At 37.9% G+C, this 288,358-nt stretch overlaps 1 protein-coding gene across 4 annotated transcripts; it reads left to right on the forward strand.

The window, feature by feature from the left end:
* Positions 1-18,452: 18,452 nt before the first annotated feature.
* LOC131044855 (uncharacterized) lies at positions 18,453-186,842 on the forward strand. 4 transcript variants are annotated; one of them, XM_057978325.2, is made up of 8 exons: positions 18,453-18,946; positions 33,116-33,191; positions 50,802-50,932; positions 51,081-51,151; positions 123,155-123,236; positions 150,951-151,020; positions 151,261-151,316; positions 186,559-186,651. In XM_057978325.2, exons 1-7 carry the CDS (start codon positions 18,641-18,643, stop codon positions 151,266-151,268), a joined length of 744 nt encoding a protein of 247 aa, XP_057834308.1. In that variant the 5' UTR covers positions 18,453-18,640; the 3' UTR covers positions 151,269-151,316; positions 186,559-186,651. The 4 variants fall into 4 exon arrangements, 3 of the variants coding, with proteins under 3 accessions (XP_057834308.1, XP_057834319.1, XP_057834316.1); XM_057978336.2 differs by lacking the exon at positions 150,951-151,020 and having other exon boundaries at positions 18,456-18,946; positions 186,559-186,698; XR_009105721.2 differs by lacking the exons at positions 150,951-151,020; positions 151,261-151,316 and having other exon boundaries at positions 18,457-18,946; positions 51,081-51,184; positions 186,559-186,588.
* The last annotated feature ends 101,516 nt before the right edge of the window (positions 186,843-288,358 follow it).

The following is a 288,358-nucleotide window of genomic DNA, read 5'->3' on the forward strand; positions in this document are numbered from 1 at the left end:
CTAATTAAGAATTTGTTGAGCCACCAAATCTAACTATCAATTAACACCATCAAAATTTTGGTTCATCAAAAAATTAACTAAAATATGAGAGTCAGAATCACAAATAACATTATAACAACCAAGAGAACATCCATTTTCAAAAGAATAAAGGGGAGGAAGGACTTCACTAAGATTTTTGGTTTGCTTGGCCTTGTAGATGGAAAATATGAAAAGTACAAAACTTGATCTATCTCTTCCAACTCCTCCAATCCTAGCATGTCCAAGATTCAGACCCACCACATTAATATTGAGCACCCACCCTTTCAGGAGATAGAGACTACTTTCCTCCTCTTTGGGTTTTCTTTATGGGACTACCCCTCTTTTGAATCAAAAAAGGCCTAAACCACTAAATATAAGACTAATCCCTACATCATTCAACTTCTCCAAGTTCTAAGGGGATAGACACCTAACTTTGAGCTAGTAAATTTCCTTGAATTATACCTAAAATCCTACACCATAGCTATTGAACTCCCTAGTTCCTTCCCTAAGAGACTCTGCAATTTTGTTCAAGCCAAATTTGCCAAATGATACATGAGGGTCCAATAGATCAACCACACACATAAATAAATCCTTAGTTGGAGAATTCCCCAAACTTTTGCAAAAATCAATACGAGAAGAAGCATGTATACAAGCCTACTTCCATACATGCCACCAAATGTTCCAAACATATCTAGTATAAGAGCACTGAAAAAAATTAGAAGACCTTTTTTCACTGTCACCAAAAAGGAAACATCATCACAATCCTTGGAACCCACACTTATGTGAAATGCCACAAGTGATACATCTATTGTGAGTAGCTGACCAAAGAAAGAAATTACATTCAGGCCAAGAAAATTTGTTTCACATATTTTTTTTAACCACGATACCTTCTCCCCCCATACTTCAGTCAATCCTATTCTTGATAGCTAGAGCACACCAAACAATCACCCTTTGGATTGGGCCTCCAAGCCAAGGCTTCCCTATCACACAGATAGCTACAAAATATCCTAGCCAATATCTAAGAAAAGTCTTCATGATCATCATTTGACTCTCGTTGCAGCCACTCAAAGGACTCCTTCCACCTAAACACCTTTGATTGCCTCATTCTCTAGACAAAATTAAAATCCTCCACTCTAGACCACCCCTCGTAAAAGAATATGTGACATAGATCTTGGATGTATGGGTACATGGATAAGATAGGGGGAAACCATCCAAGAAGTCAGATAAAAAAAGAGCCTCAAACCCTAATTGAAAACCCAAAACAATCCCTACTTAATCAAGTCGACACCCTTTTTAAGAGTGTCCCAAATCACAGATCTTTTACCCACCAAAATCACCCTAGGAATATCAACATGCTTTACTTCTTTCAGGTATTTAGAATAGACGATCTTGTCCTAAGCTTGATCCTAATTAGTACACCATTTGTAGTAAAGATTATTTGCCAAGGCTTGACCCATGATAGAAGCCTATCCCAAACTAAGACCATCTTCCTAATTTGGTTTACAAATAGAATCCTACTTAACCAAACTTCACTTTGATGACCCCAAAGATCCAACCCACAATAATTACCTAGACAAAGAATCCATATCCCTAATAAAGATTAAGGGAGCAATTTGCACCATGCACTTGTAAATGGGAAGAGCTTGAACCATAACTTTCAAAAGAAATACTCCACTTGCAAAAAAGAGCTACCTGAAAGTCTAGTGGTTGAATTTCCCCTTAAACTTATCTATGAGAGTCTGCTTATTCCCCCAAGGTAAGGGGCCAACAAAGAGAGAAATTCTGAAATACACAAAAGAAAGAGAACCAACATGGAAACATGTGATTTAAGCAGTCCTATCCTGAATTAGAAGAGTTTTGAAAAAAAAATATAAAAGAATTTTCCTCATTAATTTTTTGACATGATACAACAAGATAGATATCCAAAGCCTATTTGAAATTCGTTGCTTCCCTTATTCTAGCACTTACCATCAAGGCAATATCAATCACAAACTACAAGTGAGAATGTGGAAGCAAGTTGGTATCATAGCTCCATCCATGAATGAGCCCTAGCGTGACATGGGATTTTAAGAGTTTACTCAAACCCTCTACCATAAAATAAAATAATAAGGGGAGAGAGGTGTTGGTGATTTTTCCTTCTACCCTTAACCCTAAGGACTTTGCCAATGCTTCGTGTCAGGGAGAGGACATTCAACACCAGTTCAGACTATCAACATGCTTAGGACATGAAAATCCAACATTAACAAAGCCCTCTTGTGCCTTCTTCACTTCGAGCTCTACCCAACTCGGGAGGGTATTCCCATTTGAGATGTCACTATACATCTAGAAGCTCAAGGCAGCAAAATGCAACACAATGGTAGAGATTTCCCAGTTCGTTGTAAGGGGTTTCCTACATGTATAACACACACACACACACACACACACACACACACACACACACACACACACACACACACACACACACACACACACACACACACACACACACACACACACACACACACACATAACTGAATTATGCGGCTCAAGGATGCAATGGATACATCAAACACACATTATTATCACAATCCCACTTCCTTTTTCCAACTGTAAACTCCAGAAAACTTGTACACATGCAATTCACCTTGTCGCCATTTTGAAATTTGCATGCATACTACCAAAAAGATCTCTTACTTATCTTCCTTAGTTTATTCCTGAACTAGAAATTTGGTCACGATCTTGTTGTACTCTCCCACTGAATTTGCATCTTAGACATTTATCCTTCATGCTTACTTGCCTATATGACAGCTGCTTGAGAATCGAGAAACCATGTCTTTTTACTCGAGATCACAGAAACTTCACAACCTACCATACAGGGCACCAAATTTACAATTTCAAACCTCGACCGTCGATGCTTGATCTGATTTATGAAAACCAGATTACAATACCTAGTGTGATACTTGCGGTATTGTAGATTTCAACAAAAAGAAATTGACAACAAGAGGATTGCAAACCAAAAACTGTCTCCATTCTATTCAAAATTGGAGTTTATATAAGTCGAATGTATCCCAAGGGTCACACAAATCCCTTGGAATTGAAACGAAGAGTCACCATAATGTTTATTACAATTAAACTACTAAAACTATCAAAATTATCAAAAAACTAAATATAAAATTTCAGTCCACTTTGAGAAGGCATAACTTTCTCATCCTAGCTCCGAATTACAAACCGTTTGATGCGTTGGAAAGGTATTCAAATAATCTAGAACCAAATTTCGGAAACATCAAAGATGCCTCGGGCGCAACATTTGTCCAAAAATGCACCGAAGACCCTCAAAATTGCAATTTACTAAAACATAGAAAATTTTGAAAAAAATTAGATTTCAATATTTTCCCAATTTAATCCTGATCAATGCTACTGAAGCAACTTTGATTAGATGGATAAAATAAAATTTGAAATCCATGCAGACACCTGCTATGTGTACAGGACGCCACGTCTGACTTTGAAAAGTCACTAGGATCTCCTCGCATATCCACATCCTTCTCTAATCTTCATGAAACAAACATGCAGAAATGTAGGGTACACATTCGTTGCCTTTGTCAATACCTGTGGGCCTACCAATTACCTTCAATGCCAACATAATGCACATGCAAGGTCGTGGGATTGAAGATGACTCGACACACCTTAGTGCATTTTATATATCCCGTGAGCCTGCGGTCCTTAGCTTGACCACCACTAACACCTTGCGGGAAGGCGAGACCCATCCAGATCCATCAATGTGCAATCCGCGTGCCTGCGAGGTACAACTCATTCATGGAAATAAACCTGCGGGGGCGCAAGTTCCTTCTAAAAAACACCCACAAGCCTGCTAAAGACTTTCAATCAAGGATTACTAAATCGCGGGGGTGAGGGAACACATACGGCTTACCCAAAATACAACCCATGAGCCCGTAGTCTTTAAAATGAGGAACACAAACGACTTGCGGGGAAACAGGATAAAGAGACCTAAGACTTTAAAATGAGCATGTGCAACTTAAAACAAGGGGTCGAAGGGTCATGAGATTTTGCGCTTAGGAGGAAAACTACAAAAAGGAACTTTATTAAAAACATTATAAGAGAAAAACTCTTATAATCAAAAGGAGGAGTAAAATGTCAACTCATGAGCCTTAAAATTGACATCCTACTAGCAAAAAACCAAAACTACAAAATGCAAAAATTTACTGTCCTAACAAGAGGATCCCCTTTTCACAAGTCTCTTGAGGAATTAAACTAGTCAAGAGGAAAATCATCACCCAATTAACCCAATCCAAGCCAAATTCAAAGGTCAATATAAATTTGTGAATAAAAGGCCATTTAACTTGATCACACTCTTTGGCCATTTCTAGTTTTATGAATATAGATTTTTCCTCAGAAGTCACCATGCAATGAATGGCCTTATCAATAGCGACCAACCTATCCAAAATTTGCCTACTTGCCATAAATCCTCCCTATTCTTTGGAAATAACCACTCTGAGTTATGGATCAAGTCTCTCCACAATCAACTTTGAAATGATCTTATAGAAAATATTCTTTGCTTTCGAGTAATATAGCATTCATTTGTGCATTTGCCAATTGTGGAAGGTGTTTTTATTTTTTGTTTGATCTCGTAATTTATTGTGTTGCAATTTTGGTATTGCAAAATTCAACATGGTATCAAAGCTTTGAAACTTTAACAACTATCAACGTGAATAGGTCTAGCGAGTTAGCCCCTTCATGTTTGGGAATGAGCACAAGAAATGTAGAGTTTGTTTCTTTCAACATCTTCTATCTATTCTATGATTCTTAAACTACCTCCAACAATTCAAATTCAATAATCTTCCAAAATTCTTAAAAAAATTCAAATGAGAAACCACTAGGATTAGGAGCTTTCCCTTTCTTCATTTGAAACACAATATTTTCTAATTCATTTAAAGAGATAGGGCTGATAATCATCTTGTTCAATTCATTACAAATAATATGAGGAATACACTCCATAATTCAATTCTTATCATCTACAACAAGAGGAGAGTCCTCCTTAAATAGGGAATAAAAGTAACAAATAGCCTCCTTAGAGATATCTTGAAAAGAAGATAAATGATCTCCATCAGAAGACAAAAGAGAAGAGATCATGTTCCCATGCCTTTGGGCCTTAACAAAACTAAAGAAGAAAGTTTTACTTTTATCCCCTCCCGAAGTCAATCAACGTTAGGCTTTTGTTTTAGAAAAATCTCTTCGCACAACTCCCATTTATCAAGCCCTTTCAAAGCCATAGACTCGTTCCCTTCTCCTGCTCCTGGACTCCTTGGTAGGATCAAAATATTTGTTCTACCTAGTGATAATATCCAATTGGATTTGACCCGTTGACTTATCCATAAAGATATACCAAAACATTGCCTATTCCATGTCTTAAATTGATATATCATAAGTTGAAGTATTTTTACAAAAGCACATATTATAGTGCCATACACAGGTGTCCCCTTGCTCCACCAATCAAATATATGATCCTATAATGAAGACTCCAAAAAACACATAAGTTGAAACTCAAATGAAGGATTCTTATAAGCACTAAACTAGAAGACAATTTTATCAAGTAATAATCACATCCCCTCCATTCTAGAATCTCAAAGATGGTATTCCAGTTGCTACCAATTTAATAGATAGATACTAAGAAGCTATCTAATCTCTCCGAGATATAATATTTCCAACATCTCCTATTGCTCTAGGTGTACATACCATTACAAGGCTTAATGTTGATAAAATCCAAGAGGAGAATATTATCCTTAAAAGAATCTGAAGAGGGTTCAAGTCTATTCACCCATCTTCTTTTCCTCTAAACTAATAATGACATTAAACTCACCAACAAGGATCCAAGAGCAATAGGGGGCCTGGGACTGAACATACCAAGCACATTCTTTATTATTCAATAAAATCATCATGTCACCTTGTATTTAAGTGCTAAAATACCAAGAATTTGACAATCACATTGGAAATAATACTTCCACAACAAGGTGACACTTCAACTCAGGTTCATGTTCATTAAATATTAGAAAACATACAAGGCATAAATCCAAGAGAGGTTGATTGGAAATACTTGTGAGCCATGTAAATCAATCTTTGACAACATCCAAACAAATGTGCATTTATTTACTACAAATGGTTTGGTTGAATTGCATAATAAAAAATTATTAAAATTACCATTCATTAAGGTATATGGGGAATGCATAGTGTAACAAGAGATGCATTTTCATTAGGTTCCCACCATAATGCTTTTGTATTGAAGTTGGAACTTTTTAAAATTGTAGTAATAATATTAAAATCTCGACATCATTAAATGATAATTTAGAATTGTTTAAATAATAATTGTAGTAATAAATTGCTTTAGAAAATTGCCAATTTTATCATGGTGATTTTTCCATTGGTAGTTTTTTTATGTTTTTTTGGCTTACTAATGGGTATTGTGTTGAGTTATTGTCTACCATCAGGTCAGGTATCATCTGTGACAAGTATGACCAAACATTGCAAGGGATTGAAAGACTTCAAGACCATGTCACTGCTGACATTCTTGCGGTGACTTTGGATTGCATGCTTTGTTTGCTCATCTAGATAAAGATGACGATGAACATGTGAACATCGAGCCTATTTAGAAAGTGTCTCCTACGGAGGAGGATGATGTCTCTTATCAGTAGAGTGATGCTAACAATTCTTCACTGGCTAGAATTGTGCCTCTAGAGGTTGGTCCAAGTAATTGGATTGATTATTATGTGTAGAATCTTTGTATTTGGGTTATATATGAAAATGTAATCGGGATAGGTTCTTCTATTGTAAATACGAGTATACATGGGATAGTTTGGGTTCTCCACATGGCCCGTTTTGATGGTTTCTTTGGTTAGGGTTGTTTATGTGGTTTCGGTTAGGGTTTTTGGACAGTAAACTTTTTGGACAGTAAACTTATTCCCTCCTAGAAAATTTGTAAGGTTATTTTGCTCTTGTAAGACTTTATTATTAATTAATAAAATTTTAGTGACTTTGGTCACTTTTATTAAAAAAATTATAAAAATAATATAAAAATATTAACATCATTAAATAATAGTTTGAAATTATTGAAATAATATAGTAAATCTTTTGACAAATAGTGTTGAGGAAAGTTTAACCTTGAAGGCATCTATATTTAAATGTTAAAATAGAAAATGGTTTCCTTCAGTAAGGAAACAAAACTAGATATGTAGAGTAGAGGTTTTGTAAGAAATGGTATGTCAAGTTAGAATTAAAGCTCCATGTACAATAATTCTTAATCATTAAATTAAAATTAATTCATATATATTATAATAATTATTATATAATTATAATAGCTATACAATTATTATTGTTGATTAATTAAATATAATAATAATTATGACTAGTATAGATATCTTAAATACATCTATCTAAAGAAATGTCGATAGATATCAATTGTAACTATTTTATTTATCTCAAAATTATTTTATTTCATTTTAAATTATATTTACTATATACAAAAGTATTCAAATTATATTGTATTTACATTATTTATTTTTTCTGTGATGCAACTTTTTTATTTAATAATTGACATCTAGTTTTTTATATTTAAATTTTAAACTTATTATTATTGTTACAAAATCATTAAAAATAAAATTTTATAATTTAAAAAAAAAAAGAATATTGTAATTATGAAATGATGGATTATTTTTAAATATTTTTATTTTATATTATGTATCTATTTAAAACTTATAATTTTGATGGGGGTATATTTTGCTTTATATGGTGTTTATTTTTAAAATATTAAATTTATAATTAATATTAATATTTTGACATGTGAATGGTTGTCAAATTTAAGCTAAAAACAAAAGATAACATTAACACACTCATGCCATTTCACTCCACCCCTTCCGACCATTGTAGAATGCCTATCAACATTAATAACTAACATCATGTATAATAATAATAATAATAATAATAATAAATATGAAAAAACAAAATTCTCGCCTTCCCTTTGCAACTCTCCCGCCTGCTTCGCGTTTGAATCTGCTTCCTGGATGACCGCCCCCTCTGGGGAGGTCCCCCCTCCCCTGCTGGACCCAACACCCGATTCCACGGTCGGAGTGCATGCTGTTGTACCGGCTGTGGGGTCCCCATGGTCTGCGGGCCATATGGAAGAAAATGCCAGTCTTCACACCCCTTCCACTTCACCAATTCTAACCGATACTGGCCTGAAAGGGGAAGAAAGGAATATACCACATCCCAGACCGGAAACTTCTGTTGGACAGGCGGATGTGGATCTTGTGAAGGAGAAAAGAACGCCCTCCTTGGGTCAACAAAGTCGACCCCTGAAGATGATGTGGCCACCTTCTCCCAAACGGAAGACAAAACAGAGATCAAACTCCCAGACAACCTGATGGACAAAATCGCCTCTTCCCTTTACTTGGCAATAGTTGGTCGGTTCTTCTCCTTCCAACCATCTATTGACATGGTCAGGTGATGGGTAAAATCTCGTTGGAAGCTTAAAGGAAGCCTGGAGGTATCAACAATGTCGGGGGGACTCTTTCTATTCAAGTTCAACACTGAGGAGGATCTGATCTATGTTATGTCGGGTTCTTGGGCATATGGAAAACATTTCCTAACCATGGCTAAATGGAAGCTTGGTTTTGACCCCTCCGCAGAACTAAACCGCATGGCTCCAGTTTGGGTTAGGCTCCCTGGACTCCCTCTGGAGTTCTGGGATGAACAAATCTTCCGCTGGATAGGAAACTCGTTTGGCAGCTTTGTTGCAGTGGACTCGGTCACTCTCAACAAATCTAGGTTGGTGTATGCTCGTTTTTGTGTGAATGTTACTATTAACAAGGCTCTCCCTAAAATCAAAATGGGGAAAATGGTCTCAGGCTATTGTGTACGAAAATGCCACCTTGTTTTGCCAAAAATGCAATAATCAGGGTCATTCCTATACTGATTGTAAAGCCCCCGTGGTTGTGGAACCCAAGCTCAAAAATAAAGCCATCTGGGCTGAGCCCATCAACCCTGGTGACCCATCATCCTCGGCTCCCCTTGAGCTGACTACTGTGAATGAAATATCGGAGGATTACCCTCACACGAACAAGATCCTAGAGATCTTAAAATCCCCAGTGGACCCAATCAAAAATTCAAGCATTTCCCTGGAAGAGGGGGAGATCCCACAAGTGATAGCCCTCAACCTGCCCCCCAACCCCCGTCCATCTGCTTCTCCCACCCCCTCTTTCCTTCATGCCCCTAGCCCGGCTATGGCTAAGCCTCTTATGATTGAAAGTATCCTACCCACCTCTTCAACCCCTCTCTCCCCTGCAATGGGGGTTAGAGATGCGCACTCTGGAAACTCCCCGACAACTCCACTGAAAGTGTCCCCCCGGGATCTCCTTAGATGGATAATGAAGAATGGATAACCCAGAAGAAGAAAGTCAAGGCCAAGACAGTAGATGTGGGGGGAAATGAAAATAAAGTTGGCAGACCCTCAGAAAGAGTCCTGAGACACAAGGTAATGGCAAGGGACATTGCAAAGGGCAAACAACTGACCCTGGACAAACTTAACGAAAGTAAGAAATGAAGTTCCTCTCTTGGAACATAAGGGGTCTGAATAGCCCCTAGAAGCAGTTCACCATAAAACAACTCATTCTGGAGATGAAAATTGACATTTGCCTCCTTCAGGAAGTAAAGATGCCCTTTCAAACCTTTGCTTCGATTGCTAGTAAACTTTTGCCTGGAGCAGACTATCTGTATGTTGATGCTTTGGGTGCTTCTGGGGGTATTGCTACCCTCTGGGATCCCATTAAAATGAAAGGTAAGCTTTTTGCTAGCTCCCAAAATTTCCTAGTGGTTTCTCTTCATTATGGAGAACAATGCTGGAAGATGTTCAATATCTATGCTCCCAACTCAAGGTCGGGGAGATGGCTCCTGTGGGAGGAAATTTCTAATATCATTGTGACTAATCAGAAGGCTCAGTTTATGCTTGCGAGAGATTTCAATTCCCCCCTCTACCCCTCCGAGAAGTGTGGTGGCCTTAAGGATTTCTCTGACAGCATGGGCAACCTAGCCAGTTTCATCAATGCTTCTAGTCTTATGGATATTGACCTACAGGGTGCCCCCTTCACCTGGTCGAATAATAGGAAAGGTAAACATCTTATTCAAGTCAGATTGGATAGATTCCTAATTTCCACCAATTGGGACATCGGACATAGCTCTTACCTGAAAACCCTCCCAAGGACTACGTCTGACCACAACCCCCTTCTTCTCCACTAGAAAGACAGACCCTACCAGGGTCCCCCCCTTTCGCTATGAGATTATGTGGGCCTCTCATCCAGACTTCAGGGAGCTGGTTAGACGTTGGTGGACCACCTCGATCCAAGGGACTCCCATGTTCAGAATCATGGAGAAACTAAAGCTAATTAGCAGGAAAGTCAAAGGCTGGAATAGGACCACCTTTGGAGACATCTTCAAAAGAAAGAAGTACCTAGGGTCCAGACTAGAACAACTTCAAAATATTATGGCTATCGGTAACCCCCCGGACCCCATTTTGAAGGAGGAGGAAGACTGTCGCAAGAGCTGGAAAGGTACCCTCTCCAAGGAAGAAGTGTACTGGAAGCAAAGATCCAGGATCCAGTGGTTGAAAGAAGGGGATAGAAATTCTCCTTTCTTCCATAGATCGGCTTGTATCCACAGGAGAAGGAACTATATCAAAAGTATTAAGGATGAAATTGGCCAAGAGATCTCTGAAGACTCTCTGCTTGGATAGAGTGCGGTGGACTTTTTCACTAGATTGTATGCGGATAATTGTGGAAGTGATGCTCCGCTCCAGGACTGCCTTGTTAGTAAGTTGTCGATGGCCATCAATGAGGATGACAACAGGCAACTTATGGCCCCTATCTCTGTTGATGAAGTCCACCGGGCGGTCTTTGCTATGGGGGCCTACAAGACACCGAGCCTGAATGGTTTCCCCCCGACATTCTTCTAGGATTTTTGGGACATTGTTAGCTACGATGTCACCAAAGTTGTTCAAGTTTTCTTCAAGACGGGGAGATTGCTGAAAAAGATCAACAACACTTTCATTGTCCTCATCCCCAAGACCACTACACCCATCTGCTTGAAGGAGTATCATCCCATAAGACTCTGCAATACCATTTATAAGATACTCTCCAAGGTCATTGTGAATAGGATTAAACCCTTCTCGGAAAAATTTATCAATCTGTCCCAGAAAGGCTTCGTCCTGGGACGCCAAATTTTGGATGCTGCCTTTGCCACTCATGAGATAATCCACTCCATGGATAGGAGCAAATTACTGGGTTAAACTTGATATATCTAAATCTTATGATATGGTTAATTGGGAGTTTCTTTTCAAAGTTCTTCTAAGACTAGGATTTAACCAAAAAATGGTGAGTATGATTCGAGAATGTGTTACCACGGTTCAATTCTTGGTGTTGATTAATGGGACTCCTAGGGGATGTTTCAAAGCTGAAAAAGGTATCCGGTAGGGTGACCCTCTGTCCCCTTATCTGTTTATCATGATAGCTGAAGTCTTAAACAGAAATGTGACCCATCTGGTCACCAATGGTAGGCTCCAAGGGTTCAAAGTGGCCTCCACGCTCCCCCCTCTAATATTCAACAGTTCGTGGATGACACCTTCCTATTTGGTAAGTCTTCTATCATGGAGGCTAAAGGGTGGAAGATCCTACTTGTCGACTACGCCAAGGCATCGAGACAATGTATCAACTATGAGAAGAGTAATCTCTACTTCTTCAACACTCCAAATGACCTCCAACTCAAAATTCTCTCCATCCTTAGATGCAAAGTGACAACTCTTCTGAGGACCTACCTGGGTCTCCCCATCACGGTCAAGGAAGTCACCCCCACCTTCTAGAACTCTATTTTGGAAAGAATGCAGAAAAAACATGCGGGATGGAAAGGGAAATTCCTCAGTAGTGCGGGGAAGCTCTAGCTTCTCGTAGCCTCCCTACAAGGAATTCTGATGTACTTCCTTTCCATGTTTAAAATGTTAGGAACCATGGGGGAAAAACTTGAGAAAATCCAAAAAACCTTCTTATGGACTGGCTTGGAAGAGAAAAAATGCCTGGCTCTGGTCAATTGGGATACCATGTGTTCACCCAAATCTCTGGAGGTTTGGGCATAAGAAAGATTAATGCCCTCAATAAGGCATTAATTGCCAAGATTGGTTGGACTCTAACTAAAGGTGAGGCGGACTGGTGCAACATTATCAAAGCTAAGTACCTGGATCGTGAGCATTTCTATTATAATTTGAATACAACCGACCTTCCCCAAGGTTCCAAGTTGTGGAACAACATCCTGAAGAGCATAGTGATGGTTAGAGAAGGTCTGAAGTGGCAGCTGGGAGACGATAGAAAGGCGAGATTCTGGGAAGACTTTTGGACGGAGGACAAGCCTTTGGTCAACACTCGCTTCCATCAAATCATGAACCACCTTAAACGTATCTTGGGGGATTATACTACAGATTATTTGGTTCCAGGAAGTGCTTGTTGGAAGGACATTGTTCTCATTTGTAGTAATAGACCTAACCTGGTCCCGCTTGCTCAGGATCTGCAACACATATTGTCGAAAACCAGAATCCCCTTGGCCCCGAATGAAGACAACTTCATCTGGAAAGAGACCCAATTGAGCTCTTTCTCGGTCAAATCTACTTACAATCAGCTCCTTAAGCACCCTGTGGACATTGAATGCTGGAAGAAAGTTTGGAACCCTCAGCTAATCCCTAAAATCAATTTCCTCTGATGGACCCTCATGCATGGTAAAACCCTCATGCTTGATAACTTGAAGAAGAGGGGATTCCATCTCCCCAACATATGCAGTCTGTGTAAAGTTGACGAGGAATCTATTGACCACCTTTTTGTCCTCTGTCCATTTGCTGCTCATAATTGGTCTATTACTCTTCAGAAATGCGGTCTCCGTTGGGTCTTCCAGAAGGATATAATTTTTTTTGCTTTTGATTGGACCCCCCCCCTCCCATCATCCCCTCATCATTCAACTTTGGAAATAAATACCGCCACACATTTGTTGGGCCTTGTGGAAAGAAAGAAACAATAGAATTTTCAGAGACACCGAGACCCCCCCGGACATCGTGGCTCACATTTACTTTAAGACGATCTCTGAAAATTTAGAAGTTACAAAATGGAAAATCCCCCCTTATCCTCCCAATGAGGTTGAGAAAAGGATTGCTGGTTGTTGGAAGCTCCCCCTGGCTCTGATCATTTCAACAACAGTACCAAGAACAAGAGACAGATGACCAGATGGTCAACCCCCAGGCTACACTAGTTTAAATTGAATTTTGATGGTTCATCTCAAAGAAATTGTCAGGCAGGAGGTGGAGTCATCCGAGACCATCTGGGGAACACGGTTGTAACCTACGCTGGCAACCTAAGGAATAATACGGTCACTCAAGCTGAAGGAATGGCCCTCCTTTGGGGTTTGAAAATGGCTAACTCCATAGGAATAAAACATCTGGAAATTGAAGGAGACTCTCAAATCATTGTTGACACTGTCAAAGGGAACACATCAGTGGGGTGGAGAGTGGAACCCATTCTGAGGGATATTAGGTGCCTCCTGGTCAAGATGGAGGAATTCACTAGCTGCCACATCTTCAAAGAAGGAAACAGAGCTGTCGATTCCATGGCGGCTGACGGAAGGCTGCAGAATGGCTTACAATGCTGGAGGGACCCCAGTCTGTTGCCGGTCACCACTAAGGAAATCTTGGAAAAGGAAAAGGCCTTTACCCAGGAAGGGACCGTCCTATCTGCTCAATGATGAAGGAAACCTTTTTTCAAATTTCAAATTGGCACGGGGATCCAGCCAATTTCTATCCTGGATGGCCACGTATCAAAGGCAGGTTGAGTCACCACTACCATATGGGATGGATTTATGATGAAAGTATAGACATCGGGAATGATTACTCCCTAATTATTACTCGGATGGAGCCAACTGGCGACGATAAATGCGGCGTTGGGGACCAGTCAACTCACATTGGCCCGAATGAAGGCTCCCACGTTCTTAGTAGATCTCTGACTATTGATATTTACTGGATCTTAAGGGATAATAATCACTTTGATTATTACGACCATTTATTCCAAGTCCGACACAATTATTTTTACAATTCTGCCTTAAGTTTGCTTCGGCTCTGCGTTTTGGTTGTAAGTCATTCTCAATCTATTAAACTGGAGGATTCAAGAATGGGGGGGACAGGCTCAGACTGGAACCCAATAAAGTGGATGATTTCAAAGCTAAACTGGCGGCCTGGTTTGTGTGCACTGAAGGCGGTATTGACAAATTCATGGAAAGTATGAAGGGTAATGACGAAAGACTTTCCAGACAATTCGTGACTTCTTGGGATGACAAAAGGGTGACCATGGGGGGAATCTCCTTTGGAATCAACGAAGAGGTTATAGCTCAGGCGATGGGCCTTTCAATGGAGGGCAGAAAATGGAAAAAGTAGAGTCACATTGCGGATTCTACCATCCTTAACCAGTTCTTCCGCCAAGGCGAAAACCCTATCAAGAGGGCCTGAGGATTCAACAGGGAAGAGCTCCCTCACCCGTGGGATGAGGTCTGCTATATCGTGATGAAGTATTTTACGCTAGAGGGAAGGTATGGCATTTTCTACTACTACCATCTCCCGTTCCTGAACCATTTGAGGAATAAAGACCTCATTTCCATTATGTTCTTTTTACTGCATTTTATGGATGCTAATATTAAAGATATAGCCGAAGCTAAGAAAAAAGGGAAAGACGTTCCCATCCTGCATTAGGGCCTTATTCTCTGCCTGTATAACTTTCACCTCGCCCTCTGCCCGCCCCGCTCCATTTCTGTGCAGAATGTCGGCCCCTCGACTCACCCTCCTGCCATTAATGATTCAAGCCCTCGGCGCTCGGAATTTGGCTCCTCCAGCAAGAAAACCAAGAATCACTCCACGGAGGAGGTTAGAACCCCCAAAAGAGTCAAAATCCAAGAGATTGACTCTGATTTGGATATTACTGAAGAAGCCAACACCCCCCATCGCTCTAGCAGAGTGGCATCTAAACCCTCAGATAAATCCCTTAGAGACCCCTCCTCCTCGCACGACACGGGCAATTCCATTCTGACTGTTAAAATGCCCCTGGCCCAACACAATTCGACCCCTCAAACTGTGAGCTCCACCCGGATTTCTGAAAGCCTCGTATCCTCCAAGAGTCCGGAGCCAACCAACTTCCCCTCCCTGACCTTCAGGATTGAAAAAAATCTTGGTCGTTGAAGAGGCCAACAACGTGAAGGAAGAGGATTCCAACCTGACAGAGCTTGAGAAAATGATAGAGGCCCTCTCTGACAATGTGCAAGTGATCACCAGCAGACTGGAGGCGATGGAGTCCAAGATGCATGATGTGTCCAAGTTTGCGCTGAATGTTATGAGATGCTTGGTTACTACGCTATGCCTGTTGCAGGAAAGCACGACCAAAGGGAAAGGCAAGGAGGATGATGACTACAAAGGCCTGTTCAAGTTCCTCACTAAGGAATGGGCTAGAAAGCTGCTCCCTAAGAAGAGCCAAGGGAAAAAGAAATAACTGTCTGCATGTGGAGGAGTTTTTTGTCTATGCTGTGTAGTCATTGGATGGATAAGTCTAGTTTATGCTTTTGTTTATATTTTGTTGTTTATGGCCCTGCGTGGCATATGAATTATACTCTGACTAGTAGTATTTTATCGTTGATAAACTCTCATAGTATGGTTTTTATTTTTGATAGAGATAAAAGGCTGCTACTTTGCTGATTATATGCGGACAATGGTCCTGCCACTGCTCTCATAATTGTACCTATGGGTCAACCCCCTCGTTTTTGGTTGCTTTTATTATCAAAAACAATAATAAATTATTATAATATGAATTATTAATAACATCTTTGATTATTATTATTATTATTATTATTATTATTATTATTATTATTTGGTGAAAGTGGCAAGCCACTAATAATATATATTTATAAATAAAAACTGATTCAAGAGCTCCAGGAGGAAAGAATCAGTAAAGAAAGCCCCCCTTCTCAACTCAAAATACAATAATAAGTAATTGACCTAATCTACTACCTATGGAAGCAATTTACAACCATTTTCCTTATAAAACATGTTCCATTTGAAATCAGGTAGGACATCTGAAGTGCTGCCTATAATGCTAGTAATGACATTGTATGGCTTTCATCACTCCTATACATTTACTCAACATTTACAACTAAGTTTACATATTGCAATGTGTAGTAACAAAAGAAATTTCTAATTTCTTGATTTGCTTTATCTCGGGACGAGAACTGTCCATAATCATCAAAACACCAAACGAGCACCAAACGAGCATCGAGCTATATAGTATTGAAGAAAGGTTGTCAAGATGGCAAAGCATAAACATGAAGAGATCAGTTGGGGAGGAGGTCGACTAGGCATGCCCAAAATGGGAGTAGACAATTTTGCCCGAAAAAAGCTCGAAGCCTTCGAAACAAAAAAACCCCTCAAATTTCATTTGTTGAAAACGGTGATGCGATGCTAGACGATTCATCAAAATTTGAGACATGGGACCATAGGAAAAGAACAACTATTCTTCCATAGCTTATGGTATTATTATTCGTAGTAAGTATTCTATTATTTATTATTAATGACTATTAATAATAAGTATTAATTATTCAATTATATTTAATTTATATATAATTAATATATTATAATTATTTCATTAATATATAAAAATTATATTACGTTATTATATTATTATCTAATAATTTTATTTGATGTAATATTATATAAGAAATTATTATCTTATCATTATATAAATGAATTAATTAAAACTATACATGTAACCATTTGGTATGTTTGATATTTATATTTTTATGTATTATTAGATTATTATTATAAAAAAAAGTGGTTTTATCACCCATTGCATTATCAAAAGAAACAAGACAAAACTAATCACTATTATGTAATAGTGAAATGACTGATTGTATGAAAATGCAAAGAGAAATACAAACATTAGGAAATTTAGTCAACCTATTTTAATTCTTGCTTTTCATTGGTTGATACTTTGACATTTAAAATGCTGACATCATCCTAATATGACTATAGAGTACTATTAGACTACTATTATCCAATAGAATAATAGATAAAACAATTTGGGTATTTTGAAATAAATTTAAAAAGAATATAAACATTAAAAATTTGGTAACCTATTTTAATTCTTGATTTTGATTGGTTGATGCTTTGACATTTAATAAATTTGGGTGAATCCATTAGTATTTCCATGGAGGAACTAAGAAGGTTGAAAGTAATATTTATTATTCTAGCCCAACTAAAGTTATAAATTCTCTTATGTATAAGCCAATGAGATATACCAAGAACAAACTTATGAGTTGAAGTCGGCTTTGTTAATGGACCTAGTAGAGAATATTGTCTACAAATTTTAGATATATGTGGTGGTGAACCTTGAGAACAATAATTTAATGTGGGTAAAAGGTAATCTAGATTTATTCCTATAGGCAATTGTAAACAACAACTTCTTTGAATAACTTGTATGCTTACTATATATACATTTAGATTTCGTCCATAATTGACATCAATTAAACCAAAAGATAAGGGTATGTGTTGCATTTATAGCTAAAGTAATATAGTTGCAATGGCTTCATATAAATCCACATTCTCATAAAATACTATTTAAGACTATTAGTATGAGTAGAAATGAATAACTATTTGAGCTTCTAGTAATAGAATTGAATACTTTAGTTAAAGACCTTTGGCTTATTGACAAGGTCAAATGATTCACAAAGAATCCAAAATAATGTCTTGTTGAGGGCAAAAACTTAATTTTCAAAATGGATGACACTAGATCATGTCTAATATAAATTTGCAAGAGTTAGAGACATAATATTAATACATTTTTGATAATGCTTGGGGGTTAGATTGATAGTATCTAATCATCCAAATAACCGATAGATAAGGATTTGTATAAGAGTTCCCAATTATCCATTTAACTAACAAGTGAAGTTATATAAAATTCTATCGAATCACCCAATTAATAAGTAAACAAAAGACTATCTGGAGGCTCCCTTGATCCAACCCTACTTGGGCACATGAGGAAAAAAAATATTTGAGATCCAAGGACAGTAGAAACAAAATGACATTTCATTATGGACTGTACAACGTATGAAGACATTTGCAGCCAGTTTGGTAATGAATTAAAAGTGGACAGTCTGAACGAACTTTTTGAAGAGTCATGACTTCACAAAGCAACAAACCTCTTGATCGAGATTCACAAGAAAAGATCCAGCATGAAAATAAATCTGAAACTAAGATAATTTGAACTTGTGAATCCCTTAGACCTAACGATCTCGTGAACGTCATTAAAACTCATTCATTCATTCATCAATACATCAATAGGAGGATTCCAATTCATCTCGTAGAGACAACTCCCTCGCCCCCACAAAAGCGCAAAACGAAAAATTCTGTGGGTGGCGGGAAGTAATAATACATGCCTAGCTAATTCGATGGACCATTGAATGAGTAAACGTTTATACAAAGAGGATAGGACAGTTGAAGCTGCTGCTGAACTCTAAATTATACTACATGGCTATGCTTGCTCTCAAATTTTGCTTGAATCGGGCAGGCTTTGATACTGCCATATCTCCATATCCAGCGCTAGCGCTCAGTATAAATAGGGGTAGGACTAGGAAAATGAACATGAATGCTAGTATAACGAGGAGCGTGAGGGCATTGTGTATCAGAGCGGACCCCCTGAGTCTAACAGAGCAGCAGCTGATGGAGCAGTGTGAAATGGAGACATTCAAATCCAGCGGGCCAGGAGGTCAGCATCGCAATAAACGGGAAAGTAGTGTTCGCCTCAGACACCTTCCCACCGGTATCATCGCTCAGGTTCTAATTTTCCCTTTATTCTATAGCTCTTTCTTTTTCTAGTACCACTCTTTGCCACGTTTATTCTGGAGAATATTTACAACTCACACTGTACTGGATTAAACTGCTGCCAGTCTAGAGATAATTCCAAGGAAACATACGCTTTTCTCAACTATAGAATTCTTAGAGAAAAATTGAATTACGAGGTTACAGTTGGTTGTGAAGTCCAACCATCGTAGAAGACAAATAACTTTTCATCTTCCTCCTCTTTGTCTCTTCATCTGTTGAAGACTTCCGCTATATGTTCGAGGATGGAACATTGTATCAGATGAAGAACTTATGTATTTTGCTACTGTAAATAATAAAACACGAATACTCTGTTTTTCTGTTGATGTAGCCTTTAATGGTGAACCAAGTAATTCACTGGGCTGTATCTTTCTCTTCCTGTGCAATAGTTATTTGTTAAACTGAATTTGTGTGTTCTAGGGCCAAAACTTTGTGATTTGGAAGCTACAATTATGAGCTCTCCTAATTCAAAGTGATCTCTCAATTGCATTAGAGAGAAAGTTGAAGAAGCCTCTAATAACGTCCTATGAGGATTGGGATGTTTTGCTGTGGCAACTATCATCCTCTCTTTATCCAACAATGTTTTGTTTAATGTTGCAATAGAGAAAATAGCAAAAGATTTATGGGATCGATTGTCCGATACATATGAGAGGGCTTCTGCATCTAATAGAGTTTTCTTAATGAAGAATTTGTTTAATTTGAAGATGAAGGAAGGCAGCAATTTTTCCAACCACCTGAATCAATATAATACCTTGATTAGCCAATTAATTTCTGTTGAGATTAATTGTGAAGAAGAAATCAGAGCCCTCTTGCTTTTGTGTCTTGATAGTTGGAAAGTGTCATGATAATTAGTACTCAACATCCAAGAACAAAGGATCTGATAAAAAAAGAAAGCATGTTGAAGTTTGATGATGTTGCTACAATTCTTCTCATCGAAAATATGAGAAGAAAATATCAAGGTACCTCATTCGGAGAGGCTTTGGCATTTGGCAATAGGAGGAGGTCCCAAGAAAGAGAAAGGAATAACCATAAAAGAAGATTTAAATCCAACAAGATATCCAAATCTAGAGGCAGAAATATAGGTTGCTTGTTTTGTGGTAAGGAAGGTCACATAAAGAAAAACTGCTAGTCATTCAAAGAGGTTGAAAATCAGCCAAAAGAAAATGAAGCAAATGCAACATATGAAGAGATGTAGGTGCTCTTATTCTAGCTATAGGAGAATCTACAACAGATGTTTGGGTGCTTGATTCCGGAGCATCATTTCATGCCACTTCGTGTAGGGAGTATTAAAAAAACTATCAAAGTGGTAACTTCAGTAAGCTTTATCTTGATGACAATGAACCTTGTGACATTGTCGGCAAAGGAGATGTTTTATTGAAAATAAAAAATGGAAATAGTTGATTGCTGCAAGATGTTAGACACGTCCCTAAACTCAAAAGGAACTTGATTTCTATAGGACAGCTGGATGCTCAAGCTTGTATCATCACTTTTGAGTTAAGCATGTGGAAGGTAACAAAAGGAGCCTTGGTAATTGCAAGGGGCTGCAAATCACGCCTTTGTATGTGCTAGAGTGTCATGTTGAAGTGGGAGCTGCAATGGTAGTTGCAGATAGTAGCACGAAACTTTGGCACAAGAGGAGCGGTCATATGAGCCAAAAAGGCCTTGAGATTTTGCACTAAAAGGATCAACTTCTGGGGTTAAAATTGGTAGATTTGGAGATGTGTGAGCACTTTATACGTGACAAATGAAATGGGACCAGATTCTCTACTAGGGAACATGACAAGAAGACAAGACCATTGGAGCTAGTGCATTCGTATGACTTTGGCACCATAGAGATTACATCAATTGGTGTGTCTAATTTCTTCGTTAATTTCCTCAATGATTGCACAAGGTTTGGGTTTACATGCTAAAAGGTAAATCTTAAGTGTTTAGCATATTCAAAATTTTGAAAGCCCTTGTAGAAAATTTAAATATGCAATAAAATTAAGCGCTTAAAAATGGATAACAGTGGTGAATTCTGTTCCATAGAATTTGATCAATTTTGTGCAGATAATGGTATTTAAAGAATCAACATTGTTCCTTTCACCCCTAAAGAAAATGGTGCAGTGGAGAGGTTGAATAGAACAATTTTGGAGAGGGCTTCTAGTATGCCCTTCAGTGCCGGTTTGGGAAAATAGTTCTGGGTGGAGGTTGTTAATATCAAAGTTTTAAAACTCGGACTCGCCACGGACTCGGCAAACCAAAAAATTGACTCGGACTCAAACTCGTGAAAGACTCGCGAAAGACTCAGCAAGGACTCGACAGAAAAAAAAAAACCGTAGTTTTACAAAAAAACATAAAGAAATTAATGCATTTAGAGAACATAAGAGCCATAATTGAAACATTACACATGTCATATGATCTCCAGACACTCAATATTTGAAATTTCATCATTCATACTCATAGTTTCAAACTTTAAAATGTCTAATAGAAGCATAAGTTTATAAATGTTTACAAAATTACATATAATGATAGGTCTAGATCTTGGGTGAGAGAGGAGAGACTGAGATAGAGAGTGGTAGAGAGAGGGGATAGAGGAAGAGTGATAGGGAGATAGATAGGTCTAAAATTCGAGGCAAATAAAGTGAGTGAGATAGAGAGGGCGAGAGAATGCTAATAGGAGTCTACTGATTACTGAAATTTGACTGTCTGAAAATTTAAAAGATCTTCTAAAACCTAGAATTTGCATTATAATTCCTAGAGATCCGAAACCACTCTCAAACATCCTGCCAATATATACATGAAATTATGAAAAAAAAAGATTTAGATAATTTTTTGACGTGTTTTCTGGGTTGCACGAGTCTAGTCAAAAGACTCGCGCAAGTCAATTAGAAAGACTCGCAAGTCTTTCAAAAAGACTCGCCAGGACTCGCCTCGTGAGTCCATGGCTAGTCGACTCGTGGCGCCACTGGACTCTCGAGTCCGTGGCGAGTCCACGAGTTTTTAAACTATGCTTGGCATTATTATTTCATTGAAAAAGACATCTTTGTTGCGAGTGAGTTGTTTAGAAACAAGATGCCACAACCTATAACCATATGTCTCATCTCCATATCTGACAAAAATACACCATGTCTGCTTCACTTCTAGCTTTGTTCCTTTTCCCTGTGGAATGTGAGTGAAGACTTCACACCCAAACACCTGTAGATGACTATATGAAATTCTGCTTCCCAAACACTTCTCCTCTAGAATGCCAAATTCCATCGAGAGGATGAGCCTTGGTTAATCAAATAAACAATAACTGTTTATTTGATTAACCAAGGCTCATCCTCTCAATGGATTTTGGCAATCTAGAGAAGGGTTTGGGAAGGAGAATTTCATATAGTTATCGACGGGTGTTTGAGTGTGAAGTCTTCACTCACATTCCACAGGGAAAAGGAACAAAGCTGGAAGTGAAGTAGACATGGTGTATTTTTGTCAGATATGGAGACGAGACATATGGCTATAGGTTGTGGCATCCCGTTTCTAAACAGCTCACTTGCAACAAAGATGTCTTTTTCAATGAAATAATAATGCCAAGTTTATTAGAACAAGGAAAATCGATGAAAGAATGTGTGCCGTTAGAAGATATCACCTCTGTAAGTGATGGATTTAAACCATAGAGGACTCCTCATTCTATGCAGGTGTAGGGGAGTCCAAGTTTAGTGCAAGATATGAAAAACATCACACAAAATCTAAAGCAACCTTCATTACATGGTGTGTTGAAGGTGAAACCCAAGAGAATCGTTTCAATTCTAGTCGATTTCTTCAATTGAGAGACACCCAAATCCACAAAGGTGCTCGCCATGGACAAAATAACAATAGCTGTAAAAATTTAGGCAGCCTTTTGAGGGTTTTGTGTGAGGGAGCCAAGGCCTTTGAACAAGTTGAGGGTTATAATGAAAACTAAGGCAGAGATAGAAACTTCTGGAGCAGCAGTTGAGGAAAATGATTCTACAAGGTGTTTGTAGGAGAATCCCAGCAAGGAATTCAAGAGCAAGGAGTTATTGAGGGGTGCAATTCAGGTCTCTGTGACTAATGAAAAAGCAAAGGAGTCTTTGCTTTCTCTAATGCAAGATTTGCAAATTGAGGGTTCACTTGAATTATACACTAATAGTTGTGATGGAGTAGAAAATTTTGAACAAGGCTCTTTTGAGACTAGCCAAATTGTGTTTGGAACTAGGGAATGCATGATTGTTGATGTTGATAAAGATGCAATGAATTTGAAAAGAACCAAAGTTGAAAGTCACAATTATTTACCATTAGAGTTGAAGGGGAAGATGTTAGAGCTTCGGCTGATGCAAGGCAACCTCTTGAAGAAGGTGTTGGAGGCCATTAAGGACCTCGTCTCCAATTCCAACTTCGATTGCTCAACAACAGACTTCTCCCTATAGGCCATGGGTTCCAACCATGTGGCATTCGTCACCTTGCTCCTGCAATCTGAAGGCTTCAAGCACTTTTGTTGTGATTGCAATGATGTCAGGTAATATCATTGCCCTCAAGACTGATGATTGCGGCGACATTGTTACCTTCATGTTTGAGAACCCAAATCAAGATAAGATTTCAGTTTTTGAAATGAAGTTGATAGACATAGACAATGTACATCTGGGCATGCCAAAATTAAAGTACCATGCAATTTTGAGCTTGCCATCTCAGGAGTTTGCTTGCATTCGTAAAGATCCTAGCTATATTGGTGACACTGTGGTATCTTCTGCATCACCTACAATCCCTTGCACAGAGAAAGAGCATGAAATTGAGGTAGAGGATGAGATAGATCCAAGTATTTATCAAAAGCTGGTAGGGACATCGATGAGTTTGATGATCAACAGAAGGTTGCAAAAGGGAAGAGGTTTGAGGAAATGAGTCTTACTATTTGTGATGTCCCCTTCTAGTTGACATCTGTCAGCTGAGTAGATTAGCCTATCACTGACCCTTGTAGGCTGATGAGGTTGGTTAGAGGGTCTCATAGAGATTGATTCTTCATCTTCAAAGTGAGCATTACAGGACTGGCTTTCATTTGAGGTCTCCAGGACTCCGTTTGAGACACTTTCTATTTTTAGCAGTCCTGCTATTTTTAGCCAGTGGGTTGGGCAGTGGCAGAGTATGGCTTGGCAGTCACTAGTTCTGACGGCAGGCAATTCTGATGGATACTTAGAGAGATATTAATATTTAATTACTTCAATTAAATATTAAATGGCGAACTTTAATGTTTTAATATTTTCAAGTCACTTTAAGTTATAACTTAAGTGAGGGTCTATTTCTCATCAGATGGGGCCACTTTTAATTTAAATTGAAAAGAGATTTATTTTTGAAGCTTCAATAGTCAAAAATAAATATTAAAAGTTAAAACATCATTTAATGCCAAATCGTACTTTTCTTGGGAATCGTGCCAAACCCTAAAGGGAAGAGATAAAAGAAGTTTTTAGGTTTTCTTTTCATTATGTGAAGATTTGATATTGAGTGAAACAAAGGGCGGGGGTCTTCGATGGGCCTTGTAAGCATAAAGCATTTTTTTTGGCATTTAGCCTTGCATTTGCCGAAGTTTTACCTCTATTTGGAAATAAATGTGAAACGAAATAAAAAGGAAAAGGGGGATTCAATGAAATCAGGCATCAAAGCGTTAGCGCTTTTTTTGGCACTTTTGCTCCAAATTGCCTAAATTTTCCCTATCAGGGAAACGTTAAGTGAAATCATGAAAGGGAACTTTTTGGCACTTTTGTTCTAAATCACCTAACTTTTCCCTTTAAAGGGGCGCAATCTTAAGTCAAAAGTGAAATGAAGTAAAGGAGGTTTGAATTGTTTTAAAAAGTAAACATTTTTCGTTTTCCCCTCTTATTCGTTGAAACGAAGCCCAATGTTACCTTGACAACATTTAATATTTGTTAAAATTACTTAAATTTTTTGAGGTGATTGATTTAGACTTAACTTGCTTTTGTAGATCAGCATTGCTGGAAAGAGCCGAAGGGAAACTTGAAGCTCAAGTTGAAGAAAGCTAGGGCCGGAGGATGAGGATCCAAAACACAAGATCAAAATGGTGATCACAGAGCATTGAAGAGCATGCCATAAAATTGGCACCAAAGTGATGATATTCCAAATTTCTGAAATGCATCAATAAAACCACTCAAAGTGCTACACAAAGTATGCAAACCCAGATATACACAGTTGGAAATATCAGAAAACTTGTTTGTAAAACTGAATTGGTTTAATGTAAATAGCTACCTATGGGCCCCATTTAATGCATTTAAAACAAGGGGGTACACAGATCAGTTATTCCCAGCTACTTGATCTACCAAATTGATGTCAAATAGTTGCTGGTAGCTAGGAATGGTGTTGGAAATGGCAATTGTGAACTTATGAGAATTAATAAACATGGGCTAAAGCTGCTAGGCTTCTAGAAGGAAGATCCCAACCATTGGACGCAATCAATCCTGGCCCTTGATCCAAAATGTAAAATCTATAAAAGGCAAGGCCTCTCTCATTGTAAAGGGTTAGAAAGTTACTCGTAGAGGTTAGAGTTTTTGGACAACTAGAAGGTTAGATTGTTAGAAGTAGCTGCAAATAGTAGATTATGTGATATCCCTTTGTCAATTCTGACTTTGAAAGTGCTGATTAAAGGCTCAAGGAATATTGTCAAACACTTTGCATACAACCTCTATGCTAGCTGGTTTGTGTATCAGTTTGTTAATGCTTGCTTGAAATGTTGTCCAATGCGATTTAAATGCTTTCCAAATGATTACTAAGATGTCTAGGCAAAGAACTAAAATGCAAGGGCAGTTCTTTTGTCTTTTCGAATGCATGTAGATGACCCACACAATGTAAATATGCACCTACAGGAACTAGACATTAATTCAAATAGTTGGCATGCAGATTGCTATGCTATCTATGAAGCTTATAACCATAGGCATAACATCAAACATTTATCATGCAACCTCTCCTTCTTTTCATTTGTGTTCTATCTCATTCAATTTATTCAATAACTAACAAACCAAATGCAACCCAAAGGGATGAGTAAGTATTTTTTATCAAAACCTGATTAAAGGCAGCCACTGCTGAGACTAATTACGAGTTTAATCTACTGCATATAAGCCACTACTGGGACTGATTACAAGTTCGAACTGCTTGGTTGGAAGAATGGTATGACTGGAAATTAGAGAGCTGTACGACCTGCAAATAATGTGCCCAACAATTAATGATCGCTGCCCAAAGTACTCTACTCGTTATCATCAACAATCTACTAGATGCCCTTTGATTGATCCTTCTCCTATTCCCACAAATGTGACCTCTGAGTGAAGCCACTCCGATTGCTAACCTCAATGAATATTTCACCACCTCAGAATAGCTGCAACATTGAAGAGTTGAGGTTTTGTAATGGCTGGAAGTGCTGGAAACCCTTGGTTTCTTCCCACCGCTCAAGAAAGAGGAATGACAAATGCTCAATTAGAATGAATTCGATCTTCTCTTGGCACTTTATATATTTCTCATGAAAGGGCTGAATTCCCTCTAAAAGGCACTTTTTTAATTATTTAATAACATCACCAAATTTGCACTTTATTAATAATTAATATTCTCCTTGGTCTTGGCGCCTAAATAATTAAATAACATGGCCCCCCCTTTTAATGATGAATTGACCCCTCAACTTAAAGTGCAAATAAATTTTTTATAATATGCCTTTAATGATTAATTATTAATAAAGAATTACTTCATCAATAATTAAAATAGCATAACTCCTTAAATACTCATTATTTCTCGATTTCGTCTGAAACAGGGAGTCAACCATTGCATCCACTGTGCATCCAACTGCCTTACTAAAAATAGTAAGGGTCCCTCTCAAACAACCATTGACTTACTATAAATAGTAAGTGTGTGAAATTGAGTCAAACGAAGGCCAATTCTGGACCAAACTGAGTTCCAGAGAAGAGAACGTTCTACCAACTACCCACCAGGACCCTCTAACCATCTGCTTTAGCTTACGAGGGCCAAAATAATAGGCTAAACCATAAAAAACAGGGACGAGCTAAGAGGGGACATTACAAATTAGGAGTAGATTAGGATTGCTAGAAGAAATTGTTGTAATGGCAGTTGGAATCAATATATGAACATTGAAGTATGGTGTTTGTTATTTTTGTTTTCTCTTGTTTGCATGATTTCCTTTCAGTTGGTTAAGTAGAGTTTAGTGATTTTAATGGTGAAATGTGGGGGGTATTTGATTTGATTTCAGGTTCATACCATCGGGGGTTTGTTGATTGTAGGTCACTGTGTTAGGTCCCGGAGACAACTGAGAGCGGGGGGGGGGGTGAATCAATTGTCAAATAAATTCAAACCAAAAACAACTTAACCAACTTAATGCTTAATACCGGTAAACCAGTTCAACATGCCGGTAGACAGTTTTAACAGTTAATTACTATACCGGTAAGGATTAGTGCATGAAACATAAAGACAAAGTTATCCACAACACATAACACCAATATTTGTATGTGGAAACCTTGTAAGGGGAAAAACCACGGTGGGAAACCTTACCCACAATCAGATGATACTACTGCAGATAGTAAGTGTACATAAATGGGGTCTGCACATGCAGAAAGGCCAAGCGCATAGAGCTCACTGCTCAAACACAAAATGGGAGTCACACTGACTACAGTTGGATGGTTAAATCCAATAAGAATGTACTGCACAAAATAGCATCTTCATATGTTGGATTCAGTACCAGTGTAGTTTTGGTTGTCTTCACAAAAACCCTCCTTCAATCTTCAAATGATGTCTGCGTGTATATCTCTGCTTATTCTCGCATATACCTTTTCACAATCCTTTTTCGCATTCCACACTTGATCTTACAAATAAGATCTTACATTTATACCATAACCTAGGACCAATTTTAGTAGGTCGGCTCTACAAGATATTGCAATAAAAAATATTTTACAAACAATACAATATCCGATGCAATAACCGATTCAACATGTTGGCTTAATGCATTTACAATAATAATTAATCATCTCCATAGCGTGCCGTGCTGATCTGGAAAAGATAAACCTGCCGGTGTAACCCTGGACCTATTTGCCGGTAATAGCAAATATGCAAATATGAATATATCAATAAACCAGTGTTCCACGGGCGTTGGGGACGCGTTTCCGGGACAGGGGGACGGGAGGGACGCGTTTCCGGGACGGGGGGACCAAGAGCCTAAATTTGGGGACGGCGGGGGGACGGCGGCGGGGGGGGGTGGCGGGGTGGTGGTGCTCATATACTTATAAATATACATATAGTACTTGAAAAACTAGTTTTGAAAAGATGTATAACAGTATAAGAATTAGATTTTAAATGAAACTATAGGAAATACCAAGATTACTTAGATTAGTAATACTAATTGCTAAATGCTAAATAAAATTTGACAAATGAAATTGTCAAATTGGAGATTTCTCATTTCTATCATATGAATATAGAAAAAGGAAAACAAAAATACGAATATCTGATGCCATTGCAAAGTCTATAATAATAAAGATGATTACATGATTCATCATTACAATGAGTAGCCAACTACAAATACGTGTAGCAATAGCATTACAAAAGAGACTAGAGTCAAAGACAAAATGACAAAACTCAAAAAGTAGCTAATGGAGGCCTCTAATCATCTGCGAACTCCTCCTCACTGGAACTGCTGGACTCCTGAAGATCAAGGTCCCTCAAGCTCACACCAACTAGCCTTGCATCTGAAGTGGTAGGATCATCCTCATCAATCTGTGAAGGCTCCTCTGGCTCTACATCCCATCGTGCCGCTGGACTCTCCTTGTACACGAGTGTCTTGCGGTCTATGAGACGCAAAGCACTGTGTACAGCCACAAGCTTCTCTGCTCTCTTAGAGGTAAGTCTGTTCCTCTTAAGAGAGTGGATGAAGCTAGATGTAGACCAGTTCCTCTCAGCAGCTGAAGAACTGGAAACCTGGGATAGCAGACGGATGGCTAGAGTGGTGGTCAAAGATTTCGGGCCATGACAATTCCACCACAAAAGTGGGTCCTCCTGTGCCATAGTGTCTATATCCATCTTTGCCGCATCTGAATAACCTCTAAGAGTGGCAAATCTTCCCCACTCAGTGCGCATTGTGCCGGCATCTCTGGAATCAAACATCTTCTCTATGCACCTAAAGAAACCCGCCTTCACCTCATCATCCTGAATCGGTGTCATTCTACCCGGTCTAGCCTTGTACCACTTAGGATTCAAGGCAAAGGCAACCATATGCAAAGGAGTGTTCAACTTGTCCCATCTACTTTGAATGATAGGCTGGATTTGCTCATTGTAGAATGCTAGAGAGGGGTCCTTCACTCGCACAACAACCCTCATCTGATCAAGCATAGAGTCAATGCACTCATACACCTCTCCAAGGTTAGGTGCATCCCCATCCCCATATCTGATCACCTGGAATACTGGAGAAATGATGGAGACAATGTATTTCACATTACTCCAAAACACATCACTCTTCACTATCTCCTTTACCCTTCTCCCCTGCTCTGTCTTGGCCTCAGCCCACCTATTCCACTCATTAGTCATAACCATGAGTTGCAATGCCTCTTGCAACTCAATCATTCTCTCCAAGAGAATGAAATAGGATGCATATCTAGTCTCAATTGGTTTCAAGAACTCCTCCTTTGCGAAGGTCCTGAAGAGTGCATGTGAAGTGTGGTGGTTGCAGATAAACATCTGCACATCTCTCGCATCGGTGACCACTCCTCTAATCCAGTCAATCTTCCCCATGTCCTTGAGTGCATTGTTCATGGCATGCACACAACATGGGGTCCACCAAATGTGTCTATAGGCTGCCTCAACGAGTCTCCCTGTTGCTCTACACACATAGGCTGCATCTGTCACTACTTGGACCACATTTTGTGGCCCAACCTCCTCAATAGCCTCCCTGAGGACCTGAAACTGGAAATCGGCATCTTTACGATGCCCTGTACAATCAATTGCTCTAAGGAAGTATGGGCCCTCTGCACATGTGACCATGACGTTGATGAGTGGACGATGGCTAATGTTCGTCCACCCATCCATAACTATGCTGCACCCCGATGCCACCCAACATGCCTTCATCTTCTCCATCAAAATATTGATCTTGGAATAGCATTTATCCAAGATCGAGGTCCTCATTTTCGTCTCCCCTGGTGGCACACAAGATGGTCCTCCCTTGGCCACCATAGCCATCATCTCCCTATAATAAGGAAACCGTGTAACATGAAATGGAATGCCATTGGCAAAGAAGAACTTGCCAATGGATTCATCTATCTCATCTCTCAGCTGCACATTAAACATATCAGCAATGGGGTTGCTTTGTGGTGTCTGCAACCTACGTTTCCCAGCCCTGGCGGCAGTAGAAGTGGAAGTGGATGGAGATCCAAACATCATTCCTCCTGCCTGCGAAGCATGAGAAGTATGTGGCACATTTTGGTTGTCGTGAAGTGATGCCTAGCAGACAAAGTAGTAGGCATTGAAATATTTGTGTCATCTGGAACCCCCCAAAGCCTGTTAAACTCAATTCTGTATTGTATATTTTTGAGTTCCTCCAAAAACTTACAATGTTTCACGCCTTTTCCTCTCCAAAACAGAAAGTGTGCATTCACCTTACTAATGCTACCAAACCATTCTCTGTCACAAATATTGCACTTCCGCTTCCTTGTTCCCCCACTTGAATGTGATGTGTCTTGTATTGATATTCGTGAAGCAAACTGTTTTAGAGGAGACTTAGGATCAAAATGACCCCTAGCATATGGTGCCAACAACTCTGAAGGGCAACCTGTACTAACTGGTGCACTCGCCATAGAACTAGATTGGGCTCCAGGATCAGCCCCATGGTCACCCCCCTCATTTTCAGGTTCATATTCTGAATCATTCTCACTATGAGAATGGATTTCCATGTCATCTTCACTCATGTCTTGGGAGCTCATTGTGAAATTGACACCGCTTTTCACAAAATAAAAATAAAAATAAAATCAGCCTAGTTTAACAATATATTTTAAAATTTTTTGCCTATTCATCTCAAAATGAGATTTGATGTTGAATCTTGAGGGCAAAATGAAATTTTTTTGCCTATTCATCTCAAAATGAGATGAATAGGGAAAAAAAAACCAAAAATGACATAGAACAATGAAAATCAGAAAAAAAAAGAAAAAAAAAAAAAGAAAAAGTTGAAAAACCCTACCTTGTGCTTGAAAAATCTCTCCAAAATGTAGAAGAATCTTCTTCTTCCTCTTCTTTTTGCTTCTTCTAGCTCCTATCACGCTTGCAATCACTTTTCTCACCCCTTCAATCAATCTTCTTTAAGTATTTCCTCCTCTTCAGGTTGCTGGAAAAAAAATCAGTTTTCCAAAATGAGAGTGAAATCTAAAAGAAACATGCTTTTGTGTTGTTTTGGGGGGTAGGGTGGAGCCCACGTCCAATTAGGGTTACCCCTTAACCCCCCCAAAAGGCACATGTTTTAAAAAAAATGCCTTTTTCGCTCCTCATTCACGTGGGAACGCGGGAGACGTCTCCACGTCTCCACGTCTCCCTGGGAGACGCAGAGATGCGGGGGACGTTTCCACGTCCCGGCGGTGGCGGGACGGCGGAGGACGTCGCGTCCCCGTCCCCCCGTCCCCGAGACGTCTTTGACGGGGGGACGTGCCCAAAAAGGGGGGGGGACGCATCCCCGTGGAACACTGCAATAAACAAAACTCCAAGACAAAGTGTCCACACGATGTCTTCGACATAACCATGTGTTTTCCATATCATTCCAAGTGCCGGTGATCATTATATCTTGTTGGTGTACCAAATACCGTTGACTGTGCATGAGTCACTTGCTTGCCGGTGAATGTTGCTGATTCTCCAAAGTGCCAGAGTTGATAAGTGTTTAGTAGGTGTTGACATCAATGACAAAACCATACCAAAATACCAACACACTGTGTATGGTTAGTCTGAACCTTACTATTGTGTTTAGTTCAACTGTAAATGTTTGTCTAAGGCTGTGCCAGAATTGGGTGCCTGAATGAATTCATGCAGTTTGAAAATCCTTCATTCCCTTGGAGCTTGCACTATCCCTGTGAGGTTGTGAGTATATCGCTGGCGAAGCAGGGGTTAGTTTATGGAAATTTGTCTACCTGCAGCACCAACCATCCCTACCATTATACTTAGGATCCCTAAACTGTTCCCTTTGTTATTTATTTTCCGCTGTATGAGAATTTCAGCATCGTCAGATGCAAGACAGCTTGTTGTAAACATAATCCCCTTTGTGTTTATCAACAAAACACATCAAACCGTTGAGTTATCTTGTAGTCAAGACCTGACATTTAGAACCTTGAGGTTGTCGCCTTTGATCATTTAAAACAGCATTAGGGATTTTCTTATTCAAGAGAGAATAGAATAGCATTCTATTCTGTGTTGATTGGAAAGAGTAGAAGTACGACTTCCGCCACATCAACAGTTCCATTCTTCTTGCAGCTCTTTTCTTTTGTTCCCATCTTTCGACTTTTCCTTCTTTCTAATGATTCACTTTTTCTATATTACGGGAAAAATATTTGTGGCCTTTACAAGGCAAAGTCTTAAATATTTTACTTGAAATTGAACTTAGCTTTGGAAGACCTGCTTCTCGTTGAAAATGATTTGATGTTGGTAGATAATTTTTTGATGGGTCTATTTGGGCCTCCAGTTTTGGTGCGGGGAATGTTTTCAAAATAAGAGAAATTGAGAATATATGTGCCCCATTTAGCATTTGAAGGGTGGAAATATAACATATTCTTTCATGTTAGGATTAAATAAGGAATGATCATGGTGAAGTGAAATGAAATACTTTAATCTTTCTGAATTTTTATATCATGAAGACCTATAAATGAGGCACCCTTTGCTAAACGTGAGATACTCAAATCGATCTGATAGCTGAACTTCCAGACATAAATATACTTCCCATTTTTATTTTTTATTTTTCTTGCATGATAGGCAGAACAGAGCTTACAAGGCTAGTTCATCTTTCTTTTGCTGCAATGAGAAAACACTTTTCAATGTACTTTTAATGCTGCTGTTTCTGTGGTTTTTGGCATCCCTCATATTTATCTGACAGCATCTTTCTCTTAAATGAATTTTAAATATTTGTTATAGGCAGTAGAAGACCGTTCCCAGCATAAGAACCGTGCAGTAGCATTGGAGCGGCTGCGTCAGTTGATAGCTCTCAAAGGTTTGTCTGCACACTTATGTTGTACAACCTTACATATTCAATTAATCCTGCATTTCTTAATATACAATAGCTGTTGGGTTTGTAAATGTGGTTGAATTGCTTCCTTGTTTAGCAGTTCTATCATCCTATTTTTCTTCAAATGGAAGCTTATCATTGTGTGCATTTTGCAAGTGCTTTTTTGCATGATCTGGTAGGGAATGCATGGGATCGGAATCCAACCAGGCAAGATTATCCAAGAGATAATCTATAGCTGATTTTGATGTGATGATAATTATAGATATGCATGCCCTTTGACAAGAACTAACTGTCAAGTTAGTTAAGAAGTAAGACTTTTTAAAGTGTGGTTACAAGTTTTCTTCCATCACAAATGCTTACCTTTTAAATTACCTTAGTTACGGGACATCATTTTAGCGTGGATTATTGTTTCAAAGAGGCAAGGAGCAATTGATTCAATAGAAAGTGTTCTGTCTTTTGTGAAGATTGTTTAAGACTTTGTGAATGACTTTCCTTCATTGGCAGCTTCTTGTTATGTTATTTGGATCATTAGCTGTTATATTAATTTTAAATTTCTAGTTCTTTCTTAAGCATGGTACATTGTGTACTACATGAACTATTTTTGGTGTGGGAATTTTGAACCTATGTAGAACTTGTTTGAGGCTCTGAGTCCTCACTTAATTTTAGATGGTTTATAGAATTTCTAATCTATCTCCTTGTTTCGATACTATGATGGATATGATGGTTTATAGAATTGCAAATGGGGCTGCAGAAAGGGTTGAGAAGTTTGATACTATGATGGATATGATGTCCCAGTTGTTGGCTACATTAACTAAGAACGCTGGTGGGATTCCTAATCAAAACACTAATGGAAACAATTCCAACACCTCGTATTAACTCTGGAGGAAATGCGAATGGAAGTAACCAGAGTAGCAACAATGGTGGAACCCCCATTGGGTCTGTCTCAAGACCTTTGCAACCCGTCTTCCTTCTTAGGGAAGCAACGTTACCTGAAGTTGAGGTCCCAATAGCTGATGAGATAAGAGCTAGCTACATGGAGTATGCTTCTCTTCCAGCGGAGATTCGAATCATTCTTACCCTTGATCAATACGTGAACCAGAAGAAGAGAAGGGATGGGAGATATGATAACCGTTATTCCGCTCCGAGAGACTATCAACAAGCTCTTGGAAAGGTGACTAGCTCATTTTGATGGGAGCAATAAGTGTATGGCTAGAGCTTGGGTTTAGAAGTTGGACAACTATTTGTCCTTGAGGGCAATGCCTGAAGAAAATGCCATCAAGTTCGCTACTTTGCACCTGGATGGGGCTGCTCACGAGTGGTGGTACCATGGGTTGGTCACCCTTGGCCATAGCTCGATCAATACGTATGCTGAATTCACCAACAAGTTGATTGAAAGATTTGATACCAAGGATCCGGAGGTGAAGTTTAGAGAGCTTGCACAACTCAAACAACAGGGTTCTTTAGACGCTTACATAACTGAGTTTCAAAACCTCTCAGTTATGGTTAGTAGTATTTTTGAAAAGAGGTTGGTGGTCCTATTCACTGAAGGGCTGGAGGAACCATTGAAAGGTTGTGTTAAAGCCTTTGATCCACCCACTTTGGTTGAAGCTGTCAAAAAATCTAGGAGCATGGAGCTGGCTGCCCCTAAAAGTCCAAATTTCAGTCAAAGCCTTCTTCATTTCGTAAGGACAAGAAGAAATTTTCTAATCAGTATAAGAAGTTTCCTTCTGAGATGGATGATGAGCTCCGTCAAGAGCTCCGGAGGAAGAATTTGTGTTATTCTTGCACAGAACCTTGGGCCTTGGGTCATAGATGCCATGGGAAGAGTAATGTTCGTCAAATGGAGGCATATTCAGCTGATGGATCAGATTCTGAAACTTCAGAACAACAAACTGATTTGGAGGAGAGTGAGTACGAAGAGGCTCTAGAAGGGCCTGAAAATGATCAAGATGATAGGGGAGTAGTTGTTCAACTCTCTAGCATTCATAAAAATGAGTCATTCAGAGTTCGTGGAGTGCTTGGAGAGCACCGCGTTATTGCCCTCATAGATATTGGAGCTACTCACAATTTCATTGATGAAAGGATTGTGGAAAAAAGAGGCTTGATAACTGAAGAGGTTGATGGATTCAAAGTTATGGTAGATGATGGTTCAACTATATCTTGCAACCGAATGGTTTCCAACATGTCTCTGAAGCTGGGAAACTATGAAGTTAAGGATGACTTCTTTGTGGTGAGCATTGGAGGTACTGAGCATTTAGTGGCTGCGATCTCTTGGTGAGATCACTTTAAATCTGCAAACAATGGAGCTGAAGTTTATTCTGAAGGGAAGAGAGTGGTGCTAAGAGGGATGTCTAATGGAGGCCCTCAAATAGTTTCATTAAAAAGGATGGAACAGCTGATCCGTCACAACCAAGTGGAATGGGCAGCATAGTGCATGATCATGCCATCTAGTCCACTTGAAGAGAAAAGAAACTACCCTGCTGATATTCAAGCATTGATCACTAAAAGGAGTAGGGTCTTTGAGAACCCACCTCCTGGAAGACCTCCTGAAAGAGGGACTGAGCATATCATTGAGTTAGAAGAAGGTGTGAAGCCGGTCATTACTACTCCTTATCGGTATCTAAAGAACCAGAAGGATAAAATAGAGAAGACAATAAAAGAGCTTTTGGATATGGGGTACATTAGGTCGAGTTAGAGTTCCTTTGCTTCAACACTGGTGTTAGTAAAGAAGAAGAATGGGACCATGCACATGTGCGTGGATTACTGGGCTCTCAATCAGAAGACCATCAAGAATCGGTATCCTATTCCTAGGATTGATGAGCTCATTGATGAGCTACATGGAGCTGTCTACTTTTCAAAGATTCATCTTAGATCCGGTTATCATCAAATTAGAATGAGGGAATCTGACATTGAGAAGACAACCTTTAGATGCCATTTTGGGCATTTTGAGTTTTTAGTCATGCCCTTTGGCTTGACTAATGCGCCTGCTACCTTCCAGTCTTGCATGAACAAGATATTTCAGAAGCAGTTGAGGAATTTCGTACTTATCTTCTTTGATGACATCCTCATTTTCAGTAAGTCATGGAAGGAGCACTTGGAACACTTTGATGAAATTCTCAACATTCTGGAGTCTGAGTCATTGTTTGCAAAAGAATCTAAGTGTGACTTTGGAATGAAGGAGTTGCTTTACTTGGGCCATATCATCAATGCAGAAGGAGTAAAGATCGATCTAGAGAAGATCAAGGCAATAGTTGATTGGCCTCCACCTAAGAATTTGTCTCCTTTGAATGGATTCTTGGGTTTATGTGGCTTCTATCGAAGGTTTGTGAAGGGTTATTCTCAGATGGCTTCCCCCCTCACAGATCTCACTAAGAATGGAGCTTTTGTGTGGACAGAAAAGGCGCAAGGATTCTTTGACAAGTTTAAAGAGCTCATGCTCTCCCCGACTTCTCCAAGCCTTTTGAGCTTCAGTGTGATGCATCGGGTGAAGGCGTTGGTGCTCTGTTGATGCAAGACAAGCACCCAATTGTGTTTGAGAGCAGAAAATTAAGTGGAGCCGAGAGGACATACTCCATCTATGATAAGGAGATGCTTGCAATCATGCATGCATTGGCCAAGTTCAGGTCATACTTGGTGGGCAGCAAATTTGTTGTCAAAACTAATCATAATAGCCTCAAACACTTTATGCATCAGAAAGATTTGAATGAAAGACAACAAAAATGGGTGAGTAAGTTACAAGCTTACGATTTTGACATTGAGTATGTCAAAGGCAAAAACAACATTGTGGCTGATGCACTTTCAAGAAGGCCCCATTTGAGCTCTTTGTGTGAGCTTATTGCTGATTGGAAAGACTTATTGCTTGCTGATTATGCCAAAAATCAGTTTGCAACCAGCATTATTGAGAGTACTTTTCAGGATGAAAGGTACAAGGTGGTTGATGGTTTTGTTGGTTGAAAACTTTGTACACTTGGGGAAATATACAAAATTGTGGTTTGAACCACAACGTGTGAGTAAAACTCTCCTAATTAAGGGAAGGCTCCCCCTATCTAACTACAACTTTGAAAATAAAATAGGATGGGACAACAATCTTTCTTCTTCTTTCAAGAAAGACAATATCCTTTTCTCTTCACAGAAAAGTGATAGCGATTTGATATAAAATAGAAGTAACAACTTTCGAAATGAAATGAGAGAAAGGAAATGAAGTTTCCTGAAAGCTCAAAGACCTCCGTCACTTCCTTCGGGATGGGAAAGCAATATCAAGCTCAAAGACTTGATTATATGAAGTCCTATCTACCCTTTTCTACACTAATTCTATCAAGAATAAATTATAACAGCTCAAAGATTGGAATATCTTGTTCTTTTCTACTTAAAACAATGAGTAGTATAAGCTCAAAGACTCACAGCTATTTCTCACCAAATCTGCTTCTAAACTCTCTCAAGAATAAGTGTAAGCACAAAGATTTACGGCTTCTCTCAACAAAATATTTATTTTAATCTATATTAACCTCAAATACTTGTAGCACAAAGACTACAATTCAAATGCGATTAAGCTCTTTAAGAAACACTTGCAAGAAAGATAATATAGAACACAAACTCAAGTATGTAGCACAAAGACTGAAAGCTTGAGCAATTTCCTTCTATTCCTTTCAATTCTTGAATTCACACATGAAAGCTCAAAGACTTCTTTGCTGTAAATTTGGTAGAGTTTTTGCTTGCTTTCCAAAAGATAAAAATTACAATAGACCCCTCAAGTATTTATGGGAGAGGAGTCATGAGAAAAAGGTGGGAGGATCCCAACTAACTTGAGAAATTCTCTCAACCACCAAGACTTGTTCAATAACTAACTAAGACTTATCTAATAACTAACTATGACTTATTCCAACTACAACCCAAATTGAACACAGCTTTTAGTTGCCTTACATGTAATTACAAAAGTGCAAGTAATGACTTAACTTGCATTTTACAAAAAGATTTTTACATGTAACTTGTCAAAAGAAAAACTACAACTAAAGATTACAAATGTAGAAAAATACAACTAAGTGTTGAAAAACACTTAAGCTGTAGCACGTGAAGACATGAATCCTTCAAACTTCTGGATGATCATTTGTAGTTCATCAGGATCCGGTTCATGGGTGTTCTTGGCAACAACTATGGTTTTCACAATGGTATCATGGCATCGGAGGAGCGCAAAGCTGTTTTTCTCCAAGATGGATTGAATTTCATGCAAAAAGATTTGGTGTTTCATCAATATTTGAATTGAAGCAGCTGAGAATTGATCGCTCCTCCATTCATTATGAATCCTTATCTACAAATCTGCAAGTACTTCTTCTGGTATTAGCTCTCCATCCTGACTTATTATGTTGCAAGAGGCCTTTTCACAATGAGAGACAATATCTTGGAAAACTTCACCCCGTAATCTCATTGCATCACCAATCTCCTCAATGAGGGATTTAAGAACAAGGGCCTTATTTTTCAGAAGCTCTTCAAATTCCAAGTACATGACCCTGGAAGAGATGATGGCATGCTCCTGTAGAACAGTCAACTGTTGTTGGGGCATGGTACGCCAGATTTTCAAACTATCTTCAACACTTTCCAGATTCATTTTGAAAGTATCGGAAGTCTGATCCAGTTTCTCTTCAACGGTTTCCAACTTAGACATCATCTGAAAAATGTCTTTCATCACTTGTGCACATAGATCATGAAGTTGATCAACCCAGGAATCCAATGCTTGTACCTTCTGAGCAGCCCTTTCAACTCCACGAATTGATTCTTGGGAACTGGAAGAACTTGTGGGATTACTCCCTTCAGCAGTAGGTTTCGTAATTTTATGAACAACTGCCATAAGTTGTCGGTTTTCGTCTTCTAGCTTGTCTTTCTTTGCTAGAAGTTGATCACACCGCTGTACCAGTGAAGCTACAAAAAACTGGGCATCATGTTTAATCACCTCATGCGTTTGCTTACCCAATTCTATCCTTGTAACTTTGTGTTGTGCGAATCGCACACCCATCCCCGTCTTGGACAGGGACCCCCCGGTTTGTGCCTTTCTGTCTTTGCGGAAGAGGAAGGGGATATGAAGGGTCAAGTTAGTGAGTGATGGAGTCTGGAATGTCATCTTGATCTCCATATACCCTGAAATTTGGCTAAGTTTGGAATGTCCTGATCCTAAAATTTGACTAAGTCTGGAAAACTGAGGAATCCTCCAAAAACTAGAGTTTGCAATATAACTCCTGGAGGTCTGAAAATGTTATATTCCATAAAATGATCCTTCGGCGAGATCTTGACAAACTCGCCCAAGTGCCCAAGCTCACACTTCTTGAGCAAAAAGCTTAAGTTGCCCAATTTCGGACCCTGGGGCAAAAACTGGAAAATGTGAAATGTTGCAAAAAGACCCTTTAGGTCCGAAAATCACTTAAGTTGCCCAATTTCGGACCTTGGGGCAAAAACTGGAAAATGTGAAATGTTGCAAAAAGACCCTTTATGTCCAAAAATCACTTAAGTCCTCCAATTTCGGACCCTGGGGCTAAAATGTGAAAAGGTTCAAAAGTTGCAAAAAGCCCCCAGAGGTCCGAATTTCACTTAAAGTCTCCAATTTTGGACCCTGGGGCCAAATTCAAAATTTCCCAAAAGGTGCTTTAGGTCTGAAAATGCTTGGAAAGTTGCAAAAAGCCCCCAGAGGTCCGAATTTCACTTAAAGCGTCCAATTTCAGACCCTGGGGCCGAAATTCAAAGTTGTATAAATTTGCAAAAGGTGGTCCAGGTCCGAAAATGCCTCCAGTTCGCCAAAAGTTCAAAAACTCCAAAATTTACCTTGAGTTTGTGGAAAGGTGGGTAAGGTCCGAAGTTTTTAAATGAATTTGCAACGCATGTTTAATGGTCCGAAGTTTTTTTGAAGAGTTGCGAAACATGTCCAAAGGTCCGAAATTTTTTAAGTTCGCAAAATATGTTGAGAGGTCTGAAAACGCCTGGGTAAAACAAAAAATGCTAAATCTCCAAAATCGCAGAAAGCGTTAAAACTCCGAATTTGCAAAATTGGGCCTAAGGTCCGAAAATATCTCCAATCGCAAAAGGCGTTCATGGTCCGAAGTTCGCCCTTAGGATTAGAAAACGCAGTTTAAAGTCTGCAAACCCCCCTCCCCCATTCTCCGAAATTCACCAGAAAAGGCATGAGTGTTAGGATTTTAAAATTTGCAGAGGCTCTTCAAACCTCCAAAATCGCGCTATAAAAGGTTTTCAAACGCCATAAACCCATTCAAAACGCCCAAGACTCCAAAGGTAAAATCACGTAGAAGTAAATCACCCAAACACTATCAAGACCAAGGATCAGATTTCACATTCGAAGAGAAAGGAGAAGCATTTTCAAGATACATCTCACAAAGAGCTTCTCAAGCCAGACGTCGTAATTAAATTTAATGTTTGTTAAATTAAATTATTTAATTTTTCAAATTGATTTATTGAAACGAAATTGATCGTTCGCAGGTCGCAGGACGTTATTAAAGAACCAGGAGAAAGACCTGAAACGCAAATCGAAGAAGGATCGCAATCAAGGCCAGGCGTTGAAGACTGAAAAAGAAAAAAGATGTGGGAACATGCTGCAGGAGCGCGAGAGCAACCAAACATTGGGAACCGTGCCGCTGAACAAAGATGAAGTCCACCACCGGGACCAAAGACCAAAGAACACTCTCAATGCTGCAAAGTTTATGCCTTCTTGAGAAAAAGCACATAGCTGGATTTAATACCAGGAATTCAATTTCTAAAAAAACTGAAACTGCTTTATTGTAAACTGCCTGTGGGTCCTGTGCAAGATATTTTTGTGGATAACTATTCCCAACCACTAAGAAGATTGGATAGACCTGAATTAAAGCCAAATAGTGGCAGGTAGTTGAGATAGTTGCTGGTTGGATAATTGAGAATTAATTCGGCATGGGTTAAAGCTGCCAACTTCTGGAAGGCAGATCAGGACCCTTGGATGCAGTCCATTCTAGCCTTCAATTCAAAATTGTAATATCTATAAAAGGAAGAAGCCTTTCTTTTGTAAAGGGTTAGATGGTTAGGTAGTTAGAGATTGTTAAATAGTTAGACTCTGGTGTGAGAGTTAGATTTTAGAGTTAGAATAGGTTAGATTTTAAGCAGTAGCATGGAGATGTTGCAGAAATTGTTGTAATAGGCAGCTGAAATCAATATATAGACATTGAATTGGTGTTTATTGTCTTGTTTTCATCCTGTTTGCATGGTTTCTCTCAACATTTTAGATAGATCTTTCTATTTTGGGTGTGCAGGTATTTGATAGATTCAGGCTCATAGCACTGAGGACATACTGATTGTGTATCCTTTTGTATGGTTAACTTGAGCCTTTAATTGTGCTTAGTTCAATTGCAGGTGTCCGTCTGAGCTGCGCCAGAATTGGGTGCTTAGTCGTGCGTCTCCAGTCTGAAAATCTTCCAAGTCCGTTTGAAGATTGCACCATTCCTACAAGGTTGTGAGCTATTCTTGCCAAGCAGGAATTGGTTATGTTGAATCCATCTACCCGAATACCCGTGTTGTTAGTTTTAGATCTCCTAACCCTTTCCTTTTGCTCTTTATTGTGTAATTCGAGAATCACAAGAGACCAGTTTGTTGCAAATCGTAAGTCCCCTTGTGTTTCCAGCAAAAACACATCAAACCACTGAGTAGTCCCGCAGTCAAGACCTGACAATCAAAACCTTGAGGTCGTCCCCTTTGATCAAATATAAAAAATAGCATTAGGGACTTCCTTATCTCAAGAGAGGATAGGATACTCAGCTGGTTATTCTATTTTGTGTTGGCCGTATGGAGTTTGCAGCAATGCGATTTCAGACACGTCAACACTTTGTAATCAGCAGTTGACATCTCTTCAAGTGGCTTATCTGCAATGGGTTCAACAATTTCAGCTACCTTCATCTTGTTGCTGTCAACAGTTACTCTGGAGATAGTCTTGGCCTTTTTAGCAACCTTGGGTCTAGACTGTTTAAGTTGCTGATAATCAAAGGCATTAGGTGAGATTTCTTGCTTCTTCCTTTTTGGAGTAAAAGAATTAAGCCATGGAGGTAAAGCCATCAACTCTCCTTCAGTAGCAGCTGTAGGCAAAGGAGAAGCAGTTTCTGTTTGAATAACTGTGGTCATCCTGGGAGGAGTATCTGTATGGATGGCGACCACGGTTTGCTCAATAACCAATGGGCATGAAAATTGCTTCATAAATTCTTCAAAACCAGAAGTGGAGGTATGAATCTTTGATAGCTGGATACAAGCAGGAGTATCTTCAAGAACTTCCAGCACACTCTTTTGTTGATGATCAGGAGGCGGCTCGTATGCTGAAATAGGAATAACATTCTGAGGAGACTCCTCCACCATTAAGTCAGGAGGAGAAAGGGGCGTCTTAATGGAAACTGAGGAAGGGATCCCATGAGGCGAGTCTGAAGCTGGAGACTTAGGAGCATCATCAGATTGTTGCCCTTCTTCTGGATTATCAAGATCAATCACCTGAACATGGAACCGTGACTTTTCCTTCCCACGAACTGTCGCCTCCTGAGGAGGAAGCACTACTGCCCAACTAACTCGCAATTTGATCCGGGTGCCAGAAGATGATGAGCCTTCCTTGTTGTCAACTTGAATCTCAGACTTATGTCCAAGAGGCCTCGTAGAATCATCTTCTTTTCCAATCTTGATTTTAATGAGTCTAACAGCATTACTTTTCAGCCAAGCGTTGGTGTTATCCAAGATAGGCTGAAATCTCTCAAGAATGGATATGCACTCCTTGTGTGACCATTGGATTAAAGGAAGTGGAGCTTCCTCAACCCTTCGTGAAATATATTCAGGATCAAGTACGTGCCCATCCTCAATCATCCCTTATAGAATATCCACCAAGTTCAAATCAACAACTTGCTGAACAGTGAGCCTGCAGTAATCCATCTTCAGAATTTCCACTTCTGTTCGAAGATCTACCCATATATCCTCTATACGATGCACGTGCATGAAGGACTTCTTGATCTTTTCCTTCATACCCCGGTAGTCAAAATGTGCCATGGCTTTAAACCTTTTGAGTTTAATCTCCTCCATTTCGGTCTCCATGGCCTTGGCTTTAACGGATGTGACAAGTGAATATCGGCCAATTTTTAATGGGTTTGTTGTAGAGATCCCCATTCCAACCTTTTGTCTGACAGACTGATGAGCGTGGACAACCATGATCTGTCTTCCCAACTCCATTAGAATGATCTTATTAGTTGGGTATCTAGGGAGCATGTATGGCTGCCCACTATAGCATCCGATTCTCATATAGGTAAAGGTCGGGAATTGAAGAAACAAGCATCCATACTCACTCACCCTTTCCCATGCCTCATCTGATACCCTTTTGTTCTTCAGAGTTCTGTCAAACTGACACATGAAGTAACCGAAGAATGCATCTTGGACTCTTCTGAAATGCAATTTGCTGGGTCTCAAAGGCAACTGATCATAATATTCCCATACCGGTATAAGCGAGCGATCACCCTTGGTAGAAAGACCCGGAAAATGTCTAAGTGATGCTGGCAAGTACACCAAATATGAGTTCATGTAGAAAGTCATAGTGGAAGAAACTGCTGAAAGTTGTTCACACAAGGCATCGCTGATGACTTCTCCCCATGATATATGATGGGACTGCCTTATGAACATGATGAGCTGGTACATCCAGGGCTCAAAAACATTAGAATGTTCAAGGCCCATTATCTTGCTGAGGAGGGTTATGATGTCTCCAATTTCCCATTTGAAGTCACTGCGGTACAACTTAGCCCACCTTGAGAAGGCGGCTCGTGGTTCATGGATCCACTTGTTGATATGACGTTTGCAGTCTTTCTCCCCTTTCACATAATACTTAGCTGCACTATCTTTAGAGATCTCCATATAAACAGGTGCAGGAGGTATTCTAAAGGCTTTCTCAATTGTGTTTGCGTCAAGGCAGATTATTGCTTCACCATCATCATTTTTGATGATTCTTGTCTCCTTGTCAAAGTGATGGGCGCAAGCGAGAACAAATTCAGGTTCTAGGGCAGCCACTGGAAAAGAAGATGCGTGATGGATATGGCTGTCCAACAACTGCTGCATATTGCTATCTTGCGGATCCTCTACCCTCTTGACAAATTCCGACATGTCCACATGCCCTATCTCCGTATCTCTTATGTGATCCAAAGGAGAGGAAACTTGGGAAGGTGCAACTTCGTTTTGGTATTTGTCATATTTATATTTCATCTTCTTTGGAATTGGTGATGACGGCAAATCTGACATTGATGGACAACCTGGAATACTGTGATGAAGACTTAAAAGTGTTAAGGCAACATCATATTCAGCTGCAACTAACATTTTTCCTTCTTCAAATGAGAAAAACTCCAACTCTTGCACTTCACGACTTTGTGAGAGAAAAGTGGGTAATAAATGGAAATGGGGGAATCTTGACTTTGACCAATTTCGGGTCTTGGTTTAATTTTTGCAAGTATACAAGTTGGAAAGAGTATACATGCAATCGGATTTTTAAAACCCGAATGCAGGTACACTTGTAAATTTGCAAATGGAGAAATGGGTGGAAAATGAGAATTAGACTTGCGGGAAATGACGAAAATGGAAAGCACGGATATGGGTGACATGAATGGATAAAAATGGGAAGAACCGGGAATGTCATTTTCATGAAATTGGGAAGAACTTTCAACATGTAATCCGGTTTTTAAAACCTGATTTTGAAAGGATGGGCATTTCACATCTTTGCAACTTGGAATTTTAACCAAGAATGGTTAAATTCTTTAATCGCAATGGAATAACAATGATTTTCATCCAACTTGTAATCGGGATTTAAAATCCCGAATACAAGTAAAGAGGAAAAATGGGGAAGATCAAAGCAATTCAAAGATTGCTTATGAAGGGGGAAAATCTCTCTCACAAAACCGATTTTTGGGGCAAGAACAACATATTTACAAATTTACAACTAGAAAGGAAAATAAGAAAACAAGAAAACAAGAAAATGAAACAAGAAAAGAAAAGAAATCATACCTTGTTTCAATCTGAAAATGCCTGTCCAAAAGATGATCAATCTTTGGAAGAAAGAAGAATAGCTCTTTAATAGAGACAATCCGCAATGCCAAACCCTAGCCACGGTTTTACAAAAACGCCATAAACTGAAAAACGTGGTAGCAAATCCAAATTTGGAGGGCCAAAATGCCAAAGAGGAATCACGCCTAAGAGTCCCAAAGCAAAACGTCTAAGGAAGAGATGAAAACATGGCATCAAAACCTTCCAAAACACAGCCTAGGAAGGATCATGTGGTAAAAACGTGGCATCAAATGCATCTTAAATGGCCCAAAGAATGACTGAAACTTCTCCCAACTTCAACACCTAGGTAAGAGAGGTAAAACGATTTAGGAGATTGCTGATTTGCAAAGTAAATATCCTCCAAAATGTGGATTCAAGGGACCACGTGGTAAACCGTTTTTTGCAAAGAATGAGGGTAAATCATCACGAAAAAGCAGCAACGTGTTCTTCAACCCACATAAATCGCCTTGCTACAAAATCGCCTCCTTACTCCTTGAATTTCTCCACAAAAAATTGGGAAGAATTTGTGGAAGAATTGACTTAGGAGAAGAAAATTGGGTTTTTGGGAAGAAAATACAAGTTTTAATTCATGTATTCACATGCCATAGAGGAAATCGGGTTTTATTTCCCATATAACAAGTTTTAATTGTCACTTTTTCCCTCAACAAGGCAAAATTGGGTTTTTAAAATGCAATAACATGTTTAAAATCCTCAAAAATGCACTTTATAGAGAAAATCGGGTTTTTTGGGCAAAATAGCAAGTTTTAAATGTCACTTTATTTTATTTCTAGGCAAAATCGGGTTTTGGAGAGAGATGTGCAAGTTTAAAATTACTTGTAAAGGGAAAATAAAATCCCTACAACAAGTTTTATTAACTTGCACATATGTAATAGGGGTTTAAAATCCCTATTACAAGCAAAAGCCATTAAAGTAGGGGTTTTATAAAAGAATTACAAGTTTACTTGTAACTTAACCAAAAAATCCTTATTTTAACTTAAAAAGCCAAAAAGCATCAAGGGGGAAATAAAAAGCAAATTACAAGTTCTTATTTTCAATAAAGTGCACTTGTAATTAACCAAAAATTTCCCTACAAAGACCAAAACAATGGAAATCATTAAAACTTGCAATTGAAGAGAAATTTTCCACTTGCAGTCAAGGAGAAAAAACCCGAAATTGAAGGAAAGACATAGCAAATGAATCCAGAATGCGACGAAATTCGAAACGTAGTTCGAGGATGGACTGAGGATTAAGCCAGTCCAAGGATTAGTCGAAATTATGTCTCGGGAAGCATGCCATAGAGTAATTTTTAATTTTTTTTTACAAATTTTTTTATGTAATGGTCCTTCATTTTTGAAAACAAAAATGAGGACAACAGGTTTGATACTTTACAAGGGTAGAATCTTTCTGTTACCTGAATCTCAGCTCAAAAAGAAGATTCTACAGAGTTTTCATGACATTCCACTTGCTGGTCATCAAGGTTATTCCAAGACCTACAAGCAGATTCGTGAGAGGTTCACTTGGAAGGGGCTAAAAAATGAAGTGTTGAACTACATCAAGGAGTGTCACACTTGTCAGATGAACAAAAATGAGCACACTCTACCTACTGGTTTGTTGCAACGTCTGCCTATTCGCAACCAAAAGTGGGAAAGTATTTCGATGGATTTCCGATGGATTTCATCACGAGGTTGCAAAAGGCTCATGGCAAGGACTGCATTTACGTGGTGGTGGATAGATTAACCAAGTTTGCTCATTTCTTTGCCATCACTAGCTCATTTACAACAGCTCAAGTGGCTGATGTGTTCTTCCGTGAAGTGTTTAGGTTGCATGGGTTGCCCAAGGATATTGTAAGTGATAGGGATAACAAGTTCGTAAGCACCTTTTGGCAGGAGATTTTCAGATTGTGTGGCACAGTGCTTACTCCAAGCACAAGCTACCACCCACAGACTGATGGACAAACAGAGATTGTAAACAAGTGGTTGGAAGGCTATCTCAGAAATTATGTTTCAGAACAGCAGAAGGCATGGGTGAGATGGCTACATCTAGGGGAATATTGCTACAATTCCTCATATCACATGTCCATTTGGATGTTTCCTTTCATGGCACTGTATGGTTATGAGTCCCCTAGCTTTGCTGATTTGATGTTTGGTGATAACAGAGCCCCTCAAGCTAGGATATGGTGCAGGAATGTCAGGATATTATGAAGGCCTTGAAGAACAACCTCCAAATTGTACAAAATTAGCAGAAGCTATATGTTGATCAGCAGCGCATAAAGTGATCATTTGAGGTTGGAGACATGGTCTACCTTAGACTTCAGCCTTTTAGACAGTCTTCTCTCAAGAAGAGTGGAGCAAAGAAGCTCAAGTTACGTTTCTATGGACCATTCAGAGTCACTAGGAAGGTTGGTGTAGTGGCTTATGAGTTGGAGCTACCAGAGAGTAGCAGAGTTCATAATGTCTTCCACGTGTCTCTCCTCAAGAAGGCACTTGGACACAACGTAGTGGTCTTTTTAGATTTACCTCCTTTGGATGAGGAAGGACAGTTGGTGCTGATTCCAAAAGAGATTATTGATTTCAGAGAGCGCTCCTTGAGAAGAAGGACAATTGAGTAGTACTTGGTGAAGTGGAAGAACTTACCTGCAGAGGATGCTACTTGGGAGAGTGAAGAGATTCTCCAGCATCCAGGTTTGTGATTGCTTGAGGACAAGCAATCTTGGGGAGGGTGGACTGTAATGTCCTCTTCTCGGTGAGGAGTAGCTTAGTGAGCCATTAGCCTATTCCAGAGACTCGTATGCTAACTGGAAGCAAAAATTGGGGTTTCCTATTTTCTAGGAGGACTTCTCGCACTTTTTAGGGATGATCTGGTTGGAGTTTGGCAGAATGAATCGAGGTTTCCTTCTGGGTTTTCTGTAAGCTTCGCAGTGGTATGACATGCAATCAGTTCAGGGGAGTTTACAAAACTTACTATTTTTAGTAAGTTGATGTCAGTTGTCATGATTACTGGGTTTTTCTGGTGTTTCTCAAGCTGAGCCACGGGTTTCGAAGAACAGTATTTTTGGTGAAGTTTCCTGGACTTACTATTTTTAGTAAGTACTATTTATGACAGTTCTATTTTTGCCAGGTTTAGTTGTTCAAGTTAGTTGACTTAGTCTCACCTCTTTTTGGTAGTAATCGGTATTTGGAAGGGAAAAAAGTATTTTTTAATAAATACTTTGATTATATTTGGCCTAGGTGTAATTGGTATTCTGACTTATGGGGTTTGACATGATATTTTAATCAAAAAATATAACTTAAGTGAATGGGGTGATTTTGTGCTTAAGTAATATTATTCCTCTAAAGTCATTTTTATTGAGCGCCCACTTTATACTTTATATCATAAACTATTATTTATCCAAAGTGGCAATTTTGTGGTGGAATTGGCATTGGGCGAACTTTGGCTAAGAGGTGAAATGAAATGAATTACATTTGGGCGCCATGTTAAGGGATTTGAATTTGAATTTGGCTTGGCAAAAGTTATAAATTGGAGCCTTGGGCTCTCATTTTGGCTATCCATGAAATTTGTATAACGAAGTGGTATCGGAATTGTACCAAACTTGTGCTTTGAAGTTGCGAGCTTCCTAGCCTATGTTAGTTTCGTGCTTGAGATATTGCACCTAGCTGTGGAGAGACTATTTCTCACTCAGAGGAATAGATAGAGCATATTGAGAATGGATTGCATCAGTTGGTTTTCTGTTTTGGTGTGAGTTTGTGTGTTTCCTAGTTGCTGGATGGCATCATGGTTGAAGCATATTTTCATTCCTAAGTCTTTGTGCGGGCTCCTGCTGATTTTGGGTATTGGTTCTAAATATTTCTAATCATCAGGCGATGAGATTTGTAAGTTTTCAGCCCCTAGTTCTGAGTCTTCAATTTTTAAATGCAAATCGTATTTTTCAGCCTAGACATACTTGTTAGGAAGGTGCATTGGGATGCGTGTTGTTTGTTTGGGGTCATTTTTCTGCTGTATTCCAGTTCGTACTTGGTCGGTTAGTGCTTATTGTCATTTTGGGTCTGTTGTGGGGTGATTTGAGTGAGTTTTGAGTGAGTTAGGAGCATTTTGGTGTGAATTGGTGTTGCTAGTTATGCATTTCTAGCTTGCTGTCTTATTTATCAAATTTTCAAAAGTTGGATTTTGGGTGAGTTTTGAGAGAGTGAATTGATTGGGTTGTTAGAGGATGTTTGGAGGTCTTGTTGCAGCTGTCAGCTCTCAATCAACACTTGGTTGTCAAATTCTATATTCATTGTAATGCTGGTTAGTAGTACCAATGACAACATTTTGGCTTTCTGCTGTCCCACTGCATAAGTGGAAGAGGCTGGCTTAGCCACCTACCTTAGATTAGCAATATTTCTTAAATTCTGAAATCGCTGTAATGAATTGTAAAGCTGGTTAGTAGTACTAACACTATCCTCTCAGATTTCTTATTTGTCCCCACTGCATAAGTGGAAGAGGCTGGCTTAGCCGCCTATCTTGAAATTGTAATACTGTCCTCTTGTTGCATAAGCGATTGAGTTGATTGTAATGTTGTCCTCCCGCTAAATAAGGGGTGGAGTTGATATTAATTTCTATTTCTAGTCCTCCCGCTGCACAAGCAGTTGAGTGATTGCATTCTTCAATTCTTTGGCTTGTCCTTGACTGGTTTACCGCCAAGTGATTGCATTGTTTTTCAATATCCCGTTGTATAAGCGGAAGGGGTTGGTTTGCCACCCGAGTATTCTAATCACTTTCAGTTATTGGCATCTAACGATCCCCTGAACATTGTATGCTCTCACACTCCCAGATTGGGCTCTCGGTGATCAGAAAGTGGAAGGGTTACTTTCAACAGCATTTGGTTTTCATTTCCTTACCTTAACGAGTGTTGTGTTGATTGTAATTTGGAAAAATAAAAAAAAATATCAAGGGGGATCTTTACATTAATCCAAATAAAACTCAATCATGTGTTAAATATTGAAAACTTTCATAGCCATTCTAATTGAAATAACCAATATAATTAGTAAATCTGTGCAAGTTGGGAGAAATTTAACAGCGGCTATAATGAACCTTGGTTACCCGTGATGCATATCATAGCCTGATGTTCCTGAGACCACCACGGGCTCTACTTTGTGCCACATCTTTCTTCCAAGAAATGATTAGTCTTTGATCAATGTATCAGGATTTGTGCTTTTGTTTCATATGAATATTTTTGATGAATCTATTTACTTTACTCCATTGGGATGTCATGGCCATGATTTAAATTGCTGGACAACCTATGAATTGATAACATAAAGCTTTCATAAAGCAGTTCAACATGAAATACAAAAGTATTTACTTCATAGACTGCACAACATATATTCGTTGGCATTTATGAAATTTAGATTATGAGAGAAGCTGGTTTTTATTGCTATAGGATTGATTACTACCATGATAAGCCTTAAGATACATTATAGTGTGAATTATTATGTTCCTATTCTGAAAACTAATTTCTTTTCGACAATTGTTTGAATTGCTTCTTGTAATTAGTCAGGAACCCAATAGATCTTGAGACATACAAACCTCCGCCTGAGCTCATCCAAATACTTCCAGCCAAGGCAACAGTAAGGGGGCCTGATTCTAATCAGCGAATTGGGCCAAACAATGCAAAATTTTTTCTGGTGTGTTTGTTCTAAACAATCTATAACTATAAGTAGAATGCTGAATTTCTGTTTGGAATTTTGATGACTGGTTTTGACAGTTTGGCATCCAAATATTTCCAATGCAAAAATAACTAGAGGACACTATGAAATTTGTTGTCATCGACAGGGTGTACGAGCTCTGCTAGATTTGCTTATGGCAGTTGATGGGTCAGTATCTGATGCAGCCAGCCTGCTAGGGTATGGGTCAACATTACGTCTGTAAAAATGCTTGTGAGCATATTCCTGTGTATGTTAAATTTCTGTTTGTATTTTCATGCATGTTCTGATTTTGCATGCATTTTAACTTCTTGGATTGTTATTCTAGACTTCTAGTGACATTCAGTTTGTATATATTTTAATATTTTGTTATGTATTTACAATTTGAGTAAAAACATTTCAATCCATGAAGCATTTGTAACAGTTTAACATACAAGTTACTGGTGGCTTTGGTAGCACAGTATTATTGAGATGTCTTATTATTGTGGCGGTTTTTCACTGCATTGGAATATTTCCATGCTCAATATATTACCACAAGAACTATTTTCCACTTGTAGTCATTACTATTAATGACCTTTATCTCATGTATCTTGCTAATAATTACAAGACAAGGGGACTCACAAAGCAGACAAGCACCTTTAAGCATTAGTTGGTATATAGGGATGGAATGATGCTCATAATTGAAGCATGCCTGACAGAAATAATTATATTGCATATTAAAGTGGATCCTCAAAAATCGGTAGAAACAGTGAAATTAATGCTAGGCAGATGCCGAATAACAGGTTCACTCTTGTTGATGGGGCAATACATAACAAGGCTTTGAGAAAGCTAGAAATATGGTCCTCCGTCTTTATGGCTGTCAAAATTGAACTTTGATGGAGCATTGCAAAGGAATCATGGTGTGTTCTATGTGATCACAATGGAATATTTCAAGGGAGACCTTTGATCTTTATCCTAAAAGGTACAAATAATGACCTTCAAACTTCATGGATATTCCATTGAATGCGTCATGAATGCTAATATTTTTACAAAGCCTTATTGCTTACAAGTTTTGTTCTTATTTGAATAACTTTAAAAGGCTTCAAACTAAGTTGTAAGTGCAGGAACTATGGCTGATTCTAATAGCTTACAATCTTTAAGCAAATGTTAACATGCTTTCTTACATGCCTACATCAATTGCATCATTTAACTCATACTCTAAAATATGACACTACAAGTGAATGCTTAAACAATCTGCAAAACCATAGTGCACACAACAATATGGTTTATGTAATGTCCCTACTAGTTAGGTTTCACTTTCTTGCAAATCAGACTGTTAGAATGCAACAAAATATGTATTACTAATCTAATTTGCAATTACTTAATTAAAACTAATCTCAATTCTTAGGTAATAAAAAGGATACGAATGAAGTATTGGGATATGTCCTTAGGCGGTTGTAATGCTCGCCTTCTTGGAATCCATTATGGTTCCAAGCCTTACCAAGAAAATCGATAGATAATTCGATTCCTGTCTTGGATGTAGCATTTTACATCCAAGCCTACCAAGGAAGATCGTCATATATGATCACTTCCTGCCTTGGATGATACATCTTATTATCCAAGTCTACCAGAGAGGATCGGCAAGATCCGTCTCTTCTTGGGTGAGCTTCCGACACCCAAGCCTTTAACATATATGCATATGAGTACTCAGTATATATTGCCTACCAGGGATTATCATAATCCCTGAATTAGGCTAAGGGAATTTCCTCCCAATAGCCTCCATCACATAGCCAAATTATTGTTATTCATATAACATTTTATATTTCATTATCATTTTTTAATCTATAACTTATGCCTGCATCTACATATTCCTTAATTACTATTATTGATCCTATATCCATACAAATATCCTGCATACATACATATATCTATTGCTACATATACATGAGACAATATTATTATAAAACTATCACTCTGTCAAAGAGACAGATCCATTATAAACATATATGTGTGTGTGTGGCACACACGTCCACACACATATATTTTTTTGTGGCATAAAAACTAACCGCTCTGATACCAATTGTAATGTCCCCTACTAAGTTTAGGCCTGTTTAACCATAATTAATCTATTTCTATACATTTTGACTTAAAACTAATTTGAGTAGGAGACAAATCTATCTTAACATAAATAAAAATCAATGATAACATAATATTTTTCATGATATTGAATTGATATATATATATATATATATATATTAATTATAATTATTGTACTAATATCTATTATTATATCAACAAATAAATGAATTAAATAATATTACCTATGGTTTATGTATTTGCTGATAACCTATTATATCAATTATTAATACTACCACTGGTAAAACATTATTAGTTATTAATATATCTAATGGCTGGTAATGGTAACAGAACTGACACATGTCAGATCTGGTCTGCCACTCATGAAATTATGTATTACCGTAGTGCCTATTTCAGTCTATGTTAATATTATTATTCAAATTCTGCATAAAGATATTATCAGACCTCATTAATTAAACATACTTATTAAACACATCCCATGCATACCACCAATAACAAGGAAGTTGCTGTTTGTAAACTTTATGACAGTTCTGAATTAATCTTCTCGTTTTTCTTCCCTTGACCCAATAAGGTTGTAAAAGAATCAGAAAGTAAAATGATGATGAATAAAGAGATTGTGAATACCCTCTTATACCATGCACTTAGGATGAGAAGTTACTTGGATAAGGCATGTCTCATCTCTCTTTGTGATTACCTTCCTTCCTAACACATACTAATCGTAACCTTGATAATTAATGCGATCTGCTGCATCCATCTTATGTTAACCACTCATGTATAATTAATCTTCCGGTGATTAATATAACTGGTCCACTTATCAATGAATATAATTTATGTTTCGACAATATCATGTATCCCTCAAAGATGGATGGTCTTCTCTTTCCAATCGATATAGCAGTGGATATATTTATTTCTGATGTTTGGCTGGGTATTATCGTGTTTCTTATACCCAGCATCGTCTATTATTCTTGCCTTGGTCGATGATATTCTTGTGTGATCATTGTATATGTATACGTTACATCTTACCTTTATTATCCCGTAGACTTTTACTTCCCAATACTTTTCGATACTCCACCGATCTGCATTTGTTTCTTTGTACGGAATTTTACTATGAGCGAAGGGATTATAATCTTCCCTCTGGCCTAATTTACTTTTGGATATTGCTTACGTGGCTGGCCATATGTCTTCGTTTAGGTTCCATATGTGTTTTGCCTTTATTAGTCTTTCATTGCTATCCAATTCTTTATGCAGATAGCCACTGATATTTGATAATTTATATTTGATAAATATGAAATTTATATTAATATTTAATAAATATAAATTATATATTAAATCTTGTTTATTATTATTATTAAGATTTATTTAGTTCATTCTATTCATTTATTTAGTTATATATATATTTTTATGTTTTAATTGTATTATTAAATTTTATTTTAGAGCGGGCATTATCATGTTTTTGATTGTTTAGATGGGGGCATCACAGTTTATGTGGGCTTGTTTGCAACTTATAGCTGCAAAAGAGGAATAAGAACTATGCTTGTAAATGGCTGATCATGCTTAAATACAACTGCTTCTTATCTACTTGTGTTAATGATTGTTAGTGACCTTGCAAGTGAATAGCATAAACAAATTAAAAAACAATATCAAATGGAAATATATCAATAAAAGTGATTTGCCTTGGAGAAAGGCAATGTAGGCAGAAAAATCCGGCTAGAATCCACTATCAAAATCAGTTGTATAAGTGTGTTCCCTTTACAAGGATCCCTAGAATGCCTCCTAAACACCCTGTCACTTGCACCTAGCAAACTCCATGACTAAACATCGTAAAATAACTAGCTATTTCAAGAATCCATTGCAACAAACTGCAACCACAATATCTAAGATGGATTACAATAAGAAAATCATCTAATTTGAGCTATTATGGCTCTCTCAATCCTCACAAATCTCTTCTTCTTCAACTACATCCCCAAAGCATATCCCAATGTGTATATTTATAGGAGAGGAAGGTAATGAATCAACCAAGAGGCAGACTAATGTTTCCCATTCAAAGAACTCTTTAACTTCTCAGATGACTATTCAGATCTGTTATTTGTCATGTAAGGGATTAAATTTGATAACAATAAAACCCATCACCTGTGCCTTGTTCCATTAAGGGTGAGTTCAATAGTGGTTGAACCTCTTAAGACAAATTTTATTGTGACCCAACTTGTCACTGATATTGTTGATGTGTTTTTTACCACCTCAGAAACAAAACAGAATATAGAGTATCCTACCCTGTCTTGAACAAGGAAATATTGAATGCTAAAGGTTATGATCAATAAAGAAGACCCCAAGGTTTACAATGCGAATGATCAACTTTGGATTCTGGATAGACTTGAGATATGAATGTGATAATGCTGGTTCGCACAAAGGGACTTACACAGTTGTTCAAGGATTTCAATCAATTCTTTCCCTTGGAATGACTTAATATTTGCAATTTAGGCTCTCAACTGCTTCTATGAATTCTCTTTGAAACAAAATGAAAAAGGAATTAAGGTTTAGGAATCTCTATTCTAAGCTTTCAATGCAAGAAATTATCAATGACTTAGTGAAACCAAATCGAACTTTGCTTCGCCATTAGGAACAACTATGCAAAGTTGATGCAATCTTTTAAGGAGATATGAAAGATTTTCAAATTGCTCATGCACATTAACACCAAAGGAAATGCAAATCAATGATTGTAAAGCAATTGAACTTAAGCATAAATGGAGTTCAGTCTAACCATGCACTGTGACTTGCAATCAACAAACCACAATTGGTATGAACATGTAGGTTTCACCGTAAATCATCAACAATATTTTCCATTCAACTAAATAACTTGATGCAAAAATAACTCTTAATCTAAATTTGAGAGGTATGAAACAATGCTAACATCCAAAATCACACATAAGCTCACCAAGCTTCAATGAGTTTGTATTAACTTTGGCAGTATTTCGACAACAATTTCACATAAGTCTTATTAGAAAATGAAGTGAGCAAGTCTTATATAGAGCTCTCATTACAAATGAAGGGCCCATATTTATTTGAAATCAATGACCAAGATTAAGACAACTAAACCCTAATTAGGGTTAGTTACAACCAACTAACTGACCAAACCTTATTAAAAACTAGCCAATGGAAAATGAACGCCTTCCTTGGCACAAAATGCGAGGAATGAGAACAAATAGAAAAATTCCATGCCATTAAGGATCATAACAACTCATCTTCTAGAATTATGTGCTTCTTATCTCTTTCCTTGCTTGTAAATTCAATGAACCTAGACATAATTATTTCAAGCACATCCATTGGTGCACTTGGCATGTTTTCCACCTTATACTAATTGACTGCCAAATTAGTAGTAAATGTGGCAAGAGTCTTTTCCCATTCTAATCCCAATTCTTGGATGCCATTCATGAAAATTAGAAGTGAAGCAGCATTCTCCATATGATCCTTTGAAATGGAATTTGTAGCCTTGAAATAGATATTATGCATTTTCTCCTTTAGATCATTTACATCCAAACATTGCCTCTATAGAATTTTGTCCTGAATATCCTTAATCATCTTCCCTACTCGAATGCAATCATTTTCTGCCCTTCCAAGAACATCCTTCCTCGTGATCAAAGCACAATACCAACTATGGAAATCACATGCTTGGTTCACCTCCATCACGTTTCCATCTACTAAAGTCTATTTAGGAATGTTCATTAATACATTTAGATGTGGAATAGTCTTCTCCTTGACAACATGGAATTCCTGACACAAGGCAATTAAGGGTTGAATTCTATCCAAGAGAGAGACAACTCTCCCATATACTTGAAACAATTCCTCCATGAATCCATTTACTCTTTCCGAAACAATTCCAACTTATCCTTTCACTGCCTGAGTTGTTGACCTCCTTCCTTCCAAGTCATCAACTGATTCTTTTGGAAGTGCTGGAGGAGGTGGAAATATTTCCCCAGTTTTACTATCAGGTTTCATCAAATGTTGAATGTAGTTCTCCAATTGCATGTTTTCTTTCTTCAACTGACTCTTCTTTTCTTCCTCCTTTTTGAATCTCTTCATAATGGTCATTACGGAACTGTGCAATTCTTCAATTTCTTGCTCCTTTGTTGTCAGTCCCAAATCAAATGTTGCAACATCATACTCATTTGCAGCGATATCTTCTTTTGCCTTATCAACTCTTGGCATTGCAATCTGAATCTTGTGAGACCCGAAACTTTCCTTTATGATCTTAGAATATTTCTTTGCTTCTTCTTTTCCACTGTCTTGTTTATTTGGGTTAGGAATTCCTCCAACTCATCCGCTCAATCCCTTTCTACTATAGAATTCTTCTTCATTCGATCGTTCAACCATTCAGGAATTGACTGTTCTTCATCCTCATATAGCCCCTCTTGTTGTTGATCCTCTTGCAATGCTGATATTGTCCTTTTATTGAGCTTTTCATCCGGAAAACTTAATTTTTCTTTTAAGACTTCCTCAAGTGGGATTGGTTCCATTGATTGATCATTGTCCATTCCCATAGCTTGGAAGAGATTTTCTTCTTGATCATTGGGTTGATAGTCAGGAAGAACTTCTACGTCTTGAGAAGCACCCCCTTCGTGAATCCTTTGTTGAGTGGATTCCAAAGGCTCATTTATACTCTGTCTATCTTGTACACTTGGAGTTAATCCAACCTCCCTTTGGGGATCACTCTTTGCAGTAGATGTTAAAATCTTGCATGTGAAAAGATCAACCTCCTGAACTGAAGCACTAGTTGATGAATGAGTTGTTCTTGACTTATAACGCTTCTGTCTTGGTTCTTCACTTTGAATCTCTTGCCTTTTTGTCTTTCTAGACTGTGCACTCTCAATTACCTTCTTCACTTTGTCACGATTTCGATCTTGCTGCCCCTCTCTATCTTCTCCATTTCTAATTTCTTGTGATTCCTCGGTCATTTCATCATCGGAGGATTCCTAGTCCTTCGTCAAGTCATATGTCAAGTAAACATCCTTCCTTTTCAACTTATCAATTTGTATATTCATCCATCTCCTTGTGTTTGACATAATTGGTCCCATCAAGACCTCAAGATTTGTTAGTTCTTGAGCAGCCCCATTGAGTGTTGGAAGAGGCCTATTCCTTTCTTCTTCATAGTAACGTTGAACATGATTCCCATCATCTTCAACTTGGTCCGGCATGGAAAGTACTTGGCAAGCTCTAACCATCTCGACTAATAACTTGGAGAACATTCTTCTCCTGATTTCAAAATCATCATCTGCATTTGCCCAATGGTCTTCAAGATGTATCTTATGCTTATATTTCCTTCCATTAACCATCCTAATCTTTTGAAAGGGATCAAAGTTCCCTCTTGATGTGTGAGTCACAAGATTATAGAATTGCGATTCCGCCTTTGATCTCTGCTGCTTGCATTGATAGACAAACTTCAATTGAAACTCCCATTATGATTGGGAAAGTTACTCCGGCCTTACACTTCTTCTTTTCAATCATATCATATGTAGACAATTGCCTTGTCACCTCTAACAATACCATCTTATCAGTGGATGCCTCGAAAGCCGATAAGAATAAGCTGAGAACCCTTACAATCGAATATAGGCAAATTTAAGAAATTGAATGTACCACATGCCATACTTCTTCACCAAATCCATATCTTCTTGTGACAATCTCCTATGATTGTTGGCAAGAGACACTGTTTCGGTGAAGATTAGTGCATAATAGTTGCTTAGGGGTTGTCATTGATGGCAACTCAATTCGCAGATCACATCCGGTGTACATAGAGTTGGTTTACTAGAAGTCACTTTGTTTATAAGGCATAAGTCTTGATTACCGGTAGAGCATGAAATCATGGTGCATGTCTTGATTTCGGTGATGTATTTTTGGTTGCGGTGATCAAGATAGTTGGTTCGAGGTTCGAGATAGATTACTTCATGATCCTCATATCCAGTGTTGAATTGTGTACAAGTTTAGAGCTCCGGTATCCGGTAACTTAGTTAGCGCAGAGCTATTTTGGTTTAACGTGTGTTGCGGATTTGTTAGGATGATTCCAATGATCAGTTTCGTGTTTGAGGTGATCGGGCCGACTTATGTGAAGCATTTTATCATCTTGTTTTGGTCCGCATTTGGATTTGTGATCGGATTGAGCCGACTTGGTGAAACACGTCTCATGTTGTGTGTTATGCGATTTTTGGAAGCCAACTCAGTAAATGATTCTTTTTGATGGTGCAGATATATAAGATTGGTTTGGTTGATCATTTTGTCATGGGTGATGAGCGAAGGAAGCGCGTGTGAGCGAATTTGTATATTTGGTGAAGATTTTGGTGATCCGGTGTGTGACAAAGCAATATTACAAAGCAGAATGTCAGATCAGTTGCAGGAGACAATCAGAGCCTAACCGGAACTATACTTTGGCATGGTTAGATGCTACATTTCAGTTCATTTATCATTGTAATCATTTTGTAATAGCCTGTAAGGCAATGAGCCTTCCTTCGGGTTTTAGCCCTTTTGTAATTGAGCAGTGAGCCTGAATGCAAGTGCATTTCTCTTTTGTAATATTGTTCTACTACTGGCCATAGTATAATAATATTGTGGGTACTAAATCCCACCATGGTTTTTCCCTTTTCAGGTTTCCATGTAAAAATCTTGGTGTTATGGTTGTTTACTTTATGTTTTTGCACTTTGATTACTTTCTCATGCATCCAGTGGTTTAAGAATCTTGCAAATTATAGAACACTGATTCACCCCCCCCCCCCCTTCTCAGTGTTCATTGATTCCAACAATTGGTATCAGAGCTTTGTGCCTCGGAAGAAGCCTAACAGCTTGAGGAAGATCCGGAAGATTGAATCAATGGACTCCGGTTTACAAAGACAACTTAGTGTGGCACTTGAAGATCTTAATGCAGCAAGAAAAGAAGTAAGTTCCTTGAAAAGAAACCTGAATGCAGTTGACGATTTCATTGAGACATTGAAAGATCAAGTGAGCACTTCTAGAAAGAAGAGAAAGGAGTTGATGGATAAGCTGAAAGAGAAAGAAGAACAAAGCATAGACAATCAAGCCCTACAAGACAAGACAGATGAATGTGAGAAGCTAGCTAGGGAGAATGTAGTTCTGGAAAATGAGATGCAGTCTATTGTAATGAAGCTGACAAAGGAGATTGAAGAGTGGAAGAAGAATGAAGAAACCCTGACTCAATCACTAAAGGGTAGATCGGATGAATGTTGCAGATTGACATATGAGAATGACCAGTTGAAGCTTGAATTGGTGCAAGCAAAGAATGATGGACAAGAACTTGAAAGGAAGATCATAATTTTGAGAGATGAGTTGACTACTGTGAATGAGTACAAAGAAAAATCCAAAGCTAGTTTAGCCCGGTTGGATGAGATGCTGGAAAGTCAGAGACATGGGAAAGACATTCAAGGATTTGGATTTGAGAAAGGAGAATCCTTTGGTTTAGGTCAAAGCAATCATCAGCGAAAGAATAAGAAATCTCCGGTAAGACAGCCTAATGCCTATAAATTCAATGGTAAATGTTTTGTTTGTGGCAAATTTGGTCATATGGCAAGTCAATGCAGAAGTAGGATCAATAATGGAATGATGAATAATGTGATGAACAATGGTTCTACCCATAGTTTTAAAACTCGTGGACTTGCCACGGACGCGTGAGTCTATGGGAGCCACGAGTCGACTCGCGAGGCGAGTCCTGGTGAGTCCATCTGAAAGACTCGCGAGTCTATTGCACGGACTTGCGAGTCTTTCAGATGGACTCGTGCGACCTTGAAAAAACGTCATGCAAGCTTTAAAAGTGAGTTTATTTTTATTTTTTTGCCTTCATTTGGCATAACTGAGGGAGTGAAATATCTCTTGAAGGGTTGACCCCGCAAGGGGCGATACCCCTTGACCCCAACTTGGGGGCGCTGCCCCCAAACCCCCATCAAAAAATATAGGGGGAAACTGCGCTGATGGAAGTAGGGAAAATTTAACCTCCGAGTCTGATTAGGCTCCATATAACAACATAATTAGCATTGAAGAAATCTTGGTATTTATAAACTTATGCTGCTATTATACATTTTAGAGTTGAAACTAAGAGTATGAATGATGAAATTTCAAATATTGCGCGTTTGTAGATCATATGGCATGTGTAATGTTTCAATTATGGCTCTTATGTTCTCTAAATGCTTTAATTTCTTTATGGTTTTTTGTAAAACTACGGTTTTTTTTTTTGCCGAGTCTTTCACGAGTCCGAGTCCGAGTCCAAATTTTTGGTTTGCCGAGTCCGTGGCGAGTTTGAGTTTTAAAACTTTGGTTCTACCTTTACCGGTTAAATGTTTCATATGCAACAATTTTGGTCACAAGTCAAATATGTGCAGAACAGTGATAAATAAATTTCAGAATAGGAGATGCTATGCTTGTGGTATGTTTGGGCACATTTCTAACCAATGCAGGATGAGATCAAATCAAATGAACTTCAGGCCTGTGCAAAGAAGTTTTGTTTGTCATGCATGCAACAAGCCTAGTCATATTGCAAGATATTGCAGAAGCAGGAGTGCTCTGGTAGACCAGAATAAATCAGATGAAAAGGGCAAAGCTAAAATGGAAGAGATCAAAGATCAGCATAAGAAGATGTGGGTAAACAAAGAAGATTCTACTGTTCAAATTGGCTCCACACCTAATTCCGGTGTAGGAACCTCATCCGGTAACTAAGGCACTTTGGTCTTAAGGGGAAGATTATCATGCAGATCTTTAAAATCCCATTTCAGAGATCTGTAACCTGTCAAGGGTGGTTGCAGATGATGGAGATTAGCTGTCCAAATGTTATCCGGAAGATTTCATCACGGTGTGATAATCCAGTGAATGTTTTCCTGAAAAACAGTATCCAGAAGTCATTAGGGTTTTGCATTAATTACAACTTAAAATTGGGTTTTCGGTGGATAAAAACGCATTTCAATAGCTCATTCTTCACAATGCGAACGAGAGAGAAGAGCAGAGCAATAGAGTAAAAGAGTCTTAGCAGCTAAATTCGAGCTTGAAGCAATCAATCAACGATTTCTTACACCCGGTTGAGAATCAAAAGGTATTTTTTGTTTGCGAGCTATCTTTTCATATCTGTATTTCGAAATGGCGTCCGCATCTGCATCTGGTGTTGTGACTCCATTGGTGGTCCAAATTACTGAGAGGGAAAGGCCCATGTTCAAAAGGTACCCATCAAATCCACTGAAGATGATTCGGAAGGTGCATTTTCTTTTGTCCCGTATGGTGTACTTCACAACGAAGATATTAGGGCATACATCCATTGCAACATTGAGGAGCTTGGGAATGTAGATAATAGATATGCTCTCACTTTACACCAAGCATATGATGGATAGTTTGGGAAATTTGAAGCTGAAATTCAAGTCACTGCACGACAAGGGTTTCATCCAATTCGTTCATTTCTCGGTGTGCGATGAATCCGAATGGGTCCAATAGATTCTGAGCCGAAGCATGATGAATTTATGTGGCTGGATTGACCTCATAAGATCACCAAGCAATCCGTTGAAGCAATTACATGTTTAAATGCAACTAGTGAGGTCCCTGGATTGAGGAAAGTACATAATACAACAGTAACAAAGGTTACTGGATCTCAATATGATAGCCGGTCGATGATTATCAATGATATTATAGAGCACAATGTTAGATATGCCTCAATGGTGACTGGATATAAGGTATATCAATCCAACAGGCAAAATTCTGTGTTCGACACTGCTATATTTGCAGCATATGAGATGCTAAAGGAAGGCAAGAGGTATGATCTTTGTTCAGTACTTCTCAGTGAGCTATTAAGCAACCTGAAGAAGATTAAGCAAGACAAGAAGCATGTATTCAAGTTCGGTTCCTTGATAGTTTGCTTGGCACTGTACTTCCTAAATGAAATTCTCGGTATTGGAAAGATTTAGTGGGGATATGATAAACCGGTGGCCGTTCAGATCAAGGAAGGATTGTAGGGTTTAGGTGATACTGTTGCTCAGAAATCCGCTTTGTGGGGATACTTCAAATCCTTTCAAGCCACAATGCATACTAGGGAAAGGATCCCTAAAGAAATTGTTGAGAAGTATGAGAAAACTACCTGCTTTATGGTTGATAAAGACCAATGCCACATGGAGGCAGTTGAGCCAAGAACTGTCTGGATCATGCCCATGGGGAATGAGGTGGATGCTACCACACTTGATGCATATGCTCAACATTTGTTAAGTCAACCGGTAGATGATAAGGAAGAAATGCTCAACACTTGTAAAGAAAAAGATCTTGACTTACACAAGAAGTTTATCGGACCTGCCAGGAAGAGGAAAGTAAGGAAAGAGGTAGAGGAGTTAGCAGAACAAATGGGCATATCCAAGGAGGCTGTGCAAAGGGCTAGAGAACAGAATATACTGAAGGAGGAAGACATGTGTAATGTCCCATTCTCAGTGATGATGCATTCAGTGGTCCATTGGCCTATTCCAGAGACCCGTAGGCTATTTGGAAAGGAGAATTAGGGTTTCCAACTTTTGTGGAGTTCTGCACGAGCTTTTTAGGGTTGTCAGATTGGAATTATTCTGTTCGACTTTGGGTTTCCTTCTGGGTTTTCCATGAACTCCAGGGTGGCATAACATGCAATTGATTCTGCGATGAAGTGTGAACTTACTATTTTTAGTAAGTTAGCGTTTGACTGTCTGGATGGTGTAGTTTTACTGAGCTTTCCAAGCTCTTTCTCTGGGTGCGAAGATCTTGTTTTTCGGAGCAATATTTCATGACTTACTATTTTTAGTAAGTGACAGTTTGAGCATTTCTATTTTTGGCAATCTCGAATAGGGTCTTGATCTAGCACAGTTCAGTGGTCTTCATTGCTCAGCTTCATCCTTGATGTTGTTGATAATCATTATTGGAGTTATAAGTTATTTAATTAAATATTATTTTCTTATCCTAAGGTTTAATATTCAATTATTTTATTACTGATTAATGATATAGGGAATTGTGGATAATATGATTTTTCCTAAGTCTGTCTAGGCGAATTATTTTGTGTTGAAGAGGGACACCTAAGTGAATGAGAAGACTTTATTTTATTTGTCAAAGTATATTTTCATGCCAAAAATCGTGGTCTTCTTGCCTAGGTGTGTTTTTGACTTGAGTGGGGCGCCATCTTGGGTCCACCATGGGGTAAATGAAATGCAAATTGGAGAGGTGAATTTGGAGGGAGTTGAATTTGAACTTTAGGCTTGGAAATCTATATATACAGGTGCTTGGCTCCTCATTTGATGATCTAGAGAAATTATAATGTTATGCTGTCGGAATGACTCCAGACTTTTTCGAGGGTGAAAACCTCCTAGATTTTCCTTTGTAGTTTCGAGTGTGAGACATCACTCCTAGCTGTGGTTCGATTTTGTGGACTGTTCAGTGTTCCCGTGTATTGCATTTGGTGTGGATTTGAAGAGTTGGTTGCTGCTATAATTTTCAGTGTTGCTGGTTCTAGTGTGGCTGAAGCAAAGATTCGATCCTACCTCCTTGCCTGTGCGACTTATCATTCTGGGTACTGGCTCGAACTATTTCTATGCACTAGGCGATATGTTTTGTAATTTGCAGCCCCTAATTTTGATTCTTTGATTTTATAATGCAAATCGTACTTTTCCAGCTTAGGCGTGGGTTTTGGGTGTGCATTGGGATGCATGTTAGGCGTTTTGGGGTGTTTTGAAGCTCATTTCCAGTTGGTTCTTAGTTGTTTCATTCGTAGTGTTAGTTTGAGTGTGTTGTGGGGAGTGTTAAGTGAGTTTGATGAGAGTTGGAAGCATTTTAATGTGTTTTTGTGCTACTGGTTATGCATTTCCATCGTGCTGTCATTTATATCAAATTTTAGGAAGTTGGTGTTTGAGTTGGTTTGGTGATAGTTATCTTTAGTGATCAACATTATTCTCCTATTCTATCTTTCCTATATTTTGTAAGGTTGAATAGTTGTAGTATCAATCACTTCTGGATTGTATTCATACCCGTTGAACAAGTGGAAGAGGCTGGCTTGCCGCCTATATTCGATATTTGTAACGTTTGTCCTCCCATTGAATAAGTGGTTGAGTGATATTGTCCTCCCGCTGAAATATGCGGTAGAGTGATAAGTTTTATGTAATGTCCTCCCGCTAAAATACGCGGTAGAGTGATTGGGTTAAGTTTCTTGTTGTTTTTCTTGGCTGGTTTACCGCCAAGAAGTTTAGTTTCTACCCTGCTAGATAAGAAGAAGGGGCTGGCTTGCCGCCCGTGCATTGTTATTTCAGTTTGGTTTTTGTTGCTAACGATCTTCGGAACACCGTGTGCTCTCACCCTCCCAAATTGGGCTCTTGGTGAACAAAATGTGGAAGGGTTTCCTTCAATTGCTTTGGATTATTTCTCTAACCTTAACGAGTTATTGTGTTTGCTTTGTAAATCTCATTGAAAAAATAAATAAAAATTAAGGGGAATATTACACTGGTATCAAAGTTGGTTTTCCTACCAGCTTGTGTGACAGAAGGGTTTCGTGAGTGACAGAGACGTCAGCTATTACAACCGGGAACAGAGAAGGCAGTATCAGATCCTGTCAGTGCCAGAAGAAGAGACCTTTTAAGAGGTCTTGAGAAACAGAGAGAAAGAGATTGATTCAACAGATTCAATGGGAGAAAGGTTGTTTGGTCAGAATGAGGCAGCAGTGGCTGTGGGGAAAATGGAAAAAAAGTTTGACACTATGATGGACATGATGTCCCAGATGATAGCCACCTTTAGACAGAGTGTCGGAGGAGGAAAAACCCAAGATCAGAATCAGAACATGAGTGGTAATAATGCCAACACTTCCAACAACTCCAGTGGTAATGGAAATGGCGGCAACAATGGGAGCCATAGCAGTGGAATGCCTGTTGGATTGGTGACGAGGCCATTGCAACGCGTTTTCCTTCCAAGGGAAACGCCACCTCCTGAAGTTGAAGCCCCTGTAGGTGAGGAGATCCGGGCTAGTTTCGTGGAGTATGCAACTTTTCCCCAAGAGATTCGAAATGTATTCTCTTGACCAATACATGAATCAGAAGAAGAGGAGGGAAGGAAGGTATGACAATCGATACTCCACTCCAAGAGACTATCATCAAGCTCTTGGGAAGGTTACTCTAGCACACTTTGATGGAAACATTAAGAGCACAACTAGAGCGTTGGTGCAGAAGTTGGACAATTACTTGTCCTTGAGGTCTATGCCCGAAGAAGAGGCCATCAAGTTCGCCACTTTGCACTTAGATGGAGCTGCTCATGAATGGTGGTACCATGGGTTGGTCACCCTTGGCCATAACTTGATCAATACCTATGTTGAATTCACCAACAAATTGATTGAAAGGTTTGATACCAAGGATCCGGGGGTGAAGTTTAGAGAGCTTGCACAACTCAAACAATAGGGCTCTTTGGATACTTTCATAACTGAGTTTCAAAGTCTTTCAGTTATGGTTAGTAGTATCTCTGAGAAGAGGTTAGTGGTCCTATTTATTGAGGGACTTGAAGAACCATTGAAAGGTTGGGTGAAAGCTTTTGACTCGCCCACAGTGGCTGATGCAATCAAGAAGGCTAGGTTGACTGCCCCTAGGTCCAAATTTCAGTCAAAGCCTTTCTCATTCCGTAAAGACAAGAAATTTTTTTCTAATCACCCGAAGAAGTTCCCCTTTCGGATGGATGATGAGCTCCGTCAAGAGCTCCGGAGAAAAAACTTGTGTTATTCTTGCAAACAACCTTGGGTTCCGGGTCATAGATGCCATGGGAAGGGTAATGCTCGTCAAATGGAAGCATATTCAGCTGATGGATCAGATTCTGAAAATTCAGAATAGCAGCTTGATTCGGAGGGAAATGAGTATGAGGAGGCTCCAGAAGGGCCTGAGAGTGATCATGAAGATAGGGGTATAGTTGCCCAACTCTCTAGCTTCCACAAGAATGAATCATTCAGAATTCAAGGAGCATTGGGAGAGCATCGACTTGTTGCTCTAATTGATACCGGAGCAACTCACAACTTCATCGATGCTAGAATTGTTACCAAGAGAGGGCTTATCACTGATGATGTTGAAGACTTCAAAGTCATGGTGGCTGATGGATCAACCATTTGTTGCAAACGGATGGTGTCGAACATGTCAATGAAGCTTGGTAACTATGAGGTCAAGGATGACTTCTATGTTGTCAATGTTGGAGGGAATGATGATGTGGTCCTTGGCATTTAGTGGCTGCGATCTCTTGGTGAGATCACTCTTAACTTGCAAACCATGGAGTTAAAGTTCATGTCTGAAGGAAAGAAGGTGGTTTTGAGAGGGATGTCTAATGGAGGCCCGAGGATTGTATCCCTGAAGAGGATGGAGAGGGTGATCCGTCATAACCAAGTGGAGTGGCCAGCAGAGTGTGATAATGCCATCAAATCCACTAGCAGACAAGGGCAACTACTTTGTCATGTCCCCTTGTACGTGATCAACGAATATATGAAAATATTAATTACTTTATATGAATTTCCCATTCATCAATATAAATGATTAATATTTACAAAGGCATATTCTTTTAATTACATATTTGTTACTTAAGCGTAACTAGCCGTAACTATTACGGGACTTATAACCAGTTCGGTGGAAATAAAAGAATGGGCATCTGCGATGAAGGGGGAGGAGGAAAATAAAACACATTGCGGAGTTAAGTATTTGATCATTTGCGTGAGATCAAACAGAGCTAATGTTTCCTTTCGCTAGCCTGCATCTGGCCTATTGGAACCAAGAGGTATTGTGACCCAGATAGAAACCTTGCGGAAGGTAGTGTTCGTCAGAACGGTGAGCCGTCAGAACATCATGAGGAGAACCACGTTTCTGTGCAAGGATGCGTAACATCAATCATTAAGTGGTAGTTGGTGCAGAAGCGCGAAAACTCTATCTACTCCTTCGTATTCTGAAACCGCGCAAAATGCCATTAATTTCTTGAATACCCGATATCAGTTGAAGCACACTCTATCAGTCTTTTACCGTTCGTATGGATTAATAAACCCGCTATCGGGAGTGATCCGGACGTGTTCATGCACCAATAATGTACTGGAATCTGCGTGCAATTGTGGGGTTACTGTGTTACACAAGAGAAGCATAGCGGAAATTGTGAAGGGAACGAGATATGATACAAGTTGTCAATACACACCGGAAGCCGAACTTTTAAGCATTATTACAAATTCTATCTGTCGTTACTTTCACAGGAAATGTCAGTGATTATATTCAGAGGTTGCTCAGAGGCGTCCCTGATAGCCAGCAGTCACGGAAGTAGGTACAGTCATCTTCAGGTCAACAATCACGGAGGGTAGGCCCAGTCAGCGTCAGTAAATTAACAGGTGCACCACATAATACTCCATTATATGTTACTTAAAGGTTATAAGTGAATGTTACAAAAAAACTGGAATTACATACATCTGCAATCAGTTACATTAAAAGCTACATTTGTATATAAACTAGGCAAACGCATTCCTATGTAGTCAGACCTCAGTAAGGAATTTTACATACATGTGCAACCAGTTTTATTAAAATATTACATTTGTATATAATCAGGGCAAATACATTCATTCGTAGTCAGTCCTTAGTACGGAATTTTACAGTGGTATCAGAGCTTTTTATATCCTGCCAGCCTGTAGGGTATTGAAACTTCATGAAAACTTAATGCACAGTTGAGTATGCACCCGGGAAATTATAATTTCCGAAGTACTAGGGCCCGTCAAAACAGTTTTCCAAACTCTCCTTTAGCACAAAATAGTTCATCCATTCCATTTGAAATTGAGGATAGCCGCACAGAAACAGACGAGGAAATTATTTTTGAAATCAACATGGGAGACCCGGATAACAATAGGGATTTATTGGCCGCCTTGATTAGAAGTCAGCAAGATATGCAGGATAATATTAACAGAATGACCAACTTGATGACCCAGTTTATGGCTAATAATATTAATCAGCACCAAAATGGAAGACAGAATAATCAACATCAAAATAATGGGGGAAACAATGGGGGTAGAGATGAACAGTCAGTTAATAATCAGCCAGAAAGAACAGGAACAACAAGACCATTTAGGCCTACATTTACTGCTAGAAACCAGCCACCTGAAAATGAACCTACAATAAGAGAAATTTAGGAAGAAATACATCAAGACTGGTTAGGTTCCGGTGAAGAATTCAGATCATCAATGACATTTAGAGAATATTTAGATGTCAGAATGAAACATAGGCCAAGAGGACAGCGAGGAAATAACAGTGAATTACAAAGAAAAATTGGAAAGATGTCCATTCCTTATTTTGATGGTTCAGGTAAGACAACTGCCCGGGCTTGGGTGCAAAAACTAGACACATACTTCCAATTAAACCCTATGATGGAAGGAGAAGCAATTAAATATGCTGCATTACATCTTGATGGTGTAGCACATGAATGGTGGCATCATGGACAAATAACCTTGGGTCATAATTTGATAGGCACTTATGTTGAGTTTACTGAGAAACTTATTGATAGGTTTGATTCTAAAGACCCTGAATTACACCTTAAGGATCTGACTCAACTTAAGCAAACTGGAACTGTTGAACAATATATCTCTGAATTTGAAAAATTGGCAGTCTTAGTTACTGAAATTTCTGAAAGACACAAGATTGTGATATTTATAGATGGATTGTCTGATTCCCTCAAAGGGTGGGTTAAATCCTTAAACCCCCTTACTTTACAAACCGCTGTCAAAAGAGCAAGAGAATTAGAACCATCTTCAAAAGGGAAATTGGTTAACAAAGGACCACCTCCTAAACCGGGAAAGGACAAACAACTTTTCAACAAAGATGATTTCCCTAAAAACAGGCTAGATAAAGAGGAAAGAGAAGAGCTCAGAAGGAAAAAACTATGTTTCAGTTGTAGGGAAGCATGGCAGCCTGGACACAGATGTTTAGGGAAGGGGAGAATTCATTATATTGAGGTTATGTCTGACAGTGAGGATGACGAGAATGTTGATCCTAACATAGAACGAGCACCCCAGAACATTGAGTCAGAAACTGGTACCAAACAAAGAGAAGGAGTAATAGCATCTATGACAAGAACCCCACATTATAATATTTTCAGAGTTAAGAGGAGTTTTGAATGGACAGCGGGTAATTGTTATGCTTGATAGTGGTTCTACACATAATTTTATAGATGCAACACTTGTGGAAAAACGTGGTTTGCAGACTGAAAGACATGAAGGTTTTGATGTTAGAGTAGCAGGTGGAACTAATTTGTCTAGCACTCATAAAGTTCCTAAATTGAATATTACTCTTGGCAATTACACTGTTACCGATGATTTCTATGTGATTGATTTGGCTGACACTAATGTTGTCTTGGACATACAGTGGATGGAAACATTAGATGAATATACACAAAGTTTTAAAAGAATGGAATTCTCTTTTAAAAATGATGATAAGAAGGTAGTCCTTTGTGGTATGTCCAACAGTGGCCCCAGGATCGTCAGTGCTAAAAGAATGGAGGCTAGTTTTAGACATGGAGATGTGGCATGGTCAGCACAATGTTTAATCTCCAACAAGGTATCAGGCTTTGAATCTAAATCTTATCAAGATGATTTGTTAATAGTATTAGATTCACATCATTTGGTTTTTAGTGATATACCTCCAGGAGTCCCACCTAATAGAGGTTTTGAACATACTATTGAATTAGAAGAAGGTGCTAAACCAGTGATTACTACTCCTTATAGACACCCTAAAACATTCAGGGATGAAATAGAAAAAGCAATTAAGGAATTATTGGATATGGGGCACATCAGACCTAGTTCTAGTCCTTTTGCATCCTCTGTAGTGCTGGTTAAAAAGAAGGATGGAACTCTTCGAATGTGTATTGATTACAGAGCTCTTAACAAGAAAACAATCAAAAACAGGTATCCAATTCCTCGAATTGATGAATTGCTAGATGAATTGCATGGTGCTATCTATTTTTCTAAAATTGATTTGAGATCCGGGTATCATCAGATTAAGTTAAGGGAACAAGACATTCATAAAACTGCTTTCCGTTGTCATTATGGTCATTATGAATTCTTGGTTATGCCGTTTGGTCTAACCAATGCTCTGGCAACATTTCAGTCCCGTATGAATCATATTTTTAACAAACAATTAAGGAAATTTTTGCTAGTATTCTTTGATGATATATTGATTTATAGTAAAACTTGGGAAGAGCATTTGAAACATATTGACATAATTCTTGGTATTATGGAAGCACAATCATTGTATGCAAAGGTGTCTAAATGTGAATTTGGAATGACTGAAATTTTGTATTTAGGGCATATGATCAGTGCAACAGGGGTACAGGTTCATCAAGAGAAGATAAGAGCCATTTTGGAGTGGCCACCGCCACGGAACCTTACAAAATTAAGGGGATTCTTTGGTTTATGCAGTTATTACAGGAGGTTTGTCAAAGGTTTTTTACAGCTTGGGGCACCCTTGACAGATCTTACTAAAAAGGGGGCATTCAGATGGTCCGAGGAAGCTCAACAGGTATTTGAGAAAATTAAAGAGGTAATGAGTTCTTGTCCAGTACTCGCTCTTCTAGATTTTAATCAGCCTTTTGTGTTGGAATGTGATGCTTCTGGTGATGGAATAGGGGCAGTCTTAATACAGAACAAACATCCTATAGTGTATGAAAGCAGGAAACTTAATAAACTTGAGAAATTATATTCCATCTATGATAAAGAAATGTTGGCAATCATGCATGCATTGACAAAATTTAGGTAGTATTTGGTTGATAGCAGATTTGTGGTAAAAACTGACCATAATAGTCTGAGATATTTCTTGGGTCAAAAAGATTTAAATGACATGCAACAGAAATGGATCAGTAAGATTCAAGCTTATGACTTTGAGATTGAATATGTAAAGGGTAAAAATAATGTTGTTGCAGACGCCTTATCTAGAAGGCCTGAAATCAATGCGTTATCTGTCGTAATAGCTAATTGGAAATCTTTATTGCTAACCGAGTATTCAAAGGATTCTTTTGCATGTGATTTGCTAGATGGTAATATATAGGATGATAAATACAAAATTGTTCATGATGTTATTTATTACAAGGACAGGATCTATTTAACTTCAAGATCGAAGTTGAAATAAAAAATTCTCCAATCTATGCATGATATTCCTCTAGCAGGGCATCCTGGATACTTCAGAACGTATCGTCAAGTCAGAGAAAGGTTCTCGTGGAAAGGATTAAAAGACTATGTACTACGTTATGTCAAGGAATGCACCACTTGCCAGCAAAATAAATCTGAGCAAACCTATCCGGCAGGTTTATTACAGCCACTACCTATACCAGATCAAAAATGGGAAAGTATATCAATGGATTTCATCACAGGTTTACCGAAATCCAATGGTAAAAATTGTATTTTTGTCGTGGTTGATAGATTAACTAAATTTGCGCATTTCTTCCCTATCACTACAGAGTTTACAACAGTTCAGATTGCAGAGTTATTCTTCAGAGAGGTTTTCCGTTTACATGGTCTACCAAAGACTATAATTAGTGACAGAGATAGCAGATTTTTGAGCATATTTTGGGGAGAGCTTTTCAGATTAACAGGTACCGAGTTGAATCATAGCACCAGCTATCATCCGCAAACCGATGGACAGACGGAGATAGTGAACAAATGGATTGAAGGTTATCTTCGTAACTATGTAGCCGGTCATCAGAAGGCTTGGGTTCGTTGGTTATATTTGGGAGAATATTGTTACAATACTACTTTTTATATGTCAATTGGTGTGTCTCCTTTGAAAGCATTATATGGCTATGATGTACTCTCCTTTCTTGACCTTGCTTTTGAACAGAGCAATGTACCTAAAACTCGTGATTGGCTTCAATAAAGCCAAGACATTTTGTCAGCTCTTAAGGAGAATTTGCAATGTGCTCAGAATCAACAGAAAATCTATGCAGATAAAAAGAGAGTTGAATGCCATTTCGAAGTAGGAGATTTGGTATTTCTCAGGTTGCAACCTTATCGACAATCTTCTCTCAAACGCAATGGGTCTGAAAAATTAAAACCGCGGTTTTATGGTCCCTATCAGGTAGCCCGGAAGGTTGGTACAGTTGCCTATGAACTTGACTTACCAGTGGATAGCAAGATACACAATGTATTTCATGTATCTTGTCTCAAGAAAGCTTTGGGGCAGCAGGTGACAGTGTCCGAAGATTTACCCCCTTTGAATGATGAAGGGAAGCTTGAAATGATACCAGAGGCAATTTAGGAAACATGGGACAGGCAACTGCGGAACAAAACTGTCAGGGAATATCTCATCAAATGGAAAAATTTGCCTCAGGATGATGCTACCTGGGAGAATGCTATAGTTTTGGAGTTGCTTGAGGGCAAGCAACACGAGGCAGGGGAGACTGTCATGTCCCCTTGTACGTGATCAACAAATATATGAAAATATTAATTACTTTATATGAATTTCCCATTCATCAGTATAAATGATTAATATTTACAAAGGCATATTCTTTTAATTACATATTCTTTAATTACATATTTGTTACTTAAGCGTAACTAGTCGTAACTATTACGGGACTTATAACCAGTTCGGTGGAAATAAAAGAATGGGCATCTGCGATGAAGGGGGAGGAGGAAAATAAAACACATTGCGGAGTTAAGTATTTGATCATCTGCGTTAGATCAAACAGAGCTAATGTTTCCTTTCGCCAGCCTGCATCTGGCCTATTGGAACCAAGAGGTATTGTGACCCAGATAGAAACCTTGCAGAAGGTAGTGTTCGTCAGAACGGTGAGCCGTCAGAACATCATGAGGAGAACCACGTTTCTATCCAAGGATGCGTAACATCAATCATTAAGTGGTAGTTGGTGCAGAAGCACGAAAACTCTATCTACTCCTTCGTATTCTAAAACCGCGCAAAATGCCATTAATTTCTTGAATACCCGATATCAGTTGAAGCACACTATTAGTCTTTTACCGTTTGTATGGATTAATAAACCCGATATCGGGAGTGATCTAGACGTGTTCATGCACCAATAATGTACTGGAATCTGCGTGCAATCGTGGGGTTACTGTGTTACACAGGAGAAGCATAGCGGAAATCGTGAAGGGAATGAGATATGATACAAGTTGTCAATACACACCGGAAGCCGAACTTTTAAGCATTATTACAAATTCTATCTGCTGTTACTTTCACAGGAAATGTCAGCGATTATATTCATAGAGGTTGCTCAGAGGCGTCCCCTATAGCCATCAGTCACAGAAGTAGGTACAGTCATCTTCAGGTCAACAATCACGGAGGGTAGGCCCAGTCAGCATCAGTAAATTAACAGGTGCACCACATAATACTCCATTATATGTTACTTAAAGGTTATAAGTGAATGTTACAAAAAAACTTGAATTACATACATCTGCAATCAGTTACATTAAAAGCTACATTTGTATATAAACTGGGCAAACGCATTCCTATGTAGTCAGACCTCAGTAAGGAATTTTACATACATGTGCAACCAGTTACTTTAAAATATTACATTTGTATATAACCAGGGAAAATACATTCATTCGTAGTCAGTCCTTAGTACGAAATTTTACATACTCTATTGATATTCAAGCTCTAATCACAAACAAGAGCAAGGTCCTTGGAAATCCACCTCTTAGAAGATCTCCTAATATGTATGGTCATGCCATCTAACTCACTTGAAGAGAAGAGAAGCTACTCTGGTGACATTCAAGCTTTGATTTCAAAGAGGAGTAAGGTGTTTGAGAATCCACCCCCTGGTAGGCTGCCTGAGCGTGGTACTGTGCACATCATTGAGCTGGAAGAAGGCACTAAGCCTATCATGATTACTCCTAACTGTTACCCAAAGAAGCAGAAGGACGAGATTGAGAAAGCCATTAAGGAGCTGCTAGACATGGGTTACATTAGGCCAAGCAAGAGCCCTTTTGCTTCGGCTGTTGTATTGGTGAAAAAGAAGGATGGGACCATGCGCATGTTCGTGGATTACCGAGCCCTAAATTAGAAACCATCAAGAATCGGTACCCCATTCCGAGGATTGATGAGCTCATTGATGAGCTACATGGTGCCATGTACTTCTCCAAGATAGATCTCAGATCGGGCTACCATCAAATCAGAATGAGGGCATCTGATATTGAGAAGACTGCTTTCAGTTGCCACTTTGGGCATTTCGAATTTGTAGTCATGCCTTTTGGCTTGACAAATGCTCCTACCACATTTCAGTCTTGCATGAACAGGATCTTTCAGAAAGAGTTGAGGAAGTTTGTGCTCATATTCTTTGATGACATCCTCATCTTGAACAAGTCTTGGAAGGTGCACTTGCAACACTTAGATGAAATTCTTAGCAGTCTGGAGTCTGAATCATTGTTTTCCAAAGAATCTAAGTGTGAGTTTGGAATGAAGGAGTTGCTCTACTTGTGGCATATCATCAATGCAAAAGGTGTGAAAGTGGATCTTGAAAAGATTAGAGCTATCCTTGATTGGCCACCACCTGAGAACATAACTCACTTGAAGGGATTCTTTGGCCTATGTGGCTTTTACAGGAGGTTTGTGAAGGGATATTCTTAGTTGGCTGCCCCCCTCACAGATCTTACTAAGAAAGGAGCCTTTGAGTGGTCAGAAAAGGCACAAACAGTGTTTGATCAGTTCAAGGAGATCATGAGCTAATGCCCTATTTTGGCTTACCAGATTTCACCAAGCCTTTCGAATTGTAGTGTGATGCATTAGGAGGCGGCGTTGGTGCAGTTCTTATGCAAGACAAACATCCTATTATCTTTGAAAGTAGGAAGTTGAGAGGACCTGAAAGGCTATATTCAATATATGACAAGGAGATGCTTGGCATAATGCATGCCCTTGCGAAGTTCAAGTAGTATCTTGTGGGGAGCAAGTTCGTTGTTAAGACTGATCGTAATAGTCTTAAGCACTTCATGCACCAGAAAGACTTGAATGAAAGGCAGCAGAAGTGGGTTAGTAAGCTTCAGGCTTACGACTTTGACATTGAGTATGTCAAAGGAAAGAACAACATAGTGGCAGATGCACTTTCACGGAGACCCCATCTAAGCTCTATATGTGAGCTCACTGCTGATTGGAGGGACTTGTTGCATGTTGATTATGCCAAAACTCAGTTTCCAACCAGCATTGTTGAATGTACTTTTCATGATGTAAAGTGTAGTTTGGTCGATGGGTTGATCTTGTACAAGGGGAGGATCCTTCTTCTACTAGAATCTAAGTTGAAGGAGAAGGTATTACAAACTTTTTATGACATTCCTCTTGTTGGTCACCAAGGGTTTTTCAAGACTTACAAGCAAATCAGAGAGAGATTCTCCTGGAAAGGGTTGAAGAAAGATGTCTTGAAGTACATCAGGGAATGCCATACTTGTCAGAAGAACAAGGACGAGCACAGTGCACCCGCCGGTTGATTGCAACCATTGCCGATTCCCCATAGAAAATGGGAAAGTATCTCTATGGATTTCATCACTGGGTTGCCGAAAGCTAGTGGTAAGGATTGTATCTATGTGGTGGTAGATAGATTAACAAAAATTGCTCATTTTTTCGCTATCCCCAGCTCATTTACAACAACTCAGGTTGCTGATTTGTTCTTCTGTGAGGTGTTTAGGCTACATGGGCTGCCTAAAAACATTGTGAGTGATAGGGACATCAAGTTCCTAAGCTCTTTCTGGCATGAGATTTTCAGATTGTGTGGTACTGTGCTCACCCCAAGCACGAGTTACCATGCTCAGACATATGGACAAACGGAGATAGTAAATAAGTGGTTTTAAGGTTACTTGAGAAACTATGATTCAGAACAGTTGAAGGCGTGGGTAAGATGGCTACACCTTGGTGAATACTGCTATAATTCCACTTATCACATGTCCATCCGGATGTCTCCTTTCATGGCACTCTACGGATACGAGGCCCCTAGCTTCGCTGACTTCATGTTTGGACATAGTAGAGCACCTCAAGCTAGGGATATGGTTCAACAGTGTTAGGATATTTTAAAGGCATTGAAGGACAACCTCTAGGTTGCACAGAATCAACAGAAGTTGTACGCTGATCAGCAACGTATTGAGTGTTCATTTGAGGTTGGTGATATGGTCTACTTGAGACTCTAGCCCTTCAGACAGTCTACTCTTAAGAAGAGTGGAGCGGAAAAACTTAAGCCACGTTTTTATGGACCATTCAGGGTCATCAGGAGAGTGGGAGATGTGGCTTATGAGTTAGACCTACCAGTGAGTAGCCAAGTACATAATGTCTTCCACGTGTCACGCCTCAAAAAGTCGCTTTGGCACAATGTGATAGTCTCTTCTGACTTGCCTCCTTTGGATGAAGAGGGAGAATTGGTGCTAGTTCTTGAGGACATCCTTGATGTCAGAGAACGATTGTTGAGGAGGACGATCATAAAGTATTTGGTTAAGTGGAAAGAGTTACTGGTGGAGGATGCTACATGGGAGAATGAGGAGATTTTACAGCATCCTGGCTTGCGGTTGCTCGAGGACAAGCAATTTTGGGAAGGGCGGACTGTAATGTCCCCTTCTCAGTGATGATGCATTTAGTGGTCCATTGGCCTATTCCGGGGACCCGTAGGCTATTTGGAAAGGAGAATTAGGGTTTCCAACTTTTGTGGAGTTCTGCACGAGCTTTTTAGGGTTGTCAAGAGGGAATTCTTCTGTTCTGTTTTGGGTTTCCTTCTGGGTTTCCATGAACTCCAGGGTGGCATAACATGCAATTGATTCTGCGATGAAGTGTGAACTTACTATTTTTAGTAAGTTAGGGTTTGGCTGTCTGGATGGTGTAGTTTTACTGAGCTTTCCAAGCTCTTTCTCTGGGTGCGAAGATCTTGTTTTTTGGAGCAGTATTTCATGACTTACTATTTTTAGTAAGTGGTAGTTTGAGCATTTCTATTTTTGACAATCTCAAATAGGGTCCTAATCCAACACAGTTCAGTGGTCTTCATTGCTCAACTTCATCCTTGTTGTTGTTGATAATTAGTATTGGAGTTATAAGTTATTTAATTAAATATTATTTCCTTATCCTAAGGTTTAATATTCAATTATTTTATTATTGATTAATGATATTGGGAATTGTGGATAATATGTTTTTTCCTAAGTTTGTCTAGGCGAATTATTTCGTGTTGAAGAGGGACACCTAAGTGAATGAGGAGACTTTATTTTATTTGTCAAAGTATATTTTCATGCCAAAAATCGTGGTCTTCTTGCCTAGGCATGTTTTTGACTTGAGTGGGGTGCCATCTTGGGTCCACCATGGGGGAAATGAAATGCAAATTGGAGAGGTGAATTTGGAGGGACTTGAATTTGAATTTTAGACTTGGAAATCTATATATACAGGTGCTTGGCTCCTCATTTGATGATCTAGAGAAATTATATTGTTATGCTGTCGGAATGACTCCAGACTTTTTCGAGGGTGAAAACCTCCTAGATTTTCCTTTGCAGTTTCGAGTGTGAGACATCACTCTTAGCTGTGGTTCGATTTTGTGGATTGCTTAGTGTTCTTGTGGATTGCATTTGGTGTGGATTTGAAGAGTTGGTTGCTGCTATAATTTTCAGTGTTGCTGGTTCTAGTGTGGCTGAAGCAAAGATTCGATCCTACATCCCTGCCTGTGTGACTTATCATTCTCGGTACTGGCACGAACTATTTCTATGCACTAGGCGATATGTTTTGTAATTTGCAGCCCCTAATTTTGAGTCTTTGATTTTATAATGCGAATCGTACTTTTCCAGCTTAGGCATGGGTTTTGGGTGTGCATTGGGATGCATGTTAGGCGTTTTGAGGTGTTTTGAAGCTCATTTCCAGTTGGTTCTTAGTTGTTTCATTCGTAGTGTCAGTTTGAGTGTGTTGTGGGGAGTGTTGAGTGAGTTTGATGAGAGTTGGAAGCATTTTAATGTGTTTTTGTGCTACTGGTTATGCATTTCCAGCCTGCTGTCATTTATATCAGATTTTAGGAAGTTGGTGTTTGAGTTGGTTTGGTGATAGTTATCTTCTGTGATCAACATTATTCTCCTATTCTATCTTTCCTATATCTGGTAAGGTTGAATAGTAGTACTATCAACCACTTCTGATTGTATTCATACCTGCTGAACAAGTGGAAGAGGCTGGCTTGCCGCCTATATTTGATATTTGTAATGTTTGTCCTCCCACTGAATAAGTGGCTGAGTGATATTGTCCTCCCGCTGAAATATGCGGTAGAGTGATAAATTTTATGTAATGTCCTCCCGCTGAAATATGTGGTAGAGTGATTTGGTTAAGTTTCTTGTTGTTTTTCTTGGCTGGTTTTCCGCCAAGAAGTTTAGTTTCTACCCTGCTGGATAAGAAGAAGGGGCTGGCTTGCCGCCCATGCATTGTAATTTCAGTTTGGTTTTTGTTGCTAACGATCCCCAGAACACCGTGTGCTCTCACCCTTCGAAATTGGGCTCTCGGTGAACAGAAGGTGGAAGGGTTTCCTTCAATTGCTTTGGATTATTTCTCTAACCTTAATGGGTTATTGTGTTTGCTCTGTAATTCTCATTGAAAAAAATAAAAAATTAAGGGGAATATTACAACATGGCGAAGCCCAAGAAGACTAAACCTGTTTCCACCCCTCTGAAGCAGTCCAAGCCAAGACAGTCTCAGTCTGCACCTACTTCTGGTGTGCGGAAGCCCATTCCTCCACCCAAATCACAATCAACATCATCAACCGGTGGGGCGGAGAAGAGGAAGAAGGAGAAACGTTAAAAAGTGTATGTTGCTGCTACTAATGAAGATGTAGAGACAAAATCGGATGAAGCAGTGAGAGAGGTGAAAAAGATAGCCACCTATGCAAGAGTGGTATAGAAGCCATAGTCCAGTGGAGTTCAGCAAACAAAGAAACCAAGAGCAGAACCTGAGTCATTCGGAAAGGCCAGAGCAAGCAAGAAGCAGAAATCTGAGATAGATGTTGCTCTGAAATCCGGTAAGATTGAAGGCACATTTGAAATAGTGCCCCATTGACTTTGAAGGAGTTAATTGATGAAATTCTTAAGGATGGGAATCTGAAAAATGTGTCTACATATTATGAAAATTTTGATGATAAAGATCAAAGGGTAGTTGAAGAAGCAGTTGTAGAATATATGGATGTTTATAGTAAGACATTAATAGAAATTGCATCTATGATCCCTAAAAGCCTTATGACATTTTGGATGCGAGAAGGCGTACAACTAGCTTAGAAGACGAGAGAATAAAGGAATATGTACTAGTAAATCTATCTTTAGTTATTACTAAAGACGAAGTTATTAGATTATTGAAACTTGCCAAGGATAGATTCTGAAGCAAGAAGAGGGTGAATAAGATTATGCTAGGGAGGATAGATGAGGTGACAAAGGAGACTGAAACAATTTTGAGACAGTTTTTGATAGATCAGAGGGTTGATATGAATCCGAAAGAACCATCTCAAGTCACATCTGTTCTGGAAGTACATGCATTTGTCCCTGACAAACAAAAAATCAATCACCTGAGAAAGTCACTCCGGAAGGACAGTCTAATGATCAAACTCCAATTGATAATGTTGATGGTGCAAATGATATCTCTGGTGAAGCTGTACAGGAACCTTCGGTTATAGAAGTTGTGTCAGAGAAAGGAGCTGAGGAGACAGTAAATATGGATAAGGATAAGGGTGAAGGTGAGAAATGTGATGTGATTGCAGAGGATGCAAATAAGGAGAAAGGAGAGGAGAAGGCAGATCAGGCTCCGACAACAATGGCAAGAGACACTGGTGCTGATAAAAGGAAACAAGTTGCTGTTGATTCAGATGATTTTGGTCAAGGGCCTATAGACCTGAGCTCATTATCTCCTATTCAAGCACTTAAATTGGCAACCTTAGCTCAAGCTAAAGCCAGTGAGGACTTGCTTAAGTCCCATTTTGTTGATAAAGAGTTAATATCATTGCCAGGTGATATGTTGGCAAACATCATGCCATCTTTCAAACTAGATACATCTGATCCCTCCGGTAAGCTCAAGGGTTTGCTAAATGTTGTTGGTTCTCATTTTGAATCTTTGGAGAAGGCAACAGATATTAAAGTTTTGAATCAATTTAACGCTATAAAATTGAAACAATTTTTGAAGACGATTGAAGATGATAGAGTCAGTCTAGTTATTGCACTAAAAAGTATTCAGGATGCAATTGATGAAGGAGGTAATATATACAAGTCATGTCTGATTTTTTCCTAGTTCACTATAGACATTGACAAAAAAATAAGGGAATGTGAAGGTCAGCTAGCAAGCATATCATAGTCATACGCACCACAATCAGCTCCGGCTAGCAATTTTGAACCCCAAATTTTGAGTGTATTGAATAAAATCAAGAGTTTAAATCAAGAAAAGGATAGAGTTCTGGTTAGAGTGTCAATAGTAAGGATTCTTATTACTACACGGATAGATTCTTTGATGAGTAGCATGCAGGATGCTAACGATGCACTAAATAAGCTTGTTCCGGCAGATAGATAGGGAGCAGAAATGCATGCCTACCTTTTCAGCGAGATGATAAGCATCTTGGAAAGCTTGAAGAAGGCATGGGACAATCATTTGCTGTCCCTTAAAACAGTTTTTGCAGACATCTTCTAATTTTTGTGAGTAGCTGTACATACCCTTGTATATCAATTTTGGCGGATCATTTATCTTTGGCATTGCTGTCAAAGAGGCAGAGAGCAAAGTGAAAAATGGTGTAAATTCTTAGGGGGAGCTTGTATATTCTTGATGAGTTCGAAATTTTGAAGTTTTACAGTCTTGAGTGTACAGTTCATTCAGTTCATTTTTCACAGTGTTGCCATTAATGCCAAAGGGGGAGATTGTTGGCAAGAGACACTGTTTCGGTGAAGATTAGTGCATAATAGTTGCTTAGGGGTTGTCATTGATGGCAACTCAATTCGCAGATCACATCTGGTGTACATAGAATTAGTTATAAGGCATAAGTCTCGAAGATGGAACACAGTTACTGGTAGAGCATGAGATCATGGTGAACATCTTGATTTCGGTGATGTATTTTTAGTTGCAGTGATCAAGACAGTTGGTTCGAGGTTCGAGATAGATTACTTCGTGATCCTGATATCCGGTGTTGAATTGTGTACAAGTTTAGAGCTCCGATATCCGGTAACCCAGTTAGGTCAGAGCTATTTTGGTTTAACGTGTGTTGCAAATTTGTTAGGATGATACTGGTGATCAGTTTTGTGTTTGAGGTGATCGGGCCGACTTATGGGAAGCATTTTATCATCTTGTTTGGTCCGCGTTTGGATTTGTGATCGGATTGAGCCGACTTCGTGAAACATATCTCATGTTGCGTGTTATGTGGTTTTTGGAAGCCGACTTAGTAAATGATTCTTTTTGATGGTGCGGATATATAAGATTGATTTGGTTGATCATTTTGTCATGGGTGATGAGCGAAGGAAGCCTGTGTGAGCAAATTTGTAAGTTTGGTGAACATTTTGGTGCTCCAGTGTGTGACAGAGCAGTATTACAGAGCAGAATGACAGATTAGTTGCAGGAGACAATCAAAGCTTGATCGAAACTGTATTTTGGCATGGTTAGATGCTACACTTCAGTTCATTTATTATTGTAATCATTTTGTAATAGCTTGTAAGGCAGTGAGCCTTCCTCCGAGTTGTAGCCCTTTTGTAATTGAGCAGTGAGCTCTAGGCAGTGATCCTGAATGCAAGTGCATTCCTCTTTTGTAATATTGTTCTACTACTGGCCATAGCATAATAATAATGTGGGTACTGAATCCCACTGTGGTTTTTCCCTTTCCGGGTTTCCACGTAAAAATCTTGGTGTTATGGTTGTGTGGTTGTTTACTTTATGTTTCTGCACTTTGATTACTTTCTCATGCATCCGGTGATTTAAGAATCTTGCAAATTATAGAACACTGATTCGCCCCCCGCTCTCAGTGTTCATTCGCTCTCAGTGTTCATTGATTCCAACAATGATGACCTACTTGTGATATACTTACAATATGCATTTAGAAAGAATCATTGACCCTCTTGAAATGAGAAATATTGTGCAAGTGCAATTGAGGCGTAATAGTCGTATACTTTGACTTATCCTTTATTATTTCCCAGTAGTCCTATGCATGTCAATCCTTTGTATCTATAAGTCCTTTCCAACATATAGACAATATATGAACTCATGTAGAATGATCGTGTAATGGCCCTTTTTTGGATTTGCCGTAATTTAGTCTTGAGACAATAATTCCAACTTAATATGAGAATTGTAATATAAAATTTATCTAAACTGATGACATTTAATTATGATATTTAACTTAATAATTTGAATAGTTCAAGGATAGGACTTATCTTGTGCAAAGGTTCTCCCTTTCAACTTGCTATCATTTGACCATAAATCATCTTCATTTTTTTATTCTATCCTTGTTAAGATTATAAATCTGCTATTTGGTCTTCTCCAAGTCTTTTTCATATATCTGCTAATTGATCCTTAATTCTATTCTTAATGTCACCACAAAAACTATTCTTTTATATGACATTATATCGAGGAATATCCATTTGTAATGTCCCCTATTGGCTATGAAGGAATGTTGGGACTGTTACTATGTCAGGTGAATGTGATTTAGGCAAGTAATGGGAGTGGAATGAAAATATATGTGATCCCTGATATGTATTCAATGGTTAAACACATATATCCTGTCAGTTATCGGATAATTATAATGTCTGATATGTGGTCATGATGCCTACAATATGGCTTTATACAACAATTGTGATGTCTGAGGTGTAATGGACCTATATAATAGGAACGGTGAATTCTATCACTTGCAGTGATAGACTGATAATGTTGTTCTCTATTCTACAATGCAATTGATAACTATTACTTATAGTAATACTATAAGGTATCGGATAGGTTAAAGTTACTATGCAGTGGAAAGTACTTGCTCGAAATACTTGATGTTATAACTGGTTATCATTGAATACTTGCACTTTGTGGAATGGTTGAATCTGGTATATAATATGAATTGTGTGATCCTTAGACACTGTTTCTGATATATGTTGTTCGTACTTGCACCAGTAAAGCCGATATGATGTTGGCCCAAAGTGGAGTGTTTTCCTAAGATGAGAGGAGAGGAGATGATGATTCCCTGAGGGATTGTGAACTCCCCTCTTATATTTGGATGATAAGTCACTTTGCCAATGTTCATGCCTTATGGCCTTTCGTTATCAATCCTCCCTCTCGTTAATATAGTAATTATTGATTAACCTGCATATTTTATTATGCTTAATCGCACCATACAAAATCGGTCATGGCACTATTTATTGGTCATCCTTCAGTCATCTCCATTGGACGAGTTTGTCGGAAATGATCTTTGAGTCATGCTCGGCAGCCACGAAGTCTCCTTAGTATCGATTTGTTTTACTACCATCGACACTAATTATAGAATCGGCTAAAGAATACGTATGTTTTGCCAATCGATTTAGTTATATCATCTAAGATTTCAGTGCAATAATTGGAGGTTATCAATATTGGCAGTGGAAATATTGAATTCGTCTTCCGCCCAGGAGTCTCTGAACTTCTATTGGTGTGCGTGTACCCAGGACGAACTTCACAACGGCAGAAGATTAAGGGCTTCAAGTCTAGCACTTGAATACGATAATGTGATTATATATATATAATCTGGTTTATCGCTATTATTCTCTATGTACATAGATTGGAACTCTTTATTTTAGGGATTTTAGTTGTCTCAAAAACTATTATTAATTATTAATTGATATTACTTATGAAATTAATATATTAAATTTTGTTTATTATTTATTGAGATTTTATTTATTTCATTCTATTTATTTATTTATATTACTTATATTATTTAATATTAAGCAATATAAATTTTATATTAAATTTTATTTGTTATTAATAAATAATGATCATAACAAATAATAAACATTAATAATTATATATTAGAGGAAAATCGTGAAGTCTCATAAATGAGACGATTTTCCAATATTATTAAATGTTAATTAATAAATGTTTTAAATGTCGTATTTATTTAATCCAATGTCCAAAAGGGGTTATGACAGATCGGGATTGCTCCAAATTCCTCAACTGCTCATCCAAATTGTCACTTATCAACCTAGCCCAATTGATCATCTTAACTCAAGTTGATATCTCGTCCATGAAATAAAACATCCATGTCTCGAAGGTGGACGCTTGAGGACACCCCATAATCTTATTTAGTAGTGTGACAAGGTTTCCATTGCTTGTTTATACCTTCCATTCACCTTGATTTGCACCTCTTAATAAAGCCGGCTTGACATTTGTTTGGAATTTGAAACTATTGGAAATTAAGCAAGGGTCAGTCCACATTTATCCTTTGAAAATTGAATGTCGTTTCTTGAAGGTGACTGACTTGTCTTTTACCCAAAGAGAGCGCATTTCCTAGCATGGAAGGAAATAATGGAGCACATTTGCACTATGAATAAGGATTAGCACCCATATGTGAGCGGGTTTGAAGTATTCTCAAGGAACTTTGAACACATTTATCAAGTGATGGAGGAATTTGATTAGGCGTGATTGTAGTTAAGTTAGGAAATTTGCAAAGTGTGAGTTCATCTTGCCATTGGGAAATTATCATCACATTCCTCTCCATGATTGTTTATGCAAATTGTTGGAGGCTTGAGTTGAAATTACACTCTTTTTGCAATTTGTTAGCACACTTTGGGCGCTAATTCATGTAACAAAGGGAAAATCTATCCCTGAGCACACTTCGCAAGAGGGAAGGAATTTCACCTCCCTAGGGCAGGATTGCACTTACCTAGTGCAATAGCGCTCTTCCTCCCGAGAATTATATAGTGCAAAAACTGGAGCACAGCTGTAATATCCCACTAATTTTTTTTTTGATTTTCAGGCCAATAACAATTCATCCACAACAAATAACCCGTTAAGGTTAGAGGAATAAGCAAAACAATTGAAAGGGAACCCTTCCACCTTTTGTTCACCGAGAGCCCAGACTGGGAGGGTGAGAGCATACGGTGTTCCGGGGATCGTCGACATCAATAAACAAACTGAAAATTACAATGCATGGGTGGCAAGCCAGCCCCTTCTGCTTATCCAGCAGGATAGAAACTGAACATCTTGGCGGTAAACCGACCAAGGGAAAATTACAAGAAATTGAAGTTCAATCACTCTACCGTGTATTTTAGCGGGAGGACATTACATTAACAATCACTCTACCGCATATTTCAGCGAGAGGACCAAAACATTGAACTTTATCACTCGACCACTTATTCAGCGGGAGGACATTACATTAAAACATCACTCTACCGCATATTTCAGTGGGAGGACTATTTATCAAAGAAAACTGAATTACAAAACTGAGAAGGCGGCAAGCCAGCCTCTTCCACTTATGCAATGGGAATTACAAATAAAAGCAGATAGAATGGGATGCTCAGTACTACTGAGACAATCCTTACAATATGGAGATGAGATGAGAAGATTAACTGCAGATTTCTACACAATACTGTAATTTTCTGTTACACTGCTCTGCAGGCTGAAAGTACAGTTCCAGCAGCCCATGAAAACATGAAAATACTCATAACTCACTCAATTTTTACTCGAATTGATTCAAATCAAGCCCAATCCCACCATACATCCAATACAATGACAACCAATCACAGCCACACCCCAAACAACCCTCTTTTTATTTTGCACGCATCCCAATGCAACCCAAAAAACCCACGCCTAGACTAGGAATTTCGATTTTGCATAATTAAATCAATACTCAAACAAATGTGCTAAAAACTTACAAACTTGTTTGCCAATGCTGGGAAGGAAGATAGGAATAATACCCATAACTATCAGACGCTCCAGTAGAGAGATGTGAGCAAAAATGTGTTTCAGCCACAGGCAAAACCAGCAAGTCCAGAATCGTTGCAACACCAAGATGTCTATGGCAAAGCTCTGAAAATGATAGAAGAATACAAGGCACAGCTAGGTACTGTATTTCAAGTACGAAACCGGGTAGCACTAGGGAGACGCACTCCGAAGCCTCAAGTTCTGTCGCCAATCCGGCAGCATAACATCACTGATTTTCAAGATACCAAAATGAGAGCCCAAGTCACTTATTTATAACTTTTTGCCAACCAAATTCAAATTCAAATGCACTCCAAATACGCCCAAACCAAATGCAATTCCATTTCATCCACATTTAGCATTGCATTTCATTTCATTTCCTTGCACAAGTTCGCCCTTTTTAATAAATATAAGTGTCATAAAATAAAGTGTAAAGTGGGTGCCCAACTATGACTTCCAAATAGAAAATATTACTAAGGCAATATACTTAGAAAATCGCCCATTTGCCTTGAGTTATAATTTACTTATTAACACCATGACGACCCCCTTGAAGTCATATGCAATTTTCGCCCAAATAGACTTAGGATAAAATTAATATTTTCTCCCTTCCTAAGTCGTCCATCCATAAAATAATCAATTATTAATACCTCATGCCTAAGGTATAATATATATTAAAATGCCTTCTCCTCAAATATTGATTATTGCCAAATTGAGCCGGAGACTGAAGTGCTGGAAATCACCAAAACTGAACTGAGTTGGGGCTCTGAACTGAACTGCCAAAAATAGTCATCTGAGCTGAGCTGTAGAATCCCTGCCAAGAATAGCACCAAAAAATGCTGGAAGACCAACTGCTCAAACTGACCTGCCAAAAATAGCCATCTGAACAGGCCAGCTGACATCCTGCTAAAAATAGAACTGCTAAAAATAGTACTTACTAAAAACAGCATCCTGCTAAAAATAGTAAGTGTTTCCAAAGTGATTTTAACCACATTCTGAGCAGCCGTCGCACTTACTAAAAATAGTAAGTCAGGAAAAGGTCACTCGATGCAGATGCATGTCGAACCATCTTGAAGCTCTCTGAAAACCCAGAAGGAATCCAGAATCCAAACTGTCAAACTCCCACATATATGCCCTGAAAACACAAAAGAATCCTCCTATAAAATAGGAAACCCTAATTCTCCTTTCCAAATAGCCTACGAGTCTCCGGAATAGGCCAATGGACCACTGAATGCACATCACTGAGAAGGGGACATTACAGTGGACGCTTGAGGACACCCCATAATCTTATTTAGTAGTGTGACAAGGTTTCCATTGCTTGTTTATACCTTCCATTCACCTTGATTTGCACCTCTTAATAAAGCCGGCTTGACATTTGTTTGGAATTTGAAACTATTGGAAATTAAGCAAGGGTCAGTCCACATTTATCCTTTGAAAATTGAATGTCGTTTCTTGAAGGTGACTGACTTGTCTTTTACCCAAAGAGAGCGCATTTCCTAGCATGGAAGGAAATAATGGAGCACATTTGCACTATGAATAAGGATCAGCACCCATATGTGAGCGGGTTTGAAGTATTCTCAAGGAACTTTGAACACATTTATCAAGTGATGGAGGAATTTGATTAGGCGTGATTGCAGTTAAGTTAGGAAATTTGCAAAGTGTGAGTTCATCTTGCCATTGGGAAATTATCATCACATTCCTCTTCCATGATTGTTTATGCAAATTGTTGGAGGCTTGAGTTGAAATTACACTCTTTTTGCAATTTGTTAGCACACTTTGGGCGCTAATTCATGTAACAAAGGGAAAAGCTATCCCTGAGCGCACTTCGCAAGAGGGAAGGAATTTCACCTCCCTAGGGCAGGATTGCACTTACCTAGTGCAATAGCGCTCTTCCTCCCGAGAATTATATAGTGCAAAAACTGGAAGACAGCTGAAAGGAAGATAAGGATTACTAGGGAGCAATTTGAGTACAAGCAAGGATTAGCGCTCACTTAAAAATTTTCCCTTACCTTGGATGTATTTCCCAACAAAGAATTTCACAATTTGGGGCGCACTTTAAATGGTGATAGGAAATTTCTTGCTTGGAGGGCATGACTACAACATGTAAGTTCAAATGTGCTGTTGCAAACCTTTAATATTTCTCAATTGGATTTCATTGTTGACAAGAAAATTGCAAAGTTTCAAAATGAGAATGCAAGTACTAGAAACAATTTCTTTCACCCTTGGGCGGAATTGCAAGACCCTTACGTAGTAGCGCTCATCTTCTACTTAATCAAATCGTTACCTTGCAGGAGCGCGTTTTCATATTGCTTAGGAAATGTTTTGTTTGGAAGGCGCAATCCCATCGTGGCCATGCAATCTATCTTTAGAGTGCAAAGGAAATTTGTTTGAGAACCTTGGAGACTTGAATCCACACTTTTACACTCTAACTTTCTCCCTTTTGACAACATTCTTGACGACATTGTACCTATGACAACCTCTTATTGCATTTTGACATTTTTTGATAACTTTGACAATTTTAAAAACTTTTTGACAATATTGACAACTTTTGCAAAATTGTCAATATTGTGCATTTCGCCCTAAACTCATAACTCTTGATGCTTAATCATGAATCCTATCTTGGATGATTGACTTGATCACTCCTTTGAGAGTAAATCTCGACCCTGGGACTCAAAATTGTTGTCAAAACCCTAAAACCCTAAAGCAAAGCCACTCAAGAAAGTGAAAAACAAAGGGGGTCCCCATTTGCAATGGAGTGATGTGTGAAAAGGTCACAACGGATACGCTGTCCTACAACTTGCAGAGGTCATAACTTTTGCATAGGACTCAAAATAAGGTGCGTTTTTTTTCAAAAATGTATAGCTATTTGAGCGGAATCCAAATATTTAAAATAACACACTTTGATAAACCCTTATGCTGTTTATGATCTTGCAACAAAACTAAATTTTAATGCTCTCAGCAATCCAATTGTATCTAGATGTTTGTCCAATAATTTTTGGATCAAATGATGAGGCAGAGGCAATTGGCCTAGTTGAGGGATAAAAAGTCGCTCTTTCTCACGAACACTAGCATTCACAAGTGGAGAGATATTTGAAGATGATAATTAACAATAGAAAAGGGCCCAAATTGTGATGTCCCCTTCTAGTTAGACATCAGATATTAAGTGAGATTAGCCTATCATTCTGGCCCTCATAGGCTAATGGGTATGGATAGAGGGTCTCCTGAGGCTTGTATCATCTCCAGAGTTCAGTGGTTTCTAGTTTTGGCTTTCGTTTGGTGTTCCCGGGGCTCTGTTTTCTATACTTACTATTTATAGTAAGTCAAAGGTTGGTTGAGAGGCACCCTTGTTGTCCTCAATTTTTTAAATAAAAAATTGGACTATAATATAGAAATTTTTGTTAAGAAATGAAATTTTTTACTCTATGGCATGCTTCCCGAGGCAGAAATTCGCCCCATCCTTGAACTGGATCGATCATTGATCCATCCCCAAGCTACGTTTCGAATTTCGTCGCATTTCGAGTCCGTTTGCTATGTTTTTGCTTCAATGTAGGGGAATTTTTCGATAATTACCAGTAATTGGTAATTTGTTTTTCAAAACCCCCTTGAAGCTTTTAGGCTTGTAGGGGAATTTTTCTCCAATTGCAAGTTTTTATAAAAACTTGTAATGGAGGTTTTAAAACCTCCATTACTAGTAGTTTGACTTTAAGTTAAAATAAAACTTGTAAATGGGATTTTAAAACCCCTTTACATGTCTTTGTAACTTAAAGTTATTTTTATAATGTTAAAATAAAACTTGTAAATGGGATTTTAAAACCCCTTTACATGTTTTAAGTGAAATCACTTGTAAAGGGAATTCTATTTCCCTATTACAAGTAATTTAACTTGTAATTTCTTTTCTAAAACCCGAAATTTGCCTTAGAGGCAAAAATATGAACATTTTATAAAACTTGTTGTTTTGTTTCCAAAACCCGAAATTCTTCCATGCCATTGCAAGCTGATTTGGGTTCGAATTTTTTGGAGGAAATGTAGGGATTCCTTCCAAATGTGGATTTGCTGCAACTTTGAAGGATTCAAACCCATTTTCCACGCATTCATTAAACCATTTTTCGCCATTTGTCTTCTTCAAACGTTTTTTCTGAATCTTGCATTTATGCGATTGCCATGGTTTGGGGGTTTGAATCCATCTACTCCTAAGGCGTTTTTCTCTCAACCTTGAATGCATTGGATTCTAAGCATTTATTAAATCGTTTTATGCGCATTTATGGTTTCGGATTTGCAAAAAAGGCCCTAAAAACAGTCACGTTTTTTGCTAAAAATGCAACATTCTTCGCCTATGAGGTATGCTTTCAATCCTAAATCGTTTTTGCTTTGTCTTGTATTTAATGATGAATGAGATCAGTTTTGAACCATTTCATTAGCATTTTTACATGGCATTTTTATAGCAAATCGGTTTTGCTTTTGTCACAATGCGTGGTTAAATTTTTTTTTTTTTTTTCATTGTTTAAATTCTATTTAAAAGGCTTCATCTTCCATGTTGGGTTGATTCTCCAAGTTTGGATTTCTTCTCCACTTTGCAAGGTATTTTTTATTTTTGTATTTCTTTCTTATTTCTTTCCTTGCATTCTCTTGTTTAGTTTTAGTTTTGTTCATGTTCATAATGGGTTTATGAGAGGAAATTCCCCATTTTACAAAGAAATTTGTAAAGTAAAGTTGTTCTTCCCCTTTGTAATTCTCCTTCTTTACTTGCATTTGGGTTTTAGAAACCTGATTGCAAGTAAGAGGAAAATTTGTGTTCTTCCCCTTTTTGAACAAAGACTTAACCTTCTTTGGTCCAAAAAATCAAGTTTCAAAATAAGAAAGATGTGCTCTTCCCAATTTGCAAAGAAATTTGCAAGTGTGAAAAGTTCTACCTCAAGATGTGTTCTTCCCTTTTTGGACAAAGATTTAACCTTCTTTAGTCCAAAAATCAAGTTTCAATGACGAAAAAATCAAGTTCTTCCCAATTTCGGGTTTTGATATCCGGATTGCAAGTTGAAAGTTCTTCCCATTTTGGCATGACAAAGTTCCAAGTGATCTTCTTGAAATTCATTTTTACCTATCCGTTTCCAATTTCCTCATCCGTACTTATCATCCTCGCCATTTCCTACTTGCCTAAATACCATTTTTTCATCCATTCCTTCGATTTTCAGTTTGTAAATAACTTTGCATTTGGATTGAGAAAACCAATTGCAAATGTGTTCTTCCCAACTTCCAAACTGAAAATTCATTCTCCTTCCATTTATTCATGCTTCGTGTTTTGCAAGTATAATTGCATTCGGAATTTGGAAACCCGATTACACGTTTGTACTTCCCTCGTGTACTTGCAAAACATGTTTCAAAACCTGAAATAAGTCAAAAGCTTATCTTTCCACCTCTTATATTTCCTCTCACAAAGCCAAAGTACAAAAGTTGAACTTTCCCATTTGGAGGAGTAAAAATGTCTAAAGATACTGACTTTGATATTGCCTTGATACTCTTGGATCTACATTGCAGCATTCCCAGTTGTTTTCAGATGACAGATGTACCATCATCTCCCACTCCAAAAAAGATGAAATACAGGTATGACAAATACCAAAATGAAGTTCCGCAGTCACAGGTTTCCTCCTCCCTTGATCATATCAAGGATACTGAGATAGGGCATGTTGACATGTCCGAATTCATACAAAGGATTGAAGATCCGAAGGAGGGGGATATGCAACGGTTGTTGGACAGCCATATCCATCATGCCGCATCCTTTCTAGTTGCTGCACTAGAACCGGAATTTATTCTAGCATGTGCTCGTCATTTTGATAAAGAGACACGAGTTATTAAAAGTGATGATGGAGAAGTGATCATTCGCCTGGATGCAGAAGCTATAGAGAGGGTTTTCAAAATACCTTCTGAAACCATTTATATAGAGATCTCCAAGCAAAGTGCAGCTGAATACTTTGCCAAAAGGGAGAAAGACTGTAAGCGTCATATCAACAAATGGATTCATGAACCTCGCACTGCGCTTACCAGATGGGCAAAGTTATATCGATTTGATTTCAAGAATGAGATCGGTGATACTATTACTCTTCTGAGTCGTATGATGGGATTGGAACATTCCAATGTTTTTGAACCTTGGATGTACCAATTTGTTATGTTAATAAGGCAGTCTCAACACATCTGTTGGGGTGAGATCATCAGTGATGCTTTGTGTGAACAACTTGCAGTCGTCTCTACTACTTTCACCTTCTACATGAATTCATATCTCGTGTATATTGCTGCGTCACTTAGACATTTCCTAGGTCTTTCCACCAAGGGTGACCGCATGCTTGTACCGGTTTGGGAATACTATGATTAGTTGCCTCTAAGATCAAATAGGTCTCATTTCATAAGCGTTCAGGACACTTTCTTTGGTCATTACTTGTGTCAATTTGACAAGAACCTGAAGAACAAAAGAGCCTCAGATGAAGCATGGGAAAGGGTGAAAGAATATGGTTGTTTGTTTCTCCAGTTTCCAACTTTTACCTACATGAGAGTTGGATGCTATGGCGGGCAGCCTTACATGCTCCCACGATACCCAACTGATAAGATTATTCTCATGGAATTGGGAAAGCAGATCATGGCTGTGCATACACATCAGTCAGTTAAGCACAAGGTTGGCATGGGTATTTCTTCCAACAACCCATTGAAGATTGGTCAATATTCTCTAATGACTTCAATCAAGGCCAGGGCTATGGAGACTGAGTTGCAGGAAATTAGACTCAAAAGATTCAAACCTAGAGCTGATTTTGATTACCGAGGCATGAAGGAGAAGATCAAGAAGACCTTCATCCATGTACATTGGATAGAAGATATCTAGGTTGATCTCCGTACCGAAAAGGAGATTCGCAAGATGGATTACTACCGACTCACTACAGAACAGATTGTGGATCTAAACCTCGTGAATGTGCCACAAGGGATGATTGATGATGGCAACATTCTTGATCTTGAGTTTGTCAATCAGAATGTTGATGAGGCTCCACTTCCTTCTATCCACTGGTCCCATAAGGAAGGCACTTCTATCTTGGATAGATTTCAGTCAGTTCTTGCCAATACCAATAGCTGGCTTAAGAACAATGGTGTCAAGCTCATTAAGATTAAGGTTGGGAAAGAAGATGATTCTACAGGTTCTCTTGGGTGGAAGTCTGAAATTCAACTAGACAATAAAGAAGGTGCATCCTCTTCTAGTACGAGGATCAAATTGCGAGTCCGTGCAATGGTGCTTCATCCTCAGGAAATAACAGTTCAAGGCAAGGAGAAGCCACAGTTGGAAATTCATGTGATTGATCCTGAAACTTCAGAGGAAGAAACTCAATCTGATAATGCTCCTTAGTCGCTTTCTACAGAGTGCCCACATAATTCTCTTTCTTCACTTCCTATTGAGGTACCCATTTTACCTCCTGTGATAGATGTGAGCTCTCAATCTGCCCCTCCAGTTTCAGAATCTCCGCAGAACGTTCTTCCACTTTCAGCAGCAGAACCATCTCAAGGTCGTTCACAGGAAAATTTGTTGAATATCTTTTCAGATGATCCTTCATATGTACCTTTGTCTGATATTGATACTTCTATGACCTGTTTTGATGAGTTCATGACATCTTCATCACATCCTGTTGTCACTCAACAGACTATGGTGGCTATTCAGATGGACACTTCTCCCAAGATCACCACAGTTGTTCAAACAAAAACTGCTTCTCCCTCTATCCCAGAATCAGAGTTAATGGCTGTACCTCCATGGCTCAGTTCCTTCACTACAAAGAGGAAGAAGCAGGTGATCTCACCTGATGCCTTTGACTACCAACAGTTGAAACAATCAAAACCTAAAGCTATTAAGAGGGCAAAGACAGTTTCGAGGGCGATCGTTGATGAAAATCGGATGAGAGTGGCAGAAATCGCTGAACCAATATCAGATAAACCAGTTGAAGAAATGCAAGCAGCTGATTATCGGATCACCAAAGTGCAACTGGGTAAACAGACTCATGAGGTTGTCAAACATGATGCTCAACAAATAGTGGCTACATTGGTACAACGGTATGATGAGGTTTTGACCAAGAAAGATCAATTGGAAGTAGAGAATCAAAGACTCATGGCAGCCATCCAAAGTATTACTCTACCTTCAAATGGAGAAGGCCAAGTGCCTGTTTCTTCCAAGGCCGGTGAACCAATCCAAGGTATCGAGAGAGCCGCCCAAAAGGTTCAAGCCTTAGACACCTGGGTTGATCAATTGCATGACTTATGTTCACAAGTCATAAGACAGGTATTTGAAACAATGGTTAAATTGGAAATCATTGAAGATAAGTTGAATCAAATCTTGGGTGCTTTCAAACTAAATTTGGAGAAGTTTGAGAGAAATTTAGTTTCTTGGTGAAAGATGCCTCAACATCAGTTGGGCGTTCTTCAGGTGCATGACGTAATTCCTTCCAGAGTCATGTACATTGAATATGAGGAACTTTTGGAGAACAAATCTCTTGTTCTCAAGTCACTCATTGAAGAAATTGATGAGACCTTAAAGTTGCGTGAAGCAGTCTTTCAACATGTTACCTCCCGTTGTAAAAAGGCATCCTGCGACATTTTAAATCAGAATGATGAGTTGCTGCCCGAGGAAGAAGTTCTTGCAGATCTGCAACTCAAGATTCATGATGAATGGAGAAGTGAGCAATTCTCAGTCACTTCCATTCAAATATTGATTAAGTGTCAAACTGAGTTGTAGGAAATCTGGTCCGCATTGGAAAAGGGCAACTCCATGCTATGCCAATGCCATGATGTTATCGTAAAGACTAGGGTGGTGGCTATGAACACTCATGAACCAAATCCTGATGAATTGCAGAAAGTTATTCAGAAGTTCGAATTGTTCATATCTTCAAGAGGTGCAACTTAAGTGTTTTTAACACTTAATTGTAAAATTCAAAATTGTAATTTCAGAATTGTAGTTTCCCTTTCGACAAGTTTACTTGTAAAAACGTTTTTGTAATTGCAAGTTGTCATCACTTACATTTTTGTAATTGCAAGTTAACTCCTTACTTGCACTTTTGTAATTACTTGTAAGGCAACTACAATTTGTGTCCGATTAGGACTGTAGTTGGAATAAGTCTTAGTTAGTTAATGAAGTCATAATTAGTTGTTGAATAGGTCTTGGTGGTTGAGGGAATTTCTCAAGTTAGTTAGGATCCTCCCACCTTTTTCTCAAGGCTCCTCTCCTATAAATAGAAGAGAGGGTCCTTTGTAATCTTTATCTTTTGGGAAAGCAAGCAAAAACTTTGCCAAATTTATAACAAGAAGTCTTTGAGCTTATGTATGTGAATTGAAGGTTTTGAAGTCATTAACTAACTAAGACTTATTCCAACTACAGTCCTAATCGGACACAAGTTGTAGTTGCCTTACAAGTAATTACAAAAGTGCAAGTAAGAAGTTAACTTGCAATTACAAAAATGCAAGTGATGACAACTTGCAATTACAAAAACGTTTTTACAAGTAAACTTGTCGAAAGGGAAACTGCAATTCTGAAATTACAATTTTGAATTTTACAATTAAGTGTCTATGCAAAGTGTTTCTAAAGGAGCTTAGTACAATCTGATTTGAAGTCTTTGAGCTGCAAGTAGAGAAGATTAATTAAAATAGGAAATCTCTAGAAGGAGCAGCAAGTCTTTGAGCTTGCGTCTATTCTTCATTGAAAAATTATTGTTTGATGAGAAATGGCAGCAAGTCTTTGAGCTTGCATTAGTTCTTGTCTTTGTGTTGAAAGAATAAATTATTCCAGTCTTTGAGCTGTTGTCTTTTATTCGTTGTAAAATTTAGTATAGCAAAGGGTAGATAGGACTTCTAATAGTCAAGTCTTTGAGCTTGATATTGCTGTCCCGTCCCGAAGGAAGTGACGGAAGTCTTTGCGCTTTCAGGAAACTTCATTTCCTTTCTTTCATTTCACTTGAAAGTGGTTACTGCTATTCATATTCAATCGCTATCCTTTTCTGTGAAGAGAAAAGGATATTGTCTTTCTTGAAGGAAGAAGGAAGACTGCTGTCCCATCCTATTTTTATTTCAGTTTTAGTTAGATAGGGGGAGCCTTCTCTTAATTAGGAGAGTTTTTAATCGTGTGCTGTGGTTGAAACCACAATTTTGTATATTTCCCCAAGTGTACAAAATTTTCAACCAAGAACCCTTACTATTTTTAGTAAGGCATTTGGTCATATCAGGATCCACGGAATTGACTCCAGTTTTAGATGGTATGATGAAATATTAAGTACTTAAAGAAATATTAATGTTTTATTGGCTCAAATGATCTTTAATTAATATAAGGTGCTATTATAAAGTTATAACTTAAATTCATAATGAAGGGTCAGTTCATCATTTAAAGGGGGCCAATTGAGTAATTAATATTGGGCGCCTATTCCAAGGTATTAAAAGGGCGAAGTATTAATGGATGCAAAAGTAATAACATTTAATTGTTATGAAATGTGCTTTTTGGGAGAAATCAACCCCTCTTGGAAATATATATTCACTTTGCCTTGTAAATCGAACCATTCTTTTGTGTGTCTATTTCATGAGTTTTCTCTACAAGAAGGAGCCAAGGGTTTCTATCTTCAGCCAACCATTGGAAAACGATAAAATCTCCAGTGTTGCAGCCATATTGAGGTGGTGAAATATCCATTGAAAGTGGCATCCGGGGAACTTCACACAGGGGTTCTATTTGAGTTAAATTTGCAAGAATTCATCTAAGTTTCAGGCAGATTGAAGGAAGTTTATAATCAAATGTGGAGAGCTGAATGAGGGCTTCATTTTGCACAATATTGGCACCCTTTTCCAGCCATACAATTGCTGCCATTACCAACCATATCTTCTTTTGGGCCGTACATATTAGGGCTTGGGCGATTTTGTGTGTGGAAGCATTCAAAATACTGAAATTATTCCACTAGGTCCGTGGGGTATCAAGAAGGATAGGTGCTACATTTCAGAGGCCTTTGATAAGCTCAACAACGAGAAAGGAATAAGATTGTGCTTGTTGCTACTGTAATCAAGTTCTTTTTGGCATTGTAATTGCTCTCCTTAAATCGATTTTCTAGTAAGAGTGAAATGTCCCCCTTATTTTTTTTCAATTTTAAACACCACACTGTTGTTTGAAAATTTTGTACACTTGGGGAGATATACAAAATTGTGGTTTCAACCACAGCGTGTGAGTAAAACTCTCCTAATTAAGGGAAGGCTCCCCCTATCTAACTACAACTTTGAAAATAAAATAGGATGGGGCAACAATCTTTCTTCTTCTTTCAAGAAAGACAATATCCTTTTCTCTTCACAGAAAAGTGATAGCGATTTGATATAAAACAACAGTAACAACTTTCAAAATGAAATGAGAGAAAGGAAATGAAGTTTCCTGAAAGCTCAAAGACTTTCGTCACTTCCTTCGGGACGAGACAGCAATATGAAGCTCAAAGACTTGATTATATGAAGTCCTATCTACCCTTTTCTATACTAATTCTATCAAGATCAAATTATAACAGCTCAAAGACTGCAATATCTTATTCTTTTCTACATAAAACAATGGGAAGTAGTATAAGCTCAAAGACTCACATCTATTTCTCACAAAATCTGCTCCTAAATTCTCTTAAGAACAAGTGAAAGCACAAAGACTTACAGCTTCTCTCAACAAAATATTTATTTTAATCTATATTAACCTTAAATACTTGCAGCACAAAGACTGCAAATAAAATGCGATTAAGCTCTTTAAGAAACACTTGCAAGAAAGATAATATAGAACACAAACTCAAGAATGTAGCACAAAGACTCAAAGCTTGAACAATTTCCTTCTATTCCTTTCAATTCTTGAATTTACATATGAAAGCTCAAAGACTTCTTTGCTGTAAATTTGGCAGAGTTTTTGCTTGCTTTCCAAAAGATAAAGATTACAATAGACCCCTCAAGTATTTATAGAAGAGGAGCCTTGAGAAAAAGGTGGGAGGATCGTAACTAACTTGAGAGATTCTCTCAACCACCAAGACTTATTCAATAACTAACTAAGACTTATTCCAACTACAGTCCTAATTGAACACAACTTGTAGTTGTCATACATGTAATTACAAAAGTGCAAGTAATGACTTAACTTGCATTTTACAAAAAGATTTTTACATGTAACTTGTCAAAAGAAAAACTACAACTAAAGGTTACAAATGTGGAAAAAATACAACTAAGTGTTGAAAAACACTTAAGCTGTAGCACGTGAAGACATGAATCTTTCAAACTTCTGGATGATCATTTGTAGTTCATCGGGATCCGGTTCATGGGTGTTCTTGGCAACAACCATGGTCTTCACAATAGTATCATGGCATCGGAGGAGCGCAAAGCTGTTTTTCTCCAGGATGGACTGGATTTCATGCAAAAAGATTTGGTGTTTCATCAACATTTGAATCGAAGCGGCTGAGAATTTTTCACTCCTCCATTCATTATGAATCCTCATCTGTAAATCAGCAAAAACTTCTTCTGGAATCGGCTCTCCATCCTGACTTATTATGTTGCAAGAGGCCTTTTCACAATGAGAGACAATATCTTGGAAAACTTCACCCCGTAATCTCATTGTATCACCAATCTCCTCAACAAGGGATTTAAGAACAAGGGTCTTATTTTCCAGAAGCTCTTCAAATTCCAAGTACATGACCCTGGAAGAGATGATGGCATGCTCATGTAGAACACTCAACTATTGTTGGGGCATGGTATGCTAGATTGTCAAATTATCTTCAACACTTTCCAGATTCTTTTTAAAAGTATCGGAAGTCTGATCCAGTTTCTCTTCAATGGTTTCCAACTTAGACATTATCTGAAAAATGCCTTTCATCACTAGTGCACATAGATCATGAAGTTGATCAACCCAGGAATCCAATGCTTGTACCTTTTGAGCAACCCTTTCCACTCCACGAATTGATTCTTGGGAACCGGAAGAACTTGTGGGGTTACTCCCTTCAGCAGCAGGTTTTGTAATTTTATGAACAACTGCCATAAGTTGTCGGTTTTCCTCTTCTAGCTTGTCTTTCTTTGCTAGAAGTTCATCACACCGCTGTACCAATGAAGCTACAAAAAATTGAGGATCATGTTTAATCACCTCATGTGTTTTCTTACCCAATTCTATCCTTGTAACTTTGTAATCAACAATCGACATTTCTTCAAGTCGCTTATCTGCAATGGGTTCAACAATTTCAGCTACTTTCATCTTGTTGCTATCAACAGTTACTCTGGAGATAGTTTTGGCCTTTTTAGCAACCTTGGATCTAGACTATTTAAGTTGCTGATAATCAAAGGCATCAGGTGAGATTTCTTGCTTCTTCCTTTTTGGAGTAAAAGAACTAAGCCATGGAGGTAAAGTCATCAACTCTCCTTCAGTAGCAGCTGTAGGCAAAGGAGAAACAGTTTCTGTTTGAATAACCGTGGTCATTTTGGGAGGAATATTCATTTGGATGGCGACCACGGTTTGGTCAGTAACCAATTGGCATGAAGATTGCCTCATAAATTCTTCAAAACCAGAAGTGGAGGTATCAATTTCTGACAGTTGGATACAAGCAGGAGTATCTTCAGGAACTTCCAACACACTCTCTTGTTGATGGTCTGGAGGTGGCTCGTATGCCGAAATAGGAATGGCATTCTGAGGAGATTCATCCACAAGCAGGTCAGGAGGAGAAAGGGGGGTCTCAATGGAAACAGGGGGAATGATCTCATGAGGCGAGTCCGATGCTGGAGACTTAGGAGCATCATTAGATTGCTGTCCTTCTTCTGGATTGTCTAGATCGATTACCTGAACATGAAACCGTGACTTTTCCTTCCCACGAACTGTCGCCTCCTCAGGAGGAAGCACTACTACCTGACTAACTCGCAATTTGATCCTTGTGCCCGAAGATGATGTGCCTTCCTTGTTGTCAACCTGAATCTCAGACTTACGTCCAAGAGGCCCCGTAGAATCATCTTCTTTTTCAATCTTGATTTTTATGAGTCTAACAACATTACTTTTCAGCCAAGCGTTGGTGTTAGCCAAGATAGGCTGAAATCTCTCAAGAATGGATATGCACTCCTTGTGTAACCATTGGATTATAGGAAGTGGAGCTTCCTCAACCCTTCGTGAAATATATTCAGGATCAAGTACGTGCCTATCGTCAATCATCCCTTGTGGAATATCCACCAAGTTCAAATCAACAACTTGCTCAACAGTGAGCTTGCAGTAATCCATCTTCAAAACCTCGACCTCTGTACGGAGATCTACCCAGATATCCTCAATGCGATGCACGTGCACGAAGGATTTTTTGATCTTCTCCTTCATACCCCAGTAATCAAAATCAGCTCGACTTAAATCTTTTGAGCTTAATTTCGTGCATTTCAGTCTCCATGGCCTTGGCTTTAACGGATGTGCCAAGAGAGTACCGGCCAATTTTTAATGGGTTTGTTATAGAGATCCCCATTCCAACCTTATGTCTGACGGACTGATGAGCGTGGACAGCCATGATCTGTCTTCCCAACTCCATAAGAATGATCTTATCAGTTGGGTATCTAGGGAGCATATATGGTTGCCCACTATAGCATCCGATTGTCATATAGGTGAAGGTCGGGAACTGTAGAAACAAGCATCCATACTCACTCACCCTTTCCCATGCCTCATCTGATACCCTTTTGTTCTTCAGAGTTCTATCAAACTGACACATGAAGTAACCGAAGAATGCATCTTGGACTCTTCTGAAATGCAATCTACTGGGTCTCAAGGTAACTGATCATAATATTCCGAAACTGGTATAAGCGAGCGATCACCCTTAGTAGAAAGACCTGGAAATTGCCTAAGCGATGCTACCAAGTATACCAAATATGAGTTCATGTAGAAAGTCATGGTGGAAGAGACTGTTGAAAGTTGTTCACACAAGGCATCACTGATGACTTCTCCCCATGATATATGATGGGACTGCCTTATGAACATGATGAACTGGTACATCCAGGGCTCAAAAACATTAGAATGTTCAAGGCCCATTATCCTGCTGAGGAGGGTTACGATGTCTCCTATTTCCCATTTGAAGTCACAATGGTACAACTTAGCCCACCTTGAGAAGGCGGCTTGTGGCTCATGGATCCACCTGTTGATATGTCGTTTACAGTCTTTTTCCCTTTTCACATAATACTCAGCTGCACTCTCTTTGGAGATTTCCATGTAAACAGGTGCGGGAGGTATTCTGAAGACTTTCTCAATTGTGTCTGCATCAAGGCGGATTATTGCTTCGCCATCATCATTTTTAATGATTCTTGTCTCCTTGCCAAAGTGATGGGCGCAAGCGAGAACAAATTCAGGTTCTAGGGAAGCCACTGGGAAAGAAGATGCGTGATGGATATGGCTGTCCAACAGTCGCTGCATATTGCTATCTTGTGGATCCTCAACCCTCTTGACAAACTCTGACATATCCACATGCCCTATTTCTGTATCTCTTATGTGATCCAAAGGAGAGGAAACTTGGGAAGGCACAACTTCGTTTTTGTACTTGTCATATTTGTACTTCATCTTTTTTGGAATTGGTGATGACGACAAATCTGACATTGATGGGCAACCTGGAATACTGTGATGAAGACTTAAAAGTGTTAAGGCAACATCATATTCCGCTGCAACTAACATTTTTCCCTCTTCAAATGGGAAAAACTTCGACTCTTGCACTTCACGATTTTTGTGAGAGAAAGAGGGGAAATAAATGGGAATGGGGAAATTTTGACTTTGACCAATTTCGGATCTTGGGGAAATTTTTGCAAGTATACAAGTTGGAAAAAGCATACATGCAATCGGATTTTTAAAACCCGAATGCAGGTACACTTGTAAATTTGCAAATGGAGAAATGGATGGAAAATGAAAATTAGACTTGCAGAAAATGACGAAAATGGAAAGTACGGACATTGGTGACATGAATGGATAAAAATGGGAAGATCCGGGAATGTCATTTTCATGAGAATGGGAAGAACTTCGAAGATGGGTATTTCACATCTTTTCAACTTGGAATTTTAACCAAAAATGGTTAAATTCTTTAACCGTAAGGGAAGAACAAAGATTTCCAGCCAACTTGTAATGGGGATTTAAAATTCCGAATACAAGTAAAGAGGGAAAAAGGGGAAGAACAATGCAATCCAAAAATTGCTTATGGAGGGGGAAAATCTCTCTCACAAAACCGATTTTAGGGGCAAGAACAACATATTTACAAATTAACAACTAGAAAGGAAAATAAGAAAACAAGAAAATAAGAAAATGAACCAAGAAAATAAAAGAAATCATACCTTCCTTAAATCTGAAATGCCTCTTCAAAAAGATGAAACAATCTTTGAATGAAGAAGACAATCCATTAAATAAAGACAATCCGCAATGCCAAACCCTTGCCACTTTTTTACAAAAACGTCATAAACTGAAAAGCGTGGCAGCAAATCCAAATAAAATGGCCCAAGGAGGGGTCGAATCTTCATCCACCTTCAACGCCTAGGCAAGAGAGGCAGAAACGACTTTGAAGAGGAAGGATTCATGGCGTTTTGTGAGAGAAAAACATGATTTTTGGTAAAAACGTGTTTGCATTTTTGACACTAAGAAACCAGCAATAAATCGAACCCCCAAAACCCTAGAATGGCGGGAAAGATGTTTGCAAATGTACAAGAATAGGAAGGAATCTTAAACGTCTTCTACCTCCAAAAATTTCTCCACAAAAATTTGCTTAAAATTCTCAAAAAACGTTTTTCCTTGCTGATCGGGTTTTTTTGGAAAGAATAACAAGTTCGAATTTGCATGAATTGGAGAAAATCGGGTTTTTGGTATGCAATAACAAGTTTAAAATTGCTCTTATCTCATTCCTAGGCAAAATCGGGTTTGTTGGGCAACATGACAAGTTTAAAATGTCACTTTTCCCTCAACAAGGCAAAATCGGGTTTTTAAAATGCAATTACATGTTTAAAATCCTTAAAAAATGCACTTTATAGAGAAAATTGGGTTTTTTGGGCAAAATAGCAAGTTTTAAATGTCACTTTTCCTCATTCCTAGGCAAAATCGGGTTTTGGAGAGAGATGTGCAAGTTTAAAATTACTTGTAAAGGGAAAATAAAATCCCTATAACAAGTTTTTATTCACTTGCACACATGTAATAGGGTTTAAAATCCCTATTACATGTAAAAACCATTAAAGTAGGGGTTTTAGAAAAGAATTACAAGTTTACTTGTAACTTAACCAAAAAATCCCTATTTTAACTGAAAAAGCCAAAAAACATCAAGGGGGAAATAAAAAAGAAAATTACAAGTTCTTATTTTTAATAAAGTGCACTTGTAATTAGCCTAAAATTTCCCTACAAAGACCAAAACAATGGAAATCATTAAAACTTGCAGTTCAAGGAAAATTATCCACTTGCAGTCAGGGAGAAAAAACCCGAAATTGAAGGAAAGACATAGCAAACGAACCCAGAATGCGACGAAATTCGAAATGTGGTTCGAGGATGGACTGAGGATTAAGCCAGTCCAAGGATTAGTCAAAATTCTGCCTCGGGGAACGTGCCATAGGGTAAAATTTTCATTTTTTCACAAAAAAATTATGTAATGGTCCTTCATTTTTGAAAACAAAAATGAGGACAATGCACACAACACCCCGTTAAGGTTAGGAAAGATAATCACAATACTGCTGAAAGATAACCCAAGAGCCCAATGTGGGAAGGTGAGAGCATACGATGAATAGGGGATCGTCAGCTCCAATAATCAACTGAAAACACAATGCTGGGTGACAAGCCAGCCCCTTCCGCTTGTCCAGCGGGCAAGAGCAACTTAAAGTAGAATCACTCAATTGCTTTTCAGTAGGAGCACAATCATTTCAATTCTGATAAATAGACCACTCTACCACTTTTTAGCAGGAGGACACTTATTACAAACATGGAAATAGATCACTCAACCACTTATTCAACAGGAGGACTATGAAAACTTTTGAAAGTAACAAATAGGCGGCTAGGCCATCCTCTTCCCCTTTTCAGTGGGAATACAAAATGTAAAATGCAACTAAATAAAGGCTGATCAGTACTACTGAATTCAGCGTTACAATGAGAGCATTAGTTTGCAGATTACAATAGATAAATGATATTTGGACACACCAAATCGTTAGGAATCAATCCTCTAACAAATAAGAACTATCTAGCATATGAAAAGTACTTAAACAAGTAAATAAACCAGGTCTGATATGAAAAACAACAATCTAAAAATACAGACCAGCAAGACTAGAATTCACCTAAATGCTCATAACTTTATCCACTCAGCTCTGAATGACGTGAAATCAAATGCAAAGGGGCCCAGGAGACAAGGTGCCCACTCCCAAACCAACAGACCGTTGCAACTCAGATCAAATCATCACTGCACGCTTTCCAATACACTCACCAACATGGTACGGCCTGGGAAGTAGGGTGATTTTCTCTAGAATATCCAAACCAACTCCAAAACCCACGCAACTTAGCAAAATGAATCGCCTAACGCAGAGGAAGACAAAGAAAAAATACCCAAAAGCAACGACTAGACTCCCAAAGACTTATGGACGAATTTCACTTTCATCTCTATGCAACCAGCAAACTCCAAAACTGAAAAACACACTCCAAAATTCAGAAAACCACAAATATCTTCATCTTCGTTGAGCTCAATTTGCTCCTCTGGATGAGAAATAGTCACAAGGTTCACCTAGGCGCTATTTCTCAAGCACGAAATTGAAGGCACTAGGAGGTATGCATCCCTGGAAGCAAGAGTTTGGAATAATTTTGACAACACTTCATTATATTAGCAATGGATACCAAAAACAAGACCCAAGCACTCTTATTTATAACTTTTTGGAGCTCCAAATTCAAATTCAACTCCCTCCAAATTGCCATGAAATGAAATGAAATTCCATTCAACTTGGACGCCCAAGTAAAAATATGTTTTATTTGGAAACAATTACATTTCTCCCTTAAGTGGCCGCCCACATAAGCAAATATTAAAATAGTGCAAAGTTTATAATCTTTTAATGAGAAATATCTCCAAGGTGGCGTCCAACCTAAAATTATAAAATTGATATTTTGAGCACCAAATTGACCCCCTTCAGTCATCACACAAGTCACATCTAGGCCACGGGGATTATTAAAGTATTAAAAAATACTTTTACTTCCATATACAAAATATTGCCAAAATGAGTTGAAGGTTAAGGACTCGAAAACTGCATTGCTTGAAATAGCCTCTAAACTAGACCACTGCAACCTTCCAAAAATAGCACTGCCAACAATAGTACTTACTATAAATAGCATACTGCTAAAAATAGTGTCTCCAAGAGTCCAAAGTGATTTTAACCACATTTTGAGCAGTTGTCGTACTTACCAAAAATAGTAAGTCTAGAAAAGTCACCCGATACAGATGCATGTTGAACCATCCTGAAGCTCTCTGAAAACCCAAAAGGAATCCAGAATCCAAACTGTCAAACTCCCACAAATACACCCCTGAAAACACCAAGGAGTCCTCCTAAAAAATAGGAAACCCTAATTTCTGCTCTCGACTAGCCTATGAGCCTTCGGAATAGGCTAACAGCCAACTGAATTATTCACTGCTGAGAAGGTGACATTAGAAAGAGACAATAAATTGGTTTAGCAATCTTTAGTTTGCAATTTTAGTTATTAAATGCATTTAAGTTGAGTTTAAATAATTCCAACATTGTGTGTTCTCCTATGCATTTAACATTCAATCCAAAAAACAAAAAAGCATATATTCTCCAAAACCAAAAAAATGGTAAAACAAACAAAAAAAATTCAGTCTTCAGCAGTTGGAGGAACTTAGGTTCTTCACACAAACTGTATGGAAACTTGAGAGAGCATTCTCAAGGAGGCTAATGACCACCTTTAGTTAGAAGCATTAAGATTTAAGCATTGTTTTAGAAAGATAAATGTATTGGTTGATTTATTAACTAATGCGAGAGAATCCCATGTATCGTTGGTAATTAGTATGTGCTTGAGGGTACATTGCATTGATTAATATTAATAATGTGAGACAGAATGTTCATAGCTCAAGGGCAGTGATGGGTCTTGTCAGGTTGCCATCTTTTGATTAACATCCCTCATCGGACTCTTGGCATTTATCTTCTGTGACTTCAGCTTTTATTTGATTTTTTTTTATAGAGATTCAATTAGGCCATCTGGTGATGCTAAAGAAGATGGATTCTTCATATGTAGGTGCAGTGTTTGGTAAAAGACTTAAAAATGCCCTTTGGGGAGACTTAAGAATGCCTTTTGGGTTGAAAATGCTGGTGACTAGGAAACAATAAAATAATTTTAGGGCTGAAAAGGAATACTAATATGGTTTGCATTGCATAAAGGCTTTAATTGAACAATTACTTACAGGAACTGACTCGCACAGTGATAGATAAGGAGCTGTAATATTAGATCTTTGATGGTGTTTCTAGTGAAGGAAATGTTGAAGACAATCCCGCTCAATCTTCACAGGAGATCTGCTATAAAGCTATAGAATCTAAAACCAGTCAACAAAGAAGTAACAAATAACACAATTCATCGTGAAAAACCCTCACAAGAAAAAACCGACAAGCAATAGCACCATTCAGATTGTATTCATTGCAAGAAGACTAGAATATAATAAGAATGAAGCCTATGCTATAAGGAGATCCTCAACATGCTGAAGCTTCAGGCAGCACTGCAACCAACAACTTCATGGAGCAATCCCAATAGCAGTTACTCCAAAATCATCATACTAACTCTAAACCTTGCATTGGATTTATAGCCAAAAATCTATTAATTATTTATGCAACTTGAGCACTCCAATTATTGCAATAAAGCAAGATAAAGATAATGCTATTTCACAAGAGTAAGATGCTTTTAAAGAGAACTTGCCATGCAAGCCATCTCAAATGCCAGAAAACAAGAAATTTAGTTTTTGGATAATTTCAATAATTATCTAGAGAAGTGCGCCCAACTTTAGCTATCTTAAATGTTAGTTACAATGTTTACAAGGCTTGCAAGATGTACAACATCCAACCTACATTAACATTATCCCACTTGTATACATTGCATAATTTAGATCATTAGCTTGTATTAGATGTCATACGTTAGATCATTAACATGAAGTCAAAAATTATAAAAGCTCTTATCCTCTTTAGAAGAGCTGTTTAACCTTGTGCTCATACTTGAGAACAAAAAGACATGCTATCTCTATAGAATTCTAGAGTTCTAGTTTAGTTTTTAGTCACAAGGCAGCTTCCCATAAAAATTTTGAGGTTTATCCATACACTCTGTTCTGTTTTTTGTTATCCTGAAAGGGAAAATTAAATTGCTAATAGAATATTTGGTCAATACTTCTATTGTTTTACTCAACATCAATCCTTTCTCCATCTAGTAGATTTGAGAATATAACTATTATGTGCATAAACCTTATTAGTAGAAAACTGGTTTAGTTGCCCCCTCACTTATTCTATGCTGCATGGTGTAAATAACAGTTACGCCCCTACTGCAGTAAATTAAGGAAGCAACAAGTAATGCAATTGACATGTTTTGATTACTTTCTTTATTTAATTGAATGTTGCTTATTTATGATTAATCATTATACCCTTTTGAAATATGTTATATGTTTTTTTGTGTAGACTTGAGGCAAGGTAGTCTTTGGTGGGGATCTTGGTACTTGATGGCATCCCATGAAATTTGCTGGGCCTTCCCACATGTCCTTGATATCCATCCCTGTTCTCCATGTTCTTGCATATTGAAAACTTGTGGAAACATAGGTTCATAGTCATACTATGTTGGGTCTCTATGCTAATTTCATTAATATGCACTTTCTTTTCATTCCTTTGACATTTGTATAATTTTTCTTACATTAGATTTACATTTCCAAGACATGTTTGAAATGTCCTACCCTGGTTTGCCAATAAAATTTTCCCTTCAACTTTGAGATATTTTATCAAATAGTTGGCAGACCTCTGAAATTGGTAAAGTTGGATTTGATATTGTTGTCTTGCAGAAATGTTTATGGTTTTGGTGAGCAGATTTCACATTCAAAATCCTTCAGCAGTTCCTTTCACGTATGTTCACATATATTCTAAGTTAACAGTTCGGGTTCAGGTATGCAAACCTGGTTCAGGAGTTGGGGCAATTTTTTTTTGTCCTTTGGGTTCATGGGTTGGGTTCGTCCATATGTGTGTGTGTGTATGCGCAAAAAATTAAAGAAATATACAAAATTATAAAACTAAATACATTTAATAGCATGCCGCTTCATCATTGATCAATGCCAAATGCCAATTGATAGTTCAGAATTTCGATATTATCATATTATATATTCCACATAATATATATCAATGTATCATATATGTCTAGGTTCACGATTCAAATGAAAATCATTACGAATTACAAAATTGGCAATCAAAAATAGTAATAGTCTTCTATTTTCATCAATCATCAAAAGGATCTAGATCAAGATCATCATCATTTTCTTCAAGTTCAAATTCAAAATCATTTGAACTCAAAGCACTACCACTCCCACCAAGTGCATCATGTGGAGGTATCTCATCATCACCCATAGTGACTCTAGCAAGATCATTAATAGTTGCCTCCAAGTTGGTACACTCAGGGGTTACATCCCAATGCTTTATTCACCCTCCTTTGTAAGATTGTTCCTTATGTGTTAGAAGATGCAAATTGGAATGAATATAAACCAAGTCTTGTTCTCTTTTTGCAGCCAACCGGTTGTGCTTCACTGAGTGGATGAAGTAGTATGTAATTCAATTCCGTTTAGTAGCAGAAGAACTTGCAACCTGTTGAAATTGGAGATTAAAAAAAGGAATCTTAAAAATGAAAAATGAACAATAAATTAAAGAATGTTAAGTGCTAAAGTTTACATTACAAATGTTAAAAATAAAAAGTTAAAAAAACTTGTGATAGAATCTTGATTGCTCGAGGTTGCAAGAACATATAATCTTGACCATGGAGGTATTGTAGTAGCATCCATTTTTGGATCGGTCATTAATAAATAGCTTAAGGACTATGATTTCTTCTTGAGATAAACAAGCCAAACTCTCTCCTAACACTTTCCACCACTTCAAGACCTGTGAAGAGTCTAGCAAATGCCTGCTTGTACCCACTAGCAACTTTACTATCTCTATATGGTGGAGTTCTCATTGGCAAAGAACGTACATCAATGCTATAGTACCTGGGAGATAATGCATGTGCAAAGAGGTGCAATGGTGTGGTCATCTTGTTCCAACGATAAAGAATTTTTTTTCCACCCTTTTGAAAAATACTTCTTCAAGATCATTCTCTTTTTGTGCTATTATGACTTTGATTTTTTCTATCATGGTGTCCATGCCATCATGGACTTCCCTCAAACATATTGTATTTGTATCAATAAACTTGATCATATTCATTATAAGCTCGCTGAAATGCAAGACATTCCACATGATCATGTAATGTCCCCTTTCTAGCCCACGTTGTATGATGTTGTTGTTAGCCTATTTCTCCATGGTCCCGTAGGCTAACCAGGACATTTAAGGGATCTTGAGGATTTTTGGCCTAGGCAGTTTCAATCACAAATGATTCTGACGTGTTTTTATGTGTTTTTGGGATACCTACTATTTATAGTAAGTCAACTAGGCCAGGTTTTGATCATCAATGGACTCATGAATAATATCTTGTTGATGATAGTTTTGTTTTTGTCTGGAGATTTTAATAATCATTTGCGATTATTAATTTATTTAACAATAAAGTTATAAACTTAAATTAAATATTTAACTTTATTAATGTGGGAACTTAAGTGAAGGGAAAAGTTATTTAAAAATTAGAAGTTCTCTTTCACTAAAAGTACTTGGAGACTTGAATATTAAAAAGAAAAGTATATCTATTTATCTCACATTGGCTGGAGAAGCGTGTGAGCTCTTGCAGAAAAGTTATAAAAGATACTTATGCGTTCATTTTGAGTATGCCTAGGTGGAGAATTTGAGTATATTGCTAGGGTAATTTCTCAAGAGTTTGTGAGGACGAAATCCCTCATGAATGACATTCTCTTCACTGTTGCAAGATACAGTTAGGAGGATTATCGAGTGTTTCATTCAAGAAACACAGTTGGGCTTCAATGTTGAGCACTTAGGGCAGATTTTGGAGAAGATTGTTAGAGCAGATTTTGAGGATATTGGTGGCAGCCAAAAATAAAAAAAATAAAAAGAATTTGCTACAGTACAAATGCTACAGTACTTTGCTACAGTGTCGTTGCTACAATGATTTTGCTACAGTATGTTGCTCTAATAACGTTGCTACAGTGATTTGCAGATTTTCAGTCTTTTACAGTGTTGTTCGAGTGAATTTTGTGAGCAGCCCAACCCAAAGTAATGCTGCATTTTCTAGGTATGTTGGATTTAGATAATAGGGGTTATTTTATGAACCGAGTTGTCAGTATTTTATTGAAAAATTGAATATTTAAGCTTGTAGAAAAATTTGGAATTTTCAGTAGTGTAATTCCTATGCAATGTTTAACTTTTACTGAGTTTAAATTAATGCAACATCTTCTATTATGTTGTAGTTGTAATGTCCCCTTCTTAGTGATGATGCATTCAGTGGTCCATTGGCCTATTTCGGAGACTCGTAGGCTATGTGGAAAGGAGAATTAGGGTTTCCATCTTCTATGGAGTTCTGCTCGAGCTTGTCAGGGTTAGTCAGGAGGGAATTCTTCAATCCTGCTTGTGGTTTCCTTCTAGGTTTTCCATGGACTCCAGTGTGGCATAACATGCAGTTGACTCTTTGGTGAAATGTGAACTTAGTATTTTTAGTAAGTTAGGGTTTGGCTGTCGGGATGGTGCAGTTTTATTGAGCTTTCCAAGCTCTTTCTCTGGGTGCAAAGATCATGATTTTCGGAGCAGTATTTCATGACTTACTATTTTTAGTAAGTGGCAGCTTGGACATTTCTATTTTTGGCAATCTTGGATATGGTCTTGATCCAGCGCAGTTCAGTGGTCTTTATTGCTCAGCTTCATCGTGGATTTTGTTGATAATCAGTATTGGAGTTATAAATTACTCAATTAAATATTATTTCCTTCCTAAGGTTTAATATTTAATTATTTTTATTATTGATTAATGATATTGGGAATTGTGTATAATATGAGTTATCCTAAGTCTGCTAGGCGAATTATTTGTGCCATGAAGGGGGACGCCAAAATGATTAAAGAGACTTTATTTTATGCGACAAAGTATATTTTATGACAAAAATCGTGGTCTCCTTTGCTAGGCGTGGGTTCAAAATAGAGGGGGATGCCATACTTGGGTCCACCATTGGAAATGAAATGCAAATTGGAGAGGTGGATTTGGTGGGAGTTGAATTTGAATTTCAGACTTGAAAATCTATATATACAGGTGTTTGGCTCCTCATTTGGTTATCCAGAGAAAATATAATGTTATGCTGTTGGATTGATTCCAGTTCGAGGGTAAAAACCTCCTAGACTTTTCAATTGCAGTTTCGAGTGTGAGACATCACTCCTAGCTGAGCCTCTTATGTGTGGATTTCGTGGTGTTCTTGTGGATTGTGTGTGTGGATTTGAGAGAATTGGTTTGCTGTTGTAATTTTCAGTGTTGCAGGTTTCCAAAGTTCCCAGACTCGGACTCGGCTCTGACTCGGCTCGTGACTCGGCTCGTGACTCGGCTCGGACTTGGCAAAATAAGAAAACCCTTGACATTTAGAGATTTTTAACGATTTAAAACTTGTTTCATAAACCCATTATTGAATTAAGCTTAAAGACACTATAACATCATCAAATAGAAGCTAATTTGATCACATACATAAACATACATCCATCACATGCGTAGAAATGTAAATTGTAGTTGAAGGAATTAGAAAACATAGATATATAGAGTTATAAATGTTGTCCATTGTATATAAAATCCATGACTTCAAATGTTCCCAAACATATATGTAACTGTAAATGTAAACAAAAACAATATGGATCAGGCTTTGGCTCAGCATCGTCTATCTGCCTCCTAGAAAGACATCTAAGGTAGGTCCTGGATGACTGAGTACCCATAGTCTTTGCCTGTGATGTGCCAGTCTGAGTAGCCATAGGTGATGTGCCTGATCGTGGTCTATCCTCCTCCTCTGCCATAGCCACAGCCTCAGCCTCTCTGTCTGCCTGGTCAACCCACTCAAGGTCCTCACCAGTGAAGACTGGATCGGTGGACTCAGTGAGCCAATTGGACTCAGGGTTGACTTCCTCTAGAGTGATCGGAGAGGAGTTAGTGTCCAAAATTTGTCTGGTCCTAAGACGGAGGTTGTAATGAACAACGACTAGATCATTCAACCTCTCCACAGACAATCTATTTCGCCTCTTCGAGTGGATGTGCTCGAACATGCTCCAGTTGCGCTCACATCCAGAAGTGCTGCATGGCTGACTCAATATGCAGATGGCAATTTTTTGAAGGTTTGGGGTTGAAGGCCCAAACATTTGCCACCATCTATCTGAGATAAGGAAAAGAAAAAAACATTAGTCTCATTTCCAACTTTAAAGGTAGATTATAAAATGAAAAATTAAAATGCATGTCATAAACTTTAGAATTTTCTACCTGGCTGCAATTTTGTCCGACCCTGTTTGCACAATTGGCTGGCAAAGATCGCCCCTACTGCATTATTAAATGCATCCATCTCGAGCAGTGTAGCTGTGGTATCAGTGCCCATCCGTTTTACTATTGAATATAGCCTGCTAAGAACCTCCTCATCCGCTTTGAAATCAGCATGGAAACAAAATGATGGATTGAGGCAATAAGCTGTTGCATGGATGGGCCTATGAAGCTGGTTATGCCATCTTCTATCAATTATGTCCCACATGGGCCTATACTTATCCTCAACTCCAGCATATATAGATCTAATGGCCTCCTTGGCCCTATCCATGCCTTCATATATGTAGCCCATAGCGGGCTTCTCCCCATCAACAACTCGTAGGAGAACTACTAGGGGACTCAGTGACCTGCAAATAATGTTAAACAAAAATAGTTAAGTCACAAGTGTGCATGAAAATAAGAAAAATTGCAAAGTTGCACAATGCAAACAAAACAAAAATATGCATATAAATTTATAAAATTACCTGCACGATCTCTGCACAAGGGGTCCAAAAACCTGGCTCATAAAAAATACAATCTGCTACATCCATCCCTGCAGTGGTCGTAGCATAGGATGAGGAAGTCCACTCCTCACCAACAAACATGCGCCTCAAAGATGGCTTTGATTTTATCAAGGATTTCAATGTGAGGAAATTCGAGGCAAATCTCGTTATACCAGGACGAGCCATCTCCCTTTCTCCCGTGTATTGCCTCATAATGCAAATCTCGTTATACACGGGGCAGAAGGAGTTGGCTCGTCTTGGAATCACTAGATTTGCCACTAACTTCATCACACTGCAATCCTTGATTCAGAGTAAGGCAGCTTTGACATGTACGTTTGTTGGTGAGGAGTGGACTTCATCATCCTATGCTACGAGTGTTGCAGGAGTTGATGTTGCAGATTACATTTTTGATGAGCCAAGCTTTTGGACCCCTTGTGCTGAGATTGTGAAGGTAAAATTTTTAAGCATTCTAATTTCTACCTTATGTTTTAAGTTTTTATTTTTATTCGTATTTTTCTTTTATTTGCTTATTTTCATTCACAATTTCACACTTACATTAACTGATATTACATATTGTTTCACAATATCTGTAGTTCATTGAGCCCTTGGTAGTTCTCCTACGCGTTGCTGAAGGGGAGAAGCCCGCAATGGGCTACATATATGAGGGCATGGATAGGGCCAAGGAGGGCATCAGATCTGCCTATGAAGGGGATGAGAGTAAGTATCGTCCCATTTGGGATATCATTGACAGGAGATGGCAGACCCAGCTTCACAGGCCCCTTCATGCAGCTGCTTATTACCTCAATCCGACATTCCATTTCCGCCCTGATTTCAAGGCGGATGAGGAGGTTCTTAGTGGGCTCTACTTAGTGATAGAGCGAATGTCGCCTGGTCATAGCAGCAGTATAATCCAGGAGCTAGAGGCTTTTTCTAATGCTGAAGGGGAGGTCCTTTCTCATCTGCTTTGCAAAGAAAATCAGATAGAAATGTAGCCAGGTAAAATGTATATTTTAAGAAATTAAGAGCACAATTTTAATTATATGTTATTCAATTTGTTATTAATTATTAAATGAGGCTGATTTTTTTCTCCTTTTTCTCATCTCAGATAGGTGGTGGCAGATGTTTGGTCCTAAAACACCAAATCTTCAACAGGTAGCCATTCGTATTTTGAGCCAGCTATGCAGTGCTTCCGGTTGTGAGCGCAATTGGAGTATGTTTGAGCACATACACTCCAAGAGGCACAATAGACTATCTGTGGAGAGTTTGAATGATCTAGTCTTTGTTCATTACAACCTCCGTCTTAGACACAAACAGGTTATGGACGATGATAGCACCCCAATCACGCTAGAGGAGGTTGATCCAGAATCTGAGTGGATCAGTGAGGCTACAGATCCTATCTTTGGTGATGAGGACTTCGATTGGATCGACCAGGTAGATAGAGAGGTTGAGGTTGTAGCCATGGCAGAGGAGGTTAGAGCGCGAGGAGAGCCAGAGCCAGAGTCAGAGCCAGAGCTAGAGCCAGAGCCAGAGCTAGAGCTGATGTTGGTGAGGGTAGAATGGAGTCACGGGCAGAGAGTATGGTTGCTGACGCATCCAGGACCTACCTTAGGGTTAGACGCCTTCGTAGGAAGGACCCAGGCTCCTCTGAGCCATAGACTTGTAGTTGTTTTACTTTTGATATATGTGTGGAACTGGAACATTTGAATTTTGATGTCATGGATTTCATATTCCATGAGTTTTGTAATATTTTTACATTTGACACTATTTATATATCTATGGTTATTGGTTGCTATTTCCTTCAGCTACAATTTGCGTTTATACTAATCACAATGTGATCGATGTATACTTGACACTTGTGTATGTGATCAAATTAACTTCTATTTGATGATGTTATTGTGTATTTAAGGTTTGTTTAATAAAGGGTGCATGAAACAAGTTTTAAATCCTTAAAAATTGCTAAATTTCTTGGGTTTTTCACTTTGTCGAGTCCTGGCGAGTCCTTGCCGATCCGAGTCCCGAGTCCCGAGTCGAGTCACCCTTGCCGAGTCCGCGCCGAGTCCGAGTCCCGTTTCTTTGGTCGAGAGTGAGACTGATTTTTTTTATTTTTCTCATTTCAAATTAAGATACTTGGTAGAGCTTTTTTGGGCCAAAAACACCAAATATTCAAAAGTTGGCCATTCGCATTTTGAGCCAACCATGCAACGCATCTGGTTGTGAGCACAATTAGAGTATGTTTGAGCACATACACTCCAAGAGGCGCAATAGATTATCTGTGGAGAAGATGAATGATCTTGTCTTTGTTCACTACAACCTCCGCCTCAGAATGAAAAGGAATTCACATACTAACACCTCCCCTATCATTCTAGAGGAGGTTGATCTTGAAGCCGAGTGGACCACTAAGACAGAACCTGTCGTTAGTGATGACGACACTGATTGGGTCGACCAGGCAGATTTAGAGGTTGAGGTTATAGCCATGGCAGAGGAGAAGAGAGAACGAGCAGAGACAGCAGAGCCAAAGGCAGACAGTGACACAGATATTCTTGATGTTGGTGAGGGTGGCATGGTGTCATGGGGAGAGGCTATGGCTGCCGAATCATTCAGGACCTACCTTAGATGCCTTCGTAGGGGGCCAGGGTCGGGGGATGCAGGCTCCTCTGAGCCATAGGCTCGTAGTTGTTTTTACTTTTGGTATTTGTATGGAACATTTGATCATATGATGACATGAATTTTTTATTCCATGAGTTTTGTAATATTGTATACATTTGACAATATTTACATATCTATGTTTGTTATTTCCATCAGCTACAATCTGCGTATATGCTTATGTGATTGATGTATACTTGTGTATGTAATCAAATTAGCTTCTATTTGATGATTTTATTGTGTCTTTAAGGTGCATTTAATAAAGGGTGCATGAAACAAGTTTTAAATCTTTAAAAATCTCTAAATTTCTTGAGTTTTTCACTTTGCTGAATCCAATCAAGTCTGAGCCGAGTTTTGACTCCCGAGTCTGAATCCCGATTCGATTCGGCCTTGTCGAGTCCGAGCCGAGTCTAAGTCTCGTTTCTTTGATACAGCTACATGAAAGACTCAAATTTACATAGCAAGGCCTTAATCCTCCAAAATGCCCTAGGCATCCATATTAGTAGGCAAGACAATGAATTCTGACTTTATCTGATCCATTAAAGGAATCCCTACTCAGCAACAACAACCCTTCAAAGCATTCCAACACTTATACCTCTGTTATTGGGTGCCACATAAAACTGAAATTTAGACAACCTACAACTAGGCAATATCCAAGGAAATCACATATGCTATTCACTATTCCAGCACCTTGGTGTACATAAATGACTTGCTTAGAGCAACAACCGGTTCTCAACTCCACGACTAGGGCATCTGCAACCACACAATAGTTCTGAAATAAAATTCTAACACCTACAAATTTGTCTCCAATGGGGACTTCACAAATTGCATGTAGACTCACTATAAACCCTATGAGAAAATCTGCTTGACCCCTCCAACAACTGAATCAATGAAGCGCAATGGTGAATTCTGGATGAATTGACACAATAGATAAATTTGGGTTTCCCTCCAAACCACTGAGAAACTCCAAGGGTTTTCGTCCTCAGATTTTCTGCAAATGAAGCCAAAGCTCTCAACTTCTCAGAGAGAAAATAAATTAACCAAATATATCAAATGACTTCCTCAAATCTCCTTTTATAATCATCTCATGGAGTTTTCAAAAACCCTATTTAAATTTATTTCTTTTAATATTTAACTTGCATATGAGAACTAATAATAAAGGGAACCCTCGTATACATTCTTCATTAATATAAAGTCACTCTAATATCCTTATCCTCCATATGTTGGCGCTTGTCTCCATAAATTTTTATTACATTATTTAAAACCTTATAATTCCCTAAGTGCCAAAATAATGTCACTTTATATAATTTAAATAGCATAAGTTAAATATATCATTTAACTTAATTTTAACATTATTTAAATAATACCGCAAAATGCCAAATGAGGTAAAAAATAACATTAGTATTGAAATCATAGTGTGTCTCGAAATAAAAATGCTGCCAGGGCTAATTGAATATGTAGAGTGACAACTAAAGCTAATATGAGCTCATACTATAAATAGCAATGTTCACTAGGGACTAAAGAGAACAAACCCAAAAAACCTAGAAAGATAAGTGCCAGGTGAGCACTTACTATAAATAGCAATTCTCCACAAAACTTGCTAAAATTGTGAATTGAGATCACCAAGAGAATAGGAACACTTCCAACAACGTTGAAACAGACAGTCACTAAAAATAGCAAGTCTTGGATGGGTTGTGCAAAATCACTCCACAAAGTGTTGTCCAACTCCAATAACTTCTTTGAACCCATTGGCGACAATGCAACTCCTCTTTAAATTGACTGATACCAACCCAGAAGAACAGTATTAGTCTCATTGCAAAGGACCCTAAAAATGGGGACATTACAAAGTTACATTTTATAAATGAAATATCATTCTTTCTCTACTTGAAAAATCTTGATTGCTATGAAAATGTGGAAGTTTTTCTTCGAATTTTCTTTTCTTTTTTCGACATCATGATCATATTTGATTCATTCTCTTCATGTATAGATGACATAATCATATTTTCTACATGGGATTTCCATATGCCCTCCAAAATTTGATTCATTCTCCCTGTACCTACATTTAATCTTTTTTGTCTAGTAATGCAATAGACAAGTAGGAGGTATTTTTTACAATGTTTCAAATTATGATGTTTATTAAGATTTGATTGCATTATTTGAGTCAACCTCATTGACTCATTTTTTGAGTGGTGGTTCATATTAATATATCTCTAATGAATGGTTCACATAGAACTCATTGCATCTAGGGGACGCTCACAAGGGTGAACATTGGGACTTCCTAAGAGGCTAGCCATGCTAGTACTATTCCAACTCAAGCATGCTTGACTACGAAGATTCTCCCAAGATCAAGCCCACTTAACTTGATAGCTTATTTGCAAAACCTACAACACATCTAGTATTAATTGACCACTAAACAAGGTTTACAAGTTCAATTTCTCATCAAGGCAAGAGCACATCATAAATCAATTAGGTCAATATTCAGGGATATTAGATCCCTCCTATCCTTAGTGACACATTATTGATGAATCTCTTTTCCCACAATTAGGTAAAACTTCCACAATAAAAAGGTAGTGATGGGCTTTCAAAATAACAATAACTGAAGTAATTCAGTAAGTATTTGTTGGATCAGCCAAGAGGATTTGGGAGTTGAATTACAATTGTACTTGTTTACAATAAGCCTATATTAGGATTCATTTTATTCAATTTCAAAAGGACACACACACACACATACAGACTCACACACGCATACACATAAATACACACACACACACACACACACACACACACACACACACACATATATAGAGTCACACACGCATACACATAAATATACACACATGCATATATATAGTTGTTTGTGATTCTGAAAAATAGGAAGTACACTGAACATAAGCTCACTTATTTCTAAACTAATCCTATTCTATGTGGGTGTTAGGACAAATCACCCAACAAACCACTAATAAAATATTAGCTTTAACTTAGAATAGGTTTAAGTAATATTATTATGTAAACTTATTCATTTTTTACCTCCTAAAAACAATTATTCAATCAAACTATTATACCTTGTATGTAATTATACTATGGTGTAAAATCAAAACTCATGTATACATACATATACACATATATACACATACACATACACGTACACACACAAAAAATAAAACAAAAAAAAAAACAAAAAAAAACAAACATATACAATAATGTAGTTGTTTGTGATCCTAAAAGATAGGAAGCACACTCCACCTAACTTCGTTTATATCTCAATTAAACCTATTCTACATGGGTGTGAAGAACCCACTAATAAAAGATTAGCTTTAACTTAGAATAGGTTTAAATAATACTGGTAATTAAACTTTTTCAATATTGACCTCGTGACAACAATTATTCAATCAAACTACTATACCACGTATGTAAATAGACTATGGTGTCAAATCTTAAATCCTAACATCCCCCCCCTATAACGTCAGAGTCTTGAGGCTTAGAGAGAACACCTAGATTTATATGTACTAGAATATATACAGTTTGATACACTTACATTCATAATGCATGAATCAATACACACACTATCGTCCAGACACACACTTGAGTAAATAGGGATGCGCTTAATTGTTTACTATTGAATATTTTGGTACAAATAGGGAGACATTCCCCTATTCACACTAAGCAGTAATGAGAATGGTCTCACTGGACTCATACGAATAGGGATACACACAATTGTTCATAACAAGGAATTCCATATCCAAATAGGGACAAAAAAAAACTTTTTACAAAACGAAGTAGTGGGATTGGACCCCACTAGCTCATTTGAAATAGTACTCAATTGACAACAAAAGTGATGTTTAGTCTAGTAAGTGTTGTTTCTCTGTTCTGCAAAAATGGTGCCTACCTAGAGATATGGCTTTTTGTCTAAATTAAAAATAGGTTTGAGCCTTATTGAACAACATTCGCTACTAAACCATTATTCCAATCTTTGAGCTAGTAGTGAACTCAAGATTGGAAGTTTTCCTCCATCCACTTGTGGTTCTCAAGTTCTCAACTCACTTATGTCGGTTCATCAGGATGGTTTTGTGAAACACAGAATGTGCCAACTGTATTGGCTCTCTTAATTGAAAAAAAGTTTATATATGAGATTTTGAATGTGGTTTTTTCAAGAAAACAATCAAATCTCACTTTTTGTGCAATGGAGGAAAACCCGTTTGCTAGATGGGTTTTGTTATGTTTTTACACAGTGGCAAAGTTCATTGCAAACCACCTCCTATATAAAAAAGATATAGAATTAATATTATTTTCCCAGGCCACTGTGTAGGGAAAGTACAATTCTACAAATGAAAGAATTCTAAAAAGCTATAGGGGCTGTACAAAAACACTTCTGGGCATTCCAGATAATCTGGCAAACTTTCATGAAGAGATTTGACCTGGTGATGGAGTAATTAATTAATTCAACTCTGGATAACTTTTTCAAAAAGAAAAAATCAAAATGGATAAACAGTAGGAGCTTGAGCAAAATTGTATTGGGGAAAATTTAACAATAGTAGTTGACACAAATTGACAAGTTATCAGCAGATAACTTTTGCCGAGTCAGCAAGCTAAAATGTTTGTATAAACTGTATATTCTAAACTTTATAAAAGTATATATATGATTCTTTCTATATTTTATTGTTTTAATGAAATTACCAACCCTTTTTTTTTTGTGAAACTGAAAACTTTATAAAAAACTTCATATTAGAAAACATTTCTCACTTAATGCTGTATCTCCACCTCTCTTTGTCCTCTTCTCACACTTCAGGGCACTTCAAATGCCCAGTTTGTCTTAAGAAAAGATGGTACTGAAATTACAGGCTTACAGAAAATCTATGCACCTTTGTAGCCACCATTCACATGGCCATTTCTTACACATCTTAACCTCTTCTGCTGCAATAGAAATTTTGAAATGCTTCCTTCAGGAATTTTGTCAAGTTATGTCATAGTTGGTAAGAAATGCCTTTTTCATAATACAAAAATGTATCAATCATTCCCTGCACAGACAACTCATAGAACAATCACAGCTATTAGCTTCACAGCTAAGGTCAAACTAGAACATAACCATTTATCATTTAGTTAACTGTTCCTCTTTGTTGATGAGCTTGACAACAAAACGTGCAGTCTTGAAGGCTTCAAGAAAACTTTAATAATAAATTCCTCACTTGAATATACACACCAGTCATTGAGACACAAACAAAAATCATGGCTACATCTTCATTCGGGACCTATCTTAGACCCTAGCACATGACTTATCGTGATTTTGCTATGAGCAATGCAGGATCCTCTAAGCCATAGACTTATATTTTTAGTTTTGACATTTGTTTTGATGCCATGGATTTCATATTCCATGAGTCTTGTATACACTAGACAATATTTCCTTCAGCTAAAATTTGTGTTTATACTTTTGTGATCGATGAATACTTGTAGCTTCTATTTGATGAAGTTATTGTCTCTTTAAGGTTTATTTATGAAGGGGTTCTTGAAACAAGTTTTAAATCCTTAAAAATCCTTGAATTTCTTGGGTTTTTCAATTTGATGAGTTTGCATTGAGTTCAAGTCCAAGTAAAAATTCAGCATGCTGAGTCTGAGGCAAATCCGAATCTTGTAACACTGGTTGTATCACAGATTCACAGAAATTCATTTCTTTCATCATTGTACATGAAATTGCATTAGCACGACATCATTGTTAACATGGAGGGGCATTCTTGACAGGTTTTGAACCTAGGATATTGTGGTGATAAGTTCATGATCTTACTTCTATATCACAACCTAACGAACAATAGGAACAACTAAAGGCACAGAAATCATGTTTGGTTAGAGAGTACACAAAATTGTTTTTATTTGATTAGTTAAAGAATCTTTGATTAGCAGGGAGGGACCTTTTCGTCTGGACATAGTATGCCTTAGCTGAGAAGCTTACTCACTCTTTCCATCTCTATCAGATCACAGAATCACAGAAGTTTAAATCAAGTTCTCCATCTCTTCATACCAAGCCACATTAGCACAGGAGGTAAGTTCATGGGTTTTAAGCACGGGTCTTTGTGGTGATAAGAAGCGCAACTATAACAGATGCATTGCACAAGATTATTAGAAATCAAAATGTCAGGTTATTTTTGGTTACTCATATTTCAACATTCTTTCTTGTCTTACAGGGAAAGGGAAACAAATTTGAGATGATAAGATCTATAGTTGTCTGCTACAATTGCATTTCGTGACTGTATTTTTCATGTCTACCTTAGTTGAAATAAAATATATTGGTTTCTTCTGCTGTCAAGATTACTTGTAAACAAGGATTCCACTATTGATTATTTACAATGCTTTGATTAATCAGAGTTGGAATCGACTATGATTATTGATACTATCCTGTCATTTCTGTAGAAACTCACTGACATATATGTAAAATTTCAATTTCATTTTATGTGTGAGAGTTACGTGTTGCAAATATGGAGTCAAAGCTGCCATTTCCTTTTCAATGGGCTACCACTGATTTTCTTTTCTTTTGCATCTGCTTCAGAATAAGCACCGGTGCTTTGTCCAGATTGATATTATCTGATGATTCTCTCCGAATAGCAGCAAATGATCTCAGAGCCTCAAAGGTATGACATGAAGCACAGGATTGCATATTGTTTCTACGATCATCTTTTATATTCTATGACTCATGGCAAACTTTGATGACAATTATGGTTTAGTGGCACCAAATGTTGGGCCTTATTAGTGAATAATGCTAGGTGTCAACCACATTAGGGTTACTGAATTGTAAACTGAAAATTTGAAAGTGCCATTTAATGATTTACATTTTTCTTTTTTGAAAAGCCAACTTAATTTTATTAGTAACATAAAACAGAGTTGAAGATTGATTGTAATGTCCCCTTGTTGAAATAGGATTTATTAATAATGATAATAATAAATTAAAATATAAAAGAATAAAAATAAAAATTAATATAATAAATTTTTTGTTAAGTTTAAGGAATGGTCAAAATGCAGGAAATGACAAGTTGTTACTCCCTCAAACATGAGATATAAAAGGGCGAGAAGAGAACTTCATTTGGGGAAAAAAAGGAAAAAAGGAAGGAAGAAGGGAGCAAAGTTATAAAGGAAGCGTTAATGGGAAGAAGATAAGGAAGTGGCTCTTTCAAAGGAGCAGCAATGATGAAAGGTTGTGACCCTTTTCAAGGGTGGTACATGTGAAAGGTTATGACCATTAAGAAGAGGTGTGACTCTCCCTCACAGTGGAGGATATAAAGTGGAGAAGTTTTCATTTGAGAAGCAAGGATCCATGGAATAGAACAAAATATCTGAAGCATTAAAGGCCGATTTAGGAGCAGACCTAAATTAGACTTATAAGAAAATGTGGGAGAATGATATGAAAATTTATCCAAGAGATTAGAACACAAATACAAATCTGTAAACAATAATAAAGAAGGCATCGAAGGAAAAGAAGAGGAAACATTAAATCAATAATCAGAGAATCAGACCTGATGGAATAGAAAGGATTCTCATACACACATATATATCTGAGTATAGGCAGCAGATCAGATTAACATAAACAGTAGACTTGTGCATTTAAAGAGGGAGACAACATCACATTGAATCTGTCCAGATTACCATAGCAGACTGAAAATACATAACCTGCAATAACTCTACAAGTATATTGGGCAAGATTTAGTGTCCTCCCAAAAGGGGACATTGCAAGTTGTATCAGAGCATGTTCCTGCCAGCCTAAGGGAAATTAGTTAATGCAATTAAGTCAACGAGCTTTAAGGGCTATCAAAAGCGAAACGAAGAAAGCCAATTACGTAATATAGAGGCAATGTTTGATGGTGAAACAAAAGGAAATCCAAGTAAGAAAACAAGGCATGATGAGGAAGATCCTAAAAGCATCCAAGCAAGAGAAGAAGGGACAATAAACAAATGGATCTTTGAGGAGTAGCCAATTTAGTAATTATGGCGCCCTTACATCCCCAAGATCTATTGGACATATTAAGCAAATGGTTGAAGTGTATTGGAGAAAGTTTACAACACATCAATGAGCATACAAGAACAAAAATATTGGGATTAGGTCCACTTTCTGACTCGAAATGGATTAGGAGTAGTGACTCAAAATGTATTAGGAGTAGAAGGATTGGGGTTAGGCCCACTTTCTGACTAGAAATGGATTAGGAGCAGAAGGATTGGGGTTAGGCCCACTTTCTGACTTTGAATGGAATATGAGCAAAAGGATTGGGGTTAGGCCCACTTTCTAACTCAAAATGGATTAGGAGCAGAATGATTGGGGTTAGGCCCACTTTCTAGCTCAAATTGGAATAGTAGTAGAAAGATTGCGGTTAGGCCCACTTTCTTGCTCGAATTGGAATAGGAGAATAAAGATTGGGGTTAGGCTCACTTTTTGGCTCGAATTGGATTAGGAGCAGAAGGATTGGGGTTAGGCCCACTTTTTGACTCGAAATCGATTAGGAGTAAAAGGATTGGGGCCAGGCCCACTTTCTGGCTCAAATTGGAATAGGAGCAGAAAGATTGGGGTTAGCCCCACTTTCTAAGTCAAAATAGATTAGGAGCAGAAGGATTGGGGTTAGGCCCACTTTTTGACTCGAAATGGATTAGGAGCAGAAGGATTGGAAATAGGCCCACTTTCTGACTTTGAAAGATCCCTAAATGGGTTCTTTGCTGCCCTGGATAAGTTTTAATTAATAAACTATCTTTCAGAGCCTTTTGGTGTTCTTAGAGACTAGACAGAAGATGCAGAAAGTGTTGTTTATTTTTTGGTGATGGGGATTGCAACCATTAACCAATAATAACATAGAATTCAACTCAAAATAAGATATCAGCTTCTGATTTTATTTATGACAGCAGATTACATTCAACTAGGAGTGAAGATACATTCACCAAAACAATTAGAAACATACCACGGATCCAGCGCTGGGGTTTGTTGCTGATTTGCTACCAGAAATGGATACAGGCATGAGTTGAAGGTACAAGGGCAGTCCAGATGTACCAATACACTTATACTACCTCCAAATGAATTACCAATAACAAATTGGGCCAAAAACCCAATTACCAGCTGGAAATCCAAATTCTGCTAGGCAAAATTATACAATTTAGCTTTAAATCCTCACTGTTTTGCTCACCCTGATCTCAATTCAAGCCTGATGACTGTGATTTTTCTACACAGTCCTTGCTGATACTAACAATGAAGTTAAGAACAAGAAATGGAGTTAAAACCCTCCATTTTATTTATTATCACTCCACAGCCATCTGTAATGGTACGACCCCCTTGGGAAACAGTACATCTGCCAAAAGAAATAAGTAATGCACTGAAATTGCATGTATTCTTGCTCAGATCTGATGTAATGACCTTGCTGCTAATGATTACTGAGTTTGCTTGTTGAAATGACCCTCAATATGCTTGAAACAAGCTTCTGATGTGTTCCACGTGCCTCCCGTAGAAGGGATTCCATCCTCCTGAAGACCAAATCTGAGGTTTCTGTCTCAAACCTGCTTGCTGTTGTAAATTGCTGACCTGCAACTTCGAAGTTCTTCACAAAACAATATATCATGAATCAAGAATACCTCTAAGGCTGAATACATGCATTCCTTACATTCCACGTGGGATGTACCTGCTGCAAATGGCGGCCCTAAGGCTGCAAGGATCACGCCCAAGCTGAAGAATCAATCTGCCATGCTGAAACCCTTACTCTGCAGCCTGAATCCACAATGAAGAATGGCGTACTCAATCTCTGTCAACTATGCACTCTGCCTGAAGAATCCAATGCCAATAACTACTGAGGGCTACGTCCCAGCCAGTCCAGATCTTGGGGTTTGCGTCCCAGATGAAGAATCACTCACTCAGAGCAAATTCACAAAATAAGTTTGATTGTGTAAAAAGATAATGAACAATTAGGTCTTCATCTCCTTATATCTTCTTTCCTTTCCAAGCCAAACCCTAAAAGGGAGTAAAGTTGGCGCATAATGAAATGAGTGTTATTTTCTAATTATGGCGTCAACTATAGGAAAATAACACTAAATTGCAAATAAATAGCGTTAGGCATCCAAAAAGACTCCGAAAGGTGAGAATCATGTAGCAAAGTTCAAGACCTTTCTAACGAGCTATAACACACAGGCATATCAACCCAGATGAAGCCAAAAACCCCTTATTACTCTGAAATGACTAAATACATAGCCTTATTTTAATTTATTTAATCGCTAACTTAGGAAATATTTAAATATATTAAAATATCTCTAGATATCCAATAACAGCCCAAAATAACCAAACAATCATGAATATAACTTTGTCACCTATCTGTGACCGATGCCGGAAAAGCTGAGCTAACTGGCAGTCCCATCCCTAAAATCTAGGGATGCTCCTAGAAACTAGGAAACACACCCAATCTTCTTGAAACTGAAACCATAGTATGGTCCCGTGGAACCTCAAATATGGAAACTGCCACAACCTCCTAAAAGGTAGGGAATCTGCCTAAAAAGTAGGAACCTCTCTTCAAACACCTGTAATTGCTCAAAAGGATCTTGCTTTGCTCCTTGGTCCCCCAGGTGGTCATTCAGTCAACTGCCAGTTCTCCCTAAAAAATAGGAGACCTCGTCGGAAGGTCCGAAATGGCTCACAGAGCCCTTGCAAAGCTCCATGACCCTCAGAATGAGTCCCCTAACCATGATGTTGACCTACGGGAACTCGAATGGTAGGTCAACCCCTGCTCATCTCATGTCACCTAGAAAAGGGGACATTACAATCTTCCCTTCCCGAAGATTGCTTGCCCTCAAGCAATCTGCACCTGCACGCTGAGAACCAATTCATTGGATCCCATATCAATCTGATAAACGTTACTTCACCCAACCGCTGCGCTACTCTGATATAAACATTTGTATACCCAAAGTGAAACAACTCATCATGGATCCATTGAAGAAATAGACCACACATGTCAATACCAGGATCCCAAATCTTTGCACTGTCATATCCATCCATCATGTCAATACTCATTATACTGCTGCTGCAAATCTGGACATCACCTATCCAGCTGAGAGTTTCTCTCCAATTGAAACCATAAATACCACCAATCTTCAATGTTGAAATGGACCCATCAATAAGACAATTTCCAACAAGCAAAGTGTGATGGAAACCTCTCCAAAACCTTTGATCAGCGGCTGCAACTTGCCCAATTTCTCCACAAGTTAGTATGTCTTCATTAGAGGATGCCAAATAAATATATTGTTTAGCCATGCACCAAATATAGTCTCTTACAAGCTGATCTTCATAGCCCACTGTCACATCTAAGAAAACTGAGTCACCAATTAATAAGTACATCGCTGCCCTATCATATGAAAGAGGTGACAAGTCCACAAATGAATAGTAGATGTTTTTGTTCTGCAACATGGATAAACCTTCAGTGGCTGGTCTACTATGAATGCCACCTAACAACTCATCAACTTCACATCTAGTCTTCCCAACTTTGCAAGGTTTCAAATTTGACTCATTAGATAAAGGAGAATTGCTGATCAAACTCAGAAAATCAAACTGATTTTTATTTCCATTCAATCTATCTTCGCTGTCCTTTTCTTCCCTTGGAAGAAATAAAGATCTAATGGATGATTCTCTTTGTATCCTTGCATCATCTAACCGATTGTGACGCTCTTTGACTCTTTGGAGGTGGTGTCTTGCTTGGGCAGCAAGCGTTTTTGCTTGGACAGCTCTATGTAACCAATCTTCGTTCAACTTTTGGCAATGTTTTATATCAGCTGCCCCAAAGTACACAAAATCAGACTTATGGTGAGTTGTATTATTTGCATCAACATAACCCATGCTTGTACCATAAGCACCCGCAAATGTAGAATGCAAATCTTTATTCTCTTCATGACCAAAGGCTGTCATATCTTGAGGAAGAGAAGTTACGTCACTGCTGTTATGGACTTCAGAATTATGATCATACCATGGTCACAAATCTTTGGGTTCACTACACACCATTAAATTTCAACTTTCCTCATGGTCTTCCCAATTGAGAAGAGGAATTAGTGTGATAAATGAATCCAAACTTACGCTGTCCATTTCAACCTCATGTTCTTCATCAATTGCTGATTCAAAATCAGTCTTTGGGCAATCTGAAAACTCATCAGACCTCTCATGAATGTCTTGTGTATTGCTTGAAGTTACAAACTCTTCCTTCACATCTTCCACCAAAAATGATGGGACAGCATTGTAACCAACCAAAGAGGCACCAATTGGATCTACATGTCTCTCAAAATCTTCAAATAGTTTCCTACCAATCTCACTGGTAAACATCATATCTGCTCCTCTTCCTTTGCTTCCCTTGCTCTCAATTGACTCTTGTTTTGTTCTTGGTTGATGACGTGGACTTGAAAACATCAAGTCATCTTCAACTGGTACACCCATGAATTGTGTGAAGGAAAGGTGGTCACGTATCTTTTTAGGAAGAGAGCAATACTTATCATAGTTGTTCATAACTGTATCATTGAATGTCTTGGTAGGAGACCTTCTCCTTGTACTTGTTGAAGGAGTTGTACCCTTAGACTGTCTGGAACTCCTTGAAGGTGTTTGTTCAAATTCTTTCCCTGCTTGTTTATTTCTAAACAACCTTGTCATGATGTCCAATTTGATTTTCAACCAAACTAAACTCAAATCTGAATTAGAACTCTTGATCTTCACCCAACAGGTTGGCAAGATCAAAGCTCTGATACCACTGAAAGATCCCTAAATGGGTTCTTTGCTGCCCTGGATAAGTTTTAATTAATAAACTATCTTTCAAAGCCTTTTGGTGTTCTTAGAGACTAGACAAAAGATGCAGAAGGTGTTGTTTATTTTTTGGTGATGGGGATTACAACCATTAACCAATAATAGCATAGAATTCAACTCAAAATAAGATATCAGCTTCTGATTTTATTTATGACAGCAGATTACATTCAACTAGGAGTGAAGATACATTCACCAAAACAATTAGAAACATACCACGGATCCAGCACTGGGGTTTGTTGCTGATTTGCTATCCAGAAATGGATACAGGCATGAGTTGAAGGTACAAGGGCAATTCAGATGTACCAATACACTTATCCTACCTCCAAATGAATTACCAATAACAAATTGGGCCAAAAACCCAATTACCAGCTGGAAATCCAAATTCTGCCAGGCAAAATTATACAATTTTAGCCTTAAATCCTCATTGTTTTGCTCACCTTGATCTCAATTCAAGCCTGATGACTGTGATTTCTTCTACACAGTCCTTGCTGATCCTAGCAATGAAGTTAAGAACAAGAAATGGAGTTAAAACCCTCCATTTTATTTATTATCACTCCACAACCATCTGTAATGGTACGACCCCCTTGGGAAATAGTACAACTGCCAAAAGAAATAAGTAATGCACTGAAATTGAATGTATTCTTGCTCAGATCTGATGTAATGACCTTGCTGCTAATGATTACTGAGTTTGCTTGTTGAAATGACCCTCAATATGCCTGAAACAAGCTTCTGATGTGTTCCACGTGCTTCCTGTAGAAGGGATTCCATCCTCTTGAAGACCAAATCTGAGGTGTCCGTCTCAAACCTGCTTGCTGTTGTAAATTGCAGACCTGCAACTTCCAAGTTCTTCACAAAATAATATATCATGAATCAAGAATACCTCTAAGGCTGAATACAGGCATTCCTTACATTCCACGTGGGATGTACCTGCTACAAATGGCGGCCCTAAGGCTGCAAGGATCACGCCCAAGTTGAAGAATCAATCTGCCATGTTGAAACCCTTACTCTGCAGCCTGAATCCACAATGAAGAATGGCATACTCAATCTCTGTCAACTATGCACTCTGCCTGAAGAATCCAATGCCAATAACTGCTGAGGGCTACGTCCCAGTCCAGATCTTGGGGTTTGCATCCCAGATGAAGAATCACTCACTTAGAGCAAATTCACAAAATAAGTTTGATTGTGTAAAAAGATAATGAACAATTAGGTCTTCATCTCCTTCTATTTCCTTTCCTTTCCAAGCCAAACCCTAAAAGGGAGTAAAGTTGGCGCATTATGAAATGAGTGTTATTTTCTAATTATGGCATCAACTATAGGAAAATAACACTAAATTGCAAATAAATAGTGTCAGGCATCCAAAAAGACTCCGAAAGGTGAGAATCATGTAGCAAAGTTCAAGACCTTTCCAACGAGCTATAACACATAGGCATATCAACCCAGATGAAGCCAGAAACCCCTTATTACTCCGAAATGACTAAATACATAGCCTTATTTTAATTTATTTAATCGCTAACTTAGGAAATATTTAAATATATTAAAATATCTCCAGATGTCCAATAACAGCCCAAAATAACCAAACAATCATGAATATAACTTTGTCACCTATCTGTGACCGATGCCGGAAAAGCTGAGCTAACTGGCAGTTCCATCCCTAAAATCTAGGGATGCTCCTAGAAACTAGGAAACACACCCAATCTTCCTGAAACTGAAACCATAGTATGGTCCCGTGGAACCTCAAATATGGAAACTGCCACAACCTCCTAAAAGGTAGGGAATCTCCCTAAAAAGTAGGAACCTCTCTTCAAACACCTGTAACTGCTCAAAAGGATCCTGCTCTGCTCCTTGGTCCCCCAGGTGGTCATTCAGTCAACTGCCAGTTCTCCCTAAAAAATAGGAGACCTCGTCCGAAGGTCCGAAATGGCTCACAGAGCCCCTGCAAAGCTCCATGACCGTAAGAATGAGTCCCCTAACCATGTCGTTGACCTTCGGGAACTCGAATGGTAGGTCAACCCCTGCTCATTTCATGTCACCTAGAAAAGGGGACATTACAGACTCGAAATGGATTAGGAGTAGAAGGATTGGGGTTAGGCTCACTTTCTGGCTCAAATGGAAAGATAGGTTTAGACTATTGTGAAATATGCATCGAAGAATAATGACAGCGATTATTGAAGACTGATTACCGTGAGTTATTGATCGTCTCCATCATTGAATCCGGTTTAAATACAAGAGGAAAGGTTGTGTACGTAGGGACATGTCCATACGTGGCAGTTGCCACGTATGGACATGCCCCTACGGAGGCAACCGTTCATAACAATTAGTTTGTTTATGTTTAATTTCTGAACTGCATGCTTCGTTAATATAATGCGATCGAGAATCACATGGGCAGGATAACTATCATGCCCACTGTGATTACATTGCAGTGTATACAAAGTTTATGTCCATCTGCATATCGGGACTGTGTGTTAATAGCACTCTCCAGAATGACTTTCAGGCATTGATAACAATTAGTTTGTTTATGTTTAATTTCTGAACTGCATGCTCCGTTAATATAATGCGATCGAGAATCACATGGGCAGGATAACTATCATGCCCACTGTGATTACATTGCAGTGTATACAAAGTTTATGTGCATCTGCATATCGGGACTGTGTGTTAATAGCACTCTCCAGAATGACTTTCAGGCATTGATCATATTTATATAATAACCGATTTACAATTAGTTAGATTTACGAGGGCCATATCTTAACACTCCCTCTTAGCAGGAGTGGATCTAAGTAATTTTCTTGGGAGCATATTTTGTCATGACTTCCGACACAATTCGGGACAACATTTAATATAGTCTTGTCATGACAATAGACTCACTATCATGATATCCGGCTCAGTCCAGGACAATCACTTAAGAAGTCAATCATGAGATGATCACATACTTTAGGATCAAGATATCCGGCACAGTCCGGGACAACAACTTAATGTAGTCAATCTTGACACTTGGTCAACTATTGTCAAGATTGTCACCTTGAAATAGTAACCTTAAACATAAGAAGATCGTCATCTTCTTGAACACAGTTAGAATATTGCAATATACATTTTATTTATTTATTCATGAACAAATTTCACATTGTAGGAATTTCATCCTAATAATCTCAATTATAATCTAGTCATACCAACTTTACTTCTGAAGTATTCTATCTTCAATCTTGCAAGTGGCTTGGTGAAAATATCAACATTTTGTTCTTCAGTACTGATGTACACTAGTTTTATGACGTTTCGATCTACCATATCTCTTATGTAGTGATAAGGGATCTCAATATGTTTGGATCGATTGTGAAAAAATGGATTTACTGAGAGCTTGATACAGCTCTGATTATCACAGTGAATTATTGTTGAATTCAGAGTTTTTCCAAATAATCCAAATAATAACTTTCCCAGCCATACCGCTTCACGAGCTCCCATGGAGGCTGCCATATATTCTGCTTCGGTGGAGCTTTGTGCAACTGTTGACTGTTTTTTGCTGAACCAAGATATCATAGCAGAACCAAGACTGAAGCGACACCCTGTAGTACTTTTACGGTCAGTGGTACTTCCGGCCCAATCAGAATCAGAATATCCTTCAAGTTTAATCTCAACATTTTCATACTTTAAGCCAAGTCCGATTGTGCCTCGTAAATATCTTAGAATGCATTTAGCAGCCATTAGATGTATCTTCTTAGGTTCACACATGAAGTGACTTAATACATTTGTAGCATAGCAGATATCAGGACGAGTATTTACCAAATACATGAGTGAACCGACGATTTGTCTGTAGAGTGTGGGATCTGTAGGTTCTGAATCTTCTGCCTCAATTTCTAGCTTGTGCAAATTAGTTCCCATTGGTGTAGCTAATGGCTTACACTCCATCATCCCAAATCTAGTTAGAATATCTGTGGTGTACTTTCCTTGATTTAGGAAGATGTAGTTTTTCTTCTGCCATACTTCTAATCCCAGAAAATAATGTAGAAGCCCTAGATCCTTCATATCGAATTCTGCTGCCAGATCTTGCTTACATTTCACAATGAGATTATCCTTTCCTGTTATCAAAAGATCATCCACATAAAGGACCAATATAATCATATTGCCATTTGAAGCCTTGAAGTAGATGTTGGGATCTGCTAGGTTCTTGGAGTACCCTAGTTTGGAGAGATAGTTGTCTATCTTTGCATACCAGGCCCTAGGTGCTTGTTTTAGCCCATAGAGAGCTTTCTTTAGTTTACAAACATAGCAATTTTTATCACGTATGGTGAATCCTTCTGGTTTTTCTATATATACTTCTTCTTCAATTGAACCATTTAGGAAGGCAGTCTTTACGTCCATTTGGTGAATTTTCCATCCTTTGGATGCTGCAATTGCAATGATTGTTCTTACTGATGTATACTGGGCAACTGGGGCAAATGTCTCTTCATAATCAATTCCTGCTTTCTGAGAGAATCCCCTGGCCACAAAGCGAGCTTTATGTTTTTCAATGCTACCATCAGATGCATACTTGATCTTGAATAACCTCTTGGATGAGACAACTGATTTGTCTTTTGGTCTAGGCACTATATCCCAAACATCATTCTTTAGTATAGATTGATATTCTTCAACCATAGCATCTTTCCAAGCCTGTTTTGATAAAGCTTCTCTGACATTTGTTGGTTCAAAATTTGTGAGTTCGGTTTTAAGTGCAGCATAACATTTTAGAGTTCTTGTTCTCTTATTTTCTTTGGAAATTTCATTTGGTTCTACATTATTCTCTTCAATCATTTTCCTTGCCCACAGAGGTCTTTTCTTGTTATTGAGTGTTTCAATATTTTCATCAACAAGAGGTTCAGAAGCTCTTGTGATGTCCTCCCTCTCAGTCTCTGAAGGTTCGGAATTTTCTATGATATTCTCCCTCTCAATCTCAGTTATGTGATCTTCTTCTTCTTTAGTAATGTTATCATCCTCAGGTTCTTTGAGTGTAGTGTTTTCTTCAAACTTTACATCTCTACTTATCTCAACAGATTTTTTCCCTGGAATGTAAATGCGATATCCTTTAGTATTTTCACTATAGCCAATGAAGATACCTCTTTTTCTGGATGGTTCTAGTTTTGTCCTCTTTTCTTTAGGAACATGTATATATACGGGACAGCCAAATATCCTTAAATGACTTAAGTCTGGTTTGTTCCTTGTAAAAGCTTCTTCAGGAGTTATGTTTTCTAGAACTAAGTGCGGACATCTGTTTTGAATGTAGACTGCTGTATTTGAAGCTTCTGCCCAGAATGAAGTGTGTAAGTTTTGGTCATGCATCATGGCTTTTGCTGCTTCAATTATGGTTCTGTTATTTCTTTCTGCTACTCCATTCTGTTGTGGATTATATGGTACAGTATACTCCCTCTTAATCCCAACAGAATTACAAAAGTCTTTGAAGTTGTCAGATGTATATTCTCCCCCATTGTCGGATCTTAACACCTTAATTTTCTTCCCTGACTGGTTTTCTACTAGTGCCTTGAATTCTTTGAACTTAGATAGTACTTCATTTGAGTCTTTGCACTTTAGAAAATATATCCATGTTTTTCGAGAGTAGTCGTCAACAAAGATTATGTAGTATAAGGATCCAGTTAGGGATGGTGTTGACATGGGACCGCATAGGTCTGAGTGAATTAGTTCTAAAATAGATTTTGATTTGTGCTCGCTTGAGGGAAAAGAAACTTTCACATTCTTTCCCAAGGCACATCCTTTGCAAATGCCTGTGTGTTCAGATTTTAGTTGGGGCAGTCCTGAAGTAATCTTCTTTATGTTGGATAGAGCACTATATCTTAGGTGTCCTAATCTTTTGTGCCATAATTCATTATTATTTGAAACTTCAAGATTTAGTGCTTCCTTTTGATCACTGCATAGTTTGTATAGGCTACCATCTCTTGAACCTATTGTTATGGCATTTTTGATATTTGTATTTTTAGGCCAGAGTAGAACTTTATCTTCATTGAAGGTAACCCGATATCCTTGATCAGCTAGGCCTGAGATTGAGACTAGATTTCTTTTTATTCCAAGTACAAACAGAACATCCTTTAATTGTAGAGATACTCCATTTCTTAGTTTGATAGTACAGGTCCCAATTCCTTTCACAGGATATGTGGAGTTATCTCCAATAGTAACCTCTTCACTTGAGTGCTCGTTAAGTGTTTCAAACTGATTTCTGAATCCAGTTATATGCCTTGATGCTCCACTATCTACGATCCAAGTGTTTTTATTTGTATTTATTTCGCTTGATAGGGCTAAGAAGAAAAGTGAGTTTTCTCCTTTGACTTCGGCTAGAGTAGCTTATGTTTTCTTCCTTTCTGGACAATTCCTGTGAGTGTGCCCATATTTGTCGCATTTGTAACACTGAATTTTGGACATATCTCTTTTCTGATGGTTTTTATTTCCTCTCTTTCATTTGGAGAACTTTTTTTTTTTGTTGAAGGTATTTGTATTAAGTGCTTGGATTTCTCCTTCTTTATTTGGCCCTAATCCTCTTGAGATTAGTCGAGATTCCTCTTGAATGCACTCATTCTTAAGTTGTTCAAATTTGGGTAAGGGGGGTGTTCTGCTAATACATTGAATGTAGGATTCCCATGAAATTGGTAATCCTCTTAGGGCTATGAGAGAGATTTCTTGATCATCTACCTCATTTCCAATAGTTTGTAATTGGTCTTTTACTTCAGATATCCTTGAAAAGTATGTAGATATTGTATCATCTTTATTCATCTTTATGTTTAAAAGTTGTTGTTTCAAGGTTAACATTCTGCTCGCATTGTTAACTTCATATGTATTTTTAATGGTTTTAAATACTTCATATGCTTTAGGCTGTCTGGCTATAGATGGAAGAATATGATCTTTGATTGAGTCAATAATTATTTTCTTTGCTTTATTATTACGCCTTTTCCAGGTAGATTTCTTTAGATCATCATTTGGCATGTCTAGATTTTCTTCTATGTAAGACTCTAATTCTAGTTCTTCAAGAATGGCAATGATTCGTATCTTCCAGAAAACGAAGTTGGAGGCTCCTTCGAGTCTATCTTCCACTCTCATATTACTTGACATTTTGAATATTTTCTTAGTCAGATATATCCTCTGCATATATAGCCTCTGCGTCGATTTGTTATTTACTTCCGATAAATGCTTATGAGTAATATGTCTGTCTAATTTATTCTCTTAATAACTTGGCTCTGATACCATATTGTGAAATATTGATCGAAGAATAATGACAGCGATTCTGGAAGACTGATTGCCGTGAGTTATTGATCGTTTCCATCATTGAAATCCGTTTAAATACAAGAGGAAAGGTTGCCTACGTAGGGACATGTCCATACGTGGCAGTTGCAACGTATGGACATGCCCCTACGGAGGCAACCGTTCATAACAATTAGTTTGTTTATGTTTAATTTCCGAACTGCATGCTTCGTTAATATAATGCGATCGAGAATCACATGGGCAAGATAACTATTGTGCCCACTGTGATTACATTGCAGTGTATACAAAATTTATGTCCATGTTGGTTGAAAATTTTGTATACTTGGGGAAATATACAAAATTGTGGTTTCAACCACAACACACGAGTAAAAACTCTCCTAATTAAGGGAAGGCTCCCCCTATCTAACTACAACTTGGAAAATAAAATGGGATGGGACAACAATCTTTCTTCTTTTTTCAAGAAAGACAATATCCTTTTCTCTTCACAGAAAAGAATAGCGATTGAATATGAATAGCAGTAACCACTTTAAAGTAAAATGAGAGAAAGGAAATGAAGTTTCCTGAAAGCGCAAAGACTTCCGTCACTTCCTTCGGGACGGGACAACAATATCAAGCTCAAAGACTTGACTATTGGAAGTCCTATCTACCCTTTGCTATACTAAATTTTACGACAAATAAAAGATAATAGCTCAAAGACTGGAATAATCTATTCTTTCAATACAAAGATAAGAACTAATGCAAGCTCAAAGACTTGCTGCTATTTCTTATCAAACAATAATTTTTCCTCAAGAATAGACGCAAGCTCAAAGACTTGCTGCTCCTTCTAGAGATTTTCCTATTTTAATTAATCTTCTCTACTTGCAGCTCAAAGACTTCAAATCAGATTGGACTAAGCTCCTTTAGAAACACTTTGCATAGAAGAAATAAAAAGATTCAAACTCAAACATGTAGCTCAAAGACTCAAAACTTCAGTAATCCTTCTTTATTATTCTTCAAAAACTTTCAATTCACATACATAAGCTCAAAGACTTCTTGCTGTAAATTTGGCAGAGTTTTTGCTTGCTTTCCAAAAAGATCATAATTACAATGGACACCTCAAGTATTTATAGAAGAGGAGCTTTGAGAAAAAGGTGGGAGGATCCTAACTAACTTGAGAGATTCTCTCAACCACCAAGACTCATTCAATAACTAACTGAGAATTCATTAACTAACTAAGAGTTACTCCAACTAACTAAGACTTATTCCAACTACAGTCCTAATCGGACACAACTTGTAGTTCCCTTACATGTAATTACAAAATTGCAAGTAATGTGTAACTTGCATTTTACAAAAAATACTTTTACATGTAACTTGCCAAAAATAAATTACAACTAAAGATTACAAAAGAGGGAAAATTCAACTAAGTATTGAAAAACACTAAAGTTGCATTTTGTGAAGACACAAATCCTTGAAATTTATGGATGCTCGCTTGTAGTTCCTCGGGATTCGGTTCATGGGTGTTCTTGGCAACAACCATAGTCTTCACAATAGTGTTGTGACAACGGAGGAGCGCATAATTGTTTTTATGGAGGATAGACTAGATTTCATGTAGAAAGGCTTGGTGTTTCATCAATGCTTGAATCGAAGCTGTCGAGAATTGTTCGCTCCTCCATTCATTATGAATCCTCATCTGTAAATCAGCAAGAACTTCTTCTTCTGGAATCAGCTCTCCATCCTGACTTACTATGTTGCAAGAGGCCCTTTCACAATGTGAGACAATATCTCGGTAAACTTCGCCCCGAAATCTCTTTGCATCACCGATTTTCTCAATGAGAGATTTAAGAACAAGGGTCTTGTTTTCCAGGAGTTCTTCAAATTCCAAGTACATGACCTTGGAAGAGATGATGGCATGCTCTTGTAGAACACTCAGCTGTTGTTGGGGCATGGTACGCCAAATTGTCAAACTTTCTTCAACACTTTCCAAATTCTTTTTGAAAGTATTAGAAGTTTGATCTAGTTTCTCCTCAACAGTTTCCAATTTAGACATTATTTGAAAAATGTCTTTCATTACCTGTACACATTGATCATGAAGTTGATCAGCCTAGGAATCCAGTGCTTGTACTTTCTGAGTAGCCCTTTCCACTTCACGAATTGATTCTTGGGAACCAGAGGAACCTATGGAGTTACTCCCTTTAGTAGCAGGTTTTGTAATTTTATGAACGACCGCCATAAGTTGTTGGTTTTCCTCTTCTAGCTTGTCTTTCTTTGCTAGAAGATCATCACACCTTTGCACCAGTGAAGCAACAGAAAACTGAGCATCATGTTTAATGACCTCATGCGTTTGCTTGCCCAACTCTATCCTTGTAACTTTATAATCAGCAGCTGACATTTCTTCAAGTGGTTTATCTGCAATAGGTTCCACAATTTCAGCTACCTTCATCTTGTTGCTATCAACAGTTACCCTAGAGATAGTCTTGGCCTTCTTAGCAACTTTGGATCTGGACTATTTCAGTTGCTGATAGTCAAAGGCATCAGGTGAGATCTCTTGCTTCTTCCTTTTCGGGGTGAAAGAACTAAGCCATGGAGGCAAAGTCATCAACTCCCTTCCAGTAGCAGTCGTAGGCAAAGGAGAAGCAGTTTCTGTTTGTATCACTGTGGTCATCCTGGGAGGAATATCTGTTTGGACAGCGACCACGGTTTGCTCAGTTACCAATGGGCATGAAGATTGCCTCATGAATTCTTCAAAACCAGAAGTGGAAGTATCAATTTCTGATAACTGGATGCAAGTAGGAATATCTTCAGGAACTTTCAACACACTTTGTTGTTTATGATCAGGAGATGGCTCGTATGCTGAAATGGGAATTGCATTCTGAGGAGACTCATCCACAAGCAAATCAGGAGGAGAAAGAGGCGTCTCAATGGAGACTGGAGGAATGACCTCATGAGGCGAGTCTGAAACTGGAGACTTAGGAGCATCATCAGATTGCTGCCCCTCTTCTGGATTGTCCAGATCGATCACCTGAACATGGAATCGTGATTTTTCCTTCCCACGAACAGTCGTCTCCTCAGGAGGAAGCACTACTGCATGACTGACTCGTAACTTGATCCTTGTGCCCGAAGATGAAGCACCCTCCTTGTTGTCAATCTGAATCTCAGATTTCCGTCCAAGAGGCCCCGTAGAATCATCTTCTTTACCAACCTTGATTTTGATAAGTCTAACAACATTACTTTTCAGCCATGCGTTAGTGTTGGCCAAGATAGGTTGAAATTTGTCAAGGATGGAGATGCACTCCTTGTGCGACCATTGGATCAAAGGAAGTGGAGCTTCCTCAACCCTTCGTGAAGTGTATTCAGGATCAAGTATATGCCCATCATCAATCATCCCTTGTGGGATATCTGCCAAGTTCAAATCAACAATTTGCTCAACAGTGAGCCTGTAGTAATCCATCTTGAGGACTTCGGCTTCTGTGCGGAGATCTACCCAGATGTCTTCAATGCGATGAACATGCAAAAAGGATTTCTTGATTTTCTCCTTCATTCCTCTATAATCAAAATCAGCTCTAGGTTTAAACCTTTTGAGCTTGATTTCTTGCAATTCAGCCTCCATGGCCTTAGCCTTCACAGATGTGACAAGGAAGTATCGACCAATTTTCAATGGGTTTGTGGTAGAGATCCCCATTCCAACCTTGTGCTTAGCAGACTGAAAAGTGTGAACAGCCATGATCTGTCTTTCCAACTCCATAAGAATTATCTTATTGGTTGGGTATCTCGGAAGCATGTATGGCTGACCATCATAGCATCCTATCCTCATATAGGTAAAGGTGGGAAATTGGAGAAACAAACACCCATACTCAGACACCTTGACCCATGCCTCATCTTATACTCTTTTGTTCCTGAGATTTCTGTCAAACTGACACATGAAATATCCGAAGAATGCATCTTGGATCATTCTGAAATGCAGTCTGCTGGGTCTCAATGGCAACTGGTCATAATATTCCCAAACTGGTATAAGCGAGCGATCACCCTTGGTAGAAAGACCTGGAAAGTGTCTAAGTGATGCTGCTAAATATACCAAATAAGAATTGATGAAGGAGGTCATGGTGGTAGGAACTGCTGCAAGTTGTTTGCATTAGGCATCGCTTATGACTTCCCCCCGTGAAATGTGATGTGACTGTCGTATGAACATAATGAACTGATACATCCATGGCTCAAAGACATTGGAATGTTCAAGGCCCATCATCCTGCTGAGAAGAGTGATGGTGTCTCCTATCTCCCATTTGAAATCACATGCTAAAAAATGCAACTAAGAACGAAAATTAAGAAAACAAGAAAATAATAAAATGAAGGAAAGAAAGGAAAGAGAACATACCCTTCTTGAAAATGCAAATGCTTCTCCAAAAATGCAACCAATTTTTGGAAAAAAGAAGGAAGACCAAAAATAGAAGCAATCCGCAATGCCAAAACCCTTAACACGTTTTTGCAAAAATGCCCCAAACTGATAAATGTAGCAGCAATCCCAAATTTGGAAGATCAAAGTGCCAATGAGAGAGCACGCCCAAAAGGATTGGAGCAAAACGCCTAAGTAGGGGTAGGAGAAATGGAGACAAGTGCTGCAAAACGTAGCCAAAGGAATAATGTGAAGAAAAACGTGGCCACCATTTCAATCTTCAATGACATCATTAAATAGCTCAAAACTTCCCCCAAACTCCATGCCTAGGTGAGAAAGGGCAAAACGATTTAGGAGTTTGCAGTTTGTTGAAGATTTAATCCCTCAAAAAGTGGCATTTATGAAAAACGTGGTTGCTGATTTAGGGTGAAAAACTAGTCAATGCATCCTCCAAATGTCACGAAAGTTGTCCAAGAATGCATGGAAATAGGATGCAAACCAAAACGCCTCCTTCCTCCAACAATCTCTCCACAAAATTTGCCTTGCAATGGTCAAAAATCGTTTTTCTTTGCATTTCAGTTTTTTTGGAACAAATAGCAAGTTCAAATTTGCATAAGGGAATGCAAATCGGGTTTTTTGGAGAAGAATACAAGTTTTAAGTTCACTTTTTCCACTTACAAGGCAAAATCAGGATTTTTTAGACAAATGACAAGTTTTATTTTTTACTTTTTCACTTGCCAAGCCAAAATCGGGTTTTTTTGGACAAATGACAAGTTTAAAAAATGGTCAAAAATGCATTTGCAAGGCAAAATCAGGTTTTTTGGAGCAAACTGCAAGTTTTAATTACTTGTAAAAGGGAAATAAAATCCCTACAACAAGTTAGAAATACTTGCACATATGTAATGGGGATTTAAAATCCCTATTACATGCAAAAACCATTAAAGTAGGGGTTTTTTGACCAAACTGCAAGTTTACTTGTAATTGAGTCAAAAAATCCCTATTTTAACTAAACAAGACCAAAAAAGAACAAAAAAGACAAAAACAAGAAAGGGAAATTTAAAACAAATTGCAAGTAACATCTTTTAATAAAGATGCACATGTAATAAGCTAAAAATTCCCCTACAACAACCAAAACAATGAATATCATTAAAACTTGCAGTTTGAAGAAAATTCTCCACCTGCAGTCGGAATTTTAAAACCCGAAATTGAAGGAAAGACATAGCAAACGAACCTAGAATTCGACTAAATTCGAGAATGGATCGAGGATTAAGCCAATCCAAGGATTAGTCGAAATTCTGTCTCGGGAAGCGTGCCATAGAGTAATTTTTTTTTTCATTTTTTCACAAAAATTTCATGTAATGGTCCTTCATTTTTGGAAACAAAAATGAGGACAACAGTCCATTTGCATATCGAGATTGTGTGTTAATAGCCCTCTCCAGAATGACTTTTAGGCATCGATCATATATATATAATAACCGATTTACCATCACTTAGATTCACAAGGGCTATATCTTAACATAGACCCACTAAAGGGATCTAACAACATGTGTATTTGTTTGTATACTTTGTCACTACATATATTCATATGTATGCTCCATGTTTGCGTATGTTCATATGTATACTTCGTGTTTTTATGTGTATGCTCCGTGTTTGGTTCATATTTGATATGTTCTAGAGATGTGAATAACTAGAAAGATATAAGTTGCATTTGAGGTCATAGATGTGTGTCATGCTTCTAATCCTCATCTTAATATATGTTAAGATCACCCATGCTTTAACACAAAAAGATATCCATAGTATGGTGCAAGCCTTGGGTTAACCAAATTAAAGAAAAAATACCAATCTCCAAAGGTTGATTTATTCAGTTATTAGAAACCTACATTGCTTGAGGACAAGCAGTTTTGGGAAGGGTGGACTGCAATGTCCCCTTGTTGAAATAGGATTTATTAATAAATAATAATAATAAATTAAAATATAAAAGAATAAAAATAAAAATTAATATAATTAAAATTTAGTTAAGTTTAATGATTGTTCAAAAGGCATGAAATGAAAAGTTGCAACTCCCTCAAACATGAGATATAAAAGGGCGAGGGAACTTCATTGGGGAAAAAAAGGAAAAAAAGGAAGAAAGAAGGGAGCAAAGTTATTAAGGAAGCATTAATGGGAAGAAGCTAAGGAAGTTGTTGAAACTTAGTAGCTTCGGTAAGATAAATGATTGAATGAGAGACTTCATTTATCTCTCATTCAATCATCTACCTTATCTATATAACTACAATCTAAATGTAGATCTCATGATTAAATAAATGAACTTGTTATAATCATCTTATATGCATAATCAATCGTACTATAATCATATTACTCATGTTGTGATTGTAATAAAATCATATCAGACTTATGATAACTATCATAGCTATCATATGATAGCATCGATTGATGCCATCATATGATAACTATAATAGTTATCATCTTAATCTCACATTATATCTATCGGTTATCTGATGATTATATTATTTGACATAACCCGATTGTTTATCGGGTGATTATATTACTTGACGTGACCCGATTGTTAATCGGTTAATTATCCTATTTGACGTGACCCGATTGGTAATCGGTTTATTATGTTAAATGACATGAACCGATAGTTATCGGTATAACACTCAAATGAAGCGGTGCCTATGCACCGATCAAGACATGTCTTGATCGGGCATGTCAAAAGACATGTCTGGTCAAGGCATTCCTTGATCGGTGGGCATTGCCTATAAATATATATGTCAATGAAATGCTGTAGGTGCATAAAAATAATTAATATTATCTTCAGCAACCTGTGACATAAGAAGCAACATAAAATATCAGTAAAAGAATAACAATATTATACAACTTCAGACTTGAACATAAATTTGAATATCATTTACATGGTATCAGAGCCACGCTGATCGAACCTGAGGCATTCAAATTTGAGAAGTTCAAACCGAAGATATAAACATCATATTTCCCATGGCTAATGTTATCAGATTTGAGGACAGACTTGAAGGAGGCGACAATTTCTCAGCATGGAAGTTCAGAATTAAAATGATTCTAAAAGAAAATAAAGTTAAATCATTCATAAGAGTTGAATCTAAAGAACTAGAGAATGAACCTGACAAATCGACATGGATTGAGGGAAATGAAAAGGCCATGAAGGTCATAGTCGATGGAGTGAGAAATCACATCATGCCAATAATAACAAAGCATGAGACTGCCTACCATATGTTCAAAGCACTCGAAAGTGCGTTTGAGATAAACAATGCAAGTAGAACCTTGGCTCTAAAAAGGGAAATAAATCATATAAGTATGAACAAAGGAGAGTCAATCAATGCATACTTTATGCGGATATCAGCCCTAAGGGATGAACTGACAACGCTTGGATATGAGATCCAGAGCAAAGAGCTAACACTCATTGCTCTAGATGGGTTGCCTAGTACATGGGAAACATTCGTCCAAGGCATTAGTGCAAGAGATAAATATCCAAAATTTGATAGGCTAAGAGCAGATTGTCTTCAAGAGGAGTCAAGGCTAAATAAGAAGGGGATCAAACAAAAGAATATAGATGAAGATCTCCATGTTCTAAATACCAACTCCAACAAGAAAAACAAGAAGAAACATTTCAAGAAGAGAAAGAACCGACATGAGAAAAGGTCATCTAAAAGAGACAACTCTCACATTCAGTGCTTTAGGTGTGATCAATATGGACACTATGTAGCAAGATGTCTGGATAGAATCAAACAACAAGCTACATTTGCAAAAGTTAAAAGGGAAGAATATGACTCCGAGAAGCATGTATTCTACTCTGCCCTCTCCAGTCAAGTATCCAATAAATCTAACACCTGGATCATTGACAGTGGGTCTTCAAGACACATCATTGGGTATAGAGAATTATTGGATTCCATGTTAGAAGAAATTGATGAGGAAGTAACCATTGGTGATGACTCTGCACATCTAGTGAAAGGCATCGGTACCTGCACCATTAAGCTGAAGACAGGCATGTCTCTTCAACTCACCAGAGTTCTATTCGTTCTTAGCATCAAGAGGAACTTAATCTCCATATCTGCACTTGAAGATGATGGGTACAGAATAACATTCATGAATGGTAAAGTCCTAGTATGGCCACAAAACTCTTCCATCAAGAAGGCTACAACCCTAGGACATAGAAAAGGCTATTTATACGAAATTTTGTAAAGATGCTGGGATTAAGAGGGAGTTCACTGTCCCTTACAACCCCCAACAAAATGGGGTTGCTGAGAGGAAAAATAGAACCATTGTAGAGGCAGCCAAAGCCATGCTTCTTGATTAAAACTTAGAAACTCATCTTTGGGCAGAAGCCTCCAACACTGCTGTATACATACAAAATAGATGCCCTCACTCCCACATTGAAGATAAAACTCTTGAAGAAGTTTTCACAGGTATAAAACTTGATATCACTCACTTTAGGATATTTGGATGCCCTGTCTACTTTCATATACCTAAAGAGAAAAAAACAAAACTAGAACCCTCTGGAAGAAAAGGAATCTTTGTTGGATATAGTGAAACCTCTAAAGCCTACAGAATATTTGTCTCTAGACATAGCAATATTGAACCTAGTAGAGATGTAATATTTAAAGAAGACATCGCCTTCAAAAGAACCAAATACTCTATTGAGTCAGAAGTCTATGTTCCATCTTCAGACATAGAAGAGGATTCCACTCCTGAGATTCAGAGGGAGTGCTCAGAAGAAAATGAATAACAAATTCCTCCCCAAGAAATTGCTAAGAAAAGACCTCTGTGGGTTCACAAAACAATGGAAGATGCAAGGGATTTTAGAGCTCCTTTAGGGACTTTTAGAGAAAGTAAGAGGCCCCGAAGATTCACTAGCCATGTAGCCCTAATGAATGATCTCTCTAAATCAAAACCTTCTAGCGTACCCGAAGCTCTTAAACATCAAGTTTGGAAAGATGCCATGTCAGAAGAATATAAATCCATCCTCAACAATGATGTATGGGAAATTGTTCCTAGGCCAAAAGGGAAATCCGTTGTCTCATCCAAGTGGCTATTCAAAATCAAACATGCTGCAGATGGTAGCATAGAGAAACATATAGCCAGGTTTGTTGCCCGGGGGTTCTCATAGAAAGAAGGAATAGACTATGATGAGACATTTGCTCCAGTTGCTAGATACACCTCTGTTAGAACAGTTTTGACCATTGCAGCAGCCAAAGGCTGGAAAGTCCATCAAATGGATGTGAAAAGCGCTTTCTTGAATGGTGAAATTGAGGAGGAAGTCTACTTAGAACAACCAGAAGGGTTTGAGATCCACAATACAGAGACACATGTGTGCAGATTAAAGAGAACTCTATATGGTCTAAAACAGGCTCCTAGGGCTTGGTATGAAAGAATTGACAACTATCTGCTGGGATTGGGATTCTCAAAGAATGATGCAGATCCAAATCTTTACTTCAAGAAAGTCAAAAGTGACGTGCTGATATTGATCTTATATGTTGATGATTTTCTGATTACAAAAGAAGATCACCTTATTGGTCAATGTAAGAAAGACCTTGAAAAGGAGTTTGATATGAAGGATTGAGGCCTTCTACATTACTTCCTTGGATTAGAAGTTTGGCAAAACTTTAACAACATTATACTTAATCAAGGAAAATACATTGTAGACATATTGAAGAGATTTGGTATGATGAACTGCAAACCCATGACTTCTCCCATGGAAACTAATCTTCACAAACTGAAGGAGGCAGCAATAGATTCCCCATTGGTAGATCCTACGCTCTACAGACAAATGATTGGATCATTAATGTACTTGGTCAATACTAGACCTGATATCTGTTATCCAGTAAATGCCTTGAGTCAATTCATGTTTGAACCTAAGGAGATTCATCTTATGGCAGTAAAACATATAATGAGATACCTTCAAGGCACTCTCAACTATGGACTCAAGTATGAGAATATTGATTTGAATCTTCACGGGTTCACTGATTCAGATTGGGCTGGAAGTGTGACTGACAAGAAAAACACCTCAGGGTGTTGCTTCAGCTTGGGTTCAACCATGATTTCTTGGATTAGCAGGAAACAATCTTCAGTAGCTCAAATCTCTACTGGGGCCGAATATATCGCAGCTTCCATGGCTGCACAGAAGCTGTATGGCTACGAAAGCTACTTGTGGGATTATTTGGAGAACCAATGAAGCCTACTATAATTCATTGTGACAATCAGAGTTGTATAAAACTCTCCGCGAACCTTGTATTTCATGATAGATCCAAACACATTGAGATCCCTTATCACTATGTGAGAGATATGGTGGATAGGAATGTGATTCAGTTGCAGTATATCAGTACAGGAGACCAGACAACAGACATATTGACCAAACCTCTAGCTAGAGTGAAAGTTGAACACTTCAGAAAAGGTCTTGGTATGATTGAGTTATAATCAGTTTTGTAATCTGTACTAATATATGAGATGTTTAATGTGTAAACTTCTTTTGTCGTGTAATGACTTTATGGGTTCCACCCCCTGTGTACATTTCTAAAAGGTGACGATCTTTTAGACTATGAACACTTGTATTAAACATTATGAGGTGATGATCTTGTAATGTTGATATCATGTTGACTTGATATCACTGTGACTCATGGATGTGCCATGATATGTTATGGTAGACATTATGTGACGTAATGCCAGTGCACATACCATAACCTGGATATAAGGGAATTCAACATTCTCAAGTATTTTATCCAAGGTATCGCGTGTTATGCGATACTGATATCACGTGTTATGTGATATCTATATCACGAGATGATGTGATATATTCTTGTGTCACTCATTACGTGATGCATCATGTCACGAGCATATGTGATATGATCCTTTGTATTACGAAGTCGTGTAACACATTTTATTATGAGAAATATGATGCTTATTTTTACATAGGTCTCCAGTTATCTTCCCTAGCTAAGAGGGAGTGTTGAAACTTAGTAGCTTCGGTAAGATAAATGATTGAATGAGAGACTTCATTTATCTCTCATTCAATCATCTACCTTATCGATATAACTACAATCTAAATGTAGACCTCATGATTAAATAAATGAACTTGTTATAATCATCTTATATGCATAATCGATCGTACTATAATCATATTACTCATGCTGTGATTGTAATAAAATCAGACCAGACTTATGATAACTATCATAGCTATCATATGATAACTATAGTAGTTATCATCTTAATCTCACATTATATCGATTGGTTATCTGATGATTATATTATTTGACATAACCCGATTGTTTATGGGGTGATTATATTACTTGACGTGACCTGATTGTTAATCGATTAATTATACTATCTGACGTGACCCGATTGGTAATCAGTTTATTATGTTAAATGGCGTGAACCAATAGTTATCGGTATAACACTCAAATGAAGCGGTGCCTATGCACCGATCAAGACATGTCTTGATCGGGCATGTCAAAAGACATGTCCGGTCAAGGCATGCCTTGATTGGTGGGCATTGCCTATACATATATATGCCAATGAAATGTTGTTGGTGCATAGAAATAATTAATGTTATCTTCAGCAACCTGTGACATAAGAAGCAACAGAAAATATTAGTAAAAGAATAACAATATTATACAACTTCAGACTTGAACATAAATTTGAATATCATTTACAGAAGTGACTCTTTCAAAGGAGTAGCGATGATGAAAGGTTGTGACCCTTTCGAAGGGTGGTACTTGTGAAAGGTTATGACCATTAAGAAGAGGTGTGACTCTCCCTCACATTGGAGGATATAAAGTGGAGAAGTTTTCATTTGAGAAGGAAGGATCCATGGAATAGAGCAAAATATCTGAAGCATTCAAAGCAGATTTAGGAGTAGACCTAAATCAGAACTATAAGAAACTCTGGAAGAATGATATGAACATTTATCAAAGAGATCAGAACACAAATACAAATCCGCAAAATATAATAAAGCAAACATTGAAGGAAAAGAAGAGGAAACATTAAATGAAAATCAATAATGAGAGAATCAGACCTGATGGAATAGAAAGGATTCTCACACACATATATATATCTGAGTGTAGGCAGCAGGTCAGATTTGTATAAACAGCAAACTTGTGCATTTAAAGAGGGAAACAACATTGAATTGAATCTGTCCAAATTACCACAACAGACTAAAAATACATAACTTCCAATAATTCTGCAAGTATATTGAGCAAGATTTAGTGTCCTCCCAAAAGGGGACATTACATTGATATACACCATATCGTTCTTGATTCTTTTCGAAGTAATAAACACATGCCCTTCATACGAAAGCCTAATGCAGAGATAAGAGCTGTCTGACAGGCTCAAAAACTCTGCTTAACAGTGAATTTTATTTCTTGGAAAATAATGAATCATTTTTTTGAAATCCATAAGGTACTGGTCTCCTATAATTCTCTTATCATATAAATACAATCGAAGAAAATTGTTTTTAGTAGAATCTTTGTCCAAGTTGAAAGAATTGATTAAAAAAAGTGTCCAATCATTGCGTCTTGGAATCTTCTAAAATCCTAGTTTTTTGATAGTGAGGGAAAACTTGGCTCATACTAGCATCATTTGAAAGGCAACACTCTTGTAAGATGTTGAAGCCATGTTTTCTGGTACTCCATTCAGTGATTATGAAATATCAATCTGCTGATAAGTAAATGAGAAGATGTAATGACGAGATGGAGTAGTACAAAATCAAAGATATGAGCTAGTAGCTTTAGCACCAAGCATTTAGAGTACTTTATTTAATCTCATGCTTTTGACAAAGGATTTTCCAATTTCTATGATCTTGATTTCTAGAGTTCCCGAGCTAAGCTTTTTTATTTGGTAACTCAAATGAGGGGTAAGGGCCCTCTCTATTATGTAATGCCTCTTTTTAGTATTTTAATAGCCCTGCAATTTTTGCGAGGTTCCTATCTATGCAACAGTCAAGAACCTCTAGAATACGATATTAAGTAGAATACTATGTTACTGGGGACGCATCCTCGGTTTTTTTCTTAGGCATCCCCTTCCCAAGGACAGGGGATGCCCAGGGGACGTCCCCATAAATTTTGCATATTGACAGTGAATTTTGACAATGAATTCTAATAGCAATTTGACTTTGACTCTCAATTTAACACAAATTTGGCATAAGAATTCTTCTAGTTCTTATATGTTAAGGTTCTATATTGTTTATGTGCATGCTGTATCCATGTTTTCATATGAATATTTTAAATTTCCCTATATATTTTAATTTCTCCTATTTTTATATAGCTGCTGCCCCTAGCTGTCCCCAAAATTGGCCAAAAAAATCGCCATCCTAGAAACGCATTCCCTCATCCCTTGCCATCCCCATCCCAAAAACTTGGGTTAATGTAGGTAGAATATTTATTCAACGTAATTACAACAACAAGTTTCTACTTATTGTTTAACATAGAATTCTGCATTATGAAATGTTTGACTTTATTGATGCAAACAACAATTTATCAAATTTGCTACTAACAAATTACCATTGAACATTGTGAATATAATTACTGTAACGTTGTAAATTGCACCCTGTGCAATTCCACATCACATAAGCGCCTTTACTCTAAACTGATTGGAATCATTCGTCACCTATATGTCTTTTTTCCCACATGGATTGCCTTGTCAACTTAGAATCTGGCCTTTTATTGACCATGTAGACCATTTGAGTAATGGACTTTAGCGCGCCACAGAGACGTCCACGCACCGCGCTAGCGTCCTGCAAATATGTTAGTCCGCAGGTGGTCATTTGAGCATTAGGCCTACGCCTAGAAGAGTTTGTAACACCTCTATCTGTGGCCACTAACATCAAAATTCTTCTTGGGGGTCTATATCTCATGCATTTCAGATGATTTTGGGACTTCTTGATCACTTGGCGAATTTCTAAAACTCTTGGCACGTTTTCTATATCTCTTACAGGTTTTCTATTCAGTATCCGCCATTATCACATCCTTTGGAGAGCTCTTGGAACTCAACTCCGTTCATCTAGGTGATAATTTCTTGAGTACTGAAGGGGAGTTTTTCTCTCTCTCTTTCTTCGCTTGTATATTCATTGCTTTTATCTAGCATATCAATCGTTCTATCTATTTTCTTTCATCTTTATCATTTATCTTTCCCTCCTGGCTATTATTTGGGTTGTCCGTGGAGGTGGAAACACCAAAACGAGGGTCTAACTGAGGCATACCTCTAAACACAACCCCCAACATTTTCTCTTTTTGCTTGTGTGCAGGTTTGTAATTGAGAGAAAGAGCTCATCTTGCTGGAGGCTTCAATCATGGACCGATTGTAAGCTTCCTTTACTTTCTTTCATCCTCTTTTAACTGTTCACATTCTGTACCTTCTATTTTATTTATCACAACATTGTTATTTTAGTTATTTTATTGCATCCCCGTCTACTGTATGGTCTTTGTACTCTATGTTAGCACGCTGCTCTAGTATCCCAGTTCTGCGCATTCATCCTAAAGACAAAGACTTAGCAGAGTCATCTAGAGGCTTTCTTTGTTGCTTGATTGTTTGGTTTTGGTGTTTGCATCCCCTGGTTCACCTTTAGTGCCAGTTTAAGTGAGGGAGAGAGAAGGTAGGTTTGCTCCTTAAGGTTTATCACTTCAAGGGTAGCAAATTGTAAGGAAAGCAAGTGCGAAATTCGCTTTCCTAATGTCAGTTTGCAGGGGAGAACAGACTAGTGTATACAAATTTTCAACATTTACAGAAAATGGCACAAGCATGAGCATACACAAATAAACAACACAGAGAGAGAACACACAAAATTAACGTGGGAAAACCCTTTCGGGAGAAAACCCCACCACTAACAGATAACGACTATATTAACAGTATGTCAAAAATACAATAAAGTCCGATCTGCAGACTTCCTTCACTCTGTCAAACAATTGTTCCAGATGAAACAAAAACCACATGGGTCAAAACTCAATTACAGATTGCTCAATAGCTATTCTGGTTCATCACCATTCATTCAGTTCACATTCGGCTTCAAATACGAGACTGGTCGACCGTTACATCTACCCGAGACGGTTGGGAAGTCGAACTGTTTCTGTTGATCTGCAATCATGGAAAATCAATTATCCCACATGCAACAGAGAGTCGGGTCAGTTCGTATTCATATACACCGACAGTCTCATCCTTAGTGTTCGAGTGTTCACCTTTTTGGACTTCGGTTCCATTGCACATCCGCGACCGGTCTCCACTCCATCGGCCATTAGACAGACCACAAGCATGTTACTCTGATCTCCCGATGAACCGGTAGACGACTTCACCAAAGCAGCTCCAAAAACGGTCGGCTCCATCGGACCATCGGTATAGCCTTCAACCGGTAGATCCGACCTCCCAATGATACCCGATCGCCGAAGGTGACTCCATTGAGGCATCGACCAGACACATGAAATGTTACCCTGATCTCCGATAACTGGTAGGCGACCTTATCGGCTCATCGGAACCAATATTGCAATGTTACCTCGATCTTGCATTGTTATCCCGATAACCTAAGGTGGTCTCCTCTAGACATCGACACACGCCCAAAACTGCTATCCCGATAAGCGAAGCGCTCCGAGACAAACAAAGTGGACTCATCCGGACTTTGGCATAACTTCAAACAGGTCGACCCGATTGTCGATATCAACCCCATTGCCGAAGGCGACTTCATCGGGTATCGGCTTAACTCCAGACCGAAACCTCCGATAGCCGATGACAACCCGCACCGCCTAAGATAGCTCCATCGGGTCATCGACACAACGCTAGTCGACTTCGTAGGGTCATCGGGATAACGTCAAACCTGCTTCTCCGATGGAAGAAGAGACATCGGCAAGAGTTAACCCGATCAGGATGAACCAATGTCAAGTGAATTAGAGGCACATTTCCAACAAACTCCCACTTAACAAGGAATTCACTGGACTGATTACCATTTCAGACGTTACTGAGGAACATGGGTATCAAGACCCATAGAATTTGAACACCACCTGAACTTGTGCGTGCTCACTGGTTTCGTCAAGGCATCTGCAACATTTTCCAGAGTGTCTACCTTGTTAAGATAGACTTTTCCATCTTCCACCATGTTGCGAATGAAGTGATACTGAACATCAGCAGGCTTTGATCTGGCATGGAAAGTAGGATTCTTTGCCAAACATATGGCAATCTGACTATCACTCTAGATTTCAACGTGCCCTGCATCAAAACCAATATCTGAACTCAAACGCCTAAGCCAGATTGCTTCTTTACAAGCATGTGTGGCCACCATGTATTCTGCCTCTGTAGTGGACAAAGCGACTACAGCTTCCCACTTGCTCATCCAACTAATTGCTCCACCATTCAGGACAAAAACATACCCACTAGTGGATCTCCTGCTGTCAATATCCCCTGCCCAATCAGAATTCGTATAACCACAAATGCTGAGAGTTCTCTTTGAATCCTTCAGGTTACCATGATAACACAATGCAAAGTTTGAAGTACCCTTTAGATATCTAAACACTCTCTTTACAACATCCCAGTGCGGCTTTCCTGGATTCTACATAAACCTGCTAAGTACTCCCACTGGTTGGGCAATGTCTAGTCTTGTACAAACCATAGCATACATCAGATTGCCTATAGCACTTGCATAAGGTACACTTTTCATGTCTTCAATCTCTTTTGGAGATTTCAGACTGTCAAGCACAGACAACTTAGTTCCCTGCAAGATGGGAACAACCTGTGGTTTACAGTCAGACATATGAAACCTGTCAAGAACATTGGTTATATACTTTCTCTGGCTGAGCCAAAGTTTCCTCTGAGATCCCCTTTTGATCTCCATTCCCAGAATATAATTTGTTGGTCCTAAGTCCTTCATTTCAAATTTCATAGAAAGTTGAGATTTTAAATTTGAGATCATACCTTTTGTGTTTCCTATGAACAACATATCATCTACATACAAAGCTATGATAAGAATCCTATCACCATCAATTTTGTAGTAAACACAATGATCAACATTTGATCTCACAAATCCCAAGGACAAAACAAATGTATCATACTTTTGATACCACATTTTGGGAGACTGTTTCAAACCATACAAAGACTTCTTGAGTTTGCATACCAGATGTTCTTTACCTTTTTCCACAAAATGCTCAGGCTAGGACATATAAATTTCTTCTTCAAGATCACCATGAAGAAATGTTGTCTTCACATCCATCTGCTCAATCTCCCAATCATATGTTGCTGCAAGTGACAAGAGAAATTTGATAGATGTCAGCTTACCTACAGGAGAGAAGATTTATCCATAGTCAATACCTTCCTTTTGCAAATACCCCTTTGCAACCAGTCTTGCTTTGTACTTGTCAATGCTGCCATTTGGACCATACTTCCTTTTGAACACCCACTTGCAGCCTACAGGCTTTCTGCCTTTAGGCAATGGCACCAAATCCCAAGTTCCATTTTTATCCAATGATGACATTTCATCATTCATGGCTTCCAATTAGGAATCTGAATCAGGTATTTCAATTGCTTCTTTGACAGTCCTAGGCTCATCAGTATTTGCAAGTAAAGCATAAGCACAATTAACATTCAACATAGAATGACTGTACTTATTAGGTGTATACCTATTAGGTTGCCACCTCTTTCGAGTAGATCTTCTCAACTTTGGTGTTGAGGCTTCTTGAAGTTCCATAGGAGGCTCATCATGTTCTTCTTCAGAACTACTTGAACTCTCCTCATCTTCAGGTATCTGTGGAGATTCTTCTTTGGCTGGAGGAATTTCAACCTCAGCTTCTCCTTTCTTTTCTATATTATGATCTAGTGACATAGGCTTCAGCTCTTGAAAAATCACACTTCTGTTGTACACAACCTTACCAGTCACTTGATTCCAAAGTTTGTATCCTTTCACACCAACTCCATAGCCAATGAAAATACATTTCACCGCTTTTTTATCCAACTTAGATCTATTCACATCAGGCACATGAGCATATGCCTCTGCACCAAAAACACGAAGGTGCCTTAAAGAAGGTTTCTTACCAGACCATGCTTCCATAGGTGTTTTGTCAACCAATGCTGAAGTAGGGGAACGATTCAACAAGTAACACATTGTAGCAACTGCTTCAGCCCAGAATGTTTGTTCCTGCCCAGCTCCGGTCAACATGCTTCTTGCTTTCTTCATTAGAGACCGATTCAACCTTTCAACGACTCCATTTTGTTGTGGAGTGTAAGGTACAATCTTATATCTCTTAATTCCATGATCAACACAGTACTTGTCGAAATCTGCACTACAATTTTCACCACCATTGTCTGTTCTTAAACATTTTGTTGGTTGAAAATTTTGTACACTTGGGGAAATATACAAAATTGTGGTTTCAACCACAGCACACGAGTAAAAACTCTCCTAATTAAGGGAAGGCTCCCCCTATCTAACTACAACTTGGAAAATAAAATGGGATGGGACAGCAATCTTTCTTCTTTTTTCAAGAAAGTCAATATCCTTTTCTCTTCATAGAAAATGATAGCGATTAAATAACAACAGTAACCACTTTCAAGTGAAAATAAGAGAAAGGAAATGAAGTTTCCTGAAAGCGCAAAGACTTCCGTCACTTCCTTCGGGACGGGACAACAATATCAAGCTCAAAGATTTGACTATTGGAAGTCCTATCTACCCTTTGCTATACTAAATTTTTACAACGAATAAAAGATAACAACTCAAAGACTAGAATAATCTATTCTTTCAACACAAAGACAAGAACTAATGCAAGCTCAAAGACTTGCTGCTATTTCTTATCAAACAATGATTTTTCTCAAGAATGGATGCAAGCTCAAAGACTTGCTGCTCCTTCAAGAGAGTTTCCTATTTTAATTAATCTTCTCTACTTGCAGCTCAAAGACTTCAAATCAGATTGGACTAAGCTCCTTTAGAAACACTTGGCATAAAAGAATTAAAAGATTCAAACTCAAACATGTAGCTCAAAGACTCAAAACTTGAGTAATCCTTCTTTATTATTCTTCAAAAACTTTCGATCCACATACATAAGCTCAAAGCCTTCTTGCTGTAAATTTGGCAGAGTTTTTGCTTGCTTTCCAAAAGATCAAAATTACAATAGACTCCTCCAATATTTATAGAAGAGGAGCCTTGAGAAAAAGGTGGGAAGATCCTAACTAACTTGAGAGATTCTCTCAACCACCAAGACTCATTCAATAAATAACTGAGACTTCATTAACTAACTAAGAGTTACTCCAACTAACTAAGACTTATTCCAACTACAGTCCTAATCGGACACAACTTGTAGTTGTCTTACATGTAATTACAAAAGTGGAAGTAATGTGTAACTTGCATTTTACAAAAAATACTTTTACATGTAACTTGTCAAAACGAAATTACAAATGCATAACTAAAACTATTCCATGTGTCTAAAGACACGATTCTAACTGCATCATCCTTTGTCCGTGATGATCTTCATGTTGCTTCAGGATGCTAGAAGTTTGAAGTATTCTGGGTTGGTAAAGACATCTTGAACCGGAATGGGAACTTGCATCCTTATTTTCTTGCTTGGGGTAGTACTGGTTTTTCAAGAGGGAAAGGGCGGCCTTCCTCTTTTTATGTCATGACCATCTTTGTCTTGAAAGCATTTTATGCTCTCAACCATGAATTGTTGTTGTATTTCTTCTTTGTATCATTTTTCATTCTTGAAATTTGCTTGAAAAATAAGGCCCATGCCTTAATCCATTGATTTGGTAGATCGTGTGTGCAAACCGAACTGACAAGGGAAGAGAGAAATTGATGCAAAAATGGGCTCACAAGTGAATTTCGGGTTTTGGAAGTTGCATTACATGTGTGGGAAAAACAAGAGCATTAACTTGCAATTGCAGGGAACAAACATGCAACTTCATATGTGTAATGGGTAACTACAAATTTGCACTTGTAATTGGACCTTTAGAACTCATTTTCAAGTGTTTTTTGAGTGCATTTTGGACCAATTTCGGGTTCTGGATGGCTGACCGCAGGTAGACTTTTAATGGGGAAAATGAATGAAGGTGTGAAATGAGTGGATGAAATGGTATGTACGGATGATGGAAATGAATATGGAAAGATTTTGGGAAGATCATCTTCAAGAAAATGGGAAGAAATTTCAACATGTAATCCGGGTCTAAAAACCCGATTTTGAAAGGATGGGTATTTCTCATCTTTGCAACTTGAAATTTCAACAAAAGATGGTTAAATCTTTTATCCGTAAGGGAAGAACAATGATTTTCATCCAACTTGTAATCGGGATTTAAAATCCGAATACAAGTAAAGAGGGGAAATGAGGAAGAACAATGCAATTCTAAAATTGCTTTACAAAGGGGAAAATCTCTCTCACAAAATCTGATTTTTGGGGAAGAACCAACCATTTACAAATTTACAACTAGAAAGGAAAAACAAGAAAACAAGAAAACAAGGAAAATGAAACAAGAAGAAAATAAATCTTACCTTGCTCCAATATGAAAATGCCTCTCCAAAAGATGATCAATCTTTGAAATAAAGAAGAATATCTCTTAAAAACAAATTAACCGCATTCCAAAACCCTAGCCACGTTTTTGAAAAAAATGCCCAAAACTGAAAAACGTGGCAGCAAATGCATGAGAAATGGCATGGAAAATGGCCAAAACTCTTTCTAACCTCAACGCCTTAGCATACCAAGCCAAAATGATTCATAACATTGCTGATTCGTGGCATTCCAAATGGCAAAAAAACGTGGTTTTTGGTAAAAACGTGGCTGCTGTTATAAAGCTAAAAACCAACAATCTTAACCTCCATGTGGCGTGAAAGGTGTTTGAAAATGCATAAAAATAGGGAGGAATCCAAAATGCCTTCTATCTCCCAAAAAATCTCCACAAAAATTTGCTAAAAATCCTCAAAAAACATGTTTTTCCTTGCAATTCGGGTTTTTTGGAATAAATAGCAAGTTTAAAATGCATGAAACAATGAAAATCGGGTTTTTTAGAAGATATAACAAGTTTAAAATTTCACTTTTTCAACATGTTAGGCAAAATCGGGATTTTTTGGCCAAATAGCAAGTTTAAAATGTCAAAAATGCACTTTATGAGCAAAATCGGGTTTTTTAGACCAAAGTGCAAGTTTTAAATTGTCACTTTTTCACTAACAAGGCAAAATCGGGATTTTTGGAGAGAGATGCAAGTTTTATGCACTTGTAAAAGGGAAATAAAACCCCTACAACAAGTTAGAAATACTTGCACATATGTAATGGAGATTTAAAATCCCTATTACATGTGAAAACCATTAAAGTAGGGGTTTTTAGACCAAACTGCAAGTTTACTTGTAATTGAGCCAAAAAATCCCTATTTAACTAAACAAGACTAAAAACAATAAAAAAAATAAAAACAACAAAGGGGAAATTTAAAACAAATTTGTTGGTTGAAAATTTTGTACACTTGGGGAAATATACAAAATTGTGGTTTCAACCACAGCACACGAGTAAAAACTCTCCTAATTAAGGGAAGGCTCCCCCTATCTAACTACAACTTGGAAAATAAAATGGAATGGAACAACAATCTTTCTTCTTTTTTCAAGAAAAACAATATCCTTTTCTCTTCACAGAAAATGATAGCGATTGAATAATAGCAGTAACCACTTTCAAGTGAAATAAGAGAAAGGAAATGAAGTTTCTTGAAAGCTCAAAGACATCCGTCACTTCCTTCGGGACGGGACAACAATATCAAGCTCAAAGACTTGACTATTGGAAGTCCTATCTACCCTTTGCTATACTAAATTTTACAACGAATAAAAGATAACAGCTCAAAGACTGAAATAATCTATTCTTTTAACACAAAGACAAGAACTAATGCAAGCTCAAAGACTTGCTGCTATTTCTTATCAAACAGTAATTTTTCCTCAAGAATAGACGCAAGCTCAAAGACTTGCTGCTCCTTCAAGAGAGTTTCCTATTTTAATTAATCTTCTCTACTTGCAGCTCAAAGACTTCAAATCAGATTGGACTAAGCTTCTTTAGAAACACTTTGCATAGAAGAAATAAAAAAATTCAAACTCAAACATGTAGCTCAAAGACTCAAAACTTGAGTAATCCTTCTTTCTTATTCTTCAAAACCTTCAATTCACATACATAAGCTCAAAGACTTCTTGCTGTAAATTTGGCAGAGTTTTTACTTGCTTTCCCAAAAGATATATTTACAATGGACCTCTCAAGTATTTATAGAAGAGGAGCCTTGAGAAAAAGGTGGGAGGATCCTAACTAACTTGAGAGATTCTCTCAACCACCAAGACTCATTCAATAAATAACTGAGACTTCATTAACTAACTAAGAGTTACTCTAACTAACTAAGACTTATTCCAACTACAGTCCTAATCGGACACAACTTGTAGTTGCCTTACATGTAATTACAAAAGTGCAAGTAATGTGTAACTTGCATTTTACAAAAAATACTTTTACATGTAACTTGTCAAAACAAAATTACAACTAAAGATTACAAAAGAGGGAAAATTCAACTAAGTGTTGAAAAACACTTAAGTTGCATTTTGTGAAGACACGAATCCTTGAAATTTCCAGATGTTCGCTTGTAGTTCCTCGGGATTCGGTTCATGGGTGTTCTTAGCAACAACCATAGTCTTCACAATAGTGTTGTGACAACGGAGCAGCGCGGAATTGTCTTTATCCAGGATAGACTGGATCTCATGCAAAAAGGCTTGGTGTTTCATCAATGTTTGAATTGAAGCTGCCGAGAATTGTTCGCTCCTCCATTCATTATGAATCGTCATCTGTAAATCAGCAAGAACCTCTTCTTCTGGAATCAGCTCTCCATCCTGACTTACTATATTGCAAGAGGCCCTTTCACAATGTGAGACAATACCTCGATAGACTTCATCCCGGAATCTCCTTGCATCACTGATCTCCTCAATGAGGGATTTAAGAACAAGGGTCTTGTTTTCCATGAGTTCTTCAAATTCCAAGTACATGACCCTGGAAGAGATGATGGCGTGCTCCTGCAAAATACTCAACTGTTGTTGGGGCATGGTACGCCAGATTGCCAGACTTTTCTCAACACTTTCCAGATTTTTTTTGAAAGTGTCAGAATTCTGATCCAGTTTCTCCTCAATGGTTTCCAACTTAGACATTATTTGAAAAATGTCTTTTACCACTTGTACACATTGATCATGAAGCTGATCAACCCAGGAATCCAGTGCTTGTACTTTCTGAGCAGCCCTTTCCACTCCACGAATCGATTCTTGGGAACCAGAAGAACCTATGGAGTTACTCCCTTCAGCAGCAGGTTTTGTGATTTTATGAATGGCTGCCATGAGCTGTCGGTTTTCTTCTTCTAGTTTGTCTTTCTTTGCAAGAAGATTGTCACACCTTTGCACTAGTGAAGCAACAAAAAACTGAGCATCATGTTTAATGACCTCATGTGTTTGCTTGCCCAATTCTACCCTTGTAACCTTATAATCAGCAGCTGACATTTCATCAAGTGGTTTATCTGCAATAGGCTCCACAATTTCAGCTACTTTCATCTTGTTGCTATCAACAGTTACCCTAGAGATAGTTTTTGCCTTCTTAGCAACTTTGGATCTGGACTGTTTGAGTTGCTGGTAGTCAAAGGCATCAGGTGAGATCTCTTGCTTCTTCCTTTTCGGGGTGAAAGAACTAAGCCATGGAGGCAAAGTCATCAACTCACTTCTAGTAGCAGCCGTAGGCAAAGGAGAAGCAGTTTCTGTTTGAATTACCGTGGTCACCCTGGGAGGAATATTTGTTTGAATGGCGACCACGGTTTGCTCAGTTACTAATGGACATGAAGATTGCCTCATGAATTCTTCAAAACCAGAAGTGGAAGTATCAATTTCTGATAACTGAATGCAAGTGGGATTATCTTCAGGAACTTTCAACACACTTTCTCGTTGTCGATCAGGAGAAGGCTCGTATGCTGAAATGGGAACTGCATTCTGAGGAGACTCATCTACGAGCAAATCAGGAGGAGAAAGAGGCGTCTCAATGGAAATTGGAGGAATGACCTCGTGAGGCGAGTCTGAAACTGGAGACTTAGGCGCATCGTCAGATTGCTGCCCCTCTTCTGGATTATCCAGATCGATCACTCGAACATGGAACCGTGATTTCTCCTTCCCACGAGTAGTCATCTCCTCAGGAGGAAGCACTACTGCACGACTAACTCGTAACTTGATCCTTGTGCCTGAAGATGAAGCACCCTCCTTGTTATCAATCTGAATTTCAGACTTCCGTCCAAGAGGCCCTGTAGAATCATCTTCTTTACCAACCTTGATTTTGATAAGTCTAACAGCATTATTTTTCAGCTATGCGTTAGTGTTGGCCAAGATAGGCTTAAATCTGTCAAGGATGGAGACGCACTCCTTGTGTGACCATTGGATCAAAGGAAGTGGAGCTTCCTCAACCCTTCGTGAAGTGTATTCAGGATCAAGTATATGCCCGTCATCGATCATCCCTTGTGGGATATCCGCCAAGTTCAAGTCAACAATTTGCTCAATAGTGAGCTTGCAGTAATCCATCTTCAGAACTTCGGCTTCCGTGCGGAGATCTACCCAGATGTCTTCAATGCGATGAACATGCACAAAGGATTTCTTGATCTTCTCCTTCATACCTCTATAATCAGAATCATCTCTAGGTTTGAACCTCTTAAGCTTGATTTCCTGCAATTCAGCCTCCATGGCCTTAGCCTTCACAGATGTGACAAGGGAGTATCGACCAATTTTCAATGGGTTTGTGCTAGAGATCCCCATTCCAACCTTGTGTCTAGCAGACTGAAAAGTATGAACAACCATGATCTGTCTTCCCAGCTCCATAAGAATTATCTTATCAGTTGGGCATCTTGGAAGCATGTATGGCTGACCATCATAGCATCCAATCCTCATATAGGTGAAGGTGGGAAATTGCAGGAACAAACACCCATACTCAGACACCTTGACCCATGCCTCATCTGATACTCTTTTGTTTCTGAGATCCACGTCAAACTGACACATGAAATATCCGAAGAATGCATCTTGGACTCTTCTGAAATGCAGTCTGCTAGGTTTCAATGGCAACTGGTCATAATATTCCCAAACTGGTATAAGCGAGTGATTACCCTTGGTAGAAAGACCTGGAAAGTGTCTAAGTGACGTTGCTAAATATACCAAATAAGAATTCATGAAGGTGGTCATAGTGGTAGGAACTGCTGCAAGTTGTTCGCACAAAGCATCACTGATGATTTCACCCCATGAAATGTGATGCGATTGCTGTATGAACATAATGAATTGATACATCCATGGCTCAAAGACATTGGAGTACTCAAGGCCCAACATCCTGCTGAGAAGAGTGATGGTGTCTCCTATCTCCCACTTGAAATCACAACTGTACAACTTTGCCCATCTTGAGAAGGAAGGACGTGGCTCTTGGATCCACCTATTGATGTGTCGCTTGCAATCTTTTTCTCTTTTCACATAATACTCTGCTGCACTTTCTTTGGTGATTTCCATATAAACAGGCGCAGGAGGTATTTTGAAGACCACCTCGATTGTATCCGCATCAAGACGAATTATAGCTTCACTATCATCATTTTTAATGACTCTTGACTCTTTGTCAAAATGATGGGCGCATGCAAGAACGAACTCAAGTTCTAGGGCAGCCACTGGGAAGGAAGATGCATGATGGATATGGCTGTCCAACAGCCGCTGCAAGTTGTTATCCTGTGGATCTTCTACCCTGTTGATGAATTCTGCCATATCAACGTGCCCTATTTCCGTGTCCCTGATGCGATCCAAAGGAGAAGAAACCTGGGAAGGTGCAACCTCATTCTGGTATTTGTCATATTTGTATTTCATTTTCTTTGGAGTTGGAGATGCCGGCAAATCTGACATTGATTGTGAACCTGGAATGCTGTGATGAAGACTTAAAAGAGTTAAGGCAACATCATAGTCAGCTGCAAATATCATTCTTCCTTTTTCAAATGGGTAAAACTTTGATTTCTGAATTTCACGGTTTTGTGAGAGGAAGAGGGGAGATATGTGTTGACGTGTATTTTGTACACCATCATACACAGAATAAAATACCTAAAGGCATCTTATCCTCTCTTGAGAAAATAGTCTCTAACTGCTGAAGATTCGCGTAAAGGATCAGTTAGGTAGACTCCAAGGTTCTTTGATGTAGGGTCTCTACGTGTGGACAAGCTCCAGTGGTATGATGTGATTTGCTGGGATCACAAGGGGACTTACATGTGATGATTGAACTTCCGATCTGCTTTGCTGGACACAGGCTCTTACTGACTTAGATTTGAAAAAAAATGAAAAAGGATAAGGGCGAAGAGAGGATCTAATCCTAATACTAAGAATGTAGGAGCAATGACTTGATTTTTGATGAAACTCTAACTAGATCTTGTTTTGACATCAATGGAACATCTACACAAGACTAGTGCGATCTTCTAAGGGAAGCTTTATGATGTTCAAATCATCACCGCAGGTATAGATACCATCCAAGTTGATGCATATCAATGAAGAGGCAACAAATTGAAATTGAGCTTAAGCTGAACGATTCCAGTTGACTACACAAGGCAAGTCTGCAATCAACAAACTGCTAGTAGTATGGATATACGAATTCCACCATTAATCAATCGCATTTCCTCCATTCATCTAATCATCTACCATCTAGGATTGAAGACTCAACAAGAAACCATGCAAATTGCAAGAAACGACACACTTCACCATTACTTCAATGAAAATGGAGTTTGTTTACAATCAATGGCAACAATTTCTTGCCTTGCCCTCCTATTCTATCAATTTCTAACTACTCTCTATCTACTAACTGCTTTCTATTATTTACAACTCTCTCTAATTTTTTCCAATTAGCCTTTACAAATGAAATGCCTGGGCTTATATAGTGCCCACAATACAATTTGATGGCTTAGATCAATTCAAGATCAATGGCCAAGATTCAACAATGAAAACCCTAATTAGGGTTTGTTACAACCATTACATAACATTTAATGCTTGACCAATGACAAAATTGTATTGCTTGGACACATGTCCTCTCTAGAAAAATCGACCAATGGATAGCCGGGGTAGGTACATCGGAGTTTGTGCCACCTTCCATGAGTTAAGTACATTGAATCTGGACATGCTGAGGTGGACCACACTGACTGGAGGAGTGATGACTAGGATGCCACCTCATCTGACACTTGTAACTTTGGTAAATATTCAACTTGATGTTGTTGAGAAGCTTGCTTTAATTAATTCATCTGGAATTATTTGCTTCTTCAACGAGCCCTTGTTCTAACTCCCTGTGTCCTTGATGTGCAGGATGATGATGTACCTCGCCTTGGAATGCTGGATTGAAAGAGGTCGCCCATGTCCTGGCGAAGACCGTCCTGGCGAAGACCGTCCTTGATCCGGCTTGATTTTCCTTGAAGAGATCTCCATTTGATGCCTACACAACATTTCAAAATTAGTACCATGATTTTGCAATACATAACATAAATTAGAGAGCAAATTTTAGGAAACTTAATGATAAGTCCTTTATTAATCATTTCCTAAAAACGACTGAGCTAAGGGAAAACAAATTTCAAAATTCAAGCTTAAGGCAATGACGATCAAAATTCGAAATTAAAACAAGAGATCTTGCCATACCTTACTTGAGAGCTTAACTCTAAAATGCCAAAATAAAGGAATTAGCCTAGGCAAAAATCAAAATTTGATGGCTTCAACGTGATCTTGAAGGATAATGAACGTCCTCTTTGTCAATTCGCCACCCTTGGGGATATCTTTGATGTGCTCTTCAATGTCCTTGGCAAGTTCGCTCAAGTGGAAACTCGAACTCCTTTGATAATGCTTGTATCTTCCCTTTGAACGATCTTGGCGCCTTCCTTTGCTTGAAATGACTCTGACACACAACTCGCACTTCTCCTTCCAAGATCGCATGTAAGATGGTGAAATGATAATGTGAAAATAATGATTTTCACTTCTCCTTTATAAGCGCTCTCACCACAATTACCATATAGGCCGACTTTGGAAAAATTAAACGATTTTTACATCAATAACAAGGCCGACCTCATAACCTTAGCGCTCCTTTTGTTTTTTTTATTAATTAATAAATAATTAATTAAATGCCTTTGTCATTTAAATTAATAAATTCGGTTTTTCTTACAAGGCAAAATAATTAATTAATACCAAACGCAATTTTTAAATGCTTTCAATTAAATATCGATTTTTTTTTTTTAGCATTTAAGATAAATTCAAAAATATTTGCTTGAGCGCCAAATTTTGAAGATGAAAATACGTACCTCATCGCCCTGGTCCCTGACTGAGGGACAGGAGCGATCTACCTTCTTGGTCTTGATTCGTGCAATTTTGACGTCCAAAGTATTTATTTCCACGTTGAATTAGACATTTTTGCTAGGATCTTTGAGCTTGATTGACTTGTTCTTGGAAATGAATGTCCTTTGTGGTGATATCGCCCTGGTCCCTTGGAGAGGGATAGGAGCGATCTAGATCTTTTCACTTGAAGTTCTCCGTTCTTTATATCAACTTCTCCTTTATTACCTTTCAAACAACGCTTTGAACCCTTTGCAAGTTTGTTTTGTCATGATCTTCGAAGGAAAATGAGTGCTTTGGCAAATATCGCCCTGGTCCCTTCCTGAGGGACAGGAGCGATCTTAGTGTCCTGGCTCAAATTTGCAAACTTTTGATCTTCGTTCTTCGTTCATTGCCTTCCAAAGGACGTCCTTGACCTTGCCTATCCTTGCCTTGTCTTGGTTTTGACGGAACATAAGTGTTTTAATAAAAATCGCTTTGGTCCTTGTCCAAAGGACAGGAGCAATATAGGCTCCTTGGCTCAATTGGTAGCATTTTGACGTTTGGAACTTTTGTAAATCACCTTCAAATGACACCTTAGACCTTGTATGACCCCGCAAAACCTTGACTTAACGTGATTTTTGAGAGATTTGGCCAATATAATCAATATCGCTCTGGTCCCTTCCTGAGGGACAGGAGCGAACTTCAAGTTTTTGAGCTTGTCCTTGCTTCCATCAACTTGCCATCACTTTCATCGCGTAGAATGAAGTCCCTTTGATCCCCTTGGATACTTGACACTTGCTTAACTTTTGAAATTTATGCCTTTATGGAAATATCGCTCTGGTCCCTCCCTGAGGGACAGGAGCGAACTAGGATATTTTAATGCAAATCCTTCATTTTGGCGATCCTTGTAACTTTGTGCTTGATTGAGACGCTTCGAAATGTCCTTGCCACCTCTCACCTTGACTTGGAGTGGTTTGAATTTGAGGAAAAGGCAACATAACTAAGATATCGCCCTGGTCCCTTGGAGAGGGACAGGAGCGATATTGGTCCTGTAGGCTTCATCACACTTTGCCAGCTTCCAAATTTATCTTCAACGGTCTCGTAATGTCCCCTTTCATTCATCCATGCCTTGGAATTCATTGTAACTTGGCAAGAAATTTGTTTAAGACAGAAATCGCTCTGGTCCCTGCCTGAGGGACAGGAGCGAACTTGGGCATTTGGGTCCCTTGTTGACGTTTGATAATCTTCAATTTGTCTTCAATGGGTTCAATTCATCTCCTTTCTTACCTTCAAACATAAAACTTGCTTGATCTTTGCCCAGATCGTACCTTATGAAGAATTTCGCTCTGGTCCTTCAGTGAGGGACAGGAGCGAATTTGACCCTCTAGGTAAAAACTTCATCATTTCATTGTTTTTGATCAAGTCTGGATGCTCTATCATGCTCATTTCGTCCTTCACCATGCCTTTGATGTCTCAATTCGTCCAAACACGGTCAAAAATAGCTCAAATAAGTATTTTCGCTCTGGTCCCTTGGAGAAGGACACGAGCGATTCGCCTTGGACCCTTGGAGAGGGACAGGAGCGCCTTTTGCTCTGGACCCTTGGAGAAGGACACGAGCGAAATTTGACTTTTCGAACTCTCTATCAGGATAAATTTTATGGAATATAACATTTAAGTATATGTTTCTTCTTTCTTATACTTTAAGTTATATTCCATATATACTTTCAGGATGTTTGAGAGTGGTTTCAGACCTCCAGGAGTTATATTGCAAAATCTAGTTTTTGGAGGTTTTTCAGTTTCCAGACTTAGTCAAATTTCAGGATCAGGACATTCCAGACTTAGCCAAATTTCAGGATTAGGACCTCACTCAAGCCGGACTTGCTATCCTATTGATCTCCCCGACATCACTCAAAATGCAAAGGCTAACTAACAAAACCCTAAAAACCTAGAAAACAAACCCTAAAAAAAAAAACATGGGTCCCCATTTGTAATGGGGCGATGTGTGAAAACGTCACAACAATATGTAGAAATGAGAAAATCTTGACTTTGACCAATTTCGGATCTTGGGAGAATTTTCGCAAGTATACAAGTTGGAAAGGACATACACGCAATCAAGGTTTTAAAACCCGAATACAAGTACACTTGTAAATTCGAAAATGGAGAAATGGACGAAAAATGAGATTTTGACTTGCGGGAAATGATGGAAATGGAAAGTACGGATATGGGGAACGTGAATGGATAGGAACGGGAATATCCGGGAAAGTCATTATCATGAAAATGGGAAGAACTCTTCAACATGTAATCCGGTTTTTAAAACCCGAATTTGCAAAGGAGGGGTATTTCACAATTTCCAACTTGGAATTTTAACCAAAAATGATTAAGTTCCTTAACTGTAGGGGAAGAACAAGAATTTCCAGCGAACTTGTAATCGAGATTAAAAATCCCGAATACAAGTTAGGAGGGAATTTTGGGAAGAACAATGCAGTTCAACAATTGCATATTAAGGGGAAGATTTCTTTCACAAAAACCAATTTATAGGGGAAGAACATCACATGCCAAAAATGTAACTAATAACGAAAAATAAAGAAAACAAGAAAATAATAAAATAAAGGGAAGAAAGGAAAGAGAACATACCTTTCTTAAAAATTCAAAATGCTTTTCCAATAATGCAACAATTCTTGAAATGAAGAAGCAAAACCGGTGAAAAGGAGCAATCCGGAATGTCAAACCCTTATCACGTTTTTTGTAAAAATGCCCCAAATATAGCAGCAATCTTAAACTTGGAGGACCAAAATGCCAATGAGAGTGTGCATCCAAGTTTATTAGAGCAAAACGCCTAAGGTAGAAGAAGAAGCAATGATGCCAAATGTTTGAAAACGTTGCCAAAGGTTGAAAACGTGGCCAAAGGGAATCACGTGGCCACCATTATAAACTCCAACGACATCATTAAATGGTGCGAAAATCCTCTCACCCTCTACGCCTAAGTAGGAAAGGGCAAAACGATTTAGGAGTGTGCAAATTTATGGAGTAAAAAACGCCCAAAATGTGGGTTAAAAGAACCACGTTTTGCTGATTTGGCACCAAAAACCAGCAACAATAAACTCTAAATGGCGAAAAATGTGTTTGTGAAAGCATGAGAATATTATAGAATCCTAAACGCCTTGCATCTCCAGCAAATCTCCCCAAAAAAATCGCTTTGACATCTTCAACAAATCCATTTTCCATGCAAATCGGGTTTTAGAAGACACATGACAAGTTCGAATTGCCCAAAATGAAGCAAATCGGGTTTTAGAGAGAAAATAACAAGTTTTATTTTCACTTTTTCCACTTACATGCCAAAATCGGGTTTTTTAAGACAAATGGCAAGTTTAAAAATTCACTTTTTCACTTACCAAGCCAAAATCGGGTTTTTTAAGACAAATGGCAAGTTTAAAAATTCACTTTTTCACTTACCAAGCCAAAATCGGGTTTTTTAAGACAAATGGCAAGTTTAAAAATTCACTTTTTCACTTACCAAGCCAAAATCGGGTTTTTTAGAGCAAACTGCAAGTTTAAAAATACTTGTAAAAGGGAAATAAAATCCCTACAACAAGTTAGAAACACTTGCACATATGTAATGGGGATTTAAAATCCCTATTACATGTAAAAACCATTAAAGTAGGGGTTTTTTGACCAAACTGCAAGTTTACTTGCAGTTGAGCCAAAAAATCCCTATTTTAACTAAAAATGACCAAAAAACAATAAAAAGATAAAAACATCAAAGGGGAAACTTAAAATAATTTACAAGTGACATATTTAAAATAAAAGTGCACATGTAATTGGTCAAAAATTCCCCTACAAAGACCAAAACAATGAATATCATTAAAACTTGCAGTTTGAAGAAAATTCTTCACCTGTAGTCTGGGTTTTAAAACCCGAAATTGAAGGAAAGGCATAGCAAACGAACCCAGAATTGGACGAAATTCAAAACGTAGTTCGAGAATGAACTGAAGATTAAGCCAGTCCAAGGATTAGTCAAAATTTTGCCTCGGGAAGCGTGCCATAGAGTAAATTTTTTTATTTTTTAAATAAAAATTTCACCATAGTGGTCCTTCATTGTTGGAAACAAAAATGAGGACAACAAAATTACAAGTAACATCTTTTAAATAAAAGTGCACATGTAATAAGTCAAAAATTCCCCTACAAAGACCAAAACAATGAATATTATTAAAACTTGCAGTTTGAAGAAAATTCTCCGCCCGCAGTCGGGATTTTAAAACCCGAAATTGAAGGAAAGACATAGCAAACGAACCCAGAATTTGACGAAATTCGAAACGTAGTTCGAGGATGGATTGAGGATTAAGCCAGTCCAAGGATTAGTTGAAATGCTGCCTCGGGAAGCGTGCCATAGAGTAAATTTATTCATTTTTTCACAAAAATTTCATGTAATGGTCCTTCATTTTTGAAAACAAAAATGAGGACAACACATTTAATCCTTCTCCCAATCTGATTTTCAACAAGGTTCTTAAATTCCTTAAACCGACTGAACACTTCTGATTTACTTTTAAGAAAATACACAAATGCCCTTCTTGAATAATCGTCTACAAAAGATACATAGTACTTAGACTTAGACAGAGAAGGAACATCCACTGGACCAAACACATCAGAGTGAACATAATCTAGAATGTCAGAAGATTTATGAAAACTAGAATAAAACTGAACTCTGTTATGTTTTCCATATATGCAGTGTTCGCAGAAATCGAACTCAAAACTACAATCATTCAGACCTTCAACCAGATTCTTATTCTTCAAGGCTTTTAAACCTTTTTCACCTATGTGGCCTAACCTATTATGTCGAAGCATTGTTTTCTCAGCAGGAAGTTTAGCTTCCAAAGAATTAGCATTATGCATCATTACCGTTGTCTTAACAAACTTTTCAGAAGTTAGATTACAACATATAGGTTCAGCATTTAACTTATACAGTGTACCAATGTGATCACCCTTTGCCAATACAATGGAACCCCTAGTCATCTTGCAACCACCAGACACAAAAGTAACTTGTACTCCAACATCATTAAGTTTACTTATAGAGAGAAGGTTTCTTGCCAGACCTGGTATATGAAGAACTCCATTGATCCCCTTCACTCTACCATCTGGGAATTGAATTTTAATTCTGCCTCTCCCTACAATCTCCATCATAGAATCACTAGCTAAATATACCTTTCCACCAGCATACGGTTCATACTTCGAGAACCACTCCTTGTGGGAGGTCATGTGAAAAGATGCGCCAAAATCTACTAACCTGGTGTCATCTGAGGTAGGTACTGCCAGGGCCGCTACAAATGCATCTGCATCACTCTGAGAAGATTCAGTGTCAGAATACTTCTTCTTCTTCTTCTCCTCGCAATCCTTTCGGATATGCCCTTTCTGCCCACATTTATAGCACTTCACCTTTGACTTCTTGCCTGGAGATTTAAATATCTCTTGAGACTTGGACTTCTTTCCTTTCTTCTTGTCTTTGTCCTTCGGTCTACCTCGAACAAAGAGTGCATCTTTTGTCGTTTCAGAAGACTTCTTTCTCATTTCTTCTGACAAAAGAGTATTAACCACAGTATCCATCTTGAACTAGGTCGTAGTACTACCGATAGCCATCACTAAGTGTTCCCAAGAGTCAGGCAATAAACACAACAACAACATGCAACGTTCTTCTTCCTGGATGGACACACCAACAGAAGTTAACTGTGCAAGAACCATGTTGAATGCATTTAAGTGGTCTGCCAATGGTGTTCCTGCATCCATTTTTAGAGAGTACAACTTCTTCCTCAAGAAAAGTTTATTCACCAAGGATTTGCCTTGATAAGTATCTCCCAACTTATTCCATAGAAGATGTGCAGTCTTCTCCTCATGGACGTTTAACAAAACAGAATCAGCAAGACATAGCCTGATTAGACCCCTTGCCTTCCGGTCGGCTAAATCCCAATCTTCTTGCTTCATGCCTGAAGGCTTAGAAGTTGCAGTCACAACACCCCAGAGATCTCTATCGACCAACAAATCTTCCATCTTGAGTTTCCATAGTTTGAAACTGGAACCATTAAACTTCTTCATGTCTATGCACCCTGAGGTGCTCACCATCTCAACCTGTAAAACAAGTAGACACTCTGCAAGACTCCCACTGTAACAGAACTGACACAAAAAACCAACCTTACCCAACAAGGATAACAAAACGGGCCAAGCTTTGATACCACTTGTTAGGAAAGCAAGTGCGGAAATTCGCTTTCCTAATGTCAGTTTGCAAGGGAGAATAGACTAGTGTATACAAATTTTCAACATTTACAGAAAATGGCACAAGCATGAGCATACACAAATAAACAACACAGAGAGAGAACACACAAAATTAACGTGGGAAAACCCTTTCGGTAGAAAAACCCACCACTAACAAATAACGACTTTATTAACAGTATGTCAAAAATACAATAAAGTCCAATCTGCAAACTTCCTTCACTCTGTCGAACAATCCTTCCAGATGAAACAAAAACCACACGTGTCAAAACTCAATTACAGATCGCTCAATAGCTGTTCTGGTTCATCACCATTCATTCAGTTCACATTTGGCTTCAAATACCAGACTGGTCGACCGTTACATCTACCCGAGACGGTTGGGAAGTCGAACTGTTTCTGTCGATTTGCAATCATGGAAAACCAATTATCCCACATGCAGCAGAGAGTCGGGTCGGTTCGTATTCATATACACCGACAGTCTCATCCTTAGTGTCCGAGTGTTCACCTTTTTGGACTTCGGTTCCATTGCACATCCGCGACCGGTCTCCACTCCATCGGCCATTAGACAGACCACAAGCATGTTACTCCGATCTCCCGATGAACCGGTAGATGACTTCACCAAAGCAGCTCCAAAAACTGTCGGCTCCATCGGACCATCGGTATAGCCTTCAACCGGTACATCCGACCTCCCGATGATACCCGATCGTCGAAGGCGACTCCATCGGGGCATTAGCCAGACAGATGAAATGTTACCCCGATTTCCAATAATTGGTAGGCGACCTTATTGGCTCATCAGAACCAATACTGCGATGTTACCCCGATCTTGCATTGTTATCCTGATAACCTAAGGTGGTCTCATCGGGACATCGACACGCCCAAAATTGCTATCTCGATAAGCGAAGCGCTCCGAGACAAACAGAGTGGACTCATCCGGACTTCGACATAACTTCAAACACGTCGACCCGATTGCCGATATCAACCTGATCGCCGAAGGTGATTTCATCGGGTTGTTGGTTGAAAATTTTGTACACTTGGGGGAAATATACAAAATTGTGGTTTCAACCACAACACACGAGTAAAAACTCTCCTAATTAAGGGAAGGCTCCCCCTATCTAACTAAAACTGAAATAAAAACAGGATGGGACAGCAATCTTTCTTCTTTTTTCAAGAAAGACAATATCCTTTTTCTCTTCACAGAAAAGGATAGCGATTGAATAATAGCAGTAACCACTTTCAAGTAAAATGAGAGAAAGGAAATGAAGTTTCCTGAAAGTTCAAAGACTCCCGTCACTTCCTTCGGGACGGGACAGCAATATCAAGCTCAAAGACTTGACTATTGGAAGTCCTATCTACCCTTTGCTATACTAAATTTTACAACGAATAAAAGATAACAGCTCAAAGACTGAAATAATCTATTCTTTTAACACAAAGACAAGAACTAATGCAAGCTCAAAGACTTGCTGCTATTTCTTATCAAACAATAATTTTTCTCAAGAATGGACGCAAGCTCAAAGACTTGCTGCTCCTTCAAGAGAGTTTCCTATTTTAATTAATCTTCTCTACTTGCAGCTCAAAGACTTCAAATCAGATTGGACTAAGCTTCTTTAGAAATACTTTGCATAGAAGAAGTAAAAAGATTCAAACTCAAACATGTAGCTCAAAGACTCAAAACTTGAGTAATCCTTCTTTATTATTCTTCCAAAACCTTCAATTCACATTCATAAGCTCAAAGACTTCTTGCTGTAAATTTGGCAGAGTTTTTGCTTGCTTTCAAAAAGATAAAAATTACAATAGACTCCTCCAGTATTTGTAGAAGAGGAGCCTTGAGAAAAAGGTGGGAGGATACTAACTAACTTGAGAGATTCTCTCAACCACCAAGACTCATTCAATAACTAACTGAGACTTCATTAACTAACTAAGAGTTACTCTAACTAACTAAGACTTATTCCAACTACAGTCCTAATCGGACACAACTTGTAGTTGCCTTACATGTAATTACAAAAGTGCAAGTAATGTGTAACTTGCATTTTACAAAAAATACTTTTACATGTAACTTGTCAAAACGAAATTACAAATGCATAACTAAAATTATTCCATGTGTCTAAAGACACGACTCTAACTGCATCATCCTTTGTCTGTGATGATCTTCATGTCGCTTCAGGATGCTAGAACTTGAAGTATTATAGATTGGTAAAGACATCTTGAACCGGAACGAGAACTTGCATCCTTGTCTTCTTGCTTGGGGTAGTACTAGCTTTTCAAGAGGGAACGGGCTGCCTTCCTCTTTTCATGTCATGACCATCTTTGTCTTGAAAGCATTCTATGCTCTCAACCATGAATTGTTGTTGTATCTCTTCTTTGTATCATCCTTCATTCTTGAAATCTTCTTGCAAAATAAGGCCCATGCCTTAATCCATTGATTTGGTAGATCGTGTGTGCAAACCGGACTGACAAGGGAAGAGAGAAATTGATGCAAAAATGGGCTCACAAGTGAATTTCGGGTTTTGGAAGTTGCATTACATGTGTGGGATAAACAAGAGAATTAACTTGCAAGTGTGGGAACAAACATGCAACTTCATATGCGTAATGGGTAACTACAAGTTTGCACTTGTAATCGGACTTTTAAAACTCAATTTCAAGTGTTTTATGAGTGCATTTTGGACCAATTTCGGGTTTTGGATGGCTGACCGCAGGTAGACTTTAAATGGGGAAAATGAATGAAAGTGTGAAATGAGTGGATGAAATGGTATGTACGGATGATGGAAATGAATATGAAAATATTTTGGGAAGATCATCTTCAAGAAAATGAGAAGAACTTTCAACGTGTAATCCGGTTCTAAAAACCCGATTATGAAAGGATAGGTATTTCTCATCTTTGCAACTTGGAATTTCAACAAAAGATGGTTAAATCTTTTATCCGTAAGGGAAGAACAATGATTTTCATCCAACTTGTAATCGGGATTTAAAATCCCGAATACAAGTAAAGAGGGAAAATGTGGAAGAACAATGCAATTCTAAAATTGCTATGAAAGGGGAAAATCTCTCTCACAAAATCTGATTTTTGGGGAAGAACCAACCATTTACAAATTTACAACTAGAAAGGAAAAACAAGAAAACAAGAAAACAAGAAAAATGAAACAAAAAGAAAATAAATCTTACCTTGCTCCAATCTGAAAATGCCTCTCCAAAAGATGATCAATCTTTGAAATAAAGAAGAATATCTCTTAAAAAGAAACTAACCGTATTCCAAAACCCTAGCCACGTTTTTGAAAAAATGCCCAAAACTAAAAAACGTGGCAGCAAATGCATGAGAAATGGCATGGAAAATGGCCAAGACTCTTTCTAACCTCAATACCTTAGCATACCAAGCCAAAACGATTCATAACATTGCTGATTCGTGGCATTTTTAATGAAGAAAAACGTGGTTTTTTAGCAAAAACGTGTTTGCTGTTATAAAGCTAAAAACCAGCAAACTTAACCTCCATGTGGCGTGAAAGGTGTCTAAAAATGCATGGAAATAGGAAGGAATCCAAAATGCCTTCTATCTCCCAAAAAATCTCCACAAAAATTTGCTAAAAATCTTCAAAAAACATGTTTTTCCTTGCAATTCGGGTTTTTTGGAACAAATAGCAAGTTTAAAATGTATGAAACAATGAAAATCGGGTTTTTTGGAGGATATGACAAGTTTAAAATTTCACTTTTTCAACATGTTAGGCAAAATCGGGATTTTTTGGCCAAATAGCAAGTTTAAAATGTCAAAAATGCACTTTATGAGCAAAATCGGGTTTTTTGGAGCAAACTGCAAGTTTTAAATACTTGTAAATGGGAAATAAAATCCCTACAACAAGTTATACTTGCTTGCACATATGTAATGGGGATTTAAAATCCCTATTACATGCAAAAACCATTAAAGTAGGGGTTTTTTGACCAAACTGCAAGTTTACTTGCACATATGTAATGGGGATTTAAAATCCCTATTACATGTGAAAACCATTAAAGTAGGGGTTTTTTGACCAAACTGCAAGTTTACTTGCAGTTGAGCCAAAAAATCCCTATTTTAACTAAAAATGACCAAAAAACAATAAAAAGATAAAAACAACAAAGGGGAAATTTAAAATAAATTACAAGTAACATATTTGAAATAAAAGTGCACATGTAATTGGTCAAAAATTCCCCTACAAAGACCAAAACAATGAATATCATTAAAACTTGCAGTTTGAAGAAAATTCTCCACCTGCAGTCGGGATTTTAAAACCCGACTGAAGGAAAGACATAGCAAACGAACCCAGAATTTGATGAAATTCGAAACGTAGTTCGAGGATGGACTGAGGATTAAGCCAGTCCAAGGATTAGTTGAAATTCTGCCTCGGGAAGCGTGCCATAGAGTAATTTTTTTCATTTTTTCACAAAAATTTCATGTAATGGTCCTTCATTTTTGAAAACAAAAATGAGGACAACACGGGTATCGGCTTAACTCCAGACCGGAACCTTCGATAGCCGATGACAACCTGCACCGCCTAAGATAGCTCCATCGGGTCATCGGGATAACGTCAAACCTGCTTCTCCGAGGTTCGATGGAAGAAGAGACACCAGCAAGAGTTATCCCGATCAGGATGAACCAATGTCAAGTGAATTAGAGGCACATTCCAAACACAAATCCCGTCCTCTACATTTTGGTGAACCCGACATGAACTAGTTGCATTTTTAATTTTCTCATTGTGTCTTTGATATCGTAATTTAAAAGAAAACAATATATATATATATATATATATATATATATATATATATATATATATATACACAACGCAATTTAGCACATAAATGAATTTCAAACCAAATTCCTTCATCATCAAGTGTTGCAAAATCCTTGCAAAATCCTTGTAGAGTGGTCGAGGTGTTGTAGAGCTTGTTTATGAGCTTTACGACCCAGTCTGTCACAAGAGTCATTGTAAGGACTGCTAGGAAGAGTATTCCCCCGAATCCGTACAATCCTCCTTGGCCAAGTCCAATGTTCAACGATTCGCTTCCTGACCCGAATGAGTTCTTAGCCTCTCACCCTATTAGGACCATTTTGACAGAGGGTCATTCTCTGTCTAGTTCACGATCAAATTCCTGGAATAACACCTCGACGAATTCTCCCTCATCTTCTCCTCTTGCCATTGATCATGACTTCGCTGTCACCATTGAGTTTGACCGGATTCATATGTTAAGAGCAGAACTTGAGATATTTCAAAGGTTTCTTGAACCGGGAAAATGTCCTCCCCTAGGTTGGAAACATTGTGAACACTCTGAGGGACATGCTGATCTCAGACAGAAGAGGGCTGGAGATGTTGAGGGCATTATTCTTGATTGTTAAGAGTCACGTGCCCTTAATAGGTACTCCTCTCGAGGACAATCAGTTTGACACATGTATTTCTCAAATTGGTGTTTACATACTTGTGATGATAGCCTGGTTGTTTCTGCACCCACCATCCCTAGTATCAATGCTTCTACCATTCCCTTGGGTTACACTGGCATGGCTAGTAGTTCCACTACCACTTCTGTTGCGACACATACTGCTTCTATCAGTGTTGGTAAAGTGCTGGTACTATCCCTAGGGGTGGTACTGGTCCTCATGCTATTGTTGATGGAGGTGGTGGCGAGCGTGGTCCTCCATCTCCTCCTGCTAATCCTGTCCCGAACACCATCTTGTAGAATATGGAACAATTATGGCAGCAACTCACAAACCTTGCGTCCGCCTCTGGCCAGTCTTCGATGCCTACTTATTACCGTAAGAGCCTGCTCGATGTTACCATCCTTAACACTCTCCTTCCATAGGGGGCCGAGGCATTGAAGTTTGATCGATTCAATGGAGATGGTGATCCTAACGTGCTGTAGCGATTACCATACTGTAGATTTTGTCCTGCTTAAGCTTTTCTCGCATTCCCTCAAGGGGACAGCATTAGAATGGTACAACTCATTACTTGATCACTCTATCCAGCCATTTGATCAGCTTATGGATCTATTCCTCAAACAATTCCAAGCTAACATTGGTAGCAGGGTCACCATCGCAGACCTTGTTCATTGTAAACAAAAGCCAAATGAGAAGGTTACATATTTCATTTCTTGATATCAATCTATCTCTACTAGAATCCCTTTTGCCTTGCCAAATAATGACTTGCAGAGAATATTCAATGGAAATCTGTAGCCAACATTGAGGGAGTTGTCTCTTAAACGATATCAAAATTTCGCTCACTTTTTTTCTGCACTCACCGATTACAAGCATATGATGACTCAGTTTGGAGAATCCACTTCGAACCCTCGTACTGGTGCTTTTGGGGGCATGTCCACAAAAGGGTCTAGAAAGAACAAAGTTGTGGCTAATGTCGTAGCTACACAACCAATAGCTTATGCACGAGAACCATAGCGTAATAAGGCCTTCACCAAGTTGAATGACTCCTATTTGAGGATAATGCAAAAATTGCTAAAAGACAATCTCATAACCCTCTCGGAGATTAGACCTCTTTTTGACAACAGACCATACCCTCATTGGTATGATGGCTCTAAATTTTGTCAATATTACTATGTGCTTGGTCATGAGACTAAGCGTTGTTATCGTCTTAGACATATAGTGGAGCTATAAAGGTCGGTGATAGGAAACATAAATCCAATAAGTTTGTTGATAAGATGAATAGTGAGTTGCAGATTTACACAGATCCTTTTCCATTGCATTCGTCTAACTTTATCTCTGCATCGGATTCGGGTCTAGTACATACGTTAATATGGTTACTATCACTCCGATCTTGCCTCCTAGGCAAAAGATGAAAATCTCTGACATATCATTCACCCTTCTAGTGGCCCATATTGTGGAGAGCCTGCTCCTTTGTACATCCTTGCGAAGCTTAATGGTCAAACTGTTATGGGTGTAATGGTTGATTCTTCGTGCAGAGTCGATGTCATCATAGAGGAGACTTTGTTTGTAAATGGATGGCATAGGCCGAAATATGATGAGTGTTGTGCTACCTTGAGAATGCATAATGGGTTGTCTCTTTCTCCTTAGCGTAGTATAACCTTGACAGTCCTCAGGGAACCCAAGGTTGTTTTACTACGTTCGTTATCATTCTCGAGTCGTACCTCTTTCGTCCTAAAATAGCTATTCCTTGGTTGATTGCTATGGATGCGGTCCCATCGGTGATCCGTAAGTGCTTAAAGTTTCCTAATGAGGGTTCACATGTCATCCAAGATACTAGGTATTGACCACTGGTAGCCCATGGGGTTTTTTCGTTAGATCATTTTTGGCCTGCTCTGATCTTCCCCGTGGTGACCTAATGTATAGAGCATATTTTCCATATAAAACGAGGGAGTTGGCTCCTAAATCGGTCCACTCTAGCTATTCGTTGCCTTTTCCTGCATCAACCTCTACTCTGTCTATTCCTATGTTAGAGCGGGTAGTGTCTTATGCCCCTTCGTCGTCGGGGGCTGAGGTTAAGTCCGTTCCTCCGAGTAGACCTCCTCATCCGCCCAGGACTACATAGCCTCCTGTGGTGTCTTTTGTTCCTATGACTGCACCTAGTGCAAACAAGGGAAAGGCACCGTGTTGTCAAAGTCTGCGGCCCGGCCTCCCTTCAAGCTCCCGATCGTGGCTGATATTCCCCGTCCTACTCGATATGAGAAGGTGAAGTGCTCCCCTCATGCTTGTTTTTCACTGCTTGCTCCTACTTCATAGCTTGTGCACACACCCTCTGTTCCTCCAACTACTCCTCGAGCAAAGCGAGCTATGGCACCCATTGTTGTGAATGTAGTACCAGTATCAGGTGCACTTCCGATTGGGCCTTCTCCTGTCCCTGACACGCTTTCGGAGGCCTCTCCTATGGAGCACAATGCTCCTAACTCTTCTTGGGCTTTAGCCCTCGGTCCCCATCTTCATCGTAAATTTTCAAAATACATGACCCATCATCAATCTCCTCAATGAGGGATTTGAGAACAAGGGCTTTGTTCTCTAGAAGTTCCTCAAATTCCAAATACATGACCCTGGAAGGAATAATGGCATGCTCCTGAAGAACACTCAACTATTGTCGAGGCATTGTGTGCCAAATTGTCAAGCTACTTTCAACCCTTTCCAAATTCTGTTTGAAAGTCTCGGAGGTATGATTCAATTTTTCTTCAATGGTCTCCAACTTAACCATCATTTGGAAAATGTCTTTCAACACTTGTGCACATAGATCATGAAGTTGATCCACCCAAGAATCCAACGCGTGCACTTTCTGAGCAACTCTTTCAACTCCTCGAATTGATTCTTGTGAACCAGAAGAACTTGTAGGATTACTCCCTTCACCAATAGGTTTCGTAATTTTATGAATAGTTGCAACAAGTTGCCTATTCTCCTCTTCTAGCTTGTCTTTCTTTGCTAGAAGTTCATCATACCGCTGTACTAGTGAAGCTACAGATTGTTGAGCATCATGCTTGACCACTTCATGCATTTGTTTACCCAATTCTATCCTTGTAACCCTATAATCAACAACTTCATGCGTTTGTTTACCCAATTCTATCTTTGTAACCCTATAATCAACAACTTGCATTTCCCCATGTGGCTTATCCGCAAGGGGCTCAACAATTTTCCCCTCTTTCATTTTTCCTATTTACTTGTATTCGGGTTTTCAAGACCCGATTACAAGTAACTGTGGTAATGTTGACCTTCCCCCTTTGGTAAAAATAGTTAATCTTCTTTTCACAAAATTTACAAATGTTGAGGAATTGCCATGAGACTCATTCTTTTGATTTCGGGTTTTACAAATCTGATTACAAGTTGAAGTTTTTCCCTTTTTCCAAGTTGTCAAGTTGAAAATATTTCTTCCCATAAATGTACATGCTCATCAGCTTCATTCCCATCATTTCCCACATATCAAAATCCCTATTCCCACCATTTCATCCACTCATTTCACACCTTCATCCATTTTTCCCATTTAAAGTCTACTTGCAGTCGGAATTTTAAAACCCGATTGCAGTTGTGTCTTCACTTGCAATCAGCCTTCCAGAACCTGAAATTGTTCCAAAATGCAATAAAATACCATTTAAAAATGAGTCTTAAAGGTCCAATTTGTAATGTCCCCTTCTCCGCAGTGATTAGTTCAGTGGTCCATTGACCTATTTCGGAGACCCGTAGGCTATTTGGAAAGGAGAATTAGGGTTTCCAACTTTTGTGGAGTTCTGCTCGAGCTTTTAGGGTTTACCAGGAGGGAATTCTTCAGTTCTATCCATGGTTTCCTTCTGGGTTTTTCATGAGCTCCAGGGTGGTATAACATGCATTTGATTCTTTGGTGAAGTGAGAAATTACTATTTTTAGTAAGTTAGGGTTTGACTGTTTGGATGATGTTGTCTTACTAAGCTTTCCAAGCTCTTTCTTCGGGTACGAAGATCATGTTTTTCGGAGGAGTATTTCATGACTTACTATTTTTAGTAAGTGGCAGTATTGAGCAATTCTATTTTTAGCAGTTTGGAAGGGGTCCTGATCCTGTAGCAGTTCAGTGGTCTTCATTGCTCAACTTTATCCTAGATTTTGTTGATAATCAGTATTGGAGTCATAAGTGATTTAATTAAATATTATTTCCTTATCCTAAGGTTTAATATTTAATTATTTTATTACTGATTAATGATATATTGGGCGACTTAGGAAAAAACATTTATATCTAATATCAATGTTATATTTTCCTAAGATAGGCATTGAAATTTGAAGAATGCATTATGTTATTATTGAAGACTTAGGCAAGTTCGAACTTGTTTAAATTATTGGTAAAAATGCAACTTGGACGCCCACCTTGGGAAATGAAACGAAATGTCATTTGGACGCCATGTGTGAGTGAAATGAAATGCAAATTGGAGGTGAATTTGAGGGCATTTACATTTAAATTTCAGAGGAAAAAACTATAAATACAGGTGCTTGGCCTCCCATTTGAATATCTTATGAAATTGCAATGTTATGTTGCCGGTTTGGCGATTGAAAATCTGAGCTTCGAAGTGTGGCTTCCTAGCTAAGTCTCAATTTCGTACTTGGAAGATAGTACCTAGCTGTGTCCTTGTATTTCCAGTGTTGTTGGTGAGAGAGTTTGCAGATTGCGGAGTGTTTTGTGTGGGATTGGAGTGTTTTCTTGTTGCTGGTCGCGAAGTTGCTGAAACTATATTTTGCTGATACCTCTTGGCCAGGCGATTCTATCATTTTAGGTACCGGCTCATTCATCTTTCCAGCTACTGGCGATTCATTATGTAAGTTTGTGGCATGTTTTATTGAGTATGGAATTTATTAGAGCAAATGAAAATTATCTGGCTAGGCGTGGGTTTTAGATGGTGTCTTGGGATGCGTGCCAAATAAATGAGGGTGTTTTGATAGCTTAGCTTTGGTTTGTTTTCATCGTTGCTGGTCTAGTGATGGTTTAGGACTGATTTTGGGTGAATCGGGTGAGTGTTGAGAGAGATATGAGTGATTTAGTGGGTTCATAGGCTGCTGGTTATGCATTTCCAGCCTGCAGTTTTGATGTTAGTAGAGTTTCATGTTTATTATCTTTGATGTTCAACATTACTCTTCTAATCTCACTCTCTCTGTTATTGTAAGGTTAAATAGTAGTACTACTAACCATTTCTGGTATTGCTTGCCCACTGCATAAGTGGAAGAGGCTTGCTTAGTCGCCTATTTGCTCTGTAATTTAGTTATGAAGTTCTATCCTTCCACTGAGTAAGTGGTTGAGTGATTTCATGTTTGTAATGGTCCTCCCGCTGAATAAGCAGTCGAATTGAGCTTTGATGTGATTCAGTCCTCCCGCTGAAACATTGCGGTTGAGTGATTTGTGTCTTGGTGAGTTGTTCAATTGGTTGGTTTACCGCCGAGTTTCTTGTTTACCTGCTGAATAAGCGGAAGGGGTTGGCTTGCCGCCCATTATTGTATTCAGCTTTCAGTTGGTTTATGGTGCTAAGGATCGCCGTAACATCGTATGCTCTCACCCTCCCAGATTGGGCTCTTGGTGATCAGAAAGTGGAAGGGTTACTTTCAACAGTATTGAGATTATATTTTCTAACCTTAACGGGTTATGGTGTTTGTTTGTAATTATTATTGGCCTAAAAACAAAAAAATTATCCGAGATATTACACAATTACAAGTGCAAACTTGTGGTTACCCATTACACATATGAAGTTGGATGTTTGTTCTCCACAATTGCAAGTTAATGCTCTTGTTTTTCCACACATGTAATGCAGTTTCGAGAACCTGAAATTCACCTGTGAGCTCATTTTTGCATCAATTTATCCCTTCCCTTGTCAATCTTGTTTGCACACACAACCTACCAAATCAATAAATTAAGGCATGGGCCTTATTTTGCAAGCAGATTCCAAGATTTGAGGATGATACAAAGAAGAGATACAACAACAATTTATGGTTGAGAGCATATAGAGATAGGTTTCTTACTTCAGTCTTGCAATGAACTTCCCTCCTGAAAAGCCAGTACTACCCCAAGCAAGAAGATAAGGTTAAAGTTAGTTGGCCAAGGACACAAAGATCATTAAGGATGCAAATTCTCGTTCCGGTTCAAGATGTCTTCACCAATCCAGAATACTTCAAGTTCTAGCATCCTGAAGCGACATGAAGATCATCAGAAACAAAGGATGATGTAGTTGGAGTCGTGTCTTTGGACACTTAGATTAATTATGCATTTGTAGTTTTGTTTTAACAAATTACATGTAATGTCAAATTTGTAATTGCAAGTGTCACTTTACTTGTTTTTTTGTAAAATGTAATTACATGTAAAGCAACTACAAGTTGGGTTAGATTAGGATTGTAGTTGGAATAAGCCATGGTGGTTGAGAGAAGTTCTCAAGTTAGTTGGGATCCTCCCACCTTTTTCTCAAGGCTCCTCTCTTATAAATACTTGAGGGGATCTATTGTAATTTTTATCTTTTGGCAATGCAACAAAATTCTGCCAATTTGTATGTGCACTCTAAGACTTTGAACTTAGATGTAAATCAGATTGCTTTCAATAAAAGAGACAAGTTGTTTCGAGACTTTGTGCCAATTTAAATTGTTACGTGACGACATTTTCTGGAGTTGATTGTGATTTGTGTTCTATTGTTGAAGAGGGATTTAAATTCAATCTTGCAGACTTTGAGTTGTTAATTGCATTTGGAGATATAGGTTTGGTTTTCAGACTTGGTCTTGTAGACTTTGAGTTGTTTATCAGGTTTGAAGCTAGTGTAGAAAACTCAAGTAAGGAGATAACTTGTAGACTTTGTGCTGCTTTTATTTTCAATATTTGTGCATGTAAGGTGAAGTGCATCATATAGACAGACTTTAAGTTGTTGTGTGTTGTACATTATTATCATTTTGAGAAGGTTGATAGGACAGTAGAAGTGTTGAAGATTTTGTGCTTTCATTTTTGTTTTCCCGTCCCGGGGAAGTGACAGAGGTCTTTGTGCTTTCATGGAAACTTTGCTTCCCTTTATGCTCCAAAAATCCTACAAAAAAGTCTTATTTTTGTATTTGTTGTTATTTATTTCCAATTGCTATTACTTTTATGTGAAGAGAAAAGAGTATAGTTTTTCTTGAAAGAAGAAGAAAGACTGTTGTCTCACCCATATTAGATTAGTTTAGTTTGTAGATAGGGGGAGCCTTCCCTAAATTAGGAGAGTATCATACTCACACACTGTGGCTGAAACCACAATTTTGCACATCCCCTAGGTGTACAAAATTTTCAACCAACAAGGCCTTATAATGTCTCGTGTAGATGGATGACTTTATCTAGCTAATACTAATATTTAAGTTGCCCTTTTGCAATGTTTTTAAAAATAACAATACTAGGACTAACTTAATACATAATTATTAAAATATTTTCTTAACTTTAGCCCACAACCTAAGGGAAATAAAGAAATGGATCTCTCATTAATTTAACTGGGAAAGGGGACATGGCATATGTTTAAAAAATATGATATAAAATACATGGAAGTAGTGTCTTAAAATGAGGCTTGATAGAAACATTCCAAATTTACATTAACTAAAATGGTTACAGGAATGTCTAGTGAGATAGCCCTAGACTGGTGATAAAACAAAGACAATTGCTAATAGATCAAACCATATAGAAAATGATTGAGAGAGAAAGCAATATACATTTGGACCATAAAAAAAAAAGACCAAGAGACTATGTACTATTCATACAAGCTAGACTTGAAAGATTATGGTTAGATATTGTTGGGGCTAATAAAAGCTATGCCATAGATACCATCTTCCTACGTTGCTAAATCTGCTCAATGTTGAAATTTAATGGCTTCGATCATATTTTACATATTGAATTATTCTTGACAATGAGAATTTTTCTCAAGAGCACAAAGAGCCAAGACATCCATAGACAAGTTGTAGGAGTTCAACACCCTCTTGAAAGACCCTTGGATCTTTGAGATTTCATTTGCCAACGACATCAACTTAGTTTCAATTCTACAAAACGTTCCAATAATGACAAGCTTTGAAGTTTTGAGCTTGTGAATGGAAGAGAGTTCAGACTTATGGGAAACATGTTGTCTATGGCTGCTCCCATGCTTGCCTAGTAGCAACCAATAGCTTTTGTTAGCTCCTTATCATATGTTAGGAGAAAGATGTTCAACACACATGGAGGAGATATTTATATTGGTCAGCTCCACTATGATAGGATTGATAACTCCTAAGCCAGTGGGAGGATGTGGAAATATTTAGTGTTTTGCTAAAGAATGAGAAACTCATGTCATAAGTAGAAGAAAGATAGAACCACTTTGAAACAATCGTGTGACATTTGGGTCTTGACATTGATTTTTTATTAATGCCAATGGGAGCTTGTTATGTGGAATGGATGATGTGAGGCTGAATGGACTATAACTATTAATCCATATCTTAGCTAGGTTCAACTATAAACTGAAATCATCATTGATGGTCAATTCATTATTGTCATCAATTCCACTAATTGGTAGAGAGTTTGACATTGTTTCTTTCATGATAATAATAAGTAATAGAAATGGATTTAAAGCTATCTAATGATTCTCCTATTGGTGGCATGTTATTTCCTTATGCATAGTATGATCACCAAGAGTTGCATTTGATTGAAATTTTGATTGTAGGCCAACCAAGAGAGCTTCAACTTTTACTTTGTTGTTTGTGCACGATTGTAATCGTTCGGAAGTAGTTTTTCCCAAGTTATGTTAAGAATCCTTGATTACACATCCCACACTTAGCGACCCTTGACTGCCTCATGAGGTGCCACTAGATGGCAAGTCCATTTGACCAGAGGCCTGTTAGGGAGTAAAATAGTTAAACCTACAAATCCCATGAATGGAATCCTTGAGTTTTCCTTTACCACCAAGGATTTAAATAAATTTATCTGATCTTAGGCTTTTGACAAAGTTTTTTCATTTTCCATGATCTTGATTTCTAGAGTCCCTCAGATGTTGAATCATATTAATTGGGAAGCTAGCTCAAGATGGAGAAATTCCTCCAACCCTTGATGTCCATCAGGTTCCTCTTTAAACTTGTTACTTTTTACTTACCAGATGTTGTATTAAATGTCTACGTATTACCAAGAACATAACCTTAACATGATAAACAAAGTGTAACATTGAATATTATAAACAGACTTTGCAAATTACCACCAATAATACAACTTTTATAAGAAATTCCATCAAATTTATATGTAGAACTTAAGGAGTAAAGCTATTTGATTTTTTATTGTGAACTATAGTACCTTAACAAATCGTGCAACTGTGTAGCAAGTAGGTTCATATATATTAATAAATCTACACATGTAATTGTTAATAAAAAATGGTGATTAGCCAATAGTTATAGGTTGTATGCCATCAATTAAACATGAAATAAATTAGATTCGTTTAGTGTTATAATGATACATTGTTTTAAATTGATGTTGATAATTATCAAGAAGTTTTTTCTAAGATAATTTTTTTCCTCAACAGTTTAAATAATAAGTTTTAGGGCTTGAAAATTTTCTCACCACAAAAACTAACGTGCAGGGTTTAAAGCCACTTCGATGACATTCTGCATCCAACAATGAAGAAGCATATGCTTAAGTGGTTGTAAAGGGGATACTTAAAAAACCTAACTACCATGTTCCAGCCACATGGACAAGTTGCCTTTGAAATAATTGGTAAAATGTTTCTTATGTAATATATGCACTCAATAAAATGAATTACTACTTAGGAGAAACACATCACTATGTAATTATCATTGCAATTAAAAGATCCTCTAAAAAATGAATACTTCAAAAACTTTATTATAAGTATGATTTTTTGTTTGAGATGACATTTGTCAACTTTTATATAATCCAAGGTAAGAAGAGTAGTTGATTGCAAAGGTTTTGTGCATATATTACTTAAGTATGATTTTTTGTTTGAGATGACATTTTTCAACTTTTATATAATGCAAGGTAAGAAGAATAATTGAATCTAAAGGTTTTGTGCATATATTATTATTGTATGAGTACGGTTGAAATAATTTATATTTTTATAAACTAAGAAATTTAGTAATATTCATTTCTATATGTTTTAATATAACAAATCTATAGTTTTTGAATATGGGAAAACAGGTTTTGATGGGCCCTTGAAACCCATTACGACCAAAAGATCAAAAGATTAACATTAAAGCGCAGCAAAACACAAAAGACAACACCAAAGAAAAAGACAACTGTTGAGCAGAACGCCAGCAAACTAGAGACAGCTAGTCAAAAAACCAGAAGGACCGACAGAAAGAGCCCAAATTTAGGTTAAAATCTGAAGCATTTCAGCAGCTTCCAGCTCTAGCTGTTCCATATCAGCCGCCCGCTTGATTTCCTCAATTTCCTTGCTATGGTTTTGCATCTTTCTGGTGCTTGTCCGCGTTCTTCTCCCAAGCCCTGTCTCCTTATCTTCTGGGGTATCTTCCTTAACATCAATAATGTCTGCCAAAGCCTTATCCCCATGGTCATACTCAAGCTTACTGATAAAAGCCTTCATACTAGCCGAGGCAGCCTTAAGAATCTTATGACTTTGCTCACCAATTGTTTTGAGCGTGTTCCCAACTCCATCAAGTCTTTTTTCAGTGGCCCTTGCTCTATTCTCCAGGCTAAGAAAGCTATTGCGAATAGCATTGATGATCTCCTCTGCATTACCAATAGCTTTGGTATGCTCGCTGAGACAATCAGGGAGAGAATTGAATTTACCCGAGCCTAAAGCTTGTAAAGTCTCAATTTTTCCTCCTTCCTGAGCTTGCTTGGTTTTAATGCCAGTAATTTCCTTTTGCATCCAGAGGAACACCTTTTTGAAGCTATCCATGTCATTATTGATACATAGGTCAATATCCAAGTGATGCTCTTCCTGGGTCTTGTCACTTGTCGTCTCAAGATTCACTTCCAGTCCCACCTCCTTGGCATTAGAGCTCTGTGCTTCTTTCATGGTCGTATCCTCCCCCATCAGGCCCTTATCCTTAGAATCAGTCGTGAGAGGCGACCGATTCTTGGTTCCCACATACTTAGTTTTAGGAGTCTTCATTTTCTGCTTCTGGCTCACGAGGGTTTGGACCTCCTCACTTTCAGTATCCATGTCATTATCAGTCTCATTATCCTCATACCAGCTATCCTCATCCTCTCCTCTCTGCTTTTTTTTGGCCGACCCTTTGTTTTGTTTCCCATGCTTTGATTTTCTATTTTTTCTGCTCGACCCAACAATTTGGGGGTCGTCCTTTGTCTCTGCCTCCGTGTCATAGCCTTTGCCATCTTCATCATCATAGTCATCGAGATCCTCTTCCGACTCAGAGACCTTAGCTATATTTAGTTGGACGGTAGTGTTCTTGATGTGATTATATAGAATCACCATCAAACCTTCATGCATTGCTGGGTTGATATTGGGATTGGATATTGCATCCTTGATCCCAACATTAAGGGCGCAGAAAAGATAATATGGAATAGAAATTTTATCTTTATATCTAAAGTGATTAAGACAGACAAATGGTAGCTGTAAACCCTAGTGCATCTACCATCGAGAGTGATAAATTCCATTATAGCAAGCAAAACCCTTCGCCAAATTAATTTAATTACCTTTGGCGAGAAGTAGGTATGGCTGCCCTTTACCAGTCTAGCTTTCTCCTCCTCATCCTTCGAAAATTTCTTCACGACAGCGTCTGAAATCTTTCTATCCCTGTAGAACTTGATGCCATCCATTGGAAGACCCGTTGCCTCCACGATCATAGTTTCAGTCACCTTGACCTTTCTGTTGCCTATGGTTAATGTGCCTTTATTCCAACCCTTCTTGAAGATTCTCGTAATTTCGGGTCGTTTCTCCTGCATGCACTCCATGAAATCAGTCATCTTGGCAGCTTGAAGCACCACCCAGACCTGTGGACGATTCCTCCATTTATCAATGGTGGTAGCCTTCGTTCTCTTTCGTTTTCCACCCATAATGTTATTGATATCTATCGACTGTAATTTCCAACATATACCTTCACAATAAACTTTCTGTGAGAAACCGCCAGAATTCTATGGGAGTTTCTAATGCATTTGCTTGAAGAGGAGAAAAACACCCATAAAGCATGCGAGGTGATCCTGCAATGATAACTGTACCTCCTTCTCGGCTGCATACAAAACCAGCTCCTGCTGCCACAACCTCTCCTTACACGTCGGGAAATGATTTCAAATCTGACCCTGCTTACCATGCAATCTTTCATAAGTTAATATATCACGTGCCGCACACGGTAGCTCCGATTCGCCATTCCATGTAATAATTTGCTCGCTCCATACTGCCTCATTGGCAGCCCAGTCAGCACACCTATTCGCCTCTATGTAAACATGGGAGGTGGCATTTTTTAGACCCCTGAAGCAATTCTCTGGTGGACTCAATGATGTTTTTAATCGTCCATGAAGGTTGGTGTTTATCTAGGAGGTAGTTAATAATGTTTTTTTGAGTCACCTTCTAACCATAACTTGTTGACCCCCATGTTATAGGCTAATTTAATTGATTGAAGGGCACCCATAGCTTCCGCCAGATGATTGGTCTGAATTCCCAAGAGATAGGCGATCGCCCCAGTACAAAAGCTAGCCCCATCCGGATAACACCACCGCAACCAGCAGGTCCCGGGTTCCCTTTCGCTGTGCCATCAAAGTTGGCCTTAAACCAATCATCACGGGGAAAAGACCAACAACTCATTCCTCTATTGATTTGGTTGATATTGGTGCCCATATAGGTTGGGATATTCCAGCTTTTGAGAACTTCAAAATCCTCCTTATTGCTACAACAATGCACCCCCCTGGCCATCACATTCTCTACACAATTATTTTTTATCTTGGCCCACACCACTTCAGAGGTGTTAATATCATTCCTGGATATTCTATTATTGCTCTATTTCCATATCCCCCAAAGGATATGGGCAAAAGAAAACTTCCAAAGATTTTTTATGGTGATGTTGGTAGAATAATGTCAACTTTTGAAACAATCTTGAATCTCCTCAGGGAAAACCTAATTCAGCTCCCACATTTGAAAAAACATCCCCCAAATAGGACTAGTAAAAGGACAATGTATAAAGATGTGGTTCACAGATTCCTCATCATTAAGACAAAGATAGCATATGTTTGGGAAACAAAAGCCCCTCTTTCTCAAATTATCAATAGTTATAATCTTATTTTGCAAAAGATCCACAAAAAGATATTGATTTTAAGAATTAGACCTGGATACCAAGCCTTAGCCCAGCAAGGAGTAGGGTTTTGGGATTGAGCCAGTAAAAGGACAATAGAAGAGACCGAATAAGTCCCTGAAGATGTCCCACTCTACACCATGTGGTCTTCCCTTCTGGTATTTAAGATAACATGGTTGATCATTAAATTTACCTGTTTGAGTTTGGGATCAATGGAACTGAGGTCCGCCCACTTTTGATCTTTCCAATAATCAGCCACTTCAGCACTGATCTTCTCCTTACAATTCTAGATGAGCATCTGAGAGGCCTTTTTATTAAGAGGGGCTCCACCAATCCAAGCATCGTCCCAAAAGTCCACTTTCTTGCCATCACCGATGGATTAGACATTGCCAAGATTAGCAATACTTTTAGCCTGGATTACACTGTTCCAAATGAAAGAGCCGCTTGGTATTTGATCAGAGACCAGGAAATCCTCTATGGTGGGAACCTTCTGTAAGTACTTCGCCTTCCAAATATCAGTCCATTCTCCTTTTCCCTGATAAGTTCTACATAATTGTTTGGCAAGAAGAGTTTTGTTCAAGGTTATGATATTCCTTAAACCCAAACCCTCCTTTTTGGGTTTACACACATTATCCCAGGCTATGAGAGCCATCCTCTTCTTCTCCTCAACCCCAGACCACAGGAAGGCTTTCTGAATTTTCTCAATAGCTTCAGCAAATTTGCTAGGGATTTTGAGGAGGCTTAAAGCATACACTGGAAGGCTCTGGAGAGAAGATTTTAAAAGCTTGACTTTTCTAGCTTGACTAAGAAGGGTACCTTTCCAACCAGCCAGCTTTCTACTGAATTTATCCACTAGACTATTCCAAAGCAGCTCCGAAGGTTTCAAACCCAAAGAGAGACCAAGGTAGATAGTAGGAGGCTTACCAATTTGGCATCCAAGGATTCGGGCCATCCTCATTTGTCTGTCCTCCGGGGTGTTGAAGAAGAAAACAAAGCTTTTATCCCAATTGATGGTTTGACCCGAGGCCGAGCTATAAGTGTTGAGAAGGTTCTTCAGATTGGACACTTCTTTGATAGTAGATGATCCCATTAAAATGGTATCATCAACAAATTGCTAATGAGTACAGGCTCTAAAACCAGAAGAGGGTGATAAACCACAAAAAAGCCCCAGTGAAACAGATTTGTTGATAAATCTACCCAGACACTCAGCCAAAATGATGAAGAGAATAGGGGATATGAGATCCCCCTGCCTGATGCCCGTAGAAGTTTTGAAGAAGGGGGAAGGCACCCCATTGACAATAACAAAAAAAGGGGTCGAGATGAGTTGATCAATCATTTGAATAAATCTAACTCCAAAACCAAAAGCACCAAGCACCTTACCCAAGAAACTCCAGTCCACTCGGTCATAGGCTTTAGATAGATCCAACTTCATAAGAAATCCTTGCTTTTTTGAATCCACCAGCGAGTGAATGTTTTCATGGATAGCAATGATAGAGTCGAGGATTTGTCTGCTGGGAACAAATCCACTCTGTTGGGGCGAAATAATCAAAGGAAGAATCCTTAACAGTCTGCTTGTCACCACTTTAGAGATGATTTTATAGAATGAGTTGCATAAGCTTATCGACCGGAACTTATCCATAGAGTCAGCCCCCGGGCATTTGGGGATTAGAACCAAGAAAATAGCATTGAGTTCCTTTAAGATCCTTCTAGCCCCAAAAAAACTCTTGCACACCTTTAACCACATCAAATTTGAGGATGTCCCAAAAGGTTTGGAAGAAGAACAACGAAAATCCATCCGGGCCCAAGGCTTTATTCCCATCAAAATAAAAAACCACTTTTTTAACTTTCTCCTCAAAAGGGATGGCCACCAAGGCCTTGTTCTGATCCTCATTAATAGTTGAAGGAATGTTCTCGAGGAGGGCACTCTAGGAGTGGCCATCCAGACCAGAATCCGCCAATAGAAGTGAGGTAAAAAAGTTCCTGGCTTCCTTCCCGATCTCTTCATCCTTCCTCGTTTCAGTTCCCCCAATTCTCAGTTTAGAGATTCTATTAGCAGCCTTGTGTTTCATTGCGGTCATATGGAAGAATTTAGTGTTTTTGTCCCCAACTTTAAGCCATAGAGATCTAGACCTTTGTTTCCAGAATTCTTTTTCTCTTATGATAATCTTGTGGTACTTCACCTGCACTTCATTTTCCTCCCCGATTGATACTTCATTGTATCCACTCGTTTGGATTTTATCCTGCATTTCCTTGAGTTCCAGCTGGGTTTTGGTTTTGGTAGCAAATAGATCTCCGAAACCTCCTTGTTCCATTTTTTAATATTGTCTTTCACGTTCCTTAGTTTTTTAGCCATTCTATACATAGCAATACCTTTTACATCAATAGACCACCACATCTCAATGACCTTCACAAGGTTAGGGTGGTCTAGCCACATCCTTTCAAATTTGAACGGGAAATTCCTTTTTACAATGGTATTATCAGCAACAAAAATCACTAGGAAGTGGTCAGAACTAATCGTAGAGAATGCAGTGAGGGAGCACTGATAATGGTTAAACCACTCATTAGAAATAAGGGCCCTATCAAGTCTAACTTGAATGAGATCTTTTCCTGTCCTTCTGTTCGTCCAGGTAAAATTGGCACCTTGGAGATCAATATCATGCAGACCCTGGTTGTTGATAAAGTTCAAAAGATCCATTCTAATTTCTAGTTGTGAAGGGACACCTCCAAATTTTGCGTTATCACGGAGAGGAGTGTTGAAATCTTGCATAACAATCCACATATCCTCCTTGTAAAGAACCCGAATAACTTCCAGCTTTTTCCAGAATTTACTTCTACCAAATCTATTATTAGGGGCATAAATATTGGTAAGGAGTAAAGAGGTGTTGTCCCCAATGTGATGAAACCTGATAAAGGCTAGATTGCTATCCTGTTTGACTGACTCCCCAGACACACGCCTAAGGTTTCAGAAAATGGCAATGCCCCCAGAAGCACCTTTAGAGCTTCCATCAAAAACTTCCCCATCCTTAAAAAACTTAATCTTTTCTACTTTCTCTTTAGTCATTTTAGTTTCTTGGATAATAACAATGTCCAGTTTGTGTTCTCTGACTAAATTTCTAAGAACATCCTGTTTATGTGGACTATTCAGTCCACGAATATTCCATGAAATAAATTTCATTTTCTAACTAGGGAGCATATCTCATGGATGGTCAATTGAGTACCATCTGCTATATTCTTGTTTGCCCCTTGATCTCTGATCTAGCTTGCTTTTCCTTCCGGGAGGAGGGGTTAAAACCCGTGTCAGCTTTGGTCCGGTTTCTTGTCTTGACTGAATTAGCCTGAGGGGTAGATTTAGGCCCTTTTTTACCCCCTCTTTTGCTCCGCTACTTCATTTGTGTGGCAATCTTCCTCTTGCATATTTTAGGTGGTTATCTTCTGGTCAACATCTTTGACCTCAGCCCACTTAGCATTAAGCAGTGAGGTCGTTGGTGATTGTTGGAAGGTAGATTTCACCATCTCCACAGATTGTTGTGATCCCGACAACGAGATTCCTCCAAGGATCAAACACTTCTGGGCTTCTTCATAGTCGCTACTAAGGCAGTCTCTGGTGGTGTTATCTGTAATGTGATTTGAATCTGCTTCCTCATTGTCATGTAACACCACTTGTATTTCTCCTTCTTCCAGGTTATCACTTCTTTGATCCTCTTGATTGATATCTTGTTGTTCTCTATCGTCTTTACCTGTTTGCTCTTTTTTACCTTCTTCAAGCAAAGGTATTTCTGGGTTTTCCACATTAACATTCTCTTGTTGTTCTACCGTATCAGGGATGATGACACTCTGGACCTCTTCAATCCTTTTCTCTTTTTCAAAGCCCTCGGGTTGCTTAAGAGGGTTTTTTGCTTTCCATTGCATTACCTTTTCTTTCTTTTCTTTCTCTTTGACAGCCTGAAGAGGGGATTTCCTTGCTGTATGTCTTGCTTTTTTGCAATGAAAACAAGCGAAAGGGACACTTTCATATTCCAATGGTTGGTTCCATTTTCCCAGTCTAGAGTTAATCTCAAAGGATAGGGGCATATCTACGCCTTGCATAACTCTCACACAGATCCTGGCAAAATTAAGTCTTCTTCTGGTCGCTATGATAGGATCCATAGAAAGGAGTTCACCGAAAGAACTAGTGATTCCTTTAAACACATCTTCCACCTAGAATTCTAAGGGAAGGCCCAACAGTTTAACCCAGACTGGAGCTTGAACAAAAAATGATTCATTTAGGTCCATCTTAGGCGACCGTTTTTGCAAAGCTAGCGTTGATTTACCGGTCAGCCAAGGGCCATCACAGAGCACTCTTGACATGTCTTCCTTACAAGAGAAAGCCAATGACAATGCCCCTTTGGACATTGTAGTGATCTCAACTTGACCTTTAAGTGCCCATTTGCATTTAGCAAATGCCCTAACAATATCAATATTTGGCCTTGGGCCCAAATGTTTTCCAACCAGTGTCATTGCCATAAGATTAATATTGTGCTCAATAACAAGGTCTAGAATTTCAATAGCAAATCTACCTTTTTCTGGGTCTGAGATATTATGAACTGGAGGGAACGAAGACTTTCCACTCGGTTTGACACCGAATAGAGAAGTCCAAGACCAACCGTTGTCCCTTCGCACAGGTTCCTACCTAGGAATGTCTCCAGCACGTGATTCTCCATTTTCTCCATCAAGATCGATAGGCTTGTCGCCTGCTTGTGGGTCCCCATCCACCGGGCCCTTTCCATTCGGCTCAGAGGAATCCGGGCAATCTCGGGAATCGTCCTTTCCATTCTCCCCTTGGTTTGCCTGTCCATTGTAGGGTTTCCCGCTCTGCCCTGAATTCAAATGCAACCCTGCTCCCTTCTCCTGCTCCTTTTTTCCAAGCAAAAAAAATAAAAAAAATAACAAATCTACAGTTCTATCGAGTTATATTTTTCAAATGTGACCCGAAGCTTGAGAATTTTTTCGTTCCATTGATGCATTTATTGTATTATTACAAATACCAAATATCTACATGTGCATATACATACTATTCTAAATTTGGTAGTATCTTGTTTTGTCAAAGTGTTGTTATATTAATCTTTCAAATTGAATAGTGAGTTGCCTTGGACATTCTTTTCAAAAAATATGTAGGTTGTAACTGCCTTGATGTCACTTATAAGATATGCATATTTTGGTGCTTACCTCTCCTAAATCTTCTTTTGTACTATAACATGTAAGGGCTTCCATCTATGGTTGGTGAAGCTGGGTATCATTAAGTTTTGTAGCCTATACATATAGGCTCTTAGTGTCACGGCCCGTTTTAGACGAATAAGTTTTAGGCTGATATATTTAGTTAGGCACTAATATTATTTGATAATATGATTGATGATATTACTTTTTGACATTTATAATGCTGCATGACATTAATAATATTTGATAATTGATGCTTGACGACATGATATTAATGTGATTTGATATTATTGAGTGAGATAGATGTGGGATTGACTGTCGAAAGCAGACATATGACTGAGGAGGGGTCTCCTAGCTCATCGATAGTAACCCAGGGAATGTATCATGTGCATACACACACATATAATAATTAAATGAATTAATTAAATTATAAAATCAATTTAAGAAATCGATAATAAATAAAATATTAAATTTAAACTAAAAAGTTAAATTTATAAGTAAAAGAATTAAAATATTAATTCGAATTTAATGACATTATTAAAATTAAAATTTAAATTCAAGCATGTTTTAAAATTAACACTTGAGTTACAATTTTATGGAGAGTTAAACTCCATGGGACTCCATGCAAGAGTTTTGCTCCTTAACAGGATAATCAATCGAGTCCAACTCTTGATCAACCTTCTCAACTGGCTAATCTAAATCAATTTTATCAATCCAGTCCAACTCTTGATCAACCTTCTCAACTGGCTAATCTAAATCAATTTTCTCCACTTCAAACTCCCAATTCTCTCTTGATTCCATCCATCTAGATCAATGAATATTGGATCAAATTTCTCTGCCAAATCAATTATAAATAAAGGAGTCTAGCTACCATTTTACCACGTCTGGAAAAAGGCAAGAAAATTGTTTGCAAATAATCATCGAAACATGCCCCCTTTCCATTCTCTCTATGCTTTTTGGTCTGCAAGGTGTTCCTCCTTCCTTTCATTGAGTCAGCTTAGAAATCGGCCTGCAAGAAAAGTTTGGGAATCGCCTTGCCTGAGTGAAGTGTTGAGGGGTGATTTAGGGGTCGTTTGGGCTGCAGAAAGAATGTGCTACCTTCTCCTCATCTCCCACGCCTTATGCAGTTTGAAGGTAATTCTTTTGAATTCTGGTGTCTGTAAATTGTTTTAGATCCTGTAGATTTTTCTCTTTCCATTTGATTTTCTATGCACTGGTTTGACTCCCTTAACCAATTCGATATGACTGGCTTTGACTAACTTGAGCAGACCGGTGTGGTTGGTTCTTGGCTTAGTTAAATCGATCTGATCGCCTCACCCCCTTCTCTACTTCCCCTGCGTTTTTGTTGCAGCTGAATGTCTTCTTATGCATCAACTTTTGTCTTCCACATGTACTGCTAATAATTCACTTGTCTGGTTCATGAGGGCATCGATTCTGAAATTTTCCTTGTTAAAAATGGCGTGGTTGGCAAATTTTGTTTGAACAAGATATATCCAGTCCAAATCGAACCATGTAGTGGAACCATGTAGTGGATAAGCTGAGAGATGTTTGGTACTTGCACAACCCTTTTAATCAAAGTTACCCCGAGTTTTCGGGACGGGGACGGCGGGACGCGTTTCCGGGACGGCAAACTTTTTTGCCAAATTTGGGGACGGCGGGGGACAGCAAAGGGGACGGCTATATAAAATATAGAAATTTTTTAAAATATATAGGAAAATTTCAAAATTCTAAATGTTCATATGAAAACATGGATAAAGCATGCATACATACATTATATTCATACGAAAACAATAAAACATGGATATAGCATGTGTATGATACTCTGAAAAGTTGAAAACATTTTAGAACGTAAATTCTGAACATACAACATTGTTAATACTGAATAGACAATATGCAATTATGCATTCATAAATCAGAATTTCAATTCATTCACATTGTCAATATGCATATCAATAGACTTGGAGGTTAAATTTTCCCTACTTCTATCGACGCAGTTTCCCCCCATATTTTTCAACGGGGGTTTGGGGGCAGTGCCCCCAAGGTGGGGTCAAGGGGCCTCTATTAGAAAATTTAAATAAAAAATTGAAAATACTTTTTTAATTTTTTTAATATTTTTTAAGGGCCTTAGATATGGGGGACGTCTGGTCGTCCCCGGGACGTACGGACGTCCCCCAGAGCTAGGACAGGTGTCCCCTCAAAATACAGGGCAATTTGGAGATGGGGGGAAACGTCCCCTGGCCGTCCCCAAGTCCTCGAAACGTCCTCGGGACGGGGACGGGGGTTTTCAGGTCGGGGATGCGTCCCCGGGTAGCTCTGCTTTTAATGGCTAAGAGAAAAACCGTTGACACAATTCCTCAAAACGTTTTATACCGATAGAATAGAATGATTCTCTAACTTATACCTATCATCTGTGATTTGGAAATATCAGTAGTTTGATTTAATCTTACGAATTTGACCTCTGGTATCAATCAATATATCGGATTCTTCATATATGTGTGTGTGTGTGTGTGTGTTAATTTGTTATTGAACTTCTTAAAGTTAAAATGGAATTATAAATTTGTAATTAGATATGAAAAGAGAGATCTCAAGAAACGAAAATAATAAAATTTATCTGAGAGGGGTAATTTTATTTTATTGTCAATGATGGATGCATTGGAAAGACGTGCTTGATTATGGGTTAAACAGGGAAGAGTGTTTTCACCTACCCCAAAAGGGTTAGAACTTGGCCAAGTTATTTATTAAATTTTCTCCCTGACATATCACATATAACTAAGTTCACCAGTTTGGTTGTTAGATACTACATGCACGCACAAGTTCCATTTCTGAAGGTTGAAGCCGGTTTGCTAGGATACTCTGTCGTGAGGGATGGGAGCTTATCATGAGCATCGAGAAGCGTAATCTTCGTTTGGTTGGGTGGATAAAACGCCTGGGTCATATGTTTGTCTTCTAGATTGCAGATGGAGGTGATTTCGATGGCAAGGAAGACTCTACATCCGAAGATAGAGATTCATGTATATCATTGTAAAATCTTATGTATTAAAAGTATGTTGTATTATTTAATCATTCTAATAAGACCAAATGTGGTCTCATGATATAAGCTATGTAAGCTATGTAAAGGACCAATGAGGTCTACTCTCATAAATGCGACAAGAAGTTGCCACGTATATGTAACTAACCAAAAAATAAGGAAAAACTACTAACCACTAACCTACTAACATGTGCCCTACTTGTGCATGATTTGTTGATTGTGTGCTTTCATGCCTAGTTTTCCTTCATTTCATGAATGCTTGGTTAAGTTGATTCTTACTTAAAGTTTTTTCTAAGTTTACTTTAACCAGACGCATGAACCATTATGTATGAGTTCTCTTTTGATGATATTTCTTTGAATGCTTGACGCTCAGGTTGGATGGTTATATTGGTGCTATATTAAGTTATCTTTAGTTTGTAGAAGTCATTAAATTGACATAGTATTTCATAGTTTTTCATATTCGCTAACTAATTGGTTGGAACGTTTGTCCATTTTGTCATTCATTTTTCATAGCTTATGGATCTTACTGTATATTGAATGTAGTATTTTGCACTCATATTAATTGCAATTTGTTATTCACGTATCTAGATGCATAATAGTTAACTGAAGACTTGCATTTAATGTTAATGGAAATTTACTTAGATTTAATTAGGAATCAATTATGTTATTTTTTCTAAGGTTAGGACTAGCGGGTCCTTACGCTTAGTCTTATGCCCTTTTGCAAATAAGTTTTCCTCACCTCCTAATCTCAACATTATAAATTAATAGATTCCCCATGGACATGTAAAATGATTTTATATTACTAGAAAGAAAGTTTGTATTTCAAATTTAGAGAGGAAAAAAGAACAAGATTATCAAAACAATTACTTTTGCCACAAATTCCTTAGCAAGTTTGGAAATATTGAGCCAAAATAGAGCATTCAAATCTCATAGAAAATAATTATTTTTTCAATTATTGTTAATTGATGTTTGTGTTAGAATTAGGTTAGAGACATGGTATCTCTGCACAAAAATAACTTGTGAAATTGATTATAGGCTGATTATTAACATAGCTTTTGTTTTGATGCACATAAATATACACAGTCTAATCTAGAAACATGAACAACTATTATGGATTGCGGAAAACTAATTATTTTAACATAGCTTCTGTTTTTCAAAAAATGGAGACCTAGTGACATTCAAAATATGGGTTAGTGGTATTAGACACAATATATGCATAGTTATATAGTGGTTGAACTATATGAAACGTAACATGTATTGACTTCATTGTGTGATGGATAAGGCACTAAATTGAAAGTTAACATTGTAACAGGGTCTTCACACATCACCAAGAGATTCAAGGATCAAATCATTGCTTTAGGTCAATCAAAAATTACTTTTAGAAAGTCTAATTATGCACTTAAGGTCATAAACAAGTCTCTCTTAAACTATTATTAGTCTTTGTAAATAATTATTTGTAATTTTTATAAGAATTAAGTAATTATAAAGTGTTGAAAACATTATTTATGGATAATACAAATTTGGAATTTAATTAGAAAGGACAAACATGCAAAAATCCACCAAAATAGGAAAATCAATAGAGTATAATGACTAAAACTAATTTATTTTTAGAATTTAGTGTTGTACAAATTTCTCAGATTTGTTTAAGAAACTTCTTTAGTAGGTTACTTTCACATTGTCTAGAAAATGAGAGAGGAATGAAGCCTCTTCTTAAAAGACTTCTAAAATTGCATTTTAAAGAAGAATATTATTGTATGTGTTCGATTGTGCTACATTTTTCTTAGTTGTTGAAGGTGTGTAAACCTATATGTGTTGCTTATACCATTCTAAATAATTTCATGGTTTAAACCATGTATGCACCTTTGTATTGATAATGATTGATATGTGTGTGTGTAATATATCTATATATTTGTATATATGTATGAAGGTGGGTTTTGGAATTAGGGTTTCACCAATTAGGATAGTAAAACCGTCGATTTCACAAGATTAACCTTAACATGTAAAAGGGTGATTAAAACCAATAGATCTAGCCATAATTCAATTAGAGAAGAGGGCTAGGATATTGATTGGATTTACTTGTTTGTTGTTTCCCGTTTTAGAGAGTTGAAATTGGATTGGAATTGTAAAGCTCTAGAGTAAAACAATAGAGAATTGGAGCAAACTAGTAATAACATAATGTTCCAAACTTCACTCAGAGCCATAGACAAAGATTGAGAAGAGAGTGAAATAGAATCTGTAGCTGAAAATTTTGGCTGAATTGTCGGGACTAGGAGGGTAGGGCAACCTGGTTTTGCAACTTCTAAGCAAACAAGCAAGTTGTTTTCCGGATTAGGGAGACGCACAATTTCGGAAGATCAAGCAAAATTTTTGAGAGAAGGGTGATGTGGTTGCCTAGTCCTTTGCTTTTTGTACCTGTAAAAGATGAACCTATTTGTCATCATCTGTTCTGTCGGAAACTTTGATCACAACACCCAAATCAATTTCTTGCACATAAAGAGAGAGAAAATGATTATGGATAGGGGTTGCCTTGGGTCAAACCCCAGTTTAGGAATTAACCTTGAAATTGAAAAGATAATTGAAATGGAAATAGAATTGAATTGCAGCAAAATACTTTCCTTTTGAGGGAAAGGCTAGATCTAAATTTGAACGCTTGTAATTGGAGTTGATACCTTGATGAAGTTTGCTTGAATTTTCATGCCAAGGGTTTAGGATGTCATGTAGAATGTCTTCATGGAAGGTTGATCATGGATGCGATATCAAATGCTTAAATTTGACTTGACCTCTCTTTGGATGCTTGATTGCTTGTTCACTTGAATTGAATTTTCTAGAGTGTAATTCAAAGAGATCCATCCATCTTAGACTTCAAATGAGAGGGGTAGGCCTCCTTTTATACTTAATCGTCCAAAAATTATTTGAATTTCTGAAGCAAGCCGACACAGGACCCGTTGGTCGAAAATTTTGTACACTTGGGGAAATATACAAAACTGTGGTTTCAACCACAACACACGAGTAAAAACTCTCTTAATTAAGGGAAGGCTCCCCCTATCTAACTACAACTTTGGAAATAAAATAGGATGGGACAACAATCTTTTTTTTTTTTTTTTCAAGAAAGACAATATCATTTTCTCTTCACAGAAAAGGATAGCGATTGAATATGAACAACAGTAACCACTTTCAAGTGAAATAAGAGAAATAAAATGAAGTTTCCTGAAAGCACAAAGACTTCCGTCACTTCCTTCGGGACGAGACAACAATATCAAGCTCAAAGACTTGATTATGTGAAGTCCTATCTATGTTTTGTTATACTAAAATTTACAATGAATAAAAGACAACAGCTCAAAGAATGGAATAATCTATTTTTTCAACACAAAGACAAGAACTAATGCAAGCTCAAAGACTTGCTGCTATTTCTTATCAAACAATAACATTTTTTCATGAATAGACGCAAGCTCAAAGACTTGCTGCTCTTTCTAAAGATTTTCCTATTTTAATTAATCTTCTCTACTTGCAGCTCAAAGACTTCAAATTAGATTAGACTAAGCTCCTTTTAGAAACACTTTGCATGGAAGAAATAAAAAGATTCAAACTCAAACATGTAGCTCAAAGACTCAAAACTTGAGTAATCTTTCTATATTATTCTCCAAAAACTTTCAATTCACATACATAAGCTCAAAGACTTCTTGCTGTAAATTTGGCAGAGTTTTTGCTTGCTTTCCAAAAAGATGATCATTACAATAGACCCCTCAAGTATTTATAGAAGAGGAGCCTTGAGAAAAAGGTGGGAGGATCCCAACTAACTTGAGAGATTCTCTCAACCACCAAGACTTATTCAATAACTAACTAAGACTTCATTAACTAACTAAGAGTTATTCCAACTACAGTCCTAATCGGACACAACTTGTAGTTGCCTTACATGTAATTACAAAAGTGCAAGTAATGTGTAACTTGCTTTTTACAAACAATACTTTTACATGTAACTTGTCAAAACAAAATTACAACTAAAGATTACAAAAGAGGGAAAATTCAAACACTTCAGTTGAATTTTGTGAAGACACAAATCCTTGAAATTTTTGGATGCTCGTTTGTAGTTCATTGGGATTCGGTTCATGGGTGTTCTTGGCAACAACCATGGTCTTCACAATAATGTCGTGACAACGGAGAAGCGCATAATTGTTTTTATTTAGGATAGACTGGATTTCATGCAGAAAGGCTTGGTGTTTCATCATTGTCTGAATTGAAGCAGCCATGAATTGTTCGCTCCTCCATTCATTATGAATCCTCATTTGTAAATCAACAAGAACTTCTTCTGAAATTAGCTCTCCATCCTAACTTACTATGTTACAAGAGGTCTTTTCACAATGTGAGATAATATCTCGGTAAACTTCGCCCCAAAATCTTTTTACATCACCCATCTCCTCATTGAGGGATTTAAGAACAAGGGTCTTGTTTTCCAGGAGTTCTTCAAATTCCAAGTACATGACCCTGGAAGAGATGATGGCGTGCTCATGTAGAACACTCAACTGTTGTTGGGGCATGGTACGCCAGATTGTCAAACTTTCTTCAACACTTTCCAGATTCTTTTTGAAAGTATTAGAAGTCTGATCCAGTTTCTCCTCAACAGTCTCCAACATAGACATCATCTGAAAAATGTCTTTCATTACCTGTGCACATAGATCATGACGTTGATCAACCCAGGAATCCAGTGCTTATATCTTTTGAGCAGCCCTTTTCACTCCAGGAATTGATTCTTGGGAACCAGAAGAACCTATGAAGTTACTCCCTTCAGCAGTAGGTTTTGTGATTTTATGAATGGCTGCCATAAGCTGTCGGTTTTCCTTTTCTAGCTTGTCTTTCTTTGCTAGAAGATCATCACACCTTTGCACCAATGAAGCAACAGAAAACTGAGCACCATGTTTAATGACCTCATGCATCTATTTTCCCAACTCTATCCTTGTAACCTTATAATCGGCAGCTAACATTTCTTCAAGTGGCTTATCTGCAATAGGTTCCACAACTTCAGCTACCTTCATCTTGTTGTTGTCAACAGTTACTCTGGAGATAGTCTTGGCCTTCTTAGCAACTTTGGATCTGGACTGTTTCAGTTGCTGGTAATCAAAGGCATCAGGTGAGATTTCTTACTTCTTCCTTTTCGGAGTAAAAGAACTAAGCCATGGAGGCAAAGTCATCAACTCCCCTCTAGTAACAGCCGTAGGCAATGGAGAAGCAGTTTCTGTTTGAATCACCGCGGTCATCCTGGGAGGATTATTTGTTTGGACAGTGACCACGGTTTGCTCAGTTACCAATGGGCATGAAGCTTGTCTCATGAATTCTTCAAAACCAGAAGTGGAAGTATCAATTTCTGATAATTGGATGCAAGTAGGAATATCCTCAGGAACTTTCAACACACTCTCTTGTTGATGATCAGGAGATGACTCGTATGCTGAAATGGGAATTGCATTATGAGGAGACTCATCCACAATCAAATCAAGAGGAGAAAGAGGCATCTCAATGGAAACCGGTGGAATGATCTCATGAGGTGAGTCTGAAACTGGAGACTTGGAAGCATCATCCGATTGCTGCCCCTCTTCTGGATTATCCAGATCGATCACCTAAACATGGAATCATGATTTTTCCTTCCCACGAACTGTCGTCTCCTCAGGAGGAAGCACTACTGTACGACTGACTCGCAACTTGATCCTTGTGCTCGAAGATGAAACACCCTCCTTGTTGTCAATCTGAATCTCAGACTTCCGTCCAAGAGGCCTCGTAGAATCATCTTCTTTACCAACCTTGATTTTTATAAGTCTAACAACATTACTTTTCAACCATGCGTTGGTGTTAGCCAAGATAGGCTAAAATCTGTCAAGGATGGATATGCACTCTTTGTGTGACCATTGGATCAAAGGAAGTGGAGCTTCCTCAACCCTCTGTGAAATGTATTCAGGATCAAGTATATGCCTGTCATCAATCATCCCTTGTGGGATCTCCGCCAAGTTCAAATCAACAATTTGCTCAACAGTGAGCCTGTAGTAATCCATCTTCAGAACTTCGGCTTCCGTGTGGAGATCTACCCAGATGTCTTCAATGCGATGTACATGCACAAATGATTTCTTGATCTTCTCCTTCATACCCCTATAATCAAAATCGGCTCTAGGTTTAAACCTTTTGAGCTTGATTTCCTGCAATTCAGTCTCCATAGCTTTAGCCTTCACTGATGTGACAAGGGAATATCGATCAATTTTCAATGGGTTTGTGGTAGAAATCCCCATTCCAACCTTGTGCTTAGCAGACTGAAAAGTGTGGACAACCATGATCTGTCTTCCCAACTCCATAAGAATGATCTTATCAGTTGGGTATCTGGGAAGCATGTATGGCTGACCACCATAGCATCCGATCCTCATATAGGTGAAGGTGGGAAACTGTAGAAACAAACATCCATACTCGCACACCTTATCCCATGCCTCATCAGATACTCTCTTGTTCCTGAGATTTCTATCAAATTAACACATGAAATATCCGAAGAATGCATCTTGGACTCTTCTGAAATGCAGTCTGTTGGGTCTCAACGTCAACTGGTCATAATATTCCCAAACTGGTATAAGTGAGCGATCACCCTTGATAGAAAGACCTGGAAAGTGTCTAAGTGATGCTGCCAAGTATACCAAATATGAATTCATGAAGAAGGTCATGGTGGTAGGAACTGTTGCAAGTTGTTCGCACAAGACATCGCTAATGACTTCTCCCCATGAAATGTGATGAGACTGTCGTATGAAAATGATGAACTGGTACATCCATGGCTCAAAGACATTGGAATGCTCAAGGCCCATCATCCTGCTAAGAAGAGTGATGGTGTCTCCTATCTCCCATTTGAAATTGCAGTGGTACAACTTCGCCCACCTTGAGAAGGAGGCTCGTGGCTCTTGGATCCATCTTTTGATGTGTCGCTTGCAATATTTTTCCCTCTTCACATAATACTCCGCTGCACTTTCTTTGGAGATTTCCATATAAACAGGTGTAGGAGGTATTCTGAAAACCTTCTCGATCATATCTGCATCAAGACGGATTATAGCTTCGCCATCATCATTTTTGATGACTCTTGACTCTCTGTCAAAATGATGGGCGCAGGCAAGAACGAACTCAGGTTCTAGGGCAGCCACCGGGAAAGAAGATGCATGGTGGATATGGCTGTCCAACAGCTACTACAAGTTATTATCCTGTGGATCTTCTACCCTCTTGACAAATTCTGACATATCAACATGCCCTATCTCCGTGTCTCTGATGCGATCCAAAGGAGAAGAAACTTGAGAAGGTGCTTCCTCATTCTGATATTTGTCATATCTATATTTCATCTTCTTTGGAGCTGGAGATGCTGACAAATCTAACATTGATTGTGAACTTGGAATGTTGTGATGAAGACTTAAAAGAGTTAAGGCAACATCATAGTCAGCTGCAAATATCATTATTCCTTTTCCAAATGGGTAAAACTTCGATTCTAGAACTTCACGATTTTGTGAGAGGAAGGGAAATATATGGAAATGTGAAAATCTTGACTTTGACCAATTTCGGATCTTGGGGAAATTTTCGCAAGTATACAAGTTGGAAAGAACATACATGCAATCAGGGTTTTAAAACCCGAATGCAAGTACACTTATAAAATTGCAAATGGAGAAATGGATGGAAAATAAGTTTTTGACTTGCGGAAAATGACGGAGATGGAAAGTACGGATATGGGGAACATGAATGGATAGAAATGAGAAACTCCGGGAAAGTCATTTTCATGAAAATGGGAAGAACTCTTCTACATGTAATCCGGTTTTTAAAACCCGAATTTGAAAGAGAGGGGTATTTCACACTTTTCAACTTGGAATTTTAACCAAAAATGGTTAAATTCCTTAACCGTAGGGGAAGAACGAGAATTTCCAGCGAACTTGTAATTGGGATTAAAAATCCTGAATTCAAGTAAAGATGGAATTTAGGGAAAAACAATGCAATTCAAAAATTGCATACCAAGGGGAAGATTTCTCTCACAAAAACTGATTTTTTGGGGAAGAACAACACATTTGCAAAAATGCAACTAAGCAAGAAAACTAAGAAAACAAGAAAATAATAAAATGGAGGAAAGAAAAGAAAGAGAACATACCTCTCTTCAAACTGAAAATGCTTCTCCAAAAATGCAACCAATTTTTGGAAAGAAGAAGAAAAACCAATAAATAGAAGCAATTCGCAATGCTAAAACCCTTGTCACATTTTTGCAAAAATGCCACAAACTGAAAAACGTGGCAGCAATTCCAAATTTGGAGGGCCAAAATGCCAATGAGAGAGCACACCCAAGAGAGTTAAAGCAAAACGCCTAAGGAGGAGATGAAGAAATGGTGTCAAATCCTTTCAAAACGTAGCCAAAGGAATTACGTGGTGAAAAACGTGGCCACCAATGCATCTTAAATGGCTCATTAAATAGCTTGAGACTTATCCCAAACTCCACGCCTAGGTAGGAGAGTTCAAATCGATTTAGAAGAATGCAGCCTCATTAAGTTTTAATCCCCCAAAATGTGGCATTTTGGAAACACGTTTTTGTTGATTTGGAGCAAAAAATTAGTCAATACAACCTCCAAATGGTGTGACAAGTGGTTTCAAATGCATAGGAATAGGGTAGAAACCAAAATGCCTCTCCTTCCTTGAAGATCTCCACAAAAATTGATTGAAAACTTCAACAAATTTGCTTCCAACTGAAAATCGGGTTTTTTGGAGAGAAGAACAAGTTGGAATTTACACTTGCATGTGAAAGTCGGGGTTTTGGGAGACAAATACAAGTTTTATTTTCACTTTTTCACTTACTAAGCCAAAATCGGGTGTTTTGATCCAAATAGCAAGTTTTATTTTTTACTTTTTCACTTACTAAGCAAATTCGGGTTTTTTGGAACAAATGACAAGTTTAAAATTGTCACTTTTTCACTTGCAAGGCAAAATTGGGTTTTTTGCAGAGAAATGCAAGTTTTAATTACTTGCAAAAGGGAAAAAAAATCCCTACAACAAGTTATACTTGCTTGTACATATGTAATGGGGATTTAAAATCCCTATTACATGTCAAAACCATTAAAGTAGGCCTTTTTAGACCAAACTGCAAGTTTACTTGTAATTGAGCCAAAAAATCTATATTTTAACTAAACAAGACCAATAACAATAAAAATAATAAAAACAATAAAAGGGAAAATTTAAAACAAATTACAAGTAACATCTTTTAATGAAAGTGCACATGTAATAAGCTAAAAATTCCCCTACAACAACCAAAACAATGAATATCATTAAAACTTGTAGTTTGAAGAAAATTCTCCACCTGCAGTCGGGATTTTAAAACTCGAAATTGAAGGAAAGATATAGAAAACGAACCCAAAATTTGACGAAATTCGAAACGTAGTTCAAGGATGGACTGAGGATTAAGCCAGTCCAAGGATTAGTCAAAATTTTGCCTCGGGAAGTGTGCTAGAGAGTAAAATTTTTCATTTTTTCAAAAAAAATTTATGTAGTGGTCCTTCATTTTTGGAAACAAAAATGAGGACAATAGGACCTAAATTCCCACCCACTTGAAGTGACCATTGTTGCGACCAAGTTTGGGTCCTAATTAGGAGTACCAAGGCGGTGGGGTGGCCTGGTCCTATCAATCAAGACTCAGATTTGAATGGGGGTCCGAAAGGGTGTTGAAAGTGTAGATTTTTGGAAAGTGTGAGTAGAATCAAATAAGACATCAAGCATTGAAAAATAGGACACCAAGGTGAGGTCTATGTGAGGATGAAATTGTATGTGAATACAACTTACGAGAGTACAATATGTATATAATATGTGTACATGTAGATACATATATGTATGTACATGTACATACATACATTGTAGTTTATATCAGGTCAACTACATACATACATACATACATACATACAAATTGTAGTTTATATCAAGTCAACTAATTATGATATAATACTCATTCTCTACTTTGTTATTATTCTTTAATATGTAAAAAATCACGCATAAGTGTTTATTTCAATCTTACTTGTGAGGGCAATGAAATCTTACATTATGATGGAATTCACAATTTGATAAATCTTATGTGAACGATTTCACTTATTGAATACAAACTATCAAACTTTGAATTCTTTGTACTGCGATTGTTATTAAAATTTAAGTGTTTTTTAGTTTTAAATATCAATTTTTTGGTACTTTAATTTGTGGAACTGATCTTGAGGGTGAAATGCTTTTTTGTTTGCAAGCATGTGTTCCTATTCCTTGTAATTTAGTGATAAATTTGTCCATGTGTTTGTTTTTCTAGAGAACCCATGCAATCTTTGCATAAAGTGTTTAGTGTGTTTTGTTTTAAACTCCACATAGCAGCCACAAACTATTAAATTGTATGATTTGTATTTTTATTTATTTTTGTACCTTTAAATCAAAGTTTTGTAAATATTGCAAGTGTTGTGCATAATTTTATAATTTATAATGTAGAAAAAAATCACATCATTTCAAGGTGTCTTTAGGCACATTGTTTTTTTTTTTCAAAACAAGGTGGCGGTGCCACTTAATATATTTTATAATATAAATCTGATTCAAAGAGCTCCCGGAGAAAAGAACCAGTAAGAAAAACTGCGATCCTTGCTCTACAATACATAGAAAGGTTGTGAGATTTAAATCTCAAATATGCCAAGAAATACAATATCTTATAGTGTCCAGAATACCGAGTGCCATAAAACATCCCCCAGTATCAAATATTTTTTGGAATGTATTGAACAAGATGCAGTCTAAACCAAAACATCACGAGAGTTGTGCACATTTACATAGCAGTCCACAATCTGTCTCACTTATGAATTTATCGAACTTACAATCCAGCACATTTCTCAAATTGATATCCCTTCACAATATACAGATGCAGCAAAACCACAAGACCCTGCACTTATAATATCACATATACCAATTTATATCATTATGAAAAAGACCACTGCATAGCTATATGTAATATTATCCTATACCCATATCCTCCAAACATTTTGCCTTAAGAATTGGATAAGAATCAAAATCACAATTCGGACCCATCATATTAAGTTCCTCCTTGGAACTTCCCATATTTGTCAAATGATCTACAACCTGGTTCCCTTCTCTATACACATGTGAAATGGTGAAGTTTGTAAATGTATCAATTAGTGTCCATGCTTGTTCAAATAAATATCTTATCTGCCAATTATCAATATTTCTCTTTATGCAAGCGTTGATAATAATAGCTGAATCGCCTTCAATGTGTATATATGAGATGTTCAGTTTTTTTACTAGTAGAATACCTTCAAGTAAAGCATATGCCTCTGCAAAGTTGTTAGTACCCGGTGGAATAAAATCAGCTTTCAAAGCTAAAACACATTCTGTGTGATCCCTTATGCATACTCCTATCCCTGCATCACCTGGGTTCCCTTTAGAGGAGCCATCAAAATTTAGTTTGAAATGCATTGAATCCGGAGGACACCATTTCACTTTATTTCTATCAATTTTACTAGTTCTCACTCTCGGAAGACAAGGTGATACAGGAATAGAGATGCCCTTCCAACAGTTAATAACTTGACCATCCCAAGAAGTAAATTCCCTATTTGAATTGAACTGATTTGAAACTTGAGCATTAACCAGTTCTGATACTGATTTTTCAATATAATTGAAAACTTCAGAAAGAGATGTTTGCTTTCTAAAAATACACTTATTTCTTTCCCACCAAAGTGGCCCTACTACTATGGATGGGATCACTTTCCAAATACATGCAAAAAGAGAGGACGAGTATAAAACTGGCCATGACTGAAACAAATCCCGTACATTATCTCGAAGAGGTGTGCTAAAGGAAAGCTTATCAAGCACGAACATCCAACAATAGTGAGCAAAATCACATTGGAGGAGGAGATGATCTAACGTTTCACTGTGTTCACCACAAAGTATACAAGCAAATGGATGTGCAATATTCAATTTAACAAGTCTCTCACTGGTGAGTATTCTCTTATGTAGAGCAAGCCAAGCAAACATCCCTGCCTTGGGAAGAACACTATTATTCCAACAAAAATTGTAGGCTCTTTGTGAATAGGATTGAACAGACATTTGATGAATTGCTTTATACCCTTCCTTGATAGAGTACTTTCCATTCTTCGCAGGGCACCATATCAATTTGTCCAAACCATTAGAGATAAAGATAATGCGGTTCTTGAGAATCAAAGAAAATTTTACCTTTTGACTCGGGGAGATTGGGAGTAGAGTTGGCTTCTTCCAAATGACATGATTTGAAGGCTTCTCAAAATCATCTATGTAATCATAAAGGTGTGAACCCCAATGAGCAGTAAATATAGGGATCACATCTACTAGGGACTCCTCCAGATTAAGAGGGGGGAGACCACTCCATGAATCATGCCAAAAGTTCACTTCTTTGCCATTATGTACTTGCCATGGTAAGTAAGTATCTAGTAATCACATTCCTAGAGTCCATCATGAAGGTCCAAACTGCAGATCCTGATGGAGGATCAAGGATAGTAAATATATGTGAAGGGGTAGGAGTATCTAAATACTTTGCTTGCATAATTTGACACCATAAAGCATGTGGTTTTTCATACATATTCCAAACTAGTTTTCCCCCAAAGGCCTTATTCCTTTTTGACAGATCGTGCGGACCCACCCCCCCCGTAGATTTGCTTGGAGTCATTTTATTGAGAGACACAAGCGGGATCTTTTTCTCTTCTGAAAGATTACCTTTCCAAATAAAATTCCGAATAATTTTCTCGATATGAGAGACAATAGATTTCGAGGCTTGAAGGATTGAAATTTAGTAGTTTGGAATTATAGCCAAAACAGTTTTGACAAGAAGGATTCTGCCTGACAGAGATAACCATCTAGCTTTCCACACATAAATTTTTCTTTTTAATCTGTCAATCACAGAATTCCAAAAAGAAGGTTTCCCTAATCCCATAAAAAAAGGGATACCCAAGTACAATGATGGAATAGAATCCACTGGAAAGCCCAATGTCTGGATAATGTTGTTAGACACCATTTCAGAAGTATTGAATATGAATAGTTTAGATTTTTGCGCATTGATTTTCTATCCAGATCCAGAAGTATATATGTCCAATATTTTCTTAATATGCCTTGCTTCTTGTATAATGGAACAGCCGAATAAAAGTGTATCATCTGCAAATAAGGTGTGGGTGATAGAAATTGAGGTATTAGGGATGTATACCCCCTTCCAGAAACCCAGACTCAACTGCTTATTGACCAATCTACTAAAAGCTTTTGCCATGATAATGAATAGAGAAGGTGATAGCGGGTCACCTTGTCGAACCCCTTGGGTTGCTCGAAAAAAACCAGAAGGATTACCATTAACAATAACTGAAAAATGTGCCCCAGAGAGGCAATTTTTGATCCATTTGCACCACTTATCCGAAAAGCCAAACTTTTTAAGCACTCTCAAAAGAAAGGACCAACATACTTATAATATGCTTTCAACATGCCTAATTTAGCTATAAAAGTAGGGGACTGTGAAGAGTTAATTGAGTGCAGAACTTCATGGGCCACAAGCGCACCTTCTAATGTTTCCCTGCAAGGAACAAAACCTCCTTGTTGAAGAGATATTACTTTAGGTATCAAGGATTTTAACCAGAGATAGATAGCTTTTGTGAAAATCTTGTACACTGAATTACATAAGGAGATAGGCCTAAAATTTGTAAAAGATTGAGGGTTATTGGATTTGGGGATAAGAGCAAGATGGGTTAAATTGAAGTTCTTGAGATTAAAAGCTTTTTGTCTTGACTCTTCCAAAGCCATTAAAAGATCAAAGCCTAAAACGTTCCAACACTTTTGAAAGAATAGTATGGTGAAACCATCAGGGCTCGGAGACTTGTCAAGAGCCATCAAAAATACCACCTCTTGTAATTCAGCAAGAGAGAAAGGTTGCATCAAATAATCATTATCACGTTGTGAAATCAGACAAGGAATGGAGTCTAACAATATGTCGACATTGGACTCCTCAGAAACAAAAGGAGGGGAGGGAGCAAGAAGATTTTTATAGAAGAGTTCACCCTCTTCCCTAATTTCTTGTTCATTAGTTAATTTTTCCCTCGAAGAAGAGGCATTTATAGAAAAGATAGTAGATGTAGCTTGCTTAATCTTTGCAGAAGCCTAGAAGAATTTAGTATTTTTATCTCCTTCTTTTAGCCATAATTCCCTTGATTTTTGTCTCTAGTATTCCTCCTCTCTAGAGTACAGTTCTTCCCAGTAGCTTTGTAAATGCTTTCGCTTTAAGAAAATTTCTGGATTAATCCTAGTAGAAAAGATAAGTTCATTGGCATCCATTAATTCCTTCTCTACCTTTTTTTTTCTGCAAAGATATTTTTGAATACTTTCCTATTCCAGACTTTGATATTTGCTTTTACAAACTGCATTTTCATATAAAGTTGAAACATTTTGTTCCCCTTGCAGAAGGGAGCACTCACCCACCATTGACGAAGTAGAGCATAAAAATGTGGGTGTCGAAACCACATTCTTTCAAACTTAACAGAAGATCTTTGATGAGAAACTTCATGTTTATCTAGACATAATTCGATAGGAAAATGGTCAAACCCGGAGAACAATAGAATTTTAGAGCTGAAAGTATATTTCTGAAGAATCCATTCATATGAAGTGAAAAACCTATCCAATCTACTTGCAATTTGAAGGGAAGTTCTCTAGTTTGTCCATGTAAATTGACCATTAGAAGATGAAATGTCAGAAAGGGCGTTATCAGACACAAAAGATCTAAAGTCTTCAATCACCTTAGGTGTTGTAGGATTGCCTCCCTGTTTCTCATTCTGAGACAAGATGGCATTAAAATCACCTCCTAAGATGATTTTCTGAACTCCCTGCTGTTGGATCTGACAAGTTATAGTATTCCAAAGAGCATGTTTCTCTTGAGGAGCTGTTGGGCCATAGATATTAAAGAGAATAAAGGATAAATCAAAATTTTCAATAAGAATAAGATGCCAATTTGTCCCTTGACTCAGTTTTTGCTTTGATTGTCCTGGTATTCCACAAGGTCAGAATACCACCTAGAACCCCTACTGTAGGAATATGTATGAAATCTCATAAAGTCTATTTTTTAAAAATCTTTTGAGTGGCTTCATCTAAAAGCTTTGTTTCTTGTAGTAAAATGATGTCTGCTTGGGAGGAATCTAGTTGCTGCTTGATCTGCCCCCTCTTGTCAAAGACATTCAAACCTCTGACATTCCAAGATAAGATCCTCATTGCATCCGAGAAGAACAACATGTTCTTCTCGGTCTTGTGTGGGGTGAAAACTTATCTACAATTGTGGTCTGGATACTTGCTGCAATCTCTTCTTGGGTTTTAAGAATCTTTGGCTTCCGACCTCTTTTTTTAGGTGTTTTATATAACAAAGGAGATGAAGAAACCGTTTGAACAAGAGAGAGATGTTGAGCAAAATCAAAGTCAAGTTGTGTGGAAGGTTGAAAGGGCTGATATGAATTATCTTCAACCACAAGGTGTTCAACATGACTAGATTCTAACAAAGATTGTTAGTGTAAATTGTCACCATCTAAATATACAATATCATAGATTGAAAGAAGTAATTTTTTAAAACATTATCACTTTTTAGTGATCCTATTGAAGAATAAAGATGTTTTCTCTTTTCTCACCTTCTATTAAAAAAAAAAAATGTTTTCTCTATCCCAAAAAAATGCTATGACATGGTTGTTTTTGTTTAATGGGTCTTCATTTTGAACCACTAGATTTGGTATACTTTGATCCAGATGGTTCCAAATTTAATGCTAAAAATATTACAAATTTCACCATTGCATGCAAGTTTCTTGGTTTTGACCATGAATACGAAATTGTGATTTTTTGTTAAAACACTAGTGGGACTTGCTATTGAATGGTTTTATTGAGTGGATAATACATGTGTTGTAAATTAGAATAAGTTTTTGGTATTGTTCAAGTTTGTTGATAATGAATATGGATCATGACTCCAAGTGTCTAAGAACACTAAACAAATAAAGATATGAACCTTTAAGAGGTTTCATAGTAAATAAGATTCGCAAAATATAATTAAGCTCGAAGACAACATAATAATATTAAAAAAGTTGGAGCTTTGAGTTGATGGTGATGATATAACATAACCTTCCTTATGGACTCCATATAGTTATTTCTAATTATTATATTATATGGATGGTTGAATTAGCAATGAAAAATAAATTTAAAATTATTTATTTGATCTAATTTAAATAATTATTTAGATTAGATATTTATGATTTTATAAATAACCAAATTGATATACATATTTGTCGACATCTAAAATTGTTCTAGCCTAATTAAATAATTAATTCATTAATCTTTTTCTAGCCTTTCCCCATTTAAATAAATATTTTTCTTTATTTAAATTATCATTTCTCTAAATTAAATAAATATTTTATTTATTTAACTAGCTCCACCTCTTCTATTAATTAAATAAATATTTATTTATTTAATTGATTCATTATCTTTTTCCCTCCATGACACTTGTCATTCATCTCTTAATTTACCTTTAACCACCTCTCTAATATTTTCTAATTTCCTATACCTACCCTCTAATTTGAATCGACGGTTTATCCTTCCACCTTTTAATTGTAACCCTCCATTCATAAGGTGCTCTCTATAAAAGAGAACTCCTCCCCTCTCTTTCAATAAGAAGAAAGTAATCAAGTACCTACACTGCCAAATCACATATTCAACCACATCCATTTTCTATTGATCTCTTGTGCACACAAAATTTGAGAGCAACTACATCAAGAAAGATCAATGGAGATAGGAAGACAATGCAGATAAACCCTTGGAGCATGTGAATGTTATAATCTCTCTACTTTTATGTTTTGCGTGTTCTTAGGTTCTTCCTTGGTTTTATGTTGGATTTTGTAGGACTAGGGTTTTAATGGTTGTTTCTCTTGGGTTTTACAATAATTTTGATTTCCAAATCTAGCATAAACATTTTGGCACGCTTGATGGGACACTTGTCCCTAACTTCTATTGTTTTATTGTTTTTCAGATTTACGAGTTCATGATTTGCAATGATTTTTAGGCGATTTTGTGTTTGTGGTAGTTTCTATCACGTTTTTTATTTTGTCAGTCTTCCGTTTTTTGACACATTTTTGTAAGGTTCTGATACACATATGTTAGTTTTTGTTGAGTCTAGGGCTTTAAGATTTTTTTGTTTTTCTAGAGTTCTTTGTTTTAATGTGTTTTTGCCTCATCCCAGCGTATTTTTGTTAGTTTGTAACGCGTATTTGCTTAATTTTGACACGTTTAGGGTCTACTAGGGTTTTCAAATTTTTAGTAGTTTTTGTTATTTGTCGCATTTTTGGCTCATCTTAACGCATATCTGTCAATTTCTAACATGTCTATGGATATTTCTGTCACATTTTTGTATGTTTCTTGTGTGTTTGTGGCTCTTTCTACCCTGTATAGGTTTTTGGTTTTACTACATTTTTGCTAACTCCTGATGCATTTTTGGTCTATTCTATTGCGTCTATGTTTCCTGTAGGTTTACCAAGGCTTAAAGCATCCAAAGTCATTTTTAGAAGACCCCTTTGCTATTATTTATTGTTCTAATCTTTTTGTTTGTAGGTTGGGGTAATTTTGAAACTACTAATCCAATTGTGCTTGCAGAGGTAATATAAGAGTGTACTTGCATTTTTAGTAGAGCAGAAAACATTTCAGCTCGGTGCTCATAAAAAATAATATTGTTTGAAGTGTTGGGCGCACTTGCACATATTTGTTGTAGAACCCTAGGGTGTTTGATGAAAGTATCTTCTCCCCTTTCCTTCGTGGATTTTGGGTGTAAGAGAAATCATTAAGACATCTCTTCTTTTTAGAAGGGTCTACCTTGGAAACAAACGGACGACCCCAAGAAAATCATTCCTTTGGGCCGCTATATAAATAGGTTGAGATGAAAGTCAAGGTCTAACCGGTATTAGCCTTTGTCGTACATCAATTGAAAGGAGACCCCATACCACACATTTATGTTAGGTATTCTACACTTCTAGTAGGTTAATTAAAGTCTTAAATGGCTTGTTGGATGCTCGCAAGGTGTTGGTCCCTCGAATTGTGACAAGAAACCTTCTTAGTGACCTAACCTATTTTTGACCAAACATCGTGATAATTTCAATGCAAGGGCATAGTTGGTTTTGCCCCTAAGATACTCACAATATGGCTCCCTTGAGATGAGACATTAATCTTGATTTAGCATAAACTAATTGTATCTTTTCGAGGAGAGGGTGATTGGGTCATCCTTCTAGTCCTAGAGGCCCCTACTTGTCCTCTCTTGCAAAGATGAGTATATACACCCATTTTAGGTGTCCTAACATTTGCATCGATGGAGATTCCAAGTTGTGGGTTGAAGTTATTGCCATGAACCTTGACCTTTGGGATAAGAAGTGTTAGAAGTGTATTTGATTATGTTTAAACCCATGGAAATTGGGCTGATTTTGACCTATTGAACATACACATTGTGCTCAAATTTTGGACAAAACACCTAGAGACATTATGTTCATTTCCAAAACACATTTGAGATATCTTACTACAAATATGTGAAATTCTGACATGTATACGAACAAAAAAATTAATCAACATCTGCAATTGTAAAAACACATTTCTAAGACTTCTTATTGCGTATATGCAACATTCTGGCGCATATTTGAGCAACATAACTGTGTATTTGGACAAGTTTTTAAGCAACACTGCAACTATGAAAACATGTTTTTGGACTCTATTATCGCATATCTAAGAAATTTTGATGCATCTATGGATCTCTTACTGCGTATGTGCTTATTGAGATTTGAAGAGATTTTAAGGGTCATTCTAGAAGATTCCCTATCATTCAACCATTAATTTCTCGCGGCTTTCCATTCATTTTTAGACATTTTTAGGCCTTCACTTAAACATCATAAACATTTTCCAAAGAGTGTCAAAGAGTTGTTTTTGTTGTCCTTATCATATCTTGTAATACATCTTAGATATTACTAAGTGGTTCTCGCATCAGATTTATCATCTTTGGTGCCATTTAGTATTTTGAGTTAGGGTTAACTTACCAATTGGAATTTATCATCTCTTAGGAACCCACACTGTGCTTAGATTATCATACCCAAGACAACTTTAGATTCCTTTTGCATTACCTTCATTATCCTAGCTTTCATCACCAAACCTTGCCATTTGCTTTCCATATCATATTAGTCAAATCTTTTCTTGGTTGAAACTTGATCCCAAAGATCCAGAAAACAAGTCGAAGAATTTCAAAGATCTCAAAAAATGGATTCATATGAGTATGATGACGAATAATTTTACAATCCTCGACCTTTTGAGAATCACAATAATACATAAGAATTGGATAATGAGTCCTTCATGATTGCAGAAATTCAAGATCACATGTTCAATGCTAGATTCAAGAGATTGCTTGATGCAGTTTTGAAAAGAGATCCCCAATGATATTTATGCATGTTACTTGAGGATGTAGCAAGACTACCCCATGACCTTGATGTTTCACAAATCTTGGAAGAGAATCCAAATCACCTTAATGGTAATAATCATGGACATATACATAAGCGTATCCCTATGTTGTCACCTTTGTCCCTTTTTCAAAAATCTGATATGCCTGATACAAATACCCATGTGACCTATACTCGACAAAATTATGAACAAGATGCTACTCAAGGCCATACTCATGATAATGCATATGCTAGATGACCTTGCGTTAGATTAGATGACCATACTCAAGAGCACACTTACAATACCAATTATACACATGGTCATGATATTTACACTCATCCAAGGCCTCGTGCACCACATCAAAATCGCATGCCAAGTGGTTCATATAACAATTATATGCCTCCACCCCCCCCTCGGTTGCCTGAATATACATATGATCAATATCACCCTTACATGCATTATGTTCCTCCTCCTCCTAGTGGCTCAAGCATTGGGATAACTCAAAGGAATAGGATACCACCTAGTGTCGATTTACAACAACAAATCAAGGAATTGCATCAACGAATGGCAAGTAAGTGAATCCTCACAAAGAATTCCACGATTCAAGACATTTGTCCTTATCCATTTAATAGGAGCATACCTATACCACCTTTTACTCCACATTTTGGGGTACCTAAATTTGACAAATATAAGTTAAAAGGAGATCCTAAGGCACAAATTAGAGAATTTTTCAAGGCTTTCTTAAAGTTGGTTCAAAAGGACTCTTACTTAATGCGCTTATTTCCACAAAGTTTAGGTGGACAAGCCATGGAATGGTTTTCACAGTTACTACCTAGGATTAAGTCATAGGGTGAATTGGCAGAAGCATTTATCCAACATTTTTCATACAACATTGAATGTGAGGTTTCGATGACAACCTTGTGGAATACCAAACAACAAAATGGGGAATCCTTTGTGTCATTTTTGCAAAGATGGAGAAGTTTAGCTAGTAAATGCTCTTGCCACATTTCACAAAAACAAATGGTTAAAATGTTCCATCAAAATATAAATCGAGAAATTGGATATGACCTTCGTAAAGCATGTTTATCTACATTTGAAGAAGTTATTGAAAAAGGTCTATCTATTGAAAAGGTTCTCACTGAGCAAGGCACTATCAAGATTTTTAAGGAAAACAAAGATGAGGCTAGTGTTGATGACTAAAATTTCTTTCAGAATAACAACCTGATGGGAAGTTCAATGATTGGGGAACCTATTGCGCTTCACTAAACAACCTCTAGGATTTTAGAAGCTGACTCTTCATTTGAAAAGGGAAAAGGGGAAAAAAATGTTGAAAGCAAACTAAGGCAATGCGCTAGAGATTTAATTTTCTAACCATTCAAAGTCTGAAAATTATACATTAAATGCATAATCTAAAGGCTTGATAATTCAATAACTAAAACCACTAAACTTGTAAGATTCATTGCAATCATAATGCGAATTAAAAACAACAATCAACGAATTAAAGGAGTCTAAGACATGATTCAGCTAGCAAAAGTTATGTTTAATATCATAAAAGCTTATACAGATGTAAACCCCAAGTCTTACTCTAATGACAAAGTATAATTGAATCAAAAACATAAACAAATAAGCACAATCTAATTATCTATTTGCATAAACTAAAAATAACACTAAAGTTTGAGTAAGAAGATAATATTTTATCTGTGTGAACCCCCTAAAATGATCTAAGAATGTCCTTTTATAATCCCTCTTGACTGTTGGCAGGGATTCCCAAAGTAACTGCGAAGAGTCCTGCTTTTGGCCACATGGTCGATGTTGACATTTCTTACCAGTTGTTCCCACTCTCTTTCATCATTTCTGGTCCAACGACCTCAACAAATCAGCTCTCTAAATTATTTTGTGCAGCTCCCAAATAACAGACACCTGCCGATTGATCATACCTTGCATCCTCCTCAACTGTGGCGGCCTTCAGAAGTCTGCCTTCTCTACACGTGGTTGCTTGCTTGGATGTTGGGACAGGTGGCAGCTGGGTGGGCCTCCCTTTTTCTTTTCCTCCCTATCCCTAAAAAACGTTTGTGGTTGTGACATGTGGGAGGTAGGCAAGGTATACAGGTGTACTCGCTCCCTTAAGAGAAACCCTACCAGTGAGACACGTGGCGAGCACGACTTGAAGGAATGCATTTGCTTGAAAACCTTTGCGGGCACAAAAAGAAGGGCACGTGGCAGCGGGGCGAAAGTTCACGAGAGAAAAGAAAAAGTTCATGCTTAAAACCTCGCCTGACTGACAAGTGGCAAGATGGGGAGCCAAAGCATAAAAATTCATAAGGAAAAGGCCTTTAATGAAAAATAGCTTTAGGATTTTATTCAACATCTTTTGGCAACATTTCTAGGCGATCTGCCTACAAATACAGGAACCTTGGAAACTCTGGTCTCATAGATCAGAACCTGAAAATGGATAGCATTTCAAAGCTGTGAAAGTGAGGCTTGTAGGGGAGACCACTCCTCTGAAGGTTGAGTTTGAGCACGCAAAAATGCATATGCCTGGTCTAACTGGATTATCTCCCTGAAGGGTAAACTACCCAGTATTCCAAATGCTTGCTCCAAGTGAAAATTGAGCTAGACTAAAGGGTGGATGATTCTTTCAATGTTAGAGGCACTGGGAATGGCCCCAAGTGTTTGAAAATAAGATTGATCTTGTCGGCACATCTCCAAGAGGTACATTATTTGTTCCTCTACTGCCATCGAGTCATCTGAAAGAAAAGGGGATGGCAAACCAATCTGTATGAAATATTCAAACTGCCACCAATATGAGAGATGGTAGTTTTAGCACATTCACGCACTCTCTTGTGTGCAAAGCTACCCTATTACAATTAATAAACTCATGGGCCTTCCTAGTAGCTAACCTATGATCTCCTACACTCGTGGCTTCTAGAACATAATCCACTACAGTGTATAATTTTTTTATTAGTATCTCAACCTCGAGAACTTTTGGTGTAATATTTTGACAGATCTATTCCACCACACTCTCCACCTTCAAACTCAACCGTTGAGCATCTACAACAAATCGCAAGGCCGGTCGAAGAGATATGATGGCCACTTTAATCTTTTCCCAGTATGAAAAATATAGTTGTTGTAAAAGAGGAATAAAGTTAGCTTGAGGGGCGAGTGTTGGCATTGTGTTGTCATTGATGTCAACCGGTATGGGATGACTACTGGTAGAAGAGATGTTTGTGCAACACTGACATGGAGGAGTACAGGATGAGATATCTTTGATATCACCTTGTGTTGCAAAACACTGGTAAGGTAAGGAAGAGAATGTCATTTAGAGTAATGACCACTGGTGTCACCGATACACAAGTTAGTACCTGACTTGTGTGGATGGAATGGTAAGGTTACTAGTACCGGTACAGTGTATCACCAGTTAGGAGAGTATGTCAACTGATAAGTGAAGTGTTGACAATGGGCAAGATGCTTGGATGTTGTTTGTGATGAAGAGGCAAATGTTACCTAAATCACATCAATACTGGAGGAGAAGGATGTACAGGTCACCGGTATGCTGTGAGGTTGCATAACAACAGGACTCCCACCAGATGAAGATGCAGTCACCATGTGAAGAGATGACTGACAGTGAATGTGCCCAGATCGGATCACATGTGCCTGATTGAAGACATGCTGAACAAACAGGGAAGCCACATGAGTACATTGCAGGATGCAGATGACAAGGTGTCACTCCACCGGTATGTGGAGCTTATCTCTTAGTGTCCATAGTGTGCATTATAGTTCTGTGAGATAAGGAAGAAGAGGTAAAGGCAAGTGTTTGAAGGCTCACACCGGATCTACTGGTGAAACAAAGGAATGTCTTGAGTGTATGAAATCAGGGTTATGCACTGAACCGACCGAGAAGGCATGTTAGGATGTCGGTGCAGCTGAAGTATGTTGGGTTTGTCTCTTTGAAAAACTGGTTGATATATGGTCTGAGCAGATCAGGGAGAAGGCAAGGCAAAGCAAATGCAATCATAGGAGAATGGCCGGATTGAAGATAGAGTTTGGTGAAGGTTGATGACATAGTATCATCAAGAGCGTTTATTGGTATGTATGTCCACCGGTAATACAAACAAGGTGCAGATGCATAAGACTCCCATTTGATGAAGATGAGCATGCCTTGGATAGACATGTATGGTGACCGATTAAGGAGTTCCACCAGCAGTTCAGCAAAGAACAGACATGAGGAGTTAACTGATAAAGTGTAAGACACCAGCAGGGTTAGTAAACCGACAGAAAAGAAGAATCGGTTGAGTGTTTGGTCGGAGATCCTGTCTGAACCGACACCGATCCAAGCTGCCAGTTGGTCGACATGGATGCGACGTGGTGTCAAGATGGCGGACTTGCATGCAACGGTAGATGGAATATGCACCGACGAGGTAGTTGCAGAGTTGGTCGACATTAATGGTAGATCTCGTAAATCATGGGATGTGTTGCAGAGTCATTGCAAAGGTTTGCGGCTCGAGGTCTTGAGGACAACAATGAGCTAGCTCAGAGTGATTGAAGAGATCGAGACTGATGAAGGAAACTGCAAGACCAATCTTGGTGTTTGACCAAGAAATCAGCTGACAGTGTAAAAAGAAGATTTCCAAAGATAGAAGGTGTGATCAAGAAAACACGACAATGGCGGTGATGAGGAAACAACTGTTTGGGCAATCAGATTGGACTAGATCTGATTGGATTTGGTTTGCCTCAAGGTTGATGAGGAAACCCTAACCGCCCATGTTTTTGAAATGGCTTTTGGTGGGAAAGCCAGGTTATAAACAAGGAAGTCAAAATCATTGAAGGGAGTTGTTGAATGGAAGAGGATAGAGTTGCTGCGAATTGATTGAGTGTTGTAGATCAGTCCAAGTGAAAAATAGCATAAGATAACAATGACTGAGAGAGTGAAGGTAAACTGGTGATAGGGTTTAACAGAGGATTAACCGGTATGGTTTGAGCAACTAGTATAGTAGCTAGAGTGAATCTGAGGGGATAACCGGTAGGAACTTGTTCCGGTAGGAAGATAGTTGAGAGGACTGAAGAGAAGAGTAGTGAGGAGGAGATCCAACAGAGTGGAAGAAGAGTAGAGGTTAACCGTTAGAGTTTACCTGCAATGCAACAACAAATGAGAGCAACATAAGAGTGAACCAGTGTACCAGAGAAGGTGTCTCACTGACAGAGTGAGGTATATGAAATGGTTACAAGATTCACTTGTAACAGTATGATTAATTTTGTATTTGAAATTATCATTGAAATCACTGAGTTGTAGCTCAGTGCAAGGGTTGTAGCTCCTTTGGGTTGTAGCCCATAAACAAGTTAGGGGTTGGTGCTCCTTGGGTTGGTGCCCTAAACATTGTAACAAAGATTCATTGTGAGGCTGGATTGGAGCAGTAGTCTCCAGCAGCATTGCTCACCGAGGTTTTTCCCATCTTGGGTTTTCCTCGTACATATTGGTATTTAGTCTCCTCACTAACCAGTAAGTTTGTATTCAGCTAGATTTGTTAATCGGTATACTCACATAGGACTGTGAAAGAGAAAAAGTTGAGAACCATTGATTCACCCCCCTCTCAGTGGTGCATTGGGTCTAACAAGTGTTGCGCTTGATATTTGGAGTAAGGCAATCTATGCATCATTTGAGGCTACTTTTATCATTAATCCCTCTATTTTCCTCTCTGATTTAGCCATTTGTTGTTCAAGGGAGGTGAACGTTGTGGCCTTTTCATGGAGGGCCTTTTCTGCTATTATTTTTGCCCTATGTTCCTTCTCACAAGAAGTCAGAGCATCATGAAGCTCCTTATCAAATTGTGTCTACTTTTCTGGTAGGTCTTGCTAGATTTGCACCTGTGAGCTCATGGAGGTAGCCTATTCCCGTTTCACTTGGGATATTTCATTGAGGTTATCATTGAGCTTATCACTGTCTAGCTTGTTTTTCTTCTGTCAGTTGAATCTCGAGCTTCTTCATCTCTTGCTTGACCAGATCTCTCTGTGTAGTCATATTTTGCAATGGTGTCTAAATATGAGTCACACCTGCAAGACTTGCTTTAATTTGTTTAATCTCTTGGTCTTTCCTTTGCAACCTTTTAGAAAGATCCTCCTTTTCCTACTGATTGTTTTGTACTTGGGTCGTCAACTTATTCAGCTCTTCCTGAAATTTAGCCCTTTCTTCTTGGCTCCGTTGAGAAAGAGTGGAGGTGTTTTCTTGGAGTTCCTTTGATAGCAAGCAATCTTTGCATCTTTTTCCTTTACCTTTGACCTTAAGAGGTCAACGATATTCCTTATATTGTGCAATTTGGCTTCTCTCTTTTCCAAACAATGACTAACCTTCAGATAGCCTGTGGTTACCACTTTTTGTGTCTCTTCCATAAGTTCAACCTTGTCTAGAGGTTGCGCCTAGCTTAGGTTGATACCCACCGCATGAATTATATAATCTTCAGGCTACATTTGTCCTTCTGGTTTGATCATGTTTGGTATTCTGGACGCAAAGATGATGGATTGATGTGCCTCATTAAAAATGGTCTCTATGCGAGGCACAATAGCTCTAGCAACATCCTTCTCCCTTCTCTTTTGTGCATGTTTAGCCCAAGCCATTGTGGTTGCATCAGCCTGGTCCTTGAACTTAGAGGGAGACTCTATGTATTGGCTTGCAATAGGATACCCAAGAGGAAAAGCAAAAGGAATTGGGACTATGGTAGACCTAGATTGTACTTGTTTAGGTAGGTTTAACCCTAACAGAGCAAATAGTGGGATATTTTGCAACTATCCCGAAATTGCACTGTAGGGGGGTGGGGTGTAATGATCATACCAGACGCAAGACATAATGGGAATTTCATTGTTGTTGTAATCTAAGGGGCAAGGGTCGACATTGTCAAAGTTTTAATTGTTGCAATGGTGGGAGCGAAAGAAGCAATAACAAAGGACGAGACCACCTGTGGAGGGGTAAATGTTACCTATTTTCGCTGCTAGCTCAATCAAGATGCAGGAGATATCAAATCAATATGTCCCAAAAGGAGAAACAAGTGCTAAATATGAAAAGAATACATGTTTTTGTCTAACTTGTTTGCTTCGTGTGCAGACACAAGGAAAATAACTTTTTGATTCATTGAATGACAACATGTGGGGTAAAATGTGGCTCCCATGAGGGTTGAGCCCAACATGTTGATGGAAATGGGTGTTTCTTCGTAGTTTCTTGAATTTTTGCCTTATCGGCAAGACTTACCTCGAAGACCCAAAGAGTAGTGCGGAGCGCAGAATGTTGTCATCGGGTTATCGAAAGGAACTATCTTATGTAATCCCAATCACCCGATAGAAATTGAAAAGCGGTGTGTGAAGTCATCAACTATCGGAGGGAGTGTTTTCAACTTATCCCGACGACCCGCTGGAAAAGGCTAAGGCGAACCTTTTATCCCACATTGGCCGCAGGGAGGAGCATATCAGTATTTATGTGCAAGGCCACGTATATCTTAAGTGTCAAATCTTACGGGCTTTTGACAAGGAGAAGTTCAGTGTTGGTGGGCCTCTCGCATGCGCATGCATCTCAAAGCGGTCAAATTTTGCAGTAAAAGGGAAAATTAGCGGGTGAGCAGGTTGCAAAGGATCTGATGGCCATCACTATACTGCAAGATGAAAGTCCTCGACTGTTAACAGTCACGACTTGGTGACTAATGAGCTGGCAGGCCAAGTGGCACCGAGGTAAGCACTGAGCAAGTCATGAGGTGCCGCGTGGTGACATGCAGGTTATGTGGTGTCAGACAAGTGGTAGACACGTGATGGCACCGTGGCATAGGATGTAGCCGCTCAGAGGGGCTAAGGGTCAAGCACATCAACAAAGATCAATGATGATCAAGATGGATCCAAGTGTTGTCACTATGTCGCGACATAAAAATGTTCGCCAGATATCGCCTGCGACTTGGCGACAAACCACTAGTGGTGAACCATGGCCGACAGTTAATGCAAGCGGTTAAGGCAGGCGGTTCATTCTGGCGGTTAGTGGAGGCCATGCTAAGGTGTCAGAGTGGAGAGCCCAGGATGAATACCCTCACGACAGGTGGCACCCAGTTGTAAACTCCAGAGCCAATCGAAGGGTGCCACGTGGCCGACAAATGGCAGATGAATGTTGAGCAGACCGTGGGTTCGATGGATCTCAATATGGACTGACCGAAGGCATCAATTTCATCGACATGAAAGCTGTCGATTAAAATAAGATTTCGATAAGACAAGAAAGCAGTTCACCGAGTGTTCGGATCCATCGACAAAGGCACATCGAAGAAATATCAACCGGTTCCATCGAAAAGTGAAGGCATCGATAAAACTGCAGTTTCGATGAGACAAAAATGCATAGCCGAAGAGGAAGTTTGGCCGAAAGGTTGAAGCCAAGAAAACCAAAGTAAAACAGTGGGCTCGGTGGTGCTGAGGTGGTGCCTAAGTGGAAGTTGAAGTGGCACCCGGGTGGATCATGTAGCGAAATAGAAGCGTGAGACGTGGTGATACCGTGGCATAACAGAGAGACGCTTAGAGGGACTAAAGACCGAGTAGATTCAGGTAGATCAACGATGATCAAGAAAGAGCTGACGGTTGTCGCAATGAAAAGATGCATGTTGAGTTATCATAGCGACTTGGCGACTGATGACGTGGCCAAAAGAATGAGATCCGACAGAGCAGGACGCGTGGCGACCTAACAAAAAGGTGGTTCCCAGGCGGATCTCATGAGCCAATTAGAGGGTGACACACATTGACACGCGGCACAAGAGAGAAGATCAGTCGGGGTTAAAGGTCGACCAAGTTGAAAAAAGATCAACGGTGATGCGAGAGATCTGATGGTGGTCGCTATGTCACTATAGAAAGAAGCTCGCCAGTTATCATAGAAACTTGGCGACAAAGCAGGTGCGGAAAAGAGAGAGTCGCTTAGAAAGTTAAAGCTCGAGCAGTTTTAGGGCAGATCAACGATCGTCGCTATACCGCATGATGAAGATGCTCGCTTCTTATCTCATGTGACTTGGTGACTGGCGACGTGGCAGTTAAGGTGGTCGTCCAAGTGGGCTCAAAACGAGTGAGGATGTGCCACGTATTATAGAGAAGATGAAGAACCAAGTCAGACCAAGTCCAGATGGCAGACAAAGTGGACCCGCGAGCAAATCAAAGGCTAACACGTGATAAATGTTTGCAGACGAGCGAATCAACTTGGAATTTGAACTTCAACTTGGTTCAATGATTCAAAATGGTTCAATGGTTCAAAACGGTTCAATGGCTCGATAATGGTTCAAAGTACTTCAATGGCTCAATGATGGTTCAACCGGTTCAATGGTTCAAAGGCAAATTAACAAGCAAGCAGCGTAGCAAGTCATCAGTTATCGAGAGGAGCTATTCCAATGTTATCTCGATAACCCGATGGAAAATTGCGGAGTAATAGAAAAGGCGCGAGGTAATGCGGGAAGCATCGGAACATCGGGTAATTCATTCCAATGTTATTCCGAAGACTCGAAAGAGGATGCATAGTCAATGAAAGAAAGAATGTTGTTGGGAGCGTGCCATCGGTTATCGATGGGATTGTTCTGATGTTACGTTGATAATCTGATAAGAAGGTGCGCGATCCGAAATAATGACATCCAACAAAATCACTAGAAAACAGGCCCAAGCCCGGTAGCATCCAGGTGAAATCAGCGTGAAAGGGAGTTTTTCTTTCAGTCACAGCCCTGATTTGGTGCATAAATGTCAACACGTGTTTTGAGAGCCTTTTTTTTTTTTCATTTTGAATTTTTGCAAGTTCAGTATAAGGGGCTTGGCGGATTCGGAGTTCAGGAGTTCTGGGTCTGATCTCTGTGGCAGCAGATATTCACACTTTTGTAACTCGTTCCTTATGGGCATTGCTCAGACTTTGTAATAAAAACTCCTTCTTTTCAATAAAAAGTGAGTTCCTTCTCTTGTATATGAGTTCTAAATATTGTTGTGAATACATTTTGGATGAAACAGTTGTGATTATTATTCAAGTAATCCTTCCTTTTATCTATTTTCCTTCAATGTTTAGTTCATGGTGTAGAATGCTATTGTGCAGGTCTGTGATTGTGTAAGTTATTTTTTTGTGTCAAGATTGTGAGAAACATTGTATGTTATCCTTTTATGAACAACAGAAAGCTATCCTTTCATAAGAATCATTTTTGCAAGTATTCGTTAGGGAGATATGAGCATTTTAGTTTCATTATTGGATCACTGTGAGTTCATTATCATAGCAAGTCATTTTTTTAGTAATTGGTGCATCACCTTTTTGTTCATTTTCATTTTTATAATCTTCCTTTCATCCCTTTTCCAAATTAAGTTTTTGGTTATTAGTTTTCTTAGGATATCTGAAGGGAGCCAACCCATAATCTGGAGGTCTACTCTCGCTATAGGATAACCACAGCCTGAGAGTAGTCCCATGTTGCACGGGATTGCAAGAAAATCAAGCTTGCATCGGGTGCAAATCCCCGTGACAACAGTTTTTGGCACACTAGGTGGGACCGTTGGACTTTATTGTTCATAGAAGGCCACTATATGTTGTCTTGGTGTGTGCAACAGTAAATTATTTTTCACACCTGGCGACTTATAAATATTTGGTATTTTAGCAGTCCAATCTTCCTAGCATATGAGAAAATACCAGACTAGGCAAAGTTCAGCCTCAGTCAATCATACCCAGCTATCACCCCGAAAAAGGAGAGCTAGGGTAGTTAATAAAGTTACAGATCCAACAGTTGGTGTGCTGCATGTTAGTTCTATTTATTACCCTACTGTTACAGCTTATAGCAATCCACTTTTTGCAAGTTCTTCTAATCAGAATACACCAAGCATGGCTCTCCCTAGGGTACATCCATTTGTGCCTTTTAATCAGGGTATTCCTTTAAATCTGGTTCAGCATGATGATATACCAGCAGCAACACTTAAGAGCTTGCCATTTTTCACTGGAGAGGATCAAGCAACGGTTGTTGAACACATTAGAGATGTGGCTTCCTTGTGTGGAGTGCATCATATCATTGCAGAGAATGTTGCATTAAGACTTTTGGCAGCCTCTTTCAAAGGGAAAGCCCTTCAATGGTTCAGGGGTCTGCCTGTGAACTCAATAGCTACTTGGGATGAGCTGGGACAGTTGTTAAATCAACATTTTGAAGACAAGTTAGATCATTTTTCATTGGCGGAGCAGCTCACTACTATCAAAAGAGCTCCACATGAGCATATGATGGATTTCAAATACCGGTTTCAAAGGACTTGGAATCGGATTCCAGCATCGGTAAAACCTTCTAATGACTATGCTTTTTTGTTTTACCTTAAGGCTTTTAATAGTGATATTGCACTTATGATACAATCTATTGGGGAAATACCAGCAACATTTGATGTTGCTGTTAGGGCTGAAAATAGTTTGATTCAAGCAGGGAAGATAGCACCTAGGCTTCCCATGCCAATTTTTGCTTATTTACAGCCCATTATCCCTATAGTTCCACCTGTTATAGTTGTTGTACCTTTATTTCCAGCTTATAATGCTCAAGTTGCAGCTCAAGAGCATGTTGTCCCTAGTCATTTGCAAGAGATAATTAGTATTAAGGAGCAAAATGCTAATTTACAAAAGACTGCAAAATTTTAGTAATGAGTTGGTTAATATCAAGAAAGCCCAAACTCAACCACCTTACCAAATTTCTTTCCAAGCTCCCTACCAGGCCTCATACCAGCCAAGCTCTCAAGGTCAAAGGAGGAATTTTAACCAAAGGCCCTTTCAGCAGTATAATCCTAATACACCTAGTTCCTCAAGGGAGATTGTTCTAGTCCATAACAACTTGGCAGATGACTATGAGTGGTGTTTTCCTTGTAACCATTCACATAACCAATCTACATGCTCCAATGATGTGTTAAATCAGGCATTAATGGTGCAAAACAATGTTGTTGTTCTAAGAAATCAGTCTCAGGAGGTTAATGAACAATAATCTGCACCCATGGAACATGATAGTCCTGATGTTACTTTGATGAATTGGCAAGGTGAGGAGTTTTGTGGGGTTAATCAACCTCAAAATCAGTCATACATCCCTGTAGCAGCCAACACAAGATCCAAGAAAAGGGTTGTCGATATGGGGCATCAAACTGATAAGAATAATAATCAGCCTTTCTCAAGTACCCAAGCTCAGACAGGGTTTCTCTCTGCTCAAAATACACAAATTCTTCAGAGATCACGACTTGTGGTGACCAAAGATCAACCAAAAAGCCAACCTCAGCTAGCACAAATCTAAAATGACATTGTTGCTACTAAGGGACAACAGAAGGTTAGTATGACTGATTTTAATATTTTGGATTAGTTGAAGAAAACTCATGTTAGTGTGTCAATGTGGGATTCACTAGCCCTACTTGTGCAAAAAGAATTGTTACATGATGCTTTGTCTAACCATTCTTTGCCTGCCCAACCATCTGACCAGCAAACTTCAAAAGTTGTTCTTACCAATAAGCCTCAACAGAAGAGTGAACAACAGTGCCAGCAGTCCAAGGTAAATAAACCACCTCCCTTTTATGTCACTCTAATCATTGGCCATCACTTAGTGCACAATTGCATGATAGATTCAGGTGCAAGAAGCTCAGTCATGCCCAAGCAGTTGGTTGACCAATTAGGACTGACTTATGAGCCATTGAAAAAGGGTGTAGTGCAGTTAGATGAGACTGTTGTAAATACTATAGGAGTCATTAAAAATTTGAGTCTAACACTCCATGCTTGCCCCAATTTTTCTATTCCGCAAGATGTTTATGTGATAGACCTGCCACCCTACTTTGCAATTTGCTTATCAAGAGACTTTACAGCCAAATTAGGAGGTTATTTATCATCTGACTGGTCACATATTCTTTCTAGGACTAGGTATGGAACTAAAGTTAGAAGCTTTAGCTAATGATCACATAGAACCCTATGTCCCTAGTGCTGTCAATGCCAATTTAACCATTCATGAGAAAGACGACCAACCCATTCCACATGATCGAAGCACCCCAATTGCTGATATTCCTAATATTATTTTGGATGAATGGGCAGATGAGAATCTTGAGGAAGGTCCTTTTAAAAATATGGATGAGGTAAGCCTCAGAGTCTATATGTTTCATCAACAAGGTTTTGCTGTCCCAAATTTGATTAAGGATGCTGGACAACAAGATAATCAACATCAAGATGAGCTTTGGAATCTCTATTTTGATGGGTCAAGAAGTAAGAATGGTGTTGGTGGTGGTTGTATGTTGGTTTCCCCTACGGATGATAAATATTATGTAGCTTTCAGGTTTTCTTTTAGCTGCACCAATAATATAGCAGAATATGAGGCCTTAATTCATGGTCTACAATGGGCAAAGAAGAGAGGGATCAACTGTTTGCAGGTTTATGGTGACAGTGAATTGGTTGTCAACCAAGTAAGAGGTCTCCATACCACTAATAATGATCTTTTGAAGTCTTATAAACATAGGGTATGGGATCTTATTGAATATTTCCAAGCTTTCAATTTGTTGTCTATTCCTAGAAATTTTAATAAAAATGATGATAGACTTGCTGCAATAGGAGCATAGTATGATATTCCAAATTATATCAACAATGTTAATGAACATCAATATGTAAAAGTGATTCTTAGGTCTTCCATTCCTAACAATGTTGATCATTGGCAAGTTTTTGATAGTGATCAGCAAATTATTAATTTTTTGAGGGAAGAGGCAAAGTTTTCTAACACCAACCGAGAGAAGCTCAAGCAATAGTATGATGATCAGGTCATACAATTGAAAACAAACAAGTTACCTAAGGGTTTGGTCACATTGGAGTCAATTTTCAATGAGGATGATCAAGTGAGAAAAGAAAAATCCAACTTGCAAATCAAGGAGGAACATTATGAAAATGTTGAGATTTTCAAGGATAAGCTGTTAAAGCTTGGCAAGGTATGTACTTTAGAGGAAAGGCATGCATTTGTTTTACTGTGCCAAGAGCTTAGTGACATTTTTGCTTGGCAATATTCTGATTTGAAAGGTTTTGACCCTAGTATTGCCCAACATACCATAGAGCTTGAGCTAAATGCTAAACCTGTGAGGCAAAAACAGAGGCCTCTTAATCCAAAGCTTGAGCCCCTTATGGTCAAAAAACTTAATAAACTCATTGAGAGCAACATCATTTTTCCTATTAAACACGCCTCTTGGGTGTCAAACCTTGTTCAAGTTAGGAAAAAGAATGGTGAAATCAGACTTTGTGTTGATTTCTGAGATCTCAATAGAGCCTCATTGAACGATAGATATCCATTGCCCTCTATGGAGTAGATTATACAAGTTGTTGCAGGTTCTGAGAGATTCTCCTTGCTAGATGGCTTCTCAGGTTATAACCAAGTTTTAGTGAAGGAGGAAGACCAATTTAAGACAACATTTACAACTAAATGGGACACTATGGCATATAAAAAGATGTCATTTGGTTTGTCAAATGTTGGTGCCACTTTTCAGCGTGCTATGGATATGGCATTTCATGGTTTGATGTATAAATTTGTACTTGTTTATTTGGATGATATCACTGTTTATTCCAGAAATTTAGTTGAACACCTAGCCCACCTAAAGAAAAATTTTGAGAGGTGTAGAGAGTATGGTATATCTCTTAACCCAAAGAAATGTGTGTTTTTTGTTCATGAGGGTAAGCTTCTGAGATATGTGGTGTCAAAAGAAGGTATTACTATTGATCCAGAGAGAGTAAGTGTTATTCTTTTCTTACCTCTACCAGCACACAGGAAAGGCTTGCAAAGCTCCTTGAGTGGGATTAATTTTGTTAGGAGGTTTATCCAGATATTGCAGAATTATTAAAACCTCTAACTTCTATGTTGAAAAAGGATATTCCTCTTAGCTGGTCTAAGGATGGGAAGAGGAGTTTTGAGCTTATAAAAGAGGCACTTCCAGCTGCTCCTACTTTGTTGAACCCAGATTTCTCAAAAGATTTTATTTTGTATGCTTATGGCAGTATTGATAGCATCTCAGCTATGTTGGTTCAAAAAAATGAACATGGTTTGGAGAAACCTTTGGCCTTTTTCAGTCAAGGCCTTAAGGATTATGAGGAGAAATATTCTTTTGTTGAAAAACATGTTCTTGTTATTGTTAGAAGTTTGAAAAAGTTTAAGCATATCTTGTCTAACAATAGGATTAAGTTGATGGTTGCTCACCCCTCAGTTAAAGAGTTTTTTCTCAGCAAAGACTTAAATGATAAGAGAGTTGGTTGGGTGACTAAGGTGATGGAATTTTATGTTCATATTAAGGTCACCAAGCTAGTTAGAGGTAAGGGACAGTGTGAGCAGCTTGTTGATCACACAAACAACAATAAAGAGGATGAGGAGAAGGTAGTTTTAGCCCTCCAAGACAAAGAACAAGTAGTTGTTCTTGTCCCTCCTACTAGCTGGGTACAAGAAATGACTCATTTCTTGCTGACCGGTGAGTGTCCTCATGGATTGAGTAAGTCAAGAAGAAGGTATTATAGACTTCATTCCATTCCCTATGTACTCTTGAATGGTTTTCTATTTGGAAATGATTTTCATGGTGTATTATTGAGATGCATAGATGTTGATCAAGTTGATAAGGTATTGCATGAGTTTCATGAAGGATCAACAAGAGGACACTTTTCAGCAAGAGATATAGCTCTAAAAGTTATGAAAGGAGGCTATTATTGGCCTAATTTGTTTAGAGATGCACATTCCTGGGTTAGAAAGTGTAAAGAATGTGCCATATTTGCAGGAAAAGAGAGGTTGGCAGCACTGCCATTGCAACCTATTCGGGTAGAACAACCCTTTATGAAGTGGGGTTTGGATTTCATTGGAGTCATAAATCCACCTTCAAGTTTTGGTCACAAGTGGGTGCTCACAGCCACTAATTATTTTACTAAGTGGACTGAGGTTGTAGCACTAAACGAAGCAAATGAGATAGCAGTTTTGAATTTTTATGATGAGCTGATAACTAGATTTGGTGTCCCTGAATCTATAGTTTCAGACAACACTCTTTCTTTTGTAGGGAGCAAAATATCTGATTGGGCAGTAAAGAATGGTGTTTATCTCAACACCTCATCTAATTATTACCCACAGGGCAATGGACAAGCTGAGTCCACAAATAAGAATCTGCTCAGAATCATCATAAGGACCATGGAAGGAAATCAGCGAGCTTGGCACACCAAGCTCAAATCAGCCTTATGGGCTGATAGAATCACACCAAAGAGGTCCACTGGAATGTCTCCATACATGCTTGTGTATGGGAAAGAAGCAAGGTTGCCTATTTCACTTGAATTTCCATCCCTTGATCTAGCTAACCAGATGGATATGATTGATGAAGAGCCTATGACAACAAGATTGGCTCAGGTGATTGAGCTAGAGGAAGTTAGAAATAAGGCAATGAGGCAAATTGAGCATCACCAAGCTCAAATGAAAATATCGTTTGATAAGAGGGCTTCTCTTTGAGTGTTCAAGCAAGGTGACATTGTCCTGAAATGGGATGAATTCAAAAGCAAGCCAGGCAAGCATACAAAGTTTGATGCTTTTTGGAGTGGGCCTTATATGATTTCTCAGTGCAAGCAGCACAATGCCTTCCAACTGTCTAAATTGGATGGTGAAGTTCAATCAATCCTAGTCAATGGGATTCACCTAAAGCATTGCTTTTGAGGTATGCTTAAAATTTTGTACATATTTCAGTTTTTCTAGTAGTGATAAGTGCTTTGCACAATAGGTCAGTTTGTAATTCTGTTTTCCCTAAGTGCCTAGTGCACAATTCAGAATGAGTATAAGGGTCTTTTTGCTGCAATAATCTGTTGCAGTGTTTCATAAGTGTTTTGTTGTTTTGTCATGTCCTAATCTATTAATGCACATGCCTAATTCATGACAGTAAGGTCTTAATCTTACTGCCATAAACCACACACCTGTACTCCATAGATTAGGATAGGTTTTTGAGGGAAAGGAGAGTTTTTGCAGTCATGTGTGATGTGTTGTTTCAGTTATCTATCAGTCTCAGTGAATCTGTGCCCAATGGAACGCATAAGGCAGCTGGTCAAAATGTTTACCAGGAAAACATATAGAAGATGTCGCCAAAAATGTTACCTATTTTCGCTGCTAGCTCAATCAGGATGCAAGAGATATCAGATCAATGTGTCCCAGAAGGAGAAACAAGTGCTAAGTATGAACAAAATACATGTTTTTGTCTAACTTGTTTGCTTCATGTGATGACACAAGGAAAATAACTTTTTGATTCATTGAATGACAACATGTGGGGTAAAATGTGGCTCCCATGAGGGTTGAGCCCAACATGTTGATGGAAATGGGTGTTTCTTTGCAATTTCTTGAATTTTTGCCTTATCGACAAGACTTACCTTGAAGACCCAAAGAGTAGCACAGAGCGTAGAATGTTGTCATCGGGTTATCGGAAGGAACTATCTTATGTAATCCTTGTCACCCAATAGAAATTTAAAAGTGGTGTGCGAAGTCATCAACTATCGAAGGAAGTGTTTTCATCTTATCTCGACGACCCACTGGAAAAGGCCAAGGCGAACCATTTATCCCACATTGGTCACAGGGAGGATCATTTTAGTATTTATGTGCAAGGTTGCGTATATCTTAAATGTCAAAGCTTATGGGCTTTTGACAAGGAGCAGTTCAGTGTTGGTGGGCCTCCCGCATGCGCACGCATCTCAAAGCGGTCAAATTTTGCAGTAAAAGGGAAAATTAACAAGTGAGCAGGCTGCAAAGGATCTGACAACCATCGCTATATCGCAAGATGAAAGTGCTCGACTGTTAACAGCCGCGACTTGGCGACTGATGACCTGGTAGGCCAGGTGGTGTCGAGGTAAGCACTGAACAAGACATGAGGTGTCGCGTGGTGACACGCATGCTATGAGGTGTCATACAAGTGATAGACAGGTGATGGCATCATGGCATAGGATGTAGCCGCTTCGAGGGGCTAAGGGTCGAGCAGATCAACAAAGATCAACGATGATCAAGATGGATCCAAGGGTTGTCACTATGTCGCGACATAAAAATGCTTGCCAGATATCGCCTGTGACTTGGCGACAAACCACTAGTGGTGAACCATGGCCGACAGTTAATGCAAGCGGTTAAGACAGGCGGTTCATTTCGGTGATTAGTGGAGGCCATACTAAGGTGTCAAAATGGAGAGTCCAGGATGAATACCCTCGTGATAGGTGGCGCCTAGTTGTAAACTCTAGAGCCAATCGAATGGTGCCACGTGGTAGACAGATGGCAGATGAATGGCGAGCAGACCATGGGTTTGATGGATCTCAATATGGACTCACCGAAGGCATCAGTTTCATCGACATGAAAGGTGTCGATGAAACTAAGATTTTGATAAGACAAGAAAGCAGTTCACCGAGTGCTTGGATCCATCGACAAAGGCACATCGAAGAAATATCAACCAGTTTTGTCGAAAAGTGAAGGCATCGATGAAACTACGGTTTCGATGAGACACAGAAATGGATAGCCAAAGAGGAAGTTTGGCCGAAAGGTTGAAGCCGAGCAAACCAAAGTAAAACGGTGGGCTCGGTGGTGGTGAGGTGGCGTCCAGGTCAAAGTTGAAGTGGCGCCCGGGTGGATCTTGTAGCAAAATAGAGGTGTGACACATGGTGACACCGTGGCATAAGAGAGAGCCACTTAGAGAGACTAAAGACCGAGCAGATTTAGGTAGATCAACTGTGATCAACAAAGATCTAACAACTATCACAATGAAAAGATGCATGTTCAGTTATCATAGCGACTTGGCGACTGATGACGTGGCTGAAAGAATGAGATCCGACAGAGTAGGACGTGTGGCGGCCCGACAGTTAGGTGGTTCCCAGGCGGATATCATGAGCTAATCAGAGGGTGACATGCGGCACAAGAGAGAAGATCAGTCGGGGTTAAAGGTCGACCAAGTTGAAGAAAGATCAGTGGTGATGCGAGAGATCTGACGGCAGTTGCTATGTCGCTATAGAAAGAAGCTTGCCAGTTATCATAGCGACCTACCGACAAAGCATGTGTGGAAAAGAGAGAGCCGCTTAGAAAGTTAAAGCTCGAGCAGTTTGAGGGCAGATCAACGGTCATTGTTATACCGCATGATGGAGATGCTCGTTGGTTATCTCATGCGACTGGGCGACTGGTGAGGTGGCAGTTGAGGTGGCTGTGTCGAGGTGGGCTCAGAACGAGTGAGGATGCGCCACGTGTTACAGAGAAGATGAAGAACCAAGTCAGACCAAGTCCAGATGGCAGACAAAGTGGACCCGTGAGCAAATCAAAGACTGACATGTGGCAAATGTCTGCAGACGAGAGGATCAACTTGGAATTTGAACTTCAACTTGGTTCAAAACGGTTCAATGGATCGATAACAGTTCAAAGTACTTCAATGGCTCAATGATGGTTCAACCGGTTCAATGGTTCAAAGGCAAATTAACAAGCAAGCAACGTAGCAAGTCATCAGCTATCCGGAGGAGATATTCCAATGTTATCCCGATAACCCGATGGAAAAGTGCAGAGTAATGGAAAAGGCGCGAGGTAATGCGGGAAGCATCAAAACATCGGGTAATTGATTCCAATGTTGTTCTGAAGACCCAAAAGAGGATGCAGAGTCAATGCAAGAAAGAATGTTGTTGGGAGCATGCCATCAGTTATCGGTGGGACTGTTTTGATGTTATGCCGATAATCCGATAAGAAGGTGCGCGATCTGAAATAATGACATCCAACAAAATCACTAGAAAACAGGCCCAAGTCCGATAGCATCTAGGTGGAATCAGCACGAAAGGGAGTTTTTCTTTCAGTCACAACCTTGATTTGGTGCATAAATGTCAACACGTGTTTTGAGAGCCTTTTTTCATTTTTTTCATTTTGAATTTTTGCAAGTTCAGTATAAGGGGCTTGGTGGATTCGGAGTTCAGGAGTTCTGGGTCTGATCTCTATGGCAGCAGATATTCACACTTTTGTAACTCGTTCCTTATGGGCATTGCTCAGACTTTGTAATAAAAACTCCTTTTCAATAAAAATCGAGTTCCTTCTCTTGTATCTGAGTTTTAAATATTGTTGTGAATACATTTTGGATGAAACGGTTGTGATTATTATTCAAGTAATCCTTCCTTTTATCTATTTTCCTTCAATGTTCAGTTCATGGTGTAGAATGCTATAGTGCAGGTTTGTGATTGTGTAAGTTATTTTGTTGTGTCAATATTGTGAGAAACATTGTATGTTATCCTTTTATGAACAATAGAAAGCTATCCTTTCATAAGAATCATTTTTGCAAGTACGCATTAGGGAGATGTGAGCAATTTAGTTTCATTATTGGATCATTGTGAGTTCATTATCATAGCAAGTCATTTTTTCAGTAATTGGTGCATTACCTTTTTGTTCATTTTCATTTTTATAATCTTCCTTCCATCCCTTTTCCAAATTAAGTTTTTTGTCATTAGTTTTCTTAGGATATCTGAAGGGAGCTAGCCCATAATCTGGAGGTCTACTCTCACTATAGGATACCCACAACCTGAGAGTAGTCTCATGTTGCACGGGATTGCAAGAAAATCAAGCTTGCATCGGGTGCAAATCCCTGTGACAACAGTAAATATTGGGCTAGCCAAGAGGACAGACACTAGAAATTTAGAAGAGATTACTGTTGGGAGGGAGGCCAAGGAGGAAATACTCACAACAGGTGACAGAGTAGGGCCAGAGGAAACAACTAGACTGACCAGAGATTGAGAAGTGCATTAGGAGAGGGGGAGAGAAACATACCTGGCCTTCGAGGGAAAACGAATCTAGTGTTGAGGTTGCTACTGATTCCACAACCTTTTCCTTAGTGCCATTGGTCTTTTTTTTCTTCTCCAGTTGTTAGTTACCTCCTTCTTGATGAGGTTATTGAGTATTTTGGTTCCTCTTTTTGGTGTTTCGAGTACGTGTCCACCGAATTGCTTGATATTCCTCACTAGTCGAGGGCTTCGCGATAGAGGCAATTATAGGTTTCTTTCCCTTTATCTGCTATATCTGGTATACCTCTTCTTCATCATTATCCCCCTTAGTATCATCATTCTCATGGTTCCATATATCATCAAAGGTATCATCTAATGGATTAGCTTGGAAATTTGCATTGAGATCATTTACCTCCTGTCAAAACGTCTAGAAGTCAGAGACTTTTTCTTCTCTCCAACCTCTCCCTATGAGTTTCTTTCTCAGTGATGCATCTATTTTTCTGGAAGGGTCCTTTCACGTTGTGACCCTATAAAAGGACAACCAGGTTGGTCTCTCTATGAAAGATATTGTCAGGAGGTTAGGGTCTAGGTGCACGGTTGAGTCATCTGAGTGCAAATTTCATCGTTCCTCCTAGTATGGTTGGGGAGTATGAGAAACGCTAACTTTAAGGTCTGGCAGGAAACCATTTGGGTCATAATTCTATTTATCTTCAATATACACTAGGCCCAAATGGGCAAGCTTAGCTGCAAGCAGATTCTCAGTTCCTCACTTTTCTAAAACAATTGGTTCAATAGCCAATGGAGCCTCATAAATGCCAGTTTGATGTCTTCCAGCTCCATGCATTTTATGTATCATTGAAAGATGCTTAAACATTTCTATGGCAAGGATTCTATCCATTAGGCAGGTAGGGAGTTGGAAAGGTTCTTCAGAAAATCCATGCATCAAAACAACTGTAAAGGTTTCCCCTAAAAAACCAGTCACATGGGGGTTTATAGTTTAACATGAATTTGGCTTGCTTGTTGAAAATCCTAGTATGGTATTTTTCTTGTCTTAAATCCTTTAGGATAGGGATTAGGAACTGGTTTGAAAAGAAATAATAATCATGAGTAGAAGACAAGACATGGGTCCAGGTTGACACAGGCTTTTCACAGTTTTTCTCATCGACCACAGATAACTGCATATGTTGACTAAAGAAGTCTAGGTTTTGATGCAAAAACATATGAGCTAGAAAAGACAGATACCTAAACTTAGTTGTTCGATCAAAGTTCCTCAATGCCTTGATCATACCCTTTTGAATGATTTCTCCAAAATCAAAGCAAAAAATAGTCTTTTTCTTTCTAAGTTTTAATGCCAATGCCATCTGGAATTCATGCATGTCCTAGTCATTTTCAAAACCAAAACTAAAATCCAACATGGAGAAAATGTCCCACAAATCTTGATTAAAAATATTTAGGGCTATTGGGAACCTGGGCATTCGAGTCTCTCCTTTATCATTTTTTAACTCAATATTGCAGAAGTTGAAGTAGTCTTTTTTGGTACTCCAATATTCTTCCATCTTTCGCTGGTAAATTTTTCAATGCCCATTGAAGGAGAAGGAATGCACAACATGTCTCTGATAGCATCTACATTGATTACCACTTTGATATCCTTACCCTAAATCACTCCTATATCTCCTTCAAAGTGTTTGATGCATGCTTGTAGTAGCTTCGGGCAAAAGTGGACGAATGGAACCATATACTGAGGGAGACCACACTACCATAGTCTATAACCGAGGGAGTCCATTTCTTGTTTCTTCACTTTCTCCTGCATCTGTGTGTAAGCACCTTCATGCAAGGTCTTTGGGTTTTCACACAAGTCAAGGTCATGGACATTATTCGACTCATCCCCTACAAGGATTGAATTTGTATGATTTACCCTTGAAGCTTCCCTTGTGGTTGGATAGTTTGGTTTGTTAGACATTCTTTCCAAAGAGTAGGATATGTCCTTAAATACATCCATTGCATTCATGGGAGAAGATGGTCTATGGCCTCTCCGCTAGTTGAAGCTCCTTTTGTGACCATACTGCTTCTTCACTTTTCTTTTGCAATTTAGTGCAACTAATTCATTCATCTGATGCCTATGGTAATTTCTCAGTGCTACTTCAAGCATTCAACAATTATTTTATTTTTTTTACTTGCCTTTAGGTTAAACATGTAGTTAAACGATGTGCCTTAATCATGTCAATAATTATGATTTCATACAAAATCAATTTGTTGTTGACGAACGAATGCCACCTCACCGCAATACATGATTATTCTTTTCTTGAAAGTTATTTTTTCAAGTATCTAAGTTGCAAGTAGTTGGTATGGGCCTTTTCATGTGCTTTTCATTAAAAGAAGGCTGCGGAAAGACTTAGCATGAGGTTTAATTTCTCGATTTTCTAGGAATTGATGCAGATTGCAAATCTTATGGAAGGACACTTGGCATGGATTCGAACAACTCACGTTTTTCAGGGACGCCGCCACTACCTTACTACATTCTCGCTACTTCATCCTCACATGCTGGATAATTAATTTGAGTCAGATTCTCAAGATTTCAATCTGACAACATTTTGTGTCATTGCCACCTGGGTTCTCAGGCTTGGTCTATAAAACAATCCTAAGCTATGGTTATTTCATTCACATGTAGCTAGCTTCTCATTTTGAGCACTTAGTTGATTGATAGTTCTAATAGTCTTCTTTTTTGTGAGAAAATGCTCATAGATACACCAATTAGGCTAGTAAGCACAAAACCGTAGCTGGCCTTCTTAGGGGAGGTCACTGATAATCTCTTACTAAGAATGACCAAGGTGAAGCATACCTTGGCGATTGTAGCCATTAAGTGGGTTCTAGGCAAGGACTTTGTGACTAGTGAAGACAGATACAAAGTTAATGTTGATATCACCTCCCACTTCGTTGTCTTCCTGCTAGACATAGGTGAGCGCAAAGCTCATGTCATTTACCTTACTAGAGAGATATTTCCTAAACATTTCCTGGGTGGTTTGAATGAGATAGTGCATACTGTCATGATTGGCCTCAACATTCCTACTGCTACCGATCTTCGGTAGTATAATGACCTTGGTGAAGTGGTAACCTAGCTTCCCTTCCTTGTTGGCTTCCACACAACTAATGTGGAGCGTCATTGTCTGAAGTCCTCTAGCACCAACCATTTCCTAATGCAGCTAATGAATGTTGAACCAATTTACGGTTTGGAGTGGTATACAAGCTTTCAGGACCTTGCTACTCCTCTTGCTCCAGCTACTACTCTTCCAACATTTCCACCCCTTGTTCTAGTTCCTCTTGTTGTTGTTACCAAATCCTCCAGCAAAGATGATGAAGTAATTGACTAGATTTTCTCTTTTATATGCATTCTAATAATCTCGTCAATAGGCCTAAGAGCCACTTTTGGATTGTATACTATAAATATTATCAAGTATAATAAATATATGACCCATTTTGGCTTGCATTTCATGGCATTGTATATCAAATATGGGGTTATGGTTTTTTTAATGCACTAGCTCAGACTTTCAAAACTTCAATATAATACAAATTTTACACTATTTACAAAGGCTAATTAATTGATAATTCTTAATAGAAAGGTTTAAGGTGGATTCCATTAACATGAATCCCTAACGGTTCCCTCTAAATTTTCTAAGTCGAAAGAATTATTTTCTTTGCAGTTTAAAACACAAAATGGACCTTCCCATAAAGAATCAAATGTATCATGTTGTCTGGGCTTAGCAGCATGTTTGTTGTATTTCAACACCAAGTCTCCATGTTATTTTATTTTTTTAAAGACTGTAGGAATCGGGTATAAAACCCCCTATAAAGTGTAGTGTGTCGGGTAAACTTTTTAAACGTGACTGGTGACGCTGGCGCGACATGTCCTCTGTTACCACGTGGGTTGGGGGTAGACTAGACCTCATGACCTCGTGCTTCACCATTAGAAGCTCTTGCCAATCGAGCTAGGCCCCCAGCCCACACCAAGTCTCCACATTTAAAACTAGGGTTAGAACTCTTTTTGTCGAACCATCTTTTGACCACCTATTGTCGGATATTTATTGCTTCATGTACCTTCTCCCTAGATTCTTGCATTTCAAGTAACTCCACTAGTCTAACCTCCATGGCTCCATTTTCCTCAACTTCTAGGGACTTTAATAACTGCGGCGCTGGAATCTTCGTATAAACAAGAAGGACAACCTCCTTGTCATAGACTAGTTCATATGGTGATGTCTTTAATATTTGCTTAGAAGTAATTCTATCAGCCTAGAGTGCCGCCTTCAAGTGTTTATGCCACTCCCTTTTATGTTCTGAACCTATCCACTTGATGAGTCTAATGAGGTTCTTATTTATCGATTCCACAAAGCCATTGCCTTGTGGGTAATCATTTGAGGATGTTTTGAGGAAAATCCCATTGTCTAACACAAACTGACATATCTTGGAACCAAGAAAATCTCTAGCATTATCAGAAATAATGGTTTTGGGTGGATCAAATCTGCAAGTTAGTTCTTCAAGGAAATTTAATATTTTGGCTCCGGTTGCATTTTTTAAAGGAATTGCCTCTACCCATCTGGTAAAGTAGTTTGTAGCCACAAGTATCCACTTATGCCTAACGCTTGGCATTGGATTAATCATGCCAATAAAATCTAAATCTCATTGTGCAAAGGGTTCATCATTTACTATCGGCTTTAAGGGCATGACAGAGTTTTTCCTTTTCCCTACAATGAATTGGCATTCCTTGCATGACCTCACCAATGCATGAGTCTCGCTGAATAAACTAGGCCAAAAGTATCTCGTGCACATGATTTTGATAGAAGTAGTTTTTACATAAAAATGTCCACTCGTCGAACTGTTGTGATACTTATTAAGGATATTCTTTGCTTGTTCTTTATTTATGCACTGCATGAGCTCTCCATTGAAATTTCTCTTGAAAATCACTCTTTCAATCAACATGAAATTTACATTCTGCAGTCTATACAATCTTCTCTTATGAAGGGGAAGGCTTTGTGGGTACTCACCTACCTGCGTAAAATTAATTCCATCTATCACCCAACATTTTTTAAGTTCTGGTTGATTTACCAACACCTATTCCAATTGTCTTTCCTCCCTTAAAGACATAGGTTCCTATGTTAGATATTCACACAATTCCTTTCCATAGACAACCTTGGTTGGTCAGACCTCAATATCATATTCTAAAACTTTTGTGATCCAATTTTCCCGTTTATCATTGATCTCTCCTTCCATGATGTATGCACGCACACTGGAATGTGCCACATAGACCACAATCTTGTTACAAGAAATCCGATGTTGAAACTTCTTGAGTCCCTTAACAATAGTAAAGGCTTGCCTTTCTACAAAATTAAACTTAATGCTATTTTGTGTTTGTTGCTATAGACATACATAATGAAATGTTTTGAGAGGTCTAGATTAGCTAGCACAGGAGCAGAAGAAATAGCTTCTTTAATCTTCTCGAAGGCTTCTCTTGCTTGATTTGTCCACTTGGAGGGTTGATCCTTCTTCAACATGAGAGTAATGGGTCTAATCATTCTTGCAAAATCTAATAAAAATATGTTGATAAAATTGATCTTTCCTAGGAAAGACTATACTCCTTTCTTGTTAATGGGAAGGGGGGGTCCCTTAATGGCTTCCACATGTTCAGGATCAATAGACACTCCATCTTTAGACACTACATGCCCTAACAATTTCCCTTGAGGAACTCTGAAGATACATTTCTTTGGATTTAGGGAAACCCCAAATTTTAAACACTTATGAAAAACTAGCTCTATGTGATCAAAATGACCTTCTTTTGATTTTGAGAATACGGTGAGGTCATCTAAATAGATGAGTACGATTTTGTTAATCAGCTCCTTAAAAGCAATATCAAGGGCTCGCTGAAAAGTGGCTCTCACATTAAAGACACCAAAAGGCATATTAGTGTATGTGAACATTCCCCACTTGGTGGTGAACGTTGTTTTGTGTTTATCTTCCTCCTTAACCAAAAATTGGTTATACCCAGAAAAACCATCAAGCAAAGAAAACATTTCTGACTCGGCTATTGTCTACAGGATTTGCTCCATATAGAGAAAATGATAGTGATCTTTCAAGGATGCTCTATTGAGGTCTCTGAAATCTACACAAAGGCAGATATCTTTGTTCTTTTTGCGAACGGAGACTAAGTTAGAAACCTAGGTACTATACTTGATCGAATATACTATCCAAGAGTTGACTAGCTTTCTCAAATCTTAAGCCATAAGGGACTCAATTTTAGGATTGACCGGTCTCTGCTTTTGTCAAATTGACTTGGCTCCTTCCACGAGCTCAATTGTATGTTGGATGACTGTAAGATCATATCCTTTAATAGCATAATATGACCATGTGATGACCCCTTTGTATTTCTCACATAAATGTATCAATCTGTCTTTATCATGCCGAGGAACATTCTTGCCAACCTTCAGTGTTTTGCCATCTCCGACATGGAGATCAGTGCAATCCCCTTTATCTGCTACAAATTTTCTTTTGTCATTTCTAGCATCATCAGAATCAAATAAATTCTCCAAGGTGATTAAACCCTTCGAAAGTTTATTTGATTTTAGTTGAATAATTTAGTCTTCATATGCTTCCACCACTTTAGGTTGCAATTGATTAGCAAACTTGCATGACTGTTGAATGAACATGGCAATAGGATCTGAATCTATAAACTCATTGAGGAAAACCTCTTCTTCAAGGGTCTAGTCACCAGTCACCTTCTCATCCTCTAGCATATCAGTGCAATACATTTATTCCTTTGTAATGGAAGTATGGGTGGCCTCAAAATTTATAATGTCTTCTTCTGCTATATGCTCAGAATGTAAAGGCTCAGCTAGTATTTTCATCTTAGTCCCATGCCTAGTCCTCAAAATAAGGTGTTACCAATCTAAGGAAAGATAGCCACCTATTTTTGCAGTAAAGTCTCTTGACAAACAAAGGCCAAAGATAGGGGGAGTATCAATTACAACCACTTCCTAAGACATAGTGATACTAGGACAAGCATATAAGGTTAACAAAAGACTCTTAATCACGCCTATAGCTTGAACTTTGTTTCCATCTAGTTGCATAACTCCCCTATCTAAAGCTTCATATTCAAGCTTTAGCACTTCAACTATTTGTTTAGGCATAACAATGGTACTAGCACTAGAATCTATCATGGAATTATGCAATAGTTTATCCCATACAATGATTGTTAAAAAGAAGGGGGTGGGTTTTTGCTTATCTACCTTTTCTTTTGTAGCTCCCTCTTCATCGTTTGTGAGTACTGCAGCTTCATGCGACTGATTGACCACCTCCACTCCTTTGTCTCTTGGTTGAGTAGGTTTTGCAATAGGTTCCACCATTGCTGACTTTGCAAATTCTTCCAAAGCTTCTTGCAACAATGATCGTTGCTCCAGAATTGCCAGGATGTCCCATAAAGATATATTTGCAAGAGCTTTCTTAAGTTGTTCAATCACATTAAGTGATGTTGGGAGCAATGACTTTGGTTCTTTAGGCTTAAAGGAAGAAGTCTCTTTGGGATTCTGGGAAGGAGGAACCACTAAAGGTTTAATTATGTTAGCTTTAGGTGGTGTATCACAAGTTCCCCCATAATTCTACGCTTTGAGCAAGTATTGTAATCTTACTGCAGTTGGGGAGCTTTCAAGGTTGAAGCGTCATTAGCAAACACTGCTTCCTCTCCTTCCATGCATGAAAAGAAGGCATGATCAGGAGTAATCTCGGCTTCTTGTTCCAAAGACATCCCTTGCATTTGTGCAGTAAGCATTGCATTGTCTATACCAGTGGAAGAATATGTGTAAACCCCTGAATCTGAAGTAATCCCTTGGCTACCCTGCTATGCCACCTTTTGTTGTATATTTCCTCCCGGGTAGTTTCGAGGCATATGCGCTTCATTGCAAGGAAAACACCATGAATTGGTGTCATCCACTAAATTATTTTGACCCACTACCAACTCCTTGTTTTGGTTTGAAGGAATGGTTTGCAAGGGTGTAGGGACAAGCACAATCTGATTATTAGGCTGAGCTTGGGGTGTTGTTTTCATGCCTCCTTGGAACTAATTCCGTTGGTATGGAGGTCTCTCCTTCTTTGATAATTCTGGAAAGGAGGCCTTTTAGGTGTAGCTTGCTACCTTTTGATATTGATTATCACATTTGAAAGGTCTTCAATAAGTTCTTCATATCATTTACTTCTACTGCCAATGAAGCAGAAGTGGCAACGCCACTTTGTTGAGCATTTGGGAATACGTGCATAGATTGTGGGGGCGTCGACAAACTAGGAGAAGCTTCTTCTTGTGTTGGGGTTGAGGACTTGGGGAAAATTGGCAGAGGTGGTCTAGGCGGGAGCTTTTTGACATCAATTAAATTCTTCTTATCTCTAATTGCCATGTTATAGGCATTCGGTAAAGTATTCCCTCCAAGAGACTGAATCATGAAAAATATGTCAGAGTTAAAGGCCTTCAAGTAGAAAACAAATGCCATATCATTTGGAGGATGGGAAGTGGTTGAAATCCTTTTCCACGTCTTGTGAAATCTGGTATTGAAATCAATCATGGCTTCTTGTGGTTCTCTCTTGATAGTTATCAACTTGTTGGGACCTATAAAATTTTGAGATTTTGAGAGGCCCTTTTTCATGATTTTGCATCTGCACTTCCTCCTGGCGTGGTGTTTGAGCAGGTTAATGACTTCAAAGAAATGCACTCTGCAGGCTTAAGGCCAGTTTCATGCACCCCTTTTCCAGCTCCTCCCTGCGTAAAGTTTGGTGTGGCTATTGGGAAAGGCCAAAAGAAAATCCAAGCAAATGTAATAGGCAAGTCTAAGGCATTTTTTACTTGGGCGCCAAATTGGGTTACAAAAGAAACAAACTTTCAGGGGAAAGCATTTATCCCACATTGGTGGTAAGGAGGAGAGTTTTAATATTTAAAAGTAAAGTCGCATGTATCCTTAGTGTCAAAGCTTATAGGCTTTTGGCAAGTGGCCGATTAAGGAAGTGGTGGGCCCCTCGTGTGCGCAAGCATCTCAAGGCTTCCAAATTTTGCGACAAGCTGACAAAGAGGAGGCTTAAGGTCGAGCAGATCGGACGCAGATCGCAAAGATCCAACGGCTCTCGCTATGTCGCGATGGTTAACTGCTCAATAGTTATCATCGCGACTTGGCGACTGGTGAGGTGGCGGTCCAATGGCTGGTGAGGTGGTGGGCCCAGGATCAAGCGGTGGGGCCCATGAGAAAGACGGGTTTGATGGTGCAGACATGGTAGATCAAGTGGCGTCAAGGTGGACTTTGAGGAAATCACAAGGTGCCACGTGGTGACACGCAACAGAAGAGGTGGAAGGTCCAGCGGTGATGATGCCACAGAATAGGTGGCATGTCATCAAAATGAATGTCGAACAAACCTTGGTCGTGATGGATCTCTAAATGGTTTTTCCGATGGCATCGGTTCCATCGACATAAGGTACATCGAAGAAATCTGAATTGGTCCCGCCGATAAAATTAAGGCATCGATGAGACATGTGAACGGCTCACCGAAGGAGGAAGTTTGGCTGAAAGACTGATGTCGAACAAACCAAAGTGAAACGGTGGGTCCGGTGGCACTGAAGTGGCGAATGAGGCCATGCTCAAGTGGATCAAGTGGAAAACAAGAGATTGACACGTGGCCTAGATGGACAAAGAGGTAAAGGCCGAACAAGTTGAGCAGATCTGACGGTGGGGCTAAGAGATCTAACGGCGGTCGCTATACCGCAATAGAAAGATGCCCACTGAATACTCACCGTGACTTGGCAACAAAGCACGTGCGGAAAAGGTGAGTGGCTCAGGTGTTAATGATCGAGTAGGTTTGGGTCGATCTAGCAGTCGTCGCTATACCGTGGGATGAAGATGCTCGATGGTTATTCCCCGCGACATAGCGACTGGCGAGGTGGCAGTTGAGGTGGTTGTCCAGGTAGGCTAATAATGAATTAGGATGTGACACGTGGTGGGTCAGCTAGAAGAGAGTGGCCCAGGCGAATTAACGGGTGGGCAAGTCAAGGAAGATCTGACGGTCAGATGGATGATCCGACGATGGTCGCTACATCGCAATGGAAAGTAGCTCGATGGCTAATCAACGCGACTTGGCGACCAAGTGGTGGGACCCGACAGGAGAGAAATTCAGGAAGAGACAAAGAAGTGGTGGGTCCAGTCATGCTCTGTTGGCAAGACAGGTGGAGTCCAGAGGGACTCATGAGCCAATCCAGAGGTGACATGTGGAAGAGATCTACGTAGGAAATTCAAAAGTTTAAAATATAGATTCAGACTATAGTGAAAAAGTAGAAATTAATGACTGAGCTCATCTGAGAGATTGATGGCTGAGGGATTATCTTTTGCCCAAATATATAAGCATTATATATCGTTTTGATCTAAGGAATCCATTTCTACAATGAAGTGTAACCCACAACAAATATTTGTGGGGCAGTTCCCTCGAGATCTCAGATTTTTTTTTTCAGTCAGAAAGAGAAGATTTTCGGCAGGCCAAGTGTGTGGGTAGTTAATGGTGAAAGAGTGAGCAATTGTCTTGGTCAGAAAAAAATCCAAAAATTCCCCTCTCTGCCTTTTGATTCAGAGGTCTTCTCATTTGTAAGGGTTCCATATTTTTGTGAGCAAGGCTCCTTAATCTTGGTTTCCAATTCTAAGTTTTTCCAAGTTTGTAATATAATGTCTTTTTTTCAAGTAATGGAGTATATCTTCTTCTTGGAAGTGTTTTTGTTGCAAGTTCTTATGTATGCAAGGCATGCATAAATTCACACAAAGTTGTCTCTGAATGTATATTTTTTTGTTACAAATTAAATCCTCAAGGAGGCTGGAGTTTGTCAATCTCAAGGAGATTGTTGTGATTGTTTGCAGGCATTCTTAAAGGAAGAATTTAAACTCTGTAGTCAATCATAGATAATGGGATATATTTTCAAGATTTGATGATTTTGTGAGTGAGTTGAGTAATGCATTTTTGTAAGGCACTAATGTAGGGATATTTAATGATGAAGGTGGAATTGCAATGGAGGTTTTCATTTACAGTTTGATGTATGACTCTATGCCCTTGGATAAGGCACTGGTCTTGCAGATTCTGGGGATTCTTAGAGATTTTTAAAATCAAATATCCATTTACTTTTTTTTTTTAGTTTTAGTTTGTTCCACCTATCTCATGCTCCAATATAGTTGAGATGTCAATGTAGATCTAGCCCATCTGCAGTAGCCTCCTTGTTGTTGAGCCTTTTGAGATTCATTAGCTTCCGTTGATGCCATATGTCTATAATTGGTTGTATTTTATGCATCAAAAGGGTGTCCCCCCCTAGGTCTAGCAGAAGCTGAAGTGTGGGAGGATCATTAGGATCCTATGTTATGTTGTCCAAGCCCTGAAGCTTTTCATTGATTGAGATTGGCTATTTCATAGATATATTGTAGGTGAACTTGGGTTTGCTCATTTTTTAGAACAACACAACTATTGCAACAATGAAGATATATCACCTTTCCCTGTGAAGCGCTCAAAGAATAGATCTCTGAGTTGGTCCCAATCTGCAATTCAATTGGGTTGTAAGGAGTGATACCAATCTTGGGCCTTGGCCTTAAAAGAGGCTATGAGCAATTTTAATGCCAGATTTTGGTGTGTGACATTATGCACAGTACAAATATCAGCTATGTCTTGTAGGTGTTTTGCAGGAGTTTTGAAATATTCCCTCATGAATTTAAGCAAATCTTTCAGGGTGGAAGCTAGAATGGGATCCCATTGTGCAGGAAGGACAAGCGGAATAACTGGGCTTCGGCTATTCTATATCATGAAATTTCAGGGAGGAGGGACTTCCATCTGCACAAGCACTTGAATTTGGGCCCCAACACCTCCTCGTGAGCTTCTCGCTTGGACTGTTACCATAGGTGATGCCAATAGACATGGATTTACAATGATTTGAGATCCGGTAACAAGTCTATGGCTCATACACATGCTTAAAGTATTAATATATCTCTCCCACTAGGCATGCTAGAAAAAGAACTATTGATGGCTAAATTTTATTTCAAAATAACAACCTTATGGGAAGTTCAGTGAGTGGGGAACCTATTGAGCTTCACTAAATGACCTCCGAGATTTTAGATATCGGTTCTTCATTTGAAAAGGGAAAATTGAAGAAAATGTTGAAAACAAACTAAGGCGATATGCCAAAGATTTAATTTTCTAAGAAAATTCAAAGCACAAAAAATTATACATTAAATGCACAATCTAAAGGCTTGATAATTCAATAACTGAAACCACTAAACTTCTAAGATTCACTACAAGCATAATGTAAATTAAACACAAGAATCAGTAAATTAAAGGAGTCTGAGACATGATTCAGCCAACAAAAGGTATATTTAATATCATAAAAGCTTATACAAATGTATATTAGACAGTTCAAATAATCGGAAGACAACTGAGAGGGGGCGGGGGGGTAAATCAGTTGTCACAGATTACCAGAACCATTAGCAATTAAAAATTTAATACCGGAACCCAAAACATTAATACCAGAATAGCATTTAAATCAATTAAGCATAAAAAACAATCACGGAATAAATAACATCCACATGACACCAAGATTTATACGTGGAAAACCCGGTAAAGGGAAAAACCACGGTGGGAAGCCTACCCATAGTCAGATAATACTTTTGTAGTAAGTATGTGAATTACAATTGAGGGGCCTGCACTTGCAGGAAGTCCAACAAACTAGAGCGCATTGCTCATCAAAAAAGGAGTCTCACTGACTACATAGAAATCCAGACTACAATTCAGAGAAGTGTTGAACTGCAAAAAGATAGCATCTCCTATGCCTGAGTACAGTTCTGGTTAAGCTCAATAACGGAGGACTAAATCCTCTTGCATAAACCCAATTCAATCTCCAATGATCGACCAAATCCTCTTCCTAAATGATATTACATTATTTGCACATTACATATCCATTTCCTATTCCTATCTCTCTACCATACCTTCTACAATGAGATCTTACATCTATATATACAAACCCTCGACTATAAACAATTAGGTTGGCCACCAGATAATAAACCAATTAAATAATTACAAACCATGTCGGCCTTAGACCAAACAAATAATATCGAACATATAAGACATCCTGGAAATGCATCGAGAGGTCCAATCCACACGTTACATTAAAATCAGTCCATAACCTAGATCAACCAGGACCTAGTATAGGTCCATACGCTACAACAATGATATCCATCTGCTAATTCTCAAATATGATCACCAACAACATCCTGAAACTCCACCAAAAGCTGCATCAACATCACTTATGCAATTCATCAAAGATCTTCATTAAAAGCTTTGTCGGTGAAATCCTCGCCAGAACCAGAAGACAAGCTTCTAAGCAAACATGATAGCATCTGATCACCAAACCAAAACCAACTTACTAAATATGAACATGAGTATCATGAATAAGCCAATTCCATAACCAAACTATATCGGAGCCTACCGGATCATGTTGATCCAAATCAACCAGAAACCACTCAACCTACTAGGACCAAAAGGGTGTCGGTAAAGCATCCAAACAGCTAGTGTTGGCATCAATGACAAAAAATCAATACAACACATAATCAATTCCACCAAATGGCCAAAAATCTCCTCCTTTAGCATTGATGGCAACACTAGATGTGAAAAACATCTAAGTACCAAGAAATGCCAAACAAGTCTCCCCCAATGGAAGACAGCCAAAAATCTCCCACATGCAACTCTAAAATAAAGACCAAACTCCCCTTGTAAATAATATCTTTGTAAAGCTCTGAATCTCTCCCTTTTCTTATTCTTTTTCACTTCCTTTTTCACATCAATATCACTCCCCCTTTGACATCAATGCTAAAAATTTGACAAAAATATCAAATCAAAAACATAAATCACTGAATCACAAAGCTGACTACTCCCCCTAAGCAGTAGCATCCCCACATCAATGCCAGAATGAATAGTATCTCTGATAATGTATATCGGACTGGTGGCAAACCGCATCAATCAAGTCTCTACCAGAGGGGCAAAAACTCTCAATCTGTCTCTCAAGTACTCAAATGATTCCTTGGGAAAAGGTTTAGTGAAAATACCTGCAATCTTCTCTTTAGTGTTCACATAAACGAGTCTAACTTCATTTTCTTCCACCTTTTCCTTCAAAAAATTTATACTTGATAGATATGTGCTTTGTTTTAGAATGAAATACCAGATTCTTTGATATATCAATAGCAGCAGAGTTATCATAGTGAATAACTATCGGTGCATCACAATCCACCTTTATATCCTTCAACATTTGCTTCATCCATAAAACCCGTGTACAGTTAGTAGTAGCAACAACATACTCAGCTTCGGTAGTAGATAAAGAAGTACATGATTGTTTCTTCTTGATCCATGAAACCAACTTCTTTCCAAGAAAGAAAGCTCCACCGGAAGTACTTTTTCGGTCATCAACATCTCCAACCCAATCAGCATCTATATATGCACATAAAGTAAAGTTATCATCCTTAGGGTACCACAAACCATATTCTGATGTACTAAAAATCCTTTTCACCGCACTCTCATGATTTTATGTAGGATCACTCTAAAATATTGAAACAATACAAATAGCATTCATAATGTCAGGCCTAGTTTGAGTCAAATAAAGCAGACCTCCAATCATAGATTTGTATCTTGTAGGATTTACCGGTGCAGAAACATATTTTCTTATCAATTTCTCACTTGTAATCATAGGAGTACTTACTGGTTTAGAATCTCCCATACCAAATTTCTTCAACAATTCCTTAGCATACTTCATTTGACAGATAAAAATACCTTTTTCAGTCTGAGTAATTTGCAAACCTAAGAAAAAATTCATATCACCAATCATAGACATCTCAAATTCTTTCTCCGTATTCTTAGAAAATTCTATGCACAACTTATCTTCACCTCCAAAAATAATGTCATCAACAAATACTTCAATAATTAGTATATCATCATCAGTGATTTTATAATATAAATTACTGTCAGCACTACCCTTAGTAAAACCAAGCTTCAAAAGATATTTATCCAACCTTGCATACCAAGCTCTAGGTGCTTGTTTCAATCCATATAAAGTTTTTCTTAACCTGCAAACCATGTTTGTATCATCTAATAGTGAAAAACCATCAGGTTGCTCAATATAAACTTCCTCATCAAGATCCCCATTCAAAAATGCACATTTAACATCCATCTGATAAACCTTGTAGTTTTTATAAGCAGCATAGGCAAGAAATAATCTTACAGCTTCAATCCTAGCTACGGGTGCAAAAGTCTCTCTATAATCAATTTCTTCTGAGAATATCCTTTACAAACCAATCTAGCCTTATTTCTTATAACTCGATTATCCTCATTCAATTTATTCCTAAAAACCCATTTAGTTCCAATAACATTCTTGGGAACCAAAGTCCATGTGTTATTTTTCTCAATCTGATCTAATTCTTCTTCCATAGCTTTCAACCAATATTCATCTTTACATGCATCTATTACTAATACCAGTTCAACTTGTGAAATTAAACATACCTCATTAGTTGCTAGTCTTCTTCTTGTCATCACTCCATTTCTCTTATCCCCAATGATCTGATCTTCTAAATGATTCAATCTCACATACCTAGGAGTCCTCTGACTCTCTGTTCCTCTTCCATGTTCTTCAGTCACTGTAGAATTCTCTGATACTGCCGGATTAACTGGTTCAACACTAAGTTCTAGTAAAGGTGCTACTGGTTCAGATATAATCATTTTCATTGTCGGTTCTTTGTCATAAACTCTGATTTGACTTATGTTCAGCTCATCTACTTTGACATTAGCACTCTCCACAATTCTCTGCAATCTCGTGTTATAACATCTATATGCTTTGTTTTCATTAGAATAACCAAGAAATATGCCTTCATCACATCTAGGATCAAATTTGCCAATGATATCATCTCTCCTGATATAACATTTACTACCAAATATTCTGAAATACTTAACTGTAGGTGTAGTGGCAAACCATAATTCATAAGGTGTCTTACCAATTTCTCCTTTGATATGTATTCTGTTGAATGTATAAACCGTTGTGCTCACTGCTTCTCTCCAGTAGATATGAGGTAGACTAGCTTCCATCATCATTGTTCTAACAACATCCAAGATAGTTATGTTCTTCCTTTCCACAACTCTATTCTGTTGAGGTGTTTGGGGACCAGAAAATTGTCTTCTTATACCATGCTTCTCACAAAAGTTATTAAATTCACCGGATGTAAATTCTCCACCATGATCTGACCTCAAACATTTAATCTTCAATCCCATCTCAGTTTCCACTTTAGCCTTAAAGATTTTAAACTTTTCAAATGCTTCAGATTTTTCTTTTAGAAAAGTAACCCACATCATTCTAGAATAATCATCAATGATTAGCATGAAATATCTATCACCTTGAAAACTTTTAACTCTAGCAGGACCACACAAATCAGTATGAATAAGATCAAGAACATCTTTAGATTTATATTGTATACTCCTAAAAGAGGTCCTGGCCTATTTACCCATTTGACATTCTTTACATACAGGATTATAGGGCTTCATAATCTTAGGTATATCCCTAACTGCCTTAGTTGAACGGATCTTTACAATGCAATCAAATTTCACATGACATGGCCTTTTATGCCATAGCCAACTCTCATCAATCTGTGTAATCAAACATGTATTCTCACTGGAATTCAAATGAAATATATTTGTCGTGCTTTGTGAATTGTACCTGTACTTGCAACCACAATGCACTCAATAAATCATTATAAGCAATGGTTAGTAAATTGAAACAATGAAAGACAAAACCATAGCTAATCAACTTATTGCCTCCTAGTAAATGTGAGTATGAATTTTACTCTCAGATCTTAGTATGCAAATTCCAGTGACTTGACTACACTTGGATGGAGGATTTGAATGCTGAAAATGCATGATCTAGCAAGAATAGCATGATTAAGCTATATGAATTCATGATTGATCTAGAAAATGAACTAGAATGAAGATGTAATTAAGCTAAAATGAGCATGATAACATTGCTAATTAATGATAAACTATAAGCTAGATGCCTATAGTAACAATGCTTAAGCTGCGAATGAGATGGGATCCATATTGCTCAAAATGAGGTCTATTTATAGGATTTTCCAAGGCTAGGGGTGAGTTGGCATGAATCAACGGTTGAGATTGATCTGAAGATATCAATGGTTAAATTGGAGGAAGATGGAAAAGGGAGTTGGATTAAAGGGAACACTTAGTGACAAGTGTCAAGAGGCTTCTAGAAGAGGTAGGATGAAAGGGAACACTTAGTGACAAGTGTCACAAAGGTTCTAGAAGATGTTGGATGAAAGGGGACAAGGTGGTAGGTAGAATGGGTTAAGTTTAGGAATGGTTAGGTTTAGGAGTCGTAGAAGTTAGGAGAATTTGAATTTAGAAATTCAAATATTAGGAAAATGACTAATTCATTTCAACAACTCATGATTTGATTTGTTTTAATTAATTAGGGGATTTAGAAGAAATGATTTTGATGGGGGGAATTAATTAATTAAAGGGGTGAAATAAAATGAACCTATTTAATAAATCCTTAGATTTATTAATAAGTAGATGAATGAGAGATTTAATCAAATTGCTTAGTGAATTCAATTAAATTGGGGAGGAGAGATTAATTAAATAATTGCTTATTCAATTAATTATCTTCAGACCATTTTTAGGTGTATACAATATTACCTTTTTTTTTTGTGTACCAGTTGCAATCTCCAAACTAGATCTGTTAATGATTTTGTATTTTCCATCCTTGAACTGTAATTTAAATCCCTTATCCACTAATTCTCCTACACTCAAAAGATTATGCCTTAAACCTTCAACATAATAAACATTGTCAGTATTGTTCTTACCACCCAATGATATAGTTCCTTTTCTTTTGATCATACATGCTTTGTCATCTCCAAATCTAACTAGACCACTATCAAATTCTTGCAAAGATAGAAACTTCCCTTTATCTCCAGTCATATGATGTGAACAACCACTGTCAATTACCCATTCATCCTTGTCTTCAATTTTAGCAACAAGTGCCTTCTCTTCAGGTACATTCTCTTCCAGTGAGGATCATCTTCCTTGATAACTAGGAACACCCATTCCTTCCCATTTCTAGAACCACTAGCAGAGTCTTTTGTTGGTTCATCATCAGAATCAATAATGCCTTCCTCATCCGCTATGTAGCATGATTTGTCTCTTTTTTTTTGTACTTATACTTGTTCTGATATCCACGATTAGGCTTAAAAGATCTTTTAACTCTTTCCTCAAATCTTGAATTCCTTTCAGGACATCTAGATGCAAAATGGCCAATCTTATTACATGCAAAACATTTAAAAGGTGTTTTTCCTTCATACTTACTTCCTACCGGTCCTTTCGGTACTCTTCTAGCAAATAGTGCTTCAAGTTTCTCAAACTCATCATCTTCTCTCTTCATATCTTCCAATTCCTTTGTATATAAAGCTTTCCAATCTTGCTTATCGGTTGCAGATGTAGATGCATGAAAACTAGGTTCAGTCTTCACAGCTTCAGAAGGTCCAAATTCTTTAAGCTCAAAAGCAGATAGATTCCCAACCAAGGTATCTCTGTTGACAGATGTATTAGCCATTGTTCTCAACTCATTAATAGCAGTAGCAATCATTTCGTAAGTCGGTGGTAGGGCTTTCAAAACTTCATAAACAATTTCATCTTCGCTTAGAGTTCCACCACAACATTGAATTCCCATAATGATCTCATTTACCCTTTCCATGAATGCAATAATCCTTTCACCTTCTTCCATCTTCAGGTTTTCATATCTCACTTGGTAACCATCAAGTTTAGCAATCTTAACTATAGGGTCACCTTCATTAAGAGTCTCCAATTTATCCCATATAGCCTTTCCAGATGATTTGTCGGTTAATCTCATTATTTCTTGATCAGAAAGTGCACACAAGAGGGCTTCTCTTGCTCTACAATCATTCTCATTCTCCTTATCCAGGTTTGCCAGAGGAGGATTGTTAGATCCTGGATTATAAGGTGTGACACCATTCTATGTGATCTCCCAAATCTCCTTGCCAAGATATCTCAGATGAGTCTCTATTTGAATCTTTCATACTGTGTAATTTGTTCCATCAAGCCTAGGAATATCTCTCCGAAAGATAGCTCCAGAAGAATTGGATGAACTTGAACTATTAGTCGCCATAGGATCTTCCTCAAGCGGTTAAGCTTTTTGCAGAGAGGACCAAAGCTTTGATACCAATTGTTAGACAGTTCAAATAACTGGAAGACAACTGAGAGAGGGGGGTGAATCAGTTGTCATAGATTACTAGAACCATTAGCAATTAAAACTTTAATACCGAAACCCAAAACATTAATATCAGAATAGCAGTTAAACCAATTAAGCATAAACAACAATCATAAAATAAATACCATCCACATGACACCAAGATTTATACGTGGAAAACCCAGTAAAGGGAAAAACCACGGTGGGAAGCCTACCCACAGTCAGATAATACTTCTGCACTAAGTATGTGAATTACAATTGAGGGGCCTACACTTGCAGGAAGGCTAACAGCCTAGAGCGCACTACTCATCACAAAAGGAGTCTCACTGACTACATAGAAATCCAGACTACATTCCGGAGAAGTGTTGAACTACAAAAGATAGCATCTCCTATGTCTGAGTACAATTCTGGATAAGCCCAATACCGGAGGACTAAATCCTCTTACATAAACCCAATTCGATCTCCAATTATCGACCAAATCCTCTGCCTAAATGATATTACATTTTTCACACATTACATATACATTCCTATTCCTATCTCTCTACCATATCTTCTACAATAAGATCTTACATCTATATATACAAACCCCCAACTATAAACAATTAGGTCGGCCACCAGATGATAAAACAATCACATAATTACAAACCATGTCGGCCTTAGACCAAACAAATAATATCCAACACATAAGACATCCCAAAAACGCATCAAGAGGTTCAATCCACACGTTACATTAAAGTCGGTCCATAACCTAGATCAACTGGGACCCAGTATAGGTCCATACGCTACAACAATGATCTCCATCTGCTAAGTCTCGAACATGATCACCAACAACATCCTAAAACTTCACCAGAAGCTGCATCAACACCACTTATGCAATTCATCAAAGATCTTCATCAAAAGCTTTGCCGATGAAACCCTCGTCAGAACCAAAAGCCAAGCTTCTAAGCAAACAGGATAGCATCTGATCACCAAACTAAAACCAACTTATTGAATATGAACATGAGTATCATGAGTAAGCCAATTTCATAATTAAACTATATTGGAGCCTACCGGATCATGTTGGATCCAAATCAACTAGAAACCACTCAACGTATCGAGACCAGAAGGGTTTCGGTAAAGAATCCAAACAACTAGTGTTGGCATCAATGACAAAACATCAATGCAACACATAATCAATTCCACCAAATGGCCAATAATTTAAATCCCAAGTCTTACTCTATTGACATAAAGTATAATTGAATCATAAACATAAAAAAATAAGCACAAAGGCCATAAGTTGGCACATTCTGATTATCTATTTGCATAAATTAAAAATAACACTAAATTTTGAGTAAGAAGATAATTTTCTATCTGTGTGATCCCCCTAAAATGATATGAATGCCCTTTTATAACCCCTCTCAACTGATGGCACGAACTCCCAAAGTAACCACAAAGATTCCTGCTTCCGGCCATGTGGCCATTGTTCACATTTCTTACTGGTTGTCCCCCTACTTTTTCATCATTTTTGGTCCAACGACCTCAACAAATCAGCTCCTTGAATTATTTTGTGCAGCTCCAAAATAATAGACACCTATCGATTGCTTATACCTTGTACCCTCCTCAATTGTGGCAACCTTTAGAAGTCAACCTTCTCTACGCATGGCTCCTTGCTTGAATGTTGGGACAGGTGATAGCTAGGTGGGCCTCCCTTTCTCTTTTCATCCCCATTCGTGAAAATTTTTGTGGTTGTGACATGTGGCAGGGAGGCAAGGTATATAGGCATTCTCGCTACCTTTCCTTAAGAGAAACCCCACCAATTAGACACGTGGCGAGCCCATCTTGAAGGAATGCATTTACTCAAAAGATTTTCTGGGTGCAAAAAGAAGGGCACATGGTAGCGGGGCGGGAGTTCACGAGAGAAAAACAAAAGTTAATGCTTAAAACCTTGCCTAACTGACAAGTGGTGAGATGGGGAGCCAAAGCATCAAAATGTGCAAGGAAAAGTCGTTTAATGAAAAATACCTTTAGGATTTAAATTCATAGCTAGTACAAAAGAAAAACCCTGATTTTAGAATAAAAATAAGAACACCGTGAATGATGGGGTAGTTGATGCAAATGGGGTTAGACCTATGGTATGTTTCCTCGGGGATAGCTCATCTAATAATCAGGCTAATAAAAAAAGGGCACTTGGATCCCCAAGGAAGTACATGGCTTTGGGAGGACCAATTAAATCTGGATTGAAGAAACTTGGTGCTAATAAGCTCTTTACATTACTCGACAACCAACCATTTTAACTAAGAGTAAAACCTTCATGGTGGAATGATAACGAATTTTGTGAATATCATAAGAGCAAGGGCCATAAGACTAGTAATTGCCATAAACTGGAAAATCTTATTCAAGACCTTATTGATAATGGAGGAATTGAAGTCAAAGGTCATTCTTCCAATGAAGAAAAGGTGATGTTTAAGGATCCATTTCCAAAACATAATAAGGGAAAATCCCTTAAAACATATAATAATTCTAATTACACCAATGCAACTTACCAACGTATAGACAAATTTGAAATTTCTAATTTGCAGTTTTTTCAAAAAAATCACAGATGCAGAAACTCGTACGAAATGATTTAACAGACAGAACGACAAATGATTAGATTTTGCATAGAGACAAAAACCAGCTCGTACGACATAATATTTTGAAGCCAGAAATTCGTACGACACAAAATTAGCTCTCGTACGACAGTGAAATTTAACTCGTACGACATAGGAATGAGTTAAAACGAGTAAAGAATTTACAGTCTAAAAACTCGTACGACACAAATTTATACCTCGTACGAGTTAGGATGAGGTGTCGTCCGAGATTGAAAGGAAGTTCGTACGAGCCAAAAAGACAACTCGTACGACAATCTGATTCTGATCCGGCAGAGATGAAGTTTGAGGAAGCTTGGGAGGCTGAAAATGATGATTTTGGCCCCACGGTGGGCGCCAAAATGTCGTGCTTTGTGAATTGTACCTGTACCTACAACCACAATGCACTCAATAAATCATTATAAGCAATGGTTAGTAAATTGAAACAATGAAAGACAAAACCATAGCTAATCGACTTATTGCCTCCTAGTAAATGCGAGTATGAATTTTGCTCTCAGATCTTAGTATGCAAATTCTAGTGACTTGCTACACTTAGATGGAGGATTTGAATGCTGAAAATGCATGATCTAGCAAGAATAGCATGATTAAGCTATATGAATTCATGATTGATCTAGAAAATGAACTAGAATGAAGATGCAATTAAGCTAAAATGAGCATGATAACATTGCTAAAAAATGATAAACTATGAGCATGATAAATGATTTTAGAATAAAAATAAGAACACCATGAATGATGGGGTAGTTGATGCAAATGGGGTTAGACCTATGGTATGTTTCCTCGGGGCTAGCTCATCTAATAATCAGGCTAATAAAAAAAGGGCACTAGGATCCCCAATGAAGTACATGGCTTTGGGAGGACCAATTAAATCTGGATTGAAGAAACTTGGTGCTAATAAGCTCATTACATTACCCGACAACCAACCATTTTAACTAAGAGTAAAACCTTCATGGTGGAATGATAATGAATTTTGTGAATATCATAAGAGCAAGGGCCATAAGACTAGTAATTGCCATAAACTGGAAAATCTTATTCAAGACCTTATTGATAATGGAGGAATTGAAGTCAAAGGTCATTCTTCCAATGAAGAAAAGGTGATGTTTAAGGATCCATTTCCAAAACATAATAAGGGAAAATCCCTTAAAACATATAATAATTCTAGTTACACCAATGCAACTTACGAATACACCATGATACACATCATTGAAGTGGACCCTCACGTGTCTACCATAACCATAAAAGGAAAAGCCCTAGAATGCAATGTTACTACTCGACAAGGAAAAGCCACTCTACAAGGTGCTACATCCAACACAACTTCATCAACCGATCGATATCACCTTATAGATCAATTGGGTAAGATACTAGCAGTCATATATATCCTTGAACTCTTGTACATTTTACCTTCGCATAGAGAAGTTTTAGGCAAGACTTTGCAAGAGATATTTGTGCCTACCGATTTAAATGTGGACTAATTTCATGCCATGGTGGGACACCCTTCTAATCCTCATAGTCTTGCATTCATGGAAGCAGATGATTCATCTCCACAAAAACCGCACAATGCACCACTCCATATTGAGGCTTTTGTCCATGAACACTGAATAAAAAGTCTTTATAGATGGAGGAGCAGATCTTAATATTTGTACTTTAAAAGTTGTCTTAGCATTGGGATTCTCTGAAAGGTTGTGGATTCTAGAAAGAAGACCACGATAAAAGCATATAATGATGAAGACCGCTCTTCTAAAGAAACGGTCACCTTATTGCTTAAAGTGGAGCCATTACTAAGGGATGTGGTTTGCCAAGTTCTTGACCTGGATCTCATGTATAACATACTCTTGGGTCGACCATACATACATGCTATGAAAGAAATTCCTTTAACTTATCATCAATGCATAAAATTCCCGCACAATGGCATAGAAGTCACAATTAAAGGTGATCCAAACCCTTACCTGTATTGCAACAATATTCACCCTAGGCTTGAAGCAACACTCCCCATTAATCAAGAGGCCAATCCATCTTCGACATATATTGATCCTGAATCCTTAAAGGTTTCCACTTCAAAGCAAGATGAGATCAAGGGAAAATTTAAAGACAAAGGGATGGGAGATTTTAGCTTAAATCAAACCATGTATCTTTGACAATTAATGGACTCTCATAAATCTTATGGCAAACCACATTCATCATGATTGATATCAACAATAATCGTTAAATGGGATCCCACCACTTTCACTAAATTGGGTGAAATGGAAGAAGACCTTTACAAGATGATATTCAAAGATCCAGAAGAGAAGCCCAATTAAGATCATATTAAAATATTAGTTGAGAATTCTAGAAAAAGCTTCAAGTTTTCACAAAATATGGGATATGATGGTAAAAGTCCCCTTCGATTGCAAAAACAAGACGTTGTGGAACCATTACAACCCGAATTAGTACCAAAGAAACAAAGAGCAAAAGGACTTGGTTTTGTACCCTTGTGACTACGTGGTTTTGGATCTCAAGTAGTTCTACAAATTGGTCCTCCCACTTCTACTAATGATAAACCTTAATAACGTTGTTACTCTATAGAATCAAATGAAAGGGAATGGGGTTTCGATAAATTATGTAGTGATTATGAGCTTGAGGAAACATTCAGAGAACTGGGTGAACCTATAGAAGAAATAGTTCAAAGAGCTATTCAAAGTTGATCTAACATCATCAAGCTCCACACCCCAAGATAAGAAAGATAGTGGCAAAGCATGGATAAAGACCTTTTGTGATCTCGAACCCTCTACATCTCTAAGCTCTAGGTCAAAACCATGAAAAATGAGAGCTCCCATTGCTAAGTGTCCTTGTAGTGACATCAATTTAGCTAACCTTATAATCAAGACTAACAAGGAGAGTACCAATGATGATCTCAGTGACTTCATTGACATAAACGAAGACTCATGTGTCTTCACCCTTACACCTGTTGATTTTGAGCAATCTGATGGTCTTTCCCTCATTCACCTCCAACTCATAGGTTGGTAACAACAAGGGCCTTCGCAATTTGACACCTTCTGAAAATGATGAGACCTTCATAGACTATCTTGGAATAAGAGATGATATCCCTCTTGAACACCATAAAGTAGGATACACCATTGAACTCAACAATGTGGCATACTTTGGAGAGGGTGCAAAACCTTCCAATCATAAAAATATAAAAATAAAATAGAAATGATGGGTCTTCTAGTAAAAACCGCTTTGTGAGACTTTTAGACCATGAAAAGGAAAAAAGAAAGGATGCATCCAATTGTGAAAACCTCCATGAGGCGCCAAAGGATGGAAGTTTTGGCACTCTCCCTATAACATCATATCAAGAGAAATCATCCATGTTGATTGAAGAGACCATCAAGACAAATATTGGGAAAAAAGAACAACACAATATCTTTCTTACTAAATCATTGGCAGAACAAGAGCTTCACAAAGTTTTTAAGGAATTCCAATTCAATTTTGTATGATCATATGTAGATATGCCTGGATTAGATCTTGATCTTGTCATGCATCATTTGACAGTTACACCAGGCGTAAAATCGGTTAAATTGTTTTAAGAAAGATGCATCCACAAGTAGCATTTCTAGTCAAAGTTGAACTTGAGAAGTTATTGGATGTTGGTTTCATAAGACCTATCAACTATCTCAAATGGACCTTCAATATTTTACCTATTGGCAAACAAAATAGCAGTATCAGAATATGCACCATTTTCAGGGACATAAACAAGGCTTGTCCCAAGGATGACTTTTTGTTGCCTAACATTGCTTTGATTTTCAACCTCACAGCTAGACATGCAATGCTATCATCCCCAAATACAATCATATTAAACTTGCACCTAAATATCAACACAAGACTACTTTTGCATGTCCTTGGGGAACTTTTTGTTGGAACGTAATGCACTTTAGACTATACAACATCGGTGCTACATATCAAAGACCTATGGCCATGTTATTTTATGATAATATGTAGATGACCTCTTGGGCAAATAGATCACAAGATAGGATCATTTAAATTTCCTAGCAATAGTCTCTAATCACTTGGAAAAATACAGTCAAACTGAATCCAAAGAAATTTCTTTGGGGTAATCTTTGGGAATCTCCTCGGATACATAGTATCACAATGAGGTGTTGAAGTAGATCCAGCCAAAGTCAAATCAATATTAGAAATGCCTCCTCCAAAGAACATTAGTCAACTAAGGTCATTGCAAGGACAACCCCAATCAACCCAAAGATTCATAACTCAACTTGTAGATAAATATCACCCACATAAGAATATCAAGTATAAATGGAATGACAAGTGCCAACAAGCATTTTAGTTTCTCAAGGACTATCTCATAAATCCACCAATGCTCATGCCAACTATAGCATCCTAAAATTGCACCCCTTTGCAATTTTCACCACATTTGGGTCTTCGCCTTAGAATTTGTTTCCCTTGGCCTGATTGAAGACCTAATTATGCTCATACACATCACAAATTCTATAAGACTCTAAATGCACCTCATTATGCACCTTAAGCCTACCCCAAAATAGAGCAGGACCATGGTACCACGCCATGGTCCACCCTAATTTGGAGCCCCTCAAAACCCAATGCAACATTTCAAATTTCAGTGATATCTCCCTATCCGTGTCGACTCATGTCAGAAAATTACCCAATTTTCCCAACACATGAGTATATAAAGAGGATTTACCCTCTCATTTGAGAAGGAATGAAGAATCAAGAAGTATTGAGCACACACATGAGATCAAGCATTCAAGAGCAATTAAGCATGTCCAGTCTTCCTTCAAGCCTTGGAGCAGCAATAAAGTCAATATTCAAGCATTGAAGTGGAGATCTACATCCTATTTCATGAAACCCCAATTCCATGTGGAGGCAAGCAAAACTTCACAAGGAAGTATCATCGTTCAATTTTCAATCATAATTCAGCATCTCCCTCAAAAGGAGAACCTTTCCTTACAGTCATTTCAATTATCTTTATTTCAATTTCATGGTTAATTCCACAACCGAGGTTTGACCTAAGGCTAGCCCTTATTCCCAACCTATTTCCCTTTCTTTTTGTGTGCAGGAAATATATACAGAGTTGTACTCTTCAAAATAAGCTTCATTCATAAAGATGAATAAACCCTTTTTGGTGTGTGGAAAGTTTGGAGGATCATGGGGCCGCATCATGGTCTCGGCTTTTTAGGAGGTTTTTTGAGGGTCAAATCCAACTTGGCTTATACTGCTCAGATCCAAGAGCACACAAAAATCCTGCATCTATAGCTCACTGTTTTCTTAATTTCACCTTCATTTTTTTAGCACTTTACCTTAAATCAGCATTTCAACTCACAAAAAAGAGGAAAAACCCCACATAAAATTAATCAATTCATTTGGTATTCAGTCCTTATCTGATTTATGACTTAATCTAGTGGATTCCCTTCCCTCTTTTGAATGCAAAGGTTTTTATGCAAAATTGATGGTGATTTTTGCCTTCTTTGTTGTCAATTGCCAAATCAAATTTTCACCTCTACATTTTGGTGAACCCGACTCCTTACACCCTTAATTCTGATTTTTTGTTTTTAGATCTGAGTGTTATGCAATTTAAAATTCATATTTAAATTTACAAGTTTAATTTCTTTACAAATTCAAAACCCTAATGTTTAAATTCAAAATTGAGCTTTTGATTTGTCTAATTTGGATAAATTATTTCAGATCTGAGTGCTTTTCAATTTTACAATTCAATTTTTCATCTACTTGTTCAAGTTCCAATCGAATTTCAAAACATTAAGTGGTTAATTTCAAAAACCCTAATTTTTTATTTTGAAATTGAACTTGTGGATTGTCTAAATTTTGAATTAATAATTTCATATTTGAGTACCTTGTTTCAATTTTCAAATTCAAATTTTCACTTGCAAGTTTAAATTTCAAAATTTTAAAATTAAGTGACTAATTTCAAAAATCCTAATTTTAAAAATTTTAATAATTGAGCTTGTGGGTTGTTTAAATTTTGAATTTCCCTCTTCAAATTTGGTTGTTAATTTCAATTCCAATTTAAGATTGCAATCTTGGATCAAATTTCAATTTCTAATTTAAATTTTAAAATTAAGTGGTTAATATAAAGGACCCTAATTTTTTAAATTTAAATTGATTGTCCAGGGGGTTGAGCTTAGTTGGTTAAAGCATTGAGTTCTCAATGTGGAGACCCAAGTTCAACTCCCAAGAGGGACATATTTTTGGAATTCTAAGTTGTGACTCTTGGTCTTCCATTGGTTGTATTTGTCACATTGTTTAAAGTGGATTTCTAAGTTGTGACCCTTGGTCTTCCAATTGTTGTTTCTAGTTTGGTGCTCAAAAGGAGCTTGTATTTGTAATAGGCTTGCTCAAAAGGAGCTGGTATTTGTAATTGTTCTATGATACTTAATACAAAAAAATTTAAATTGATTCTTTCAATTTTGAAATTTCAACATTTTAAATTTAAATTCTAAAATTAAGAGGTTATTTTCACAAGGCCCTATTTTAAACTTAAATCTCTTTTGGATAATTTTAAATTTAAATTAAGAGGTTATTTTAGCAAAGCCCTAATTTTAAATTTAACTTTCCTAGACAGTTCCATTATTGTTCTTTATTCCTTCAATCAATTTGTTGAATAATCATTTTTTCTAGAATTTTGTATTATGCATTTCTTTTGCAAGTTAGATTTCAAATTTTAAATTTCAGCATTCAAAATTTAAATTTCAAAATTCCAATTTCCAATTTCCATCCCTTAGTGCATGATTTTTACTACTGTTAGTCCAACCTATAATATCCCCGTGAGAAGAAGTTGTAGAATTAGGGCTTCTCAAGGTTTAATTACCGAGGAGATGGAGCCTAATTTGGATAACTTATTCCATGAGGATATTGGTGGTTCTAGCACTCCTACAAACATCCCCATTTATCCTCATTCTTTTCATAATTCTCATGATGTGGATGAAACACTAACTAGGGTTTTCGTTGACCAATTGGAGAATATTGACAATCAATTTGAAAATCTTCAATAATGGATGAGTCAACAATATCCGGAAAGTGAATCTCTCCCATTGATTGAAGGATTGAAAAGAATGGTTCAAATTGATAAACTTGGTGTTGATATCTTGCATGGCATTGCTCATATTGTTGATTCTAATATTATGCATATGAGGAGTTGTGTTGAAGCCCTTGGTTATACACAACCTCCTAGTCAAGTTAATCATTACATTCCCTTGACTATCCCTATGGCTAGTGTTCCTAAATTTACAACTAACATCATGACTACCTCTACTCAAAATGTCATACCTGCAAATGCTAGTTAAGGGGGAAAATCCTATAATCATAACTCCTTCATTCCTCCTACTATGAGTCTTCCATTTGTTATTCAATCTTCTCCAATACCTACCTATCATAGTGTTCCACCTCCTTCCTATAACAATAGCCCTCCTTATTCTCAACCACTTCCTTCATTCAACAATGTTACTCCTTCTCAATCAACATGTCCCATTTCAATCCTTCTACGGAAGCTACCATCAATAGTATAGCCCAAATAGTGTCTTCCTTACAACAACAAATAGCTTCCATGAATCAATCTAAGTATAATATACCCACATTTTATGTAGTGAGCCCATTATCCAATGACATTGTCCGAGATGTACCTCCTAAAAATGTGGAAGTCCCTCAATTGGAACTTTATAATGGGAAAGGTGATCCCTTGACTCATGTTAAAACATTTCAAACTTTGTGTAGTGACTTTGCTCATGAAAAAAGATTGTTGGCTAAATTGTTTACTAGAACATTAAGGGATGAAGCTTTGGAATGGTATTGTTCTTTGTGTCCTTATTCTATTGCTTCTTTTCAACAATTGGCTAATGTTTTTATTCAACAATTTCATAATAATATTGGTCAATAAATTACTTTGACCGATTTAATCCATTGTAAACGAAGGTGTTAAAGAAAAAGTGACTAATTTTATTGGTAGATATAAGCATCTATATTCTCAAATTTCTTTTCATGTGCCTAATCAAGAAATTCAAAGAATTTTTCATTTCTAATTTGCAAAAAGATATTAGGGATAAACTTCTCTTTTCCAATTTTACTTCCTTTACGCAATTGTGCGCAATACTTCACAATTATCAACTTACCGTGAGTCAACTGGAACAATCATCTTCAATGGATCTGAGTGATAAAAGTGAAAGTGCTCAACAAACTTTTGCAAAGTTCAAACCAAATAAGGGATTCATCAAATTCAATGGCAACAACAACACTCAAGTAGCAGTCGTAGCAACAAGTGTGCCTCCTTTGTCTAAATACTTTAAAAAATAATTCACTCCTCTTAATGAAATCTTTGCATAGTATTCAGTCGCAATTGTTACAAAGGAATCTATTGAAACTTCCTCCTATTTTACCAATTGACACAACTAATCCTTTGTCACATACCTATTATGCCAAAGCCTTTTTCCAATACCATTGTCAACCCGGTCATGACACTGAAAAGTGTTATTCCTTACAGACTAAGATTCAAGACTTGATTGATAACAATACCATATATGTGGCTGGTGTGAATGATAAAGGAAATAAATCATTAGCTCCTCTTCAAATTTTCACTGATCCTTTACCTTCCCATTCCACTAATGTGATTGAAATTGATCATCTTGCCTTCTCTCCCAGTGATGTTGGCCTTGAGTCTAATAATGTGGTGAACCTCATTGATAAAAATGAAACTCCTAAGGACTTATGCATTACATTTGATTCTAGTGAGACTATTAAAGCACCTAATGGCCTACTTTACATAACTGTGAAAATCAAAGGCATACCTTCTCGAGGAGTTCTTATTGATCCAACTTCCATGGTTAATGTGATAACTAAAGAATTTTTTTATACTTTTCAATTGCATCAAGTGATATATGATGAAACTAATGTGATAGTTAGAGTCTTTGATGGCTTCTCTTGTCCTACTATTGGTTCTATCACACTTCCTATTGATGTTGGTAGTAAATACTTAGATGCTTTCTTTACTATCATTCCTACATCTAATCAATTATGTGTGAATTTGGGACATCCTTGGCTCTCTTCCATGAAAGCGATCGCTTCTATCGTTCATAAGTGTTTGATATTTCCTCACAATGATAGAATCATAATTTTTAATCATAGCATATATCAACCTACGATGAGGTATGGAGATGTTTTTCTTGATTATATTTGGTCCGAACAATTCCAACCTCTTTAACCTAGAAGTGATGATCTCTTTAAATCATATCAAAAATGGAAAAAGTAGATGATTTTATCCTTGATTAAACCTAGAAATCCAACACTTAGCCTTCCTCTTGATTATCATATACCTCTTCTTGAGGACAAGATTATTCTTCCTCCTGAAGAAAGAAATAATCTTCTTCCCAAAGAGGAATTTATTCCTTCTCCTAAGGATGAATCCATTCTTCCTCCCAAGGATAGAAATTATCTTCCTCCTAAGTAAAAATATATTCCTCCTAAGGGTAGACCTATTCCTCCTCCTCATGATGGACCCAATCTCCTTCCTACACCTTCCATTCCTCCTTTATATGGTGTGGTTATGTCTCCTATATATTAAAAAGGGAAGCCCCCAACCTCTCCTATTGTTCAACCTAAAAGACCTTCTCCTATGCATCCCTCCTTCAAAGAAGAAAAGAAGCCTATACCTGATGAACCTAAACCTTCACAACCTTCAGCTAAAACCAAACTAAACCATTGTGCGAGAGAACATTGATGGAGACATCATGCTAGATGTTCAAGACACATTTCTTGGAGCTTGTGAACTTTCTTCCCAAACCATTTCTTCCCCCAAGACAACAATTGTTGATATAATTTCATTTTCTCAACCTTCTCCTAATGAAGATGTTTAACCTAATTCTCCAAGATGCAAAATGCTTAAGACAAATGATGGTTCAAGTTCTATTCCTATTAGAGCTCCTATTTTTGTTAATCTTGATGAGTAAATTGGTGAGAATGTTGTTAATGATGAAAATGTTGATCCTAATATTTTAGATGATGAGTATGAATATGTTGATGTTGATAATTATTTATCTCAGAATATTTCAAAACCATTAGTCCTAGCTCCTAGTTACAGAAAAAGTGACTCATCATTAAAGCATGGTCCTTGTTTGGAACTTGTGATAGCTCCATCTATTGTGTTCAATGTCACTCCGCTTGCGTGTTGTTGATGCAACTCTTCCACCAACTGGTTCATAACGAGCTCTGATACCAATTGATGCAACCATACCGGTAAACCCTAAAAAGAAAACTGAACGGCTTATGCAGCAAGAGTAACACAACAAAAGCAACAAGGAAACATAGCAAGATTACAAAAATAGATCATATTATTGTCTTAGAACCTCTAACAACCAACTGGTTATCATCATACAGCTATCATAGAACATCCAATAGTCAATTGGTTACATGCAGGCTACAAGCTAGATACAATCCATCCGGAACTCTTAGAGTCAACCGGATCACTAATCATGAATCTAAATCATTCTTTTGATTTCTACTTCTTCTCCCCCACAAATTATTACATAATACCCTATATATACCCTCCGGAACATATCCGAGTCGGCCACAAAAGATTACATTTACCAATGTAGGAAAATGAAATGTGTAACAAGGTTGGCCCTAAGAATGAAAGAAATTCCTCCGAAAAATAACAATCAAGAAGAGCAGATCAGCAGGAAGGTCGACCACACGCCAAATAACATCAGACAAGACCCCAAATAGATCCACACGACCGCTCTGAAAGTGAAGGAAAACCAACCGATAAGCACAAGAACTATCCAGGAACCTAGAAACAGTAAAACCGGGAGCGATAACTAGCCGGAAAAGAATCCAAATGGACTAAAAATCTTGAATTAAGCACATGAACCAACCTAGAAACCAAAAATAGGATCTGCAATGAAAAGCAAGCAATGATCGACACCTACCGGTAGGAACACAGAAAACTGCACACTAAACTGAACAAGAACTAAACTGGAAGAAAATATTTTTGGTTGATGAAAGATTGCTCATAGACCAGGGATGCTCCTGCATCAGACACCCTAGGTAGAAAGAGATGTTCCATGAGAGGCAACTCATGAACATCAAAAAGGATTCGAGATAAAGACTACATGCTCATTTCTGATCCAAACATTTTCCTTATCTGCAAACCTCTTCTTTAGCTCCTCCGAGACCTCAACCAGATTCTCTAACCCCTAACTCTCTTTGTTTATCTTCCTTTATTTCAGATCTACACATTGTCTCTGCTTGTTGCTTTCTTTCTTTTATAACTCTAATTTGTTTCTGCCACAAGACTTCATCCGGTTTGCCACCATAAGCTTTATGTCATCCGGTTCTATCTGTCCATCAAGTTTATCTATCAAATCCTTTTGTAGACTCATGCCATCTTCCGATATAACCTCTGCAACTAGTTTCTCAGTACTGCAACTTCTCTCGAGATTCAGGTTCTTAACCTCCTTCTCTTTCTCCTTCAAATAAGTCAATGTGAACTTTTTCCCATCCTTCTCAATAGTGATTAGGTTTCTTCTACAGTCATAAATAGCTCCTCTATCAAACTGTCAAGGTCTTCCCAACAAGACATGATGAGCACTCATAGATACAACATCACACACGACCTCATCCCTAAAAGGCCCAATATTAAAATTCACCAAACACTTCTCCTTTACTTCGAACTTTTGATCATCTTGTAACCAACTTACCTTGTAAGGACAAGGGTGCTCAAGCCTTTTCAATCCAAGCTTCACTACCATCTCAGATACCAAATTATCAGTACTCCCACTATCCACAATAACCTTGCAACACTTACCACCTGATTTGCACACAGTCCAGAAAAGACTCTTTCTCTGAGTAGGTCTGGTATCTTCACTGCTCTTCTCCATTATGACTCTTCTAAACATAAGGGATTCTCCTTGCTCCAGTGCACAGTCAGTTCCGGTAGCTTCACCTTCTAGTTCCTCATTTGCCACACAACTTCATGCCATTCCTTGCTTACATTCATAAAATCTATGATCGGTCTCTCCACACTTGAAACATTTATCGGTAAATTCTCTGTTGGTACTGCCACTGACTTTCCTCTGTGTTTTTTGTTCCGGTTCTTTACTCCACTTATGTTTTGATTCCTCTTCAACATTCTACTTCTTTGTACTCATATGCCCCTTGAATCTCTCCTTCCCTCTAGGGTTATTCGACTGTCTTCTTCTCATCTTCTCCTCGCCCTTCAAAGCATACTGGTAAGCTTATTCAATTGTGGTAACCCTCAACATACTCATCTCATCCTGAATGTTAAATGAAAGTCCATTTATGTACCTCGCCACCTTTTCTCTATACATCTCTCTATGTCCAGATCTAATCATCACCTTGTAGAATTCCTCAGTATACTCTTTCACAGTCATGTTTCTCTGTTTCGGGTTCTGTAACTTCTTGAACAATTAGAACTCATAGTTTCCCAGTATGAACTTCGCCTTTAATTTGAAACCATCTATCTTCACCGAGTGCTCTTCATTTCACCATTCTCCACTCTGTCTCTTTGTATTTCTTTCCACCATAAGGCAGCATGCCCTTTCAACTTAGTCTGTGCCAACTAGACTCTTTGCGGATCCTTGACATCCTCATACTCAAAGTAATCCTCCAACTCTTCAATCCAATCAATCAGATCCTTCGGGTTCAGCGTTCTAGAAAAATTTTAAACTTTTATTTTATGAACTTCACTCGCTTGCACCACTACTCTCAGGAATCTTTCCTCTCTTCTGTCTTTCGATCCTTCAGCCTCTTCCGCTTCAAGCTCTTCATTGGCTTCTTCATACTCATCCTCGGACTTTGGATTCCTCTGCAAACCAACCAATGCGTTCCTAATTTCATTCCTCACCTCATTCTTGAAATCCTCCATCATCTGCTCTACCCTCTAGGGGTTCATCCTTCTAGGCGACATCTCCTCTTCTGCTCCGGTGAACTGCCTCAACTCGACGATCTGACTACCAGTTTCAATTGCCTCTCACTCAACGATCTATTGAACACACACACAGCCTGCCTCTAATCGGCAATCTATCCACCCAAAGGAATGCCTCAAGGTTCGCAAACAACTCATCCACCAACTGGTTCATAACCAGCTCTGATACTAATTGATACAGCCATAACCGGTAAACCCTCAAAAGAGAACTAACCGGCTTATGCAGCAAGAGTAATGCAACAAAAGAAACAAGAAAACATAGCAATATTATAGAAATAGATCATATTAGTGTCTTAAAACCTCTGGCAACCAACCGGTTATCATCATACAACTATCATATAAAATCTGGTAGTCAACCGGTTACATGCAGGGTACAAGCCAGATACAATACATCTGGAACTCTCGGAGTCAACCAGATCACTAATCATGAATCTAAATCTTTCTTTCGATTTCTACTTCTTCTCCCCCACAAATGATTACATAATACCCTATATATACCCTCTAGAACATATCTAGGTCGGCCACAAAAGATTACATTTACCAATGCAAGAAAATGAAACGTGTAACAAGGTTGGCCCTAAGAATGAAAGAAATTCCTTTAAAAAATAACAATCAAGAAGAGAAGATCAGTAGAAAGGTCGGCCACATGCCAAAGAACATTGGAAAAGACCCCAAATAGATCCACACGCCAAGAAACTGCTCCTCAAATGAAGGAAAACCAACTAGTAAGCACAAGAACTATCCCGGAACCCAAAAATAGTAAAACTAAGAGCAATAACTAGCCGGAAAAGAATCCAAATACACTGAAAATATGGAATTAAGCACATGAACCAGCCTGGAAACTAAAAATAGGATCTGCAATGAAAAGCAAGCAATGACCGACACCTACTGGTAGGAACACAGAAAACTGCACACTGAACTAAACAAGAACTAAATTCAAAGGAAATATTTGTGGTTGATGAAAGATTGCTCATAGAACGGGGATTCTCCTGCATTAGTTGTCCACCTTCCTGAAATATTAATGAGCAAGATCAGGGGCCAGATGACGTGCTTGATTATCTTCACTAGCACTGTGGATCCTCTCTCTCTCCCCTCTTGCTTGTTTGTGACCTTCTAGTTCTCTCTAAATTCTTCTATTTGTTGTCCCTAGTGTTGTCTACTTGAGGATGATGTAAAGCGTAGAGATCTCTTTTGTGTCTCTCCTATGTTGACTCAAAAGACACATGTGCCCTTCTTCTATGGTGGTTTCCTTTCTTTGGGGGATGAGGACAATTCTATACATATATATACACATTATATACATTATTTATCATAAAAAGAATTTTGACTCCAAAGCTAAGTGAAAACACCCCATGCTTTGTGTTTTGTGATCATTATCCTTTGATTTGTCCTCTCTTGGGGGCTAAATTATAGTGATAACGTGCTTGTCTTTTTTGGTGTATCCCACCTTAAAGAAATTGCTCGCAATAAAGCGTGCACAATCACTTTAACGTGCGGGAATACACTCCACTCAATGATTCTCTCTTGCATATCTTCATACTTAAAGTTACTTAACGAAATTTGTCTTTTACTTTGTAATTTTTGGAATTTTTCTTTTCATGAATCATAGTAAGAGAACCTTACTAGTTTGTAGTCATCATTCTATCTTTCTATATCTCATGATCTTCCCTTTTACCTTATCATTGAAGTTGTAAGATCCTAAATTCCAATGGGGACTTGGTGTATCTTGCCTCCTTGATGACTTGGTGAAAGTCCCCAAAATGGGTCCTGATTGGGAGGACTAAAGTGCTAGTACTTTGGTCCTAACCAATCGGGGACATAGGAAGTTGGAAAGAAAGGTATGCATGTTGAAAAAAAATGAGTTATTTCCATGGTGTGAGTAGAATCAGGGCTCCGATCAGGCCTCAAGACATGAACGCCAAGGTGAGGGCCCAAATGAGGATAAAATTTTAAGGGAGTACACTTTAGGATGCTACACCGGTTACAAGAAGATAATTGTGTGAGGCTTTATAAGGGGAGGACAAAATGAAGAGAGAGGGAGGCATCATTGGGAGAAATTATGAAACTCTCAAATCGAATGTGGAGAATAATAGGTTTGCCAGATTTTGGGGTGCTCTTAATTTCACGCTAAATGGATAATGATTGTTCTGTAGAGAGTGGGAAAGTTCCATGCAAGGGAGAGAAGCAAAGGGGACTAAGATACCAACAACAATAGATCGATTTTGCAAGGAGTTGCATATAGAGAACATAGAATCAAATCCCAAGTAAGATTTCATTTTTTTTGCATATATGAATTGATTAGCATACAAAATACATAGTTATCAATCAGGAACAAAGGTAGATGAATAGAATTCCTTTGTCAAGATTTATAATTTTACTTTAGAATCATAGCTTATTATTATGTGTATACCCTGCTACTGTCATTGTGATATCATGGTGATGCATCTGATATTTCCACTTTGGAATGATAATCATTTTAAGTTTGAGAGACCATATATCATGCTGGGATCAAATTGTATATTATAAAAAGCATCCTCTATTCCACTTCCATCTTTATGTGTATGATAAATAGAGCTCTCACTTATTTTAGAATGATGTCGATCTATGCTTGTTACGAAACCCCATGATTATTCGCATGTCTCTCTCTTGCATCTGATTTTCCTTATTTGGTGGTATATATTTATGTATAAATAGAATCTTTACCATTGCAATAAATCTTTCTATCTACCATCATGCACGTAAGAATTCATTTATTTATAGCACCGAATGTGAATGGACAAATGCACCTTTATCTATAATTGACCATTCCTCCATGAGAATAAGATCATCATGATCTTTTGGCCATAACCTTTTATTTGTCAACTATAAGGCCAAAATCCTTCCCTCGAACAAATTGTGAGTATCCTATAACCAATGCATCTAGGAGATCATTCCCTTCCATCAAGATAGTCTACCAAACAGTTCACTTTTTTCTAATATATTTAAGGTGTTAGTTTTAAAAATCATTGAATAGTTATTATTAGACATACTTTAGTTATGAATATTATGAAACTTATGTTAGATTCAATGACAGTCCCAAAGACAATGAGAGTGGGGGTGAATCAGTGTCTAACCGATTTACAAAATATTTAAACTTATTAATAACTTTGCATCCCAAAATAGTGTACCGATAAATAAGAATTAATGCAGTAAATAGAAATAATAGAGACAACATAGAAACACACCATAACACAAGATATTTAATGAGGAAACCCGGTGTGGGAAAAACCTCAGTGGGATTTGTGACCCACAATATTTACTCATTGGCCAATGAATAAATACTACTTACAATGAGGGGCCTGCACATGCAGGGAGGCCAACAACCTAGAGCTCACTGCTCAATAAAGAGTCACACTGACTACAAAATGGATTATCAAATCCAATACCATGTACTACTCAAAATAGCATCTCTCATGCCAGGTTCAGTACCGATTTAAGCTCAGTCAATAACCAAAACCTTCATTGTCAACTATACCACCTTATATAAAATTGCCTTATCATACATTATACTTCTCTCATCTACTTACATAAAATGACCTATAAGATCTCATACATATATGAGTCTTTTACAATATACCATGTCGGCTTTACAAAAGATAATTACATTACAAAACAATTCATATAAAAAAAACTTTATTCCATGTCGGTTGGGGTGTCGGTATGCTTGTTGCCAATGTAATTTGAATGCCGGTGAAGTGCTTGCCGGTGCCAGTGTCTGCCGATGTATGAAGTTTGTGATGCTGGGCATGTAGAAACCAATTGTCGGTGACCTTCCAGTTGGTTGCCAGATGGTTTCCATCCATGACAACATCAACTATTCTCATAAGAGTGTAGAATGCCAACAACTTATGCTCTCTCTTTTTAAAGACAATATAGATATTGGAAATTATAATTGGATATTTTTTCATTAACTTATGTTTTATGCACTATATTTTAATTAATAGTTATCTCTTTTTTATTACTTTAGCAGGGAAGTGACCTTGAACGCTCACAAAACAACAAAACGAGAGAGCACCAAAACAACCTTAGGCATCACACAACTAGGAAACCAAAAATCCCTCATAAGGAATCAAAAACAAACATACGAATGTAGCTATGCATAATCAACTTACCATACTACCTCTTACCAAGTCTGAAAGTACTAGCATATAACTGATAAAAGTCCATAATCATAGTAGTACCCATATTCAAAATTAACACTAACATACTAAGCAGGAACGCAAGCCCATTTAACCATAAGTCCACAGTATTTAAATAGAGCATAATTAAACCAAAAGAGTCCAAACCTAAAACTAACAATACCAGAATTCAAAACTAGAACAATCAAAAAAGTGCACCGGCCCAACAACAGCTTAATCATCTTTTATGAGATTTCAATTCCTTGCCAATCTCTTTATCTTCTCTTGCCAAAATTTAGGGCATGACACATCCTCATTCTATTCGTCAACATTTAATATCAAAGATTAATAGATAAATACAATAGTCGAATATTTAAATTTTATAAATCTTTCTTTTGGAAAACCTAGAAATTTGACTATGGCAATGTAGCATAGAATCTTTATGAGTAAGGTTTCCTCGAAACCTAAAGGTATAGTTACATCCTTGTGCACTTTTTATCTAGTTTGGATTTCATGCATAATCCTAATTGTGTTTCTAGTCTTTATTTATTTAAGAGTAATATATCATGATCAATGTTGATATTATTCTTCATATTAATGATTTTTGAAGATTGATTGTTGATGAATGTAATTTGAAGATGAATACTATAGATGATTTCTTGGGAGTTTAAGGTAAAACATAGATTATCCATGTCAACAATTATATTAGATCATTTTAAAAGGTTGTATCAAGGTGTTTTGGTAAGTTGTGAGTGTGAATTATGCTAGATCTTCAATGTATGAGCTTATTATGTAAATGTTGATATATTGTCAATCATAAAATATAATAATAGAAGTGTTCTTGTTTATGATGCATTACATGATTTGATCATTATTTGACTTCAAGAATAAATGTATGATTGTATTTTGGAGTCTTCATGGCCTTGTTATCATCACTATGTTTTCGATGTGTTCAAGATGGAATAGACTCTATGGAAAGGTATTAAATGAAAAAGATTGTTGCTTCTATTTTCATGTGAATGCTATATGCATATTGTGCTCATGATATCATTACCATAAAATTAGGTGTAGATACATCACATTGTACAAATTTTGTTACTCCTACCAGATTTGCATTGCTAGTCTCCTTGTATTGGGCTAGGTATCCTTCGTGTCATGAAAGATTCTAGGAAAGTATAACTACTTTGTGGTAGGGTGGAAACACGCTCTAGCAATGTTCTCGCCCAGGATGTGCTTAAGGGAGACAAATATTAGGAGTTTTGTCAAGATGGACCTCATGATTGTTCATTATGTATTCATTGTAATTAACCTTATGGTCAATTGTAAATGTATATACTTCCTTATGTTAGCCTTTTTATTGTTTCATGTACACCAACTTTGTGTCAAATTCTACTTTCGTGTCTCTCATCTTGTATATTTCAACAACATAGCAATTGATTATGTTTGTTTACGTATGATTTGTGAATTATGTTAGTTTGATATTATGGTGTTCCTTACAATGGATGATACCTAAAGAGGAGTGGGCAAACAGAAGGTGTATATATTGCACTAAGCAATGGTAGAGATAGAATGTCATTACATCATGGAATGTGCCGCTTACGAGGATATTCAGATCAACTATATTGAGACGCTAAAGGTAAACACTTGAGTAATCTCTTTGAAGAAGAAAGGATAACAAGAGTTGTGGATTATCTGATCAAGATACATAGTATAAGGTCCAAGGTGCAGAAGTAAAAGGAGGTTTAGTAGGAATATTTTTTTACATTCTAGATGCTTTTCTTTGCTTTGTTGGCTATCCATGGGTCCCATAGGTTGCTTGGCCTCGTGGACGTTATTAAAAAAAATCATTCATTTAAAGGGCGAGAGCATTTATAAATTATCATTTTGTTTAAAATTAGTATGTAGAATTGAGAGTGAAATAAACCTACAGGCATTTAATTTTTGTTGCACATATTGCAATTTAAATGCCCAACCTAGGTCATAATAGTTAGAGGGGACATAAATAGGTCTAGCACGATGTTCAATGCCTAAATATGTAATAACATTAAGGAAAACTAGGTAAACTAGGTTAAGAAAGTAATAGGCTTGGAACTAGGTCGTTGAAATATTTTGTATGCCTGGAATTACATGTTAACCTACCTCTACTTAGTCACCCTACTCTCTTTTTGTCATAAAACTTGTCATAGCTTTAAATTGTCTTTATTCACAACCTACCCTTCCATTTTCTCTACTGAAATCGTAGATTTAAGGTTTTTCATCTATCAAACTTTATATAATATTATGAATCCTTCCACCATTCCAATCAATTTCAAGTTGTATCATAGCCATAGATGGCAGATAATGGCACTCACTTTTTGTTTGGTCATTGGTGTAAATGCTACAACCCAATTCTTTATATATTTCTCTTTTATTTAATAATTTTTTTATTATTTTATTTTTATTTTTCTCTTTATTGTTATATTTTGTGTCTACATTTACTATTGTATATATGTATTATTATTATTATTATTATTATTTCTCTTTATTGTTATACTTCTATTTTGTATCTACATTTAATATTGTATAAATGTAAATGTTAACAACTTAGCATTAGTCCTATCTCAAGTTATCAAAACTTAGATCAAGGTTAAAAAAATATGCCTCCCAAAGATGTAATAAAAATGATTAAATAGTAAAGTTTAACAATAATCTAGTTCCTCGGGTTAGGCACAATGATTTAGACATATCCTAACATAATTGATTCATAAAAGAATTGTTCAAATATCACACTACGTACTGATATTTAATTAGGTGAATATATGGTTGGGAAAAATGTTATGAATAGGGTCTTAATACTAGGGCTAACATTATGAGTAAAAGTACAATTCAGCATCATAGTTTTATAAAGCAAATGGCCAATATAAATAACAAATATTAACTTTGACACGAAAGTGACCTTCATGTTTTGAATTTGAAAATGATATAAACTAATTAAATCTAAAAATATTGATGATGTTTATGTTTGTTATTTAAAAAATAAAAATAAAACTATATTGATATTACTTTTTTATAAATTTAAAGGCAAAATTTGAATTGCTAAAATTTTAGGAAAAAGTGAGATCAATGGGACATCTCCAAAAAAAAAGAGAGGAAATAATTTTTTTCGTTGATTTTTTTCTCAAATAGTTAACTTCAATATCCAGTGCATGAAAAAAAAAAAGTCAATGAAAATATTTTTTGAATAACGTTTTAAAGTCAAACTTTATCATAACATCATAGTTTTCATGAGACATCAACTTTTGTCTGTTTTTTATAAAGTTCAAGAAGCAAATGATACCCTTTTGGAGAGGATTCTCTCTTTTAGTGCATCATATATATTTTTTTTTAAATTACATGTTTTAATATATATTTTTAAATTCTAATTAAACTCATCTTTGATTTTAACAACCTCATTGAAATATTTTTAAACTTTTTATATTAAACAAAATCAAAATATGAAAAAAATGGTTTGTAGACACTAAGATTTACAAAAGAATATTTTAACTTTTTTTTTTAAAATCATTTTGAGTAAAGAAATATTCAATTGAAGTGAAGATTTTTAGAAAACTGTGAAAAAGGAGGTGAAAAACGAGGAGGTGGCTGCCAACAAGGATGCCACATAGATGGTTTTGGTCAAACTCGTTTCACCCAAAACATTTTTTGAGGGAAATTGTTTTGACTAAAATCTTTCAATTGAAACTGTGTTAATTGGAAGGGTGTTGGCAAAAAATGTTCCAACAAAAATTTGTCCATATAATTTTCTTTCTTCAACTCAAGCAAGTGAAGAAAAGACACAAGGAGTTTTATTAACAAAAGAGACTTCAAATTTTCAGTCACAATGATTCTCTACTTTTCTACCCTTCACTAAGAGGTTATTGGATAAATGTTTTATTTTCTATAAATAATATGCATTCATATGCACAATGATTCTCGACTTTTCTACCCTTCACTAAGAGGTTATTGGATAAACGTTTTGTTTTCTATAAATAATATGCATTCATATATTAGTGCATTATGTTTACCCTAGTGTTATACTTATCTTAATGACATATAATCAATAGGTCCCTCTATTGGTATGATCTTTTCACACCTATATGTTTAAATTTGAGTTATATTTATTATGTTAACAATAGCCTTTTAGGAATTTCTTGAAGAGGTTCTCTTTATGTTTGGATGTTATGTCTATTTTCCCTAACTTAAGCTTTTAATGACTTGGTCATGGTGGTCCCTTTGCATTTGCATGTCTTGGTGAGAGCCTAAGTCTCTACCCTAGCTAAACATTTATATTATGTACGAAACTAATTTTATATTTCTTAATACCCTACAAAATCCCTTATGCACTTAATAGTTTTTATGTGGCAAATTCCTATTATTTTGGAATTCATAGCTAATACCAAATTATTTATCCTCCACCTTTTTGCCTAGCCCCATTACTAGTTCACCAAAAGGCTCATATTGTCAAAAACTACAAAGTGTGTAGCTCTCTTCAAATGCATCATGCACTCATCACATGATCCTCTTTACTACCATGTGGATGGTGGAGATTATTATTAATTTCAAAGGTTTGTGAGATTTTGAGATTCTCATTTAGTTATTTTAAGGTTTGTGAGATTGTATATAATTGACATGTGTGTCTTCTACTCATTCTTAATCCATAAGATAGTTTGTCATTAATCAAGCTCCAATAGTAGACTATATATATCTTCTACTTATTCCTAATTTTTTTAATATTGAAATTTACTTTTTTATTATCTTTTACAACACTTTCATGCATATATATATGTATTGATTATGAATAGTGATAAATTTATATTCACGTCTGTTTCCCCCCGGGACCAATATAAGGTGGGATTTTGAGCCCATTCAAATGAAATGGAATGGGCTCAAAATCCCACCTTATATTGGTCCCGAGGGGAAACAGACGTCATCCCTTAGGGAGGAAGTTAAATGGTTACCACCAAGATTTGGGTGGTGCAAACTGAATTTTGATGGTGCCTCTAGAGGCAACCCAGGTAGAGCAGGAATAGGTTGTGTCATACATCAGGATAACGACAATATTTTGGCTAGCCTGAATAAACCTATTGGGATAACTACTAACAATATGGCTTAAATTCAAGCTCTATATGATGGGCTTATCCTAGCCAAGACACTGAAAATTAAGAAGTTGGAAATTGAAGGCGATTCAGCGCTGATTATTAACGCAGTTAGAAATGAGAAATGCACTAACTGGAAACTGAATGCAGAGATTGGTAGGATTTTGGACATAATCAAACATTTCGAAGAGGTGTCTATTAAACATATTTATAGAGAAGGAAATAATGTGGCAGATAAGCTGGCAAACGCTGGGGCTGATGGGAACTCATCTATAAACATAACAGGGGATACTTAGGATATTAATGCGAAGATAGAGGGCAGACATATATTTATAATTATGTGTATATATATATATAGATATAAAGATATATATATATATATATATAAATATATCTTAATATAGTGAGGTATATTCATAGAATTGCAGATATATCTATGCATATATTCCGGTATATTAGGATATGTATATATATATACATATATATATATATACATATATATACATATATATATATACATATATAGATATATATACATATATATATATACATATATATATATATATACATACATATATATATATGTATATATATATATATATATATTTCTTCCAATTTTGATAGGATTTACAGTTCTATTAAACAGACTTAGCATAAGTATGGGCCCTGTTTGCTTTGATTTTTTGTAAAATCTTGTGACCCATAGATTATATGCGGATAGATATATAAGAAGACATATTACTTCTAACATGGTATGCTCTGTCAATGATTTTGATATGGATTGTGGGTATATTAGGTAAAAGAAGTGGAAATGGCTTAGGCATATAAATGTATGCAGATATATAGAAGGATGAATATATGAATATGCATAGGTAATTGCTCATTTGTCATTCTGTCTTTTCATATATATATGTAGATGTATATGCAGATATTTATGGCAAGTTTGACATAGATGAATGTATAAATGCATATACATATATATATGCGTGATGTCTTTATCTAAAGTATGGCATTAAGAAATTGGCTATGGCAGAATATGCATACACAGATATATATGTGGGATAGAAAGGCATATAAATGTAAGCAGGATGTATACTTGTATATACATAGGTAATTGCTCTATGGTCATTTCAGTGTTTTCATATATATATTTAGATGCATATGCAGAAATATATGACAGGTTTGTAATATATATATGTATGTATAAATGCATATGCTTATACATATATATATGCTTGATGTTCTATCTAAATTGGATATGGCAGAATATGCATAAACAGATATATATGTTTCAGTTCTTATCTATAAGTATGGCAATTATGAATTTGGTTATGAAAGAAGCAGTAGCTTTGAGAATGTTATGTTGGTACTAACCCCCTCCTCACTGCTGGCTGAATTGTAGCCTGGCTAATCTCTTAATTTGACACCTACTTGAATAAAGGGGTCTCAAGCTAAGGGATAGCGAGGCTATAATCCCCCTATAGAGGGTGGTAGGTCATAGATATTTGTTGAATGATCTTTGAAATTATATATGTATACATTGCTACTAATTGTTTGGTGGAGATATATGCATTAAGATTTTTACAGGTTCGAGGGAGAGGATGGAAAGATAAGGCCCTTAGCACTAAAGCTCTCGCCAAGACAGACTGGACTGAGCCTCCAAGGAAAGATTGGCAAAGAAACTTTGTATAGAAACTTTGTGAGAATTGATATGTATATAAAAGTCAGTCTGTAGCCTCAATAGAGGAATTGTAAATCGTACAGATTCTTTGTATTATCTGATCCCGTAAGGGATCTGGGCTAGACCGGAGGTTTTCTTATCTCCATTCCTTCCTACCGGTGCCCACACCGAATGGAGATGTAATATTTATTATAATAAAAATAAATTTGGCCTCGGCCTTTTATCGATCAAAAAAAAAAAAAGATAAATTTATATTCACACTTTAAACAAGACATGGCTGAATATTCTTGCTTAGCAAGTTATTTTATGAAATAAATTGTAGGTCATCTCTTGATATTCTAACTTAAATAAAATAAATCTAGAATTTACTAATTTATTGCATGCTTATCACTCTTGATTGGACAAAATTGTGGTTGAGAATTGAAGCTAAATTGTTTTTGAAAGACTATTAAATTAGCTTGATTGATTCTTAAAAGTTCCTTTATTTCCTATCGCAACTTGTTCCTAAGTGTCAATCCAAGGCTTTGTAAGCTTTTGAAAGTTATTGGGGCTATTTTCCGAAGGGTTGAGAACATAAAGTTAAGTGGGATGAAATGCAACTAATTATGCACTCTTAAAAGTAAAAAGCTAAATTAAACACTTTGGTTTCTATGTTTTTGTTATAAGTGTGATAGGAACAATCCCAGACTGATAAAAATAATGGTTAATTTATAGAATCTATGTTTAATATCCACATATGGAATAATGAATCCAATCCCAGACTGATAAAAATAATGGTTAATTTATAGAATCTAAGTTTAATATCCACATATGGAATAATGAATCCAATCACTATTAGCTCAATACAGATTCAAATCCTTACAAATGACAATACTAATAGATCTAATCAAAGTAGATAAATTCAATAAATTACCAGAACCACACCATTAACTCATGCTTATACAACTATATGATACTGAATCAAAATTATTTAAACATATACCACATAGCTAACATAAAAGTTACTAAGAAACCTGAGAGTGGGCTCTACCTCCTTGGTTGCTTGGTATTATCTTAATCTACTTCAATCACACTATGAATGCATGTATAGCAATAATAACTTCAAATGAAACTATTTTGACTAAAATCTTTTCAATTGAAACTATGTTAATTGGAAGGGTGTTGGCAAAAAATGTTCCAATAGAAATTTGTCCATATAATTTTGCTTTCTTCAACTCAAGCAAGTGAAAAAAATACATAAGGAGTTTTATTAACAAAAGAGGCTTCAAATTTTCAGGCACAATGATTCTCGACTTTTCTACCCTTCACTAAGAGGTTATTGGATAAACGTTTTGTTTTCTATAAATAATATGCATTCATATATTAGTGCATTATGTTTACCCCAGTGTTATACTTGTCTTAATGGCATCTAATCAATAGGTCCCTCTATTGGTATGATATTTTCACACACGTAATTACCTATATGTTTGAATTTGAGTTATATTTATTATGTTTTGATTAAGTAAAAATAGGTTTTTGAAAGGAACCCAAACCTTTTACAAATCAGGAAAGCAAAAGAGCTAGAAAGAACCGTGCCTGATCACTCCAATAACAAAAACTGATCCCATCCGAACAAAAAGGGATCTCAACACACATAACATGAAGAACCACAAAAAGACTGCGAAAGGAAAGCAAGAAGACAGCACAAAGACAGAGACCGAGACAACTAGATATTTTTCATGAAATCTTCATCATGGACCACCATCTGCTTCATGTTGTTCGCAGAGGTCTTTAAATCATCCAGCTCTCGATCCTTGATGTCGCCCTTATTCCTGGTATTGGCTCTAGTCCTCTTCTCATGACCTTTTTTGTCCAGCTGATCCTTGTCGCCCTCTTTATCTTTGATGGTATCAAATCTATTAATTAAAATGTTCATGTTGTCCACCAAGGCTTTGAGAATCTGGAAGTTTTGTTCATCTATCTTCTTTACTGTGAGTTCATCCTGTCAACTCTGTTGCCCAGATTGTTCATTGCAGTTTCCATCCCTTTCACCTCCTTATTTCCTTCCATCTCCTTAACCTTTTTTTCAATTTCAATAATTTTACTCACCATGTTTTCAATGGCTTCAGCATTATTAATTGCCACCACCAATTCTTTGACATTTTCAGACAGGGGTTTGTCGCCTATCGTGTCTCTTTTGACAACATTCATATCCTTCTTCAGGATGCCTATATCTTTCACCATTGTGTTGACGGTATCACAAAAACCCTTAATACTCTCATTTTCTCCAACACAATCACTAGATTTGCCCCTTTTGTCCTCTTGATCCTCTTTCTGCAAACCTTGGGTATTCAAATCCTCATTGCTACCCACAACCGGAATATCATCCCCCTCCTTACCCTGCCCATTATCATTTTTATCCTCCTCTGCCTCCTCATTAGAATCAATCAAAATTTGATTAATATCTTTGTTACATCCCTTGCTAATGTTCTTCTTCCTTTGGGTTTGCTTTCTGGTGCCTTTACCTTTCTTGTTTTTGATGAATTTACCTTTGAAAGACTCGGCCTCAGACTCCAAAATATCTGAATCCACCACTATCCTCTTCCTCTTTCCCTTGTTCCTCCCCTTTTTACTTAGCTCCTCTGACTCGCCTTCAGTCTCTGAGTTGAAGTTAAAACCACTAACCTCACTCTCTGTGTCCTCATCCCTTGCATTTTTACCTTTAATAGGTTTTTCAATGCATTTCCGTTTCAGCAATTTATACACAAGAGCCATAAGACCCTGATGAAGAGCATGGTCGCCCTTGGGGTCTTTCTATATCTCTTTGATAGTATGGTCCATGGAACATGCAAGATAATATGGCAGGCTTACCTTTTCCCCATGGCGAAAATGGTTGAGAAATACACAGCGGTGCCCGTAATCTCTCGTAACCTGCCATCCAATGTTATATAGGTAATTGTAGCAAACAAAACGAACCTCCATGGCTTGCATATACATTTTGGGGAGTGATAGGAGTTGTCGACCTTCACCATTTTCTTCTTCTCACCTTGAGTGACAGGAAATTTGTGTGTTGCCTTATCAGAGATGCTAAGATCTATATATAATTTCATGCCCTTTGTCATCATCCCTGTGGCTTCAGCAATAATCTCCTCATCCACAATCATCATCTGGGTCCCCACCAAAACTTTGCCATTCTTCCAATTCTTGATAAAGTGTTTAGTGACCGTTGGATCTTTCCCACTAAGACTCTCCATAAACACACTTAGACCCCCCTCCTAAAGAATTTCCCAAACCTCTCTGTTCTTCCTCCATTCCAAACAAGAGGTAGGTTTGAACCTTTTTTTTGTTCCCTCCCATTTTTCCTTCACAATCACTAAATTTCCTTCTCTCGGCTTTGATTCTTCTTCTTTGGTTTCTGTAGTTGCCTTGAAAAACAACCCTGAATCCGTGCAAAGCAATTATGAAAAGACACTTAAATAAATGCTCATCGCCGCCATTGTAAACCTGCATCAAAATAAGTGGAAGAAGCATTTAGAAATTATGGTTGATGATGCCACGTTGCCTCATCTGGATACGGTCCAGATCGAATAAGGATTTCGCTTAACATGCAAGTTCGCTCTCACCATTAATAATAATGATTTCCTCCATTTGACAGGCCAGGTTGGCGGCCCAGTCAACACATGAATTTTCTTCCCTATACACATGTGTGAAAACACACATTTCAAATGTGTCACTTATTTTCTTCGTTGCTTTAATAGTGTTATTTATTGACCAAGATGGCGGGAACTCCTTGTTCAAACAATTTATTATATTCAAAGAGTCTCCTTCACACCAGACTCTGGTGTAGTTGGCTTCCTTTGCTAGGACCATCCCATGATAAGCTGTC

Source organism: Cryptomeria japonica, chromosome 3, assembly GCF_030272615.1.
Source record: "Cryptomeria japonica chromosome 3, Sugi_1.0, whole genome shotgun sequence".
Lineage (NCBI taxonomy): Eukaryota > Viridiplantae > Streptophyta > Pinopsida > Cupressales > Cupressaceae > Cryptomeria > Cryptomeria japonica.

Coding starts and splice junctions, on each gene's coding strand:
- LOC131044855 (XM_057978325.2), top strand. CDS start 18,641: ATGGCTATGCTTGCTCTCAAATTTTGCTTGAATCGGGCAGGCTTTGAT. Junction 18,947..33,115: donor CCACCGGTATCATCGCTCAG/GTTCTAATTTTC, acceptor TATTTGTTATAG/GCAGTAGAAGACCGTTCCCA. Junction 51,152..123,154: donor GATGCAGCCAGCCTGCTAGG/GTATGGGTCAAC, acceptor CATCTGCTTCAG/AATAAGCACCGGTGCTTTGT.